Here is a 240,939-nt window from a genome sequence, read left to right as displayed (position 1 = left end):
CGTCTGTGACATAGCATAAAACTCAACCCACTTGGAGTGCGCATCCACTAATATTAGGAAGTTTCTCCCGGCGACGGTGCCCATGTCGAGGTGCACGCGCTCCCAGGGCCGCGCGGGGTAAGGCCACGGAGCGAGCGGTGCCATAGGCGGAGCGGTTCTTAACGTGTTACAAATGTTACACGAACCTATCTTTTCTTCTATGTGTTTGTCTATTTTAGGCCACCACATACGCTTGCGGGCTTCTGCCTTTGTTTTAACTACACCTAAATGAGAATTGTGTAGTTCTTGTAAGAGCTGTTCCCTGTAAACTGATGGGATTAATAGTTTATGGCCTCTTAAAATGCAACCTTTTTCTAAAGCCAATTCAAAACGGCAGAGAAAATATGGCTTCAGATCCGGATCAGATTCTTTTTTTGGAAAACCATTTTGTAAATAGTACACGATTTTCTTTAAATGTTGATCTTTCAGTGTTTCTTTTTTAATGTCTTCAATTGTTAACGGTTTCAAATCAGACAAAAAATTTACGTATACTGATTCATCTTCAAAACTTACACCCTGAAATTGTTTGTCAGATATTTTTTTTTGTTTTACTGCTCGAGACAAAAAATCCGCAGTATTATTTTCACTCTTAATATATTCAATACTAAAGTTGTACGCAGATAAAAATAATGCGTAACGCTGCAGCCTATTTGCAGCCATTTCGGGAACCCCCTTTTTGCTCCCGAAAATTGACACAAGCGGTTTATGATCCGTTCTAAGGATAAATGGAGTTGATCGGCCATACAGATAGTAATGAAATTTTTTAATTCCAAAAATGATAGAAGTTGCCTCCTTCTGTATCTGTGCGTAGTTTCGTTCGCTCGGTGAGAGTGAGCGACTCGCGTAGGCGACGGCGCGCTCGGAGCCGTCGGGCTGGGTCTGGGACAGCACGGCGCCGAGCCCCGCCGGGCCCGCGTCCACCGTGAGGATCGTCGGGTACTCGGGGTTGTAATGCGCCAGGACACGATCGGAAACTAACTCATCTTTAATTCTGTTGAAAGCAATTATATGCTCTTGCCCCCAATGCCACTTAACGTCTTTCTTAAGCAACGCATTCAAAGGATGCAAAATACTAGATGCATTTGGAATAAACGATCTGTAGTAGTTCAACATTCCTAAGAATGATTTTAGTTCAGAAACGTTCTTGGGAAAATTTGTATTTAATATAGCTTCAACCTTAGTTTTAGACTTGTGTAACCCGTTTTTGTCTATTATAAAACCTAAATATTCTACTGAATCTTGGAAAAGTTCACATTTTTCTGACTTTAAACAAAAACCTACATCTCTAAACCTACTAAGCACTTGTTCTAGTCTTTCCATGTGCATTTCTTGATTAGGGGCCGTAATTAACACGTCATCTAAGAATATACACGTTCCGGGAATGTCAGAAAGCAACTTTTCCATTGTTTGCTGAAAAATACTCGGTGCGCTCGACAATCCAAACACAAGTCTCGTAAACCGGAAAAGGCCTTTGTGTGTGTTTATGCAAGTTAAATTTTTCGATGACTCATCTAGGACCAGCTGATTATAGGCTCGGGAAAGATCTAATTTAGAAAATTTTTCACCCCCGTGTAACCTAGCAAATAAATCTTCAATCCTGGGCAAGGGGTAATTATCAACAAATAAAATTTTATTCAGTGTTACAGAATAATCCCCGCATATCCTAATGTTGCCGTCGGACCGTAAGACAGGTACGATAGGCGTTGCTATGTCAGAATGTTCTATTTTTTCTAAAATTCCTAATGACAACAACCTGTCTAACTCCTTTTCCACTTTAGGTTTTAAAGCTAACGGTACAGGCCTAGGTTTAAAAAACCTTAATTGTGCTTCATTGTTTACTTTTAAATGAATTTGATATTTGTTAAAGCAACCTAATTCATTACAAAATACGTCCGAATACTTCTGTTGTAATTGACTTATGGCATTACACTCTTGTGACTTAGATACATTATTACATGCCGAGCTGCATAAGCGCAGTTTAAAACTGGAAATAAAATGCCGACCTAGCAACGGTTTTTGTTCAGTACTTGTTTGTATAATGAACATTTTAATTTTGCAGCACCTATCCTCATATTTAATAGGTAATAGTACAAAACCTAACGGTATCATTTGACTGCCATTGTAACAATTTAATTTAACGGAAGACTTTTGTATCGGGTTATGTGAAAACATTTTATAATACATATCAGCTGGTAAAACTGATACGGCGCTCCCGCTATCTATCTCGCATAAAACCTGATTTGAGTCGATCGAAACTATTTGTTGCATCGGCCTACTGCTATCACAGTCAATACTAAATAAGTTGTAAATACCTTCGTATATGTCATCATCATCATCAGTCGCCGGAGTCAAGTAGAAATTTTTCCTAACTTTACACATCCGGCTCAAATGCCCTTTTCGGTTGCACTTTTTACAAGGTAGATTTATGAACTTGCACTGTTCTTTTGTGTGGTTTTTATATCCACAAACACTACACTTTATGGACACACTCGCGGATGGGGCGGCGGCGGCGGCTGCGGCGGGCGCGCTCACCGCGAACACGTCGGCGGCGCGCGCCGGGCTGCCGGCCCGCAGCGCCAGGCGCGCGCACCGCACTCCCTGCGCCAGCTCCAGCGCCTTCTCCAGCGTCAGCACGCCCACGTCCTCCGCGAACAGCTTCTCCTTCTCCTTCGAGTTCTCGAGTCCGAGAACAAATCTGTCACGAAGTGCAGTGTCCAGCTCGGTAGCTTTAAAGCCACAGAACTGTGCCAAGCTACGCACTCGCGCTGCCCACTCTGCCAAGTCCTCGCCAGGTCGTTGCTCCGCTTTGTGGAACATGTAACGCTCTGCGAAAGTACATTTCTTTGAACGAAAATGTACATCCAGTTTCTCAACGAGCGTCTTGAGTTCCAGCTCATCCAACTCCGTCGGGAATGCCAGGTCTCTAGCCACGCGGTATGTTTCCTCCACCAGCGATGTCAGCAGTATAGCTCGTCTTCTGGTACCTGCTTTGTCAGTGACGTCCGTTAGGTCATTCGCCATACAAAACTGGTTGAAGCGGCTTTTAAAAATACTCCAATCATGCGCACGATGGTCGAAAGTGAGGTTATTTCCGAAAATCATGTTATTCGTTGCACTCATTGTTATTTCAACAATATTACTTTATAATACCACTTATTACACGCTGTAGTTTCGAATTCGTCGCCAATATTATATTTGTAAGTAAATTATCGAATTAAAACACAGAGATACAACGATACGTGTCGTTTATTGGAAACAGACTGCCTACCCACACATACAAATATCACAAAAATATTATAAAAGTAAAGAGTTTTAGACAAAATAGTACAAAATCTTCGAACAGAATACAGGGACAGCTACTAAACGGACGGTAACAAAATTGTTGGGCTTGGTTTACATGGCACCAGCACAAAATTTGAACATGATAAATTTAGAACATGGGCCCAATTTTACATGAAATTCACTTTAAACATCTTAATAATAGAGTTAAACTCTAAATTGGGTTATATCGCTCGAAAAACCACATTTATAACAACAAAAAAACAATAAATATACAGTCAAAGCAATCTAACTTCCGTTATTAAAGTCGCCATGTAAACCTGTCGATTTTGTTACTTTTTCGTTCCATCTATATGTTACCGTACCCTCAGTAAAAAAACCGAAGTAACAAAACACGCCCACCTAACCTTTGAAAAAATATATGAGCCATTCAGTTACTAGCAGTGATAAACCAAATACCACAATTTGTTTAGCATTAACCATGCCTTTTTATATTAATTTATCGTAAGAAATGTGTCAATAAATAATTGATTACGGTAGTAACAAACCTGAAGACAAATTTGGTCACAGTTCGACCGGTAATAAAGACAGTCTCACTGAGCTACCCACGGAGGCCTTTTTATTTTTTTTAAGCCAGCATATGTTTAAGATGTTAGTATTGCTATATTTTAAAAACTAAAAATAAGCATTTGGTAAATTGTCTATAGGAAAAAATGCGGTAACAAAACCGACTTTTCCGGAAGTATCAAAATCGGGGCCGAAATTTTTTTCGTTTTAAAAATATAAAACGGCTATTATTCGCACTTTTAACCTTTAACTGCCGACGTGGTCTAAACGCGCCACTAACAACGAGGTTACGTCTGAGAGACGTAGATATTTGAAAAATCATTTAAAAATAAAGTATTCATTTTATTTAATTTATAACCACCCATAAAAATACTATAGTTAAATGGCTTATAATATATGGATAGTCAATAAAACAATTAGTTAATTTAACAACAAATCAGCCTGTATTGATGAGACCCCAAGTTTTATTTGAACATTTTTAGGAACTTTTATTAGAAGTATATATATTTTTTATTTATACACATATCAGTAGATTTTTTTTATAATTTTACTCTTTTATAACTAATAAAGTAAAATAAAAAAGAATCAGCACAAAAACTTAACGAAATAAAAAACTGACACTCAATCAAGTTAGCATATTTATGGCTTGCAGCTATTGCATATTTGTAGGCAAAATGTAAGGCACATGGGTTTCTTCCAGGGACAACATGATTTTTTTGTGCGTCTTTTTAGTAGACTTGGACAAATTGCACAGGTCTTCCGAATACCCAGCTATTCTTGAGCTTATGCTCGGGCAATGGTACAACGGAACAAATAACTGGTTCAATGGAACAACGTAGTTCTCGCGGTGGTCTGATATTTCATCGCCTCGCACGTCCTGTCTCCTTTCTCTCAATTTCCTATGATTATAAATTGCTTGATTTTTATAATCACTAGGTAGTGTCCTCTTTTTTGACCCTGAACTACCACTTTCAGACATTCCGTAGGAAAAAACATATGTTAATTACGATGTGACGACCTCAAGACACTAAGGTAGTACATACATTTACAACGTGATGACGACCAAGAGACGTATCAAGTTTGGAACATAAACACCGTACTTACGTCTGTGAGACGTCTCGAGCTCCGCATAAAGCACCTGTGCACGCGTCGTAAGCGGGACGCCTACAGCAAGTAGAACACGCGGGGGGAGGAGGGTACTGAGGGGCGGAACCTTGGTAACGCTTCGGGTGAAAAAATATTGTCAAAATAAAAACGAGGCCGTCTGTGAGACGGGTAGGTCGGCAGTTAAAGGTTAATTATGTCAAACGATAACTATTTAGTATATCTTCCGTAAAAACCACTCCAAAAGTTCGGCTACTTAAGAAATTTTTGAATAAATTGAGCTTCAAGTTTCATTTTATGCCAGGGACAGGGCAAAATGGTGGGTGGTGAATTATTAAAATATTTTTGAAAAATTCAGTTTAAACAGGATTTAAATATATTTTAGTTTAAAATAAAGTCAATTAGTTATATTTGCAGTTAAAAGGCATTTTTTACCAATATAAGGAAAGAAATGCCTGCAAATAAATAAAGAAGTTGAGGGACATGCCAAAATGGCCGTTGTTATAAATTTTTATAATTCCTCGTGTACGATTTGATTTATGGGAATAGCAGGCAACTAGACTTTTTTCTAGTGTAAAAATTCTAGTTTGCAAACATTGAAAATATACCAGTAGAAGAAATAGTTCCTCATTAGGAAACATTGTTTCCAGTTTCCACGCCGACGATTTTGACAAAAATGAGGCTTGCGCGTACTTAACAGTGCCTGTGATAGCTCGCCGTACCTGCGGAGTTGTAACTGTGGTGATACTTGCGCGTCCTTTAAGGCAAGCAATTTTTTTTAAATGTTTTATATCCTGTTTTATAGAAAATTTATAGGACGTTTTAGCTATTGAACTGTTACTGGAAAAAATTGTTCTAAATTAGGGGCCTACACAGGCTTTGTGCTTAGGGCCTCCGATGCTCTTAATCCGCCACCTGGACGGAAGCCAGAGCGGTTGCTGAGGACAGAACGGCGTGGCGCACGCTTGTAAAGGCCCTCTGTACCACCGGGGTACCATAGGACAGCAACAATGTTTTTACTAATTTTCTATGAATATTTACCTCAGTGAATTAATTATTTTTTATTATTTTTTTGGATAACTTTGACTAGCTCGATCGTAAAGTAACTAACTCACATTTACAGCTAGGAAGCTGAAACTTTAATGGTTAAAAAACAATTTAAGAGATGCCACGAAAATAACAAAAAAAATACAAAAAAGTTTTCATTGGGTTGATTTGGCTACCCCTTGACCTAAGGAATCAAAATGTTTCCTTTGGAATTCACTCTTTGGGCCAGCCTGTATAGGTAGTTTAGTATAAGTAGATTTAAATAGTATATTTATGAATACTTAGTTGTATAATATCTGTTGAAATTCAAACATTTATCTTATCTTCTTTTATAGCTACATTTTTATGTACACTTAGGTGGCTCTTATTCTCACACTGCCACGCATCACGCTAGATATCACTTTTCGACGTATCTACTCGCGTACTAACGGGACTGCTGACTGTAATGCAACATCACATAGTGCTCATTCTGAGTTACACATTGAAGTCAATCCGTGGTTGGTGTCTTCCTGAAAATCACGCCATCTATTTTGTCCTGTTTGTTTAAGTTAGAAAAGCCCTCATTGTTAAGTATATTCTATTCTATATTTCTAGCAACATTTAACTGTCACGTTTGACATTTTATGTCATAGTTCGCCAAACCATGACTGAAAGACGTCAAACGCAGTTTACGGAAAATATAGATAATCAGAAATACGTTATTTACATTGGTTTTGGTGCTGCTTCGCTTTGTATACTATATGTTTACAGGTAATATTTTTTATCTCTGTATTATAAAAGCCTACAGACCTCAGCCAGTCCATAACCTAGATTCCTCTGTTCCAGATTTCACCTAGCCACTATCGTCCTCAGCTATGGGTTGGGATGTTTGGCTTGCTATTTCGGACTGAAATCATCTTTTCTACACACGTACCTGGACAAATTAAAGAGTAGTTTTGTCAAAAAAAGCTTAGAAGCCGATCTAGATGATGTACTTAGTAAGGTTAGTAAACCTATTGTTTACAACAGATAAACCATAATTAACTTGTGTGACTGGTCAATAGCACTTAGCAAGTTCATTGAATCATTATTTAAGACTGCATCAATCATAATCCAGTGATTAATTAGAGTTTATTACAGTATTATTGCTATGAAATGAAACTCCTAGAACTGGTTTTTAATTGCAGCATAAAGTGATGCAAGTTGGCACATTTTGACTTTTACATGTTGCTAGGAAAACTTTAATAATTTTAAAGCTTATAACATTTTTATTACTTAAGAATTTATTTAGAAATGTCTATTTGTGCACAATTATGGGCTGATTGATGATGTTGATTTAGAAAACATTATATCTAATGGCGAAAACAACCTACTGTATATGTAATTTCAGGGTTGCTTAACATGTGGATCTAAAGACTGCCTCCGTCACGATGGTGGAGCGCAGGCCGAGCCCTGGGTTGGGCTTCAAGTTCATAAACAGCTGGATCAAGCCATAGAAGAAGTAAGTAGCTTGAGTTAATTACCAGAAATATCTGTTTAATGTAAATAATTTGATCTATGTGGTACAGACAGAACTAAGTACATCAATAACAATAATGGTATAACAAGGCTTCTAAAAGTACGACAAGTAGTAAGATAACTGGGTATAAGCCGTTATCTTTAGTCACTTTAGTTAAGACTTAAATAGAATTGAATGTAATAATGGTAGTTTCCCTAGTCAACATCTAATGGACATAAAATATGTACAACCAAATCACCATCAAGCACCAATGATAGAGTATTTTGATAAACAAATACACTTCAGAAGATTCTGGACTACTTTGTTTATTTGATAATTTAGGTCTTATCAAATACTTTCTTTTTCTGATAACAAACTGATAAGGTTATGTAAACATTCCTTTAAGAAGTTCTTCTCTCCTTTATTACTTTACAAAAGTATTTATAACTTTACACATCCTAATTACATTATATCCAACATGACAGGCTTATTAGCCCATGATGAAAATAACATCTGCCTATTTACATTCCCTTCCAGTAAATTAATAATAAAAATGATGTGAAGTAATATCAGTAAAAGAGAGTCTCCTGTAGGCAAATATACTCATCCTAAAGTGCTAATAGGATGGCCTATTTAAATCTGTTATTAGTTTTCATACATAGAAACACACCAATCATTTTAATATTTACTATTTATGTCATAAACCAATTATTTATTTCATAAACCAATTATTTATTTCATATATATATTGTTTCAGTTTTACAATACAATATTAGAACAGTTCATTTGTACGTGGTACAGCAAGATCTCTCCCCAGCCATTTTTTGTGGATGAACTACGTCAACAGCTGAGGTATGCGTCGGCTTGCCTTCTCCGACGCGCTGTTAAGGTGAATAATTCATTATCGTTCTCTAGCTACGTGTTATTTAAGTGGCTCTTTATACCTAGCATGGGGAGCAAGACACGCACGACAAGACGTAAAGGTTTTTTTCGACTTCTCTTGTGCCCGCGTGGTCTAAGAAGAATAAAAGAGGCTGTTTTTAACAGCATGCGGATTTGATCACGCACGCGGGATTTCCCGCATGCGTTCATACAAATATTCATTGTAACACGTGGAATAAGCACGTGAGACGCGGGATGGCGTGCAAGTCAAAATCTAACCAAAAAATATACCAACAACCTTACCTACTAACATTATCAATGTAATATAAATAGGGCATTTGTTCTTCAAAAAAGAGCAATAAGGACCATGATGCGAATGTCCCAGCGTCAATCTTGTAAGGAAGTATTTATTAAACTGAGCATTCTAACAGTGCCATGCTTATATATTCTGGTGGTCACTTCCCATCTTGTAAAATATCTACGACGATTAGAATCTGAATCAGAGAGACAAACTCGATTACAGACAAGAAGAAAGGATCTCAAATCTGATTTCTGCCCAAATCTTGACATAGCGAAGCATTCACCAAAGTATCAAGCTCTCCATTTGTACAATCACCTGCCTATAGAATATAAAGAGTTGACTGCTCATAAACCATTCAGTAAAAAACTAAAATTGTACCTGTTGAAGAAATGTTACTACTCAGTTGAGGAATTTATAAATGACAAAATTGATAATTAATTTAGCAGTATTTTTTTTTTTAATCTTATAAAATTAGTTTTCCTATAATGAATATTTTTGCTTGTAAGTATATAATAATATTGTTGTGCATGTTATTGTTATGTTAATCATAGATATTTATGTTATTTTTATTGTTAAATTCAAATGCAATAAGTTAATTGTTTACTGAATAAAGAACTGAACTGAACTGAACTATCATAATATCTATAATCGCCTTCCCCAGATAAACTACTCCCAATTCATAACGGAGCGTTTGCTCCCGTGTGCACTGCGGCACTACACGCTATGCGCAGACTTACCCGAGCACGCGTCGCTATTGGACGGCAAGCTCGCCATACACCCGGCGGCGGCCAATAGGAACGCAGAGCTCAAATACTTACGCTGCGTGACCAATGGGATCATGCCGTATCTGTTAAGAAGCAGTGAGGTGCAGAATCCGTAAGTTTGAATTTTATCTTTATAATAGTGTTAAAATTAAAAACTTTTTCATTGATGAGTCGGTTGAACTAAAATAGTATAAGTACCAATATAAGTATTTAGGTAGTTAAGTGAATAACTTTATAAAATATTTTCATTTATTTTTAATTCAATTATCTGGGGGCACACTTGCATTTGGATTTAATATTCAAATGCCACAAATATTGTAGCTTTCTGTTTTATTATTTTCTTCTAATATTATGTTGCCAATAATAATAAGTCAGTAGGCACTTAATTCTAACTAGGCGTAGTGGCGCTTGCCGCTGTTAGTTTGTAACTAGCGTAGTTTTTTATCTGTATACTTTAAGTTTGTTTCTATATGTGGGAATCTGTTAATGGCCTGTCTAATATTATATTAAATAGCTATTTTAAGTTATTATAAATAAGAACATGCTGTTGATTCTCCATGAAAAATAATAAATAAATAAAAAAAAAACAGGTCTATCCAATGCCGTGACTATCACATTCAATTATAGTAACTTATTTTACCTCCTTTTATTTCTGACCATGACCAATTAATTTATTACATTATTTATATTTCAATTACCGCACCAATCCCAAAATGCCAATGAACCATCTTATGTTCAAAACAAATACAAAGGTCTTGTTGTTATAGACATGCATAATTTTATTAGGTAGGTACCTACATAACCTTTGCGTGTAATAATATGATATAATACTAACAAATCAAGCCTCATTATTTTGAATCTATTTCCAGGGTAGTGTCAGTGTTAATAAGGGAGATATTCGCGGGCTGGACCCTGCTTCTACTGACGGATGTTCTGGCGGACCCGTACATTCTGAACACACTGGTCATTCTGGCCACCGGAGACGAGACTATGGCACAATTGCCAACCACGCCGAATTATAGGGTATGTACGACAGAATTAAATACTTATAATGCATGACTGACAGATACACTTATTTTATTTTTGTAATATTATTATTATTATTACCATGTATGGCGGATGGTGCATAGTTTTCATTACTATAACGCCCGTGAATAAAGAAACGATATTAAATGAAAAACATAAAGTAGGACAGATTTTTGACTGACCTACAACTGAGGGAGGCCTTTGCCCAGCAGTGGGAAACCAAGCAGCGAGACACCCATACCATAACCCCTTCCCCCATTTCATTGCGTTTCTTTATTCACTCACGTTATAAGTATACATCTGCACCTACTAACCCTATATTTTCTTCGCACCACCTATTCCAATAAATAACCCAGTTTTCTCCACCCCAGGTGGAATTCCTCGAGACATTCGTCCGTCAGAACGACTCGGTCTACACGCAGAGGAGCAAACTCCTCAGAATGGAGCTGGACTTCGTGCTCAACGACCAGGACTACTTCTACGCGTTCATGCAGTTCATGAAGACTACTAGCCAGATACATCTGCTGCAGTTTTATAAAGATATCAGTGAGTACGGATATTGGGTTGGTTTGTTAAGGGCGTTACTAAAGCTGACAAACGCCGAAGAATAATAATTTTAAATTGGATTTACCGAACCGAAAACTGCACATTCTGAGAACATTCAATGTATGTATGAATAGAAGTTTCAACGGTCTATGTATATGTCGCAGGCATCTGGTTTAATCTCCTGTTTGATTGAACCGCTAGCCCGTTCATTGGATGACGTTATTCAGTTGTATGACTAGGCCGAACGTTGATTGTACAAGCGTCACAAAACGTCCAACTAGTTAGCTGACTTAAAATCAGTCAGGTGGTGAATAAAACCAATATGGCGTCTAACAGCTAACAGCTGACACAAAAAGCACTATATTGTTAGTTTTTTGCAAATGAATTATCTTTAAAGTGCGTTATTTGTGTTAAAATAGTGTGACAACATGGATTTACCTATTATTACACCGCCTGCGGATAGTTTCAAAGAAAAAAATGTGCTGAATGTGAATGACGAAATGTGGATAATTATGAACAACAATATCAAGGTACGTTTATTGTTATTGTTTAGTTAATTTGTGAGATGAGAGCTTTGTAACATAGTCTTTTTGTTGACTCTTGTCTGGTCATGTTTATCCTAACCAGACATTACAAAGTTGCTATACTATATCCCATTTAACGACTTCGCTGAATAACGTTCAGTCAAGACGTTGGACGTTACAGTCAACCACTTGACGAGTTGTTCTTTAGTCATTCAACTGAGTAGCGTCATCCAATGAACGGGCTAGCGGTTCAATCAAACAGGAGATTAAACCAGATGCCTGCGACATATACAGGTAGAAATGGTGTAAAGAGGTTACAGGCTCATTCTGAACACTTTTGGAAAATTGAGAAAACAAGCCCCCTATACTTACTTATAAGAAAGAGTTTCTATGGATAAGCGAATAAAAATCGTAGTTGAACATAGCAATTGATTGATGAACACTCTTCAATTTAAGTTTCCCCTTGAACCCTTTTACCACGGAGTTCTAAAAAGGAGTATCGATCAACTTTCATATCGCAATTTCCGTATGAATAAATAATGATTTGCCGCGTGCCGATCCAAACAAGCTCCAACCAAGGGCATGCCATTGATTTTACTTTCATTGTAACGCCTAATGAGTGCAAGTCGACCAATTATGAAAGAATCAGTTTGTTTTTTGTACACTGTATTGAATTTACCCATAGTTTGTTTGGATCATAACAGAATTGCATACATAGTTACATAGAAATATTTACTAAGAGCGGACAAAGAGCTAAAGAAATTATCAGAGATTGTCTCCTATTCAAAACTATAAGCCACTCATCACTTATACATACATAGTGTAATACATGCCTTCTAATTTGTCTCATACTTGCTACAATGCTGATAATGCGCTGAACACACATTCTTTACAAATAGGCATATTAATTTGCATAACAAAACAACTTAGACGTCATAGTCAGAGTTATTGCAACTCAATATATTTTTTGTTTACAGAAGCATTCCAAATTAAGCTACTGAATCCTGAAATGAAGCCGAACGAAGAAGTGGCTCTTGTGAATGAGGCTTGGGACATCTACGTCACTTATTTTGACCCAGGTTTGTATGTTTATGAGTAATACTTAATTGTAACACGTAGCTATAAATAAATACATGATCCAAAACCAATAGTTATGTGTATATTGAAACAGTTGTTTGCCGAAACCTACATGTGCAGCATGTTATATCTAAGCCCGAAACTGAAATCAGAATTTGAAATTTCGCGAAAAAAAAATATCGTTTTCCATAGAAACTTTGTTGGTCACGTGACTTTTTACTATGGAAAATTTTTTTTTTTTCGCGAATTTCCAAATTCTGATTTCCTGTATAACTTATTTTCCAGCGAGTCCAAGCCACGTGCGCCTTCCTCAAGATATCTGCCAACAAACCTGCTTATTACTCCGATCCGGGGCCTCCGTGCGAGAGCTAAGGACGAGCAAGGTAATTTGCATGCTATCATAAATTAAGCCAAGGCATAACTGCCTGTGTTAGGATCTACAGGGTGTTCAAAAGGTGGTATAGTAAGCCAAAAGGGGGTGATACTTGTGTAAGGGGCATTCTTGTGCTCTGCAACTTAAAATTTCTGAAAAAAAACTTTTGCAACCCCCTGTAGTCTGTAAGATCTCTCGTATAACGTTTAGAATATGACCTCATTAAAAGTATTACTTGAGACACCCTGAGTTGTCTCATGTACAGTGCCACAAACTTATCCGGTGGCAGCTCACATAAATGTATAATATTTCTTAATTCTATAAGATTTTAAGTTTGCTCGTATTGTTAATTCTCTCTTGCGGTGTTAATAAACTAATCAAATCTTTTACAATATACAATTCATTAGTAAGTTATGAGATATGGATCAATTTAGTTCGCTCTCACCGGAACAGATAAGTTTGTCGCACTATAAGTGTTTCTTGTCTAGATCTGTCTTGGCTATTTGGTGACCCCAGCGCGATATTGACTAGACATGACTAGCACTTAGTAATAATTTTGTATTAACTATCTAAAAAATATTTACGGTTAATGATATGAAGTATTTTATTCTATTCCAAGGCTCTATACGAGGCGGCGCGACACACGCAGGCAGCGCTAGAAAAGATCATGTTGCCGAGATTCCTAAGAACCTCCGAGGTTAGTGCAGACATTAATGTACAGTCAGCAGAAGAGACACCCCTACCAGAAACACTCTAATATTAAGATCCACTAAAAGTGAAAGTAAAATTCTACCGCGTACCTAGATATAAAAGACACATATGAATTGACGTATATACCTTTTCAGTTTTACAGTATTTGGATGGGGTCGAGAATACCTACAGGCTACCAGAAACAAGCGACGAAAAAGTGAGTTTAGTGCTTCGCTAATGAAATATTTTCGATTTTCTTCTCATATATAATATTATTGTAATGAAATCTTCCTAACCTATTTCCAGGCCACAAGAAAAGCTAATGCTTCAAGCGATAAAGCTAGGCAACAAGCTACGCGGCGCGCTTAGACCTCAAGTATTAGACGGTCAAGTTCTAGACAATGAACTAACTGATGGTGACAGTATGGACAACATAGATATATTGAAGTATTTAGACACGATAGCGTCGGAGGAATCCGTGTGTGATACGGACTTGAGCACGTTCAAAGTCGTGCTGACTAATGTTGAGACTAGATTGGTGAGTGTGAATTTTGGTTTTCTATGTTAATGTCTATAGATTCTCTATAACCTTTAACCACGTAATGAAATAAAAATTCGATAAAAAATTCAGTCCTCCTATTTAGTCTCTCTGAGCTTGGCCATATGCTAATTGGTTGCTAGAGATTTTGTTACCTTATCATGAGCATAAACATTTTTTTTCAACAACATTCAAACAAAGCGTCTTACCACGAAATTAAGACATGTAAAACAGGTGTTCGGCGCTGTCAAATACCTTATGCGTATCTATCAAATAACAATTTCGTTAAACTTAGTTTCAACGTTTTTGTCCGTCACACAGTAAGCATTGACACTTGCCTTAGTTATAGCTTTATAATTTATATATTATCTGTGCCATAACCAACCTCTCTCCCCTTAGCAAACCCCCCCGCGCCGCGGCCCAATCCGCCTCTTCACCATCACCGTGGCCTCGACCCGCGGCGCCCTCTGGAGCGTGTGTCGCAGCGAGCTCGACTTCCACCTGCTGCGCTCCAAGCTGAGGGAGTTCCACGGAGCGAGCGCCGCGCCGCAGCTGCCCAGCCCGCAGTCTGTTCTTGTTTACTTATTCAACACTTAGTTTAGTATACACAGAGCGCCTGTCTCAGCTATTGACACCCGTTCAACACTATTTAGACACCCGTTCAACACTATTTAGACACCCGTCCATACAAATTTAGACACCCGTTCAACACTATTTAGACACCCGTCTATACAAATTTAGACACCCGTTCAACGCTATTTAGACACCCGTTCAACACTATTTAGACACCCGTTCAACACTAGACCATGACGGTGGGTCGTCTGGGGGCGGCGCTCTCTGGAGCGTGTGTCGCAGCGAGCTCGACTTCCACCTGCTGCGCTCCAAGCTGAGGGAGTTCCACGGAGCGAGCGCCGCGCCGCAGCTGCCCAGCCCGCAGTCTGTGCTTGTTTACTTATTCAACACTTAGTTTAGTATACACAGAGCGCCTGTCTCAGCTATTGACACCCGTTCAACACTATTTAGACACCCGTTCAACACTAGACCATGACGGTGGGTCGTCTGGGGGCGGCGCTCTCTGGAGCGTGTGTCGCAGCGAGCTCGACTTCCACCTGCTGCGCTCCAAGCTGAGGGAGTTCCACGGAGCGAGCGCCGCGCCGCAGCTGCCCAGCCCGCAGTCTGTGCTTGTTTATTTAATACTTTATTGCATATATAAGTGTAAAAAAGGTGGACTTTCTACCAGCCAACCTACGGGAAAATCAGTAGAAAGATGTAAAAAAGAAGTCGGTCAGACCTATCCGCAGCTTCTGAACCACGTAACTTGGCCAGAGCCTATAACACACTGATTAGATAAGGGCCACGTCCACGACGCGACGCCAGCGGGTACGGCGGCGGCCACAGACTAAATACTAGTATGTAATTCGCCCCCGTAGAGTAACCAATACTTGTGCGTGCCGCCGCTTCTCCCGCTGGCGTCGTGGACGCGACCTAAACCATGGCCATTATCCTACGAGGTTTATTTATTTCTTAAATTAGGAGCAGCTAACACATAGCAGTTAATTTTACATTAATATAAGGAGGTTGATTCCCAAACTCTAGATTACCTACCAATAATTCGACAACGCAAATAACCACTCAATAAAAAATATTATTTCCTTTTTTACAGAGACAACAGCCCTCTAGAAACGCTACGCTACAAATATGAAGACTTCCTGCAACGGTTACTGCAAGAGAGCTTGCTTCAAACCAGCGAATTACTGCACTTATTCCTGACAGTCGAAGGGGATTTCTCATTAGCAGTTCAAGCTTCAAGTATGGCCGCCAATAATACGGATTTAACTAACATCTACCAGTCGGTCACGCATAAACTGAGGAAAGAAAAGGGGCAGCATTTGGAAGGATTTCTGAAGAGTTATCTACTGTCTGCTGATATGGAAAGGTTTCAGACGCTGTAAGTAATAATCTACTTATGTAATCAAAATTGAAATTTATACGATGTTCACTAGTGGAAGTTGTAGTAGCTATTTTAAAAAAGTGCTACCATCCCGTATTTTAGATGTTAGTAGAATTATAGATGGCGCTAGTAGTACTATTATAGGAGAGTCAGGCCATCTATGAAATATTTTTATTTGGTTCCATGATTTTTTCAAAATTGTGGTCGTAATTATATTTATCTAAACTTCCTTCTCAGTCATCAGATTTTTTTCTGATTCATAATCCTTTTTCCAACACCCCCAGAAAGCCGGGCACAACTCACATAGAAGAAGCAATAGAAGTGGACGAGGACCCGTACATCTGTCCCGCTCCGACCCTCGCCCACCCTTCACGCCAGAGCGGGACGAGAGATCTTCACTCGGGATGTTTCGAGAACAACTTCGGTGTAGAACCGGTCGTGTGTCAGACGTATGGGGAGAAAATGATTGAAGGCCCGACTCAGTGCTGCTTGTATTTGTGTAAGTTTTTTTAATGTATTTTTTTGATAAAGACAGGTTTATTCTAGTCATAATGGAGTATTCCATAATGACTAAAATAAGGCTGCGCTAACCTTGCGTAAATGTAAAATGTATAAAATGTATACAGTTCTATAGAGAGTTTTTAACTGACCTGATATCGATAAACGGGTTCGTTATTGATGTAGATAAACCTCTATATCGCTATTCGCCGTAAATACGGCGCAGTGATTGGTGTAAAAAGCATAAAACGAGTTTATCGACGTCGATGACAAAACCCTTCTTGCTTGCCATTTTCATCAAACCTTCAAACCTTCATTTCATAATATTATTGGAAATCAAGTACTTTTATCATAAAAACAAAACCTATTACTTTCCAGTGCTAAAAATAATCAAAGCGCGCACCGTCATCACTGGCCTCATCGGAAGCATCCTCTCACTAGCGCGGGGGCTGACGGACGCGGCGTGCACCCGCGCGCTGGACGCCGCGCTGCGGGGACTGCTGGGCGAGCGCACGCTGGCGCACCTCATACGACTGGGACACGGTGAGTCATGTAACTTAACCAATACTACGGTAAGTAAGTACATCGACCCTCAAACGTCACGTCTGCAAGAAGAGTGACAGTTTTTACACAGTTCGAGTTGTCGCGGCGAGTAGTAGACAAATGGCTCGATAGAGTCGCCATCTACCGGTTCAGTCGCTGCTCTAGTTCCTCCCCATACAAATTAACTTAGCGTATCACTCTGAGCAGTCAATGACTGAAGATTTATCTAGGGTTCACCACGGTGACAATCCCTGCATCAACTCCGTGTTTGTCGCGGTGGTACGCAAAGAAGCAGACGTCATCCGACCATTCGATATCAACGTAAACATTGAAACACTTATGTTTTCTTATGTTTTCGATTGAGTTATGTTATCTTTACTTTATGAATTGCCGCCCTATCTGTTTCGTCTCTAACGATTCCATTTCCATTCCATCCCCAGGCCTGATCTTCGGCAACAAATCGTCCGTCCCTCGCCTGTGCCCGCTAGAACAACGGGAGCGAGCGAGACAACAGCTCATGAGGAGTATACCGTCCTCACTCACAACGGTGATGGGGCCGGGCCTGCCCGCCGCCGTACATACGGCCTTTGAGATTATTCAGAGGCCGCAGTTGAATAAGCAGGTGGGCTGGTGGCTGCTTGTGATCGTTGCTTATGCATCTGTAGAACAGTCAGGTTCATGCATGCAGTTATCCGCCGCAATTTAGTATCCGGATAGCACGGATCATTAAAAACTGTATCCGGATAATTTGGACATCCGGTTTTAATGCCCTAGAAGATATACACTTTTGTGCCTAAAAAACGTTAATGTTCTAAAGGTGGTTTGTTAATTTATAAATAAAAGGTACCTATAAAAGCATATACCTACCTATATAAGCTTCTCCATAAAACCACTCAGCCGCTACAGGCTAGCATAATATCTAGAAGATACCTACAGGATGGGTCGTCGGAAGGCTCTACTGTTTGTTAGTTTATTCGACAAAAGAGTAGCGTTCGTAGAAAGATGAATAACGAATAATGTTTCAGTCGAAATGACAATAAGAGTAATAGTAACGAGTAAGAATAGTACTTATTCACTATTATAAAAAGATATTTGTTTTTTTGCAGTTGGTGTACAATTTACTGGACTTGTGTTTAATAGAACTATTCCCCGAATTGAATACATCTGAGAAGAGCCCAACACAGGAACCAAAGAGTTGAGATCTAATGAGAATTTCTTGAATATAGTGATAATTTATCCCATCTTTTAGTACGTAATCAATAAGATTTACTGTAAATTTATGAAGTGATAATAGTCCGCTCGAAGTTTTGTAACATTTTTTGCTAGTTCATCGAGTTTATAAATGAAATTGTAAATATATTTAATGTAAAATTCAATATTTGAAGATATTTTTATAAACCTACTTATGAGTACTTATCTTACGGACGGTAAAGGAGTTAAAGTTGTGAAATATTTTAAAGCCATTACCTACTATAAACATCGAAATAAATTATTTTAATTTTTATTGTTATGTTTTATTGAATGATGTTCTAATTCTCAATAAATAGTTAGAAAGAAACTTTGTAGTCCGCGGCAGTCAGTGACTTGGTGGTGACTTGACAACTAATCTGACTGGATTATCGTCATATGGAAGTAATAAGTACTTACGTAAGTACTCATAACATACTTCCATGATTATCCTTTCACCACACTGACAAACTCTGGTCCAGCTCAAGTGCTTGTCACCGACCCTGGATCTGGACCAGGGTTTGTCACCAACACGCCGGAGTAGAAGGACGAGATTCAATGATTAGTCAATGGGCGAGATTACATAAGCAGGAAATGGCTAGTGGCAAGTTGTATTGTATAGAATACCGACAAAATTTAAATTACAACCATTTGAATTTGCAATGCAGCATGCAAAAACAAAACGGCGCATTTTCGTTCAGAAATCTAACTTTAATCCGACCATACAAAGCGAACTTGTGCACCGCATAGAAACAGTACTAACACTACTTTTTAAATCGGCCGAGTAATAGTAGTGACGTCATTGTCCAAGCGCGTTTTCGAACCAACGCGCAAATGTCATTTTATTTACAAGTGAAAAGTAAAAGGCGATGGGTGTGTGTTGCTTTGTGTTTATTTAGAACCAAATTAGTTGTTAGATAATTTAATAAATATTAATAGAATTAGGTGTGACTCTATATATTTACGTGTTTGTTGTTAGTGTAATCCAAAACAAAACTATTAGCTAGTAGCTTTCGTGAAAAGTGCTTGTGTTTTTCTACAAATCGAAATTAAAATATCAAACAATCCGCTCTCGTAATTATAATTAACGATCATCAGCCAGTATTTACAAGTGAATCGTCCAACAACAAACAAGATTGGTGATAAGATAGGTCAAATGGAAGTCCTAATGGCTTTGGGTTCTGTTTGTTTGTGTGGTGGTAAACATGGTCAGTGATCAGTGTGTCTGCGAGCATGGCGGGCGTGCCGTGTCCCGGCGGCGGCGTGAGGCTCAGCGAGGCGCTGGACTCCATGCAGCTCGCCTACAACCCCATCACCAAGCAACTGCACTTCGTCAGCCCCAAAGTTGACAAACCAGTTGAAAGCACAGATGAAGTTGACCGCCTATCCAAAAAGAGCAGCTTCAGTGATGAAGGCAATTTCTCCATCTCGACTTGTGAGAAGAGTGACACCAGTGACTCTCCCAAGAGCACCCTCCAGTGGGGTGGCAGTGTCAGTGGCCATAAGAGAGGGAAAGATGGAGGGTCGTTCTCTAGTACTGTGTCCAGTCTATCGGAGTGCTCGCTGGGGTCTAGTGCGTCTAAAGAGGATGATGGAGTGGACCTGACCAGTGATGATGCAGACCAGGTGAAGCTGAAGAAGAAGGGCATATCTAGCTTCTTTAGTCGGTGAGTATTTACAATTATGTATACCTATTGAATTTTAAATTCAATAGCAAAATGGATTCTTCATATTTTTAACAAATTATGTTCTTTGATCAGAGCTAACTTGTAAGTACATGTAACACTGAAGTGGGAAGTGAAGCTAACTAACTTCCTAGACTACTGGTAGAGAACACTGAATATCAGTGCTGTGCTGTCTCTATGGATACGGAGCTCTACAGTTCTGGGATACTTTTTCCTGGTGTTAGAGTGTCTCTTTCTGTTAATGTCTTATCTGGGTAGATGCATAAATAAAAGCTACTTCCTATTACTCAATCATAGTGAATTATGTACGGTACTAAAATAAATTAAGTATGTTTTATACAACTTGATTGATTGATTACATTTCCTGCCTAACAGAATTGGTTGTTCAGCACTTTATTGTTTCATGAGTTTTCAAATCAAAAATATGAGTTAGTTGGATCTTGGATGGCTCATAAATTTAAGACCTGATATGACAAGTAAAAAAAAAACATTTAAATAAGAATATAATATTTATTAAGTTAGTCTTATTAAATAATGAATGTTTTACAGTAAATAAGTTCACTAATGTCATTGGTTTATCATTAAATCATTAATTAAGTGCATAAATTGATATGGTTTATTATTAAATGCAATTTCTAATACAGATATTAATTAATTGTTAATTATGGTAACACAAATAAGTCACAAACAACATTATGATTAACTCAAGTCTTTTCCATACTTTGCAACATCAACTCCTATTAACTTGCATGACAACTCATGTAGTCTTCTTTGATTGTCAACCTTTTTGGAAAAACTGTTGCTAATTCCTTCTCGGCAGTTGCTGATGTAGAGGCCTCCTTGCTTGTCCAAACTCTTTTCAAAACAGCCATAGAGAATAGAGACTGCCCCTTTTTCTGGGGTCTTGAAGAACATGTCCATAGCCCAGGGGAAGAGCCGCTGGAACATGGTTCCATTAAATAGATCTGTCTTCACTATGCCCGGGTGAACTGAGTAACACCTCACAGGACTGTTCTCTTCTTCCATTAGTTTGTTAATGTATCTGGCGCTCATTAACTGTAATATAAAAAATATGCTTAGTAATTTAATTATTAAAAAAACACAATTAGGAATATGTTTATTGAAATGAAAAAGGGATCTTACCTGAGCTAATTTAGATTGAAAATATGCTGAAGCAGAATCATAGTACTTCTTCATATTTATGTCGTCAAAGTAAATGGTCCCTGGGTGGTGGGCGCATGACGTCACATTCACTACCCTGGAGAACTCGCCAATAGATCCACCCCTCTTCAAAGCTGGCAACAGAAGGTGCGTCAAGTAGAAGTGTCCAAGGTGATTTACAGCTAACTGTGATTCAAACCCATCTTCCGTCAGTTTATAATCACCAAACATAATTCCCGCATTGTTTACTAACAAATGAATCACTGGGTATTTCTTCAGGATATTTTCAGCGAATGACTTCACAGACTTCAGTGACTGCAGATCCAATTCGACTGCTTGCAAATTGCCCCCATTCTCGAAGTTCTTAGCCATCTGCTCTGCCAATTTGGGCCTTCTGATCCCGATAACAACGGTCATATTCGCCTTGAGCAGGCCGCGCACGACTTCTGTGCCGATGCCTCTCGCTCCCCCAGTCACTATTGCTATCCTCCTCGTTGCATCGGGCAGCTGTATGTTGTTTCTCCCTTTGTTCCACCAGTCGTCGATGAGTCCGCCGAGGCCGGCGCCCTGGGTGTCGAGGTCGTGCTTCAGCTCTTTGAGAATGTGCTTGATGGGCTTGTGCCTGTTGAGGTACCAGTGCAGGGCCGCGGCGGCCACCGCCACGGACGCTATGATCAGCGACATTTTGAGGTTATTTGGAGGATCGTGTGCGCGTCCGCACAACAGGCTGTCTACTGACGCTGAATGCTTTCACCGCGCTAGAAATGCTCACCGCTTTCTCCCGTCAAGTGTTTGTTTGTTCTCGGCGTACCGTTAGGCTAAGGTCGTCGGCTGCGGTGAATAAAAACCTGACTTATTGCGCGCCGAGCGGAGTCCCGACTGGCTGGCGACGCCGCCTGGGCGCGGACTGAAACAAACAAAGCAATACAACTCGACTGATGACAAATACGGATCGTGTTTGTAATGCTAATAGTTTATCATATTTGTTCCTTGTCGCGTTGTTGGCTCTATCAATATTTTTTTGTTATCCTTATCAATTGACATGTCGGCCGGTTATGTGGTATTTCTGTCTGCTCTCTGTTCAATTGGTTCGTTAAAATTTTGTTCTACAATATTATTTAACATGTACTTCTTCTAATAAGGCTCTTATTTATTTTAGATGCTTGTATTTTCCTCGAACTAGTCGTGACGTTAGGTTGTTGTTTCCTCGCCGCGCATGCGCACAGCGGCTGCCGTCTCCTATCGTCTGTAACAGGTCAAATGGAATGGAACTGGTTTTATTGCCCGCTAATGATAATTTTGTGCGATATTTTTAAATGAGATTACGGTATATTTTCCTTTCCAAATTTGTTAATGGTATAACCAGAACTATTAGGTAGACATACGATTTTTTTCCGAGGAAAATAACAGTTAGATTTTGTCATCCGTTTTCTGAAATATTTTAAGGAACCTGTTAGCATAAAGACTTGCATGCTTATCTAGTATCTATGTATCTGCTACTCGCTACACTATGGCAATGGGACCATCTATTATGCAGATTAATTATTTCTCAATTTCTAAAGCGTGTGAAAGCAGATCAAGAAGCAAGATGCAAGACAATCGTTATTATTCATTAATAAAGCAGTGCTTTCTCATTTATCGCTTTACTTATCGCGATTCTTGTAACTCTTATAAGTTACAAAGCATACAGTGTACAATTACAGTTCTTTGCACTTAGCGGAACCTACTCGAGCGAAGAAGAAAATAACTAATCGTTACGGAAACGGCGCATCAGCTGATAACTGTCAAGATTGTCGTCCACAGCTGATAAAATATTCGATCACAACACAAGCATGAACTGATTGCGGAAATACAAACAAATATTAATTAATGAATAGGTGTAGTTCTACATCATTATCATAATCAAAGCCTCGTCACTAGGAGCTATTGTGTGTGCTACAAAGTACGTCATTGTCCAAGGACGAATGAATCGATTTAATGTAGGTTTCAATGTACCACTCATTACCCCATCATCAATATTTAGATGCAAGTAGGGCTGACTTCCGTCGGGGTTTCCCCGGGCTAGTCATAGTCTGGAAGATGTCCAGGGAGCGTCTGGGTGGTGTCTTATTTGTAGTCCGGATAAAACATGTATCGCCCACATTCGCAAGAAGCGTCAATATGAAAGAGCTATGTTATATATATTGGCTGTTGTAATATTGATATTGGTCAAAGCGACATTACAAATAGTATGGTTTGGAGTCTCAAACAAAAACCTTCAGCCCCAGAAGTAAACAGAACTCAACACTACACCATAAAATCGTTTCCCCGTGACCGGTCCAACCAGTTTCAGGTCCAACTACGGTTGAATTTAACCTTGGAGGTATTACCGATGGTTTCATAACTATCGCTGGGTTCTTTAACCGAAGATTACAGATACACACAAGAAGGCCAGCGTTGGATGTTGCTGCAAGCAATAATGGTTCTTTAGTAGGGTGTTGGTACTCGGTAGTACGGGTTACGGGTCAGAGAGTGCATGTTGCGTTTTGAATTGAACAACAAAGGAACTTCAAGCCAGTCTAAAGAACTCGGCCTTTAAAAATACAAAATATAGAATAATAGATAGTTAAACTTTTCTGAAAAATGCTTTTCTTAGACACAGAATCAATTACAGCTTTGACATTGCGTTCAATGCCAAAAACTCCAAGACACAGGAAACAAAGATGGCAGACGGCCTGTCACCTCGCCTTGCTCTCGCGCCGCGCTGCATCTGGCGATGCGCAAGCGCATAAAAAATGCAGGTGTCGGGTTTATAACTAGTTTGTTGCTTCTTTTATTGCGTGCAGCTAGCGGAGAATTTACTCCCAAGTTTTTTATGGTGAAATTGGACACCAGACCAAAGAATTCTGAAGCTTAGTTTTTAGTAAGAAATCCTTGGAGGTACCCATCTTTTTAAATTTAAAGTATCGGTCTCAAAGCTCCAAATGTTCTTTTTTATGTGCCAGATTACGGAGCAGGAAATACTTCACATTCCGATTCGTATTTGTTTATGAAAAGTCCAAGGAATGGTATCGGTCTTTCAAACGACCTGCTTTGACTAATTCCATGAATGTACTTAATTAATGTAGAGTCTACAGATGATTAAGAAAAACTAAGCTAAAATACGGAACAGCAGGAGTAGGCTTAATTGAATAATAAAGTACAGTGTGACTAATGAAGTAATGAATGATATCTGCCATTCATGCCTTAGTAAATTCCTTATTCTATGCGTCATTATTTTGATTCTTCAAGTATCTTTTGTCCTTGTCTGTTATGTTCACGACGACGACGACGACCGAATGGCGTAGTGGTTAGCGACCCTGACTACTGAGCCGATGGTCCCGGGTTCGATTCCCGGCTGGGGCAGATATTTGTTTAAACACAGATATTTGTTCTCAGGTCTTGGATGTGCCCGTAAAATGGCAATAGGCCCGCCCCCTATTACATTGGGACTAACATAACACTCTGGCGAAAAGTGGGTGCAGCAATGCACCTCTGCCTACCCCGCAAGGGAGTACATTAGTACAAGGCGTGAGTGCGTGTTTTTTTTTTTTTTATATCAGCAAGTTTGACTAATACTGTTTGAGCTTTTTGTTACTTTTTGGCGACGAGATGGGTCGTTGGCATATAAAAAAACCTATGTATTTATTTTTCAAAGTTTAGCATGAGTAGTCGCAGTAGTAACCTACAGTATTATTGCATATTTAAAATGTGCTGGATTTGTAAGTCATACATAACATTCCACAATAGATTAGCTTATGTTCGGTACAAATTATGATGTGTTTGAAATTCTTATGTAAAATATGGCAGGAATTATTTGTTTTTTTTTCTAAAATCGTGTAAAGTTTTTTTTGCACTCCAATATGCTCCTTGTACCTCCTGCAGGTTTACTGGTAGAAAATGCTTTCAATAAATAGTCCAGTCAAGGAATGAGGTGTAGAGTGCGTGAGCAGGTAACTAAGCGATTCCTTCAGAAACTTGTTCAGGGGGCTTAGGTTGTTAACATACCAAAAGTCCTGACTCCTAGGTGATGAGCGGGGGGGAGGAGGGGGGGATAAAGGTACGAATTTTTGGTTTTTTGCTAATATCTCAAAAACGGTGCATCGGAGACAAATATTATGAACTAATAAAATGGAGCTCTTAAAATTATCTAAAACTTTTATATCATATGTTTTTTTCTTATTCCTAACCGTTTTCGAGCTATTACCCTCGGAAAAAGTTGAAATTTACAAGAAAAATGTATTAATGTCAAAAAAATTATAAACATTGCATCATATTGTCTTAACCTATTCATAAAAGAAAAAAATGAAGAGGAAAGAAGTTGTAGATTTTTTAATTCCCTTTTAGAATATAATTACATATACTGGACAATATCCAACCCGCCTAAAGTTAGAGCTATTTTAAACTTGTATTTTGGTAAAGTCACTGACATAGCTCACCGAATTAGTAAGCTTAAGTGTGAGTAAAATAGCTGTAACTTTAGGTGGGTTGAACGTTAACCAGCATATGTGTATATATTCTAAAAGGGAATTTAAAAATCTACAACTTCTTTTCTATAATTTTTTTTCATTTATGATTAGGTTTAGACACTATGATGCAATGTTTATGAATGTTTTGACATGAATACATTTCTCTTGTAAATTTCAACTTTTCCGAGGGTAATAGCTCGAAAACTGTTAGGAATCAGAAAAAAACATATACTATAAAAGTTTTAGATAATTTCAAGAACTTAATTTCATCAGTTGAAAATATTTCTCTCCGATGCACCGTTTTCGAGATATAAGCTAAAAACCAGAAATTCTTACCTTTGTCCCCCCCTCCTCCCCCCCGCTCATCACCTAGGAGTCAGGACTTTTGGTATGTTAACAACCTAAGCCCCCTGAACAAGTTTCTGAAGGAATCGCTTAGTTACCTGCTCACGCACTCTACACCTCAGTTTGACTCATTTATTGACTGGACTAAAAAGAATAAATAAATAAATAAATGTTATGAATTTCATTCGTGGAAGAACCGCATAGATCTATAATAATATACCTTCTATAATATATATTACTTTTTGTTTGCAATCTTTCTATTACCTCAGTGTGTTTTGTACTGTAACATTTGTTATAAAACATTAAAATTGTTTCACAATAACACCATTGTTGGAGCACTTCGATTAATACATTTATTTGTAATAGCGACTGTTAATTATTAATGGTCATGGTCAAACATTGGTTGGTTATTAGTGTAGATAGATTACCTACCCTATATTATGTACATATTTTGAGATAGGTACTTTCCATAAATAAAATATCATGTTGTTCGTCCCAGCAGTGTCCTGATATCGCCTTTATCCGAAGGAATTTATTCGACCCGTTTAGTTAACCGAGTTGACAAAGGACATTCTGACCTCGACTCATTCATCATCATCACATTCCTTCAGTTTCCATCTGAACATTAGAGAGAGTTATTTATCATAGTTGAGCGGTGAGACTAAGTACACGCCATTTTAAATTTTGCTGCCTTGTAATACCGCTGCCTATCGTTTTGCATGGGTAATTATTTATCTTAAATAACTAGTGAAAGTGTTGTTACTATACAATGTAACCGGAGTAAAAGTGAGTTACTTGATTACACATAAATAATCCGTCATTGCAAGATGAGTTTGGTAAGGCATCACGCTACGTAAATAACCATTTTGATAGGGTTACTTTAAGCTTGGCTTTGTTCTTAACAAGTCTTTTAAAAAGTCATTCTATGTAACAAGAACAAGACCAACAAGGCTATGTCTTCACATTGATGTAATGAAGATTGTAAACCCCGTTGACACGCGGTTTTTTTACTCTGCCCCAGTAATAGTTGGGCGGATACGTAACATATTATTATTAAAAACCAGTCCGTAGTGACTGTGAGTTCCGCCTTCAGTAAAATAGTCAGCAAAACAACATTATCAGTCTATGTCAAAACCATGATTTATGATTCAATTGCAATAAAAATGAGGTTTTATTAATATTAGGACGTTAAATGACCATTTTTATATGGGCACCATTATTTTAATAAACCTTTATTGTGTGGCAGGATAGTTATTTATCGTTACTGTCAGATATAACTTTGTACAACTAGGTATGCGGTAATCTGGCTGAAGAATCTGTCCTCAGATTGGTTTTGCATTTCATAACTTAGTAACCGCAACCAGCAAATTAAACATTACATTATCAGTATTCCAGTTACTTTAATTACAATTCGTAAGCCGTGCCAGTTGGCTATGTCTCCGACATTGTTCAATGTTTTTCCAATCTCTAGTTTAATTATGAAACAAAAGTATTACTGTACCTATTGTAGGTTTACCGTTGCAGTTCATCATCAGCCTATAGCAGTCCACTGCTGGACGTTCACCATGAGGTAGTGCCTTGTACTCTTGGCTTTCTTATCGAACCAGAGCAATTGGAAAACTAAAAAGTTTACGCCCCTTAAGTAGATTAACCATCTAGATTCTAGCCCGGTCAATGTACTCCGACGAAGTCTGGGTCAGTAGTAGTGGTAAGTAATACCTATGTTAGGTAAAGCTTAGTAAAAATCCAATGATTAAGCTTTCGAAGAAGATAACTAAGGTATACGAGTACTAAATATTCAACTAATTCAACAATTCTAATCTAAATGTTAAAGTAATCTAATTTAAACCTAACCTAATTATAGAGAAGCTAAAAAAAACAATTTAAAAGCATTCAGAAACTACTGGGTTAGTGCTAGATCCTGTCTAACTAAAATAGATACTACTTATTCGACCTTATGCGACGAGAGAAGAATCAAAGAGCTATATCAGAAATTGCCAGTTAGTGTATCGTGGACGACAAAGCAATGTTAGTGATTTATTCTCGTACATTGTGATTTGTGCATAGCAATTTGATAGTTATTAGCTGCTTTGTGCTGCTGTAGCGTAGGACATGAATTAAATGCGTGTTTAGATGACATTGCCATTGACACGTGTAATTCTGCATTTTATTATTGCTATAGAATTTACTCATTTGGATTTTTTTATTGCACTCAATCGCATCTCAGTCTCTTGGCCAATATAATCTTATTTAATTTTCTGGACCAACAAAACATTAACATGGAACATCTGTAAAATAATGACGCTTGTAAGGATAAATCTTTTGTTACATAAACAAACCCTTTCATGTTTGTTTTTAAGTACGTAATAAAATGTTAAGTACTTTCGTATTCCATCTTTATTTCAGACTGGATTCGGCCATGAACTTTTACACGTGTATAAAATTACATATTATATTGTTAAGTACCTATATGGTAAGCAAAATTTTCACTTTAGTTATAGTCCGCTACGACGTCGTAAACATGGTTCTACCAAATTCCTTAGGTATATATACTCAAACCCCTGCAATGCAAAGCAAACCGCACAATTAGCACACGGGATGGGAAAGGAATGTACTTAGTTTTTTCTCCAACACTTGGGTGGTATTGGGCGACAGTACTCCGCAGAATAATTAATCAAGTGTGGAGACGTATCGCACAGGCTTCCTGAATCGCTTGAATACTTGATTAAGCTTCGACGAACTTGACTAAGGTTGACTTAGCGTTTGCGTTGCTGGAATATGTAAACAAGAAAATATTTTAAGGAACTAAAATATTGGGATCACCATAAAATAAAATAGGAGCTGTTGTATGTCGGAAAATCTGGGGAGCTGCATTTCCAATGCCGAAAATATCAAGTACCTACTGCGATACCGGATTTCATTTCCTTGAAAGTATCAAGTTACTTCCTGTAGAATCTATTTGAAGCATCGAAGTAGGTCGTAAAGGTTTTAATAGATAGTGATTCAAGCCAGTACTGAATGTGCCACGTCACGGCCACCCTGTGACCTATCGACTGTCGCTCTGTATCTCAGAATAATAACGGCCTCGCTTTGCTCTGTATAAATAAACTATTAAGGAATGTGCGTTTTGTTACGAAGGTCACTCTTACCTGTTTCCTTGGCTGTGGGGATTATAAAAGTTTCTGTATTTTCCTGTTTACTCTGACACTGGATTTTTACGCAATATGCGTAATTTGTTTAGTAATTTAATACTGTTATTTACTCCTGTATTAGTTAGCATTGCAGTCGGATCAATATGTCGCTTACTAACTTAGTAATTACAAAATGGTATTGATCCATGTTGACCCACTATTGGCCAGTTTAACTTGAGACCCCGTTCCAAGTTATGTAATTTTTTTAAACCATCCGAAATAGCACCTTAATATTACACGTTCATCTTTCCCAAGCTTATATTTGCATACATATTTGTGTTCCTAATTATCTCAAGTGTGGTTAACATGTAGTCCATCGTATAATTAATGTAATCCATCATACGAAAATTCATCAAGTTGATTCCACAAATTCAGTCTTCGTAATTCTTAACAATCTAACGGTGTTATTATGATAGTGCAGTGCAGTGATTATGACATTGAAAAATATGTACTGTACCTACTATTACACTGACGGGCAAAGAAACAGTTCCGCTTACAAAATGAAAACACCACATGGCCCCTACTTTTTTAACATTTAATAGGATATTTAAACAAATTGTTTACGTTTTTAGTTGGTAATATTCTGTCTGATGCGCCGTAAAATGTACTTAAACATTGCAGAAGATGTAATTAAGTTAGCTTATTCCGTTTAGAAGTAATTTAGTGATTTCATCAATGGAACTTTTTCATTGCCCTAGAGTAGAGTGTATTTTGAAAAAAAAGTATGAGCCAAAGAAATATTACTCGACACTTTTTGTATACTGCCATCGGTCACAGCCAGAGTAGAAATTACGCACACCAAATGTCGTAAGCGAGTCGTAAGCGATGAAAGTTGCGTTCAAATGGTAAGTACTTGCATAAGAGTGAGTGTACAATTTGATATACTCCACATGGCACGCCGTGATTATACTAAGTGACGATTTCTCTTTGAGAACATTTCTACCCGTTGTAGGTCGGTAACCCAATGCCGGCCGCTTATGTTAACGCCCTTACTGTAGCTACTTTACAACCACAAAGAACATTTAAATGCAAGGTTAAAAGTTAATTCTATAGCAGCTAAACTAATTAAAAGAATTACGCACCTATTTTTGAAACAGTTTAAATGTTAATTTGAGGAAATAATTAAACGCATTTGCGTGACAATTCCTGAAATCTGAAGTAAATTCTACGACACTCGTTCACACCGTCGTCGTCATGCATAACTTGGACGTCATCGCAAATGCTATCATTCTAATTATTCCATGAATAAGTATGCCGGCCTCATTTTTAGAAGCTCCTCTTAAACTAACCTGTCTCTAGTTTCGCATCCCCAATTATATTATGTTACCTACTGTCTCTCGAACTCATAATCGAGATCGATTTAATGATGTCATCGATCGATTGAAATCGAACTGTGGATGATCCGCTCGTGAAGTAAACAATAATGATGTTGAAACTGAGATTCACGCTTTTTGTGTAATCAGTGATTAACTTGTATTGAGTGATCACGATTCAAAGTTTGATCTTTTATCTGCAAGTTGTTTCGATAAACAAGTGCATGTCGAATAAATAATCACGTACTTATTTACATTACATTGGTTGTTGCAGTTTAGTTTGTCTCCTTATTTATTTAATACATGAAGTAAAGTCAGAATAACTACAGTAGTACAACATTATTTTAAAGGATTTTATACATAAGGTTTCTATTTTTCCATTAGGTCTTTGTTTTTAAATTCACAGGATCTTTACAATAACACTCAAACCGTACTCAACTTTTGAGATTTCATTAACAACAGTACTGAGCTCACCTAAAATAAAATTAAGTACCTCCGTGAAACCTACTCTGCCACTCAGAAATGTATCAAAAACCAATCTTGCTCCAGTGCCCTTTCTATTACTTTTGTGGTGATGTAATTTTTGGTTCATTATTTCACATTGATATAGATGATATCGGCGGCTTCTAATAATTTAATTTATTTTGATTCGATAATTATAATTTTAGAACCGGCTTTATTTTCCACGGAATATGTAGTTATTTATTTACTGTCGGAATGTCTTTCAATGCACCTCTGCCTACCCCGCAAGGGAGTACATTAGTACAAGGCGTGAGTGCGTGTGTGTGTGTGTGTGTGTGGAATGTCTTTTCTTCATTGAACTTTATATAATAATAAAAATGTTCCATTTTGTTGCATTCTAACAATAGAATGTTAATTAGTATTTCTTTGTATGTAAACACTGTTGTAGGCCATCTCAAAAACATTAGCTTTATCAATACGTGTTGGGTTAGTTCTTCTGTTATCTTCGAACGAGAAAATCACACATTTCATGTTTATTTCGTTATAGTAATGCGATTGATGCATATTCAAAGTGTACTAAGGGTGATGGGTGTATTTTTAAGTTACTTTTTTAAAATCTCAAATTCAAAAGCTGAAAAGGGAAAAACAAAATGGCGCTGAAACGCAAACCTTTCAGGAAAAACTGTTTGAAAATTCCCTCAGTCCGATGAGGTTTGCAACCCTCCGGGGCCCCAAGTCTACTAAATGCATTAGAGTATAATTGTATGTCGATTGTATGTCGACAGCGCAAAATTACACATTTGGCAGTCTTGTATTTTTTAAGACCATAGTGTCAGCTCGATGGAAGTTGGATGGAAGCCACTCATAATACATTGAACAACACGCTAGTCCACTGACAAGTGCCACACCGATATCGTCTCTCGGGTGACAATTTGCGTAGTCCACTATTTATTGACGTTTCCGTCAGTTGCTTCATTACGGTTTATCTGTCAAAAATTACCATTCTGAGGCCATTGAGCAGATACACCTAATATACACGTATTATTCAGATGTTGTCATAATGGATCGGAATTATAATTTAAATTTGCGGTGGGAAATGCTAATATTAGCAGACAGAGTGGACAGAGGTCGGCGGGAGTTGAAGGAGCGGCGTCGAAATCGCGCCTTCATGAGCCGGAATGTCGATCCTCTCGTGAGTTTGCCGGACTCGGAGTTTGTGAGGACATTTCGCCTCAGTAAGCATGTGGTGAAGGAGATTGCCGCGGATTTAACTCCCCTGATAGCCAAAGAACGCAGGAAAGATGGTATATCTATGAAGGTTTGGAGCCGTCTATAATTTTGCAAAAAATTGTTCTGAACTGGATGGTAGAAGACTATCTAATACTTAGGTATACTTATTATACGTTTCAGATACTCATTGCATTATTCTCTTAGCCATATTTTTAACATACTCCGAAAAAAGGAGCAGGTTCTCAATAAAGTTTTAAAATCTTGAATCTTATAAGCTTATTAATTATAAAATAACTATCATCATATCGAGTTACTATCCCGCATTGTTGTGCAGATCCGTTATGTTCGGAAAGAAAAGGAGGACATATGTTACCAAGTAATAAAACTGTTCTAAAACAGTGGCTTGTGAAATAATTATTATCCGACAATCTCGTGTTTGTGAAAATCATTATAACCAATTTCAGAAAGAACATAATGTAAATATGGATTAGGCATTTAATAAATACAATAAAAATAAAAGAGTTACACACTGATTTAACTTTTATTTATCCTTTCCGTTTAAACACACTGCTATACAAAAAATATAACACATTAGTAATCCACACAATGAATGCTGGTTGAGTTGTTAGTTGAAACTAAATAATGGTAGTATAGTATACTAAGTATTCTATTATTTGTGAGGGTGTCAGTACCTGCACCTAGCTCACTCGAATGGAGCCTTTGTGCATATCGCCTTAAGGTCTAAACTCCACTCCTAAGCTTGGACCATTTCCTACCACGCTGGTCCTCTGCAGGTTTGTGGGTTCGAAAATCTAGATATGCAGGTTTTATCACGATGTTTTCATTCACCGTAAGAGCGATGGTATGTACGGTGGCCTGCGCCTAAAAGTATACAGGCGGAGATTTTAAAATAGCGATCTCAAGCTCACATGCTGCTCAAGCACATCCACATAAACACCACTGCTACACACATCACACACAACACGTCCCCGGATTTATAACAGATGTAGCTGGTCCCTTCATCATCAGGGATCGCTATTTTAAAAACTCCGCCTGTATACTTTTAGGCGCAGGCCACCGTACACTGTGCATAAATTCCAAAGTAGTTACTCATTGGTGACAATATCTAGATCTGGAGTTTCATTTTTAGTGTTCACACTGCTATACAAAGTTTCTGAAGGCCACTCAACAGTATACACTGAATCATTTTGTTGTATGATGCTGTCCTCTACGTTTCCAACCAAGTTACTGTTACGGTCATAGTCTTGGTGTCTGTAAAAAGAAAAAACATAACTGTTATCTAAGCAAACAAGCATACATTTGGTAAAAAATAAGTTTGTAAACAGTAAATAAACTAACCTCCAAATTAAGTGCTCTTTGAGACCGCTTATTTATGCGCCTCTTTTCCTTAATTCAGCTTTCAAAGCGTGCACAACTGCACATTCATCGATAAATAATCCATATTTGCGATAATTTCGCGAAGAGATCACTTTTCAACAGGGAAATGAACGAATTCGTCTGTATGTTTTTTTATCCACAACTAACAGAGAAAACCGAAACAAAACAAAACGATACAATGTTAAAGTTGACATAAGAAACAAAACCATATATATTACCTACTCTGTGTAACAAACAAATCGACACGACAATAGAGTTTTTTTTTTGCCTATGGTCTTAATTATACAGCCAGTTTAATATATGAAAAATATATTTAAATGCCATAACACGTCTTTTATTGATTTTAAAAAGCATCGAATCAGATAAAACAGTTATACTTTTAAATAAATAGTGTGAAAAATCTTCAAATTAAGCCCAAGTCGGACGATCCGTGCATGCTGGCTTTACAATTCTAACAAAAGCGGCAACACTGATAATATGCCAAGATGACGTCACGATCACTCTGTGTCAATAGCATTTATATTTTATCGAGACTGGCCGTGAGTCGTAGGGACTACCGTTTTTGGGCCAATCACAATGGAGTCTCTATTGAGTCTCTATAGGATATCTGCATTGATATTTTTTATAACCAATAGCAGACTTGAGGCCCGGGTATTTTGTTTCACACGTCGCCCCATTTCCCTTTGTTGAAATGTTTGTCTATTTTTGTTTTTCAACGCCACATTCCACATTTCTATGCCATGAATTCACAACACAAGTACCTACATAGTTTTCATTCAGTGTCTTCGTAAAAATTCAAAGTTAAAAACAATTTTACAATCATCTAATTTGTATATCTTTTTGTAAAAGTACAAACTCGTAGAAGAAAAATTGTTATTTCTAAGGTTCATTAACACGTTACTAACTTAGCTTTCTAGATTAAATCGGAACATAACACAACTGTTAAGGCACATTAAGCTTTAATTGGGCCTTGGCATTCCCTCTTAGTACTAGTCTTAGTACTTTCTTTTATTATCCGGCCTTGGTTTGTTGCGTACCTGTTTTTTTTTCTTTTGTCCACTCGTGTAGTTCTAAATAACTATGTGAGTATTGGTATGACAAAGAAGTGAAAACTTGAGTACTATTGTAATTTAACACAGAAACTGCAATTAAAATTAAATTAACCCATATATTATTATAATGTAACAAATAGAATCTAACCTTCTAGTGGGAATCTAAGTGCACATGCAAAGATAATACAAATGCACATTATTATCGAATATCGATGATGTCCTTCAAATAAACAAGTATTCTCGTAAACATCTTGTTATCTATCTAATCACCCATTGATTGTGTTTATTTGTAAATTATCTTCGGTAGCTAGAAACACGAAGGCAGTTCTCAGTAATTTCGATAGTCATGCGATAGCATCGTCTATTATATCGTCGACGTAACCGAGATTAATTTGTCTAAAATTTACACGAAGCATCTTAGACACGAAGGTGAAGGTACATTAAATCATTGCTCACGAGTGTATTAGTATTCTGGAATCTATGAAACTTCTCTATGAACCCTCTTTACTTCACCCTCCTCAAATGATTTATAAGCGTGAACAACACAAACGAAATAATGTTTCAATTTCAAGGTTTTGGTTAATAATATACATAGTAATTCACTGAAGCAAAATCAACGTTATGTAGATGCTCGTAAGCGTGGTGTTCGTTTACCGTTAAAAGTTTCTCACGTTTCGTCTTCGACTTAAAGTTGTCATTTGTTTCGACATTATGTTGACATATCCACAATATTAGAAACGACAGCGCGGCCACTTCATTTTTTGGCGGCATTCTTACTTTTTTTCTAACTAACACCGTCACGAGAAATATTTAAATATTAAAATGTATTATGTATTTACCTAATTGACATGATGACGGATGCATCATCACCACCAGGTTTTTAATCGTTGTACTCTGAGAGTTGACTTCGGTATATTTTCACCATTGTCATTACTTTTATGGCATTGAAATTACAATGGGTTTACTTTTTATTTCGGTTCTGAAATGGCTGTTGTATCTTCGGTGCTTACGTCGAGGTTTGCACAAAGTGGTCTGTCGTTTTCTAAATTATTGCAGTTGTGTGGTACAAACGGAGATACGCAATACTTGCTGGAAGTAGACAGAAGCTAATATCCTTTGACCATGACACGACAAGTGATTGATGCTTGGGTGATTTGCAAGAGAAAATATTATGCCATTTATTTATAGCTATTCTATTAATTAACCACTACCTTGTTACTGCACATTTCAATTTATGACATTTCAAGCTCTGTTTTATTGAAACCTTAGATATGTCTGCGACACATTATACACTACTGAGGTTTCCATTAATGGCTTAACTTTCTCTTATTTTTGAAATTCCATAATGGTAATTATAGCCGACTGAAGCAATGTTTTTTATTCAAAAGCGCATTATGTACAGCCTGGCAATAAGAAAGAGCCTGGCTAGTAACATTTTTCTTAATACATAGTCATGGTACCTACATGGTAATGGCTACTTTCCCATAAGCAGAGCTGGGCTGACATCCCGAAAAAAACTAGCCATGTTTCTCCACGAACTTGCCAGGCTGTAGATTAGTTCATCACCTCCCGATGGATGACTCAAATCAAGTTAACAACAAATTGGTTAATAAGTTGACTCGGCTCTTTTACACCACCTGAATCATTTCGTGACTCAGTTTACATCCTTTGTCATGGTTTTAGTAGCGTTTTTTACGGTCGTGATTTGATTACTTATGCAGCTCATACCGCGATGTCATAAGGACCTTTAGCAATCCTATGTTGTGTAAAGCTTAAGTAAGATTTTTAGTTGGCAGGTCCATATCTGCTATTCAATCTATTACGGTCTTGTTTAGTCTTACCAAACAAATTCAACAATTTCAGGTATGGACTATGGAGGTATAGTTACAGGTTACAGACTATAGTTCTTATTCATTCATTTTATTGTGAAAAAGTAGGTACTAATGCCTATAGATATCTAATAATAACACAGTATAGAACTGTGTTATTTTTGTATTGAACAAAAGTTTCAGAAACGATAAAACACTGCTACATTATAATTCTTAGGTTTTGACAAGTTCTCACATTGAGTTTAATGTACAAACGTATTTGAGATTTGACTTAACCTTAGCCTTTACTGACATCAAACTTAATGCTTCATTCTAATGTCAAAATTCAAATCGGGAAGCGACTTGAAGCGAGGTTACTTACCCGTTATTGAAATAATTTAGTATAGAAGTATAGAGTATACCGATAGTACTTAACTGCCTTTCACGGTTTGATAAAATTTAACTGTATCCGTAGATGTCTATGGGAAATTGGCTATGGTATTTATTATTTTATTTTGACATGGACCTCATATGGATTTAGTTATCTGAAAATATTCAATAATTTAACTACTTCCCTCAAACGGACAGATCAATTTTGGAGAGTTTGCGAATAAAAAATTAAGAGAGACTTAGATCTTAAGAGTGACTGAAGCTATTATTATCCCGAATGCCCTAAGGAAAACCACTTAAGAAGAAGTGGAGCGTTGGAAAAAGCCTGTTGGAAATGTCAACGAACGCTAAATCAAATTAAACAATTACCTGCCCGCAAAGGTATCCGATTGATTTTCTACGGCTGCCTAATCGTTTTATGAACTGTGTAAATGTTTTTTTTAAAGCAAAAGTAAAAGCTTATATATTATTCCTATAGTTAATTTTATCTGATGTTTACGGCTCCACTAAATTTTTTTGCATTGCTCCTTCTCTTACCAACAGCTGTTTATTTATGCCTCGAATAAAACACTACCAACTAAAAACGGTCACATGTACCCTGTGATAAACAATACATTATATTTTATTGTTTATCAAAGCATGTGCTCATTTTCTGGGCATAATTGTAATTTGCGATTTGATATGGAAATTCCTCTTAATAAATATAAATTCTTAAATCATCAAATCATATTTTTTTAAGTATAGATACCTTCACAACCTACCTATAAATATACCTATAGATACCTGCACAAAATAGTGTATAGTGTAAAAATAAGTGAAGCAAATACACTAGCGAGTTATCTGATCGTGATTTTATGATGATTTATATGAACTTGACATTGAAGAAGGCCATTTTGATCAGAATGGTGATTTATGTGATCATAAGATAAACTGGACGTAGGGGCACTAGACTAGACATTGGTTATTGGTCAACACAGTACAAATTTACAATACACGATATTTTTAATATACTTGATACCTATATGGATAAATGATAAAATTGGTACAAAGGCGAATTTAATGGTAGTAGCATTCTCTACCAGTAAACTTTTTATTTTTCCTTCGTATTTTAGATTCATTTTAAGAATTATATCAGAACAGAGCAAAGATTTGCAAGATCTTTCGATTTAAAGAAGCATAACAAATATTATAATTGTTTATAATCAAAGACGAAGAAGCAACATAAAAATAGCACCCACACGAGCTAATCGTTGCGCTTGCAAATAAAATAGCGAGAACAGGTTCCCAACACCAAATACAACCCACCCACCATGCTGATGTTATTGCAATAGGAATAGAGCTCAAAAAGCTACGCAAATACGTGATTGCATGCGAAGCCTGGTAATTTAATAAGAGAGGTCAGGAACTCGATGGAATGTATTGGATCATAACAATGCATAGCTGAGGGCGTGACTTGAATATATTTGTTATGAAACATGCTTTGATACGCGGTTCGCCGATTGGAATAAGATATCATAAAAATTAAATATGTAATTGTATATTCGAACCTGAATAACAGAGAATACAAGGGACCATTGTATTTTTCTCACCTTTATAAGGTTTTATCTTTCCATGTTTCTATACTAAAAAAAATATAACCGATAAAAATTTGAAAAAAAACCTGTATCTAATAATACCGTCTACTTTACATCAATACATACAACAAGGACCAATATTGTGTTTTGTGAATTATCCGTACAAGTTGTTAACTTTCTCCATGGGCCACGATCAATGATCTTTTAATAATTCCGAGCCAGTTGCTCCATTGTATCCTAATAAAATTGACCCATTGATGTCCAGCATAGTCCCTTTTAAAATTAATTGAGTTCTAGATTGAATCCCCTTTTTTAATTTGATATGATATGAAATTTTCTACAATACGTACAATAGATATACCTACGTACAATATACATATATTACGTACAGATTATAATATGTACTTATGTGTCTTGTTTTTTTACATAATTGTTTGCATACAATAACAGGAAACACGCTAAACGGTTGTCATGTCAAACACAGCAGCACAGCTCAAGAGTTTTGCACTGATGAAGTCGTTTCTATCCAGAATTCGCCATACTTGTAAATTTTTAGCTGCTTCACGTTATGAGCCTGCTATTTCTAACTTCTAAGGTCGTATTACATTCTCCACCTGGAAACATCGTGTTTGGCCACAATTTCGTGACCTTTCTCCCGCAAATGTGTGTATTTCCCAAGGTTGCGTTTACTTATGTAATCGTCATTTTATCATTTTAAATTGCTGGGTGGTTTTCTTCACAGTTTTGGTATTTAAAAGTTATTATTGTTATTGTGGTGTTTTGTAAAAGTTCGTGTTGTTAATAGCCCCGTGTCACTTTCTAAAGTATGTTTCATATTTTGTGCTAGGCTAGCGGCTAGTTAGTTTGTAGCTGTAGTTTAAACACACTACGATTAAAATTTATTCACATTTTAGGTTTTGAATGCATCAATATTATTTATATTGCTGTTCCTATAACAATCATAAAATTGGTAATAAATAATATAATTAGTCCAGTCAATAAATGACTCAAAATGAGGTGTAGAGTGCGTGAGCAGGTAACTAAGCGATTCCTTCAGAAACTTGTTCAGGGGGCTTAGGTTGTTAACATACCAAAAGTCCTGACTCCTAGGTGGTGAGCGGGGGGAAGCAGGGGGGGATAAAGGTACGAATTTTTGGTTTTTAGCTTATATCTCGAAAACGGTGCATCGGAGAGAAATATTTTTGAGTAATGAAATGGAGCTCTTAAAATTATCTAAAACTTTTATACGATATGTTTTTTTCTAATTCCTAACCGTTTTCGAGCTATACCCTCGGAAAAAGTTGAAATTTACAAGAAAAATTTATTCATGTCAAAACATTCATAAACATTACTTCATATTGTCTAAACCTATTCATAAATGAGAAAAATGAATACAAAAGAAGTTGTAGATTTTTAAATTCCCTTTTAGAATATATATAGATATGCTGGTTAATGTCCAACCCACCTAAAGTTACAGCTATTTTACTTACACTTAAGCTTACTAACTCGGTGAGTTAAGTCAGTGAATTTAGCAAAATACAAGTTTAAAATAGCTGTAACTTTAGTCGGGTTGGACATTGACCAGCATATGCATATATATTCACATTAAAAAAAAAACGGTTAGGAAACGGTTAGGAATTAGAAAAAAACATATCGTATAAAAGTTTTAGATAATTTTAAGATCTCCATTTCATTAGTTGAATATATTTCTCTCCAATGCACCGTTTTCGAGATATAAGCTAAAAACCAAAAATTCGTACCTTTATCCCCCCTTCCTTCCCCCCGCTCACCACCTAGGAGTCAGGACTTTTGGTATGTTAACAACCTAAGCCCCCTGAACAAGTTTCTGAAGGAATCGCTTAGTTACCTGCTCACGCACTCTACACCTCATTCCTTGACTGGACTAAATATCAAGTAGAGGTTGCGATTGAGTATAATAACATCAATAAAGCAAGTCCACCATTGCCTTGGCACCGCACCTTTGTTTATAAGAATCTGACGTGCGTCAGTTTGCTTGCACAGCCGCCACCGTCGTCGTTGTCGTTTAGCTACAGGCTACGTCAATGTTTCCACATAACATGGCTGATATGATAGGGTTTCTGAATTGTTTTCATATCAAACGAAAAGTTTATCTATAGCATAATATTCTGAAGACTGTGGAGAACATTACCTCTTCTTGCCAAAGTTAAACATTTTGTTTAACTTTCAATCACCCCGTTTCGTTTTTCTATACCATTGACTATATTTATGTTATGAATATTATTAATAAGATATACCTACAATAACTATAACCTTATAAAGTCAAAAGGTCAAAAATGCCTTTGTTCCACCTTAGAATGTTTTTGTATAACAGTCGAGCAGGATTAGGGAATACAATCCCGGCCTTTATTTGGGATCCCGGGATTTCGGGACTGGATAAAGACAATCCCGGGATCCCGGGATAGTCCCGGGATTAAGGTCACAAACAAAAACACATCTAACGAATCAAAGTTTTTAGGTTTATTGGAGACACAGTATTTATAATTTAACTTTGTCAGACCATACTTAGTTGAAAAAAAAATATACTTACTTCTTAAAAAAAGATAAACAATAGGCTACTTGACTCTTTTTTAAAGTAGGTCTAATATGATTAATAATTGCTCTATTAGACTAAACAATATAATCTATTATTTTTTTGGACCTTGCCAATTGCAAAACTTTAAGAGGAGAGTATACCTTCGCGATTCTAGCGAAATAGGTATTTAGGAAAACATTTGCTATCGCTTGTACTCTCATGCCCCGGACACGGGTGCGATAGAGATGCACTGCAGCTCGCGACTGACTGTATATTCTAGGTTTATAGGTTTCGCTTAAAAAAAAATACATTTTTATTGTTCAAGAAACGGCTTGGTTTTGATCACAAAAAATAACGTTATTTGAGGTGCCTATCTAACTTTAAATCTAAAGAAAATTTAGAAAATAGGAGAAGCTATAAACCTAGTTATTCCTTGTGTCAATAATATACAAAAAATCATAGAGATTGGATAATATTTAGAAGTAGTAAAACGTTTTCTCTTTTTGTATGGACGAGCAAGTGCTATACTCTCCTCTACTACTCTACTACTACTTTTCTACTTTTCATAAACAGGCGAAAACGGTGTCAGCCATATTTTGTTTATAAATTATCACATCTGTGACGTCACACGGGTAGAAAATTATCATTTGACATTTTACTAATTAATGACAACAAAGCTACGAGAATACCCTTACATACTAATTTACCCTTTTTGTCAATCCCGAAAATCCCGGGATTGGCAAATTGTAATCCCAAAAATTTCGGGACTGGAAAATGACCGGGATCCCGGGATCCCGGGGAGCGGGATCCCGGGCTTGTATTCCCTAAGCAGGATGCATGTTATTCACTTGCTCACAAGCGGCAATCTAGATGATTATCTGTAATTGCTCGACGCTTCACCGACGCCACCGTGAGAATTCCGTGACCACCCCAACATACCTAGGTATAGTATAGTGTGAACTGACATTTTAATTACAAGCGATTATTTCAGATTTGTGTATAGAGGAAATATGATTATATTTAATACTAGCTGTGCCCGCGAGCTTCGCTTCGCCTTAAAAAGTTTTTCCGTGGGAATTCCGGGATAAAAAGTAGCCTATGTTTTTCCTCAGGGTCTAGACCATATGTGTACCAAATTTCATTCAAATCCGTTCAGTAGTTTTGGCGTGAAAGAGTAACAGACAGACAGACAGACAGACACAGTTACTTTCGCATTTATAATATTAGTTAGGATCACAGAAGTCCAGACCTTTATCAAACTACATGTAAGAGGATATATTTATACATCCCAATGGTTATAATCACGTTAAGTACGTAATAATCTTTTAGGTTATCTAATTACAAACGGCGAAACGTGATCAAGTCAGCAGTCAGCACCCAGTAATTTAATGGAAACTTGGAAAGTCAAAGAAAGCTACTTGATTTTACATTTCCTTCGGAACGCCTACCTCGTGCCAGGATTGCTAATTTAGCTAATTCTTGAATAAGGTAACATTGGTTACATTTTAAATAAACAAAGGATTGATTGCAACATACCAAGTAGGTACCAGCAGCAGCCGTCGCCATATTTGCCATTGATAAGCTAACATGCTCTTACGCAGCCGAAATCCAAATCACAATTAACATTCCAACCGATAACTGACTCTAATCCGTAAACATACGTAGCAAAGTCCCACAACCAGGGCTCAACCCAGGCCATGCACGAATGTTAAACGCTGGACAAATACAGTCGTCACATATTGAGCTTTACTGCGTTGTTATAAGGACGTGTAAGCTGAATGTTCTCTAGTATGGGTGGGTTAGGTCGTACCAACCCGCGCCAGGCACGGAGACGTGAGCCGCAGTTTCCCGCGAGTTTTTTCCGATTCGGCTCCGAGACAATTGAAGGAAACATTTATGAGTTACACAGACTGGGTACAGAGTTACAGACTACTATTGTGTTGGTCTGTGTTACGCCGGTGGAACTGACATTAGTAATTTGCAGTATGATCTTATGATAGGATCGATACGATGCTTTAAAGCTCGTATTTTGTGGTAGGTCAACAGCTGTACGGTTGGTTACAGGTTCATGATAAGTATACATGTTGTTGATCAATTACTGTTTTACAACTACGTTTATTGATTGACTCCCGCCAGTCAACTTAATATTTTATACAGTACATACTCCATAAATTGTATGTGTTTTTTTGTTGAAGTTGAAATTGAAATTGAAGTTGTTATTTTGGGTCAGTTGCGCTGTGTGGGACTAATAGATTGTCGTTGTATTTACGTTCATTACTGTCATTTGACCATCAGACAAACAGTCGTAGTCGTGAGAATGAGAAGACAATTTGCGCTTCACATTTACATAAAATATCTAGACTGAGGTCAGAAGGTTTAAATGCACTACGGAGGTTAGCAGTGACATTAACATCTTTGAACCACTGCATTAAGGAGCTTAGGGTTTGAATACCTCACCATAGATAGAAACTAGATATCTGTAGAATTCTGGCTGCTTAGGATCTTGGAAAGGTAATCTGGTACCTGAGGTACAAAAACAGCTTTTTGCCTCACAAAATATATTTGAGATTATTATATTAAAACAAAAACAGTATCGTATATTTAGCTACCGAAACATGTAAGGCCAAAACGACGATATCCAAGTTGAATGATCGCTCTTCTGTCGTGTGTAAACCTTGGATAAAAGTCATGTTTTACGATTTAAAAAAAAGAATATTTAAGGAAGACGGAGGATATATTTTTTGCATGTTATGTAAATGGCCTGAGGTACAAGTTAATGTAATTAGATGTGATTAAAGTTAAATCGAGTAAACCATTCGCAATTTAAAAAATATCACATGTTTTTCTCACCCAATTCCGCCAGTATCAGTAGTAGAAGTAGCGAAGACTCCCACGCGCCGTGCCCATGGCATGAGCAGTTGATCACACAATAACATTCGCGAGTGAGCGCCGCCCAGTATGAGACTTGATAGGTATAATTAATAAATTATTATTTTTCTCGCAGATAGTTATTTAATATTTCGACTTAACCTTAGTGTGTGTGTTTTTTAACTATGTGCTCCCTGGTTGTGCCGGCGTAATCCGGGATGCAGGGTAACTCCTGGCTGGGTGTAGTGCAATATAATACAATACAGACAGTTATTTAATAATACCTAAGTGTGGTTGCTAGAGTGACATAAGGTGGATAACCGTAAAATTTCGCTTGTTTGATGTGCCTATCCGGGAGTGAACTATGTTTGACTAAAGATGGGTGAATAGTTTGATCAGTATACCTAGGAGTGGACTCAGTGGTATAGTGCTACAATACTAGATGTTAATTATGTGTAAAGCCTATGTTGCATTAAAATAAAGATCATTCATAAATTGCTTACTTATTGCGTATGTGTTGTGGTTCAACATTCATGCATACAATAATAATAATAACACTCTTTGTTTGTTTATGTGAATTGAATACGCAATACCTATGTATGGTAGGTATGGGTCAAAGACATTTCAAAGAATGTGCTACATGCGCTGTTTATACAAATGCAGCATAGCTAGAAATAAGAAAAAGTATCTGGAATTCAAATAGGTAGTTGGAAACAAACTTCAACGTAAAATTCTCCAACTGCGCCATTTACCAATAATATTTTTATATATATTTAAGTTTTTGACTTATTTTCTGCCGTTGATAAGTGCGACTGATAGTGGACAGCCTTGTTAAAAACTTCCAATGCGAAATGCAATAAATTAAATACACATATCGAAATTACTGTTGTAATCAGTTATTACATGCAATCTTTAGTACACTTTATGTAAGGAGATTATCAGGTTGTTTACCTAAAGATAAAGCTTATCTATAACCAATATAATAATTTGGTACGATACGTATTTAGACTTATTTAGTTATCGCCGAAATTGCGCGGAAAATAGTCCTTTTAACACAGTCAATAAAAAAAATCTACACCACTATGAAAATCTAGTACGTTCAACAAACCAAATATTTTCTTATCAATATCCAGTATCACTGTACTAGTTATTATTCTGCGGTATCACCAACAACGCCCTAACCTCCTTTCCCGTTGTTACAGAGGAGTATTCCCGTGGAAGAACAGTTCTAAAACCCAAGAGGACCAGCTCAAGAGCTCTGGGGTGACGTGGCGCATATTCGGCAGCAAGTCCAGCGGGAACCTGTCGAAGGCGCTCGGCTCTGAGGGGCCCAACTCCCTGAGCCCGACGTCCTCGGCCGCCAACACCCCGCATCACCACAAGCGGCAGGGATCCTCGGCCAGTGAGAAGCAGTTTGAGGACCTCGTGGCTAGTTCTATAGCGCTGATACAGCACGATAGGTGAGTAAGAGTGATTTAGAAGTTGAGTAGAAATAAGGTGTTATGTGTTTGAGGGTTTGTCTGTCTATGGCACAGTGGAACGGGAAGATCTATAAATATCGGATCTCAATGGCTGTTATTTAATAACCATTCCATGCCTCTGTTGCGACGTCAAGGAAGGGCGAAGAAACCAACATACTTATCCATTTATAACGGGTACCGCCGAGCTTGCAAAATTCATTATGACCGATAACCCAACCCAACCTAGTCGGTGCCTAGTTTGTACACAACATTGTATTCGACCGTTTATTACACAAAGGCTGGGCGTGCCACGGCTTTGAGCAGTAGGCTCGAATACAACTAGAATTTCAGGCCATTGGAAGGTGTACACCTATCATTTGACCCCGTGTGCACTATTTAGGTCTTTGTATTTGAATACAAAGTCCTGAGTTCATGCCGAACCCTAGATCTAGATTTGAATGTCACTTGTGAGTGTGTCGAAACCTTTTCAAATAATTAGGTACATAGTAGTACATTACATACATACTGCCTACGAACACCTGACACTGGTCACGTGTATCCAATTCCACGTAAAATTTACGTGAGTTGAAACGTGATACACATTCACCTAATTACTAGGTGTACCTATGTTTGTATCTTCATCTGATAGACGCTTAGGCCAATTTAGGCAGGCAGTGCTTCCGACGATCGTGCTAAATGATAGTAGTCTTTGGCTAAATGGTCGTCATCCCGGTAGATTAATCCATAGAGTTAACTGGATTAATACATATAAAATGGAGACCATTTTCATTACTGAGTGGAGGATTATGAAATGGTCGACTACGGATATTTGGACTGTTGAAAAGTACATCAGTGGTTGGAATTAATTGAACTTATCCCTTATTTCTGAATTAATGGCATTACTAATTAACACTAGCATATTTGTAGAGTTTTTACGAATAAAACCTTAAAGGCACATTCATTTTCACTCAGAATTCAGAATAGCTGGTCATTTCCGCTATATCCTCTATCGATTACTTATAATTCTACCATCCTGTAAAGTCTATTTTATCATAAAAAATAATGCACTAGTAGATTTAATAACACATAATTTCAGCTTGATTGGTCACGAATGTGCAAACAAAATAGATTGATGTAATAAATAGGTACTGCTAATTACATAACGTACGTACATACATATACAATATTTTTATCGCTTGATCCTTTGTTTGCATTTCCTTTACACGCTTTACGAGTATACACTAACTCGTAGTTATTGTCCTTAATTCTTCAATAATGCAAGGGACGAGGCAAATTATCGACTAAATGACGTGTATTTAGGTTGTGTCTCGCATCCATAGAGCAGAACTTAGATGAATATAAACCAATAATTAGAATATAGGCATGTAATCAGTACGATTCAACCACAGGATGCTAGGTTCTGAACGCTTTTCCTTCTATAATTGCATGAAAGTATCCTAACTAATATTACAAATGGGAAAGTAACAGTGTCTGTCTGTTACTCTTTCACGCCAAAACTATTGAACGGATTTGAATGAAATTTGGTATAACAGATGGTCCCTGAGAAAGAACTTAAGCTACTTTTTATCAGGGGATTCCCACGGGAAAACTTTTTAAGTCGAATCGAAGCTCGCTGGAACAGTAGTTACTTATAAAATATGTAGGCAGTAAATGGAGGATTTTTTAAAATTTTTGAACATAATATAGGGCGCAAATACAGAATTTAAATAAAGTATTACCTACCTATGTCCTTGATAAAAAAACTATAGGTTCACATAGATCTTGATTAGATAGTAGTCAAATGACCTGAAAGAAGGCCTATACGCCCTGCAAACGGCATGATTCAATAATCACCTACAATCACTGTTCCAACCTGTAACTGTAACATTAAACGTCTATTGGCCCTAGTGCTGTCCTACAATACATCGGCCTACTATCGATACCTAATTGCTTATTAAAGCTAACGTTGTATTGGAAGCTTAAGTGACGGTCAGACGGCCATATCTGTCGCAGAATGTCCTGGAGTGGACGATTATTGGCTGATGATGATACTTAATGATAATGATTATTGTGTTGCCAACATGCGCCACAGCGACTTGACAAACGTTACGTTGTCGCATTGGAAGTAAAGAGTAGCTAAGTCTATAAAATTGGTAAATACAATACCATTAGTAAATTATTTGATGGGTATGGGTATATACTTTTAAAAATTCATGTATACCGGTACACTACCGACATGTCTTTATTTAAATATAGTAAGTATTATCATATTACTATATCGCGAATATCCACTGCTGGAGGTCAAGTATCGACATTCAACAGCACTATTTCGAGTCGCTGGGGGCTCCGGCAAATTGCTTACAATTTCGCAATCAGACTGGAATTTCCCGGCTAACTGTATCTAAGGTACGGGCGGCCCTTTCTAGAACTTTATATTGTATGTGAACGCTGGTTTAAACGTGCGGCAAATATATTATGATTCTACTAAGCTGACTGGATATAATAAATAACCTTGAGCTTAATTGAATAGCTTTTTCCTGAAAATAAACTCTTATCCATAACAATTTTTAGCATAATTATATGTCAGACCTAAAAATACTTATCCATTAGAACGCTGAGTCATGGGGAAGTAATTCCCAATGGCGTCTGCCGTCTAAACAATTATTCAATTTCTATTCCTAGAGATATTCGTTCCGAAAATAGGCGTCAATTTCCTTGTATTGTTCGTAAAACCGCAGTTAATGGTCTGCTGAACACTGCAGAGGAGGGCAACCGAAACGTCAGGCTTACAGTTAAAGTTTCACTCTTACTACATTAGTATTAAGAACTAGGATAGTTCACACTGGCTGGCAGGGTAATGTGTCCAGTGTCCACTTGATATTTGATACCTAGTTCAATGTGCGAACGTTTTGACATATCAAGCGCTAGTATCGCATTTTCATGAACGAAAAAGGCGATTATTAGAGCGTGTTTAGAAACCAGTATATCATGTGGGATTTATTGATGCGTGAAATATACTTACTTACACATATTTTGTATTGCTAGTTTTGTTGTGGCTGGTTTTAAAATCTGTTGTGATCGAAAGAGGTTTTATTACACACTATTTATAATCCAAAAATCATCGAACTCAAGGCAGCACAGCATTAACATTTGCTTACAAAACTATAGCAATCATTGTTATACCCCATCCACACGCTTGGCGAACAATAGCAAACAGCAAACAGCAAACACGGACGTGTGGATGGGTGTTTGTCGTTGTTTGCCTGTTTGTGTTTGTGTTCGCCAGTGTTCGGCATCGGTGTCGGTTTTTCTTGCCAGATCAAAGGATGTTCGGCAAACAGTTTGCTACGTATCCACACGTCTGGCAGCGAGAGCGATCAGTATGCGCGCTGAGCTTGGAGGAGGCGGACGTATTTACTTGCTACACTTTTTCGTTGGCGCGCAAAGCGTAAAAAATGTGTGATTGGTCAGCACCTACGATTCTGAAATTTTTGGAGGCTTATCAAAATGAACCATGTTTCTGGAATTCCAAAGATGCCGATCACAAAAATCGGCAAAAGGTTAATGATGCATCATGGACTCGCCACTGAGGAAAAAAAACACTACGTTACGACTCGCCTCAGCATTATAATAAATAGCTGTTGCTGCGAGCTTTGCTTCACCTTAAAAAGTTTTACCATGGGAATTCCGGGAAAAAAAGTAGCCTATGTTCTTTCTAAGGGTCTAGACCATATCTATACCAAAATTCATTCAAATCCGTTCAGTAGTTTTGGCGTGAAAGAGTAACAGACAGACAGACACAGTTAATTTCGCATTTATAATATTAGTTAAAATTAGGATAAAAGTGTCAAGGTTTTTTTTTCCTTTTAATAAAAATATGTCAACCCGAAAGTAATAGCTGCCACAAGCCCGTCCGCCATGTTTGCCGATTCGGAACGTTATGAACGTTCGCCGAGCATGTGGATGGCTGTTTGTGTTCGGTGATTGTGGTTGGTGTTTGGGACTTTGTTTGCTGTTTGCGGTGTTTGTGACAAACAGCAAGCGTGTGGATGGGGCTTTACATGCGACGACGACAAAGAATTATGGCTCATTATGCACACCTGCTGTACACCTTGCAAATTGCACCATGTATTGGGAATAGGTTGAGCGATAAAGAACTGGACAAAGACTTGGTCGTCTTATCAGTATACCTGTAGCCGCTACACGGGTTCGTTATCAACGTCGATAAGCTCGTGTAATAAGGGTTTTTATAGTGATAACGAACCCGTGCGATGCTGTACTGCTGGTATACAGGGTGGCCCAAAGAGTGACGTCCAAAGGAAAATGTTTGATTCCTTAGGTCAAGGGGTAGCCAAATCACCCCCATGTATGTTCAGCAATTTTTAGTAGTTTAGGAGTTATGATTTTTTTTCCAATTTTTCTACGAAAATTGACCTCAGTGGATTAATTATGTTTTATTATTTTTTGAAGAACTTTTATTTATAATTAACTAACTTTTTAAAAACTTTTATTTATAAATTTCTTGCGTAGATGTAGGTTGTGTATTGCTATGGGAGGTCGCCATTTTGAAAATTTATTGTGAGTAAATGTGTAAAATAATTATTAGAGTTTATTTACTTATTATTAATAAAAAAAATATCTCATAAATCTTACTACTCAGACTAAAACATTTTTTTAAGAATTTACATTCAAAAATGTAACGTAAATTTAAAAAAAAAGTAAATAATTTAATTTTCCCTTTAATTTGATACATTTTCTAACTTAATTAGTCCTTAGTAATGACATAACAGGAATATTTCAACTTTCTGAAACAATTTACTAATTAGGTAATTTCCACCCAGGTACCTTTGAAGGCTTTTTTCTGCAAATAATACCCTATTAAGCAATAGTTTATTTTTATGTAATTTTGGAACCTTGCGGAGCTTTTAAAATTAATAAGGCACCATGAGAATATCTTTTTCAATTTTTAATTTCAAGTAGAAAATTCAGAGCAGTCTAGCTCGATGATATAATTTGAACTTTCGATAAAAAAAAATATTACAGCTAGGAAGCTGAAACTTTTATGGTTACAAGAACAACTTAAGAGGATGACACAAAAATAAAAAAATACTTTAAAAAAGTTATCCAAAAAATAATAAAACATAATTAATCCACTGAGGTCGATTTTCGTAAAAAATTAGGAAAAAAAATCATAACTCCTAAACTACTAAAAATTGCTGAACATACATGGGGGTGATTTGGCTACCCCTTGACCTAAGGAATCAAACATTTTCCTTTGGTTGTCACTCTTTGGGCCACCCTGTATATAATATTGGATTACCTACTTATTTTGAAAAGTTTGGACAAATCGGAATTAGGAATCAAACGTTTTACTATTGTTACTGGAAATATGAATAACGTTCTTATAATTAATTGCCACAAGTATAAGTATTAAATTTGTGTTAGCTACTCGTAGACGGCGGGCTCGGTTTTAATTACTGCTACCGTCTAATTATGCCAAGTGCTTACCTAAAATATTACTCTGAGCTAAAATAGTACCTAATCAAATATATTATCCAACCAATAATGTAGATGCATAATATTCGATGCTTTTATAGGTCTAGTGCACGCACAAAGGTAATTCGTAACACGCAACAACACCTTTGGGTGTTTGAATCTATCTATTAAATTTTGTCGTTGTCCGACAGCTCCTGAATTGTAAATTGAATGATGTTATGATACCTATCTGCCACGAATCGCCTTCACTCTATATTGTATTGTAATAGAAAGGTGGGTGATAAACACCAATCATCTGCAAAGCATATTGAACCGCGAAAGAATAATATTCTTGAATATTTTTAATTTTCCGTTTACACAGGGTGTAATTCTTGAAATTTTCTTAAGCAGGCATCCAGTATACCGATATATTGAAGAAACAAAAGCGAACCTACTTGTATGTATATTGTTATTCGTAGTCTTGTAGAATGTATATAAAATATTTATTGTAAAATAACCAGTGTATTATAGTACAACAATTTTGATTACGTAATTGATTTACTTATTTCCAACACGCAAATACTGTATTTTACTTTTAAATAAATTCCAAGAACGGATTCAATGAATAAGAACTTTTCTACTAATTAGCAAGATTCTGTTGCATTGAAATCACATACAATGTGACAGACGTTCTGACATATTTATGAGCAGCAATACAAACACTTTCTGATGCATTCAACACCTTTTGCGAGCGAAATGTATAATTGTGTAATGTGTACTTGCCTAAATTCACACAGAATGATAGACTAATAATACTTTCAGTAAGGACATTTAGTTGCTGCGTTTTACTCTTATATGAATACATTTTATTAGGCGGAATGCAATAACAACGTAAACAAGTCGCATTGTGCCGAACCAAAAACAAAAACCGCCGAATAACATTCTTCACCGCAGATTACAAACTTCCAAATAGTTCCATAGTGTACTGTTTACTCAATAAGGTATATTTACACATGAATTCATGTCTTTCCATCTCCATGTTTAAAGTATGTATTCAACTCAGCATTTGTATTCATGTCTTCCCATCTCCGTATCCTCAGACCATCCAACCTACCCGCCAAGACAACAGAAGAGGCTCTCCGCCACCGCGCCGAGCACGCGCGCATGGTTGAGGCGGCGCGGCGCAAGGTCGAGCGCGAGGCGGCGGCGAGGCATGCGCGAGCACAGGAGTCCCTGCGTCTGGAGGAGCGCCTCGCGAGGCACGCGCGCGAGTGGACCGCGCACATCCTGCCCGATTGGCCCGCCGCGTGAGTACCGCTCTACAAGCTATCAGAGTACCACGCTACACGATGCAGCACACATGTTAGTTGTCAACTGGCCTGGTAAGGCCTGGTTGACCAGTTGCGAGGGAATATTTGATGGAGGTTTCTGCCTCCACACTAGCCGGCGGCTACCGTCTCAAAGACGCGGGTCCAGCTGCATGCCTGTTGGTGGCCTAAACGCGAGAACTCATCGACTATTTAGGTACATTAAAAAGATTCAAATTAAAATAGCTTCTATCAACTTTTATTTTAGGATAACTATAAGTAGGCACCTACTAGGAAATTTTGTGTAGGCGGGAGATTGATCACTACGACAGGTCAGACAGCTGCTACTTAGCTTATTTTTATCACATAAAGTAATGTTAACTCCAACTTCAATCCTTCATAGATGCCACAAACTTACAACCTTCGGCTCACAATAGAAAGATTTGGCAAGCGTCGTGGGTGTAATGTACCTAAATCCAGTCGCTCTATTAATTCCACACTTCTTACTTCCATTTCGTGTGACCTCCTTGTATTGTACTCGTAATAGTCACGATGATTTGCTACTATGACACTTGCCTTTGTGAAGATTTGAAGATATAACGTATCTCTAGGCCAATGATATGCTAATATAAAAAGAGGGTCTAACCACTTAATGTAGCTATTAATCGAATTTATGTATTACAAGATAATATTAATTTGTTTAATTTATCAAATATGTGCCGCGTTCAATTATAACACCTCTGACAACAGAATAATCCAGTATTTACTTACTAAAGGTTGTTAGTATTATACCCTATAAGTAGTTCAAAGTCTAGTCAGTTATTGAGCTACTTATAAGACTGACTGTACTAGCGGTGCATGTATGATGTATCCTATGTCCCGTCTCAAGTGGCTAAATTATGCAGCTGTATTCATAGTCCCAACTCCCAACTAGGTCACATCGATTAGCTGTGTCAACTATGCATAACCCGTTAACTGCTCCGTGAACATCATCTTGTTTTCATGTCTAACCATTGGATCATAATGCATACCTACTGAGAACAAAAGCAAAAGAGAAAGATTGTAAAGACGCTATAATCTTACAATTTTTTTCTTAACTTTTTCTTGAGATGTTGATGTTTGTTTAGCTTTCATAGCGGTAACAAAACTTTTATGTTGATTATTATGAACCTATCAATAACATAATACATCCCTTCCTGTATACGAGTACTATCTTGAATCCTGTAAAATACTTTTCAGAACCTTTGTATTAATTTAAAATTTGTTCTTTTCAGGAAAAACTCCAAACGGACGCTAGAGCTATGGTGGAGCGGGCTCCCTCCATCGATACGCGGGCGCGTCTGGCAACTGGCCATAGACAACAAACTGAACATCTCTCTCGACCTGTACCAGGACTTCGTTGCCAAGGCCAAGCAGAAGCTGCAGGACGCCCAGCAACGGAGGAAGAAACTCAAGGTCATCAACAGACAAACTTGCGCGTGTCGGAAGAATCCTGATATACCCACTATACAAGTAGAACAGTCCAAGACGACGGAAAGCAAAAGCGATGATGGAACGGATACAACGGAAACTGAATTGCCTAAATCAGAAGAACAGTTGTCGCAAACGGAAGATAGGTTGCCCAAAATGGATGATAGGATGCCGAAGTTAGAAGAACGGTTGCCCCAAACAGAAGAAAGGCTATCATTATCAAAAACAGACGACAGCATAGAAAACAAACCCCGTCTCAGCATACCGCGCAACTTTAGCGAGCAAAACTTAAAGTCGCATTGCGTTGAAGCAGAAACTAAAAAGTGTTGTTCAAAATCGAATCCGAACTTGTTAGATTACAGTGACGAGTGTTCGATGGAGTTGATACAGTTGGACATAGCGAGGACGTTTCCACACCTGTGTATATTCCAGCCGGGCGGACCGTATTTTGATGTTCTACATGAGTTGTTGGCTGCCTATGTGTGCTATAGACCGGATATTGGATATGTACAAGTAAGTATTACTTAAAATTTAAAAATATTTCTGTCAGTTTCACACCTGTGAAGGTCAATAGCAGCGCTGTGATAGGCTGAATGGGGTTGAGTAGGAATTCAGTTCTTGCTTATATGGACTTATTACTCAAGTCAGAAACTGAGCTTTTATCACTGTGTAGGAGAAATGAAGAGCCTTGTATTTTTACTGACTGCTTACAATGTGGTGTAAATTCCAATTCTTCATAGCGGTATTCAGTCTCCATCATACAGGTATAACTCATCTAGCAGTTGCAATATGAATAATTTAATTTATAAATGTATGTATGTATTCCTGATTCCCGATCGTAAACATAGCAAGGATGGTGATCGATGAATATTTTAACATGTCAAGCAGCCTCTGCATTATTCAAGCAGATTGTAATTCATATGTATATATGCAATATTTTCTCCTCTATGTTACTATGCAGCTAGCTGCTATCTATCATCTTTATTATGGTCATAAATAATTGGCTTGACCATTGATAGTCTAGATTACCAGTCTGATACAGAATTTGAGTAACAATAGATATTATTAGCAAATGAAGTCGAAAGTCGGTATGGTGAATTATCGCGTGCATATTTGATTCAGTTGATGTAACAATCAAACATGAGTGAATTTTAGTCTTAGCATGTTCGATCATTTATGAACGTCTACATACACGTTTATTTTAAAAGATAGTGTGATCAGGTTTTTTGATATGTACAATAACATTTCACTCTCACACACTCACACTCATTGTCACTCTCTGGCAAAGAACAATACATTCTTTGACAGAGAAGGACAAAACAGTTCAATAGTTATAACGTTCTATAACTTTTTTTTATGAATAACAGGGTTAGGTTAGGGTATATTAGAGAACAATTGATAATTTCAAGAAAGGAGAATTGTAGGTATTACTACGAATTTAATGCTTTATTTTTACTAGTTATTTATAATGTCAGACGACCTTACTTTCAAGGATCACATATTAGATGTTTGCACACAGGCCTTTAAAACTCTGGGTTTTATAATGAGAACAACAAGGAGATTTACTAATATCACTGCGATAAAAACTTTGTACAACTCACTCGTGCGAAGTAAACTTGAATTTAATGCAGTGGTATGGAGCCCCAGTGAAGCTAAATATAAGGATATGATAGAGAAACTCCAAAACAAATTCATTCGATTTCTTTATATGAAACTTTACGGGGTTTATCCTGGCTATCCTCTCCTATATCCAACTTTGTTCATACTAGGTATGACAGGTTATAATAAATTGGAGGTAAGGAGAGATTTCACCATTGTCTGCTACTTATTTAAGGTATTAAGAGGAAAGGAATCGAATCCGGTAATATTGGAGCAGGTGGGACTGAGAGTTCCCAATAATTACTTGAGAAGTCGCAGCAACCGTACATTCGCAATTCCAAGCGGTAACAGTAACCTTATAAAGGATTCACCTATTACACGCGCATTATATACACTAAACAAAATTAATGACACGATTGATGTGTTCGCATGTTCACTGAATGAATTTTCAAGGGTGGCCTTGTATCTAATTAGTTATAGTCCTTTGTAAATAGTAAATAAGTTGTTTAAGTTGTATCTGTAGATATTATTTTTGTAAGTATCTTTATATTGGATTGTTACTTGTATTTAAATAGCTACTACACTGTCGCATTGGTGCCTCAACTGTAATGGTGGTGTATGTAAAGATAAATAAATAAATAAATAAATAAATAATTTTCGTGTCCCTCAGGGCATGTCGTTCATCGCGGCGGTGCTGATCCTGAACATGGAGGCCCCGCAGGCGTTCATCTGCTTCGCCAACCTGCTGGACGGGCCCGTGATGCGCGCCGCCTTCACGCGAGATGGCGCTATGATGCAGGTCAGTACGCTAGCTGTCACTGCCGCTGTAGTGATAGCAGCGCCCGCTAGATGGCGCTGTCTGTGTGTTACTGTAGTGTATAGTGCTCTATGTACCGTTCATCTGCTTCGCCAACCTGCTGGACGGGCCCGTGATGCGCGCCGCCTTTACGAGAGATGGCGCTATGATGCAGGTCAGTACGCTAGATTTCACTGTAGTATCGTGATGTCGTCACCACTCGCTAGATGGCGCAGTGTGTATAGTTCATCTGCTTCGCCAACCTGCTGGACGGGCCCGTGATGCGCGCCACCTTCACGAGAGATGGCGCTATGATGCAGGTCAGTACGCTAGATGTCACTGTAGTATCGTGATGTCTTCACCACTCGCTAGATGGCGCAGTGTGTATAGTTCATCTGCTTCGCCAACCTGCTGGACGGGCCCGTGATGCGCGCCGCCTTCACACGAGATGTCGCCATGATGCGGGTCAGTATGCTAGATGTCGCTGCAGCTGTAGTGATAACAGCGCCCGCTAGATGTCGCTATAGTATCGTCACTACTCGTTAGTCGTTAGATGGCGCTGTGAGTAATACTCTAGTGTATAGAGCTGTATATAGCGTTTATATGCTTCGCCCGTAATGCGCGCCGCCTTCACGCGAGATGGCGCTATGATGCAGGTCATTGTAGTGGTGAGATAAGACTAGATGTTGCTGTAATGTCTGGAGCGTACACTAGATGTCACTGTGCGTGTTGTGTTTCTGTACTGTCTGGGGCACCCGTTAGATGTCAGTATGTCTTATTTTCTATTACTGTACATCGCGGAATTGAATATTTATTTATTGATTTATTTAATTCTTTATTGCACAAATATATAATATCCTTTATCCAACAAAGACGACGACCGAATGGCGTAGTGGTTAGTGACCCTGACTACTGAGCCGATGGTCCCGGGTTCGATTCCCGGCTGGGGCAGATATTTGTTTAAACACAGATATTTGTTCTCGGGTCTTGGATGTGCCCGTAAAATGGCAATAGGCCCGCCCCCTATTACATTGGGACTAACATAACACTCTGGCGAAAAGTGGGTGCAGCAATGCACCTCTGCCTACCCCGCAAGGGAGTACATTAAACAAGGCGTGAGTGCGTGTTTTTTTGTTTTTATCCAACAAAGAATACAAAATAATCTTCAACAGTTTTTAATATTTATTTTTATTTTCTTTAATATGTTCTAAGTTTTTATTATTGGGCGCTAGGTTATTAGTGTTACAATTAATTATAAAAGCAATTTACGCCTTCGTCGAAATAACTGTTAAAATAAAGGTGCCACCTTTGTGGCCGTAATAAGTGATCATTAGTAGCTTTATCTTATATTGGGTAATAATGAACTGTAATGAGTAGATAACCTATCGATGTAGATAATTATCCCGTTACAAGGATCATTACAATGCAATGGAAAAATACTTAAGTATGTTGGTATGATAATAGAGCGTGCAGAGGAAAATCTGGCTTGTTTTATAGAAGGTAAACCACAAAAGATAATACTATTGTTTTCAACTGATTTAATAATAATTTAATAAACTACTTATTGTGTCAAACTACCAACAGACATAAAAGTAGTCGGCTGGGAACCAAAAATGGTTCAAACTTGCAAAAATTTGGAGTTGAGAGTATTAGTTCTAAAGAGTATTAAAAATTGGCCATTCCAATGACTCATGTCTAGGTACTAAGGGGCCGTCCATTAATCACGTGAGGTCGTTTTTCTCATTTTTTGACCCCCCCCTCCCCCCTGGTGATATTTGGTGAGGTTTGGGACCAACCCCCCCCTCCCCCTCCTGGATCACGTGTATTTTTTTGGAAGTCTATGTAAAGGCAATTTTTGACTAGAAAAAAATATAGGTCATACTACAAATCGTTAAAATTTTGCGCCGTCCAAAATATCGGTTCAGAAATACCTAATTTTTGACAAAAAATTAATACACGTGATGTCTAACGAGAACCCCCCCTCCCCCCTCGTGATGTTTCGTGAGGTTTTCAGTACCCCCTCCCCCCCCCTTTGAGCCTCACGTGATTAATGGACGGCCCCTAATATGTCCCCAAAGTGACTACCCGGTCTATAGTCTAATCCACAATTTTCCCCAAAAACCCATATTAAACCCCCTTTTCCTATTCCAGCGTCTATGGAAAGCGTACAGCACGCTCCTACGTCACAACCTACCAGCACTAGCCGACCACGTGGCTCCAGAGCTATACCTACTGGAGTGGCTGTATACCGCCTTCGCCAAGGCAATGCCACTGGACGCGGCCTGTCGGGTGTGGGACGTCTTCATAAGGGACGGAGACACGTTTTTGTTCAACACTGCGCTAGGTAAGTTTGGTTAGCTTTTGTTTTTTTTTTTGAGTGTGACCGGGGTTGTCAATTATGCCAGTGTCAGGTGTTTAGGCATATAGTGGAGAGTTTCGTCGTCATCAGAAAAAGACGTCCGCTGATAGACCATGAGGCTTTCTTTAGAATCGTTACTAGAACAACACTCTGTCTTCGGTCGTTATCATCAAAGGTCTTAGTAAAAACCATAGAAAACGGAAGCTAAACTCGTAACTTCATTTCTTTTTCCAGGCATCCTCCATCTGTACCAAGACGAGCTGAAAGACAAGGACTTCATATCGGCCGCGCAGTTCCTCACCAAGCTACCGGAGGACTTATGCCCAGAAGCGTTGTTCAAGAGCATCTCCGCAGTCTCAATGTCCATGGACGGTATGTCGTTTGAGGAGTTAGTCTCTTGTTGCGAGGTGGAGAGCAGTCTGGACGATGACGTCACGGTGCGGTTATGATACGAGGCTAAAAGCTCATTCTGGGACGTTTTCGGTAACATCTCGTTCCGCATAGGCTTATAGCGCCATCTGTTGGGCGGCGGCCGCACTACGACGTGAAAAAATCGTTTTATTGTCCGTTATGATTTTTGGTGTATGTGTAGAAATGTAAATTGTTAATGTAGACTCTTGAATGTCTGAATAACTAATATTAAGTGAATTTGATGATTTATAATAAAGTAAATGTGTGGTTTTACGTACCTACATAATAAATATGTCGAGTCTAATCGTAAATTATATACCTACACAAACATATCATATTTCGTAGATAACAAATAAGCATATACAAGTACCTGTGAAAAGACTACTATCGGCTGAATGAAGGGTTTCATAAGTAGCCTTAGCCCTGTCATCGTTAAACGCTACTCAAATATAGTCTTTTTATGTGCGAATTTTCTTAATAGATTAGATACGCCCGGCTCGTTTCATAAGCGTTTTAACATTGGGGTTTTGTCTACTGGGCCCTTTTGTAAATAAATGTATGTTATATACTTGAAAAAATCTTCGTCAATTAATTGTAATTGTAAATATCTACTAGTATAAAAAACCGTATCAACGAGTAGTGGAACCGGCCTAATAATTAATGAAAAGTACTATCAAAATAAGTACCATTGTGAACGCATAATCTCATAATATTGTTTGTTCTTAGAAATATAATAAATACTGACTAAATAATTATGACTGACATAGTTAGTCTCCTTTGTACGATAAAATGTTCTAAGATTTTTATCAATGGTCGCTTAATTTGAAAGTGAAAATTTAAATACCTAAAATTCATTTATTTAAAAAAAAAACAAAGAAATGAAAAAGTAAATGTTGAGCTTTCAATTATTAATGAATATGAAATAAGCTTTCTTGCCACATGGTAATGTTTGGTGATGTTGTAGAGTTATATCTACTTGTTAATATTATGTTTTAGATTTTTTATAGGATTTATTCACTTTTTAATTCGACACCTTTAAATTTTTATTCGCTTAAGCGCTAAGCTGATTTGATATTTAATACTTATAAATTTTGTTATTTATCACATCGTTCTGTGAATATACTTTATTGCAAATTAAATTATAGAAAAAACCTACCGCTATCGTAAAATGGTACTGCCATATGCCATATCATTGATATTTATAACTTTACAAGCAATCGCCGCGAATGTGTACATAATACAGGCGTTGTAAAAGTGGTATAGTAGTACGGGGGTGATTCAGGACTCTGAGAAGGTCTCCTAAATTCTCCTTTTATTTTAAATAGCTCCCTGAGAGATCGCCTTTCGGCATAATGTACCCTTTTTACAACACTCTGTATATATGTATTTCTAAATAAGCAATACATTTAAAATCTGATAAAAAGTAGATTCTAGGTAGGCGATGAAATTATTCATAATATGGTTAATATAAACGCCTCGCTTGTACCTCGATATAAAGTAAGAGGGAAAAAATAACGATTCGTATAATTATCTACTTATATACAATAATCACACCCTTCGCCTAATACTTTTCATAAAAAAATATTTTTGTAAATATAAATAAATTACCTATATGATATTCAAATCTGTAGTTTATCTTCATGTCTATGTATAATACTCCTAATTAAATAATTTATTGTAAAACATATAACATTTGTATAATCCGAATGAAACGGAAAATATATTGTTGATAATTTCATCTATTTGAATTAAAATATTATATATCTATTTGTAAAATGTGTTTGTATTGTTTTAGTAGCCTTTATTCAAATTTTATAATGATATGTAATTGATTATGACACGCGTATATTTAAAGGGTATCTTTACATATATGTATTACTATATCATGGAGTTGTACAACTCTTATCTAATGAAAATTTAATTCTAAAATACTATATCACAAATCATACCTTTGTTGGATACTTATTATGGAAAGGGAAACCTGTTATGTGAATTAAGAACAGGCACAAGTCTTACACAAGTTAACTACCTATATGTATACAGAGACAGGGATCCATCCCCTTCAAATTTACTATACCCTATAGTGCCACAAACTTATCTGTTCCGGTGAGGGCGAACTAAATTGATCCATATCTCATTATTTACTAATGAATGAAGAAATATTACACATTTACGTGAGATTTCACCGGAACAGATAAGTTTGTGGCACTGTATATGTTGGATATCCTTTCCCGTTAACAGTATAGCCATCGACTTAATTACTACATGTGTGAAGACACTCTTTATGTATGTTACTCTCATAGGTATATTTAAATTATAGTGTTGGGACAGATTAGAGCCACTGATTCGGTTATGTATTTTCAGAGGCGTGGTCATCAATAATATCTAAATATTATTATAAATTAAATGATTATATAACGTTGTGATGTGGACTGATATTACTATAACTTTAAAATCGATTGCCATCTCAAAATAATTAGATTTAAAATAAAATTTCCGTGTAAATAGCTATAAGAAAAGAAGTTCTGATGATTATAACATAAGCGATAATGTCCCCAAATTATTGTAAATGATTCTTTAGTAATAATTATGAAGAAATAAATAGCGTAATCCGTAATTTCTGTGTTTGCATTTCATAAACTTCGACTTATCGACTACGATCGACTTATTCAACCTATGTAATATCTAATATCCGGCAGTTTTCTACAAGTAAATAAATAGGCAAGGTATACTTACCTCATTTTTTATTACAATTCAACAATACAGAAAATCATAAAACGGAAACTTACTAAATTAGGCATGTATCATGCCATTGAAAAAAAGATAGATGCTCTAACCTTAAGTTTGTAGTGGCAGTGGGGAGGTTAGCCGGAAGAACCTATAATGGGTACGGTAGACGCTAGACGAGGGCTCGAGTGTTGAGTGGAGACTACTGGAGACCAATGAGTTTCGTAAATTTTGTGGCCGACTAGGTACTTATTTTAAAGTGAATATAACAAATTCAAAGATTTAACAAAGGGAGAGAGCGACACAGGGACCAATATTACGTGCCATAACCCAAAAGGAGGTCTATATGTAATGTACCCAACAGGGTGCGATAGAGGGCTGACAAAAATCTGTGGTAGGCACCGTTCAGTCTAAATAAGGAAACAAGTAGATACTAAAATTATAGCTGCAAACTTCAGGACTATCTAGGTAAGTACTTGTTTGTACAGCAGTTGGACGAGGAAGGCCGGGGAAATCGCGGTGCTACTTGGGTTGGGTGGGACAGGCCTTATGCCCAGCAATAGTGACTCATAATGATTTGAAAAATTGGGATTTTAGTAGTTATACTAGATGATACGAATGATGAAATATTTGGTTTTTACTAATAATAATGGAGTGTACTGAAAGAATACTCCGTACTAATCATTTGTTATTATTTACAATTTGATAAGTAGATAATTATTAAAATTGTTTTTACCTAGCAACAAAACGAATGAACTATCGTAAGCTATTTGTGTAGATAATTGATATAAATAGGTAAAGTTAGGTAATATGTACAATACCTATTTTGTATATATATACGATATTTTGACATTATGTTTAGATAATTCTCAGCTTATTCATCAGCCTGTAATGGCCCATCGATGGAGATAGTAGGGCTCTTGACTCTTCCCAACTTAAATAATTCGTTGCCAGCTTGATCCAATATCCAATATTCGACTCCCGGATGGAACGCAGAGATAGGTCATGCAATCCGAAATCTTTTGACTGAAAATTTTACCATCTTCGACAAAATTTCACAACCGCCCATGAAATCATTATGCAAAAATTTCACCACTATGGGTAATACGTATAGCAATAGCAACTGACCACCCTCCCCTAAAGAAACTTTGTCGAAACTTGCATCAGCCCTCCCCTTGCTTATAAGTAGATATAGGGTGACTATTCTCTCCTTGTGAAATATTTACGAGCGGACCCAGAATTATTCTGATACAGAGGGTTTCATAGAAGATAATTTAAAGCCATCAATTATTTATTTTATTAGGTACAAGTTAGTAGGTATGTAATGTATGTAGGTACTACCTACTCCTGAAGTAATATACTTATTTACTTATAAAAATATATTTAAAATAACTTCCAGTAAGTTGTAATTAATAACTCCCATGACCTGAAATTAAATACGATAAGACAGTTTTATATTCTACCTACAATATCCCGACAACAGTCCAAACTCAAAACGTCTTTATCAGTAGTCCCGCGGTTCAAAGTTTATCGTGGACGAGTCGATCAAAACAGTTTTGTTAGTGAGCGATGTTGCGAGAATAGGGTCCAAGTGTCACTGGGGGAGCGACCACGCATGCGCCTGTAGCTCCCGAACTAACTCAGTCGTATAAAACTGCCACGCGGGACCCTGCCTGCTCACTGTAAACAAATTCCCGTGAATTAAACAGGGAGTTTATACTGTTTTTACACATAAAAGTTCTAAGTGACAATGGCCGAAAGTAAAAGCGGGAAGTCGGAGCCGGGAGAAACCATAGGATTGCTGGAAAAGAAGGTAGGAGTTTGTGTTTTTTTTGGTAATGTCATGCAAAGGTCGCGGAGGTTATCGGTTGGGCCTGGGGATGGGGTGGATCGTATTAGTAAATATTATTTATTGATTTTATTGGTTTATTAATAATTAATGGACACTAATTTATGAAAGTTACAATATATTTGCTTGACATTGAACCGTTTCATATGCAAAATAAGGCAAATTGTTGCTTTAGTTTAGTGCTGACGTCAATTAGATAAATATTTAGCATTCCTACCATTATTTCCATGTACTTACCGGCTTAACTACGGTGACTACATGACTCATGAGATTCTTTTCGGTTGTCTACAATATGGTTTATCGGTTCCATATTTTATATATAGTACCTATCTACAGACTTCTAGATACAAAGTACAACCTTGTTATAAAGTCATGGTGCACCTGATTATTGGTAAAACAAATAGTTACGTAGGTACGTGTGTCGTGTACGTAGCTATTCATAAAGTCAATTGCATTTTTCCGAATACTAATGCAAATCTTTCTTTGACATCTTTAATTAACAGTAGTCCGTAAACACGTAATGTAAGGTAACATACACATCCTAACTAATCCTAACTAATATTATAAATGCGAAAGTAACTGTGTTTGTCTGTCTGTTTGTCTGTCTGTCTGTTACTCTTTCACGCTAAAACTACTGAACGGATTTGAATGAAATTTGGTATACATACGGTCTAGACACTGGGAAAGAACATAGGCTACTTTTTATCCCGGAATTCCCACGGGAAAACTTTTTAAGGCGAAGCGAAGCGCGCGGGAACAGCTAGTAACTAATATAATTTATAAATATAATTTAATAACAAATACATTTATTTAGGTATATATGCCACTTTGTTAAAAAGAAAAAAGGTTCCACTCAAGAGAGGCCGGTGCTGGTACAAACTATCCCGCAGAAAATTTGATACTTACGACGTAACTAGGTACCTATCCATCAAGTTACAATGCTTCAAAAATCTGTATACAGTGATTTTACGAATCTAGGTAAATAGTAGATACTCGTGACGCGTAAGCCCCTCCTCCTATTCTCCGTCTACGTCAGAGCTCGACCTCACACCCACTCTTTCATGAAACGGTCTGAATGCTGAAACGTATACGTGGGTGGTAGCAACGTAGTATTCACCACTTTCTCCAGTTAGGGGACGATTCTAGGGGTAGCTTGCACCAAAAAGTTAATCAAAATTTAATGTATGATATCTTGCCCTGACATTATACTGTAGCAATGGAGCGATAGATTTAATTTTTATTACTTGACTGTTTGTTGCAAGACACACCCTATCCAAAACGTATACAGGTTAACGTGCACATTCGAAATATAGTGTCAAAACTCGTCATTCTAAACAACTTTTATTCTATTACTTTGGTAAATTCGCGACTACCTTTCGGATATGCACAATAAACTGGGACACCCTGTATAGAAAATTGTAAGTGAGTGAGTGTATTTGATTGGATGCTCTCAAAGAACACTCACGTTTAAATTTAGAGTGGACAATAACAATCTATCAAGCTCATCTGACCATCCGGTGCTCTCCGATCATCCTTAACTGGACATACGCCTACAGTTACTTACCGTTTGTACCTATCATAAACAAAGGAGTCTAGTCTAGGTCGTTGACGCAAGAGTCTAGATTGATAAACGCATAATAAGGTAGGTACATATGCTATACCTGCTGACGATTTTTTTCCGTTCAGATTAAAATAATTATAATAAATGTCTAATTATTTGACGCATTTCCATGTAACACTGCAATGAGTCGCAATTTATTTATATTAATATGAGAAAAGGGTCCTATCGTGGGAGTGGTAGATAGGAAACAAACTCAGGGAATACACTATGTTCACAGTATATTTCAGGTTCTACAGACACGAATAGGCAAGTAGGTAGTCTTTGTGCTTAAAACTATTAACTATTTCCGAAGCGGCGCAAGAGCGAGCGTGTAGCCGGGAAACGGGTTGGCGCCGACTGACTGCGCGGGCTTCGCTGGCCGGTGGCGCGAGCGCGGGGTGCGCGCGGGTAGAGATGGGCGATGGGTAAATACCCGATGGGAAAATACCCAGGTTTTTTCCCATTTGGGAAAAAACCGGGTATTTATATGGGAAAAAACCCAAACGTCGGGTATTTTCATATTTATTACTATTACGTATTTTGATCTGTAAGAACTGACCCGCGGCGCTGTGAAAAATACTGTACACTGCGATTAAACATAATTATTACCATATTACCAGGTACCGTATTCATAGAAACTCGATCGGCGAAACCATAACGAGACGGAGTTCGTAGTTCATAGACTGGTTCTCCAGATTTTAGGAAATGTGGGTTTGTTTCTTTAGGGTTTTTGTAAATTCCAGTTTCTTTTGTACTGCCTCTCTTTGCTCAGTTATTTAAATTTAAGAAATGTGGGTAAGTTTGTAAGGACTCGCTTTGCTCGGCTCTTAAATTAAAAAGTGCCAGTTAAATTTGTATTGCCTCGCTTCGCTCGGTTCTCTAAGCTTCATACTCATGCAGGATTGAGATATATATGCCGGTTGAGTATGTATTGCCTCGCTTCGCTCGGCTCTCAAGGGTTTAGGAAATACCGGTTAAATTTGTATTGCCTCGTTTTGTTCGGTTCTCAAAGCTTGAGAGTATGCAGGGTTGAGATATACGGCCTCGCTTCGCTCGGCACTTTACACTTTAGGGATTCCTGGTTATGTTTGTGCTGCCTCGCTTCGCTCGGCACTCTACATGTTGGGAAATACAGGGTCGGTTTGAATGGCCTCGCTTCGCTCGGCTCTTTAGGGTTTAGAAGCTGGCGATAAGGTCAGGCTTTGGGCAATGCCGGGTTGAAGAGTATGGCCTCGATTTGCTCGGCTCTCAAAAAAAAAAACACACACACACACTCACGCCTTGTACTAACTAATGTACTCCCTTGCGGGGTAGGCAGAGGTGCATTGCTGCACCCACTTTTCACCAGAGTGTTATGTTAGTCCCAATGTAACAGGGGGCGGGCCTATTGCCATTTTACGGGCACATCCAAGACCCGAGAACAAATATCTGTGTTTAAACAAATATCGGCTCGGCTCTCAAGGGTTAAGGAAATGCGGGGTTGATATTTTTTTCCTCAAAGCCTGACCTTATCGGGATTTTCTTAACCCTAAAGAGCCGAGCGAAGCGAGGCCATTCAAACCGACCCTGTATTTCCCAACATGTAGAGTGCCGAGCGAAGCGAGGCAGCACAAACATTACCAGGATTCCCTAAAGTGTAAAGTGCCGAGAAAAGCGAGGCCATACATCTGAACCGTGAATACTCTGAGGTTTGAGAACCGAGCGAATACGATGAACGTCTATGGTTTTGGTGTATCTTAGAAAGTTGTACCCCCAAAAATATGGGCATCACCGTTTTCGTTAATATCTTTTGAAATATCGTAAGCATCTTAAATTAATTTATACCACTGGAGAGCTGAGATTTCAAAACACAGATTTAATAAGTATGAACAGTATGGCATTGTGGGGGGTAAGGGGGGGTTTCCCGCCATTTTGAGATCATTTTGCTGAAAACCCAGATTTGTAATTAGTGTAACTTTTGACTCGGATATGCTACCGTATTGATCGTGAGCTGTTGTCAAAATCTATTAATCTATCCTATCGAAAGAGAATTACTAAAAAATACCACCAATGAAAAAAAATGTTAAATGTATTGAAAAACAACCGAGTGATCGTGAATTTAACTTTTTATAATATTGATGTCGTTATTGAGAGTGAATGTGACGCTATACAAAGTAGGTATATAGGTACACTCACGGGCAATGAAAACGTTGCAGTGAAAAAAACATCAAATTACTCCTAAACGGAAAAGGCTAGCTTAATGACGCCTTCTGCAACATTGAATTGCATTTAACAGAGCATCAGGATATAACCAAGTAAAAACAATATCATATTTTTTTTAAGTCAATGTTTGAACAAATGGGAGATTTTCTTCTGACGTTTAAAAGTTCCAAAATCGACCAATACCGATGGCATTCGGCCTGTCATTTTTTATGAGCTGCATTCTTCTGAGGGGACGGAAGATGTCATAAATGGTACAAAGCTATCTTAAAATAGTTAACACTTAATATTATGCATAATATAACAGCTAGTTATTGCATATGGTTGAACTAACATCAATTGAGTTTTGCATTGGCTGAAAGGACTAGAATCCATGCCGGCTAAAAAAATATATGCAGTGCTGTTGAGTATGAAGTTTTACTAGCGCCATCTATAATCGGTTTTTGTCTATCGATGTGGTCTATGGTTGAAAGTCTCTCATTGGGGTCGTTTGGTGTCGGCATTTTGTGAGTGGAACTTTTTCATTGCCCGTGAGTTTAATTGAAGCATTTATCTAAACTAAACCAACCAAAGTGAAGTGTTATCGACGCTTTAAGTAGTTTGTCATTAAATCGAGTGACATTACATGGAGTTTACACTGTATATACGTGGCCATGTGTTTCATCTGAAAAAACCCAAATATTTACCCAATCGGGTATTTTCCTGGGAATTTACCCGGGAAAAAACCCAACATTGGGTATTTACCGGGTAAAATCCCATCACTACGCGCGGGTGAAGGGGAGGACGCGGGACGCGGTCTGCGCAGTAGAGCTGCGCAGTAAAACGGCGCGGCGGCGTGGGACGCTAACCGTTTTCGGAGCGCGATTTGTTTTCGCGGGAAAACGGTTAACAGTCTTGTTACATCCTCCCCCTCTAGTCCGAACTAAGCGCCCTCGCGTTCGGAGTAGCATGGTGACAGCCCTGGTCCTCCCCCTAAACTGTTCGTCGTCCTCGAGAACACTGATGGTCGGACGGTGGGGTGGTCTGCGCAGGGGTTCTGCGCGCGCGGGGGTACTGCGCGCCGCGCGCTGCGTGCTGGTAGAAGGCACCGGGCGGGCCAGCCGAGCCTGACGAGGCGGGCGGCCGGGCTCCGTGTGCTGGTAGAAGGCACCGGGCGGGCCAGCTCTGCCTGACGAGGCGGGCGGCCGGGCTCCGTGTGCTACCAGAAGGCACCGGGCGGGCCAGCTCTGCCTGACGAGGCGGGCGGCCGGGCTCCGTGTGCTGGTAGAAGGCACCGGGCGGGCCAGCTCTGCCTGACGAGGCGGGCGGCCGGGCTCCGTGTGCTCCCAGAAGGCACCGGGCGGGCCAGCTCTGCCTGACGAGGCGGGCGGCCGGGCTCCGTGTGCTCCCAGAAGGCACCGGGCGGGCCAGCTCTGCCTGACGAGGCGGGCGGCCGGGCTCCGTGTGCTGGTAGAAGGCACCGGGCGGGCCAGCTCTGCCTGACGAGGCGGGCGGCCGGGCTCCGTGTGCTGGTAGGGGAGGCGGCGGGAGCGCGCGCCGCGGGCACGCTGGGCGCGCCGGGGCGGGTCATCACCGTCCTCTCCATGAAGACAGAGAGCTGCGCCGCCGTTACGCAGGCGAACGCGTCGAGTATAGCGGCGGTCGCGGCGGGGGTAGCGCGCGCCGCGGGGGCTGCACGCCGCTTACTCGTAGGGCGCGTCGTGCGTGGCGGGCGCGTCGTGCGTGGCAGGGGAGGCGGGCACGCTGGGCGCGCCGGGGCGGGTCATCACCTTCCTCTCGCCGGTGCAGCTGCGGTCGTCATCGTCGTCAAGGCCGGTAGTCGTAGGACGCGTAGGGCGGGCCAGCCAAGTCAGCCGAGGCAGGGCGGCCGCGCGCAGCATCCTCGTAGGACGCGTAGGGCGGGCCAGCCGAGACAGCCGAGGCAGGGCGGCCGCGCGCAGCGTGCTCGTGCGACGCGCCGGGCGTGGCGGGGGGGGCGCGTACCGCAGGGGACCCGCGTGCCGCGTTCTGCTTGTGCGCGTGGGGCGCGCCGGGCGCGGCGGGGAGGTCGCTCGCTGCGGTTGGGACAACCGCCACGTGCTCGGCGGGCGCGCCGCCGCCTGGGCGGGGCATTACCGTGGTCTCGCCGGCGGTGCCGCTGCTGTCGTCTTCGTCAAGGTCACGACGCTTCGCTCTTCCTTTTCCGCTGGCATATTGTTTTCTCCTCGCACTAAAAGTTCGCACACACTTAGTTTCGCGTCTCCGCTAGTTGGGCGCCACTATGAGAAGGGTCCTATCGTGGGAGTGGTAGATAGGAAACAAACTCAGGGAATACACTATGTTCACAGTATATTTCAGGTTCTACAGACACGAATAGGCAAGTAGGTAGTCTTTGTGCTTAAAACTATTAACTATTTCCGAAGCGGCGCAAGAGCGAGCATGTAGCCGGGAAACGGGTTGGCGCCGACTGACTGCGCGGGCTTCGCTGGCCGGTGGCGCGAGCGCGGGGTGCGCGCGGGTGAAGGGGAGGACGCGGGACGCGGTCTGCGCAGTGCGCAGTAGAGCTGCGCAGTAAAACGGCGCGGCGGCGTGGGACGCTAACCGTTTTCGGCGCGCGATTTGTTTTCGCGGGAAAACGGTTAACAGTCTTGTTACATTAAGTATTTCTAAATACACTCGCGAGCAATGAAAAAGTTCCATCTGCTATTGTCCTTTACGGATTTTGGGAGTAAAATTGACTGGACTACGTGCCTTTTCATTTTTATCACCGATCATCTAGGTACCGCCATGGTATAGTTATAAAGTAAACTATAACTTATGTAGGTATATTGTAATTAGACATCAATTAGCATGACATCGTTATAACGTTCGGCTGCACTTACTTATGCTTTATTTGTTAAAGTGATGGAAAACTCCACACCTAACGTGCATAAATATCCCTTTTTACCTTGGCCTTGTGTCGCCGCTGTTTATCCGCACATCTAACATACTAAACTACAATATGTACAAGAATGTAAAAGCTTGAAGACGTTTTACCGTGTAATAAACAAGTATTATGGGTAAGGATAATTGCGGAAGCTTCACATTAATGATTTAGAGTAAGTACCTACTTCATATCTGTACAAATGTTATGGTTACCTAACTATAGATAATTTGGTAAAAACGTCAGAGAAACGCTACAAAATAAAGAGCCAATGAAAATTGAGGCACCACTCAAATTTTAAGCTGGTACAGCATGATACTAGTCATTTTACTTACTTACTACTTTTTAGTTGTCGGTAGTATAGTAAATATACAGGGTGTCCCGTTAAACAACGTAATGGCGGCAGCATTTCTTAATAACTTCTATTCTTAGGTATTTTTTTTTTAATTATATTTTTTCTTCATGCATTTGGTTATGTTCCTTTTTGGTAAGTGTACTTATTAGTATTTAATATTTTTTTCGCGAGTTTTGCACCTAAGAACAACAGTTGCTCAGAATTAAGATGTGTATCACCCCCTACCGACATGACGTTGACTAATGGGCCATCCTGTATTATTAGTAGTCATAAGTGTTTTTATTAATTCGATAATTAATTTTTGTTTTATCGAGGCTTTGATCTAAAGATGTTTTGTGAACGGCATAATAAATAAAATTATTTTATACTTATAAATTACGTTATAACAATTTTCTATTAAACAAATCATGGCTATACCTACTTAATGAAACATATAAATGAAGGGTCGAACAATAAACCGTCATCTATAAAACGTAATTCATTTCATAAGGTTTCGTAATCATAATGTAGGGAATCCGTTACTTATGTTTTTCAAATGTTCACTTGATGGCAATAAAGTATTTATTTGATGGACTGGCTATTATATCTTATGATATGTGACCATGACCACTTCGATTCCTGACGCGCATGAAATATGTTGTTCAACCGTAGACACTAATTTGACAATTTTCTAAAATCTAAATTTCGATTTGCAATCAACGTTTGACGTACGTACGTACAAAAGAGTTCAACGGGGGCGGGCTACGAATTCGTAGCACAAGTGCTACGAGATTTTGGTTCCGCTAATTATGCTACGATGATGGCACCCCCTCCTATTATTATTTCTAAATCAAAGGTTGTCTGGTAGAGATTGCTATAAGCAATAAGGCCGCCTTTTTTGTACTGTTCTTATTTTTAAGTTTTATTTTGTACTAGCTGTCCCCGCGCGCTTCGCTTCGCCTTAAAAAGTTTTCCCGTGGGAATTCCGGGATAAAAAGTAGCCTATGTTCTTTCCCAGGGTCTAGACCGTATGTATACCAAATTTCATTCAAATCCGTTCAGTAGTTTTGGCGTGAAAGAGTAACAGACAGACAGACAGACAGACACAGTTACTTTCGCATTTATAATATTAGTTAGGATTGTTTCTGTTTTTTGGTGCAAATAAAGAGGATTGTGTTGTTTACGCTGTGACTTCTTTGTTGCTTAATATTTATGTCGCAGAAATATAATATACTTATTACAGAAATATATTATTATGAGTAAAATGACTAATGTTAATGACTAATTATTTTAGTTGGGTTTTGATGTTTTGAAGTCTATGGCCTAAGATAACGTTGGTTATGTTCCTTTAAAAGCTACTATTATTTTTCATTAACTTAATAATGTAAAACCATTAAAAAAGTGGTTAATAATGGTCTACGACGGTTTTTTGATAAAATTCTAACATTGAAAGATCATGAAACACAACATAGAACAACGCGCTCTCGGGTGTATTCTCATACTCAATGTGTTTTAAACAGGAAAGAGGGTAGAATTTTACTGTAAAAAGTACGCATAGGCTATAATTAATAGTAACACTGAGTATAATTAATAGTAACCAACGCCTTGGAACTTTTTCTCACTGACACCTCTCTTTATTAATTACGGTCGGGGGTAAAAAGTGTTAAGTACGTAATTAGCCGCTAACATCAGATTTAAATCATCACCTGTTTAAAGTAGTCGTGACATTTTAAAATACTTGTTTTTCTAGACTATAAAAACAAATACTCTAATTTATATCTTGGTAGGTTGGCACTCATGGTTGCTCATTTTATTTTTATTCGATTTAGGATGATCAACAAAGGAGATTCTCAGGTCGTTGATTTGTATGTACTTATTATAGGTATGTTTATCTCTCGTTTGCCTAAATAGTTTTTATAACATAAAATATTACAATGTATAATCGCAAAATTATTGTAATGATAAGAGTCTCTTTACTATTACTTAAAAAAAAACAGATGCTTAATTAAAATTGTGTAGATAATACGACTAATAATACGTACACCTATATATACCTACTTAATAAAATTTAACTTGTACATGTAGTTACACATATTATCAAAGCTATTCATAAATAACTAGTTACCCATCACTTAATCCATGTTCATAGGAAAACTTCGTAGGTGAGCAAGACCCAGTAAGTAGTTCCGGCTTTGACGAGTTTCAATAATGTTGGTATTTATTTGTGTTAACAGTATCGAAGTGGCCAGTACTTGTCCGACCAACTGCCGCCGTGGTCTACTGGTAGAGTTTTCCCGCGCAATCGAGTCTTGACAGACGGATTGGAGGGAACGTGACCATAGACTATTTTTTGTTTTTTTCTGTACGTTAGCCGCGCAATCATTTGATTGCAGCAAGGATTGACGTTTCAGTCGCGATTGTAAATACCTACCCCGTGTTAGTTTACCGTTTGCAAACCGAGATCGGTATTAGAACACTTGTTGATGTGAAAGTTGGAAATTGTTGTGAAAAGTGTTTTTTCTGGCATTATGATGGATGCAGAGAAGAGTTGCTACGACAACGGCGGATTTGTAATGACAGAGAAAAATATCTGCATGAACAAGGTAGGTTTAAATTTAACCACATACATAGTTAGGTTTTTGCATTTGTTGTGATATTATTTTGTTTCTACATTATGTTAGGTAGGATTAGTTTGTTCTTAGACATGTACTTATAAACATTAAATACGTACATATTTAATGTATGGAAGGTAACGTAGGGTGGAAGGGATCTATAAATTATTAAGTACCTACCTCTTTTAGATATAAAAAAATAATTAGTATTTTAGTCATAAATTATGGTTCACATACTAAAATTATGAGTCTTTACATAAAATGTGATTCAAATTGATTTAACACTCACTACCTAAATAGGCAGAGCGAGCCATTAAATAAGGCACATAATAATGCACGTAAAAGTATAAAAAACGGATGTGGTGGAATTTTTAAATTAGGTAGGTACCTAGGTACTTTAATAAAAGATTGTAATATGACCTTGCCGCACCCTGCGATGCGTGAACCACGCTGATATCAATAAAGTACATTGTATCAAGTTAATATAACAAAAAAAAACATTTCTTTTTTCACTCAGGCTGAAAAGATAGGTATCAAATTATCAGGTACTTGAGGGTACTCAAGTAATAATTGAAGAACACAGTGTAATTAAAATAATCATAACTTAACCGAAGTTAAAGTCTCCGTTAATAACTATAGTACTTATAATTTATGAACATAGGAGGACATGAGCAGGACCTAAAGTAACTGCTGCACTACATCTGTACTTATAAATGCTATTGGGGACCATATTTTTTTAATTTCTAGAGAGATTTACGCGTTTCTTTACAAATAACTTGAGTAGGTAGATATCTACCGAACTACTTTATTACACACTTAAATAATTTTATTACATACTCAATCTCAAGTAATTAAAATTACATGATGACGATGACTCATCACAACTATGCCAAATAGTTGGAAAAAATAACATTAAATATTTTCACTTCATTGGTCATGCCACTAATTAATAACATTGAATAACTGAGTAAGTAAATATTGACTGTCTCAGCTCAGAACACAAATATTTGATATTTATGTAAGTGAGTATTAAGTTACTTTAATATGTGAAAAATATGAAATATCTACCTACGTTAAGGAGACTCGGGTCGGTCCCAGTTTTTCACTTTTTAGTTTTTTTCAGTGCTATACTCAACGACAGCAAGATCAGTTTAACTTGATGTTCTCTGTTGTGAAACTGACGGTGTAGGTTCGTTAAATACTTAAGTACATCCTTTTAAAATGTGTTCCTATCAACCTTAAATATGAATTAAAGGACTTAATCAAAACATTAAAGTACTTTCTTAAATATCTAATTATGCTTTTATTTAAAGAGATAGGTGAACAGATCGTTTGTTTTTGTCTGTCAGAAACATATCCGTCGTCGTCTCGTCTACAGTAATTCACTTGCGAATGTAGTGAACGCGGGTAATGCACTACAAGAGGTATAATGAGAAACTTAATTACATGGACAAGACAGAATCAAATGAAAGCGACACTCGTGTCTAATGCAAGATGTTTTATTCACGATTTTCAGAACGATACGACACGATCTAATCTAACAGTTATAAAGTATAAATGTCTTTAAAAAAATGGCTTAGTTACCCAGTGAGGTAAGGGTCAATGTCCGTTAGGTCAAAAGGACATAAACGATTAGATTAGGCTAATGAATAACTAATAATAATTACCAACCACAGATTAGATAGGTCCTGTTCAAAAATGTCGAACAAAACCGGATAAGGCTTCTCAAGACGGGTTAGTCAAGAAGCAGGGTTATTTTTGCTTACAAATGAACAATATTAGATTACCTACAACAGGCAACAGGATGCTACCAGCAACCTGCAAGATATCCATATAAAATAAGATGATTGGGATATTTTATGAAGGTATACCTCTATAGTACCTAGATATATTTTGTGAATGCTTATAGTATGCAGTGAACTTACACTTACTCATTATTAATGAGGGATCCGGCTCGAGAGTGTCAATGACTCTTAAAATGTACTTATGTATTTGTATATTATAATAAAAGTTTTTAACTCCCGACGGCTACTAGGTTGGTTTAAAATAAGTAAATACATAATGGGTTAAAAAATTGCAAACTTTAATCTTATTGTGTACATTGTCACAACTACAGGCACTAAACGCTCAAAGAATTAAATAATTGACTTATATGTATCTACGTACCTAGTCTAGTATTAACGTAAAAAATTGAAATACATAAATACATAAGTACTTACATACTTTGTACTCAACAATAAAATATTATTTTAATATTTATAAACACATATTTTTTTAAATAAAATAAGCACTTAAATAAATAATGTACGTACTAAGTACTTTTTGATACTAAATTACTGAAAAATATGAAATCCCTTCAATCACTTCGACAAGTCTGAGTAACTCTTTATTATTTAAACAAATAGACCATAAATTTTACTTTTCGCTTCGTCGCTTCATAGACATGATGATTAGGTAGGTACTTAAGATTCCAAATTTCAAACGATTGGCTTTGATTTAACCAACAGGCTCGTGTATAGCCTCTAAAATTTATCGACTGAGATAAAAATTTATTATAAACTTTAATTATATGTTTAGAAGGTGCTGTAAAACTAAGCGGAAAAGGGTTGTCACGGGCGCTCATTTAGGTACTATTTCAGCTCTACGGCGTTATTGAATTCGTGAAAATAAAATCTAATGTAAAATTGTTAATCATTTCTTGGTGTACAAAATAAAGAGTACTCTATCTATCTATCTATCTATCTAATAAAAAAATGAGATGAATGAGTCAAGGAAAAATCGAACCCATGTACCTACACATGAAAAGGCCAGTAATATTTCAGTAGCTAAAAACACACACTGTTTTCAGTCCATTGAGATTCAGAGAGAACTCTGCCCAGTGCATGCATTGATGCATTCTAAACATAGTTATACGTAAAATAGTAACCAGTTAAGTTTTTCTAACCAAATTCCAGTCTCGACATGGCACTTAGACCAACGCCGTGGGTCTAGATACCATGCCGAGAGTTGCAGAACTGCATTTATTTGCATAGTCACAGTCATAGACTTAGTATATACTAGCGTATAGACGAACAAAGCGAGCGAGGGAGAAGAAAATCCCTTACGGAAATTTGGCAAGTTAGAAAAGGATAGCGAATCCAATGAAACTGTGACTGGTTTTGAATGACAGAGCGTCACAATTCAGCACGCGGAAAATCAACACCTTAGTATTTTGGATTTTTTGCGTACATCGTGGTTTATTTTCAGTAAATCTAATTGTATTCAACAATGGTAACATCTTCTGCGAGTGATTGTGGCCTTAATCATAGAAATAATCCTGAAAATTGCACATTTCACAGGTAAATACCAAAATCGTCATCACTGCTATGATGCTTATATTTTTGGTTAAAACTTGTCTTTTATCCTGTATTAAATATAAAATAATGCCAATGCTGTTGTTTGCTTTCATATTTTGTGTATGTGGAAGTCCATTTGTTAATAATTTACAAGATTTTAGTGGATATATTTTTCATCAATTTATTTTACATGTACGCTAGGGATTGACTCAAATTAATCGATATCATTATCGATATTTTATCTTGAATGTTAGCTATAAAAATAAGTCAGGGCAAGGCACATCTTTTAACAAATACATAAACTAATTATTTTCTATAATTTGTCCAACAGATTCCCTCTATAGATATTATAATAAGCCGAAAGTGGTTGAAATAAGTTGGACGCGTTGGTTGGAATGCAAAGAAGAACTCTACCATTTGCAGCAATTCGACTTAATAATGAATGTAAACTTCATAATTTAGGAAACGAAACTGTAATGAACCAGTTAAATAAATAAATATGTGGGAACATTTCAGTCACGGCCATCCGAGGCAGAGCCTGTAATATGGGTCAGACAGCTGATATATCTAAGATTGTTCTGTTTAAAAGTCAATAAAATAAGGAGCGATGAAAAAAGTGTTTTTATTTTTATTTATGCATTTTTTTACACTATGTCAAAATTATAATATTGACAACAACAGTCTATGGAACAACTCTCCAAGGGTCGAACATCGAACTTCAATAACTTATCGATGGTCCTCCAAAGTAAAGAAAGGTACATCACTAGCTAATGCACACACTGAAAAATCAAAATTGGTCACGTTTTATCGAGCTGTCAGTTCGTCTATACGCTAGTATATACTAAGTCTATGGTCACAGTCAAGTTCAGTAGGAATCGTCACTGTCAAGGAGTGTAGCGGACACGCGTGGTGGTTGCATAAGTTGCTGCCCATCGTCCATTGTTGGCGGTCAAGGTCACCACGTGACGTCATCACCGTAATACGCGGGAAATTCGTAATCAGAACGCAGAAAGAATATAAAGCTTCTCATTACTATTGACAATGACAATGATGTCCGTATGATGAGTTATTTTGTGGACGCGATCTTATGTCAACATGTTTTTCTCTGGAAAAAACTTTAAATAGATTTATAATTTGTACCTTACTACGTCTAAGAATTCAAGTTACTTAAGTACTAAATAGGTACCCTACACTAAAGACGCAACGTTAATACTTAAATGTAAGCACAAGTAATTATCACTAAATGAGCAAATTAAATTAAGTATTTAGCGTCAACCTGCCAGGAGCTAACACAATGGCGACAAATGTTATTATTTCAACGGAAAATCTACCTACCTAGAGGTACATTTTTCATTGTATACATTGTACTTATGTGTAAACATATACCTATTTGGTTACTATTTTACGTCCTACCTACACATACTTATGATTCTGGGAGCCTACATAAGTAAGAACATAAAATACTTATTTTATTTTATCACCACAGACTTATGTACGAGTAAGTACTTATTCTTCAGTCGTATATATCCACATAGGTCAAAGACGATTTGATCGATTTGAATGTCTTTTGTTTTTATGAAGACATACAGAAGTTAAGTACCTACATATAGAATATGAAGCTGCATTGTAAATGTAACAGACAAGGATTTCGATAAGATGCTGCTATCATTGTGGACTCATTGTGCTTAGTTCCATAAGTGGCTGGTGAGTCTGGGCAAGATCTCACGTTTTTCATATTATTTCCGCCTGTTAGATGTAAGAACTGATAGATTGACTGTCATTATAGTTGTTTGTCTATGGTTATTAAAGTACAATTTGTTCATCACATGTTTCTGCACGTGAAAGGTGTTAAATTTTCTGCAGTAGCGTCATTGGTACATAATGTACCTAATTGTATGTAGGTACCTAACCTATCATAAAATGACCATTATTATTTCATAACTACTTACATATGCACCACCAAGTAAAGCGGACTTAAACTAAGACCTACTTGTTATACTACCTGTATCTGAAATAATTAAAGCAATGCAATACGTTGGTTATATCTACCGAAATTTCTATATTTTCGTGTAAGCATAATATAAGCATAATAACCTACTCATAGTTAATTTTATTTATGGGGGTCAGGTAATATTGAAAGTACTATACTTATAACCATTCATAAAATAAAAATCCAGCCTTGATTTTGATTGGAAACCAATGACTATGACCGGTTGACACATTTTACATACCTTTTCTATGAAATGATCTAGTTTATAAATACAACTTAGGTATTGTGTCATTTTTATACGAACTAACTGCATTCCAATAATTATAAGTTTAGATGCTTGTATAAAAAGTAAACTGAGCAACTAAATATTTTAAGTGTTGACATGACTTAATTATTATTATATGTATACTTACCTGCTAGAAAAACATCTAAAAATGTTTTAAAAAGTCTTTTGGTAAAGTATGGACAGCCAAACTTACACTTTCTTCTTTTATTAAACAAAAAATTAAAACAGGTTGAACGCGCTGACCCCATTCCTAAAATATACGAGCTAGGTATTTAGTAGAAAATCTTCTTTTATTGTACAATACCTAATATAATATCAATTCTTCCACAATTCATTTTATACTATGTGAAATGGATTGTCTTGTCTGATGTACTTATTAAAAAACCGGCCAAGTGCGAGTCGGGCTCGCGCACAAAGGGTTCCGTAGCAGCAATTACAGTTAAATCAACCTATCTCAAAAACTATAAGAGATACTTTGATCAAACCAAAAATCGTTGAAAGAGTTAATTAGCATGCATCACCTCTATTTTTTTTAGAATTTTATACCCCGTAGTTATAAAAATAGAGGGGGGGGGGACATACTTTTTACGACTTTGAGAGCTGATATCTCAAAAACCGTTCACTTTAAGAAAAATGTTTTTTAGAAAACTTTATATCATTTTAAAAGACCTTTCCATTGATACCCCACACGGGTATGTACATCGAAAAAAAAAATTTCATCCCTCAGTTACATGTATGGGGGGCCCCACCCCCAATTCTTTTTTTTACTATTTAATGTCATATTTTTGTAGCGGTTCATACAACACATATTCCCATCAAATTTCATCACTGTAGTACTTATAGTTTCCGAGTAAATCGGCTGTGACAGACGGACAGACGGACAGACGGACAGACGGACAGACGGACAGACGGACAGACGGACAGACGGACAGACGGACAGACGGACATGACGAAACTATAAGGGTTCCGTTTTTGCCATTTTGGCTACGGAACCCTAAAAAGAGTCAATAGAGAGATAGATTTCATATGGGGTTTAGTCTAGTTAGTGAATCACACTGTTCATGTTTTACGGGGTTAAGGTGGTTTTTAATTCATTAAGATAAATCTGCAAGTCGGTCTCATATTTGTGACGTTCTTGGATTCCGCTAGATTGCAAAAACTGATCCCATATTTTCCTCTCAGATTCCTGTTTACATTTGTTCGTCTGTCGAAAACAATTCCACATAAATTTCGTATCCTTCTGTATCAATCGGTCAGCCCAAATTTGTTTTAAATTGCACAAAACCGGCGAATTATAAAATATAATGGCAGCGTAGGTATGGTGCTGACAGCATACCACAAAGCACAATGGGCCATTGCAGGAAATCTTTTATTATTCATGACGCCATGTCTTCCTGTGCTCTGCTATTTGTATGAATGCTTTAATTTACTACGTGATCGATGTCATACTCACTCTATGCGTCGAAACTGAAAAGAGTAGTAGTAGATAGAATTTGGTGTACAAACATACCTATATGTATACATGTATGTATGTATGTAACACGTAACAATAGATATACACTCACAAGCATTGAAAAAGTTCCAGTGACAAGAAATTTCGCCTACATGTAGGACTTCCTCTTAAATAACTCTACTTATGTATAAAATCCGCATTAAATTCCTTTGTTTAAGTTTAAAGATATAAGCATATAGGTAGAATACGTATAATATACATAATTATATACATGTATGCGAAAAGCGACTTTGCTACCTACCTTCTATGTAAGTGATTTTTTACTTTACATCCACCATAATATCCTTCTTCTACATCAAGTGCCAATAAACCGTTTTTCTCTTTAGTACTTGTATTATTATTGATGAAAGAATACTTAAATACCATATTTCAATTTAAAATATGGATTGTTTCAGAATTCAGTCACCGTCACAGTCTACCGCAACGTATTTAATGTGATCAATTATTCAAATGTTTTTTTTTGTCGTTTTTCATATAATTTGTGAAGTGAATGAGTCAAGTCCGACTACGATTCTTGATGTGTTTATAAATCAAACGAACTTATAAGTATTTACTAATGTAAATGCGACTATTCTGTGAGTAACGTTTTGTATAGGTATCACAATAATAACTAGTAACTACTCGTATACCTATGTGGGAACTCGTGCTTTTGTTAATGTGATAAGTGTAAATAAATAAATAAACTTTTTTTGAAGTCACTTTGAGTTGAGTAGATTACCTACTCGGTACCGGTAGGTATCTACTGGAAACTGACAGGATGTTTTTTTTTTTGATAAACCAAATTTCATAATTTTAAATTTCCAGTATGGAGAATATGGAGATCCTACTAATCTAAATGCTATAGGTATACGGTATACCGGACTCCTTTGAGGAAAACCACACTGGACTCCTGCTACTTATAAAAGTAGTTTAGAGCAATAACACTGACCAGTCCGAATCGAAACTTAGAAAGAAACCTTGAAAAAATTTTAGAATTATTTTTAATTTTCTAAAGGAAAATGCCACCAAATAGTGTTGTGCTTTATAATGTGAATTTTTTCTCTGAAGACGATTCGGAATTCGCTTGTCAAGAAAAGGTAATTAATAATTAAGTTAACGATTTTCTCAAATTTATTGTTGGCAAATATCTATTAATAATAAATACCTACAATAAAAAGAGCTGAAAATAATTAGGAAGGGATTTTAACATAATACTATAGACGAAATTAATTGCAAACTAGTTTTTCCAGCGAACTTTGCTTCCCGTTAGAAGGTTTTTCTGTAGGAATTCCAGGATAAAACGTAGCCTTTGTGTTAATCAAGGGTGAATGCCTGATTTATAAAAAATGGACCAGCCGTTTCAAACATACAAGTATAAGGTTACTTAAGGTGTCCGAAGCCAACTACATTCATTCGTCAGAAGCATTGAGAATGTAGGTACACCCGAGTCCGCGTTGTTCTATGGTCAGAAGTACCTATAAATCTCAGATCTTTCTGAAAATAGGAATGCGGACCTATGTTCTATATATTATGTATTATATCCTCAATCTTATTGAACCCAATTATATAAAACAATTACAAAATGCATTTACTGTGTTATAAAGTTAAAAAGAAATACAACATTACATGCTATCTATGAAACAGCTATTTTTTCCACATTTTCAGAATTGGTTTTTGAAAGTTTATCGATGTTGTCTACATGGAGATTTAATGCAGTTATTACTTATGTTTAGTTGGCTGACTGTTGCTAAAATCTGTACGTACATCGGTAGTATTGTTAATTCAAAACTCGGTCACACAAAATTTAGCATTCAAATAATCTTTTGTTCTACAAAAATCTACCTAACTGACTTACAAAAGAGACGAAAAAAAGAATTACTTATAAATTTGCTTTTCAATACAAAGTTTTTTTGTCCTGTGATATTTTTGGTCTAGACACCGTTAAATGAGAACAATAATAGTTTTCAGAATGGTAAGTTTGCAGAGTAGCTTGGCTTCGTGACTCGACACGAGCCTATGCTTTGCGGGGGTTTCCCTAGTAGCTGTAGAGCTACGAGGGAGGTCTTTTTCCTGTTACACAAAAAATGTACACTTTCCAAACTTTACTCTTCGATTACGTATAAAAGCCTAATTCTTACCCTATCCTATACCAACAAATGTTATAGAGCTCAAAGATGAGTGATGAGTGCAATTACTCACATCTTATGCAATGGAAGGTTATTGACTTCCGCAAACTGGTTACACAAGACTGCTAAATATATACTTACAAGTAACCAGAACTCATGGCTGATGATGATGATTGATCAGACTGGTCCCCTGACGAGCAGTACCGTAATGTCCTAAGGCTGTCTGCTGCCTTGATACCTAAGTAACATAAATATTAGTTATACATAAATATGTTTTGTATAGAATCACGAATATCACGATCGCTAAAGGGTGCTGTAACTGCCATTAACTGCTGTATGTCTAGTCAAAAGTTTCGTAAGTTTGAGTAAACGTTTCGGTTGGACCAAAAATTCTGTGGAGTAACAATTAATTGACTGTTGAGGGACCATTGATTGATTCATCGGAGTTTGAACCATTTAAGCTAGGTAATCTAGGTATATACTAGTATGCAAGACTATATATTAGTATGTAAGTACTACCAGTACCTACTACACACAAGGGCAATGAAAAGGTTCCAGTGACAATAGCACCGAATTTCTACGGAAAAGACTTCTGCAATATTGAAGTACATAACAGAGAAAATCAGAATATTACCAACTAAAAACATAAATATTTTGATCAAATTCTAAATTAATGGCTTTAAAAAATTGGGGTCATCTGAAATTTTGCAAGTGGAACTTTTTCATTGCTTGTAAGTGAGGGTAGTAAGTACATAGTAGAACCTTCTTACACGTGGAAACAGGGTTCAAGGCTGACCCTACATTGTATCATTCCGTCTTCCTTCCGTTCACGAGATATAGAAATAAAATCTATGACTGCAATTAAACTTCCATTGATTAATTAGAAGTAGGATTCACATGATTGTTATAAAACTTGGGTGCCTACAAAATCAATTTCCTGCATGTAATTTGTAATCAATCCAAGTTGGTAGTTAGCACATAGGTACATAGGTATTGTCTGTAATACATAGACGCTGTAAATAGAAAAAAATGCAATTAAATGTAAGGCAGTAATGTTAATTAATTATGAAATGAATTATTGGTATGTATTCTCTGAGTACGGTTATTATAATTCTTAATTAAGTATTAACAAGTTATTAATAATTTTTTAAACAATGTTAGTGTAGGTACTTATCCTTATCCTTACTAATATTATAAATGCGAAAGTAACTGTGTCTCTCTGTCTGTCTGTCTGTCTGTCTGTCTGTCTGTTACTCTTTCACGCCAAAACTACTGAACGGATTTGAATGAAATTTGGTATACATACGGTCTAGACCCTGGGAAAGAACATAGGCTACTTTTTATCCCGGAATTCCCACGGGAAAACTTTTTAAGGCGAAGCGAAGCGCGCGGGAACAGCTAGTAGGAAATAAATGCCTTAGTGACTCCTTATTTATTATTTATAAAAATATTACTTTCTGAAATTATTACTTATTATATTAATTTGTCTAGTACCTATGTATCAAGAATGTGCCATCTTTCAGACCCGTAAAAAGGGCTGGAAATCGAACCCGGAACGCTTGAGCGGAAAAGTAAGCGATACGCGAATGAAGTTAATTTTCGCCCACCTTTTATAAATGCAGTAATAAATAAGTAAGTAGGTAGGTAATAAGTATGTTTACTCAGCTGTTCATTACAGTAGAGTAATGCTTATGACCAAATTATCACCCTCGCATCACCATTTTTACAATTAAGTAAGTAACTATGTATTATTTTCAGTTAGATATTTAGTGCTATAAGTTTTTTCAGCAGGATTTTAATGAATCCAATTAAAGTTATCGCGCATGCGCTTAGATTGCGACGTCACAGCGCGACTCGGAACATTGTTTTGCGTTTTCTGCTATTTCCCAACCACTTCAGTACCGGCTACAAAGTGTTGTATATGTGTCGCGCCCGCTCACGCCGCGGCCAGTCCTGTTCGTGACAGCAGGGAAATTGGCTGAGTAACCGACAGCCATTGCCTGCAACGAGTGAAAAAAATCGCGAGTTTTTCATTACAGTGGAAAATTTTGTTTCCAATTTTCCATTTTTTTTGACAATTTTTACAAGTTATTTCGAAAATAGAAATTACATGTACAGGTTGCTCTATTTACCGGTGTTTGTGGGAATCCGATAACTGTTTGCCGTAATTTTATTAGTAAGTAGAGGAAATTTTACACAAACTTTAAATTATTTTAATCAATAAGCATAATTAACTATTAACAATCAGCACATAAGAGGTTAATATATTATAACGTATGGTATGTAATTATTAACGATACATATAAGTAGTTATTGTTAATACTTACCTCGTCAATAACTACCATCCATGTTACATTTACATTACACGCATACATACCTAAAATATTATGTAAGTAGTTAAAGTAATTGTGTACATACCGTTACTACCGTACCGTATCAATATAGGTACAAGGAAGAATTTCATCTGTAAGTACCTATATACCTATGTTCTTACCCAGACGAACTAGACCATATTATATTGTCAGCAAATTTTGAAAATTTGGTTTCATCCACCCTATACCTACGAAATTTTGATCATAATTCAAACAGGTCCTTTCAGTAAGTAGGTACCCAACACGACATACTATAAGCAACATTCATAAAGGATTAGATCGCGAATCCCATTTTTTTAGCAAATTCATAAGTACATTTTGGATGGGACCTACAATCATATAGGTAGGTACATAATTAATTATTGTTGGTATACTTTTGAAACAACTTCGACAGTAAGTAATTACATCATTTCTATAGCAATAACTCTTTCGCGCGAATAAAAGAACTTCACTAAAATTATTTGTCTATTCGCGCGGTCAACTTTAGTCGCATAATGAAAGTTGCTCGTCGGATACGCTAAACTTCCACTGATAAAATTCCATCCTGTATAATCTGCACTCAACGTAGGTAGGTTACATTTTGTTATTTTCTATGGTACTTAAGATAAGACATTCTTTACGATTAACACTAGTGGGTGGTACAAGTTAATCCGTGTTGAAGAAATACCGGCTATCACTTATCATTTGAAATGATAAGAATTATTGCAGACACTCAAAGTATTACTTATCTCAAAGTTTGTCTCTGATAATGATAACAGTTGATCTTGCACCATTTCTAGCACTTAGGTTACCTCAAGTGTTATTGTTAGCTTTCTGAAATTATCTTTGTATCATATAATACCTAATAATTCTTTCAAGAAAGCAGACCCAAAACTTAGGATGTAAATTACATGCATCATAACCTCGCAAAATAAACAGTTTTATGCGATCTCCCATATAAAAATATGGACAGGGTGTAAATGTAGGTAAATAGGGTACATAATATTTATAAGGATTAGGATTAGGTACTACAGGCAAACCTTATGGTTCTGGTACCTTTTCCCTTGATGCCCTCTATATACCTATTTACAATTAAATACAATTGGATTCGTAACACTTCAGAAATATTTGTTCCGTTTCATGGTGTATAATTTTAAGTTTAGTTTAGTAAATACTTAGGTATGATAATGGTACTTAGCTTCGTAAGAACTCAAAAATGTTATTAAATAACATACGGTTTACCTGCAATCACTCGTATCGATAGATTGATCCTCTATAGATAAGATTATCTACTCGTATTAAATAGGTACCAACTTAATTTTCTTTAGGTATCATATTTGTCACGTTTGTATAGACTAATATAAAAGAAGATTAGTAAAGTTATTCGATATTATCAGCCATTTTAGATAAGACATGTATAATAGTTTTATCAGAAATTGTCATACGGTTAATAATATTAACGAGGATATATAATTTGATAGGTCAGTATATTTGCATATAATAATAATGGAATAATAAATTATCGTCTGTTTTTTAGTCTCAGATACTACACAACCTGAAACATTCTGAACGGTTCATCAACAGTCGATTGTCCCGCAATTAATAGTGACGTATATTGGTGGGACAATCGACTGTTCATGAACCGTTCAGAATGTTTCAGGTTGGGTAGTATCTGAGATTAAAAAACAGATGTAAATACTAAGTAAACAGGGAGTTCATTTTTTTTTCGTGAAAATGCCTTTGCTACTTGGTGGCCCTAAGCTACTTAGGTACTTTAGTGAATATCCCTACTACTTACCTATTCTATATATTGGAGCTACGAAACGACGTAGGCTTTTAGTAGCGCTAAGACAATTATTTTTTTTAGTTGGAAGTTTTACATCTTAAAAAAAATACGATTTAAAACTTCTCGACCCATTCTTATTTTCCACCCTGTATACTTACCTATAAGTACTTAGACATCCTACTCTTAAGCAGGATATTTACATATTTAAGTACTTACATACCTATTTAAAATAGGTTTAAAACACGTTTCATTCCATATCAATCCTTTATTCCTAAACTGATCGGTTGTTCCGATATTGATAGTTGTTCCGTAACTATAAATCAATACCTACGAACATCCTGATTTAAAAAAACAGCATTTCCTACAACATGTCGCATTTATTACCATACAAGTACAGGTTAGTTTTTTCATGTGTAGTTACTTGTTATAAGTACCTACTCGTATACATACAGATACAGGACATGATGCTAGTTCACCGACTCCATTTCTTCACTTCCGTGATTGTCGAGGTTGTCTACTAGCCGGAGGGTATCCAAAACAGCCTTTTTAGGACATGTTTCTGTAGTAGATGCTTAATGATGATAGGTATCTCTTGGTACGTAGTAAAATAAAATCCCTACACCATGGAAGTAGAAAACCCTACACATATTAATCATAGTCAGTAGAGTAGCGGTAAAGCGGTAAGTATTCAGTTCTGCTTCTTATTATTTAGAAAGGGCCAATACCAATAGATAAGCGAATGCGACATAATGGTTGATATTCATAATGAGAAAGGAGGTTGTTTCATCCACCCCCAAAATCGCAATTTGAGGTACCTATATAGAAAAATAAACTTCCCTAGGTAGGTTACCTAATGTCGAAACACATTGCGATACCAAATTACCTACGTAAAATTTGATAAACGAAAGTCTAGACTCAAATTAATCACATAGATGTGGGTGTTGATACAAAATTGTTATGGTTTGTTAGCACGTAACCTACAAGTACAACCTAAACGCTAAATTACAGAATAACGTTCCTACCTACCCTACACAGTCTGTGTTCGTGTAAGTACTAAGTAGGTGAATAAATTTTAGGCTTGTAAACTAGATCACCTAGATATGATTTGTATACATTTTAATAGGTATAGTTGAAGAACAGCTATGTCTCGAAATAATTAACGTGTGAGTTGAGTAGGTACTTTCTGTGTTTGTGCAGGGCGACCTATTTACAGAGTTATCTTTAACAGTAAGTATTTACATACTTTAACGTAAAGTACTTACTCATTTTTCAGTTTGTTTATACTTGACTAATATAAATTAGATAGACAACACGTAGACATGAATCTTACTTTAATTAAATTAGATAAAGTTAAAAAAACTGTTTTTACGTAACATTTACTAGACAGCTATAATAATAATTTATGAGTACGGTACAATAACCGTAGATACCAAGGTAATCAAATCAGCAATCAGAGATATATCCTAACTATATCCTACCTAACTAATATTATAAATGCGAAAGTAACTGTGTCTGTCTGTCTGTCTGTCTGTCTGTTACTCTTTCATGCCAAAACTACTGAACGGATTTGAATGAAATTTGTAATACATACGGTCTAGACCCTGGGAAAGAACATAGGCTACTTTTTATCCCGGAATTCCCACGGGAAAACTTTTTAAGGCGAAGCGAAGCGCGCGGGCATAGCTAGTAAGTAATATATAAATAACTAGCTGTTCCCGCGCGCTTCGCTTCGCGGACAGACAGACAGACAGACAGAAACAGTTACTTTCGCATTTATAATATTAGTTAGGATTAGGATAAATAAGTATGTGGTAAGTATAGGTAAAATGTAAAGTTATGTTTATGTACTTTACCTATGCAATAAATAAATGCAATGCCAAGGCCAGCTAACTATTTACAACATAAGTACAATGTCAATGTCATACACGGTCAATGTATTTATGTAATTTATAATAATTTACTACATTATAGAAACTTAGTACCTAGGTAAATAACCAAAAATAGATACCTAACATTATCTCCTCGGCTTTCCTCAACCAACCTCGTACGTCTTTCTCCAACCTCGAACTTTTTACTGGATTGTGTTTATTTACGTCTATTCTTTACTTTATTCAAACTTGTTCAAGAAACAAAACAATATCAACATTTTCAAATTATACCGCGCGTCTTTTAAAGTTGACAGAGTAGAATATTTGTAATGGTTATTGCCTCGTTAAGTTTCAGAATAATAAATTATTTCCTCGCACTATAACTATAAAGGATGACTCACGCCGAGTCACGCCTCATGCTACACCTTAAATCCGTTGCTCGGCATCACTCGGATGCCACACGGTATAGCGTGAGATATCCTTAAATTGGTTTCAATATAATCAGAGTGCCCAACTTATTCAGAGTCCAACCAAGTTTCTTAAACAACCTCAGATTAATAACAATCTAGCAACATTACTCACAGAGTATGACTTGTCAACATTTTGTAATGTCAATCTGACAGTTGACATGTTTACGTTTTTCATTAGTTTTCTTTCACACGATACGATTCAAGAAAACAACATCAGTTTTTCCTAGTTCAAAGTGTAAAATAGACGTGTTTTTTGTGTTTGTTTTTATTGAAAGTGTATTATGCGTTCCTCCTTATTCCGTCCTTCGAATAGACGGTCCAGCAGCGACGATGGTGGTGAAACGGAGCCATTACTTCGACAAGACCATGATATTAATCATGCGGGCACTTCTACTTCATACGACACAGTAATTACGTAGTTTTCTCTAGTTTTGTACTGTTCATGGTTATACAGATTGGCGTGACTGAATGTCATGGCAAGGAATTCACCATTGAGGATTAATCCTATTTTGACCTACTTTCAAACTTAGCGAAAGTTTTTATTATGTGTGCATACGAATGCATGCAGAAAATAATATAATGTATTATAAAATATCAATGAGTCTGCAATATTTGTATTATTACGTGGATAAAGATGTATCTCTTTGTCATATTTATTTATTTAATCCCTTATCACACAAAATACAAAAGTTCTCAAATATTTTGCCTTTTAATAATAAATAATAAATAAATAAATCTTTTATTAATCTGTATCTGTTTATGATATATCAATTGATTTCAATCTGTTTTCTCTTCCCAGGGGACAATGTTCATTCTTATTAGTACAGCACAGCCTTGCTAATTCAGATAAGCATAAACCAGACCCTTGCCAGATAATGAACAGAACATTATACAAAAATCTAATACAATATGTATAATTATTATTTATAATACACATACTGAGACATACTAGTCCTCTGATAATATAATGCCTATTAAGTATGTTAGATTGGGAATCTATAATGGTTTAAGACATTTATTTCACATCATTTCAAACCATATATTATCAAGAACTTCATCATCATTGACTCATTACTACCCAGACTACCCACTGCTACAAATATGTTGATTCTAAAGGCACAAAATGGAATTCTAGCTATGCCAAACTAGTTATAAAATTAGGCAGTGAAAAATGAGATTTACAATAACACTCATAATTATCTTTTTACAGTAGTCAATCAACAATTATTATTCCTTGAGTTGACATCCAGAAAATTTAAAAACTAAGATTTACTGATTTTAATTTAACATGTGATATTACTGACCATGTCTACTAATCCAAGAGCATTACATTATCAACATGTTTACAGAAAGTTTCTTTGTAAAATGGAAGTTTAAAACAATGTAAAATAAAAATAATTCTCTTTTATTACAGAATCGCCCAGGCATGGCGGAGCTCGGAGTGTCGCAGTCCCAGCTAGTTGACAATGGGCGCAAGTTTCCACAATACATCGCAGCTTTGTCAGGTAAAACGATTGTCATAACATTTAGCTTTAACTCCTTACTGACTTTGGGAGGAGGAAGAAGCATGATAGATAGAATATTCTTTATTTGTAGGTGCACAAACAGAAAATAAATGACAAAACTTATATAGGTACTAACAAATACGTACAAAAGTCTTATCACTCAAAGATTCCTTGAGTTCCTTTAATTATGGGCTTTTAACATGCATAACTAACTCACTTAGTTACTATAGATGCAATAGTGAATTTCAAAATTGGAAAGCATGTTGAATAGTAATATTATCTTGTGGTCGCATATCAAGTTTGTGGGCGAGTATTTGACGCCCCTATTTATGTGAAATATTTATACAAAATGTCCATGAACTTACATACTGCTTAAGCTATGTATATTATTGAAATTAGATACCTATTTATGATAACATAAAAAAGGATCCTTTAAAACCTTTCATCTTAAAACATTGAGGTATAATTCCTCTTTTTTACTTACTTTAGTAGCATTTTAAAAAGCCCTTCTTCTAACTTGTCTCCTTTGCGTATTCCAGCGACGCTGGGCGCGCTGGCGGCCGGGTCCATGCTGGGCTGGTCGTCGCCCGTCGTGTTCGGCATCACGCAGCCCAACAGCACCGACTACAGCTTCCCCGTGTCCGCCGCGCAGGGCGACTGGGTGGCCTCGCTCATCAACCTGGGTGCTGCCGCTGTCTGCTTCCCTATAGGCTTGATAATGGACGCTCTAGGCCGAAAAACCACTATGCTGCTACTCATATTACCCTTCACCCTCGGCTGGGTATTAATCACCTTCGCGCAGAATGTAGCCATGCTGATGGTCGGCAGGTTCATTACTGGTATAGCTGGAGGAGCGTTCTGTGTGACCGCCCCGGCGTACACCAGTGAAATAGCCCAGGATTCCATCCGAGGTTCGCTCGGCAGCTACTTCCAGCTCATGATCACGGTGGGAATCCTGTTCGCTTACGCCGTAGGCAGCTATACGTCTGTGTTTGTCTTCAATATTCTCTGCGGCTGCATTCCGTTAGTCTTCGGAGCGGTATTCTTCTTCATGCCTGAGAGCCCCAAGTTCTTAGTAGTGAAGGGTCGCAACGAGGAGGCCAGAGACGCCCTCATCTGGCTGCGAGGCGCGGAGTATGACGTGGACAGTGAACTGAACGAGCTCAAGCAGAAGCAGCAGGATGCCATCGACTCGCCCGTCTCCTTCCGCTCCGCCATCACCAAGAAGTCCGCGATCAAAGCGCTGGTCATCTGCTACGCGCTGATGTTGTTCCAGCAGCTGTCTGGCATCAACGCCGTCATCTTCAACACTTCCCAGATCTTCTCGAGCGCGGGCGCGTCCATCGAACCCTCCATCGCCTCCATCATCATCGGGGTCATTCAAGTTGTTGCCACATTCACGTCCAGTCTGATCGTGGACCGCCTCGGCAGGCGGATTTTACTGCTGTTCTCGGCGCTAGTGATGTGCCTGTGCTCCACGGCTCTCGGCATCTTCTTCTTCCTGAGCGACGCGCACGGCCAAGACTCCTCCATAGTGCAGGCCATTTCCTGGCTGCCTCTCCTCTCGCTGTCGTTATTCATCGTGAGTTTCTCTCTCGGTTTCGGTCCGATCCCGTGGATGATGGCGGGCGAGCTGTGCATGATCGACATCAAGGCGTTCGTGGGCTCCACGGCGGGCACCTTCAACTGGCTGCTCAGCTTCACCGTCACCAGCACCTTCAACTCGCTCAACACCGCCATCGGCTCCGGACAAGTCTTCTGGCTGTTCGCCTCTATCATGGTTTTAGCCTTCTTGTTCATCTTCTTTATTGTCCCGGAGACGAAGGGCAAGAGCGTGGACGAGATCCAGGTGATCTTGGGCGCCGAGCCGCAGCCACAGAGAAGCGCCGAACAAAAGAAATAATAAGGATAACAGACTGAGCTAGTCTCAATAAGAATTTTACTAAAAGACCCGTTCGCGCGGAGTGTTAGCCGTTTTGTAGTGTTTGTATGCATGTTTAACTTGTTATGTCCTCGGTTTCTAGGCAGTAGATTGAGGTACGATAGTGCTGCCTGAACTGAGGTCTATTTAAGTCTAGTCTGATGCCGCAAATACTGTGTAGGCTTCACCGCGGAACATGTAGGTAGTTTTAAATATTTATTGTGTCCTAACCAACTGTTATACACTTGTTATAGTTTTTGACCCACTTTTTGAGATAGATCATGGGGCCGCTTATTTTTGTTTCCACTTACACAATATCTATTAAGCAAAATTATATATTTAACTAGAAAGAGTAAATGAAGTAATGTAAAAGGTATGAAAGGGTTCATATCAGAAAAAGGCCCTAAAATGTAAACTATGAAGTAATGAATTTTTATCTATATTAAAGATGGGCCGAAATTCGGTAGACATTCGGTTCAACCGAACTTCGGCAGGTTTAACCGAACTTCGGTATTCGGCCGAAATTCGGTTCAAATGCCGAACATTCGGCACACCACAATTTCTACAATTTTGTATGAAAAATACAGTGTGAAATTTTGTCAGCGACGTTTTTCTTGGAATCTACCTGTAATGCTTGGCCACTTTTGGAACCACTCTGAAATAGCAATAAAGTGAAAACGTTTTTCTACTTCTAAACATTATCCAATCTCTATGATTTTTTAGAATGTTAACGACGCAATAAATGAGGAGGTTAATAGTTTTTTTTCTAAATTTGCCACAGATTTGAAGTTATAGTCACCTCAAGTAACGTATTTTTTGTGATCAAAACTGTGTCGAATCAAGAATGCATTTTTTTAAACGATACGAAGCGATAAGCGATTGACATTTATTAAGTAAAAAAAAAACCGGCCAAGTGCGAGTCGGGCTCGCGCACAAAGGGTTCCGTAGCAGCAAATATAATAAACTTTAAATCAACCTATCTCAAAAACTATAAGAGATACTTTGATCAAACCAAAAATCGTTGAAAGAGTTAATTAGCATGCATCACCTCTATTTTTTTTAGAATTTTATACCCCGTAGTTATAAAAATAGAGGGGGGGGGACATACTTTTTACGACTTTGAGAGCTGATATCTCAAAAACCGTTCACTTTAAGAAAAATGTTTTTTAGAAAACTTTATATCATTTTAAAAGACCTTTCCATTGATACCCCACACGGGTATGTACATCGAAAAAAAAAATTTCATCCCTCAGTTACATGTATGGGGGGCCCCACCCCCAATTCTTTTTTTTACTATTTAGTGTCATATTTTTGTAGCGGTTCATACAACACATATTCCCATCAAATTTCATCACTGTAGTACTTATAGTTTCCGAGTAAATCGGCTGTGACAGACGGACAGACGGACAGACGGACATGACGAAACTATAAGGGTTCCGTTTTTGCCATTTTGGCTACGGAACCCTAAAAACGGTTTCTCCCGAAACGATAAAATCATCAAGAAAAGTCATCAGTCGCAAGCAATGCCTCTCTATCTCACCCGTGCCCGGGGCATGAGAGCACAAGCGATAGCAAATGTTTTCTTAAATATCTGTTTCACAAGGTATACTTTCCTCTTAAAAAAACATAACTTCCGTTTGAAAGCGTTTTTCCAAAAACGCCCAAGGCTTTCCCCGTCGTCATGCTTCCAATTTTTAGAACTTACCTCCTAATCCCTGGCCCCTGGAATCTAGAAGTTGCCGAAGATACCGCCAGAAACAGCCTACATAATTCATTTTTAGTTTAACTTCTAGATTCTAGGCGATAAGGAGGTAGGTTCAAAAAATTGGAATTAGCATGACGAAGAGGATGGCCTTGGCAGTTTTTGAGTATAATAGAGCCTTAACAAAATAAAATTTTAGAATAGCTGTGTTCGTTTTTGCGGGATTTCATCGACAATTAATAAAGTAATTCAGTATTTCGGGTATATTTCCCTGCCTTTGGGAGCTTCACTGAGGAAATTCCACCCTGTATAATAGAATTACAAAAGCAACAAATTTAACCGAATATTCGGCCGAAGTTCGGCCGAACTTGTAATTTTAACCGAATGTTCGGCCGAAGCCGAACTTCGGTTCAAACCACATTCGGCCCATCACTAATCTATATCTATTTCTGTGACATTAAAGAAAATGAATTGTCTGAATTTTATATTAAATTTATACTCGTACATTAACAAAAAAATATGGGAATAAGTTAAGTTAGTATGATGTCTCAAAAACTATTTTATTTAATATTTAAGTAAGCATTTACGTTTATTGTATAGATTCAGAGGAAATCCGAATGTAAAAGTGATTCACTAACATTATGCCATAAAGAAGACATTAGTAAGTTAACAGTTGTAAATATAACTTTAGTACTAAGTAACTTGGTCGTTAAGTTAGTACAAAGTTAATGCACTGTTTAGTAAGTTCTGTTTTCTTAATACTATGTGTGGATCACTTTTATATTTGGCCTATTGTGTATGTTTGTGTGTGAATGTACATATGTAAGCCTCTATGCTAATGTCCAAATACTATAAATTATAAATATGTATTGTAAAAAATATATCTTGCCAATTTGAATCGTTGCCATATATTTATGGACAAGATATTATTAAAATTTATCATTTATCAATTGCATTTCAATTCCTTATTTTGTAATTAGGTCTGAATGGCTTACGTGAATTGGCTGTAAATAATATTAAGATATGTTTAGAAGAAATAAATGGTTCTGTATCATTGTTAAGAGGTCGTTTATTTTCACGTAATTGGTTATAATATAATGTACAACTTGCAACCAAAGTACATACATGTCCAAAATAATTGGTAGGTACCAACTCTCATCGGTATTCTACCAGGAATGTTTCCTTGTTATTGAATCCAAGTTTTAAAAAAAATGTGCCTAGGGAGGTAGGTAGTTCGTGAGCTAACTTCATTCTATAAGGTCTTAATAAAGAGACCGGAACCGGATGTCGTAATTTACCCACTCTATAGAGTACCTATCAAGCGAGCCTGCGAGAGGGCTTCCCACACTACGTTTGCTTGTTCGTAATCTCTCGGTACTAAAGTTACGTGAGCATTTCAGCACCAAAGTTTATATGCAGAAAAAAAACATTTTTGCGAATTTTCAAATGTCGCTAAACAAGAGTAGTTCAGAGTTACCCCCTTTCTGCTTACTATACTTGTAAATTTATCCAGATTGTTGTTCTCCTACCTACAAAATGAGGGTAGACATTTCGATTCTGAAGGCAGAAATTTTAAATTTAGCGATGTCAAAACCTTAATTTCTTTGTTTAAAATTCGACTCTATGATTGTTTACGTAAATGTCATTTTATGCTAGCAAATTTTTTAGTTTGACAGCGTTAAAATTAGAATTTCTGCCTTCAGAATCAACATCATTGGCGATGCAAAGATGATTAAGCACCTATAGATCTGTAGGTAATTATTTAGGCCAATGCATTTTGCAGATTCCATTGACCTTAGTCACAGCGCAGTATCAAATGATTGACACAAATCACGCCATCCGTTACCTATCAGGTTTAATTAATGTAAAGCGACTCTTATTACAAAAACAACATTTTATAATACAAAAATATCTTTATTTTTTCTGATACGAGCAGTACCTAAATAATATTATGCTATAATAGTGCCATTTATACTAGCATTAATAATAAATGAAATATGTTTATGAACATAAATTGTATGGAAATGGCCACCACAACACTCACCTACCTAGGCATTATACAAAGTAACAAATAAGTTGACTTCATTTGAATGAACAAATAAATCAATATGAATTAATTAATTTTATAGAGTATTTTTTTATGTAAGTATGTAGTTAGGAAAATTTGGTAACTACCCACATTATAGGTACACTGCATAATAATAATATTTCGATTAGCCTAAAACTATTATTATACAAATATACAGACCAGTTTTTTGGCATACAACTCTTACAAACTAAACAAACATTATTTGTGCACCAATTACAAATTAAGGCTAGACGTTCCACCACCTATCTTGGAATATGCACTTCTGTAGAAGTTACAACAGAACAGGGAGTTCATCATGGCGTTGAGGGACGAGGAACTGTCGGTGCGGTACAGTCCTGATGACACTTCCTCCACATTAGTCTCCCCAATGAACTGCTGCAAATCACTCTTTGGAAACCCATCCTTATAGTACTGCTTAATAGTGTCATAAGCATCCATTATGACAGAGATGAACAAACTTAAAACAACATAAATGTACAAACTTATAAATGAGTACAGATACACTCGGCTGAACCACCACAGCATAGGAGACTTCCTGGACATGATGGAGAATGTGGCAAACATGTCATCTCCGTTGATCAGAGAGAACAGACATTCAGATGTGGTTGCCAACGATCTGAACTTCATGTGGTAGGGACCCAGGATGAGCCAGCCACAGAATGTAAAGCCAGCATATAGGAGAAGTGCACAGACTGAAAATCTGAATATCTTAGGAGCTGCCTTCTTTAGAGTAAGTATTACAACATTGTAAGTTTTAAAGAAGCCCAAATATCTGAGCACTCCAAACCAAACTAGCAAGTTGCCAGTCCCCAAGAACAAGGAGCAGATATTGTACTGATCATTCTTAAACTGGTTCCTTTCTATTTGCTCTTTGATAGCTGATCCCATTATGATAAGGATGTCATTGACAATGATCATTATGTACCATATGTTCAAGAACTCAAACCTACTTTCCAAGCTGAGTTCTTTGTTGTAGGTTTGTCTGAAAAACTGTACAGTTAACTCTTTCAGCAATTGAGCTCGGTAAATGGCACGGCTACAGAGGCATAGAGAGGCAGAGCAAATAGCAATGACAAATATGTTGAGGATACTTCGGAGTATTTGGTCTATTTTATTGTTAGTGACGTAGGCCTGGTCTCCCTTGCAGTGCAGCTCCACCGGCTCTGCCTCCAGCGTCAGCGCCATCTGTCCATCGTGATCTTCATTGTCAAACAAAATGGCAATATCAAATCTGTAGCAATCTGGAGGGGTGATAGGACCTGCAGCTCTAAAGTTTATTGTTTTGATTGAAAACATTAACTTAGCTCTCACAAGTGATGAAAAACTAATATTCAACCCAGCATTTTTCATAAACAATTGAGATTTAAATTTTGGTTCACCTCTAGTAAAGTTGATACATGTTTCCACAATTTCTGAATTGAATTCATAGCTTTCATTAAAGCCATTGATAACTCCTTGTTTGAAGTCATACTGACAGAATACTGGATCTGGCATGGTGTTGTTTTCATTATCATAGGAATATGGTCCTATAGAGTTCTTTGTTAAATTGAAATAGCCTGCATAGGCATAATCTAGTGTGTCATAGAATTCTGATACTTTGTACACAGCCAGTGGGCCAGCCCCGGGTGGGTAGGCATTGATCTCCCTTGTGGAGTCCCAACCAAGCAGGAACAGGTGGGAGAAGCTGATCCGGTTGTCCCACGTGTAGTTGACGTGGTTGTACCTGCTGTGGGCGAACAGACACAGCTGGAACGTGACGAGGATGATCTTGATCACTTGCACAAAGAACTTGAAGGGGAACTTCCTCTTGGCGCGCCACTTCTCGATCGGGTTCATGAAGAAGAACTGCAGCTTGCGCCGCATCTTGGTCTCGAGCTGGCTGATGGCGGCAGAGTGGCTGCCCTGCGCCGCGCAGTGGGCCCCCTGGTGCGCCGAGTGCCCCGCCTGGCCTTGAACACTGTCGTGGTCGCCGCAGCCGTTCCGCGTCGAGTGATGCTCCTCCTCGGTGTCGGAGCACGTATGCTCCTCGGCTGACGAAGACATTCCTTCCAGCATTATGAGCTCGTCGTGAATTGCAACAATAAACAAAGGACTAGGGGTGAAACTGAACACAGAGATACTGTTAGCACTTGAAGACTTGCAGTATGATTTACAGTCCGTAGAGTAGTGCAATTATTATAGTGGATGTAAGCAATTTACATAATATCCTTATCCTTGCTTCTTTTTGCAAAAACAAACAAAAATACACCCACCATCCTGCCCCTCCACAATGACAAAACCAGCTGACACTGACAGTTATCAATCTCATGGCATAGACAATTTCACAGACTGGTTTGCATCCTTGTCACTGCAAGGCGTTATTATTCTGATTTCTCACGCTTGTTGGTGACCTCACATCACATCACTCCAACGCCTCTGAACCATAAAACCTACAAATCTACTCTAAAAAATACACGTATCAACTCACCATCTACAATAGCAAGGCGTTCCTAGCGAGGCTCTTATTATTCCGAGCGAGCGACAAAAAATACTAATCTGGGTATAAACGAAGAAATAAAAAATAAAAATATCAAAAGTGCATTGTTTATGGTCGATGGAAAGTGTTTTTCGTTGGTGTCGTACGTAATAAATTTAGGATTTTCAATATAAATTCGTAATACTGTGCAAAAAACTGTAACACAATAAGCTACAGTGTTTGAAACTAAGCCATGGCTTTAACGGTTGACAAACTAACCAACGAGAACAGGTAAAACTACTTGAGATTACGTGGTCTATTTAGATAATGTACAAGTTCCATACGAGGAGAAAGTTTACGAAAATTTTATACAGTAAATAAATATCCGTTATATATTCATCACATTAGAATCAAAATCATAGATTATTAAATTATCTACTATCCGTTCAATAAAAAAAAATAACTGCTGCATAATATTTGTAAATAGATACCCTCTTCTATTAATTCAACTCCACCTATTATTTCAGATTTTCTGGTGACAGTTTGATCCAGTTCCTCCTCTACCTGCCGTTTGGCCTGGTCCTGCTGGCGGTGAGGGTTGTGCTGGTGCTCGTGCTGTGGATCGCTTCCATCATACTGCCCAAGAAGTCCTCCTTCAGTCATTTACTGTCAGTCCTAGCATGCTGTACTTTTGGTAAGATATTGCAATTATTTTGACTTGTATTAATAAAAATACAGTTTGCAGAAGAAAGTTACAATGGTAAAAATTTATTTATCCAAGCCTATTTACCTACCTACTACAGCATGATGTATGCATGCATGGTAGAACATAGCTCTTTTATTCAGCTATTGATTCCCATAAACAGTATGTTACTTTCTTGGAACATCACATTCTTTCTACATTATTATCATGCTAAATTTCATTCACATCTGTCTTGAAAAGATTTTACAATACTTTTACCTAATAAGGTGGTGGTTTTAGGAATAAATTGAACGTATAAAAAAACAATATAAATAAAGAAGGAAGGACACTAGTTCAAGGTGCAGTGCATATTGTATATTCCAGTCCCTTTGTATTTTATTGGCATTGACACAATAATTTAATTACTTCATTCATTGCATTCTTTGGCAAAAATACAATGTATGTATAGGCTTGCATGACCTTGGCATTCCTTATCCAACCAAGTACAAGCATATGAAATGAAAATAATATTCAATTAGCAGATTTCTGGCTCTTAAATTCATACCAGAACCTTACACTATCTGATCAACCACTATGGTTCCCAAAATACAATTAAATTAATGATATTTCACTAATTATTTATTCTGTAAAATCAATAATCAACTAACATAAAATTATAAAATCTACGATCCACAAATAGCTTCGTCATTAACCTATATAACAAATGTTATCAGCAATATGCCTCGTCAAAAATCACTTATTGTATGTCCATTTTCAGGTGTATATGTGAAGTTAAAAGGCAAGCGTGACCCTCGGTGCAGCTTACTGGTTGCCAACTATGTGTCGGCACTGGACTCCCTGGCTTGCGCTCATGCACTGGGGACTATTAGTGTGAGTGTTACATGTTATAGCTTTATACAGTTATTATTATTGTGTATTTGTATTAGAACTTATAGATCCAAGTATGGTGTATTTGTAATAATCATCATGTACAGTCAGCTGCATAAGTAGCTATACACTTTCGAACCTTGTCAATCTAACAAACTGCCTATCCATTCATTGAAGCATTGACGGTTCGTCAGATTGACAAGGTACAGAAGTGTATAACAACTTATGCAGCTGACCGTACTTACCTAAATTGCAGAACTAATAACTTTGGCAGGAGGCTAACCTAAATCTGCTCAAAATTGCCAATTTAGTTACCAATTTTTTCACTAATTACCTATAATTGACTTATTTCATGGTAAAAAACTTGGTACACCATAAAAAATTGCCTTATATCTATAATGTTGTTTGCAGCTAAGGAAATGGAAAGTGCCGCCATTTTTCGCGTCATCTCTCGGCATCAGGAGCGCGGCGCAGTTCGTGAGAAAGTGAGTGCACCTTCATTTGCATAACTCGATAGTCTTGTTGATATTTTGTGATTGTTTATATTTATGACCAGGCCAGGGCCTTTCATCCTTTGAAGACATCCCACAAGTTCTTATTTTATTTTTATATGTATGACCTACTACTACTTGTGTAAGCTGCCCTCTGCCCTATAAATATTTTGTGTGTCTAGCAAAAGTTCATGACTAGAAGTTACGAGTTACAACCTTTCCTGATAGTTTATTTTCTCAAGTTTAGAATGCATACTCACACACATAATACTTCAGATACACTACTCTGTGTAAAAAGTATGGGGAAAAGATCAATGGTACAAACCAAATTTATTTTATGCCCAAATTCGCCGCGAGTACTAAACTCAACCCTGGAAACATCGTTAAAAAAATGTTGTGATGTTTGGATAATTCGTTGGCGTATGTGTATCGTTTCTGAAGCATACTTTGAAGGAGATAAAATAAGTTTCGGTGAATAAGAAACTATTTTTGTTTTATTGATCTTTTCCCGATACTTTTTACACAGAATGTATAACTTTCTAGTACTTAGGTATCTATATTTTATTTAATAGCAGTTAATTTACATCTGGTCCTTTTATCTTTGTAGAGAGCACTTCGCGGACTCCCCGCGGCCCGTGCTGCTGCAGCCGGAGGGCGGCGCCACCAACGGGCGTGGCCTGCTGCAGTTCTGTGATTGGCCCTTCCAGATCGGCGGCCGAGTGCAGCTCGTCGCTATTAGTGAGTTGAATGGGACTTCTTTGTCTTTGATTATTTGGACCAATCAGGCGGCAGTAGTGATTTATGATGGTTGCATTTTTCAACTGAACATAATTTTATAGTTAAGTTATAACATGCCTACGGTATAAAGCTATAAAAATAATAACCATGGTTTAATTTTAATATATTTAGGCCCCGTTTCACAATGTCTAGTTAGTGGCTACCTGTGAGATAAAAGACATGCTGTAATTCTCTGTTATTATTTTTTTGACAGTGACAGCATGTATTTTATCCCAAAGGTAGCCGACCAGACATTGTGAAACAGAGTCGTGAGCACAAGTTCCGATACTATTTTCGAATCTACACGAAGGGTCACTTTTACCAAACGCTAACCGTATTTAAATCAATTTTTTAAAGACATTTTGTACCAACTGACAGACGTATGACAGGCTACTAAATACGTCTAGCGTTTGGTGAAATTCCACCTAACATGGAAAAAACAAATGCTAACAAATTTGCCTTAGGTACATTTTGACAGTGACAGTTGACGATACGCAACGTAAACGGAGATTTCGAATCCTGTGCTCGGGCAACAGGCCCTTAATATATTTAATTCTTTAATTCATTACACTTGTCCAAAATTTATAATGCACATGCAGATCTTCACACCCGCATCATTAAATCGTAAGAGCCTTAAAAAATCAATTGCATTTTGCACCTTGTACGAAAGAAATAGGAGTCAATATCATGTGTCACATAATCGAAAACAACCGATCTGTCAAAGATTTCTATGCGCATTATCAATTTTGGAGCACTGTATATAATAACTCGTCATGATGTGTAGCCCTCAATGAGTTTAGTTGGACGATATCTACATCGTAAATAAATACAACATGGTATCTGATTAACATAGCAAAGTAATTGCTGCATAAATTGTGCGATACAAATTGATGAATTACAATCAGCAGCTGTTTATTGAGTATAAAATACGTGTTTACATTTTATGTACAATGTACGTACGTGCTTAGTGCAAAGTTCATGATTTTATTTACATAGAAAACTGCAGATACCTACATTGTTGAAAATGTTTACCTACTTTTGTTTTAGCATAGAAACAACATAAAGACAAAACTCCATTATCTTCATACAAACCTCTTTTTAACTGGGGCTGTTATAAGTTTGACGTGTCTGTCCCTATATGTATTTATATCTGTGCTATCGCAGCACCTAAAAGCATGAATACATTTTTAGTTTTAAGGCTGATTTTTCAATGGTCTCTATTCCAGCGGTGGAACGTCCATTCACGAACGTCACAGTTCACCGGCCGCTCGACTCGGGCCTGCCGTGGGCCGACGTGCTCTGGTTCCTGTTCACTCCGGTGACGGTGTACCAAGTGACCCTCCTGCCCGTGGTGGAGCGAGCTGATGCGGCCGAGGAGGCCTTCGTGGAGACTGTTCGAGGCAGTATCGCCAATGCGTTGGGGGTATGTAGACCAATAGGCGGATGAATGAACCCTACTGGAGGTTTTCTCTAGCTAAGCAACAAAATGCATGCCATCTGCTGTACGTTACCTAATTGCAACAAGATAGTCGTTAGTTTGAGTGACCCCCCGGTCTGTCTTTGTCCGACGTGCTCTGCATGGTTCCTGTTCACCCCGGTGACGGTGTACCAAGTGACAGCTCACATAAATGTCTGATATTTCTTAATTCTATAATATTTTAAGTTTACTCGTATTGTTAATTCGCTCTTGCGGTGTTAATAAACCCATCTAATCTTTAACAATTTACAATTCATTAGTAAGTAATGAGATATGGATCAATTTAGTTCGCTCTCACCGGAATAGATAAGTTTGTCGCACTGTAACACGTTGTCTAATATGGCATATATAATCTACTAGCTGTTCACGCGAGCTTCGCTTCGCCTTAACAAGTTTTCCCGTGGGAATTCGAGGATCAAAAGTAGCCTAGGGTCTAGAACATATGTATACCAAATTTCATTCAAATCCGTTCAGTAGTTTTGGCGTGAAAGAGTAACAGACAGACACATTTTCGCATTATAATATTAGTTAGGATTAGGATTTATTACTTATCTCTAAATTCGTACGGCTCGTAGCGGACGCGGCCATAATGTAATATCGCTTTCATACCCCGCCAGCTGTGTGGCTGAACATTGAAGACGGAGCATAGCGTGCTGGCATCTAATTATACAAACTAATCTATATCCAGGTGGAGGCGACGGCGTACCGCTGGGAGCACGTGTGGGCGGGGCGCCGGCGCCGCGTGGACCTGCGCCCGCTCGCCGAGCAGGTGCGCCAGGTGCTGCCGCGCGTGCCCCGAGCGGACATACTGCGCGACCTGGGTGAGTGACGTCACACTGGCTACATACTGCGCGACCTGGGTGAGTGAGTGACGTCACACTAGCTACATACTGCGCGACCTGGGTGAGTGACGTCACACTAGCTACATACTGCGCGACCTGGGTGAGTGACGTCACACTAGCTACATACTGCGCGACCTGGGTGAGTGACGTCACACTAGCTACATACTGCGCGACCTGGGTGAGTGACGTCACACTAGCTACATACTGCGCGACCTGGGTGAGTGACGTCACACTAGCTACATACTGCGCGACCTGGGTGAGTGACGTCACACTAGCTACATACTACGCGACCTGGGTGAGTGACGTCACACTAGCTACATACTGCGCGACCTGGGTGAGTGACGTCACACTAGCTACATACTGCGCGACCTGGATGAGTGACGTCACACTAGCTACATACTGCGCGACCTGGGTGAGTGACGTCACACTAGCTACATACTGCGCGACCTGGGTGAGTGACGTCACACTGGCTACATACTGCGCGACCTGGGTGAGTGACGTCACACTAGCTACAGTCTCGTACCGCTGGGAGCACGTGTGGGCGGGGCGCCGGCGCCGCGCGGACCTGCGCCCGCTCGCTGAGCAGGTGCGCCAGGTGCTGCCGCGCGTGCCCCGAGCGGACATACTGCGCGACCTGGGTGAGTGACGTCACACTAGCTACATACTGCGCGACCTGGGTGAGTGACGTCACACTAGCTACAGTCTCGTACCGCTGGGAGCACGTGAGGGCGGGGCGCCGGCGCCGCGTGGACCGCTGACACAAAATCTGTGTTCTGAGAGTTTGACAGTTTGGTACAACTCAGACAACGCCATCTTTTTCTCCAAAAATGAACTTTTTTTATAATGGTTAAAAATTAACAAACTCCTCATTGGTTAGCGACGCCACCATTTTCTATCTTACATTAGCAATTTGCGATTCCAAATAGGATTTCGTTTTGTCAAACCTAACATTGCTTGGTTGGGAGCCGTTTCGCCGCCGCCGCCGTATTGATTTTGAATGAGAACACCACACTTATTATTTTACTAATACAACTAGAATGTAACGAGGTTTTCTTTCACCGTAATTATATCATGTTATATATTACGTTTAAATCAATACCAATGTTAAAAATATCATTATACGTCTTCACTCATAAACGAATTCCCTTTCCAGCGATAACGCGCAGCGTGGACTTAACAATAACGAACTTCCTTGAGGGCACCACGCCCTACACGCCCGAGCCGGAGGTCGAACCCGAGACCCCCGGCCCGAGCGCCGCGCCCAAGTACATCACGCCCGCGCCCACCGGAGTCTTCCCTAAGAACGCGAAGGACCGCCAACAGAGCTTCCAGGAGAGGAAACTGCAGATGATCGCGGCGGCCCGACAGAGGTATATCGAGAAACACGGGCTGGATGTCGCGGGCAATTGTTGATGCGATTGTCACGTTTTGAAGTGTCTTTTTGGTGCGGGTTTTAGTTTAGTTCCTGCTCAAGTGGAAGTATTTTCGTAGTGCAACCGATGATGGTTAAATAAATAAGGTGGACGTTTTAGTTCGTTACAGGATGACGTAATTAACATTGCCTTTCAAAAAGACACTACAAAATAAAAGAATGGGTTTCTAGTTGTACGATGGTTTAGTGCCTAATGCCTACTATGATAACTAGATAAATAAGCCAAAATATTTTACTGACAGAAATCATTAGAGATTATTATAAAATATGAAATACTAGTTGTCATGGTTTGGGTGAATAAATGTAATTATAATTCGTAATCACAATGCAAGACGATTAAAAGACATATTTTCGCGAACCTGCATTTTGCATTAAGGAGAGATCTAGTGTATTAAAATAAGAGATGTTGTTACATAATAATTAGGGCTCATTGTAGTTAGATCTCTGAGGGTACCCCTTTTCAAATTACCATTATATTTTTGATCAGCTATGTTTTTCGGAAAGTCGACGAATATCGATTAAAAGCAGATAAGATGCGAAATTATTACCTCTCAGAGATTTCTCCATATGGGTCCATCATACATAGATGCAAGAATAAAGGAATTGCTGCATGTTTGTGACGTGCCAACACGCATACTTTCATAAAATGAAACTATTTTGGAAGTTGCAGTTGCTATGTATGTCATTGTATGTATGTCTGACTCAAGTTGTAAAATGGGTAAAAATGACGTGGCTTTTGTAGCTACAAATTGCAATAAAATAACGAATCAATATTTTTGAAAGTATTGAAATCGGTTTAGCTATGTTTTTGGGTATCAGAAATCTACAAAACATCATTATTTTTGGAATCACTAGGTTAGGTTTTATAATATTTTTATGTATGACTCATTAGTCTTTTAGGACCACTCCAATACCATTCTATGTAACGAGAGTTAAAAACTGATTAACTCCATTAAGTATAAACATAATTATATATTATTTGGCCTTACTCTACTGTACAATTATCCTCTTATATGTTTTAATTGTAGCAATGATCGTAGGCCTTCAAGCATCCGTAACTTATTCAAAATTTTAGGCATCTATAACATCACCGTAATAATATCACGTATTCACGGCATGTACCTACCATGAAGTCAGTCAATATTGCTTGTTTGGTTTTTATAGTATTCTTAGTTCCTTAATTTCGTAATATCTAGTCTGAAGTAATTTCTGCGAAGAGGCTATTCATAATGATGAATTAACATTCTTTAATTGATTCAATATAGGAAGTTTCAAGTCACTCAGTCCAACCAATTTGACCGCCACAAGATAAGCTACATTTAAATGCTGCAATGGGTTTCGCTTTTAATTTATAACCATTCCATTTTTATTCAGTACAAAATAGCCAGAGATTATGAGAAACATGTTGTTATACCACACACAATGATCACAAGAGTGAGTGAATCACGGCAATAATTTGAACTTTTATTTTTATCTTCTATTCAATGGCTGGTAAAATATTTAAAAAAACATAGACAGGTTATAAATTAAGGATGTTAAAGACAATATTGGCTGTCTTCATGAAATTAAAATGAATCATAATGACGATCATCGAGCATTGTATTGTATATTGTACCTGTACCATTCTTCATCTGATCAGTTGTACACTGACTAACTGTATACTGGACAATAAATCAAAACTACATAGCCAGGCATCTTACATCTTACAATAGTCACAATGAACCTTTGTTGTATCAATGTGTTTAGTTTCATACAGCAAATTAATGCTATACATTCACATTTAGGCCCGGCGCCCATTATCGGCATCGGTACGACTCAGGATTTTAGGTGGCAAATAGCAATATACTATAACATAATGGCAATAAAGTAGAAATTTCCGTGATATGTGGTCGTAATAACAAAAATACCGCTTCGGTATGCTTGAGGCTGCTGTATCGGCAGACTTGAGAATGCTTCGGCATCCTTCGCTTCGGTACGCCGCCGGCGCCGAGGCAACACTCGGGGGATAGCTTGCCCTGCGGGGCGAGGGCGCCTCGTCATCCCTAGAACGTTGCAGCATGCCAAAGCATAATTGCCGATAGTGTGCGCATGTAGGATGCCGAAGGATCCTTTTCCTTGCCGATGCCGATAATGGGTGCCGGGCCTTACTCGCCGCTATTCGAACGGTGTAAAAACTCGCGCTCTCCATACCAATATTTTTAACGCACTCATCACATCATCAGTTATCCATCACTCTGAGTTCAGGTTACCCCTTTTTATTTCATGCGACCTACAGGTCTTTGTATATTTCCAACTATTTTTAAATTGTCCTCTAGTATAAATAGGTAAATGGTATACTTCGTGATTTTTAGGGATACAACGTCCCATCCTGTTCCCTAGAATTATTCCGAATATTAAGTTTGTCTATTAAAAATAAATAAAATTTGTTTCCAATGTCTGTTTTTTTACTTATTATACCTATAATGTGAATGAAATACTACAGTGTGATAGTTTGCAGAAACTGAAAGTCTTTATAGACCAAGAACGCTAATAAAAATAATAATGCAGCCTCAAGTTATCATCGAACTTTTAAAGAAAATGTATGACACTCTGTAGTCTCTGTACTACAAAAGGAGGATAAAATGAAAATACCCATATTAACTCAACAGGTACTAAAATATTATCACAGCAGGGAGAGCTGTTATGGCGAAGTGCAATGCTCAAAACAGTTCTCAGTATCTTACCCTTTATTGACCTTAAGACGTAAAACTAACAATGACAATACTTATTTCTTAGCAAATGTGATCTTCATAGCGTGAGTGGGCGTGATCTTGAACCCTTGCAGGGCTTCCTTGGCGGCGGCGGACTGCATCTCGTTGGCGAACTCCACAAATGCAATGTCGTGTCGGTTCGGAACAAGACGCACCTCTTTGAAGCCAGGGAACCTGTAAAAGAAGGAGACAAATGGTAATTTAATGAATCGCAATAAAAAGCAAAAGCAGGGTACTAGTGTAAATAATTGCATATAACTCTGGATCACGGTCCATAAAAGGGTAAGTGTGGTCAATGATAAAAGTGACAAAAATTTATGAATTTGCTTTCATATGTTAGTGAAAAAAAAATATTTATGTATATTTAGATCTCCCATAAGAATGCAAGAAAATTTAAATAGATCGGCAAGTCTCAACCTTCCTATGTCTACACAAATACATGAATACTCACTGGTTGAACAACATGGAGAGCATCATCTCCGAGGTCTCATCGGGCAGGTTGGTCAAGAACAGGATCTGGTTGGGGGGTTGTTCCACATTCACATTGTTGAGGAGACCTCCGGCAATGCCCACTGCTCCGGGACGACTAACTTCCTTAGCCTTCTTCTTGCGAGACTCATCAGTCTTGGGCATCTTTGGACGCTTGGGCCTCTCTTGGAATGTGCCCTTAACTTTGGCAATGAGGTCACTGTCAGTTTTGCAGTATTGGATTCTCTGAAAAATGTGCAAGTTTTTTTTTATAGATAGACTTTACTTTATGTAATAAGTTTATGATAGTGATGTCACGTTGGAGAACATTCAACCTCAATAAATAAAAGTATTACTTCAGGCTTTGCTAAGTACTCTCATGTTACCTTCCCAAATCATGACAGCAAAGATAGTATTGATGATTGTGGTGCCAAAGTATGTACACACAAAAAACATAAAACACATATTTATATGTATATTACACTATGGCAATTTCTCTAAACAATATAAAGTGTACATACCATTGGTTTGTCATAAAATGGAAACCCTTGCATACTTCTTAAGGCCACAGTGGCACTGGAAATTTCTTTGAAGATCACAAACGCTTGGCCTCTCATTTTCAGGGTTTTCATAGCCACAATATCAAGAATTTGACCAAATTGCGAGAAAATTGCATATAAGGACTTCTTAAGTTCTTCTTTCTTGATCTTTTCATTAAGGTTGTTAATGTATATTGTGTGGTTTGGCCTTATGTCCATAGCTGAAAATATCATTAAATAATTAAGATAATGTTTAGGTTGTCCTTTTTAGGTTATAAGTTTGAGGTTATATTATTGCCTGTACATAATATTGTAACTGACGAGATGCGGAGTAAAAACGGGATATGAACCGGCCTGAAATTCTAAAGTGAAACTTAGTGTTAGTTACTTATATTTAAAGTAAAAATGTATACTTACTCATTTTGAAGCAGTTACTAGAGGTACGCCGACTTTATAGAATAGTTATATTTATAGGCCCAGAGTTTGAGTACCTATGTAAAATAATTATTGAGGTGGACTTAAAACTACAATCACTTCTTTAATAACAATACAACGATAATGACTAGTGAATTAATAAATTCCAAAATTCGACGCAACAAAACTTAACAAAATCAAAGCGTCTCTTTTGAAAAAAAAACAACTTGCACAAACCACAGATTAGACAGAAAGCCTATTTTATTCTCAGAATAACAATGTTCCCGGTTACCGGTTTTTAACCTCATATGCCCATCTCTAGCTTACGTTTCTTTTCAAGCAAAAAGCTGCTAGTTTACGACTCTTTTCAATCAGAATAATACTCAGAAATCTGCTTATTTTATTGCGTCGAAAGAAACTTATTTGACATTCGATAGTTCATGTTTTGGGTCGATTTTCTGTGAAAGGTGTGATTTTGTTTTGATTTACATATTGAATAAAAAGTTATAACTTAGATAATGTTTCTTACCTACATTTAGATAAAAATCTGTAAGGCTGTTGATGAATAACATTTTCTTTGTATACCTTTTTAGCAGGACTGGTTTAGCGATGATTTCAGAAGACTATGATCATCGTTGGGAAGCGCTGGCAGAAGTTCATTTTAGTGCAGACGGGAACGAGTTAACTGATGATAACTACATCTACTGTTTGTGCAGCAGAGTATTTATACGGTAAGCAATCAATTATGACCCTTCTATCTTCTTTCACTATGAGAAAACTAATAACAAAATCATGATTTTAGTGACGGAGTCAAACTTTATTATGCTGAAAAGGAAGAATGCAGTGAAAGCGAGGCTGAGGCTCCGGAAGATCTGAAAACTCAAGAGCTGGATGACCAGTCACATGTTCATTTTTCTCTGGATACATCCTACAAAGTCAAGTGTGAGGTAAATAACAAAATTTAACCTAACCTCTACTGCTATTTATTTATTTTGTTGGATTTTTTGTTGAATATATTATAGGGTTTTTATTAAAAAAATATAACAGGTTTTGTCATTTAGTTGCCTTATAATTATTTTTTTTAGTCACTGTAACATGCAATCGGTCTTGAGTGACCATAAGCAGTTGTTTGGAGTGTTTTGATGACGTTTTAGGCACTCCCTCCCATCATTGGGTTGCCTTCTTATTCAACTGGTCCTAGACCGTCCCAAATGTGCTTTCTTTTCAGCCTTCTTATTGGAATACAACTGGTGAGGTCAGTAGCCAGCTTGTTGGGGTGATCAGTAATCCTATCTCTGTAGGCTCTTGACAGGTTTTCCACTTCCGCTTTAACCATGGGCATTTGTAAGTACTCATGGACCTCATCAATTTTAGTGAACCATGGTGCATGGGCTATGGTTTTTAGAACACTGTTTTGGAACCGCTGCTAACACCTTATAATTTAAGTATAATTAAGAACATAGTTTTAATAAAAAATACATAATAAATATTCTAAGTATATCAATAAACTGATCAAATTGCAGAAGGATGAGGGTGCCAGCTGCTACTGTAGTGCATCCCACACAGACAACTACTGCTCTACGGACGAGCACGACCCTGGGCACGCTCCTGCACACACACTGCAGCCCAGTGACAGCGGTGCCGACCTCACCTACCAAGAGGGACATTCCGACACCACCACCGACAAACCAGAACTCATGGACGTACAAGATATAAATAACACAGAGTTTGAAGAGAACTATCTTTCAGAATGCACTTGGGATAAATTCTGGGCGATTAACGGAGAAAGAATCATCTGGGCCTCTTGGATTAAGAAATACAGTGATTACATAAACCCATCCTATTTGGACGAAAATAATGACCTCACAATGGAAGAGGCTAATCTGCCGAGGGATAAATCTGTAGATCAGATATTCAATACAAATAATAATGCGAAAGAAGATGATGACAGCATCAGGGAAAGAAAGTTCTCTTATGATTCAAAGGTGAACCCATACAAGAAAAATAGGGGCGGAAACAATGGTACAGAAAAGGCTGCAAAATATAAAGATGATTCATGGCTGATTATTGAAAGAAAAAGGTCATGTTCTGAACATGAGAGAATGCTGAGCCCAAGAACTTTAGCTGGTACTGATTCAATGACAAATGTCACAAAAATCACTCTTTCCAGTTATGACGTTGCTTCCAGTCATGTGACATCAGAGTCCTCACCAACTGATGACTACAGTGTCTCGTCATCAACATCTGATGACCCTTCCAATGATCAGACAAGAATAGCAAACATAATTGAAAACACAGAGGTGCCGGCCGAGGAAATGGACACAGATCAGTACTGGCAGTTTCTCTGGAAACAGCATTTTGGTGAGCAATATGCTTTACACTTTGCCAACTATACAGAAAAACAAAACACAATACACAATGCAATACCAGCAGTAAACATGGAAGCTGTTGAGAGACACCCAACAATAAAAGAAAAGCTAGAAATCGAGTATGACCATAGTGACGGGAACTCACAAGAGATGCAAACCATCATTGAAGTGCAAGACCAAGTGGGCAAGATTAAAATAGATGACAAACCCAGAAATAGAAAAAGAAATAAAAAGTCGACCAAAGCAGCCACTTCAGTAGGGCTTCTACTGCAGTTACTGAAAGATGAGCATAAAAACGATGAAGTGTTTGAGGCTGCAGAAGACAACTCAAACTCTCAGAAGAGTGACAATAAGTCAGTGGACGTGGTGGACAGTCCCCGCATGGACACGGGCAGTGTGGAACAGACGGGGAGCAGTGACAGCTACAGTTACAGCAATAATGGCGATGGTGGTGACGAGCCTCCCGAAGATAGGGCTTATAACTTGAAAAGAAGGTGAGAAATTGGTGCTCAAATATATAGTTTACCAGCTAGGTTTTATCATTAATAGTCATCAATAGATTTATAAATTATGTAGCATGTGGCACAAATCGAACTCTACAATTTGATAAAAGTTTTACGTGCTCGTTGCCTATAGAAGTCTTACTGTTACTGATACTGTAAAAATAAATACAACACTACTACATCCCGTAAATAGTCATCTGCAGTTCATGGGCTGCTGCAAAACTTCATTGACGTCATATCAATGACCAATTGAGACCGATTCAACCCAACCACCCACTTTACTCCACAGCCACGAAACAGACGAAGACAACAACAAGAAGCAACAAGAGGAAGCGTCCCAGAAGATCCAGAGTACCTTCGACATGATGGGTCTGTGCCTGCCGCCGGACTGCGCTCTGATTGGTCAGCTGGTGTACCGCAAGCGACGCGTGCGGCCCCCGCGCATGCGCAGGAGGCTCGCGCCGAGGAAGACCTACTTTGATGATGAAGGCAATCCGTGCGAGGTTTGTTATTACATTTATGTGTATTGCAATAGCTTATGTATAAAGGGTGGAAAGATAATATGGGCCCTGGAGGGTAAACTACTATAAATCTTCAGTTTAGCTAATAAGGAAACATTCCTTTATTTGGAACAAACAAAACTGTATTAACAAGTTCTTGCTTACCTCGGCCGGGACTCGAACATAGGTACTTACTAATTTTATAAGTAGTGACTACTTCTGGTCTAGTGATTCTAGTATGAAAAACATCTCTACATTTTAAATACATATCTCTACATCCTCATCCATAACATGACCCTGGCAGAAATTGTTGAAGTTTGAGAGTTGAAAATTTGAAGTTCACGAAGTTCACGACTTCACGAAGACTTCACGTGTGGGTGTTGACAATTTACTTCAAGGACTTTGTATTTACGGTATCTAACTTATAGCACTGTACTTTTTATGGTTTTATTATATTGTTTTATTTAAAAAAATGCCCTTTTATATGTTTTATTGAGTAAATGTACATTTTCATCAGTTTTAGAAGCACCATTAGTTAATTATGCTTAAGATTTTACGTTATTTCCAGGTCCAAGACTCAAACGAAGAGCAAGACATGCAGACGGACGACGAGGCGGCCGAAGTGAAGGCTGACTGCGACAAGGGTGCATCGTTCGACGTGCCCAACAACCCCGCTGATGCTGAAGAGATCAAGGACATAACCCTGGAGGCTACGGAGACGCCATTACCTGAAGATGTGGAGGATGCCAGTGACATGGTGGAGAAGATTGGTGATGATGAGGCGGCCGTGGATAGTGGTAGTGAGTATTTGATAAATTTAACTTTACTATATTTGAATTGGTATTTTCGCGAGGCTACCTGGTAAAAGCTAATTTGTAGCGATAGCGTAAGAACTATGAATATTTGTGTTTCACTAACTAAAATGAGTCTTTTTAATGCCTATACACCATAGTAGAGAAAGAACCACATGAACTTTCTCAATCAAAAAGGACTGTCAATAATAGTCAATATCCACTATACTTTGTAAAATACAGCATGAGCCCTATGAAGTTTGATTGACAGATCCTTATACCTGGTAAATAAAGTGACACTTGAAAACAAACAAATGACAGATAAAATGTATATATTTTGAATAGAATAGAAATAATTTATTTGACACACAGCAAAAAAAAAAAGAAAAAACAAAAATTTAGTTACTTTCAAAAACTAACCCCCTTATTCATAGAGAAGTTACAAAACGTTTTAACTAATAAACTGTTTTGTCCCTCTCTGTCAAAGAACAAATTGTTCTTTGTTGGAGAGGGACAAAACAGTTTATTAGTTAAAACGTTTTGTAACTTCTCTATGAATAAGGGGGTAAGTATATATAAAGAACTTAAGTAATAATTAAATTAACCAAAAAAATATACAGTGAAACCTGGTTAAGTGAGACTTCAAGGGTCCTGCAATATCGTTTCACTTATAGAGGTATTCCACTTACCCAGTGTCTCAGATATACAGGTATAAATAAATATATGTCTCATTTACAGAGGGTTCGATTAATAGAGGTGAGAATACAGGTTATTTCAGTTATACAGGTGCGATCATTAAATAAAATTATATTTAATATATAATTTTTAATTAATTAAAATTCAGCACAACCTTTTTCGCGTGTCTTCTCACTTTCATAAACGGATAATAACTTCAGTTTTTCTCGTAGGTAATGATAACGATTGTAGGTTTCGTTTTGGCATTTTTCAAATTTATACTTCTGTATGAGAGTAAAGCGAAACTAAAACTGAAGGTAATTGATTAATAAATACATTGAACTGAACTGAACTGAAGCTCAACATTTGCAATTTGTGGGTAGAATAAGAATGAGTAAAACAAAAAATGTAATTTCAGTTACAGAGGTTTATGCATATAAAATTTACTCGCTGTCTCAGTTATAGAGGTAACTATGATGATAAATCGAAAGAACAAATCCCAGTTATAGAGGCTTACCTCGTCCTACTAACAGAGGTAATTCAGTGCGAAAGTGTTGGGACCTCAGCATGAGTTCCAGCTATGGAGGTTTCTCACTTATCCAGGTCCCACTTAACCAGGTTTCACTGTATATATTGTAAAAATAGAATGTACCAGTACAAAACAATGAACAATATGCTGCATGTCAAAAAGGCACATCCACTCAGAGTTACAGCAACTTCCTTTACTCTTCCCATTCTCATTTCACATACTAACAGCATCCTTTCCCCACTAGATATCGCCACCACAGACCCCGCCAAGCGCCGCCGCCGCAAGCGCCGCCGCAGCCCGCGCCGCGCCGGCGACGTGCCGCCCGAGCTAGCCGCCCGACCGGACATGATGAAGTACTGGAAGAAGCGGCACTCGCTTTTCCATCGGTAAGTTGAGTTTGATTAGTTATACTCTTTTTTTTTTAACAGACGATTGCTGAAACTTGTTTGCTGCGTTGCTATTGGTCCACGTAATCCACGTAATTTATTACTGCGTTGCTATTGGTCATAACAATGACCCTTCTCACCAAAGTATAGTATTACGAGGGCTACACCGAAAAGATCGGGAATAGAATACTTAGGAATAAATTAGAGTGAAACCTTTTTGGTGTATCAAATGTAGTGTTTTTTCAAACATAATTCCATTTTCGAATTTTAAAAAAAGTAAAAAATAAAAGAGTATTGACCATTTGAATTTGACAAGTCGGTGTAAAAAATGGAGCTTACGCGGGAACATTTCCGTGCAATAATTTTTCACAACTTTCGTCGAGGTTTATCTCAAGAACAATGTCTCGCAGAGCTTGTTTCTATTTATAAACTTGAAGCACCAAGTAAAACGACTATTCTATTATACTTGGTATTCTGAGTTTCGCCGTGGACGTTCATCTCTTACCACAGTCCCTTCTACTGGTCGGCCAAAAACAGCGGTAACACAAGATAACATCGATGCTGTACGCCATTTAATAAAAGAAGATAGACATGTGACATACGAGCAGATTCGGGCTTCTCTCAGCATTGGTATGACAGCCATTCAAACCATTTTACATGAAGAACTGGGTGTCAAGAAGTTAGTTTCGCGCTGGGTGCCCCACCGTTTGACCGAGGAACAAAAGTCGGCTCGTGTTAATTGGTGTCGATCTGCTCTGCAACGGTTCAATGGAGGCAGTTCAAATGCTGTCTACAATATCGTCTCTGGTGATGAATCGTGGATTTATTCATATGAGCCCGAAAGAAAACATCAATCGGCAGTTTGGGTCTTCGAAGGTGAGGTCAAGCCAACAAAAGTTATTCGCTCACGCAGCGTGTCGAAAAAAATGGTCGCTTCGTTTGTATCGAAAACTGGCCATGTGGCTACGATTCCATTACAAGAACATAGGACGGTTACTGCTGATTGGTACACAACAGTTTGTTTGCCGGAAGTCGTAAGAGAACTTCGTAAAACTAACCCGAATCGTCGTATAATCCTTCACCACGATAATGCAAGCTCTCATACCGCTCGCAAAACAAGAACGTTTTTAAATATGGAAAACGTGGAGTTGATGGACCATCCTCCGTATAGCCCTGATCTGAGCCCCAATGATTATTTTACATTCCCAAGAATTAAAGATATGCTACGTGGTCAACGGTTTAGCGGCCCAGAAGAGGCGGTCGAAGCTTACAAATCAGCTGTTTTGACAGTATCCACTTCAGACTGGAATTACTGTTTCAATGATTGGTTTAATCGAATGAAAAAGTGCATTGAATGTCACGGAGACTACTTTGAAAAACAATAAAAGTAAATAATATTATGATATCTTTGTACTTTTTTCTATTCCCGATCATTTCGGTATCGCCCTCGTAGTATACAGATACAGTGTTTGGGAAGGTGATGTTACGGTATATTCGAATTAGAGATAAAATTACGACAAACAAATATGATATAGAAATCGTGGGCATACCACTTATGAGAAATAAATGGACATGAAAAAATATACCGAATATAGGTAGCTGATGAAAAAGGTAAATCTTTTATAAGCCGATTTCTTACAACAAAACAGTAGTAGTATAATTTTATTGTACATACATCACGACCCATTACGTCCCCACTGCTGGGGCACGGGTCTCCTTCCAATGAAGGAAGGGTTTAGGCCTAGTCCACCACGCTGGCCAAGTGCGGGTTGGTGGACCCCAACACAAGCAAGCTTGTGCTGAGAGAGTTGTCGGGTAAGTGGGCAACCCGACTGTCAGATGTTTTCAAGCCGCCCGAATACCTCTCGACTCGTGGCCTCTGACTAGGCTTAACGACTGCTGCCGAAGCAGCAACCGGGACCCACGGCTTAACGTGCCGTCCGAAGCACGGAAGCGTCCAGAAAAGCACCACTTGAAATTGGTCACCCATCCAATGGCTGACCGTGTCGGTTGTTGCTTTACCTCAGCGATCAGTTACGATCACTGAGGCCCGCTCGACTACGGACGCTTCTATTGTATTGTACATAAAACAGTGTCAAATCATTTCATAAATCTGTTTTAATTACGCATTCATATAAAATATATACTTCTATTATTGTATAAGCCTATGTAATTTGAAAACTGTGAGCTTGCTCAGAGAATACTGAAATTGTCGAGCTACTACTCTCACACACATTTGCCAATTAATTGTCACTTATAAACATGTCCCTCCCCAGTTTCGACGAGGGCATCCGCCTGGACCTAGAGAGCTGGTTCAGCGTCACCCCGGAGCGAGTGTCGCAGCACATCGCCGAGAGATGTCGCTGCGACGTGATAGTGGACGCGTTCTGCGGCGCGGGCGGGAACGCGCTGCAGCTACCTACTACTTGCGAGAGAGGTCGGTAGACGGCGCTATTATTATGATGCTTATTTTATTATGATTATAGTGGACGCATTCAGTGGCGCCGACGTCAACTGCATAATAGTTGCGAGAGGAGGTCGGTAGATGGCGCTAATTGTAGAATTATTATTCTGAGGCTTATATTATCATGATGTTGATGATAGTGGCGTGGCGGCAACTGCCTACTATTTGCGAGAGAGGTCGGTAGATGGCGCTGATTGTAGTGTTATTATTATGAGAGAGATGTCGCTGCGACGTGATAGTGGACGCGTTCTGCGGCGCGGGCGGGAACGCCTTGCAGCTACCTACTACTTGCGAGAAAGGTCGGTAGATGGCGCTAGTTGTAGTTATAATCATATTTAATTGCACTGAAAATGTGCATTCAATATCTGCTGCAAAATAAATTCACGGACAGATTATTTATTAATTGGCTGTGCTTTGATGGAAGCATAGCTTTAACACCGTTCGTTGCGGTCTTCCGTCAAAAGATTATGGGATCCGCCGTTGACAAAAATGAGCCAGAATCACCATTGTTATTTTGCTTTAAGTTCATTAAAAAAAACACTCTACAGAGGCGCTAGATGGCGCTACATGCAGTCAACTTAACCCTAAGTTAAGTAAACAACCACTATCACCCTCTCCCTTCCAGTGATCACAATAGATATACATAGACCCGAGCCAGAATCACAGTTTTTATTTTGCTTTCAGTTCATTTTGAAAATATCACTCTATAGAGGTGCCAGATGGGGCTACATCCAGTCAACTTAACCCCAAATAACCACTCAATTTCACCCCCTTCCAGTGATCGCCATAGACATAGACCCGTGTAAGATCGCGCTCGCCCGCCACAACGCGACTATCTACGGCGTGGCGGACCGCATCGAGTTCATCGTGGGCGACTTCTTCCAACTCGCGCCCACGCTGAAGGCCGACGTCGTGTTCTTGAGCCCGCCGTGGGGGGGACCCAAGTATGCTGAGGTGAGTTGGGGTTAAATGTTCATGTTGTGCTTGCAGAAGGGTTAGCACGGGGCGCAATTAAGACGTGACAAAAGTTCTCTGTCGCGCTCGCTCTTGATGCCGCAAGATGTGAGTGAGCGCGATGCAAAACTTATTTCACGCCTAAATTGCACCTCGTGATAGCCCTTCAGGTGTGCCGAGGATCCTTTGATGAGGCTGGATAGTGGCAATTAGACTGCTTCTTATTAGGATAACATCATCTTCATTCATGCTGGTTGAAATACCCTCTACCTTGCGCATCCAGTCACTACGGGCCACCTGTCTAAAGTCTGTCGCAATGGTTAAAACAGTGGACAAGAACTGATAGTGAACTATGTAAAGTAGTACATAATAATAACCAATATCACCATGTCTTAAATCTGTCGCAATAGTTAAAGCAGTGAAATACACTAAACAAGAACTTATAGTGAATTATATAAAATAATACAATAACTAATAACACCATGTGTACCCAGAACGAGCACTACGATCTGGAGACGATGCTGGAGCCGCGGCCCGCGTCCCAGCTGATGGCGGCCGCCGAGACCGTGTCGCACAACATCGCGCTGTACGTGCCCCGCAACACCCGCTCCGACCAGGTACATATACAGCATGTTGCTAAAGTGGTGTAATATATGCGATAGATAAAAAGGTTTGCTTCGCAACTCACTTTTCGGAATAGTCGTTTCGGTGCCTATTCATAACATGCTTCTTGCCAGAGGACTAAATCCAGCATCAGCAGTGGACGATCACGTACTGATGATTATCACACAACTTGAATTAGATTAAAAATATATATTATAGATTGTTATTATTTAATTTCCAGTTGGTGGAGTTAGCGAAGACCAGCGGCGCTGTGGAGATTGAACAGAACTTCCTCGGGCGGAGATTCATAGCGCTCACCGCGTATTACGGAGAACTAGTCAATTACTGAACCATTTACCGCCTTAGTAATAATGGCGGTAAACATAATGTATAAGTATAACTACTGGTCTGTTCAATAAGTGCTCGTATCATATTTGTTACCAATTTTCTTGTCCATGTACCTACAGCACACTTTTATAACTATGACAGGGCGGTTGCTCAGCTGTTCTACGACATATTGTTTTTACCGCAAATCGGAAATACCAATATTAGTTAAAACGTAGTCCAATTATAATTATGTTGCGTGAATAAGCCAAGCAATTTGCTGGGCTATAACGGAATTTATGTATCGAATAGATCCATATTGATTATGTCTTTCATATCGGGACGATATATTATGTCTAACTGAAGCTTGTGACGTTAGTTTTAAGAAAATATGTTTTGAGAATACCACGCAATAAATATTGTGATTCCTCCTATTTTATATATAATTTTTAATGTAACGTTATCTAAGTTATTATTAATGTTGTCTTGAAATACTTTCTATAAGAATGGAAACTTTGATTTCTAAGGTTTACTGTGGTAACTATTATACAATACACACTTTTAATATAAGTAACAAACAGTGTTATTCTTGGCTCATTAAACACTAAGATACAGTAATGTATTCAGCAATGTACTCGTTGTTATGACATATAACTCTTCTTTGGCGGTTAGAGTGCACTATAAAATAGCACAAAATATATTATATAATAAACTTACAATATAAAATATGACTTTGCAGTGTTCAATGCTTAGCGATCAAGTTCTTTACTCAAACATACTTACGAAATCTCTAGAATTAAGTGATATCTATAATGTGCAGCTAGCACGTTCATATTATAACGCCTCGAGGTTATCGAAACATTATAAAATGGCGGACGAGCTCATGCTATCTCGTCCTATCAATACTCTTCAATCTTCGTCTGTGTCAATACCCCTTCATGCCTTCCCGGAAGGGGTAGCCGTAGTCAGAGGTGACTCCAACAGCCGCCATTTTCTTATTCTTTCTTTATCTGCGGGGCGTAGTAATCATACAGTCAAGTCATTGCGTTGTTCATGTTTTTACTATGTACCTATTCACGACGAGCCGTTATTCAGACTAGGTACAGTCACGTGCATTAACATGTATAAACTTTTGTACCTTAACTCCAATTAAGTAATGATCACTGCACTCAAGCACAGTGTGTGGTACGCCCACAGATATTGATAATCTAACTATACTGAACTGGCTGCGCCTATGGTAATAATAGCTTGAAGAAGACATTCAATTGTTTTTGCGCTAATTCTTGAGTACGATGTCCAATGAGCAAGTAATAGGTATGTCCAATCATGTGAATCTATTAATGACTTGTATATTTTATCTGACTGAGCATGCTCTTATTGCATTTATATGTACAAAACTGTTTTGTATGTCCGATTCCGTTTTGCAGACATATGAAAGATAGTTTTATTTGTTTAAACTATTTTGATTGCATGCAGTACTGAGATGGGAATTTTTATAGTAACAAGTCTTAACAATAATAATTTGCCTTATTGCACATATATGATGCGACTGGCTTGATTTGTTAGCTAACAGTGTAAACCACTTTACATTGATTTGTAACTCAGATACTACATGTAATAATGGCTAACTAGTATAGCCCTAACAATCTGCTAAGCCAAAATATATTTGTGGATTATTACTGGCCTTGAAAGTATGGTGTGATCTTTGATGTTGTGATTCTGTAAATAATTGTTAGAAAAGTGAATCTAAATAAATCGTTTTTGGTGCAGATATTAGTGTTTTTATTCTAATAGTGGAACCAGGGTCTAGGATGCAGTCTGGTAAAGTAGATATTAATTTAAATCTTTCATATTGAGATAGGGAAAAAAACTTGCCAGCACAAATCTATGCAATAAATAAAAACAAACATTGTTGGCGAATTCTTATAATCTAGGCAGAAAAATCACATATTGAGAATGTAATAGAAATACATTGACATCCATGAAAAATCCTCAACTTTCACTGAAGGATTTTTATGAAAACTTGCTCAATGAGAGCTGACTTCTTGGGTTGGAAAATAAAACCGTAATTCTAATTTTATAATTAACTTAAAGTAGATGCTATGCTATTCTTTCATTTCCCCCTCTTCGTCTTCTTCCTCTGCCCCCCGTATGTAGAGCACATTGTTACACCTGATGAGGACTTCTCCAAGGTTTCCTGAAAATGTGCACATTCTGTAAAGGATTGGCATGCTGGGAAATCAGAAGAAATACGAAATCTATTAGAAATGCTCTTCTCATTGAAATTACAGGACAAAATTAGCTTCTGTCCCTCTCCTGTTTCCACTGAACCATGAGAGGATCCTGTTACTTTTTGCACTGATAATTAATAAATGAGAATGTTATTGGATTGATGCATTATCATAAAGTTAAACTATAAAACTATTGAAATACCATAGCCCAACAGTAGGACAGTTGAATTTAGGTGTTTGTTACCGAATTCAGCAAAACAAACCTGTACACTGCCCGTCTACATGTTCCTCTGTGTTAGCGAGCTGTAAGTTCATGTAGCCATCGGCTGATACGAGGAGGCCTTTGTACTCGTGCCCCCACTTTAATTTTACCAGCACAGATTTTCCTGTAAGGCTGTTCAGGAACGGTTTGGGGTTAATAGGCATAGCCGCCGCCATCGCAGTGTTTTTATACCTGAAATACAACTAATTTAGTATTTTTATGAACAGAATTTATTGTACACATCTGTTAAATCAATATAAACACTTTACTTACGCTACTTTGTGATAAACTAAACAAAAATTCTATAAAATAGATTTTTATAACCTAAAATTTTCGCTAACAAGAGACCGCCAAGCTCAAGCTTATGTTTTAGAAAGTTGGTACAACTGCTGTGGACATTGAAGTTAGAGATGTTCTAAGCAAACTTTTTCGGCTGCTTTCGGCTATCGGTTAAAATCGTTTTTTCTTGAGCCCATTACTATTAAAGTTCATTACCATAGAGTAAAAAAAAACCATAGACAATTCTTGTATTGCTGTCAGTGAGCAGCATGACATCTGTCACTAACGTCACGTCTTCGTCATCTGTTTTTTGCCGATATTTGCTTTAGCTTTTAATTTATTTTTCAGTATCTTAGAACTAGAATAGTAAATAAAATAGTAGCATTGTGTTTGTGAAATAGTATGCTACGTTTAAGTTTCATTCTATGAAATTACTAAGCCGCAATGTCTTTTCTGGGTTTTACTGAAGAAGACTTGATGCGGATAAAGTCTGCTGATACTAGAACAAACAACGGTAAATAAAACTGTACCATACAATACTGTTTTCATTGCTGTTTCATTCAATAATTTATTGATTTACAACCAAAGTAATCTATAGTTTATGTAAGAAAAAGTTTTCTGAGTGTCGTGTCCTTCCGATAGAATTATCTTGCAGTGTAGGTATTGACCTATATTCATCGTAATTAAAATAGTCGTACAACAACACATAACATGCCTCCAAATGAATGGTTAGCCCATAACGAAAACAACATTCTTACACACAAATAATAAATAATTGCAATATGATTTCAATAATATTTAATTGTATATTTTTAATCAGGTCTGTTGCTGTAACTGATGTTCTAATAATCTCTTTTTGAACGGATACTGGTAAATGATAAATGTTGAATCATTATTATCACATACCTACCTAATGTTATGTCCAGCCATTGTATTTGTCCATTTCTACTACTCCTCATGTCCATGTTTACATAAATTAGATAGCTAGTTTCACAACTATTTCTAATATTCTTTACCTAAATCTCTTTACAGAAGAGGACTTGAAAGTGGATACAGAAAATATTAAAAGGATAAATAAAATTGGAGCAAAGCCTAGGAAGCTACCCCAGTATAAATTGAAGACACAAACATCTGATGATGCTATAGACAGTCTCAATTTCGACAAATGCAGATTGAGCATAAAATCCCCATCATCTCCTTTAAGTCCTGATACAGATGTAGCAAACAACAACAATGATGATGCTACCACGGTTGAGAGTGAGAAGCAAGAGGCAGCTACCATAGATCTATCTAAGGAGTCGTCAGAAGGAGAAAGCAATAGCATAGCAAGCAGTAGAAAGAGCAGTGCAGGTGTAGCCCCAGATATAGTTAGGGGAGTAACAAACTATACAGAGAATGAGGCAGCTACACACAAGGTCAAGTTGGTAGAACTTCAATTGAAACAGAAATTGATGGAAGAACAAAACAAGAAGAGAAAAGAGATGCTTTCTAAAGCTCTTGCTGATAGGTATGTAACACTGTTTATGTGTACCATTATATTTTAAAACAGTGTGTGAAATGTTTGGATTCCTTTCCTTTGATGTTCCATTCATTACATTGTTATGCTACCTGTCACCTTCTTGATGGAGAGTTCATACTTATTTAAGTAATATTGTTTACTATCAATATTTTTTCTCTTTCTTTTCTACTTATCAAAGCAAATCATTTAATTTCCAGAACAAAGCAGACAGAAGAGCAAGTACTGAAGCTGGAGAAGATAAAGAAGGAGCTGCAGATACTGGACGGACAGTTCTCTCAGGACGTCGCCATGTTGCGGAAGAAGATAGACCATGCATGCCTCAGCTTTGCAGATGCTGAGTAAGTTATATTTTGCTACCTTAATTTTATATCATTATTGGTACTATGGTTGTTGGTTGGGGAAGACCATGTTTGTATTACTAAACTATGATTTGGTATTTTAGCTTTTCTTTGCACTAGGACAGCAAAAATACAAACTAAATAACAAATATATGTACAGCTCTGAGTATCTAAAATCAGTTTTGGCTATTCTTTACGGGAGGAAAACCGAATAAAAACCTAAACAATAAACAAGTGGTTGACACCATTCCCAGCACCTATAAATAAAAACACCAAACAATAGCCAATTTCCTGATAATACTACACCAATTCCCATCATCCATCATAGTATTACCCAAACTTTATTTTTTGCAGAAAGCATTACCTCAAAGTAGAGAAAGAGTTCTTGCAAGCCAAAATCAACCTGCAGAAAGAGAAAGAGAACAAGGAACTACTAACAGAGCACCTCTGTGCCCTGATTACTCATAATGAGACAAGAAAAGCTAAGAAACTAGAAACACTAATGCTACAATTGGTTGAGGACAAGACGGATGAAGTGAACATGGCTGTTGATGATGATGATGATGAGCCAGTGATTGTGGACGGGATTGATGAGAGAACCGGTAAGATGGTTGAAGTTAATATGAATTGTTAGTTGAGCAGCCTGTGGTAAAGTCTAGGTTGTGCGAAAGACTTGAGTTTTACTTCTGAATATTTGATTTTATATGAACACCTGAGAAGAATATTCATGCATCTTATTGTGCTGCATTTTATGCATTCCTCAATCGGTAACAAAGACTTTATGTAACAAACTTAAATGTAACAAAATTTAAAACCTATAAAATACGTACCTACCTACTACAAAAAATTATATATTTATATATTATGTTATTATTAATAATAATAAAAACCTTTACGAAGAAAGTAGGTAATTTAACGGTTTCTTCAAAAACTAGGTAGGTATCTTAGTTAATATTTTTTAAACAAATAAATTGTTTATTAGTGTAGCTACTAATGATTCTAAGATTATATTCTAGACAAAGACTTAAAATAATGTGCCTTTAACTAGTTTTAACTACTGTATACTAGTACTTCATGTTGAACATGACAAAGTATTTACGAGATTTGTGTACAACGACATTACTATTAAAATTAGATTGCTAGATATGCCAGTGACCTAAGTATATATATAAGTTAATTCTTATTAAAATTTAAATATTTTTTATCTAAGTACCTAGATAATAATTATAAAATTAGCAATACTAGAAATAAAACACTCTTCTATGTATTTAAATACTTTTTATTTAATTAATTACCTAAATAACAATTGTTATAAGAATTTAGTAGTTTTTCTAGAATACAAGATATAACATTTATCTAAAAATGTTACAGTTGCATCCCAGACTATTATTTATTTAATTAGCATTTACAAAATCGGAATATAGTTGACATACTCTTTGAATGCAATTAGACCCGCTATTTATAAAAGCAACATTTTAATACTGATCGTATTATTTACTTAAAATACTTTCCTTATTATTTACTTAAAACTCTTAAAAAGCACATAACATTATAAATAGGTATCGATGTCTGAAGGTCTAGTGGTAGTTTTGTCATCGTTGGAGCAGAATTGTTTATTTTCATTTCTAGAACGGTGTAAAAACTCCCGCTAGGTTCCCTGAGGATGTCGAGATAAGATGGATCTTTTGAATGATGATAAATAATGGTTGCCAAAAATGTATTGTTACGATAAGAAGGTAGGTACTTACAATTATTTACACAACGTATTATATCATTTACTTTTATTATTCTAAATCTAAATATTTAACCAAAACACTAAAATTTATAGATTTATCAGTTTTATTACTTGACTCACGAAGATCTTCTGATAGAAAAGTGGTGTCATTTAACAAACTATTTCGTCCGTGACACTAAAGTAGATTTACATTGCAATTATTTCGGGTGCGCCACAATATCATCAATATTAAATATTAATTCTTCCTCACTCATCGCACAAACATAATAAAATAATGTTCCGAGTTGCTCTCATGTTGGCTTTGAACACAACATGTAAATGGAAGACGTTTCACCGGCATTTTCCGAAGAACATCTTCCTTGCCGTGTGCTATCCCCAGTTCCAATACGAATGCTTCTTATCGTTCTTCAATATTGCCCTTATGTTAGTATCGGCATATTGCAGCTCTCTCCGCTTGTCTTTCTCCATTCGTATGAGTTCTAGGCCTCGTTTAGCTGCGCAGTGATAGCGCTGGCTCAGAGACGCTTCCGTCCCCTTGATCCTCGGTATGTGGCCGGTGTAGCCGGCTATTGGCGGGAACTCTGGAGATATAGTGTTTTCTGAAAGTAAATAAAGTGATTTAGATACCTAGATTGTGAGAAATTTAAATAAGAAATAGCAGAGGTCCTAATAGTTTGCCTTGGGGAACACCAAAACTTTTCTAAGTTTTTTACCATATAATATGTGAACTATACTTATGCATGTAGCTTTGTGACCTTGAAAGATGCCTATATCTGGCAGCGTCATATTTCGTGGCTGACGACCACGACTCCTCAAAAGCTCCTTAAAACCCACCCACATACCTTTATACTTATTAATCTCGCGGAACTTGTGCAAGTCCCTGCGGATCTCGTCCCGGGTGTGCACGGTCTCCATCTTGGGCGCGCTGCGGGATCGCGTGTAGCTCTTGTTGAGGTCCGCGCGGCGCCGCGACTCGCGTTGGCCCGAGGAGAAGTCGGCCATGCAGTCGTCCGCCGCACGCCCGTAGGATTTTCCGTATCTGAATGGAAAAATGTTGATTGGCATTTGTTTTTAAAACCTGGTAGAGTAATGAAGGTCTTGGACCTCTGTTTGCGGCCACGTTGAAACAAAAGTATGCGAGGATTGCGATCGATCGATGTTTGGGACATCTTGGAAGCTGGCAACCATGATGCAAGATTATGATTATAATTAATTAAAGTTATGTTTGATTAGGCATTGTCTAATAAAAATAAAACTCTTATACAGATTTTCCGGAACAGTTTGAGTCTAAATTCGACCTGTAAAAGCTTTATTACTTACCCCTTTCCGCATGAGAACTTCGCATTTACGATTTGAATAAGGTCAAGGCAAAGACAGTAAATTAAGAGATACGCACGCAGTCATATTATGCTGACAGGTTACGGTTTTTACTATTGTTAGTTTGTTAACATCGGTGAATATAATAGAATGTGAAACCTGCATGATTTAATTTCAGTTTTAGTCTTAGGTACCTTAAGTGTAATAAACCTACCTTATGCATTGCGATCAAGCTATAGATGATAGGTGCTCTTGAATGTAACTGAAATAATTATCTGTCGCAACCAACATACACACCCTCAATGAGCCGCAAAAACTGAAAGCAGAAATGCGCTTTTCCATACTCATCAAATCATCCTTCGCTCCTACGGTCAATCTTTAGCGACACAGCAGTGCTCTGTCGCTAAAGATTTACACAATCAATAAGGGTGAAGTAAAGTAATACCTGAAGCACATGCCGGGCACATATCCCGTGTACCCGGTCATGTACACAGGGTCTCGGTTGTAGACGCCTTCGTACACGTCTCTCTGCGCGGGTTGCCTGCGCGCGCGCATCGCGTCGATCTCGTAGTTGTCTCCGGGACGGTACTCGAGTGGCTTGCTGCGGGCAGAGATTATTTTTGTAATTCCACGGGGATAGGGCTTTTACGGTGGACGTTAGTCACTGGGCTTGCTCCTTGACTTCATCCCAGCAAGAGATCCCTATAGAGATATAAGCAGCTAGCGAGGACGCTTATTGCGTTTTGTGGATTCATTGGATATAAGTTTTTTCCCACGATCTTCATCGTAGATGTTGCTCTCTAGCCACCCATCAATCACTACTCAAAAGCCCCATCGGGTTTGGGTTCGTTGAACCGTCCACTGTATAACTTACTTGAATAGCCCCTTAGATCGTATTTCCCTCAAGATCTGTCGAGTGTTGTCTCCGTAGCATTTGCCGAATCGAAACTTCAGCATCGGACAGTGTCCAGTATATCTGCAACAATAGACATCCCTAATTAACTACATCCAACATTCTTATCCAATCCACAAAATGTTTAACCTGTGTTTCCAGCAGTGGACGTGTATGTAGTATATTTGTTCCATTCCATCGCACAGAATAATCTCTGCTACCTACTTATGGTATTGGAGCTACGCCTTACCATCTTATCGACAAGATTGATTGCACCGTTAACAAGAACCACTCCCATTAAACATGAACCCCTTCAATCATCCCATTCTTCTACAACTATTACCTAACTCTGTGATAAAACGAAGTGCTTCCCAAACTTCCTTGTTAGAAACCCATCTGGTTACAAACTGAGCTTTAGCACGAGAGCTTTAGGCCCCGCGAACTAGTGTCGTCCAACTAATATCAGTATCGATGATATTATCGTCACTGTACAACTTGGTATGATTTCAAGTACTTACATGATTTTTTTTCCAAATTATAAATTTATTTAAGTACAGCAATATTTACTACCATATCATTGATTTCATTTGATTCACTCTTTTGTTTGATGCTATGGAAATCTATCGCTAGTCGAGGTACGCTCGACAAATAGGCAACACTACCGCGAAAGTAGGTGAGTTGATAATTATGTAGGTAGATGTAACTAACCCCGGCTGAGGGAGATAGCGGGAAAACGCGGCCGGTTGGAGCCAGGCACGGGCCCGGCCTTGCCGCGGAATCTTTGATTGTTTATAACGCGGAAATGTGGTGCAAACACTATTATTACCAGACTTTAAAGGTTGGGTTACAGTGTACGAGCCTATAATAGTGCATGTTTTCACATTTCACTGACAGTGTCCAGTTGTTTTGTAGTTGGGTCAAATTTCGGTCATTCCAAAATGGATCACCGGATGATTTTTTTGCAGATCAAGGGTTTATAATTCATATAAGGGTTCTAATTTAAAGGATAAACTGTACTTAGGTTTAGTGTTAAAAACTCAGTGACATACAGTAAGTATGTTTTGCTATTTTCACCACTTATTTGTGCTTATATTCTCTTCTCACTCTCTTTACAATCCGATAATACTATTGCCTCATAAATTATACCTAATGGTGGCAACAGTAGGGTAGGTTTACATTGCAGTGGTTGATAGACGGATGCTCACCTTGGCCTAATAACATGCGAGTTGCAGTTGGCCAAAAGGTGTGGTGTGTCTAATGGTGATGGTGTCGGATTTTGGCCTTGATAAGTCGACGTGTTTATGCTTTATGCATGGTCTGGTCTAGGGGGCATTTTGGCGTACAAGTATGATTCTGGGGAAAATCAATAAGTAGAAAGGTAAACTGTAGTTTAATTTGATTAAGTATTATGAAATGAAATTTATCGTGTGGTTGTGTTTTCCGTATACTACCTACCTACCTATGATGTGCATTTCTTAAAATTGTCCTTATGCCTGTTCAGGCCTATAATTCATAAGTACTTAAGTATTATAACTGAACATACTTTAAAAAGATACTTAGCTCCAATTTCTCCATAGTCAGTTAGATCGTAACCAGGGTGTCCACATTGAATTCTTGACAGATGTGTCAAGAATTTAATATAAAGTCAAGCAATAATCCCTGGTTATGCTCTAACCCACTATGGAGAAATTGGCACTTAGATAGTTACATATTATACGACATGCTACCAATCGAGCATTATTAAGCGATTATGAACGCAAAGCTAATTCTATGATTAATTCAGCCAAACGAAGTTTGTTTATTATGTAGCGTGGCACGGAGTCATAAAGTTGTAAAATAGTTGCCGCATTTAACTGACCTATTTGTTTTGTTTATTTACTTACGTACCTCTATGATTTAGGTTTAAATATTCCCTGATATCTAAAAGCACTGCTAAATTCTATTACGACCACTTACGACAGATTGCGACTGAAGTTTAGTCGAAGTGATTTATACATATAGATATCTAATCTATAGGTTTTGTGGGAATTGAATTGTAATGTGTAACACTGCAATGTTTAATAAATAAATCTGCCTACCACTTATTTACGCGATCTAAGTGTCGTCGATGTCTACTAGGTATATTACTTTTATACGTAAAGGAAGCAATACAATATAGTTATTCTCAGTTACTATTTTTAAATACCTATACCTAGGTATATCAGTTTTTTTGGTAACATCAAAATGGTTGCGTTACCTAAGTAGCTTTGCGTGTGGTAAAAAATAATTTATAGGCTTTACTTATTAAATTTTCGAGGCCGAAAAATATGAATACGATGATCGATTTTTCAAACGTTACATCAAGGTTAACTGCAAATATTTCATCGAACTTACTCTCTGGGACTAGGGTAGGTTAAATTTGTAGCTTGTTAGGTAGATAGGTATCTACAATGATTTCTGATGTACTTAGTTAAGTACATTATACAGATAGATATCTGATATTTCAAAGATAGATAGTCTGATATATTTAGCACGTGATGAGTTTATCTAACAGCGGCGATGGTGTGCAATTTCCGAAAGTAATTTACCACGACGTCTCGGGCCCCGCAACTCATGCTTTATTGAATTTAATCTTAACCTATTTATGAATGTAGGGTTAGATTAAGCAATTATCTTCTACTTAGGTAAGTGCCTAGTTAGTACATTACTATAAAATGATAACCCATGATAACGAATGTAGGTAGCTTCCGGACCGCAAACAAAAATATTTTCTCCTGGATTTTGGATTACTACATATTACTGTAAGGTGCTTACCTAAGATTCATTCCACTAGTATCTAAGGTTTCTAGGAGATTTTCAAATATCAAAGTCAAATCAATTCCGACCGAATACAAAAACAAAACATCCTAAACCCTGTCTGCAGTATAAAGGCAATGCCCTTTTACCTAATACTGAATGCACGACACGGTGTAGATTCAGCTGATGTCTTAAATATTTTATCAAAGTTCATGTTTCCACACGGTAACCAAGAGTCGAAAGAAAATGAAAACTGAAATTGTTTATCCATTATTAACAAGGTATCTTATAGCAATACAATGCAGCGGCAGCGTAGTTGATGCATTACAAAACGATATCGCTACTGCTGGATATTCACAGCGTAATTTGTATACTTACCTACTTATTAGATTTTGATTGATTGTATCCACCCTTTAGAATGGTTGAATCAACGATGTTTTTTTCAGAATTTCAGAGTTGTTCTCTTAGTAAACGTAGTATTATTTAGGTACTCTAAGTATTCCCATAGTGAAAGTATTTCAGTCATCACGTCACTGTCCACTAGAGAATATGGACCACCATCAACGAGGGTTTTCCGCATTCCAAAAGTCGTAGAACGAAAGTGATTCAGAATTATCCCTTTCGGCTTGCTATACTTACCACTTTTGAAACGCTCTGTATAATTTATTTATATACAAATAAGCTATAAGTACAAGTAGGTACTTACTCTATTCACCATTATAAGTAGGTATAGACCGTGATCTTCCAAGTGAAACAACAAACAATTGAAGCAAGACGCGCGTGAGAGATATTTTGATTTATTAACTATATTTTATTTTAGTTTCACCCCCTTATTCATAGAAAAGTCACAATAAGTTTTAACTAATATACTGTTTTGTCCCTCTCTGTCAAAGAACAAATTGTTCTTTGTCGAAGAGGGACAAAACAGTTTATTAGTTAAAACGTTCTGTAACTTCTCTATGAATAAGGGGGTAACTCTCCAAACTTACTCAGTGTTATGAGCTGGTTAAATTAAAATGGTTAGAAAGACGATAGGCGTGAGACCTCATTTAGATATAGCCTAGATAGCTTATTTCCAGAAGGTATTTCCCTAGTTTGTCATCTTTAATTAAATCGCAAATACTCGTACCTCCATTACCTCCTAGAAAATAAAGCACAAACTGTGAAAATTGATATCACCTCCATTACCTACGTAGTAGTAAGTGAAATTGAGATTCGTAGCAGATACGTAGGTACGTTATATTTATTGAAATTGATTGATATCGGATTGTTAAATATAGCATCAAATCGGTAAAACGATATCATCCAACATCTCCCGCAAAATTTTACTTTCGTTCCTAAATTTATAATATTGTACGACATCACGATATTCACGATCGTACGGAATTGACACAATCATCACCCTTATAAATTAAATACGTTTTACTACCTTGGTGTTTCGTACCTCTGGTATTTTATTAACAGATAGGTAAGTAACATCGAAGTTATACTTACACTAGCTGTTTCCGCGCGCTTCGCTTCGCCTTAAAAAGTTTTCCCGTGGGAATTCCGGGATAAAAAGTAGCCTATGTTCTTTCCCAGGGTCTAGACCGTATGTATACCAAATTTCATTCAAATCCGTTCAGTAGTTTTGGCGTGAAAGAGTAACAGACAGACAGACACAGTTACTTTCGCATTTATAATATTATAGTTAGGATGACTTACATCCCTATCGTAGTTCAGTGCGTGCTAAGTACTCGTATTTATAAACTCACAGGATTGTTTTTCTGTGGAGTAAGTTCACCTAAGTTGGAAAGTGGGAACGAAGACGCTAGATAAACGGTAAACAGAAAAACTAATTCCCTTGTTTATGATGATCAAGTTTGCGTGGGTATGGTTTTGTTACCTATTCACCTAGTACGATCGATTATACGGTAGAGGTGTAGGTAATTTTAACCACCGTGCAGCGCAAATTTTTTTTATGCGTCTTCAAATTTCGACACCTTGGCACCTTTAGACAGGTGCTACCCACAGTCCCTATATGTAGGTACCTATTAAGAACTTACCTACTTGAATTCAATAACGTTACACCATTTTAGGACGCACTATGTCAAAATAAAACCTCAGTGTTACCTGCCCTTGTATTAAATAATCTAAACGTTAGTGGATCACATCCAATAAGTGTATAAACAATCTACCTACCATACAAGTCCTTTGGCACAATGCCAGCTAACTGAAAGTTTTAATGAATGAGATGACCTAATTGTTTCAGTTAAGAGTAAGAGTAAGTACTTAATAATATTTGCGTACCGACCGAGGTAACTTAATCGACGTAGGTACTACAGTAAGTATTTCTTTATCCTCCTCACCTTGGTCACTATAGTTTACCCAATGTGATTTTACCTTCGACCATTTAAGCATTTTACCTAGGAGGCTGGTGGTAAAATTTAAAACTGTGCTGATGGAAGATAGGTAAGTATACTTACGTTATCTATGTATTGTTATTTAAAAATATGGTTAGGTATGTAAAATAGACGTCCATCCATACAGTCGGAACACGTAGTACCAACAAGGAACATAACTACTTTAGTATATTTCTCAAACGTAGTATTAACTGTCGTGACAGAGGTCGGAAATTTGGAACACCTATTATAGGCTACAGCCTGGCTGTAAGTAGATGTTCCGAAACAAGAGCCCCCAAAAGGATCATAGAAAAAGCTTACTAACTACTACTAGCTACTGTAGCTGAAATGGTCTAACAGTTTAAAATGGATAGGTCTGCGGTTGCCCTACATTTATTTCCCTCCCAAAACAATGCACTTAGGTACAAACTTAACACTTGTTTACTTTACACTTACCCAGGAATAAAGGATCCATTAGCTTGTGTCATGAAATTTTGCCGTTCCCGCGCACTGAGGTCTACCCACATTTTTTAGAATCAGCTGTTAGAGTTTAGTTTGTAACGTAAACAAGTCATTCTTCCTGGCTGTCTGCCTGCAGTACCTTTGCCTGCAACGAACTCTTCGTGACTGGTAGTGTCAAGGGTTGGATGGATGCAAGAAAGAAATGGGTTGGTGTAGCGTGCTAAGTGAGTTTCGTTGCGCGCGCATCTTAGAAAAACTTGGGGCTGTGTATGTGTTATTGTGAACCTTTCACCTTCATACCTATACTGGTATACCTACCTACGCTACGTAGGAATGTATTATGCCATGCAATTGCGACTTTGATTAAGTAATAATTCCCGCTCCGGAACCCATGATCATGTAGTTACTACCAACAACTTGTTGTGCATATAATATTATGGTAGGAAGGGAAGGGAAGATACGGTAGGTAGGTATGTGCCTCACTTATGTTTATTACTTTTCTGACTTTGAAAAACTATGTCTCTAGCTAGACTCTAGTGAAAGCGGTTCAGGTAAGTATAAAAAGGTCGGCGGCGGCGTAAAAAGCAAGCTAGAAGCTGATTTATTTTTCCTATATTATAACTTAGGTGTTATAGATCGTATCCAGTGGCATCCTTTGGGAGAGGCCTATTCCTACAGTGGACTGCTATAGGCTGATGCTGATGATGACTAAAGTATTGTATAAACAGCGTGTTGCAAAAGTGGTAAGTATATGTATAGGTATACTGAGCCGAAAGGGGGTGACTCAGGGGATCATCCTGAACAAGTTGTGTACTACGACTTTTGGAACTAGCCAAAAAAGCTTCTCCATAGAATTTTGTGAACCTGTTTGTTTTTAGTGATTAGGCTCGGCTGGGTTGGCCGGACTCGGCCAGCGTGTTGGTGTCTCACTGAATGATAAGTGACTGCTAAAGAAGTTCTCAAATCCGTTTTTATTTTAATGTTTCCGTAAAAACAAATGACGGATAGCACGTGATGCACAGAATAATAACAATCTCGCCGTGTCAAGTGATGGGATGACATAAAACCGGATTTAACCGATGGTTTTATTTATACTTTGGCAACATTTTCATAAAATATTTTTGTTATGGCTACACTAAAATTATCTGTCAAAAACATTTCAGCAAGTTGTGTTGTGAGTGGTGATGTTCATTAAATTCTGTTTTGTAAAATAAATATATTTACTGTATTTTTGACTCGATACAAAGAATGAAAAATGGCTATAAATTTAGAAAAGCATAGAGAGGCGATGATATCCGCTTGGAAAGACGTATTAGATGAGAAAACAGATACCAACTGGTAAGTGACTCAAAGCTTTCGTATGCCGACCTAGATACGCGGCGAAATTAAATAAACATACTTTGATATTCATTAACCATTGTTTATAAAAATACACAAGATATTAAGTATATTGTAGGCCTTACATACTCCCAAGAAGACCTACCGAGAGTATCAACTATACCAACCTCCTTTCTCAAAGAAAAAAGTGTTACCTACGCGAATTTCACTAGAGACCGACAATGTAAATGAACAATTAAATAATTAGTACCTATATATTTTGTGTTCTACCACTTGCTAGTCCTGTTGAACCACTTGTTATAACTGCAAGTGTAGCTATTATAATGGAACTAGATTTCAAAGACAGCCCATTTAATCTGATTCTGTAAATAAAAACTGTTAATAACATATACTTACTGGGTTAGGTATCATCAGTTATTACAAGTTAACCATGTTTATATTTATATCATCATTATATGTTAAAGAGCATTGCTCCTTAGATAGTGAGACAACTCATATGATACAACAATACTGACTATGAGGAATGTCCTGCATGAAAAAAATAGTATTGTATGTAGGTATTTAGACATGAAATATGTTAGTCATTACCGATAACACAACTACCAACTAGCTATGCAAAATAGAGATTTTAATTTTTATAGCTCTCATGCTTCGTTTTACAAAATCGCATAATTTTAAAGTTTAAGTACCTATATTACTATACATACATATCAGACTTAGTTAATGCATAATTATAATTATTTTCAGGGCTCTGTTCAGCTACGAAGGACAATCAAATGATCTCAAGTTTGTATGTAAAGGAGACGGCGGGCTGGCCGAGCTCGTTGATGACTTGAACAGTGGAAAGATCATGTATGCTTTCCTGAAAGTGGACACTCCTGATGGCAGTGTCTCCAAATATGTCCTTATCAACTGGCAGGTTAGCATGCACTAATTTATTACTTTGTGAGTAGCCAGCCAGCCTACATTGTGCACATCCACATCTCACTTGGGTTATGTCAGTCCTAATGTAATGGAGATGGGCCACTTCAGCCTATTGCCATTATTTTCCAGTGCCAAAGCTCAAAAATACAAATATCACCCCTATCTTAGAATTGCAGCTGGGACCTTTTTTTAGTAAATCTATTTCTCAGATTTCAAGCTCAAGTAAGCCACTATCACTGATTTATTAGTGTATCCTCTTTGTTTCTTGAAATCTTATCAGGCATCCATTCTATTGATAAGATTATACTACTATTATTAAAACAAAACACACATGTTTATTGCTTACACAATACAACTCTAACTCTATAATTATTATTTTACAATATTTTACTTTGGTATGTCAATAATGTATGAATAATGTATAGTTACGAGAAATGAAAAACTTCTTCACTTACAAAATACCAACACCAACTTTTAGTTGGTAATATCCTGATGCGCTTGAAATGTACCTGAATATTGCATGGCGACATTAAGCTAGCCTTTTCCGTTTAGGAGTAATTTGGTTCTTTTCTCACTGGAACTTTTTCATTGCTTGCAAGTGTACTTACATTATTGACGATTGATTGAGGTTCTAGCTAAAAAAAATATGATGATGATGATGAAATCCTGTTATGTCAGTAGCAGTAGTATATATACAGGGTGTTGCAAAAAGGGTATACTGAGTGAATTTTGAAATGTAGTTTTCGGCTTAGTATACGCTTTTTGCAACACCTGTATATCTAGTATGTGTATAACATTGTGTGTCCCAGGGCGAGGGCGCGCCGACGGTGCGCAAGGGCACGTGCGCGAACCACATCCAGCACGTGGCGCGGCTGTTCAGCGGCTTCCACCTCACCACGCACGCGCGCACCGAGGACGACCTGGACGAGAAGGTATGGTTTCTGATGTCTTCTGAGTCCTTAGTACTTTTCCCTGGCAACAAAAAGGGTTCTGCCTTTTTGTTCGCTTTTTTTGGCCGAACCTTAGTTTTAGGTCTTGACTTGAACATATTACTATACACATATTTGCGTTGCAAATGCTTGATTTCATAATTCTCTAATTTTGTGAAACCCTAGAATGGCCATGGAAAACCTAGGTTCCGCAGAACACTGATTAGGGACCACTGCTCTATGACCCATCAAGAAGCAAAAATATCTATTAGAGATCACTTGGATGAAAAGTTTTTGTTACACTTTCTACTATCTTCAAACACTATGATAACTAAAGGCATAAAGTACAAAAATACACTCACTAATTTCTATATTTTCATTAGGAATTTAAAGGTACCTAACAATAAATCATTGCTCCAGGTGATACTGGACAAGCTGTCGAAGGCGGGGTCCGCTTTCAACTTCAAGTCGGCGCGCAGCGAGGAGCTCCCGCCCACCGGGCCCGTAGGCACCGTCTACAGGAAGGTCAACCCTGGTGAGCATACCTTGGTGTTGCTGTATAAACTGCATTCGTTCTTATACTTGGCACAGAAGGTAAACAATCTCAGTGAGTCTTTTTATTTGAATTTATTTGAAAAGTAGGCTTTTTAATCCTAACTAATATTATAAATGCGAAAGTAACTGTGTCTGTCTGTTACTCTTTCACGCCAAAACTACTGAACGGATTTGAATGAAATTTGGTATACATATGGTCTAGACCCTGGGAAAGAACATAGGCTACTTTTTATCCCGGAATTCCCACGGGAAAACTTTTTAAGGCGAAGCGAAGCGCGCGGGAACAGCTAGTGATTCATAAAAACCAAAAGACTGATGTTAGCTGTAGTTTATTTGTTTAATAAGAGGAACAAGGATTGTTTAACTTTTATCCCAAGTATGAATGAATGCAGTATATTTATTTTGCTGATGTGAAAGAATCTTTAATTGTCCTTTCTGATGACTAAAAGCCTGGTGAGGATATACATACTAGATATACAGGATGTTAAAAAAATAGTATTTATAGTAAACTATAAGGAGCGGGGCGATAATATTTATTTACAATAGGAAGGAATTTTAGCATTGTTCGGGAGTATTACATACCTATAAGTGTATTCGCATACATTAGAGAAAACAATGAAGTACCTAAAATTTTCTAAAGCCTTATTATCTGACATAATTCTAATATGTATACTCTGCAAAAAAACAATAGAAATTCCTAAATCAATCCTCTAGTCTTCTAGTTGAAACAGTTGCAGTTGAGCAGTGCTAGTGAAGGGCGCAAGTCCTGTTGAAATGATTAAATCAAAATTCAAGTCTTATGTAGAGTATGTGGAGCGTAAAATTAAAACCGACCAGGTTTCGTTTCATCGGACAAGTTTACGTAGAGGTATGTAGAATGACTTTATTAATAAAGTTAACATTATACAGCATAACACTTACATACATACGATGCGACAACCCATAAACAACAATTAGTGCTGCAACAATCATCTTTAACAGATGCTGTGACCTGTGACCAGTGGTGATGGTGTTTATTAAAATATGGCTCATTTAAACGACTCAGTAGGATCTCGTTTAGTATTATGTATAACTGTATCCGTATTCGTATTAGATAGATAGAATACACTTTATTTGTACACCAACATAGAATAATAAGTAAGATTAACAAATTGCAACTTAATTACCGTATTAGATTTAAGCTATAAACGACATTTATAGCGTTAAGGATATTGTTAATTGTATGGGCTTGCAATGAGTGCAAATAATATCTAAGATATCAATGGTATCAGGTTGCGGTTAGATCAAGTTTCACATTAAGTATACATAGTAGGCAATATCGCGTGAGCTGATTTGCAACAGAAACTGCTACAGATACGATCGTCACCACTTACATATTGCAAGATGCAGCTAACACGAATGTTTAAAATTCATTGACGACGATAGAAATTATGACTGCCTTTTTTGGTATTATTATGTGCATGGATGCAATATATTATGTTAGTAAGTTGTGATTATGTAGGTATAATTATTATAATGAAGAGCGTATCTCCAACTGTGATTAAAGTAGATTCAGGCCTGTATTTGAACCTTGCGAACTTCTATACGTCGTCGTATTGCCACGATGACATCGTCTTATGATAAAAACAATTGAAATTATACAGATGTTAAAAAGGGTACTCATTGGCATTGTTAGCGGAATGGCAGTGACTCAGGTGGTCATTCCGACCACCTTTGCTCTACAACTTAAATGAATACATAGATAGAAATGATAGAAATTTTTAAATCAGGAAAAAAAAATTAAGTAGCCACACAAAACTCTTTTAACCAAAAAAAAAAACACGCACTCACGCCTTGTACTAATGTACTCCCTTGCGGGGTAGGCAGAGGTGCATTGCTGCACCCACTTTTCGCCAGAGTGTTATGTTAGTCCCAATGTAATAGGGGGCGGGCCTATTGCCATTTTACGGGCACATCCAAGACCCGAGAACAAATATCTGTGTTTAAACAAATATCTGCCCCAGCCGGGAATCGAACCCGGGACCATCAGCTCAGTAGTCAGGGTCACTAACCACTACGCCATTCGGTCGTCTTTTAACCAATAATGACAATAATATTTTTAGTACCTGTATTCTATAATAACTGCATTCGTATGAAAACACATCTCTAACATGTACTTCTGGTTGCAGTTCAAGAAATCAACTCGTCGGAGCGCGACCAGTTCTGGATGAAGGAGGAGCAGGAGGAGAAGAAGCGAGTCGAGGCGGAGAGGAAACGCAGGGAGGAGGTAACTTACTGAAGTGTAATTGGCTAGTAGTAGTAGCTATTTACCTAATATGTTCATATATTGTGTTATAGCTGTAATTTCTCCAAATATTATAAAATATAAATATAAAGCTAGGCACAGCGAAAAACGGGCATTGCCCTTTATATATTTGTCTCGGTCGCACGCGCACAGTAATAGTGCGCTCACGCTCGCACAACGTTCTTAGCTGTGCTTAGCGACCGTGCTTTAACGCACTTTCTTAGACTTTAAACTACGGTAACAGACGCCAAAGAGGATGCATACGGAAGGGCTCCGTAGTGTGCACTATTACCGTACTACAGATTATATTCTATGTCATAAGACAACGGATAGAAGGTCATTATCAAAGGATGGTGATGATACTTCATTTTTTTAACACACAGAGTGAAAGTAATATGAAATGGAGTTTAGCAATCAACAATCCTTTAGCAGCATTGCTGTAAAATGAAGATTTAAATAAATTGCATAAAGAATACCTTATCTGTAATTTATAATTGTGTGTTTTAGGAGAAGAGGAAAGCGGAAGAGGATGTTAGAAAACGGGATGAACTGGAAGCAGCCAAGCGGGACAAGGCCGAAGAACAGAAGTAAGTTACAACTCAGTACCTACTAATATGGATTCCGCAGAACACAATCATAAAAAAACATACGGTGGATTGTCAATCGGATTTTGAATACCTAATAATTTAGATCAATCACTGTTGCGTGCGCTCGCTCCGCTCCAGTTGATATAATAGCCTAAGGCACAAAATTAAATACAGCAAACAAATATTTCCCCTGGCTAACATATTATATAATGAGTATTAGTAATTATTTCTGTTTGTTTAGATAGGAAATGTCTGCAACAAACATTGATAAATTCTTGGAGTCGTCATCCATTGAGTATTTATAAATATGCAATTACATTTTGGTCATACATTTGGCTACGGTTGTCATTAGAATCAGTAGCATGAGTGGAGCTCACTCTACTCTAATAAAACAGTGCAATCCAAAATAAAACAGTGATTTTTAGATCAAGTGTAGTGTGAATTATTGGACAGTAGTAAAGGCAGTTCTGAAAGTGATTAGATTTTTATTCATTGAGTTGAATAAGTCAGTATAAACCTGTAATATTAGGTATAAAGTTTGTTTTTATGTGTGTTACTCTTTCCCACAAAAAACTATTGAACGAATTGCGATAAAATTTGGTATACCGGAAGCTGACAACAGCTGGTAACATAAATACATACTTCGACTTACATACCAGAAGATCACATGAGGGAACTTCTTAAGGCGAAACAAAGCGGGCTATAGCAAGTAACTAATAATCGTGTTTTACCTTCCAGAGCACCCAGCCCGACGGTCCTCAGCCCCACGTCTGGACTCAGCGTGAGTGAGTCCCTGCGCCGGCAGCGCTCCGCCGAGGCCAAGCAGCTGATCGGCCATTCCACCGCCGCCGCGCGCGCCATGTTCGAGCAGAACCTCGCCTCGGGGCAGATGAACACTAGGAGGTAACTTAACATGGAGCTGAAGACACTTTGTTGGTCAAAATCAAGTGTAGCCATTGATCGCCAGCGCTTTTCAGCAAAATGCACCAACAGTATCAATTTTAGTTAACTATCGTGGATTGTGATCATGTCGGGGTCACCAATTTCGTATCAAGTAGGTTGTAGCGTGAGCGAGTCCCTGCGCCGGCAGCGCTCCGCCGAGGCCAAGCAGCTGATCGGGCACTCCGCCGCCGCCGCGCGCGCCATGTTCGAGCAGAACCTCGCCTCGGGCCAGATGAACACCAGGAGGTAACTTACCAAATTTGTAGAAGACACAGGTCTCCTTGAAGGATCGATGATGCGATCAATGGCGCCTCGATGCTATGGCGCTCCAAATGAATTGAAGGTAAGGCAAAATGCACCAGCAACTATCATTTTAGTTCACTTTTGTGGACTGTGTTCATATCGGGGTCACCAATTTCGTATTAATTAGGTTATAATGTGAGCTAGTTACTCCACCGACAGCGCTCGGTCAAGGCGTATAAGATGAATGGCCACCTCTCCAAATGAGCTCCACAACACTAGGTCCTCGGCCGCCGTCATACTACTACCGACTACGTGTCTAAGGGTGCTTACATAGAGAATTGGGTCCCCTGCACCCACCCGCGCCGGTAACCCGATTATGTAACATTGCTCACTCACGGAGCATTTCCCGGATGTTCAAATGTCATGAGTGCTTTCGCATAATCAGGCTATCGGCACAGGTACGCACCGGTAACCCGACTCTCTATGTAAGCACCCTAAGGTTACATGGGCTGACTCATGTAAATATTGACTCATGTATAGTAAATACAAAGCATTGTGAAGTGTTATTATAATTTGGTTCATTAGTCGCTAATGAGTTTATGATAAATATGATAATTTTATTTCTCCTTCTCATTTAGTTGATCGTGCCTTGCACGGATTGTAACAAGCGTGTTTCCACTCATCAAATAATAAAACCTTATTGACTTTAAAATTAACATCTCGTGTCTCCAACTTTGCAGAAACAGCGGCGGCACACCCGAAAAGCCAGTGCGTAGCTCGGTGATCGCGCAACGCATCAACACGTTCACGCAACAAGCCCAGCCGCCGTCACCCGTCAAGTCGCCGTTACCACCGCAAGCGCCCAAGACCACCCTCAAGGAAGAACCCATAGAGCAACCGAAAACCAGCCCCCTCAAAAACATAGACAAGATCAAGATGAGCCTCGAAACACCGTCCCAGATACAGTACGAACCGATCATTGATCCAGTCGACTTGAGCCCTAGCACGGAAAATGAACCAACTTCTTTCAGCGCCATAAACTATGGTGACTTTAAGAACGAAGATTACAGAGATATCAAGGAGGATTTGACGCAAAGCGAACCGATGATTAAGCAGAACATTCTCGAGAATGACATGTTCGATGCGTCGTATTCTAGCGGCAATGAGAACGATGACGATGACAGTGATAACAAGTTCAGTACGATCAAGCGGTCGCCATATTGCAAGAATGGCGACGGGAAAGGGCCAGAGTTGAGTCGACAGAATACGGTCATAGAGAATGTTAATTACAAGGAGCCTAATGGCACTTCTCAAGGTAAGCGATATTAACTGTTTTCAAACCCAAACGAAAGAAGATGTACAATAAGTAACGTGCATTTGTGAGCACTACAATGCAGTATTTAAATTGAAGTGTGGTGGTTGTTAGTTATAGTATTTTGGTTTCATATAAAGTCGGTCCAGATTTCCAAAAGTAAACATGAACCCTTAGCCCCTTCTTCTCCCAGTACGCGACTCTCAAGCGACGTGACTGCGGCGCAACCTGTGATCGCCTATAAAAACGGATCTGCGTCGCGACGTTGACTCGTCAAATATATGCGACCAAGGGTTGCGTCGCAGTCGCGTCGCTTGAGAGCCGCGTAGTGGGAGAAGGGGCTTAATCTTTCATGACTTAAATTATCTCATTGGTTTTACTCTTCACAGTAGGTAGTTGGTAGGATATAAATATCCTATGGCAACTAGTTCGTTAACTACGCGTCACGAAGACCTCGATTCTATTCCACGCTCCAATGTGTTAATTACCTCATTATTTCCGTATATTTATCTCCAGACATATCTCCGGAGGCGATGGAGGAGGAGGGCACGATCTACGAGGACCTGGACGAGGACCCCGGCCTCACCGCGCGCGCGCTCTACGACTACCAAGCCGGTGAGATATTATCAACATTCTATAAATTATTTATTTATGTATACTGCTTTATGAATTACTGCAAAAGTGTGTTTGTTTTACTTTGAGCTTGCAATAGAGCGGCGGTATGAAATTACTTGTACCCTTCCGCACGATATTCCTCTTTCCTTGTGCTATGCCCGTGAAAAGTTTACAATGCAAATAAGATAGTGTTTTTGCTTTGTCCTACCTTCTACCATTTGTTGTTTCTTTCTGTAAGATTGTTTATAGAGTGATGCTATAATTATATTTGTGTTCCGTTTGCGTTTCTTGATAAGCCTTTACGTTATATTTGCTATACTACGTGTGCTATTGATTCTTTCTAACACCCTATGCCAAGCTCGCCTGTTATTATAGTTTCAACTTGTCTGTATCCGTATATGGCAACCAAAAAACATACATATTTTTTCGATTAATCATTTATAGCTAACTTAAAATTATATTTCCACAGCGGACGAGTCAGAAATCACGTTCGACCCGGGCGACATAATCACTCACATCGAGCAGATCGACGCGGGCTGGTGGCAGGGGCTCGGCCCGCGCGGCGTCTTCGGGCTCTTCCCCGCTAACTATGTCGAGTTGCTGCCGTGCGCGCCGCTTCCACGCTAGGTGGCGCCACTGGGGACGGGGGGAGGGAGGGGTGAAGGGAAGGGGGAGGGTTAGATGCTGGTTGGAGACAAGGGCTAGGTAAGACTCCCCGCCAACAATATGGAGTTATTGCCGTGCGCGCCGCTGCCTCGCTAGGTGGCGCCACTGACTGGGGACGGGGGGAGGGAAGGGGAGAGAGGGGTGAACGGAAGGGAGAGGGAGAGATGCTGGTTGGAGATAGGGGCTAGGTAGGTGTCTCCCCACCAACTATGTGGAGTTATTGCCGTGCGCGCCGCTGCACCGCTAGGTGGCGCCACTGGGGAGGGAAGAAGGGGGTAGACGCAAGGAAAAAGAGGGGGAGGGAGGGATAGCGTTCGGACTCTACCCTAAGCAGAGATATTGCAGACAGGTGGCGACACTGTAGATAGTCTGTGCGTCTTAAGCTGCGTACAGACCGGACAAACGAGGGCCAACTATCGGGTTTCGTTGACCGTCGTTGCTGCAATCTGCCCTGTATTATGTATGATAAATATCCATCGTTGGGCGTTCGTTGGGCCGGTCTGTGCGCAGTTTCAGATAAGTGATCTTCAGACATGCGCACTTATATGGCGTGCACTATTGTATAGGCGATCAACACATACACTTTTCTCTGCTCGAACGCTTAGAAATACACTAGGCCCTCTGATTGAAATAAGTATGGCGTAAGTCCAGTTTGTACTCAGTAGTGTTTTTATCGGTTAAACCACAGTTACTGTACTGGACTCACAGTTATATTACGCCATATTTTTCTTATTTTCTACAAAACGTCGTGTCTATTTATATTGAAGGACTCGGATTTCTGGTAACTTGTAACAACTGAATATCACTTCCCTATAGATTTAATGTTGCTGATGTATTGTGCAATAATCTATTACGTTTGACCAGAAATGGGATCCATTCGTTGTTATTTGGTACTATAAATGCCTGTTTACTTTTCCCTAAACATACTGGCGTTATGTTCTTATTCTTATACAAATATTTTAATGATCTCTACTTGTACGAAACTTAAGAAATTATCATGTGGACTATTTATCAAGAGATTCCAGCGCACTGCATACATTTTATATAAATTTTTTTGGCTAATGAGATTACGTTAAAGTTTTTTTTGCAAAATGAGGCGAGATGGATATTATTTATACTTAAGCGTTACTGTAAAATATTCTCTATTTTTAGAGCGTTTAGACGTAAAAATCAAATGGATTATTTAAATTCTATCTTAATTATTATTTTAGAGAATTTTTGTAATATTATTCCAATTGCGTTGTGAATCAATTTAATTGAGATTTACGTGGCTTTTAACTCATCGTAATCGACTGCAATTTTATCTTTGCTTTAGTTTATACTTAGACTTTGTAGTATTATTGTTTGTGTAGGAATGAATTTATTTATGAACTAGTACTAAGGCGGGTAATATACTCACCTTTTATCTATCTATACATATAAGACGATATACCTACAGCTTCCTGTCCTGTCCATATTGTTTTGTTTATCTGATAAAGAATATTAATCTATACATCCTAATTAAATTATGGTCACAAATATCTTATCAACCCTAATACCCTCAAAATTGTGTCTTAAGTAGTCGTGCCAAAAGCATGTTAACCCCATTTTTGTAAGTATATTATCTGTATAGAATAGTATTAATAAAAATAAGTACCTACGTCTGACAACAGACAGTTTTGTATTTAAACGATGTCTTTTGCGTCGTCTAATGTAAGTTCGCGGTAACGTAGTGAACTAGGGACGTTTTTGAATAGCTTTTGACTTTATGATCTATAGCAATAGCACTATTCCGATTTTTCAGACATTTTATATGGTTCCGAATTATGGATGCCCTTCTTTAGTGGCTATAGTATGATTGTATTGAAATTGAAATCAAATCATGGATTACGACTGGTTTCCTTTACTTGTAATTATCTTTACCCCCTACTAAATACGGACCAATAAGGTTGAATATGTGCGACTGGTGTATTTCTAGAATTTATCCCTGAAAACAATAATTATAGTAAAGTTAAGTTAGGTTTCCAATATTCGAGTAATTTTAAAGCTTTTAAATAAAATAGGATCAAGTGTCATACATTATGTATTCCGTAGTTTAAGTACTTAATACTTTATTGATTTGCACATGAATAGTATCGTCATCAGTGTAGCCACAACATTATACACAGAGTATTTAGAATTTAATTTAGCTAGCACAACCCCTAAAATAAAGCAAGTATTTAAATAGAGCCTTCTCTATTAGATTCATTGTTGTCATTCTGTATAAATATAATATTATTGTAATAATCATACAGGGTCTCCTTGAAAGTATGGATCAAATGAAAGGAGATGTCTCAGTGGTTTGTCCCGAACAACTTTTGTTCTATGACTTTTGGGTTTTCGTACAAAAAAATGTTGTACTCTGCATACTAAAAAGTTACGTGACCAACAAAGTTTTTATGGAGAATGAGTAAATAATTTCTTGAATAGGGAATATGCGTAATTTTTTTTTATACTTTTATTGGATAGTTTTACATCACTTTATTATAGTAAAAAAAAATTCAACGCCAAAATAAGTAATTTAAGGTATTTTAAAGAAAGTTAAAAAATTACAACCATCACGACCACTTTGAAATTCCCGTCAGGATGGCGGGCTGTCGTGACGTCATAATCGTTTAATTTCACGGCTCAGAATAATGAGTCCCGTCAGTCGGCATAGATTTTTTACCTAATCAAGTAATCACAGAGTACTTTTGTATTTTCAACAAACCAATGTTGTCATGGTAACAAACGAAAAAGGAAGTGTATAAAGTGTGATCAGTGGCTGTTTTGTAATGGTAATAAAGTGTGACCAGTGACTGTTTTGTAATGGGAGCTCGTAAATAGCTGCTAGTAGCTCTTTTGAAATGGGAGCGCGCAAACCAGAGAACCTTTTTACACAATATTACGCTATTATGGCAATATGAATATAAAGTAATATTTGTATTGTATGTAAGTACTTACTGTAACTTTGGTTCTCAGTAAGAGAGACTAGGGTTAGTGGGTCATTCTATTATATTATCTGTGGGGGTGTAAGAACCTGCACCTGGCTCTCTTGAATGGAACCATTGTGCATATCTCAAAGGTCTAAACCCCCTTATCTAAACTATCGAATAAGAGTATAAAAATATATGCATATTCCCTAATATTTGGGCACACGGCTCTCGACTTTTCAATAGTCTTTGCTGTCCTTTTCCGCAGCTGGCCACAGTTTACTCTTTCATACTGCGTAATAAATTTAATGTGTCCAGTTCTTCTGATTACGAGAATTCTTCCATAACTTAATTTAGAAAAAAATAACAACTTTTGAAATATACTAACGACTGCCATTATAACCTGAAAGTAGAAAGAGCAACTTGTGTCATGTTCATGTCATAATACTTACAATACAAATTTAATTTTATTGTGTTGCATATAATTTTATTGTATGGAGCATATTTGAGTGGCTCGTTGACTAGCGAATGGCTGTTTACGCCTCATTACAATAGAACAACTAGTGGCAGCCCATACACTACCAACAAAAAATATAAAAAGTCCTAAACTTTGCAAACAAACAAGCATATCAAACAAGAAGTGGAGAGGTTATAGGAGGCTAGGATCTACTCGTATTGGAAGAATTTTTATGTGATCCATCGTATCTGATCACAAGGAGCATCACAAATACTCGGTGACATTAACATTTCTTTGTTTACACTTGACATTTATTTAACTATACGCAAACGCAAAGAAGTTATTATTCTGAGATTGATATATAAAGAATTATGACGTCACATCCGCCCTAAGAAAATGGGTGACGTTTCTCGGAAGTTAGAATTTACCGAAGTTTTTTTGTACTTTTCAACTTCATTTACTTGCTCGAAAATAAATTATAATCAAAAATAATGATGGAGTCGTAGTTATGAAACAACAAAGTTTATTATAAATAATATTTGACCTTTATTTGAACCACTTGCATATTCCCTATTATTTGAACCAAAGTTGCTCGGAAAGTTCCTCTGAGTGACCCCCTATCATTTGGTCCATTTTATATAATCACAGCTGTTAGAAACAAGTAGGTACAGATGTAACGGAAATAAGATCCATCAATCCAGTAAAATTAAAACTTACTTGGATAAAGGAACCCATTAGTATCTCTAATTAGTCTGTGACCCATCCTTTCATTTCATCTTCGTACTTTGTGCGGTAAAAACATAAATATCTATGTAGTAGTATTATTCTAATAATATCGCATGAGATTGTTTCCTACTACTCTACATATTTTTATTCCTTGACTAACTCTTAGTTCGATGCTATGTGCTTCCTAACCACTGCCTTGAAGTGCATTTTTTAAGTTCTAATTCATTATATTGCTTAGTTAAATCAATTATTACGTACTGACCTATATTCATAAGGACCTATTTAGAATAGCTTGCGTGACGATATCCTTCTATACACGAGTAGGTACTTGTAATTGTTGAGATGTATATTTTATCATTTATTATTATTTAGTGGAAATGTGTATGTTGTATAGTCCTCAATTTTTATGTACAGTCGGACTTAATTAATTTCTACCATTACAGTGGAACCAAATTAAATGATGTAATCCATTTTTGTTAGATAATGATCTGTCAAACTTTGTTTTAGCGCTGATTCATCTTCGGTAGTTTTACATAATAAAATAATATTTTTAAAAGTTTTGGCCGACTGTACGTATTTAGACGCATTATATGTTATGTGTATGGTGCTCCATTGTAATATAGGTTTACATTTGTATCCTGCAATCGAAATAAAGACAATTCTTATCTAATTGTATGCGTTTGATTTCTAAATAAAATAGTAGAATTTTTTACACAAAATATTTATTATACAACTTACATCACAAAATAACATGGAATTACCTCTCATAATCAAGTGCATAAAATATTGAAATAATGAGTTCTTTAAAACATAATAGGTAAGGTACTTAGGTATAAATATTACATGATTTTTCGGCGGGACATTGAAACAGTATATTTTTTCTAGAAACTAACCCACAGCCTGGCAGTAATTAGTTCATAGAAATCACTAAACACTGATAAAGATACTGACTATCCATGCACAGTTTCCCGTAATATGTCGGCGAACACTCCGTACTTAGGGAGAGGAAGTTTGTTACAGACGTCTGGCACCACCTGCAAATAACAAATTGATCTAAGCTTAGTGCCAATTTCTGCATAGTCGGTTATCTAACCGACCAACGATTGGTTATCAATTATACGTCATATCCATATAAAATTCTTGACAGATGCGCCAAAAGTCAACCACTAATACCTGGTTATTGACTATGGAGAAATTGGAACGGGGGATGGATGGATAAGGGGATTGAATAAAGATTCCATTCGAGTGAGCTAGGTGCAGGCACTTAGACCTTCGCATAGAATAGAATAGGGGATATTAATTATGGCGGCGACTGACCTTTATCTTGACCTCTTTTGGCATGAACTCGCGGAAGAAATCGTAGAAGTCGAAATGCGTCTTCACGATGTGGTACCTGCGGCAGACACAATCATAATGTTACTTAATATAATAGGCAATTTGATTGCACAAATCACATGGCTGTCTATTTTATAACACTTCCTATTTACTTGGCATTTGTTTTACCGGAATACCGAAAGAGAACGATAGCATCATCGCTTACCATGCGTTGTCCTAAATATCGTAACACATTTTGAAGAAGAGTTAAAGCCTCTATTCCTCACAGATACATGTGCGAATAAAATTATTATGTCAACCAAAGAAAAAACTGTACATAAATGACCATATTATGTATTGTATGTAATTCAATAAAGTGGCACGCTACCTGGCCATCTCGTGCTTGAGTTCGATGACGGCCTCGCGCGGCGCCACCTCGTGCCGCTTGATGTACTTGCTGAAGTTGTACAGCGCCTCCACGATCTTCTCCGCACGCACCCGCGCCTTGTAGTCGTATCTGTTTGAAAAATGAGACATTAAGCGACGGTGGTTATATGATCTGGTCTGACAGATTCTGTTTCGATTCCCGTCTAGTGCCAGTTTCTGTTCAAACACTGACATATATTATTTAAATATAGTTTTAAGTTGTCTCTCACTAAAATATTTGAACTATACCTAACAACAAGGGGGAAAAGTAAGGCGTGATTGTAACAAGACCGAAGGACAAAATATCCTCAAGGAAATTATGACTATGTAACAAGTCACTTACTTGGGTTCTAATTTAGTTTCCAAAAATTTGTACAGTCGCTTCGTAATCCAGGACGCATTGCTCTTCATGAACCTCTTGGGTGGCTTATACTTGAGTTCTTCTATCAACTCCTCAGGCAGTGAGCCAATCAGAAGAGCTGATGGTTTCGGCTTGGGTTTGGCTTTTGTCTGTGATGGGAGTCTCCGGCTGCTGGTTGGTTTAGCTGGTATTTTGAAATTGTTCAGCACATCGGTTGTGTGTGGTGCCTTTAGTGAATCTCTTATTGCGCTTTCCTGAAACAGTTATACATAAATTCATTGTTAGTGCACTCATAAATTACTCACATGATAGTTCTCTAGCAAAAATACAAAGTTACATAAGTTTTCCTTACCATTTTCTGTTTCCTTTCCAGAGTATCCTGTTTAACCTTTTGCAAATAAGTTTCTAAAGCGTTTCGTCTGGTGGTCCGGGAGATTTCATGGTCTGATTCCTCAGTTACATCCACATCTTCCATGTGAACCGCCGCACTCACTTCAGCGCTAATTTCAGTAGAATTAGCTTGAGGGATGTTGATACTTTCGCTGGGCAAAGGATCGACGTTGTACGTTTGTCTTTTAGCCGACTTTTCCATGACCAGTGCCCGCAAAGACTTTCTAGGCGTGAAATCTTTTCCGAACGTTTGTCGTATTGTTTTCCTGGTGGTTCTGTGGGAGTCCCAGCCTGATCCTTGTGCACTGAAGTCGCTGCCACTGCCGACGCTGTCTCGGGCTAAACTAGAACGGATTTCTACAGGTTTGATCATGCTTTTAGTTTTGCGCACACTAGTATTTCTGCCGCGGGCTTCGAAAGATTCATTTTTGTTTGTCATGTTTTGGCGGACTGCTTCTGGTGTTTTCATTTTTGTCTCATTCATTTTCTTTCTGAATCTGCCTGTGGTATCATGGGTGACATTTGGTGATCCATCAATTTCGTTTGGAGCGTCGTCGTTGCTTTCTATTGGTGTCTCGTTATCAGGTTCGTCTGCTTCTTGGTCTACTTCTTCTTGGTTATCTTCATCTTGGTCGTCATTGTCATCAGGTTCGTCTTCCATTTGTTCAACAGAAGCGTTGTGTGATTCTTCGTTTTCTTCAACAGAGGCGTTGTGAGATTCTTCGTTTTCTTCCACTTCTTGTTCCATAGAGTCTTCCTCTTCCTCCTCCTTTTCAGACTCTTGTTCTTCATCAGTTTGAACTGGAGATTCATTTGTTTCTTGCTGTATGTCTGCAGATTGATCAGATTCTTGGTCTTCCTCAACATTTTCTTCTTCACTTTCTACGTGGGATTTATTGGTTTCCTCTTCTTCGACCTCTGCAGATTCATTAATTTCGTCCAATTGTTCTTCATCATTCTCAGCATCGTCATCAATAGATTTTTCTGCAATCTCATTGTCCTCATCTTCTTGGTCACTTTGCAATAATGACTTTTCCGGTTCGTTATCATCTTCAACTGCCGAAGCAAATTTGTCCAACTCTTGATCAATTTCATCAATTTTTGTTTTGTCTTTATTAGATACAACATTTGGCTTTTCAATTTCTTCTGGGTTTTGTTCCGTTTCTGGTATAACTTGAGCCAATTTTTCTTGTATGGAAACATTTTTTCCAGTTGTAAATTGGTTATTTACAGTTGAATTATTTTTCGGTATTGATTCATTGTTAAGTGAGAACTCATTTTCTCCTTGGGCATCAACACATACTTCACCCATTTTTTCTTTATCAGTTTTAGCTACGTCTTTAATAGCATCTGCAGCTATTTCATATTCTTGGTCACTTTTAAGCACTGATTTATCTTTATCTTCTAGATGTTCAGCTTCCATATCATCTTCATTATCAGAATCATATCTTAGTTCTTCACAATTGTCATTATTTTCCTCGTTATTTTGCTTTATAATTTCATCTCGGTCTATTTCGGTTTCTGGATTGTTTTCATGCAGTTTGTCTTCAAGATTAGATGCATTTTGTGCAGTTTTCGATTTGTTTGTTAATGCAGCTTTAACTGCTGAGGCCTCTACATTTTTAGAAGTAGATTTCTGCAGCTCTTGGATATCTTCTATATTTTCAATGTTATGGTCGTCATTTTGCTGTTCGTTCACATCCTTTTCTTTTACGATATCTGGAGTCATTTCATGTACTTTTTCTGGAATATTGGAGGTATTTTGTGCAGTTTGTGATATATTAGCTGTCCTTGATTTCTTAGTTGGTGCTGCTTCATTCGGCATCACCTCTTCCTCTACTTCCTTATGGGTAGCTAATTGACTCAATCGTATTTTCTTTTTAGGTGTTGCTGCTAACATGACTTCTAATTGATCAACCATCATAGTGGACGAAGGCAGCATTTTCCAGTCGTCCATTTCTATGTCAGTAGCAATGCTGGAGGTTGGCGACGCCTCCCTTGCACCTCGAGATGCAACGCTTTCACGCCGTAGAGGATTACCTTTCAAACCAAACACTTTTGGCTGAATGTCAGGTATTTCTTCTTCACTTTCGGAAACAACAAAATCGGCAAACATGTTCTTGCGCTTTGCCCCTGGCCTGTTCCCGAACAAGCTGCGAACTTCACGCTGCACTTCAGCTTGCGTCAACTCTTTAGTCTTGTTTGGTCCTGTTTTATTTGCCGAGATATCAAGCAAGCCGGAGGGGAATGCTGGCTTAGTTCTCTCCCGACCTTGGCCAAATAGATCTTTAGCTCTAGATGTTGTTGGTTCATCTGCCTCAACCATCTGTTTTTTAGCTCCACTTTCGCTCAACAAATCAGTTTGAACAGGAGATTTTTTCTTTTGAGCCGCTTGTCCAAATAGCTTTTTAGGACCAAAGTTGGCTGGAAGGTCATTAGGACCTGTTTTATTTGCTGAAATATTTAACAAACCTGCTGGAAAAGTAGGTTTCACTCTTGGGGCTTCTTCAAAGAGTTTTTTGGGGCCAACATACACAGTCTTGTCTTCAGTTACGGTTTTTTGTAGTTTAGCTAATGATTCACGGTTTCCTACAAGTTTGCCGAACTTTTTTTCTGGTATGTTTTCTTTGTGGGTGAAGAGCTTGCGTTGCGGCAACACAATGCTGCCAATTGATTCACTCCCACTGCTGTCCGGAAGATCAAGTAGATATGTCTTCTTTTCTTGACTGCAAAAGAGAAAAGTTTATGTTGCATGAATTATTACAAAATCACAAATGTATCAATGTTGATGTCTCCTAAACAATGTCAATACAAGGCAACTACTAGAGTGTGCTGGATAATATGGCACTATCAAAGTAGTGTACCTAGCAAGAGTTCCGGAGGCTCATCAGTGCCTTAAAGATCATTATTATGATGATAATACGGGATGTACTAATTGCACACAACAAATTTAAATAGTCTTCCTAATAGTTCTTTCTTTGTAATATTTTTTTCTGTTATTCATGTACTGCAATCAGTTATAAATTAAACACGTTTGAAATAGAATAAAAACTAACCTGAGGACATCCCCATCAATGTACTCCTCCAGGACATTGGCGGCGGTGGCCACATTGTCCGTCTGCAGCACCTCCATCACATCGCGGGAATTGTCATCCAGTTTCTTCCACCAGCTCTGACCTAAAATTTCAAACATCTGGTTTGTAAATTCGATTAAATGTTTGTTTTGAGTTGATATCTTCAACCTGAAAACTATCAGGGTGTCCACTCAGAATGCTCCAAAAAATTCCCTGACTTTTCCCTGACTTTCCCTGACCATTTCAGAATTTTTCCCTGACCGGAGATCAAAATAAACAAAAGCTTGATTTGAAAGTTTTCCGTTCATTTACTTCACACTTATTAAAAAACTTCGACTGCGTAAAATATTTATACAGGGGGCTGTAAAAAGTGTATATCATGCCGAAAGAGACGAACGTGACTCAGACAGGTCATTTAAAAAAAAACATAAAATAAAAAACTTGCAATTCCATACAAACTTTCAGGTCAGGTTTTATTTTATTTTATTTAATACTTTATTGCACTATTTACTATTTAGAAAAAAAACGCGAATTTCAAAGTTGTTTCGAGTGACTCCCTGAGTCAACCGGTTTCGGCTATGTTCACCTACCACTATAATTCTGTATATAAAGCAATGATAAATTAAGTTTAAATTAAATAAGTAGTAATAAGTACCTACTTGATTTTTTTGTACAACAAAGTTTAAATACGTTTATTTTGCCATAACGTGTAATTCTTTTTTGTATTTGCAAATTTGAGAAATAATTTATATTTTTCAAAATGTCATTTTACTTTGGAAAAAAGTCATTAAAATTTTGGAAACCCAAGCGGGATCCACTGTTGGTTATTATTGCAAAATACGTAAGTTAGAACTATTTAAAGAACACTTATTGATGGTAGAATTAGTACAGAATGCTTAAAAAGTACGCCTCCTCATTTTTTTTCAGAAAATGCGAGGTTGGAAGCACGTAGATATTTAAATTTTGTATATAAAAATTGTATTAGTGCCAGGGGTATAGTATCTTAGGGCCATCAAAACCGAAATAACTTGAATAAAGCGTGTTTAGCTTTGTAAATTCAGTACTTTATTTATTTAATTAAAACAAAAACGAAATCAAATATTTCGAATCGAATGGGCGCGACGCTTTAAAAAAAAACATTTGGTGCCGCGTGGAGGCACGTCTGCATGCGCTCCCGCTGCCGCTGCCGGCGCAAAGTATGGGAATTTATCGATGAAACGAGCGCCGATACAGCGCGTCTGCACCAACACGTTATATGGGGGCTTATTCTTCATCACAAACTCCTAAAACTCTTAAAACAAAAGTTCTTCAGAATGGCAAGCTGAGTCACACTCTTTTGAAAGAAAATGAATTAAGGGGACATATTTAGGGTTCCGTAGCCAAAATGGCAAAAACGGAACCCTTATAGTTTCGTCATGTCCGTCTGTCCGTCTGTCACAGCCGATTTACTCAGAAACTATAAGTACTACAGTGATGAAATTTGATGGGAATATGTGTTGTATGAACCGCTACAAAAATATGACACTAAATAGTAAAAAAAAGAATTGGGGGTGGGGCCCCCCATTTATGTAACTGAGGAATGAATTTTTTTTTTCGATGTACATACCCGTGTGGTGTATCAATGGAAAGGTCTTTTAAAATGATATAAAGTTTTCTAAAAAACATTTTTCTTAAAGTGAACGGTTTTTGAGATATCAGCTCTCAAAGTCGTAAAAAGTATGTCCCCCCCCCCCTCTATTTTTATAACTACGGGGTATAAAATTCTAAAAAAAATAGAGGTGATGCATGCTAATTAACTCTTTCAACGATTTTTGGTTTGATCAAAGTATCTCTTATAGTTTTTGAGATAGGTTGATTTAACTGTAATTTGCTACGGAACCCTTTGTGCGCGAGCCCGACTCGCACTTGGCCAGTTTTTTTTACTATTTAACAAACTATGAACTGAGTCTGGAATCTGGCTAAAGAGATATTTATTCTATGACTAATGTATTTTACGTTTAAAATAGAAGAAGAAAAATAATAACTATTAAAGGAAATAACTACAAAAAAATGCTTTACTAGTCATTTTTCCCTGACTTTCCAGGTGGCCTATCAATTTCACTGACTTTCCCTGACCACCTTGAGCTTCCCTGACTTTTCCCTGACTATCCCTGACTTTCCAGAAAGTGGACACCCTGACTATGTACGGAGATTAATTATGACAAAAACTAAGAGTTTTTGAGGAGCCCCATCTGTACCATAGTAGACTATTAAGGCCTCTGTGTTGTGTTTGGTACTGGATTACAGTAGTTAAACACAAAATATTGAAGATATTGAGTAATCCAGAAGAGTTTCACATCGCGGTCATTCCATGCAGCCACGGAGAACTTTTGACATGTCTTAAATGCAATAAATGCAGCAAATATGGGTCAATGATGTAAATAAGTACAACTTACGATTAGGCAGCTCAATATCAGTGTCATCATTGAGAATGGATCGCTTGTTCAGGGGCGACTGGACCGACTCATCTATGTTGTTCTCTTTGAACTGCTGCACGAGCGTGGACGGGCGGGGGCCGGCGCGGCCGGGGGAGCCCACGCTGCGGGTGCGCCGCGTGATGTAGCGCCGCGGGGTCACCGGGGCGCCGTGAGACCGCGCCGGCGAGGGTATTCCTGTCTTCATGGTGACGGGTTTCGGCTGGCGGATTTAAAGATAAATTTTATATGTTGTTGACCTTGATAGATTATGAGGACGATGTATATGATAGTTTATGTTGTTGCTATGTTCACAAAAGATAAAACACTACGTTTAATCACGTCAAAGTTTACAATTTGTACTTACTTTTACTTAAGTAATAATTCCTTTACCATTTAATGGTTCACTAGAAAATGACGACACTCATTTAACTGCTCTCACTTAAGTAATTTTATTAAAGTGGCAATTGAATCACACAAACAAAACTTAAATTAAAATAAACAAAACATGCAGAATGCAGAGAAACCGTTTCCTTTTCAAAAATCAACAAACTAACACTATCGTTTCGTTACACGCTTAAATGTTTGTAATTCTGCATTGTCTGTCAACAACGTAAGTCAAAAATGAAAATGCGTAGAATGAAGCGTTAAAATATTTACACTAGTGATGTACTTGTAACGATCGATAATATTATCGGTTTATTTCATAGAATAATGACTCGTATCGAGTTTCTTATAAAGTTCACTAGAGGGCGTTTTGCCGAGTTTTTTCTTCGACAGTAGGAAATTTAATGTGAATCGAGATCCAATCTGGGTTTGAGCACAATTAGTAGGGGGAGCAATATAAGTATGTATAGGCATATACTATATTTTTATTTTCAGGCAACATGAGGCCCTTAACTAGATGAATTTAATCGTTTTCAAAGCTATGGAACATCTTTCATATTTTATTAAGTGAATGCACGTTGCTCTTAAACAATTTTACTGTATTTTTTATTCATAATATTAATAACATATCAGGTTAAATAATTACTAGGCAACTACCCTACTAACCGGAAGTTCACTGATAAAATTCCACCTTATCCGACACACACTGGGCATGGGCATACAGCGACTGATGCTTTTCGGACTCGCTGATTCTTTCACAGCCAGCGTTGACCCTAGTTAAACTCGGTATCACGACATACATATCGCTACTATATCGATGCAAACGCGCGACAACATCGCTACAAAAAGTCGCCGTGGGCGAGGGCTTTATTACCTGAAACCAATGTGTCATGTCATTTATAGGTAGGTACCTAATTGACATTACTTACTGCCAGTTTCAACTCTATCTATCGATAACTAACATCATACGATTTTAACACATCAAAAGTAGCTTTCTGTCAAACTTATGAAAGTAACTGTCAGTTATCGAAGATAGAGTTATTGAAACTGGCATTTACAGTGAAACTATAAAGTCCTGAAATTAATGTTTGAGGAACTAAAATTTTCAGGAGCCTGGCACCATTAGAAAAGAAACATAAAAGTCATAACAATTGTTTATGTCAATAGGCGGTTGGCTGTTTTTTTAATTTTCTTATTAATTATAAGGATAATCTAGATAAAAGCAACAATTTACGCTTGGTTGCAATTAGGAAGATGAAGAGAAATATTCGTAGTCAAGCTAGTGAAGTTATTTATCGAGTTTTTATACAATGTTTAGCGGAACATCAAGCTGGACACATTTTGTCGAATTTGGAGGATGTTTACGCTCGTACAGCGTGTATGACGGGTATGTAGCATTGGACAAATTGTAATAACTCATTTTTTATTAGTACCAACGCTTCATTTATCGATAAACCTAGGTTTAGAGCCCAAGTCGAACATTGTTTACAGACCACTGATTGTAGGTTTCATCTGGTTTCAGTTGAAATGAAATGAAATGAAATGAAATGAAAACATTTATTTGCCTATTTGGTTTAGAAATGGGTTCCTGGCTCCCAAACTAGGATACCCTGTGCTATGGGTAGCCAGGCATCCTTCGTATACTCAGATGACGACAACAAGTAGTTAGGAACTATTTAAAATTTATAATTTACGTACATAATAAGTTAATATTTAAGAAAAAAAATATTCTGTAGGTAGTTAGCAAGTAGGTACGTACATAACACAAGTAAGTATAACTTGTTTATAGCAATCAGTTAACTAGTAGGTTTTACAAATTATTTTTATAGTGAGTTACTTATGATTAAGTTTAAACAACAAAAAATTTAGGGTAGGTAGTGAAATACTTGAATATTACGATCGATATGATAAGTGTTCAAGCAGCTAATGAATAAGGAACATTTTATGTGTTCCGTATCCTCATTACAATAAAGACCATTATTGAAGCAAACATCGTATGACTGTGGGTTAGGGTCGTGAAGTATATTTGTTACAAGTGATCATGTCCAAGCTGTGAGAGTGTGCGTGATGGGTAAATGTTTACAGTATATGTGGTGATTGCAGATTAATTTATGCTGTGATAGTTAGGTAAATTATGTTCTGATAGGAAAGCAGTGTATTTCAGTAAGTGTTATGTATTTGGAGTTTAGATAGGTATTGATTGGTGATTAGTGTTTGAGTCGTACTTTTTGTTTTTTTATTTGTTTGAAATTTAGGTAAGTTGTTAAATTTGGTATTTAATTATATATATTTTTATTTGGAATTTAGGTAAGCAGGTTTTAGTATTTTAGTTGTAATTTTTATTTTATTTTTTAAATTTTGGTAAGTAAGTATTTGATAGTATTGTTTTAATTTTAAGTTTTATTTGTTTAGTATTCCTTATAGAATGTCTTCGGTGTCATCGTAGTTCATTTGAAGTAGCCATTCAGTTAAGATTTTTTTACATTTATAGGAATTTAAGTTGACAAAGTTAAGTATTTTGTTAATTTTAGTATACAAGATGGGCCCTTTGAAATTGTAAAAATGACTTGCAAACTTTGTCTTAATTACAGGTACGTGCCAGCGGTCATACCTCGTGGGCCGAATAGGTACTATGCGGGTTACTACTGAGTTTTTATGGAATCTTAAGATAGTTTTTAGTATGTAAATTTGCCTAATTGTGAGTACCTTACTTTCTTGATAAAGTTCATTTGTAGAGAAACGATAGGGCTTGGAGTGAAGAACTTTTAGCGCTGCTCTCTGTGCGCGTTCGAGTTTGATTAGTGTCGTTTTGTGAGTTCCCCCCCACACCACAATGCAGTAGCTGATTATTGACTGACACAGAGCGTAGTATACCGATTTCAAAACATTTTTATTAGCCGCGTTACGGAGTCGTTTAAATATGTGAAGCAGCTTTCTGACTCTTGGCACTAATGCAGCTATTTGGTAAGACCAGTTTAATTTTTCATCAATAATGACACCCAGGTACCTTATATTTGATGTGCGTTCAATGTGACTGCATGAACAGAGTTGATTAGGGTGAGGGTTATTACAAGAGTGAATTTTGATCATGAAGTCTTCAGGTTTAGTTGCGTCAGTTATATGAAAACATAAAAATTTGGTTTTAGTGGTGTTTAATGTCAAAAGATTTAACTGTAGCCATTGTGAAACCTGCATTAGGCCTTCTTCAGCTTTAGCTTTGACATTTTCCCACGTGTCTCCCCTAAAGAGTAAGGCCGTGTCATCAGCAAAAGCCAGTACCTGAGCCGACACTGCTTCCATCCTACATATGTCGTTTATGTAAGCTAAAAACAGCGTCGGCCCAAGCACACTTCCCTGCGGGACTCCAAAAAGTGTATACATCGTGTCGCTTTTTGAGTTGTTTAGTTTAACATACTGTTGCCTTGTTGTCAGATAGCTAGTAAACCATGCGAGAGCAGTTCCAGTCACTCCAAGTGCCTCTAGCTTTTTTAGGAGAAGGGGAATTGACACTGTGTCAAATGCTTTTTTAAGGTCCAGGAAGACACCAATACACCTCTCTCCTTTGTCGAGTGAGCTAGCTATGGAGTCTGTGAGTAGGGTGACGGCGTCTTCTGTGGACCTCTTGGCTCTAAAGCCAAATTGATTTTCAGCGAGCTGTTTGTTGGATTCTAAGTACTTAGTTAAGCGATGGTTAATTACTTTCTCTAGTATTTTTGCTGTTACAGTCAGTAGAGAGATTGGTCTGTAGTTACAGGGATCAGTTGTGTCACCGTCTTTATAGATTGGGCAAACTTCAGACAGCTTCAGCAGTTCAGGAACGATTCCCGATGATATGCTGAGATTAATAATGTGTGCTATGGGTTCTGCAATTATATGTTTTAAATTTTTGAAAAGTTTAGGTGGCAATTCATCCCAGCCCGGCGAACCGTCTGATTTGAGACTCATTATAAACTTGGAGGTTTCTACGGTATCGGTCGGGGTCAGAAAGAGTGAGAAAGAGTTGAGTCTGGGGGTTATTTCTATCCTTGATGTGAGTTGTTTCTCTGTTAGGTTCGATGAGGTGAGAATATCGTTAGCCAGAGTACTACCAACTGAAGTGAAGTAGTCGTTCACCAAGTTTAGAGCCGAAGATGGTGTGTCACCTATTGCAAGGAGGTCGGTGCATGTTTTTTTCCCAGCATCTATGTGGCAGATTGATTTAATTGCTTGCCAGGTTTTTTTTGGGCAACGTATGTTTTTGTGGATAAGTTCTTCGTCATGTTGGGTTTTTAAGTTTTGAAGGATAAAATTGCAAGTGTTTCGATATTTGTAATAAGTTGTTCTTAGGTTATCATTATTTGGGTATTTGTTCAGTTTGTTGTGCAAAATATCACGTTTTTTCATGCATTTTATCAGGCTAGGGGTTATCCAAGGTTTCATACTGTAAACTCTGTGTGGTATTTTATGAGTAGTTTTGTGTTCATTGTAAAGATTTGTGAGAAGTTTAATAAAGTAATCACAAGCAGTGTTTGGATCTTCAATTTGGTAGAAAGGATCCCAGTTTATATCAAGTAGATCTTTTTCAAGAGCTTCATAGTTAATTTTTGTTATGGACCTAGGTAAAGGTGAGCTCCGGGGTAGTTGCATTTCGATGGACACCATTGCTACCGAGTGATCAGTCACACTAGTCTGACATACAACTGCTATACTAGGCTTGTCAGTTTTGAGAAGTATATGGTCGAGACAGTTCGCCTCCCGAGTAGGTAGTAAGTGAGCAGGGTAGTAACCATGCAGAGCTATCAGGTCTAGGTATCTGTCACTGTGCCTGTTGTCATTGTTTGTTTTGATGTCTATGTTGACGTCCCCTATTATTATGTTTGTCTTAGCGGATGAGTATTTTGCCAGAGTAAGGTCGAGGGAGTTAATAAATTTGTCTGTATTTTCAAAGCTAGGGGATCTGTAGATAGATGTTATTATTATATCTTTTCCAATTTTAAGAATAAAGCAGTTAGCTTCTTCGAATAAAGGTTCATCAACTGTGATTTTTATGTTGTTTCTACAGTAAGCAACAATACCGTCGTTCTGATTTAAATATGTTTTAGAATAAAATAGGTTGTACCCAGTCAAAGGAAATTGTGGTGGAACGTCTTTGGTGAGTCTACACTCAGTGAGTATTATAATGTCTGGTGTAAATTTTAGCCTTGTAAGAAGTACTAAAAAATTGTTAAAGTTTTTGTTAATACTGCGTATGTTTTGCGTAATAACAGTGAGATTACCATTTTTTAAATTAAGTTTTGATTTGCATAATTCTGGTTCGGTTTCCAAGAAACTGGTAGATATCGATGTGTTGTCTATGTCATCTATTAGGTTTTTAACTGTGAATTTTAAAAGAATTCTGGTAGAGTCTGTGTTCAGGACTTGGATTTGGAGGTACTCGAGTAGATAAGATTGTTTCGTTTGTGTCATATGATGTTGTGTTGAAGTTTCCGTGGTTGGTAGTTTGTGTAGTATATGTAAAGTTAGTTTTAATCGGGTTAAAGTGGTTGGTTTTGGTTCTTTTGTGGTAGTTTTTATGCTGTGATTTTGGCATAGTGAAGCTTATATTGTTGTTTTTAGCGAGACAGGGAGGGTTGGTTTTTGTTTTGTAGGTTTTATGCTGTTTTTTTATTGTTATGAATGTAATTTTGTGAATGTAGTATTTGTTTGTAATTTTTAGTCTGATGAGTAGGGTGTGGTCATGTGTGGTGTTTAACTTACTTACTTGGTCTTTAATTGAAGAGTTTTTAACAAGAATAAGGTTAGGTATACTGTAGCTTATGATTATGGCTAGTCAGTTTCTCCGCAGTGCTTGCTCAATCAGTAGAACCTGCTTTTCATGTTTCAGTTCAATGGCAGGTGACTCCTCATTTTTCTTAATGAAGATCTTTCCTGAGTTTGACCAGCAGAACTTAAAATTATGATTGCGTTTGAGCATTCTGCCCAGGTAATACAGCTTGGCCGCTTTTTTGGTCAGGTAATCAGACGCGTATATTGGTGTTTTGTTGCCTGATAGTCCCAGGGTTTTGGTGTTCAATGGTTCTTGGCTGTTGTGAAGATTGTACGATTTTATGGCACCCAGTAGTACCGCTTTTGCATTGGTGCTGTCCATCTCCAAGATCAGTGGCTTAGTTGCAATGTCTTTGCTGGGCAATCGATAAACATCCTTAATGTCATGCTCATCGAAAGGCAGTGATAGTACTTGGTAAATAGTCTTTATCATGTTCGTAAGGTTCTCTCCTTTGTGGAATGGTATATTCCTCACCTCAATGCTTTTTGAGCGAATTTTTCGCTGGAGATCTTCAATATTATCTTCCAGTTCATTTATGTAAAGTCTATTCTCATCATTTTCTAGTTTTATTTTGGCATCAAGTTTTGTTTCCAGGCCGTCCACTTGTTGCTTAAGTTGGTCATGTTGCGAAGATATAAAGTTTACAGATGCCTCGAGTTGAGCTTGTTGTTCGAGTATCTTTGTGTGTTGTTCATTAATCTTGCTTATTTGGGCACTGAGCACTCCAAATTGTTCCGAGTGCTCCCGCTTCATTTCTGCCAAGAAGGCTAATATTGCGTCCTCGGAGGTATTGTTCTGGTTGGCTTTCCCTCGGGTAGTCACGAATTGTGGAGGGGGGGATTCTTCTAGTATGTTGGATGGATTAGCATCCGACGTATTGGTCTCTTCCATATCACCTTTAACAAAAGTGTTGTCGAGCATTGTGAATGACGTTGACTGTTGAAATTACTGTGAGGTTCTTGCGTATACTGTGGAGTTGTAGTGTAGGTGTTTTTGTATCTCACCCACACTTGCCCACTCGTAAGGTACTATTGGCCACCTTACTCACACCGCCACAACTAAATAGTTTACGCGAACAAGTTATTTCTTTTTAGTGCGATAGTCGACTTTCGGTTGCTCGGGAGCGTTACACTCGTGACGCGACCGCTTCTGTCGGAGTCCGGACGAAAGAGGATCAAAATGTTAAGGTTGAGTCAAACCTTAACATTTTGATACTTGAAGATATATTTTTTGTTTACTTACTAAATTCACATTGTGTGAATTTGGGGGGCATTGTGTAACTCAAAAAGACTTTATATTTTTTTATTTATTTTATTTTATAGTTATATCGGACCAGCGTGCCAAAGAGGGCAAAATATGGAATATTTCTAACTCCTGGAAGAAAGAGAAATGGTCGTCCAAAAAGAGAAATTGATGTCTTTACCATGTGTCCCCTTCGTCAACAGATCCAGTTTTTTATACAGTTGTAATAACGTTATCTAAATAAATATTTATTGGTTTCACTATTATAGCCTTCATATTAACACCTTCTAGCTTGTATAAGAGCTTTTTTTGAGGATGGTAAGTTGTTTTTAAAATACATAAATAGGAAGTAAACAGGCAAAATTTCAAGTATCAAAGTCAGTTATGTTTCGCTATATAGGGTTGCTACATGAAAGATAGCAGTGCCCTCATTTAATTTCAGGACTTTATAGTTTCACTGTACTAACCTAACATGCACCAATCTTTGAAAATATCACTTATGAAATCCTCCCCTGTATATTTGACAATGTAGACATCAACAAGTATCTATTCAGTAACGTATTTGATATTGCATCACTTTTAAATAACGTCTATGTAAAGGTGGCATTTTATCAGTGATACAGGACGGAAGAAAATCGGAGGCGGTAGGATATGCAATATTGCGCCCAGCCAATCAGCCAATGCCGACATTCATTAATGTTGCGGTTGCGGAAGCCACGACCACGACACACTGATCGAGTGTCCTAACTACTCCCAGTGTATATATAGGTATACATACACCTCATCCTCGTCCTAAGAACATAGTGTAGGTCGACACATGCTGAATGCTGAATAAGTTTTGTTTACTCTCAGTTGCTGCGACTTTGAGAAACATAAATAATTTGAGACATATTATTAGGTATATAGTATTAGGTATAACCTAGGTGCTTGCACGTAGAGAACATCATAACTGTTTAGAAGTAACTTTGACTGAGCTAAACAATCAAACAATGCATGAGGTTGATAATAATGTTTATTCGAGAAAACACACAATAACTGATACGTATCTACCTAATATTCCGTTAGTGCATATGCCTCGGCTGTACAATTTCAAAACATAGTAAGAACCGTGTTCTAAATGTAATTATTTTAATAATGTTTTATCTAAAGGTAACTTGTTAGACCTAAGTTTTTTAGATTACTAAGACTTGAATCATTTGAGACACGTTAATTATATTGAAATTGCATTATTTTGAGGTGTTGCTACATTTTTGATATGTTTGGGATCCTTCTATAGTATAATTTCAAATTTCATCACTTTTACTTGACTTGATGGATGAAAATCCGGCATTTTATTTTAGAATTACTTACGGCGTCCTTAAAGTAGAAAGTATTTCCTATTTTTTTCTTTTATAACAATAGATTTATATGTTTTATAAGTTTTAAGGTACAACCTCCGGAATAATTTTTAAACAAAATGAAGAAGTTTAAATTTTGAGTTTTTTAACTAAAAGATCGGGTATTTAAGGAGTTACGCAATGGGTAATAAAAGTATAATTAAGTTTATATTTATTTAATTACCTTTATTTTCACATAAAAATTGTATTAAATACTGGTAAACTTATTAATAGCTTTGTTTGTTTGAATTCAAATCACCTAAAATAATGCATACATTTTATCAAAAACACGTTTTTTTTATTATGTTACATACAAGGTTTTGGAATCGCACAGACGACTTGCATATAGGTAATTAAAACATTGCTAAATTCATTAGTTGCTCGTTCTAAATAACACAAAGAATACGTCTGCAAGACATGGATGAAAAGGAGAGGTGTATGGGGGAAACCCCTCAAAAGGATGTGGTGTGTGTGAATTTTCGATATTGAAATATACGATTTAACTGAATTGTGATTTTGTGTTAATAATCGTGATTTGTTTTAGGTCAAAGATCGATTTCCCAGAATCGTTATAATTATTTTGATTGCCGAGTTTTGTGAACGCTTCTCTTATTCTGGGATGAGAGGTAAGCTAAGCCGGATTTACTTTACAAGCCATGGACTACTGCCTTGTTTGATAACTGTCAAAAACTAAGCTAGCTATAGCAGCTCTTATTGAAGTGTAAATAGCTCTTCTGTCTGTAGAAAGTAAGATGTTACGGACAGTTTTGTACACTGCATGATAGTAAGTAGTGTGTACCTATCGGATTAGATAGGTAGTTGAGTACTCTTGGTAGTAGATAAGTATTTTTTTGTAGGTATTACTATTTGTGTGTGTGATCAATAAAGTTATATTCTATTCTGTTCTATCTATTCTATTCTTGGTACCCTAATAGAAAAAGGTTTACTATTATGTCAGCCACTGTCTAAGTTTACACTTTATACATGCCACCATACCCATGCCCTAATGAAAGCGATATCCTACACCCTAGCATTGGAAAATGGACTACAGGTAGAAGATAATTTCTAAAAATAAATAATGAAACAATTCCAGCATTCTTGACGCTATACCTGCGCAGTAAGCTCGACTACACAGACGACGGGGCAACAGAGATCTACCACTTATTCAGCACGCTCGTCTATTTGTTCCCGATATTCGGAGGCATCCTTGCAGATAATTATCTGGGGAAATATAGGTAAGTCACCGAATAAGTACTTAAGATGTCCTAAATAAATACCAAAAGGTAATAAACTAAATAAATATTAGTCTATGCCGAAAGTAATCGAAGCTGAAAACTGCTTGGACGATCGGTCGGTTTAGTGGTTGCTCTGGCTGCTATGCCGAAGGTGCTGGGTTCGATCCCAGACCAGGGCACATGTTAATTTAAATACTGATATTCGTAAAGTACTCGGATTTTGGATGTTAAAAGTTATATGCATAATATATCATATTTCTAATAACCTTCTAATTAACTTACCTGTCTAAGGCCTGTATGTATACAAAAAGAAAGCTGGAAATTTAATAAGTGCTAACTGTACTATGGATATGTTCCCGCGCTTATAAAACAGTGATGGTACGGCAATATAGTTTCCTGCTTTCTTTCTAGGCCTAAGTATGTGTATAATTTTGCAGAACGATATTCTACATGTTGTTCGTGTATGCCACTGGGAACATCCTCGTTGCCGTCACCGCAGTACCCCAATTAGCCCTTTCCGGCAGGTAAGACCTCGAGGTATACCATGAATGTGTTTAATCATTCATTTAAGTACAAACTACATACATACGTTCCTAACTGCCCTTATTAATATTAATTCTCACAGTAATAGCTACCGTAAGTATGCGGCTAACATAATATGTAGTTGTTTAAAAAAACATAAGTATGTTTTAAAATCATCTATGAATTATGGCAACAGTCATCTATTTCCTGATCCAAATTTTGGATCTGTAGAATCAACTAAAATACTTTTTTTTACAAACTTATTATTGGTTGGACCTAACTATAAACATAATGTCCTAAACAGCCTTTGAATTCTTATGTAGATATCCAATAAGTTGCTACAGAATTGGTTTTGATGATGATTTTTCTATCAGACGTAAGATTCAAGGAATTTATTGCATGTTACCGTATAGAGCCTTACCTATTGGCTGAGTATATATAATTTGTCTTATTTATAGTGATGTAGTTACATAAGCTTTGACAACAGAGAGTCCGGAAAACGGATCATTTCTATTCAAATATTATTATACCCATAAATAGTTAGCCTTGGCAACTAACCTTATAAATATGATTCTATTCTAGTAAATTATGACTGTTGTTTATGATTATTATTATTGTTGCAGATTATGCACTCTTATCGGTCTATTCCTGATAACAGTGGGTACTGGAGGCATCAAGCCTTGTGTGATGGCGTTTGGGGGAGATCAGTTCAAACTTCCTGATCAGGAGAAACATCTGGCTATCTACTTCAGCGTCCTCTACTTCACTCTTTGCACAGGAAGTCTAATAGCTAAAGCCGTATCGCCTATTCTTAGATCTGAGGTCAGCTGCTTTGGCGATAAGGACTGTTATTCCTTAGCTTTTGGTGCACCCAGTATTATTATCATTATTTCTATGAGTGAGTATGATTGGGGGATCCACTTGTATAGTGTTAACAGGAAGATTTTAAAGTTTAAGTAATAATTTCTTAAATACGTCTCTTAGTGAGTTTTTTCTAAAACCCGGTAACGCTAACCTAAGGATTATTTTTTCATGTTTTCAGTAACTTTCGTGAGCGCAAAGAAGAGTTACGTGCTGAAAGAGCCTGAAGGAAATGTCGTCTTCGACTTCATTAAATGTGTAGCGGTAAGTTATTCTTATCTTATTAGTTTATTATTAATTAGGTAGATGGTAGACCTAGCTTGAACAGACCTAGAACGAAATTTTAAACATACTTGATTAAATTTAAGGATTACTTTGCGGGAGAGCTACACCACCTACTATTCTAAAACGGTTTTTGGCAAGCAGACAAATGCTACGTAGTGTAAATAGGTTTCTGATCTGCCCAGCCGTAAATTTTGTAAATGGCATTAAAATACCTATCTAAATCAGGGGTGCTCAGATATCTCCAGCTTTTTGGCCGACTATCTTTCTGTACCTACCTATTTTTGTTTAATTTGTTTTGCTACGACTAAAAGGTTATATTTACTTTCCAAACAGTCTGTTTATTTATAGAACACGTTATTATATAGTTCCTGAGAAAGGATCTTTACCCTTCTTCCTTAACCAAACTTAGTTATCAAATTATCTGAAAAGGTAAAGCCCCACGTGTTTAATCGTTATGTATTTATAATGTTATCAACACATAGCGGTTTCCATTGCAAACACGACTGCTGTTTGGTTTGTATTCAGTTGTAATAAATAGTTTATACGGACGGTACATGTGGATACGATTATCTGTTTCAGTGGCGCTGTCGGATCATTTTAAATGCTCAGTTATTTATTTCATTGGTTTATTTTGTTGGCATTGCATTTAATAACTGATATCCTTACTAATATTATAAATGCGAAAGTAACTGTGTCTGTCTGTCTGTCTGTCTGTCTGTCTGTCTGTCTGTCTGTTACTCTTTCACGCAAAAACTACTGAACGGATTTGAATGAAATTTGGTATACATACGGTCTAGACCCTGGGAAAGAACATAGGCTACTTTTTATCCCGGAATTCCCACGGGAAAACTTTTTAAGGCGAAGCGAAGCGCGCGGGAACAGCTAGTTAGTTATAAATACGAATATTGAGTATAAGGGAACAATAACTATTTTCAAACGGCCGACTGAATTAATGAAATGTTTAACAATGGATCAAATTAATCCATCCCTTTGGCAGTTGACATGGCCACAGTCAGACAACAATCAACTTATCTTTATCATAATTAATTATTTTCATCTCAACTAATATGACTCTAGCATAGTCAATATATATTTTTCGCTCTAGCCCAACGTTTCAGCAACTGTACATTTAACTCGTCTGGTAAACGAAATAATTCTTATTGAATTTGCACCGATGCTAATGAAATCACCTCAGCGATAGGCAAGGGTTCTCGGCGTGAGCACCTCTCCAAACAATATGGCTAATTGTATTAACAACTTCGCTACGCCTCGTGCTTAGAGGCGATAAGATGCCTTTGAGCTTATTATTTTAAATGCTTTGAAACTTTAAAATTACCTACCGTACATTATTTTGTATTAATCTACAGTTGTAGCTAAAGGTTGTTAGGTTTCGGCTTAGTATACCCTTTTTGCAACACCCTGTAGGTATACGTAGGTCAAGTCCAAAAAATGAAATTGCGGTGTCATGGAACCCTGTAGATATTCATAAATATGTAACTTGCAGTTTTTTTTTTCTATATTTTAATACCTATGTACATTTACAATTAATATTTTACCTTCTCTCCCAACTTGTTAACAAACGAACCAAATGCTACGAGTACATTAAGTACAGGGAAATGGGGCCGTCCACTTCATTACGACTGAGTGGTCTGTTCTGTTGGAACGATACATTTAGCGCACAGAGAACGCGAACGCCTAAATGGCCTATCCGTGTTCCTATTTGTCTGGCATTACTCTGTCATGTTAAGTAAGGGCTGTTTATAGCATGCAATGTACGTACTATGACTTCTGACATGATGTTGGCAGCGATTCTGAAGTGAAGACACTTATTAAAGTTTTAAGGTCACTTTTACAAAAACAATTTTAAATACATTTTTGTACTAACTGACAGACGACTAAATTTTTTAAGCGTTCGTTGAAATTCCACCTTAGTACCTACCTACTCTCAAAACCTAAATTTGAAATAAAGCGAATGAGATTTACGCAATAAACATAAAGTTAATTTTGAAGAAAGAATAGAGAATTAAAAACAGTCCTTCACGAATTCATAATAAATTCACTGTTTTTCGTCAATAATCAATAAGTATTTTCTTTTTCAGTTGGGTGTAAAGAACGCCGTACTAAAGAGGCGGATATCGTCCCGGTCGCACTGGCTGGACTCGACGGCCGACAGTTTCGACCCGGCCTTCATCCGGGACGTGAAGCAGACCCTCAGCATCCTGACGCTGTTCACTGTGCTGCCCGTGTTCTGGGCTCTTCTGGATCAATTGGTGAGAACTTCTATTGTTATGTATAGGTACTTAAAACTGTACATACATACATAATGCTCACGACTGTAATCCCCGAAGGGGTAGTCAGAGGTGACTCGCAAGCACAGAGTACTTTGTGAATACTCTCGAAAGCAAGTTATCCGCTTTTCGCTGTACATTTGTACTCATGTGATAGGTCGCGAGCCTTAAAACTGTTTTCAGTGGAAATTCTGAGATATAAATTTGAACTTAACAAGACACTCGAAAAAAGAGTGACTTTCTTGTACCTATGGATGCAGTCATTATGAGATTGTATTCATTGACGTCCTTTGGAGTAGTCTACGTCTGAGTTAGTTATTGGTCGATGATGAGAATGGAATCCAGATAAAAAAGCTAAATACAGAGGGGCATTTGAACATCACAATTAAGGGTAGCTCCATTAATTTCGTAATATAATAACTTGCCTGTTTTCTATTATTGTAATGTAATATTCCGCTTAAATATTGTGAAGAAAAAGCTGTAGAAGACATAAAAAGTTTCTCTACGCAGTTATAATTCAGTAAGAAATTTTACGAGTCTAGACTTGTTGATGCTGGGGGAGAAAGTTCAACTTTTATGGTCGAGAAAGTCTTTGGAATCGCTTTATTGGGTGAAATGCTTTCTTTTGACTTAAGATAATCGGTCTGTTATCAGAATTCAACATCTCCGTGCGAACAATCTCACTCACATAAATACTATCGGAAAGGGTTTGCGAAAATCATATTGTTGATGTTGACACAGTTCTTCATTTTAAGCTTCATTTAACTGGATTTCAGGATAAAGCTTTGTTCACCTCATGAAAACTGAAAATGCATGTTTTAAATACGTTAATGCGCGGAAAAATAAATGGGATGGAAAATTTTGCGCTCATAAAACACACACGGTAGAAAAAGCATTATGATATTTTAGCGAAATGCATAAAAAGAAATGTGTATGAATAGTTTACGTGTCGGTAAGCGTAAGGACGAAAGGGCGTCATTCTTCAGAGGGCATGGGTTCGAATCATATGCACTCATACACACAGCCGGTAAACAATCCACTTTATCCACTGTAGGATATGAATTTCCTTTATGTCTCGAGCCATAACCTCCACGGTTGGCAGGAGGGTTGAAGATATCACACCGCAGAAAATTTATAGATCCAAGACCCCACCAATATCTGCCCCGACCGGAACCCGGGACCGTCTGCTCAAAAGTCAGTTATTAACCAATGCGCCACAACACCCGGTCTTCAACCTTCCTGATCCAGCCACTATCCTACCTGCCTAAGGTCATCGGTCCAGCGGGCAGGCGTTCCTCGCTGCGTTTGCCTGTTCGTGGTCCCCACTCAAGAACTCGTCTACCCCAACGATTAAAAGTTCTTCGGCAGATATGACAAAAGCCTATTACAAACTTCAAATAACTGAAGTTGCTGCTACCCCCAGGGTTCCCGCTGGACACTGCAGGCTACCAAGATGGACGGGCGGTTCTGGCTACTGACGGTGAAGCCGGACCAGATGCAGGTGCTGGTGCCCACCTTCATCCTGCTCATCATACCCACCATGCAGAAGGTCAGTCACTATTGTACTGTTTGGATTATCTTAGCCTATATGAGTCTAAAGGTAGATTTAGACAGGGTCAGTGATTGGCGCCGAAATCGAAACAAGTGAGCGCTGAGCCGACTGACTTCAAAATATTCATATGCGAATTTTCAGCCAGCTGACTTTTACTGACTTAAACTTAATTTACACAAGTTTTTTTGCGGGTCAGCACTCAGCACTAACTTGTCTCGATTTAGGCGCCAGTCACTAACCCTGTCTAATATCGCACCTCTATTCCAATACCGTTACTATAATGCAAAAAATAATACTATCCAAAATATTCCAATCATAAAACAACGCGGACTCAGGTATTCCAAAGTGTCAGCTTCCTGCATGCCAAATTTCATGAAAATCGGTCAAGTGCTTTTTACGTGAAAGAGAAACAAAATATCCATAGATACTTATTACACACTTTCACCTTTATTATGCTAGTATAATTAAACAAATTGGAATTATTATTTTTATAAAACATATGGTTCTTAACATATCTAATTACAACAGTAAATAAGTTGACGATTGATGATCAATGCTGATTTCTGTATAACCTCTCCAGTAGCATTTCATTCTGTCCGAGAGAGGTCAAGCTTCTTTGTCCCATACTGTATAATGTCCTCCTGGCCGAATTTCGACCACGGCGGCCAATCTCATTTGAGATCAGCCATCTACGCAGGAGTAGATTATAGTGCCCAAGTGTGTGCGCAGTACACAGGAGCACTCTCTGTTCCATCACTCTCATAGCCCAATGGGACGGATTGACCGACACGACTGGAGAGAGCTAGGCGCAGGACCGACTGCTTTACATGCCCATCCGACAGCATGGATCGTTTCACTGTTTCGGACATCAGGTGATCAGCCTTCTATGTCCTAACCAAACTTAGAACCACAACTAACTTAGAAAAAAAAAAAAAAATTTCATACTGTATACAGGTGTTGCAAAAAGGGTATACTAAGCCGAAACCTAAGTGTTCCGGGCTTAGATGTAACATTCTGCACATGTTAGTTAGTTAGCTTAGTATACGCTTTTTTCAACACCCTGTAGAGTCGTGGTAACCGCTGCAGTTTTGCTTTTCCCTTCTGTTCCCAGTGCGTGTACCCGTGGCTGCACGCGCGCGGGTTGCTACGGAACCCTCTGCACAAGCTGGTGGCGGGCGGCGCGCTGGCCGGTGTCGCCTTCATCGCGTCCGGGACCCTCGAGATCTACCTGAAGGTAGGTATTAGTTACCAGTTTGTGTTTGTAGGGAGAGCGACGAAGGTATATGATACTCTCGAGCCCTTGCACGTGTTCCTATACAAGATGTCCCAAAAGTAAACGATAATAATTTAACCGCATGGTCATACTGAACAACTTTCCCCAAGAAACATGCCCTCGCAAACACAAATAAAGCATTTTTCCGTGAGACCTTGAAGAGTTTAATATGCCACTTCGTAACGGTTATGGTAGATCCTTAATATTATAAACCAAATTATACAATAATATACCTAATTTAACGGCCATACCTATGCTCAATCTGCCAACCCTTTCTGAACATCAAATTTGTATCCAACTAGTTACATAAACCTAAAGACCATAAAGGAAAGTAGTGGTAGTGCAAACAACAGATTAACGCTATCGCAACTAAACAATCGCACAATATTGGTTGGTCAGCCACCGTGATGTTACTCGGCTAAATGGGGTATTATTCCGCATCCAACTTTCGGCTTTTATTTATTGAACAACTTTCATAAACTAGAGGTGAAGCTTTTACCGGGTCGATCTATCCATGGATTGAATTCACACCCTCTATAGCCGTTGGCCCCTTGTTCTGGATTAGTGTAAGTAAGTACACTTAAGTGCAAGTAGGTACACTCAAATTCGGTAGGGTGGCCTTTTTTAAAACCACCAGTTTTAAAAACGCCGTCCTAAAGCGATCCTACCGAACTGAATTTTACATTAAAAGCGGATATAATCTCTACACATCAACGTTTTAATTGTAACTGTATAAACTCTTGCAAACTAAATCTAGTTATACCTTACGTCTTTATATCCCTTGTAACTGCTTTAATTCATTCACAGCACTCAAAACCCCAAAATATTCCATCCAGCACGTTCAAAAACAATTGACTATCCCTTGCAGACCACCTATCCGGAGCTGCCGCGCGCCGGCTACTCGCAGCTGCGTATCTTCAACGGCCACCCCTGCCCCGTCTCTCTACACAACGACAACATCACCTACAATATTGCCCCACTACAGCACTACTCCAAAAAGGACATAATTATCACCGGCACAGCGAACATTACCTTCGAACTGGGCGGCGACTGCATAGAGCCCAGAGAACAAGTGTTTACTCTGTCAGAAGCAGCCGCTGTGTCGTATTACCTCACGGGAGATAAGTTCGAGAGATACATCGATCACGTTCACAAAAGCCGCTCCGGATTCCCCGTCGTCAGGTGGGGAAATATTTACTTTCGCCAATTCTATTGTGATGGAAATATGAATATTTTTATTGTAAATAAGAATAGGATACAGAAATCCGGTTACGGTGTTTGATGGGCTGGAAGAATATGCCTGATTGGAGATTTTCTCGCTATTGCGTTTAACAAACCAAATAAATGTATGGGTATTTGTTTTAACTAACGATTGTTTTTGGAAAAGGAGTCCTTATAGAAATTTCAGGATACTGTTGCCCGTGTCCCGTGCGTATTAAGTATCAAGGTGTTTTTTTTTATAATATACCGATACGTAATTTAGAATTTCGACAAAAAACTTTCCAGTGGAAGGTGCTAAATCTTCTAAATTAGCATGGATCCGACAAATCTGCAATTCTTAGAGGGTTCGCTCCTTTAATGACTTCTAAGAAGGGATTAAACATTCAACCCTAATGCGTAGTCACGTAAATTATAGCGTAGTAAAACCCAGACGATAGTCGTTTGAACTACCCTACTTTTACATGAAGACACTCCTAAAATTTTATCTCTGATTCAGCTTTTTGCCTACCGTTGTTCCGATAGGTAACTCCTCTAATTGTATTTCAGATAAGGGAGGAAATATAAATCAATTTGAGGAATCGGTAATTTCTGCTTTATAAGCAAATCTTGATTTGCTGTGTCATTGGTTTTATATAATTTGATTAGTCGGATTTCTTTCAAGGATACATCTTTATTTGATTTTCGTTTAATTTCTCATTAACGGAAAAGCAGCGACGGATTTAGGGTGTTAATGTCGATGACGAAGGGATATAAAAACCAATAAACCTAGTCAGTTACAGTTAGTGATACCAATTAAACAACATTCGGTTATCTCAATATTTATCAACAAACAGACTCGGCCAGTCAGCTCATAAATTACAAAGTCGAGATAACAGACAAATACCTCTTTTCAGATTCCTAGTATCGGATAACCTGAGTAACTCAAACATGACTCTTTACAACAACAAGAGGGGAGAAATAGAGGCGAATATTTCCGTGGGTGTGTCTCAGAGGCATGAAGTATACACGGCGATGTATTCCGTCACTGTCAATGACACAGTGGTCTTGAAGGATGTAGAGCTGGAGAGCGGCGGCGTTTACACCATTATGATGGATACAATTGGAGACGAATATGTACGTTTTGTTTTATAATATAATAATGACAATACAGTAACATTTTGTAGAAGTAGCGCGCTTTACATGAAAATTGGCCATTGAGAAATCGGAAAGGGTATTCTTACCATATTCTTACAACAACAAGCGCCTCTAGTGATCACTATATGATGATACAAATTATACATGCAATTAAAATCATATCATAATTTTTTCAGAAAACTGAGGTGTTAGTGATTACTGCACCTAATTCTATAACAATGGCGTGGATGCTTCCACAATTCCTGATCATGGCTGTAGCCGAGGTGAGTTAGTGAATTGGAAATCATTTAGCCTCATCATCATCAGTCAAGGAGTATTTATTGGTGCTGGGGATACGGGCATCTACTAAGGAAGCTTGGAATCTATAGCAATTTATTACAAGAATAGAAAGTAAATAGGAAGTGACTGTATTGTATAATAGCTGTGAAATTCCTTTGAATATTATTGTATTTCAGATCAATAAAATAGCGAGCAATAAAAACCGAGCATTAAAAAAGTTCCATAAGAATATTATATAAAAATATAAATATTTTGCCGACGACGACCGAATGGCGTAGTGGTTAGTGACCTGACTACTGAGCCGATGGTCCCGGGTTCGATTCCCGGCTGGGGCAGATATTTGTTTAAACACAGATATTTGTTCTCAGGTCTTGGATGTGCCCGAAAAATGGCAATAGGCCCGCCCCCTATTACATTGGGACTAACATAACACTCTGGCGAAAAGTGGGTGCAGCAATGCACCTCTGCCTACCCCGCAAGGGAGTACATTAGTACAAGGCGTGAGTGCATGTGTGTGTGTGTGTGTGTGTGTATAAATATTTTGCTCAAATTATAAATGAAATGTTTTTAAAAAAATAGAGTCATTTGGTGTCGAAATTTTGCAAGTAGAACTTTATTATTGCTTGTGACTATAATTACAATATGATTATAAGTACATAAGTATGTAGATTATACCTCGTTATTCTATGATTATACGTATAAGTAATATCACTAAAATGCCCAAAATATCAATGCGTCTGCAAGTTCTTGGATGTTTGCTAAGTATATTTTCAATGAAAATATTTTCAGTATTCGGACCACTGACCCTGTTGAAGGGGTATAATAAATCAACAAACATTAATTTACAATAGTCTGAGCACAGCCCCAGGGGCTCCTGCTGTCAGAAACCCAAAACTTTCCTCCGAAAGTCAATAATCTGCAGATTAACTTACAAAAGTGTCTGCCCAAACATAAATAGATAATTTTTGAAGTGCTCTTAATAATGCAGATACGATTTAAATAATAATAATAATTTTTGTAACTAGGTATATTGTATAATGTATATTGTATAATAAACTTATATCGAGTTAACAGGTATGCTGATTTAGGCCTATTTACCAATAAATTATAGATCTAATATTTTTCTTTGACCAAGCGCTCATATGACATTCATTTATTGCGACACAATAATATCACCGCCTATTTATTAAATGCAAGGACTTTTTGATTAAATGTAAATTGTCTATGATATTAATACACGTACAAGACTGGCAATTAAGAAAAAAGTTTCCCCATTTCTCAGAATAACGACCACCTCGTTTCCAGGTGCTGTTCGCGGTGAGCGGCAACGAGTTCGCGTTCAAGGAGGCCCCGGACAGCATGCGGGCGGTGGTGTCGGCCTGCTTCCTGCTGACTGAAGCTGCCGGGAACGTCGTCATCATCGTCGTGTCGCGGCTCTGTGTCAACTACCAGCAGGTACTGTGGTGGACGGAGTGGAAGAATAGAATGAAGAAGTTTATGTTAAAAGACGCTTAACACGGCCGTTTCTGGCGGAAACGACCTTAGTTTCTACAGTCTACGTAGTGAGGGTGTTGAGAGGTAGGTTACAAACATTGGAATTAGCATGAAAAGAGCGTGAAACGTGTAAATTTCGACAAAAACGCTTTCGAACGGAAGTTATAATTAGTGGGCCTTGGAGAAGAGAAAGAAGAAAACGTAAGAAACGCAATCGAAAAAAAAGAAATAGGGAATATGCATTAAATTTTTTTATACTTTTATTGGATAGTTTTACATCACTTTATTATAGTAAAAAAAAAATTCAACGCCAAAATAAGTAATTTAAGGTATTTTAAAGAAAGTTAAAAAATTACAACCATCACGACCACTTTGAAATTCCCGTCAGGATGGCGGGCTGGTGTGACGTCATAATCTTTTAACTTCACGGCTCAGAATAATGAGTCCCGTCAGTCGGCATAGATTTTTTACCTAATCAAGAAATCACAGAGTACTTTTGTATTTTCAACAAACCAATGTTGTCATGGTAACAAAATAAAAAGGAAGTGTATAAAGTGTGACCAGTGGCTGTTTTGTAATGGGAGCACGTAAGTAGCTCTTTTGAAATGGGGGCGCGCAAACCAGAGGACCTTTGTACACAATATTACGCTATTATGGCAATATGAATATAAAGTAATATTTGTATTGTATGTAAGTACTTACTGTAACTTTGGTTCTCAGTAAGAGAGGCTAGGGTTAGTGGGTCATTCTATTCTATTATCTGTGGGGGTGTAAGAACCTGCACTTGGCTCTCTTGAATGGAACCATTGTGCATATCTCAAAGGTCTAAACCCCCTTCCTAAGCTTGGACCATTTCCCACCACGCTGGTCCACTGCGGATTGGTGGGTTCACATATGAGAGAGCAACTTTTGTCATGTTCATGTCATAATACTTACAATACAAATTTAATTTTATTGTGTTGCAATATGGAGCATATTTGAGTGGCTCGTTGACTAGCGAATGGCTGTTTACGCCTCATTACAAAAGAACAACTAGTGGCAGCCCATACACTACCAACAAAAATATAAAAAATCCTAGACTTTGCAAACAAACAAGCATATCAAACAAGAAGTGGAGAGGTTATAGGAGGCTAGGATCTATTGGAAGAATTTTTATGTGATCCATCGTATCTGATCACAACGAGCATCACAAACACTCGGTGACATTAACATTTCTTTGTTTACACTTGACATTTATTTAACTTCCGCCGTAAACGCAAAGAAGTTATTATTCTGAGATTGATATATAAAGAATTTTGACGTCACATCCGCCCTAAGAAAATGGGTGACGTTTCTCTGAAGTTAGAAGTTACCGAAGTTTTTTTGTACTTTTCAACTTCATTTACTTGCTCAAAAATATATTATAATCAAAAATATTGATGGAGTCGTAGTTATGAAATAACAAAGTTTATTATAAATAATATTTGACCTTTATTTGAACGACTTGCATATTCCCTATTGCGTAGCGTTGCAAAAGTCAAAATGGTCATCATAATACTTGTAGAGTAGCACTAGGACTTGAACGGAAAAATGAGTTTACTCTATGAAGCGCCTAAGGGCGGGAAACCATAAAAAACAAATGACATTAGAGCAGATTGTACGATGTTCTTTACGCTATGGACAAACCAAAAAGGAAAGTTTTCCGAGTTCATGTTATTGTTTCGATTCGACAGTATGTAGCTACTGTAGTAACTGCATATTTACTTTATAAAAAATATCAGATTTACAATTACCTACCTAAATAATAATAATCGATATCTTGATCAAACTAAGCACATAATATTCTGAATGAAGAGACATAATAAATGTATTCTGAATAAACTGACTGTATCGTCGGCTACAGCCGAAAAGTAAATATCCGAGAATGGCAAGTATATTTCCCGCTGTCATCTCCGTGATAAGGCCGGGACTCGAGCCTGTAACAAGTAGACTTATGAAGCGTGTAATGTGTTTTTTCGGAAATCCCACGGGGTCCCGGGGGATTGACGCGGCGGATTGTGTAGCAGAAATTACAGTTTTCCGTCTTCTTTATAGCAAATGAGATTTTGTCTGTTTCATCATATTTTAGTATAAGAATATGCCTAACTCGTAGCTGTTTATACGTGAAACACGTGTGAGCTGAGGCCTCATTTAATAAAATGCGCTGGTGTTTTGGGACTCTTGTTATATTTGTCTTGAATTTAAACTCCTTCGATGTATACCTACTTGTATAAAAAATCTCTATACATCACGCCGCATGAAAGAGACACGTTATAAACACATTATTTATGTATAAAAAAATATACCTTCTTACTGGAATTAGGTACAATGAAACGATTTTAAAAACTTGCCATTTTAGTGCACCCTCTTAAAATCCTCTCTTTTTTTCACAGGAGACCCAGTTCTTCATCTTCACAGCCATGATGTTCGTGTCGATAGCCGTGTTCTACTGCATGTCTCGCGGGTACCGGTTCACGGCCGAGCACATCCCTAGCGTTGCGGGCACTAGGGACGCGCGCAAGGATAGTGTGGTGCTGTACCACCAGGTCAAACAGGTCGAGGAATGCACAGATCATTGATTTAGGAGGTGCATGCTGAGAAAATATTATTTTTAAGTATAATGGCTGTGGAAATGTGTTTTGTTGTCTTGTAAAAAGTACTTGTTAAATATATATTATAGTTTATTAATATTTCATTTTGTATTTTAAGGCGTTTTGTTTGTAAATAAAATGATTAAATAAAAGTAAAAAAGCAAAATAAGATTTTCTGCCGAAACCCGGGATTGAACCGGGGACCTTTAGATCTTCAGTCTAACGCTCTCCCAACTGAGCTATTTCGGCGGTGAGTGAAGAGCGATAAATGTTGACCGACTGCTTAGCGGCAGAAATGCGTGATAAAAATCACGTGTTCGCTTGTAGTGTGGTGGAGTGACGTATTGCGCGCCGCCGTGTGGTCTTGTGAAGGTCATTCACTATAGGGACCTGTATTTGAGTAGACAACGCAAGTGCATGTACTTCGCGTGTAAAAAGGGAGTGAAATTATCTTCCTTTAGCGCAGTGTCATTAGGGACGTTCCTAAACTAAATCGTTCAAGTGACGTGACGTGACAGTAGGTATAAAAATAATGGCACGCTTGGTTTCTATACAAGGAATGAGACAAGCGTTGTCTATTCAAATACAGGTCTGGGACGATAGTGACAAACGCAAAAATGTGCAAGCCCCTTGTTCTTCGTGAATATTACTGAGTTACATTAATAGCACAAATATGATATTTATTTAGGTACATATATTGTTATTTAAATTAAGTACTTATATTATGCTGATTTATACTATGTTTTAGTTTATAAATATTTTGTTGGGTATTTTCTGAGATGAAAGCATTAAGCTGGATACGGATTATTATCTGCAGCCTCCTTTGAAGGTAGCGGATCATATTGGCTTTTGATCAAACTTTCCAAGAATATTAAAAAGTAACTGGCTATACTTACCTCCTACCTACAGTATTATTCAAAATGTCCACCTGCTGATTTAAATCAGCGAAAATCCTACCTACTTAATTTATTTTTAAATAATATTAAGAAGTAAGGTGTTACTCCAACTGGGCGATATTTCATAAAAATTAAACCCGGTAAGTACACGATATTTAAAATCTGAGTTCTTCCACCGACTTGTGTCATTCATCTCATTCTCATTGTAGCTAGCTAGCTAGCTTAGCTACCTTTCTACCAGTACCTTAACAGAGCATTTCATCTTGAGCCTGTGCCTGTCCACCAGAGTGGAGCAATCTAGCGGAGCGGTGGGCGAAGTAATAATCGTCGAATAAAATTGCATGAGTGGAGTTTTTATGCAATTTCATTGGTCGATTTTTACCTGGCACATCGTATCCTGCCTGTTTGCCGATGTGCGCGTCTGCCGCTGACACAGTTCGCTTTCAAAAGAATCGAACATGTGAGATGTGAGTAATTGAGTGTGTGCGTCACGGCGCTCACGGGCTGGTGACATTATGTTCGTGACATCTACCTCGGCAGGGGAACAGAATTAAAAAATATATAGGTATATACAAAAAAATTGGTACACCGTAGACCGTAGCTAACTATATCTCTTTAAAATTAGGCTTTGGGGGTTTGCGTAAACTATCAAAACTTACTATTTTATTAGCGTTAGCGTTTCTATAGACCTTTGATATACGTCACTGGAACTTTTTCATTGCTCCTGAGTGTATGATAAGATTTATCATGAAAAAGTTCCAGCTATATGGTGAAAGAAAGAGACATGTACAAAGTTCTACCCGAGAGAGACACGTACAGGAACTCTATCACTTCCCAATATAAAATATAAAATAGAACATGACTCAAGGTTCTGAAGTGAAACGCACGAGTACTTGATACAGACTGATTTATTATTTCGCTACCCACACATACTCAATAATCTACTACATCTTTCCCCTCACAAAAAGAAACATTAGGTATAGGTAGGTGATAGAAATAAACCAAACAAACTTAAATCTATACATATAGGTATTTGTACTCACACTAAATTAACTACATTGTATATGCACGTACAATTATTTTCTGGGCTATCAATTAAATAACTTTTCCATTCTTACTTAACTACTTACTAATAAACGAGATACAAATCTATCTTCCTAGTTCTATTGTGAAGCACCTACTATAATAGTATAATATCTTACCCTATCAGTCAATATTGTTTTACAAAAGTTATGCAATTATAGAAACATTGTACTAATAGAACTTATATATAATATGCAAGGATTTTATAATATTGTATAAGTGTGTAAGTATTACATTACATGGAACAGACATAATAAGAGAATTTTAAACTCTCATTTCAAATACTTAATTTTAACAAATCTAACGGTATTTTATTAAGTACTTACATAGGTACATTTGGTTATGAGTGTTCATGACTGTTATGAATATTTATGTACATACCTACCTAATTACAGCAATGATATGCTGATATAGCATATTCAATTAATAAAGTGTTAACAGGTAAATTACTTATCAATAAAGCAGCTACATTAAGATTACTTCGTGGTTTTCAGCCTGTTTTTAGCAACCCTTGCAGCTGCCCGTTCAGTATAACCTTTGTTAGCCCTAGGTCGCGACTCGCATGATCTTAAATTTTCATCAAACTCTTTACAAGAGTCATAGTCATCGCTGCCGCAGGAGCTAGATGCAGTGACTTGGATACCATCCTCAGAGTTCACCTGTTGTGAATGAACAATGGGAGGAACAAGTTGTGATTGCGTCTCAGCTAGCCTAATGAGGTGCCGCCTATTTCTTCGGTACACATGACCGTTGCGGTCCTGTACGAAGTAAGAGCGCGGCTGCGGCGCCCGGGCCGTGACCCGCGCCTGGCGCCTGGCGCCGCCCGCCGCCGTCAGCACCTCCTCGCCCACCCGCAGCTCAGGCAGGGCGCGCGCGCGACCGTCGTACCACGACTTGCTCAGTCGCTGCTTCTTCTGCAAGTTGGCGATATCTACCGAGTTATCCCTTTCAGGCTTTAATTTCTCTTCATGAGTCGGTAACAACGTGTTAAGTCTCCGACCCATTAGCAGCTGCGCTGGACTAGCTATACCGTCTCTGGGAGTGGATCGGAAATTTAACAATGCCATATAGAAATCGGACTTGGCATCTATAGATTTTAATAAAAGCGACTTGATGGTACGTACGTACACTACGTTCGCTACGCCCATTAGATTGGGGATAGTGGGGTGAAGTGGTTACGTGGTTGAATGAAACCCCATTCACTCGCGAAGGCTCTAAATTCCTTAGAGGCATAGGCCGGACCGTTGTCTGTTACCAGCTCTTTTGCTATTCCGTGCCTCGCAAATTGTTCCTTGATAGCATTAATAACACACTTTGACGTAATGCTATTTAACAAACTGACCTCGATAAAATTTGAGTAATAGTTAACTAGTACGAGATACTTATCTTTTTTGTACTCAAATATGTCAGATCCTAGTTTAACCCACGGGAGGGTCGGTAGCGGGTGCGGGATCATGGGCTCCCTCTGCGGGCGCGCGGCGTGCAGCGCGCACAGCCGGCAGCGCCGCACCAGCTGCTCCACGGCGCGCGACATGCCGGGCCAGTACATGACGTCGCGCGCGCGGCGCTTGCAGCGGTCCGCGCCGAGGTGCCCCTCGTGCACGCGCCGCAGCATCTCCCCGCGCAGCCCGCTGGGGATCAGCACCAGCTTGTCCTTGAATATCACTCCGTCTACATATTCAAGCGCCTCCCTAAACGACTCAACCTCCCAGTACGCACGGATGGGTTCCTGCACCTGGTATTTATCTGAAGGCCATCCGTGTTTGATGTGGTCTATCAATAATTGACAGTCCTTGTCCTTAGTCACAAAATTTCTAACTGTATCAAGTTTTTCATGACTGAACCTAACATTTTCTATTAAAAAACATGACTGAATCTCAACCTCACTAGACACATTGTAATGTTCCATCAATGCCGAAACATTAACTATTTCGCAAATAATGAATTTAAACTACGACTGGATGTTCCGTGGGATTTGTTACGCTTTGGAAGGATTTTCCCGTGGGATTTTTGGAAAAGTTGTCTATTAAATCATTCAGGGTGTCGGCTAACTTCGTGCCAAGCTTCGTTGTACCGATTTCGGATCACAGAATAATCAAGATAATTATTCTGAGTGTAGGTGAGCCTTAATAAAGATATCGGCGAGTTGAGGGTAGAGGATAATATCCACGTAAGCAAGCAGCGCGTGGGCACTTGGCACTTTTGTGTGGGCAGCCGTGGTGAGCAGACGGTCAGATGGAGGGAGTGATCGGTGCCGTGGGAGCTTGAGGACCAGGCGCGTGAAGCCGAGGCGGAACACCGTGTGCGAAGCTAAGTCACCTTTCTATTTACTTTTTGTATCTCGTATATGATTGAGAAGTTATGCCTACACTTTATTTCTTGAAGGACGCTAACCCACGGCTGCAATTTCCATCACACTGGTATAGGGATTAGATAGGTACACTAAAGGTCTTCTACCTCGCTCATTCAGTATTTAGCTAGCTAGAGAAAAACCTACACGTTACACATTCCCTTATTTTAGCTTTGGTTCAACTTATTTTAGTTTAGAATAGGGACTTCTGGATAGATACAAATAGGCAGAAGCGGGCTGGTGATGATGATGATGATGATGATTATCAAATAACTAAAACCTGACAATAGATCTCACTTCAAAAATAACAAATTCTTATCAAATAAAAAATATACACCTACCTTCAAATTTGTTCTATGGTTCTTTGTTCAAATTATTGATTTTTCATTAGGTAAATAAATACTTCTATAGAATCTATGCTATAGTAATTATTCAAAGAATAAAGTAGATACATACTCAGATAAACTTTTCAAAGATGATTTATTGTAGTATTTATATGGCAGAGAAGATTATTTGACTTTGAGTTTAAAAACAAGTAACAGAAAGGGAAAGAATTGATTGACGGAGAAATTTACTCTAATAAGTGTCAAGATATCACAAATAAGGGTTCTAGATACTTAAACTAAATCATTTCTGGTCCTATATTGCTCAATAAATACAAATGGCTTGAAGGTAGATCAGATTCCTGTCCAATTTGCATATTTTCAGAAAGTTATGTAAATTCTTACCCATAGAAGTATTTGTTTCCTTGTTAAATCAATAAATTCTAATGTAAATAAAGATAGCACGGATATAGTAGGAATAAAGTTAGCTAGGATATATTTATTACAACTATTTATAATATATTTGAATAAGTTTATATAATATTCACTATTTCATAACAATTATCCTATATTCCAATAAGATCAAAGAATATTCACTATTTCATATTATATATTTAATCTTTTAAAATAATACCTAAATCACTTCCCACTTGGCTACAAAATTAGAGTCATATTATTATATTTTCAAATACTTATGAAATTCATGATTTAATAAAGTTACTATACTATAAATTATTGAACTATTCTAGTTTCAGTTAATTTATGATTATAAATAAAATTGTCCCCTTTAGCTTTGACAACATGTATTCATGTTGATTTATTTACATGAAATAAATATAAAACATGTAAATATATAAGGTTAGGAGCAAGGGAAGTGATTAAATAAGTTGGCGGAGGAATGTCCAAGTCAATGGTTGTGTTCCACGAGGGCTCCGATTGAATATTTGCTATTATTTATCTATTTTAGAGTCTTATATATTGATTCAATCGGGTGTAGTGATCAAGGCCTACAAAGCGTATGGAGGGGCTTCCCTTATTAACCAACACCAAAAAACATTATTATCTATATTATTTTCTTTATGTACTTACCTATAAATATGTATTTATCGTACAAATAAAAGTTATACATTAAAGTTGTAGTATATAGGTCAATAATTATAGGCAGGTAGGAAGTATGTAATCAGTTCTAGGTCATAGTTTTATTTAATTCACTATCTTTCGTTTATTGGGTTACAACACACAACGTAGGGGTTCCCTAGATGTTTCATGGCCAATCTAAAGCAGTATTTGTTTCACTCTTATTTCACTCTAGTTAGTTTTGTTAGGTGTTTTCAAATATCTTCTTAGTAAATCCATTAGGTAGGAGTTAAGTAGGCTGGAGGTAGGGCGAAACGTTACAATTTGGTACCGAAAAGACCAGGATATTAGATGTTGTTAGGGAATTTGCTTCATCTCTTCATGTTAGATATCAGGCAGGTAGATTTCTGTTCTTTTATCTGGAATTTAACAAGCCAATTTGATTAAGATAGTACTTATTTACAAATAAATCACAATATTAACTCACTTTTGCATAGTAGGATAGGTAACTTACGTTTGTCTCGAAAAAACATTAAGTTTTGTTGTTTGCCTTTGAGATTAGTAAGTAAATATTTACTCAATATGGCGGTTTTCACATAAAGGCATTTCTTTTAATGTTATGGCTAGAAGAAAGTTTCAAAAGTTTGTTTTGAAAAAACTTTATGCAGCATTGCACCACAAACAATAAAAGACGGAAGGTTATTTTTTTTTAACAGAGTAACTTTTATCCGTCACAGATTATTTTAATTTATTGGGTAACAGAAAATAAATTACAGATCGTTATTATTCTGAACTATGTATTTTTGACCACTCTAAAGTATATTATTATGCAGATTGCAGGGTAGTATTAAACACAATGATGACAAAATCACTGCAAGTTACAAATTCTATTTTAATACTTTCAATATTTTTACGTTATAATAAGTCTCTTGCGTCTCGTCTTGTATAGATTTTAAACATACTAGGGGTAGGAAAGTGATTATATCTTGTATATAGTCACAATTTGTTGCCGTGGAGTGATCGAACTTATAAACGAAAGAATTATTTATCATGAAATAGGAAGCGCAAGAGGCTAGGTTTTGTATTGGAACGGAACGTAATAAGGAAGCATTTGTGAAGATAGGTAGGTAGTTGATAAAGTTAGGATGAGGAAATGGAAATAATCCATTTATTAAAATGTACTTAATAAGTAGGGGTTGTAGTAATGTTATGTAGCCCATTAAAAAATTACAAAAGATTAGGGGTTGTATGTGGCTATGCTCCTCATGGAGAGGAAATAATAATCATCATCAGCAGGGGTTGTATATGTATTTAAGATATGCTCCTCGTGGAGTAAGAGGAAATAATCATTATCATCATCAGGGGTTGTTTGTGTATAAGACTATGTTTCTCGTGGAGTTAGAGGATATAATCATCAGAAGTTGTATAATATAATGGATTCTTATTCAGGACATTATCTTTAAAATTTAATAGGTAGGTACTTACCTTAAAGAGAATAACATAAAACATAGTAGGTAGGTCATATTAGTGTTGCTCTGAATCACTATGAACGGTTTCTCTGATTATGTAGCTGATTAGGGAATTATAAGTGAATAGGGGTTGTAGGTAAAATAATGATAATATGGTCTTATTTTAGGTAAAAGCAGTAGATTTATTAAATAAAAATTTATAAAAAAAAAAGAAATGTAACGAAAACGCGGCGCATTTTAGTCCTTATGAACAACCTGAAATGATTAGATTAGATAAAGAAATTCTGGCCCACGTAGATGATGGATGGGGATTTCGGTCTGGAGGTGCAGTCGGCTGCATCGGTGGATCGAGGAGTTTGCGTGGCGGAGCTTGTGTAGTTGGTGCTGGGCTGGACTGGCCTGGTTGCGGGGGAATCGGTACTTATAGCAACTAGTCTATAATTATTAATTATCCTTTTGGCTGGGTTGGTTCGGTTTGGTATTGATTGTATGAGTTTTGTTGTGCGGGTTCTTTGGTTTGTTGATGTGGTTGGTTGTGCTTCTGGATCGGATCTTTGCTTGTCATCGACTGGGTATTTAAAAACTAGGCTCTTAAATTATTATACTTGAATGTTTGAAAAAGTAGATATATTATACAACGTTGATCATAGGAGTTGGGATAGAACTGTAACATTATCTATGCTATCATCCTAACTTAGAGTAACTGGAAAAGCCCAAATGTCTAATTATCAGATTCCAAAGAGAAAATTAGTAGCAGATGTTATCAGACATTTCCCTAAACAAATACAAGTATGAGTTACAGTTAATAAAGAAAAGAAAATATAACAATAATCTCATTTTAAAAAGATGTTAGTGAAGAAAGGGTAGCGGTCAGACATAATAATAAATTTAGAAAACAATGAATGTAGAGCAAGTTACTGTTGTTGATAAAGTGTTAGACCAGGTAAAGTAGACTAGGAGTTTGATTGTAATCTTTTATCCAAAATGATTTAGTATTAATATTATTATATTCTTTGTAAGTTAAGAATTATGTGTGTAGTTTAGTTGTTCCTATTTTGAGCGCGGTTGCAATTCACTTCTTCATCTGAGTCAGGATGTTTACTTCATAGTATATAATCTCAGAGTTTGGTTGTCAAACAGAGAACATCATCATCATCATCAGCATTCAAAAAGTGTGACATATCCTGAAAAGAAGAATAGAATTTAATTAGAAAAGCTAAGTATTGTGATGATTTACATAATTATAAAAATTCAGGAAATGACTATTTAGTTCAATATAACTTAAGTAGACTAATAGGATAATACATTTAGGGAATGGCTTTATGAATGGTAATCAATATTGGATCTACAGGGGTATGATTTTCATAGCAATCTAACAAAATCTAAGTACAGGGTAGTATAATTAAAATTGGATTACAACATATGTAGAAAAGAAATAGGTACTTACTTATTGTAGAATAGTAACTTTGGTATATAATTAGTGAGGGATTGTGAATGTTTTGTCACAGTGGATGGTTTGATCAGTGGTTTATCATGGGTTTTAGTTCAACAAAGAGTGTAGTTGGGTTTGCATTGTTATGTTTGGTCCTGAAATAAAACAAATAATGATATAGGTATAATTCAAATAAAATTATGTAAATATAGGAGTTGGAGACCAAATGATTAGGATAGGTACTTATTTAAAAGGTGAGGGGTTGACAATAAGTTAAAATATGTTGGTTAGTCTTGTCAGTATCAATTAAAAACTGTATGGGAGATATTTAATTGAGTTAGATTTTTATAACAATAGGTCTATTATAAACACAAGATCCGTAAAACAGAGCTATTGTATGTATAAATAACTAACAATTCAGAGGTTGTTTATTTTGAATCACGATAATTTGGGCATGAGGACTTAGTTTAGTAGCATGCATACAGGGTATTTGAAAGAATAATGACACTTACCTGTAAGATTCACTCATTATTTTAGAGTTTCGTAAGTTTAATCGGGTAAACATTAGATTTCTTCGTGCGATCGATGTTGTTGAACACAACGACGCATGCTTTTGTTTTGATTAGTGCGGAAAAAAAACAGCCAAACAGGTTAAGGTTATGTCAGGTTGACATTGACAGTTTAGTTTTAATAAATTTGACAGTTAGACAGGTAAGGCACATTTACACAAACAGCCTAGAATAAGGATAATGGAGACCGTGTTTTTCAAATAGGGGTTGTGAAGGAGAGTTGTAATATCTCAGAAATATTTTTAGTTACCTAGTAACATTATTTTCGACTTAGGTAGTTACTGAGGGTAGAAAATGGTTGAAGTAGAAGTAGTAGTTAGACATATTTGATAAAATAAATAGTGTATTAGTGTAATAGGTTGTAGAAAAAAAACTAGATGGCGGTATTTTAATGTTTTGGTATCGATGGAATATTGGGGTGGATTTGTCTGTTACATGAGAGTAGGAACTTTCAATTTTGGTAAAATTGATCTGATATAATTTTCTTTTACAGAGAAAACAAAAGGGTAGGGTATTTACATAGCCATTTCCCGGGGATTATGTCGTGATTATAATGTTTCGAAAAATTGAAAGGGCAAAGAATGTGGAAGGAAGAAAAGTACTTTAAAGGTCATTTTAAAGTCTGAATGATAATAGTGTTAAAGGTACCCGGCCGGGTCTTACATAGTTGATTAAAGAATGATGAAGAATGTAATGTTTTAATTATTTGATATTGAGTGCGATTTATAATCATGACAAATACAACTGGGAAATGAAGGGTTTATTGATACTTCGTTCAGACACACACACACACACACATTTATAAGGGAAACTTTGGTATATTTGTTTCTGTAAAACTTGATTGAGTAGTTACCTATTATATACATATTTAGCTATAAATAAGAAATTTATTCCAAAAGTTACCTTTATTTCACAAATATTTTCCAAATGATCAACTAGTGTAGATACAAGAATTATTGCTACTTATGTAATAAGTATTTTAATAAAAATTAAAAAAAAAATACTGAGTAAAATCTTAAAAGAATAAAAAAATATTTTTTATAAAAAATAGTTAACTTAATTTAAAGAAAAACTACTAACTTAATAATATGTGGGGACATCTCACACACGACCATCCGACCCTAAACTAGGCAGAGCCTGTAATATGGGTATAATATCGGACCGTCAGTTAGTAGTGTGCAAATTGGTTCAAGTAATTTACACACCATACACTCTTAGTCTTGCTTTTGTAGTAAATTGGCGAAGAAAGGCGGTTCTACTCGGGCACAAACGTGGTACAAACGCTTTAGTCGATTTATTATTGAAGTTAGCTATGCACGCATTAACACATGAGACGTCTATACAGGCTATAGATGTTTTTACAAAGTACCTTTTACAGACTCCACACGACACACTACACTTTACACAAAAAAAAAAAAACAATTACTTTGAAACAATTTGCTTAGAAAAATATCTACATAACAAAAGTTGATCATGACGGAAAATAAATACACTTTACACCAAAAACACATTCTGATCGAAGTGTTAATAAACTAGATGTATTTTCTTTTCAATTTAGGTAGGTAAATGATAGAAAAGAAAATTAATAATTAGATACATGATATTTTATTGATTTAATCAGTGGGGAGGAAGAAGGCCTTGATGTTTATTAGAGTGGCGTGAATCAGAGAAAGAGGATGAGAGTTGTGGTGAATTGAATATCTAAGAACCTATGTATTGAAAAAAATAATACCTACAAACATATAGTTAAGTGAAAGTGGCTTTAGTAAAATATCATGGCTGTTCTCCTGCACTGAAGGAAAGATTCCGATTTCACCTTAATGACACAACACTATACAAAAGAGAATATTTATGAAGATTTTGGTGTTAGGTTAGGACAGCATAGTCAAATTATACTGTTGTATGTACAGTATCTTCATAATATTCTATACTCAACATGTACTCACTTAAAGAAAAAAAAAATTATTTTCAACACAAAATTTTGTCATTTTGCTGGATTAGAGGGGGATTGAAAAGTTGTGAATCAGTTGTAAACATGAATGCAATAATGGTTCACAATAATAATTCTCTTTCTAGTTTTGGTAAAATGATACTTGATATTTCTACACTCTACATCAAGCTCGGAGATTGGTGGACATTGTTCCTGGGGATTGTTAGAATGAGACTTGAACTTTATTAATTTCTATTGATGATGCATCGTCGAAAACATAGGGCGTGGGAGAGTTCGTGCTCTAAGAGGGCGTGCTAAAGATGCCATAAAATTCTTAAAAATAAATTTAAGGTTCTGTGGTTTCTCATTTAGTATTGGATCCTTCTGATCGACAGGGTATCCCCTTGTTCCCGGTTTATTGGAGCATGAATAATCTACTAAGTATTCGATCAATAGTTATGTAAATAATAAATAATAATAGGGATGGTCGTTGATTTTTGATAATTTCTGGGGATCTTGTTGGCTAATCATCTGAGTCATTTTACACTCACACACACAGACATATTGAGGTGATGATCGGAATTTCCTTTTACAAATTTTTCATCGTTTAAATTCTATGAATTTGATATTTGCGAAAATAAAGGGTGGTGTATATTATTGTGTATATTTTTTCCATATCTCAATTATATAATATACTTGCGATACTACAAAAATATAAGGGGTTGAATGTAATGTTCCATCAATGCCGAAACATTAACTATTTCGCAAATAATGAATTTAAACTACGACTGGATGTTCCGTGGGATTTGTTACGCTTTGGAAGGATTTTCCCGTGGGATTTTTGGAAAAGTTGTCTATTAAATCATTCAGGGTGTCGGCTAACTTCGTGCCAAGCTTCGTTGTACCGATTTCGGATCACAGAATAATCAAGATAATTATTCTGAGTGTAGGTGAGCCTTAATAAAGATATCGGCGAGTTGAGGGTAGAGGATAATATCCACGTAAGCAAGCAGCGCGTGGGCACTTGGCACTTTTGTGTGGGCAGCCGTGGTGAGCAGACGGTCAGATGGAGGGAGTGATCGGTGCCGTGGGAGCTTGAGGACCAGGCGCGTGAAGCCGAGGCGGAACACCGTGTGCGAAGCTAAGTCACCTTTCTATTTACTTTTTGTATCTCGTATATGATTGAGAAGTTATGCCTACACTTTATTTCTTGAAGGACGCTAACCCACGGCTGCAATTTCCATCACACTGGTATAGGGATTAGATAGGTACACTAAAGGTCTTCTACCTCGCTCATTCAGTATTTAGCTAGCTAGAGAAAAACCTACACGTTACACATTCCCTTATTTTAGCTTTGGTTCAACTTATTTTAGTTTAGAATAGGGACTTCTGGATAGATACAAATAGGCAGAAGCGGGCTGGTGATGATGATGATGATGATGATTATCAAATAACTAAAACCTGACAATAGATCTCACTTCAAAAATAACAAATTCTTATCAAATAAAAAATATACACCTACCTTCAAATTTGTTCTATGGTTCTTTGTTCAAATTATTGATTTTTCATTAGGTAAATAAATACTTCTATAGAATCTATGCTATAGTAATTATTCAAAGAATAAAGTAGATACATACTCAGATAAACTTTTCAAAGATGATTTATTGTAGTATTTATATGGCAGAGAAGATTATTTGACTTTGAGTTTAAAAACAAGTAACAGAAAGGGAAAGAATTGATTGACGGAGAAATTTACTCTAATAAGTGTCAAGATATCACAAATAAGGGTTCTAGATACTTAAACTAAATCATTTCTGGTCCTATATTGCTCAATAAATACAAATGGCTTGAAGGTAGATCAGATTCCTGTCCAATTTGCATATTTTCAGAAAGTTATGTAAATTCTTACCCATAGAAGTATTTGTTTCCTTGTTAAATCAATAAATTCTAATGTAAATAAAGATAGCACGGATATAGTAGGAATAAAGTTAGCTAGGATATATTTATTACAACTATTTATAATATATTTGAATAAGTTTATATAATATTCACTATTTCATAACAATTATCCTATATTCCAATAAGATCAAAGAATATTCACTATTTCATATTATATATTTAATCTTTTAAAATAATACCTAAATCACTTCCCACTTGGCTACAAAATTAGAGTCATATTATTATATTTTCAAATACTTATGAAATTCATGATTTAATAAAGTTACTATACTATAAATTATTGAACTATTCTAGTTTCAGTTAATTTATGATTATAAATAAAATTGTCCCCTTTAGCTTTGACAACATGTATTCATGTTGATTTATTTACATGAAATAAATATAAAACATGTAAATATATAAGGTTAGGAGCAAGGGAAGTGATTAAATAAGTTGGCGGAGGAATGTCCAAGTCAATGGTTGTGTTCCACGAGGGCTCCGATTGAATATTTGCTATTATTTATCTATTTTAGAGTCTTATATATTGATTCAATCGGGTGTAGTGATCAAGGCCTACAAAGCGTATGGAGGGGCTTCCCTTATTAACCAACACCAAAAAACATTATTATCTATATTATTTTCTTTATGTACTTACCTATAAATATGTATTTATCGTACAAATAAAAGTTATACATTAAAGTTGTAGTATATAGGTCAATAATTATAGGCAGGTAGGAAGTATGTAATCAGTTCTAGGTCATAGTTTTATTTAATTCACTATCTTTCGTTTATTGGGTTACAACACACAACGTAGGGGTTCCCTAGATGTTTCATGGCCAATCTAAAGCAGTATTTGTTTCACTCTTATTTCACTCTAGTTAGTTTTGTTAGGTGTTTTCAAATATCTTCTTAGTAAATCCATTAGGTAGGAGTTAAGTAGGCTGGAGGTAGGGCGAAACGTTACAACATCTTCAGACATCTTCTCCGCGAGTGGCGCTCGGGATAATGCATCTGCAATAAACATGTATTTACCTGGCTTGTATGATACGGTAAAATCATACCTTTGCACCCTCAGCATCATCCTTTGTAGTCGAGCAGGAACTGAATCTAAGGACTTTTTGAACAACGATTCAAGAGGCTTATGATCGGTTTCTACGAGGATGTCGCTTTTTCCGTATACATACTGATGGAATCTTTCCATAGCAAAAACTATCGCCAGCATCTCCTTCTCGATCTGAGCGTACCTCTGCTGCGTGTCGGTGAGCGTGAGCGACGCGAACTCCACGGGGCGGCCGCCCTGCAGCAGCACGGCGCCCAGCGCGTGCCCGCTGGCGTCCACGGACACGGTGGCGGGCGCCGCGGCGTCGTACAGCGCCAGCACGGGCGCCGCGCACACCGCCGCCCGCAGCGCGCGCACCACGCTCTCCTCCTGCTCGCCCCAGCTCCACACGGATGTGCTCTTCAGTAATCCCCGCAGAGGACCTACCATGTCTGAATAATTCGGAATAAATTTACTCACGTAATTCACCATTCCCAGGAACCGCTCCAATGCTTTCCTATCGCTTGGACTCGGCATATTGTTGATAGCTTTTAGCTTTGTTTCATCAATTTTCATGCCGTCTTCACTAAAAGTGTGACCTAAATACGTTACCTCCCTGACTCCAAACAAACATTTATCACGATTAAACTTAATACCGACGCTCTTCGCCCGCTCCATCAGTGCTCTCAACCGCTCATCGTGCTCTTCTTTAGTCGCCCCCCAGACGATGACGTCATCAACAAATGAGTCAACCCCCTCGATATCCTCAAGCAGTTGGCGGACACGAGAATGAAAAATTTCCGACGCTGAATTTATACCATAGGGCATACGCAAGAACTGATAACGACCGAATGGTGTACCAAAGGTACATAGGTCTGAACTTTCGCCATCCAATTCCACCATCCAAAAACCTGATCGAGCATCCAGTTTACTAAAATAGCGAGCTCCTTTTAGCTTGGTAGCTATGTCAGTAAGCGTCGGCAAAGGATAATGTTGCCGCCGTATGACGCGATTCAGCGGCCGCGGATCTAAACATATTCTTAGGCTACCATCTTTTTTAGGTGCAATGACAATACCATTAACCCAGGAGGTCGGATGTGTCACCTTCCGAATGACCCCTAACTCCTCCATGCGCTGCAACTCATCGCGCAACCGGTCCCTAACTCCTAGAGGAATTTTTCTGACAGGGCAAATGCAGGGGCTACTGTTAGGCTCGATTGGAATTTTATATAACCCAGGTAACTTACCTAAACCATGGAACAAATCACTATATTCTTTTATATCTATAGAATACACACGCTCGACTAAACTTAATTGTTCTAAGGCATGTTTACCTAAAATACTATGGCAGTCGCGCTCAGAAATCATAAAGTTTAATGTATATGTTTTCTCTTTGTAAATAACATTAATAATTATGCAACCAATTATGTTTATATAATTTCCACAGAATGATTGAGCGCGCACATTGTACTTCGATATGTCAGACAATGAAAATCCTAGATTTAAAAGATTATTTTTCGATAACACATTCAAATCTGACCCAGTATCCAACTTGAAAACATGTCTACAGTTATTATTACATATAAGTAAGCTTTCATACCATTTATCGTCCTGCTTACGCGATAGTTCGTCGACGCGCTCCACTATAGATACGTAGTAAAGTTCCCCGTCACTCCCGTAGGTATCGTCATCTTCCTCCATCACCTCAAACACTTTACGCGACTTCCGGTTTGGACACATTCGCTTATAATGGCCTTTATTGCCGCACAGATAACACTTGACCTTTTTAGCCGCACACCTAATATCACTAGCACACTGTAGGTCCCCGCAGGCCGCGCAGGCTCGCGCGCCCGGCGGCGGCCCGCGGGGTGCGCCCGCGCCGCCCCGGGGCCGCGCGCCGCCGCCGCCGGCCGCGCCCCCGCCGCTGTAGCCGCCCTGCCTGGCGCTACCGTAGGGGGCCCCGCGCCGCTGCCCGCCGCCGCCGCCGCTGCTCCACACCGCGTCCACCGCCCCCGGCCGCTCCTCTGTCTTCACGACGCCCTCGATCTGACGACCGTTGTCGTGTGACACCTCGTTGGCCTGGCACATCCTGACTGCCATCTCCAGCGTCAGCCCGTCTGTCCTCAGCAATCTATCGCGTACCGTAGTGTCAAGGACACCACACACGATACAATCTCGCAGCAAGCTGTCCTCGAGCGTTTCGAATTCACATTGTCTACTTAAAAGCTTCAAGGCCGTGACGTACTCGTCGATAGCCTCACCTCGCTCCTGGTTCCTCGTAAAAAACTTGAACCGAACAATAGTGGTGTTGGTTTTCGTTCCAAAATGATTGTTGAATTGCTCAATTATTTTATCTATGTTTTCACTATCTTCTTTCGGAGCGAATCTAAACGTAGTAAACAAGTCGTAACCTTCCGGTCCAATTAAGTTTACTAATAAACTGGCTTGAACATCACTGGCATTTTTGTCCACTCCAGACGCTTTTAAAAATACTTGAAACTGGCGCAGCCATTTTCGCCACGCGTCGGCCCGGCTTGCCGGCCCGCCTTCCAACACGAGCTCCGCCGGCGGACGTGCATGTTCCATTGTTATAAGTACACGTAAACAATATATTAGTTAATATCGACACCGAAAAATACTTTTTACTGCGCAATTAAGAGATATAACAATTAATTTTAGCCACCGCTGTCACCATGAAGTGAAACGCACGAGTACTTGATACAGACTGATTTATTATTTCGCTACCCACACATACTCAATAATCTACTACAGGTTCCCTAATATGTACATGCTTAACATTGTTTAAACTTTACTTAATTTTATAAGCTCAATTAAGTAAACTAGGCAGGAAGATGAAACGGTTATTAGGTTAGGTTTGTCCGTCTACACCCAGAGACCAGCGACAAAGGAAATTGTGTCCGGAAAATACGCAGGAAAGCCGTCGGCGGCGGTAGGTCATGTCACCCCATTTTAATTATACCTATGTACTCGAATGTACGTACTTGTTGACACAGAATATTGGAACCATTATAATTACAAGAAGGATAGAATTACGAATGGTTTGTTTTATAGTAATGGTTATTATCTTTTGTAACACGATTCTGGGTAAATAGTATTTTCGAAAAGCAGTTTATCACACCAACGTGATGTTAAATAAAATAGATTGGCGCTTCCCAGCAATACAAATAGAATATAACTGCCATTTATTGTTAAATTCCTGAAACGTGTCGTATCTAGATCCTGTGTTTCACCTCTCACGTCCATATCGGTGGTATCATCTGGAAAGTACTATATTTTATCGATATTTTCAAGCAAATGCCTAATAATCAAACGTAATTATTGAAGTTTTATTACCTGCAAAAGTTTAAAGGACCAAATTCATAGAATTTGGTGATGTGTAAAATAAACTTCAGGTAATGATGAAAAAATATTCTCTGCTATAGCTACCTTTTACACTGTAGGTACCTACCTGCTACGAGTATATTAACGACATTAATGTCAGAGTTGAAATTCCACAATGTACATTCTGTGTAAAAAGTATCGGGATTACTTATATCAATAAAACTTTTTTTTGTTATTCATCCAAATTTATTTAACACCTTAAGACACCTTCAAAGTTTCCTTCAGAAACAATACACATATTATGCCAACGAATTATCGAATCATCAAAAATTTTTTTAAACGCTGTTTTCAGATTTGTTGATAACTCGCTGCGATTTTTCCTTATTGTCTTCTATCGATTGTTAGTCAAAGTCATGTTGACTGTTTTCTTTGACTATCGTGGTTTTGTGCACTCGGAATTCTAGCCAGAAAGTCAAAATTTTCCAACTGATACAGAAACTGAGAATTACCTATATACATTATAGCCATGGTATGACTTAGTAGTTTTTATTTTAGCTCTGAGAATCGTAGCTAAGTTGAAATTGTATACATTTATCTATTTTTAAAACGAGATGTTAGACTGCCACGGGGAGAGTGGGTTGTTTGTTCGTAGAAAAGTTAGTTGTTGTTTGTATGTACTTATGTATAACTATTTTCCTTAGACCGGATATTAAAATAGACTATTTCAACAGCAAAAGTTGAATACGGCATTAAAATAAATATTACTAAGTACTATCTATATACTAGTAAGTAGATTTTATGCTGTTTATGACTATGAGGCCGCTTAAATATGATAGAATCATGTACAATATGTATCTTCTTTTGTACCTTATGTATAACACTGCAATGATTAATAAATAAAATATAATAATAAACGACCGATAATAAAGACGACCGAATGGCGTAGTGGTTAGTGACCCTGACTACTGAGCCGAAGGTCCCGGGTTCGATTCCCGGCTGGGGCAGATATTTGTTTAAACACAGATATTTGTTCCCGGGTCTTGGATGTGCCCGTAAAATGGCAATAGGCCCGCCCCCTATTACATTGGGACTAACATAACACTCTGGCGAAAAGTGGGTGCAGCAATGCGCCTCTGCCTACCCCGCAAGGGAGTACATTAGTACAAGGCGTGAGTGTGTGTGTGTGTGTGTGTGTTTTTTTTAATAATAATAATGTAAACCCTAAATCGCGTCGGATAAAGCTGCCCGCATAATTATTGATCGAACATCACTTAAAGGTAAGTTTGTTTGATCATACATTTTAATGTTATGTACAGTATAAGGCCACGTATAATATAGATTCAAAACCGTCAATACGTGAAGCGTTAGCGCAGCCACAGGTCACCTCATCACAAATGCCTATGGCTTGATTACATTTTACATACAGAACGATCGGCTACATTGTTGCAATTGCAACATGGAGCATATTCTATACTGACGAAACACGAACGAACGAGAGTTGTCGTGCAATCGGAAGTTTAATACAACGAGCTAGAGTCGTGGCGGGGCAGTAGTGGAAAAAAGGGGGCCTGTATACAACAGTGGATAGAAGGTTGATGATGATGATGGTGAGTCGTGGCTCATGCAGCAGCGTTCGGAAACTTAGTTTATCGTCATATAGAGTGACCCCTCGAATGGCGGGTCGATCAGGGACCCATGTGTGGGGTCACACGGCTTGCAGCAGAGCCGTAGAATTGCAGATGTCGGCAGCGCGGCCCCCGGGACCAGCAGTAAAGCTAACAGTAATGTGTGAATTTCAATGCGAAATTCAAGGTTCATCGGGGATTTGTGGTGCAATTACTGTGGCAGGTGGTAGGTAGCCTGTAAATTGAGACTGGGTGTCTGGATACTATGTACTTTAGGATAGGAAGTTTTTTATAATTATGAAGGCTTTGGTCAATACCAAATAGAATGGATTTATACTCCACCCCAGCGTATCTAGTACGGGTGACACATTGACTTATAGCCACAGTTTTATCAAAATATTCGTAAAATAAAATTTATTAGTAACTGACAACAAATGAACAAGCAAAGAATAATAATGAATGATGTAATTTCAGATGTGCCACGCGGTGTCGGGTTGCTGTGACGTTTGTGTTAGCGATGGATTCTCTACATTTGCATAATAAAGCAAGGGATTTGTTTTGTGTAAGTACGTATCTACATAATTATGAAACTGGTATTATAAGCTGAAAGGTTAGAACTCAGCTCGACATTATAACAAATATATGTAGGAATTAAATCAGATGTTGTATTTATCACTTTTATTATATAAGGGTCAAAATAAAATAAAGAAATATGAAATCGTCTTTACGTCTTTATACGTCTTTCACACTCTGCTTTCACTCTATGCTCCTCTGTTATTCGTCGTCATGGATACTTCACCTTGCGTTCTGTTCCACTCCCACACTCGGCCATCCTGACATTAAGGCTGCCCTCAGCCTTATTCATTACAATAACTGTAAAGTACAAGGTTACACACAATATAATTGATACAATATTAACACCTCAACTAATAATAAGAAACAAATACGACATTACACCTTAAAACACACACATTCATCATCATTCGTTCATCATCACTTTTATCTTTCTTTCCCCCAATATAACTTCCTTTCTTTTCTTCTTTCTTGTCTTCTTTCGTTTTATCTTCTTTTCCTCCTTTCTTTTCATCTCTTTTACTTTCTTCTTTCTGTGGGCAATATTCTGAAGTCTCTTAATTATTTTCATTTCTACTCCTTTCAGACCTCTTGGTGTGATCAGTTGCATATGCATACCCTTGTGTAACAGTCCATTGCTCATACAGTAATCTTGATATCCTTTTTCTTTTAACATCTCCATAATCACCTTGAGACTCTCATATTCTGCTTGCATTCTCCTTATTCTTCTTTGACATTCTGAAATTATGCAATTAGTTGGGTTACATCTTAGTTCACCTGTAAGCTGCATTCTGCTGCCACTGCAGTGTACAACTTTTGGCACTGGGAACTGTTTCACTGCTTGCTTTTCTACTCCTCGCTGCTCCTTCAAAGCTAACCGTATCGGTCGCTGAATTACTGGTATCTCATCTTTCAAAATTTGATGTACTTCTCTGTTCACATCCTTCTCAGTCTTTGGTTCATAGGATTGTACCATCCTCTTCACCTTTTGTTTAACTTCTTTGTCCACCTGATAACCTATATTGGTAGGTATTAACTCTTCGTCTGTTGGCAACAACATCACCTTACCGTCATTTATAAGACATGTTACATTTTTTAGAAAAGGATTGCCTAAAATCATCGAGTGTGGTACGTCTTTAGTGGCCATAATTGCAAAATTGATGTCCTTATATTCTTGTCGATTCACCATCCCATTTAATAAGCACTCTCCGACTGATTTCACTTGCGAACCAAGTCCTGTGTATATCTTGTTGTCGTCGAAACACTCCGGCGAACCGATCTGCTGGTACAAGTCCATAGAAATCACGTTGGCATCGCTTCCGGAATCAATCAGAGCATTCACTTCTTTTCCGCGTATTTCCACCACTGTTGTGTGTCTTTTAATATCCTCATTATCCTTCTTTTCGTCTTTAATCGTCTTATTTTCCATAATTTCGCCTCTCTTAATTGACATGATTGTTTGTTGTTGTTGTTTTTGACATTGACATCTTTCACCTTTTTCGTTCACACCTTCAATGAGTGAGTCAACGATGCACAACGTTTGACGTGATGTTGTCGGCTGTTGTTGGGAACTTCTTTTCGAACGCATCGTTGGACGAAAATTTGCATCGTTGGTTGCACTCGCCGCCATTGTTGTTGATTTGCGAATCTCACCGTTGCAAACTTCATCGTATTTTGGTTGTTGTCGACATTCTGATGATATATGACCAAATGAGTTGCACCTAAAACACTTCATCCCTCTGTTTTTATGTGGACACTCAGGGGAAATGTGACTGATTTCTCCACAACTGTAGCATTTTCTCCTGTCACTCTTTTCAGCTGCATCGCTAGGTTGCCATCTTTTGTGCTGCATTTGCTGCTGCGTCTTCATCTTCGCTTTTACAGTTTCATATATTTTCAACTTATCTTTCAACTCACTGTAGGTTGTAGCCCCGTACAGCATCACCTTATGTAACTCGTCATCTAGTATTCCGTCCACGATATATTTTATAGCGACGTAGTCGGGCATCTTGCCTCGCTTGCCGAGCTCTTTCATTAACAGCATGTAGTCTAGGCACGTCTCATTTGCTTTCTTCTTCCGACTGCTCATTAACTCATGGATCGTCTTGGAATCTACGGTGTCTGGGAACTCCTTGGTGACCGCCGTCTTCAGAGCCTCCCACGTCTTGAAGGGTTTCTCTGAACGCAGCCAGAGTGCCGCCGTACCGGTCAGTGACCTGCGCCCCACGATCAGCCGCTGCAGCTCCGTCCACCCGAAGATCTCGGCGTTGTCATCGACCTCCTGCGCCCACCGTGCTGCGGAATCGGTCTGGTCGCACCCACTGAACTTAGCTACCAGCTCCTCCGTGTACGTGAGCGGTCCTGATGTTCCGACTGCCTCCCCGTCATCTCCCGTCGTCGTCCGTGGCATCTTCTTGTCGTCGTCGTTACGTCTTAAAACCGACCTCCTGCGCCCACCGTGCTGCGGAATCGGTCTGGTCGCACCCACTGAACTTAGCTACCAGCTCCTCCGTGTACGTGAGCGGTCCTGATGTTCCGACTGCCTCCCCGTCATCTCCCGTCGTCGTCCGTGGCATCTTCTTGTCGTCGTCGTTACGTCTTAAAATGGTATATGTTCAGACCTGAAGGCGTTGTGATGCGAAGAAAAATTTTCATGTAAAATTTGCAACTGTCAGTCTTGTTCTTTTTATAAAAATCCGTCTTCATCCGCCGTAATCTCCGAGATTTTTTTAATTTTATTTATCCCGGACGAGCCCCCAATTTGTAGGAATTAAATCAGATGTTGTATTTATCACTTTTATTATATAAGGGTCAAAATAAAATAAATAAATATGAAATCGTCTTTACGTCTTTATACGTCTTTCACACTCTGCTTTCACTCTATGCTCCTCTGTTATGCGTCGTCATGGATACTTCACCTTGCGTTCTGTTCCACTCCCACATATATTAGTTAGTAAGTATATGTAAGTTTCCAAAGTTGACTTAAAATCCACGAGACAACAAAAAGCTTTACTGCAAAATTACTGTAAAATTACTTTTATAAATGGCGAAACGGAACGACAGAGTAGTGCGTATTTCTGCAAGTTAATCAGCGATACCAATTGAGTTCGTAAAACTACATTGCTGGTCGGCAAATGTTTCCTTATACAGTCAGCAATAGTGTACCACCCCAGCGCAAACGGTTTGATACTGAGACTCATCGGTGGAATACACTGTCCACTTAGAATCGCCGAATACACCTTGCACCTCTACTACCATCAATTATGTTAAAATTGTTTCTTCCATCCAAAGGTTGTCTGGTAGAGATTGCTTTAAGCAATAAGACCGCCTTTTTTGTACTATTTTATATATAAGTTGTGAAATTGTAATGTTTCCTTTAATGGTGCCAAATAAAGAGTATTCTATTATATTCTATTCTACACCAGAATAAGGCTCTTGGCACTGTGTTATGTAATGAATTGCTTCTTTCTCGTATGTATAACATACTTAATGATGCACTTAGGAGACTTCCGTGGAGCGAGTGTAAGTACGTTGTAATGAGACGTGAATAATGATTTCTATTTACATAAGTTATGTAATTAAGGAGGAGTTGTTTGAGCAATAATTTCAGTCCGTAACGAGAAGGGAAATAGTAGATATAATGTACAGCTGTGTATCTGCGGAACTGTATGTTAGGTATTTACTTAGCGATAGTCACAAATGTCACAATATTATGTATACACTTTCAAAAACGTATAAGCATAGTACCTATGTAACTTTTCAAAACAACCAAAGACAGCTTTTAAGGTTCTGTAAATTGAGTTATTTAAAATTAAGTATGTACATAATTAATTATGTACGTAACTATACTTCTAAATTTAATATGATCGTAGTTCTAAATCAAATCGAACCCACAAACAAAAAATTACCACGGTACCGTAACAAGGATTCACTCGAGAGGGGCATATATGTACAGAGGTAACACTCAAGAGAGCCACGTAAAGGAGCTTCACCGCCCCTCAGAATAGAATACCCGGTACGTTCAGCTGCTTCATATTCTAACGGGGCACAGAAGCAGTCGTTTAAAAAATAATGTGACTTTTATTTTAATTAAATTCAGCTTTTATGTACGAGCTATGATGTCAGGCAAAACTCTGTGTAATGTAGGATGATAAGAGAAAATAATATTAAGTAGAAACGTGACTATTTTACATTTGAAATAAATAATATCTTTGTACTTAGGGGACTTTAAATTGCAAATTACTTTGTAATATTGTGTACTTTAAATTGTAATTACAAACAAGAAACAAACACGCCAATTATTCCACATTGAAAAGAACTGTACTTACATTATATTTGTGCCTGCTCCCACCAGAAGGGTAAATGTTATCTTCGAACTGTCTTTTTAAAATTTATATTACGAATCGATTATAAACAAGAAAGATTCAATTAATTTTTAATATACGCCGAAATTACCATAAAAAATTACGTAATTCCTGAGTGCTACAGATTTTTTAACCCTCGATTCCCATGGGCAACCCAATGATTTAAAAACGATGCGAAGCTCGATTTGAAAATAAAAACACTATAGATATATACATAGGTAGACCTTATGCCTAAGAAAAAATATTGTAAGTACCTATGAACGTACTTTTCCATTTTAGGACGCATTGAGTGAAGGAGGCTATAACTCATAGAGACCACTCAAGAGGCCTAAGAAGTGCCTGTCACTCCATTCACCCGCCCCCTGCTGCCTACAGACTTCCAATGAATTACGTCTTTCTATGTCCAAGTTTTTTTTTATCAAAACAATTGTGATATTTTCACATGATTTATTTTGGTTGCCGTCAAACAATAGCCTTTCAATATAAATCATAGAAAATGCGAGTCGACGATTTTAATCTTAATCTACGACTTAGGATTCGCAGACGCTAAATTATCTTGACCTTTCCTTCTGAAAATTATAGAGGTGAACATAAATCATTGGCAGAATAGATCGTTTACCTTCGCTGGCTATAAAAAAAGAAATAAAAAAGTATATATTTTATGAGGATCAGAATAATAACTGTGCTTGATGAAGAATAATGATAATCTTTCAACTGTTTCCCGGTAAATCTGGTTAAAAGGCGTAAAGGTGAAATTGTGAGTATTCGCATTCAGTAAAGAAATTAATTCTGTTTATATTTACCTGCCTTCTATCGAAATTTTAATTTAACTGTAGAGCTATCCGGAAAAAACGCAGCACATTCTATTCGATAGTCTATTCGAAAGTGCTGTCAACCTGTCAACAACAAAATGGCGGTGTATAGATTTTCGAAAGTTTGACAGCTATCATTCCATAGGTCATTGTCAGAATAATATTATGTACTCTGTGGTCATTCTTTTCGAAACTCATTCGAAAGGTAAAAAGTGTTCGAAAGTGCTGTCAAGTTGACAATAGTCGCACTCGCATTCGATTCTATTCGTTAGCTCGAATTTTCGTGATACGGGTACTGATGTAAATCGTGCGTCAATTCGATTGCGCTACGCACACATTATGCAAATGACAAGTTTTCAGCTGAAAGCACTGTTTTAATTAAAATTGTTTAAAAATAGATCATTATAACTTTGCTGAAAATATTAGTTAATTTCAGTGGCACTTCCAGTTCAACAGTTCTGAAATAACCATGGATTCTGAATATTTTTTCCTACATCTAATGTAACGTTATAACAGTCGGCATATACATAAATGATTTTAACCGCAACATATTGTTTAATGTTACCCAGTTTAGCCCAGCTTAGCAAATATAAAAATGCCATGTTTTTATTTTTTTTATTTTATTTTATTATTGTAAAGGAAACATACAGAGCAGATGGATGCATAAAAGTTAAATACATAAGTAGTACTTTTTCCAATAAAGTTTCCGAAAAACATTTTAGTTTTAAAAATCCACAATACACACTAAAAACTTAACACACACAAAAACATGGTTACACAGAGCAATTTTACTACAAAATCAACAGAAAAATTACAAAGGTCACAGAAACTATGCAAAATTTAAGATACTACAAGGCTCAATATAATAATAGTTTAACGGGTATTTTTGGTTAACAAATTGTCATATTTATAACGGTAGCCAAGCCGTTATTAATCTGAGCGACAGTCTTTTGACAGACAAATAGAAAGTACTTATCCAAGTTTTAAAGGTAAGGCCGAAAATGTTTAAAAAGTGTATACTACGGAAAATGGCGTGTCGAAAAAAGTACAATTCTGGATTCCATTTTCCACATGGTCAGCTAGAGAGGTGCTACAGACAACGAGCAATCTCGCTGCGAGGCTCGCGGCTATCTGTCCCGGTAATTACCAACATCAGTGTGATGGACTAGCGGACAGATACAGCAGCTATGAACGTATAGGTATATAGATTGTTTCCACTTATCGAGGTGCTTTGGGAAACTGTACGGACGATTGAAAACTGCCTCAAGTACACTCGCGAGCAACCAAATCGACTCAAGCCTTGACGGCGCAAACATACATTAATACAAGTAAAATTATGAATAGAAATAATAAAAATGATATGTCATTTAAAAGCTTAAGATGTCAGCTTTAATTTGATATCATTATTATTGAAATCCATTCATCATTTTTGAAATAAATGATGTCTGAACGCAATTGTAGGAAAAACGGGAATTTAGGAAAAAAGGGTATGGGTATCGTATTATACAAATTAAACAAAAAATGTTAAGATAAAAATTTATTTATTTAAATCAATACTTTGTATTGCCCCCTCTTGCCCTAATTACAGCCTGCAGCCTGTTTCTCATAGACCTTATCAACTTTTTGACAGTTTCCTGAGGAATGCCGTCCCACTCCTCTAATAAAGCTGTCTTCAGCTCGTCCACGCTTGCAGGGACTGGATTCCTGGCCCGAACTCTTCTTTTGAGCTCGTCCCATAAGTGTTCGATGGGATTCAGGTCAGGACTGAGCGCAGGCCAGTCCATCGTGCGCAATTCCTTCTCTCTCAGAAACTGCCGACTGACTCGTGCCGTGTGGCAGCGGGCATTGTCGTGCATTAGCACGAAGTCTTCACCGACAAATTCTGCATAGGGCACAACATGACCGAGTAGAATGTCGGTGATGTACCGATCAGCTGTTAACCCGCCTCCTCGGCCGCCTCCAGGCACGAAAACAAGTGCGGTTTTTCCCTCTAGAGAAATACCAGCCCACATCATGCAGGAACCGCCGCCATATGCTACTGTTTCAGCGAAACAACATTGGGCAAATCGTTCCCCCGGACGCCGGTAGACCCGGCCTCTCCTGTCACTGCCATGCAGACACACTCTGCACTCATCAGTAAACAGGACCGACCGCCATTGCGCAATGCTCCAATCGAGATGCTCTCGAGCAAACTGAAGACGCGCTTGTCGGTGGCCTGCAGTCAATTTGGGGCCTGATGCAGGTCTTTTTGGTGTCAAGTTGGCTTCCTTCAAGCGTCTTCTCACTGTCCACTCGCTGACAGCCACTTGTCGTACACGTCTCAGTTCTTGCTGCACATCAACGCCCGTAAGGTGTCGATTGCGCAGCGAGGTTGAGACAATGAAGCGGTCGTCTCTCTCTGAAGTGCAGCGGTGGCGGCCCGTTCTTGGTCTTCGATTGAAGGCACCAGTCTCTTGGAACCGTCTGTATACTCGGGATACAGCAGACTGGCTCAAGTGGAGCTGGGCAGCGACTGCTCGCTGACTTAACCCTTGTTGCAGCAAGGCAACAACTTGAGCAGCTTCTTCTGGTGTGGTATCCATGGGTTTGCGAAAACAAGGAATACAATGCAACGAGATGTGTACCGGTCAACTTGCAACAAGCGACTGATAAGGTACACCGGATGTGGAAAGGTTTTATAGCGGGATCAGGTAGCGCAAGGCGTGGATTCCTAATGAGGTAATTAACACTGACGGGCAATTAAAATGCGTCATTAAATCTGCGCTTAGTTTTTTTTTATGGTATTGATCTTAATTGAAAGCCTAATTCTTCAGCTTTCGAATGACATATCACTTTTATATTTACCATTTATCGTTTTAGGAAAATCAATGTATATGTGCGCCGTGAAGGCTTGAGTCGATTTGGTTGCTCGCGAGTGTAGTTCGCATGATGTCCGTTTAAGGTTAATTTTTCAAACACTTTGTAAGTGATGGTGGGTGATTATTAGGTAATCAATAAGGAGTAAACAATACAATTTATGTTGATTGTATACCTGATTATGGAATTGGTTCTGTTTTATAGATTCTTTTGAAACTTGCATTTCAGGATAAATAATACGATTTTTATAGTTAATACTAAGGTAATGCCTAGTTTTGTTTTTCTAATTACTTAAAATGGCGACCTATAATTAGATAGTATGCTCCGCCGCCCGCTGCCGCCGCCGCGATTTTCAGATTCCGGTATCAAAGCAGAGGTGGAATGAAGAGTTCGCTACCTTTTTCGTAATTAACTTTTTTGTCGCAGACTCTTTTCTGTGTGGGCTACTCTACTTGCATGTCAAAGGAAAGGAGCATTACTACATTACTACTTCTTGGTCAAAGGGAAAACTTTTACTACATTTTCACCATGAATGTTTGTGATCAAGTGGAGTGTCGCATCAAAGACTACAATGTATAACTGGTGGCGCTGAAATGGCCAATGACAACGTCGAAACACCTAAAACATTGCCTAGTAACATGTAAGCTAGGACAGGCCTAACCGCTCAAAAAATGGCACCCTTGCGCTGGCCCTAGAATCTCATATATCTGTCATAATTTGTTTGAATTACGGCCAGCGCGTGGGTGACATTTTCCTTAGGCAAAATGTTCTGATGGGCGCATCCTTCCTTTCGTTTGCCTAGTAGTATGAAATGTGTGAAATGCATGAACCGTTGGTTCTGGTGTAGCATGTGACGTAGTACAATGCATTCCATAAATATTTGTAATACTATCTCTAAACAACATACGTCACAAGTCGCATACCTTCTATTTAATAGATAGCCAAACTAGACTTTATTGACATGTCTACGTCATAGCGCATTCCAGAATCTTCATATAAATATGTTACTATTTTACTGAATAAAGAGAGTTTAATACAGTTAAGACACGACGCGTTATTCATTTCACTACTCCAAGCGCCCAACATCTCATGGCGACCGCGACAGCCGGCCTGCCTCTTCGCGGCAGTGCCGGTTGCACTCGAACATAAAAGTACGCGTTATGTGTCGGAATAAATAAATTAAAATAAAATCCTTTAAAAAAAAAAATTTTTGGAGTGCGTGTTAAAAGTTAATATAAATAAATAGCATAATTGGATGGCGCCTGGAGTCTGGAGCAGTACAATAAAATGGAGCTGACGGCTGGTGATGGAGCTGGAGACAGACGGAGCAGGGAGACTGGTCTGATGGCTGATGTGAATCAGCGTGATGCGTTGACAACGTATGCGAGCAGTGCAGTGATGTCATCGTCAAAGTGTAACGTGATGAGTACAGTGCGTAAAGTAAAAAAGTGAAGTGAAAACTTGCCATTGGTCATCCTTAATATGACGAAAGTTAAGTAAATAGTTCGTTAATGTAATGTAGGTTTTAGGTTTTTTTTTTTTTATTCTACTTAATAGATTTATGAATTGTTTTTTTTAGTAGTCTCACTTATGTTTTTTTTAAATAAATTAATTGGATCTTTAAGGTATTAATTTTAATAATTAGATATATTTTAGAAACGATTGTTGACGACAACGACGGCAAAAAAATATATTAACAAAAATATTTAATAGCATTTAATAATCACGAGGGGCTTACAAAACAGTTTACATTTACACTAATATAGACAAGAAAATATATGTATATTGACTATTTATCAATATTTAAAGAATTATAAATACAAGGATGAAGGCATAATAAAGAGTGGTGGACTCTCTTTCTGATCATGGTGTGATCGAGCATCCACTGTGTAGAAATGCAGAAATTTTCCACAAAAGTAAAGAAATATTAAATAATAGTGCAAAGGTGCACAACGCGCAATGGACGCGATAAATATAAGCGTAGTATAGTATAGACGTACACGCATAATAAGCATGGTGTAAATTATACATGCAAATATACAAATAAAAAAATACTTAAATAATGAGTAAAATACAACGTCGCAGAGACGATTACCGCGCCTAGAAATTTCTAGTGATAACAAAAAAATGCAAATATGCTTATTTGCTATCGATTATGACAAAAGCTCAAGCTGCTCAAGAGAAAAATCTCATAGAGCCAAGGAAGAATACTACTATTGATTCAAGGGTATCTAAATTGTGATTTTAATAATATACCTACTTAAAAATCGATAAATTTGCCGGAATCAACATTTATTTTTATGATTAATTATGAAAAAAAAAACATATTTATGAGACAAGACGCGATTATTTGCCTAAACTGCAGATTTTGTTACTCAATGTTAATTCCAGATCATGTCTGAAACGAGCTTTCTTCATGAGGGAATTAGATATATTTTGTGACACTAAATAAAGGAATAGTGTAGGTATATTACGCACTAAAGAAAATGATGATAAAATAAAATGAATTATAATAATATAAAAACACAATTACTGACTATAAGTTCAATGATGAAAGACATACGTGGCCGTAGTGTATCTACGTGTAGTCAACGTAAAAATATAAAATACCTAATGTGAATGATAATACTTACTGAAAAATATCAGTGAGTGGTAATTATATACCTGATATATGAAGACTTAGTAATGACAACTTTTACTTTAATGTAGGTAATACTGTATTTTTTTTTTAATAAGTCGTCAACAATGCTGTTCTAATATTTAATAATAATAATATATATATATATGGCAAAAATACACACTAGATACCAATATCTATGTTAAATTTCCATAATTGTTTAAGTTTAACTTGGAATTACCTATTTTAATTTATGTATATTCATAATCATTGTTGCAATAAAAACATATTTTGTTCGCATCATCAATACACTCCAACGTGTCATATTTCAACTAGGATCTTGCCTGTTGTAATTTAAATCAAAACATGATCCATATTTGGAGACAGGAATCTATTCAAAGGTCAAGTGCAGTACTCTATTATGTTATTAGATAAATGTTATGTTTACCAAAATTAAAAAAAAAAAAATATTGTTAACTATAAAAAAATTAACATGTAATCATTTGAAATTACTTACTAAGTGAACTTACTTTTATTTAACCGAAATGTATCTTTAGAATATTTTATTATGTAATCCAAAACCATGTAATCCTTAACTATTAAATAATTATGTAACCTTTAGTAGTAGTAAGTACCTATGTTGTAATTGCATTTTTCATTGTCTGTGTAACTTTAAAAAATATTTGCAATATTTTTTCTCAAAATTAGGGGGGTGGTGTAGCATGTGACGTAGTACAATGCATTCCATAAATATTTGTAATACTATCTCTAAACAACATACGTCACAAGTCGCATACCTTCTATTTAATAGATAGCCAAACTAGACTTTATTGACATGTCTACGTCATAGCGCATTCCAGAATCTTCATATAAATATGTTACTATTTTACTGAATAAAGAGAGTTTAATACAGTTAAGACACGACGCGTTATTCATTTCACTACTCCAAGCGCCCAACATCTCACTGGTCCTGGCGAGCTGCGGGCTCCCCCGGGTGCCCGCTGCGCCTCCGTCATCACCCTCGGGGCGGGGAGCCTGGACTCCTTCTTTGAAGATCTGTTATATATTCAAATACACTCAGGTGCATTGAAAAAGTTCCTGACCACTGCAACAGTTTCATTGCTCGCGAGTGTAGATACCCTCTATTTCATCTATTTATGACAGTAATAGCGGTTCCCGCGAGCTTCGCTTTGCCTTAAAAAGTTTTCATACATACGAGTACATACTCACAAACTTTCGCATTTACCTGCACCTTCAGCCCATGCAAATGAAATACCAATTTTCCTAAGTGAAAGTCACCGCATGCGAATTGACATATTTTGTATGAGAATATAAAGGTTTCCTGATACCCTTTGAGCTACTAGTGAGGTACATTTTTGATGCAATCTTGTATATAATTGTAGTTTTTTTCAGATAGGAATCTTCATAGACACTCTTAGCACAACCAAATCCACTCAAGCTATGTTTTACTTACCCCAACTGAATAATAAAATAATATTAGGACAGATACAAATAGTAAAATTTATTTCAATAAATCTTTTAACTATACAGAGTTGAGTGTTTTTCCAAACTATGTAAAAATGCAATTTGCGTTTTTTAAAAGCCTGGCGAAATGAATTTATGTTAAGCACAAAAGCAGCTTTTAAATTTTATAAACTAAACTTTTGGGTTCACATTTGCAAGTTTGCACTATTTTACCGTCTTATATTCCGTGGAAAGGACAAAGAGCTATATTTTTCATTTAAATATTCATTGTCAAGAGGAGTCGTATCTTTCCGAGCAAACTGAGCATATTTCCTCCTACTTTAACAAGAAAACAATGTAGTAGTAGTAAAAGTATCTACATAAGTACATAATACGTGGGTGGTCTGAAAAGTTTCCGACCTAACATAGATACAAGATTTTTTTTCTTAATATTAATTTTTATTCTTCTACATAGTCTCTCATATAGTAATTAGGCGGCGCCAAAACTCGGATTTATTGCGCCTAAACTGCGCCAACAGAGCATTGGAAATGTTCATTCGAACACGTCGTTGGTCTGACGTTAGCAAACGCGGCAGCCAACGCGCGGACAGCCTTCTCATGCCTAAATCTTGATTTAATATGTGACAAACACGTTTTCTGGACATTTTCATTGCCTCTGCTATCTCTCTCACTTTAATTCGGCGGTCGTCTAACACCGTTTGGTGAACTTTAGCGATGTTATCGTCAGTAGTTGCATTTTTTGGACGTCCCGAACGTTCATCATCTCCGAAGCTCTTACAGCCACGTTTAAATTCGGCTGCCCAAAATTTTACTGTGGTAAATGACGGTGAAGAGTCCCCGTACACAGAATCTAACTCATCTTTGATTTGCGTAGGGGCATTCCCTTTCAAAAACGAATATTTTAAGACACCTCGATACTCGATTTTTTCCATTTTCACAGAAATGCTCACATCGACTCACTCAAACGACTGTAAAATAAAAACCGCGCGTCAAAAATGGCTGAAACTTTGAAGTGTTGCTGTCAAAAGATGCACCATTACATTCCCTGACTTTAATTGATGTGTGCTACCATCTTCACGTTGAGGTCGGAAACTTTTCAGACCACCTACGTATAATATGCGAAAATAATGAAGCTAAGCACAGAAAACTAAACATTAAGTAAACATGGTCAGGTATGAGATGTTTGCGATTTTATTGAGTGATGGTTTCTTATTAGGTACTAATAATTGTTACCCAAGGGGTTTCCCAAAGTGAACAAATTTTTTCATCAAAAATGCTACAAGTTCCTTGGTTTGACTTTACTTAAAATCCACCATCATTAAATGGATTTTACATGACCGAGAAATCAAATTTCCCCGGGTTTGAAAAGAGCTATTATCATGCCGGTTTTCAGGTAATTTTCACCTACTTTCGGAGCATGAGTGATCAAAATCAATTTTAAATTCTTTCTCACTCAAAGCTGAACCACGAGATATACCTACTTTTCAAATTTTATATTGACAAAAAACGAACGAACGAGCAAGTCGTGCAATAGATAGAGTCGTGGCTCGCGCAGCATCACTCCGAAACTTCGTTTTTCGTCTTAGGGCCAGTTTTTTGATCCCTAGTTAACTCAACCATTGGTCAAAAATGGCAACCATTAGTTAAAAACCAACAAAATTCGTATGCAGTTGTCATGCTTGACACGTGACTTCACTAATGGTTAAAGTTGACCACGGATCAAAAAACTGGCCCTTATAAAGTGAACCCCAAATTTTATCTCGACAAAATAAAATCACACTGACAAAGTACGTAATTAGGTAATCAGTGGCAAGCAATGCCCTGAGTGCCTGATATGAGGTGATGCCACAATATGAGGACGTTAAATGATTCTTTAAGATCGAACGGCAGATGTTTTTTGCTTTTGTTACATAAATTTTTACATTCGCACCAGTTATACGTGTAACTGTATAACTATAATAATGGCAAATTCAATTAAATTGAGGTTATTTCGTAGAAAAATACAGATTGATACAGTTCTATCAACATATTGGTATCGATACACGTAAGCAATAATGTGATGAAAGTATCGGTTAAAAAAAATCGTCACTGATTCCAGTCTCGGCCTATTTAAGTATACAAGAATAGAATAGATAGAAAGTATTGTAGAACGTCTCAAGAATACAAGGTGTTGTAAACCACTGACCAAGTTTATTGCTTCACAAGTTCAACAGCTAGAAAGTCGAAACTGTCGAGTATAAAAACAAGTGGTAGATTTGAATTCTGCTTCCAAGATTCTGCTTCACGGCTTATTTATTCATATTATGTAATATTTTGTTATGTACCTGTTTCTCTCGATGGGAATCGAATGTAATTATGGACTTGTACTTACTCTTGCTAAAGGGGTTGTAGGATCCTAATTTTTTCGAGATGTGTAGAAACCACCAAGTGATGTTTTTATAGATAAATTTGGTATTTACATTGATACCTAATAACATATATTAAGAAAGGAGGAAGATACATAAAATGTACATAAATTTAAATAATACAGGAAAAAAATAAATAAGGACACTCAATATTTATTGTGGTTTAACATAATAATAGTCAGAACGGATAAATTATTTGTGTATATATGTGTGAACGGATATATTATTATGAATGTTTGTGAAAAGGAGTAAGTACTACTAATGGACTACGTAATCCCAGCATGTATGTAGCATATAATATAAAATTAGATTAAGTAGTAAGTGTGCAGGTACCCGACCGTGATAATGTTTATTATTTTACATTACCTGTGAATCCTATCATTGGCCTTACTGTGTGCATATATTAAAAATTATGTTATTTAAGTTACGCTGTTGGATTCGTAAATAAATAAAATAAAAATAAATAAAAAAATAAAAATATGTATACGCTGCTATATATAAATGTATGTACATTATACTCTTACATCTATAGCAAGAGGTAGAGACAATTGGATTTCAATTACCTTTGAATGCGACAAAGCATTCCTCCGGTCATACCTATTACCGGTACTTCGTCGCCCACAAAGGTAGTCCTGTCTGCAAGGAACAATCGGATGAGAAGGCTAATGCCAATTTGTCATTTGAAGTAAAAATCGTAGCTACTTCATATACAGAGACATCGGAATATATTACTGATACTCGTACGTACCGAAACTACCGAAGAATAGGGTTCGTCGAACACACAAAAAATATATGAAAAAGATACTATTTATACAGGGTTATTGGTAAGTAGACCTGATCCTTTCAGGAGGTGATAGAGGACGACATTTCCAGTCGATTGAGTCATATAATGCATTATCCGAAACTTAACCATTTCTAAGATATTTAGTATTTAAGCTTTTTTTTATTTTTTGCCAAAATTTCATGTTTAAAATCGAAAATAAAAAAAACTAGCCATATTTCAATAACTTTTTTGGTTGTTTTGCAGAAGTAACGCCTTAATAAACTAATTAAAATAATCAAATTTGCATTATTTGACTTAAATTAGACACAAAACCTCAAAATAGTTAAACATTTTTAAAAAATATTCACATCGTATAAACAAATAAGTTAAATTAAAAAAGAATCTCATAGGACAATTTTTTGTGCACTTTAGCTAAAAAACATGGTTAACTTATAAGCTTTCAAATAAGATATTTCAATATCAAATCGATTTAGGTATCACCAAGATATGGCCAAAACAACCAGAGAAGGCGGAGAAAACTCAATAGGGTATTCCATACTAAAGTCAACAGAACTGAAAACAATCACACTTTTTACCTTTAAATTAGGCTAAACTTGTTTGTTTTTCTATTGAATTTTGTCCACCTGTGCTGGTTGTTTTGGCCATATCTTGGTGATACCTTAATTGATTTGATATTGAAATATCTTATTTGAAAGCTTATAAATTGACCATATTTTTAAGCTAAAGTGCACAAAAAATTGTCATATGACATTCTTTTTTAATTTTGCTTATTTGTTTTTACGTTCTCAATATTTTTTAAAAATGTTTTACTATTTTGAGGTATTGTGTCTAATTTAAGTCAAATAATAAATAAATAAATAAATTATAATAAATAATGCAAATTTGATTATTTTAATTAGTTTATTAAAGTGTTACATCTGCAAAACAACCAAAAAAAATATTGAAATAGGGCTAGTTTTTTTTGTTTTCGGTTTTAAACATAACATTTTGGCAAAAAAATTAAAAAAACTTAAATATTAAATATCTTAGAAATGATTAAGTTTCGGATAATGCATTATAGGGTTCAATCGTCTGGAAATGCCTTCATCTATCACCTCCTGAAAGGATCCGGTCTACTTACCAATAACCCTGTATGCACCTATTCTATTTGTTTTTCTTGTTTTTATTTATTTCCCGTAGTTCCCGTAACAACGGCAACGTTTACCTAAAATTATATTTTTGCTTCTTTAACATAGATATACATATAAGATAATATATGCTTTAGCGTATATGGACTTTCCTGGTTTTGTTCCTTTGTGGGACGTTGGGGCATTAAGTGGAAGTTGAAAAGTTTCAGTTAAATGATATGATTTATATACAAAACTTACAGCATGCTTCTGCTATTTTTCAGCTAAATGGGAACTGTGGTTGAGAAAAAAAACGAAGGCTATAAGTTTTTAGCATTATTGTTAGCAGAATAGCCCTCAGTAGTTAGAAATAGATTCACTCGCCATACGGAACATTGCGGAGTCGCTAAATCCATTCAAATTGTAACAAACTGCAGAAACGCGGTCCGCCGACACATATTGCTGCGTCCAGACCAAGTGGGACTTTCTACAGATTTAAATGTTATTAAAATGTAGAAATCCAAAGTTGAAAACCCCCGACATTCAAAACTAAAAATTGCATAACTTATGAACGGCTAAGGCGATTTTGATAAAACATGGCTATAAGAATACTCTGGGTAACATTACCCACCATGACTCAATAAAAACAATACAAAAAACTGCCAGCCGTTTGGGAGCTACCACAGACAGAATATCAAAGTTGTTTTTTGACAGGGGTAATTTTTTTTATGAAATCGTCAGCCATACGTATCCAAAGAAAGGCGTATTTACTCATGTTACAAGATTTGGTTATAAACTATAGGTACATAAGTTCATACGTACGTACATCCTTAGAGAAGATTAAATTTGGTTTGTGTTACCCGGCTCGCCTACATAAATGATGGTCTGGCTGCAAACTACCTATCTCCTGAATAAGTAGTTTCATTTGTTACTTTACGGATGTGGGAAATAAATCCTACATTCTTGTACAGACGCTTCCGTTGAACGATAAAGCAACATTTATGTGAGACGCAGACATCAATGTGATTAGTAAGCAAATATAGTAACATAGAACGAAAGACACTTGCTGTCCAGAGCGCCAAAAACGTAACCAGCTCAGCATATGCTGTGGAAACAAAAGGCTATAGCGCTACCTAATAAGTGTTTCTAACTATTATACCTAAATCCTGAAACCGTCGCCTGGCGTCGCTTAGAACTTGTGGGTTATTGTAAATAGTTAGTGCGACAGATTGTGCATAGTTGTGAGCCGCTGAAATACTGAAACCGTTTTCGTGAAGTCGCGGCGGAAACTGAAATGTGTCGTCGGATATAGTGTTCGTCTGAACATGGGGGGTCACTCTGTATTACGAAAAACTAAGTTTCGGAGCACTGCTGTGCGAGCCACGACTCTACCTCGTTGTATTGAAGCGCTATATACTGGTGCCTACACAGAACTAGCGGTTTTCTAAAAACTGCCAAGGCCATCATGCAAATTCAATTTTTTTCACCTCCTAATCCCTGGAATATTAATGTAAAAATCACTAATGATGGCCGTTGCTAGCGGTATCTTCGGCAACTTCTACATTCCAGCGGCTAGTTCTGTATATTCAGCGCATTAAACGATCCGATTTCAGAACAACTCTCGTTCGTTCGCATTTCGCCAGTATAGAGCAACCCTCATGTAGCTTCATTTGCATAGATTGCTCTGCTTCACGCCGCCAACTTGGTATTGCCGCGCTGGTATTGCCTTCTTGCGGCCTGTGCCGGTTTGTATAAGAAATATTATTACGAGTACTTAGGTTATGTCTACTGATTTTATTATGTCTACTAATTTAAACATATATTAGTGCTTTTCACCCCAACGGCCTGCTTATTCCTATACCCCGTAGTTTTTCATCAAGATATACATTCTGCATAACTGACGAGATATTGGTACATTCTGCATACGTTTGCGTCAACTGTCACTAAACCAGACTGTGAGCATAGAAGTAAAATACTTTGAAAAATACTAACGTTAACTGGAACATAAGTTAGTTTCACTATAAACCATTCAAAACTTCACAAACATTGTGACACTTCATTATTCTTGGCAACATGACAGCTCGGAAAAATGTATCCCTCTAAAATGTTATTCGTAAATTCCTGCGGATCCCCGATTCAGGTCAGTCGACGGCGACGGTGACTCATGTATCGAATGATTGATCGATGTCGACAGCATCCGGGTCTTTGGCTCACTTTGTCGAATTCGCTTCCGGGGAATTTTTCCATAAACACTTGAACAAGTTTATAAATATTATGGTGCATTTGAAAGTATAAGTTGAATTAGCGCAGTTCATTATCAGTTTTATCGCTTATTAACTGAACAATATTCAGTTTTCAGTTTTACCAGCCAAATTAGGCTCTTCTAGGATGGCAGTAATTAAATAATCAAATTTTAAGTCAGTAATTTTTATAACATTTTAGTTTTATTATAATTTATTTCGTCTTGCTTCTTATCTGAAGTACTTCAACTAACTAGAATAAGTATTTTTCGATTCAGCTTTAAGAATGGCCTGTTATGATATTCCTGCATCTTATAAAAATATTAAGGTAGGCTTTGTATTAGTGTAGGCTGCGTGTAGGCTGTGTACGGTATGGTACATAACTGTCCTATAAAGTATTAGTGAGATTGATGATCCTGACTCAACGACAAATATATTAAGGATTTCCTAATAAGTATTATCAAGGAGATCGTTCCATAGACGTACAGCCTACAGTGACTCGTTTCGCCACCGCCAGAGCACGTCAGCAGTCGGGTGTGAAATCGAACATTTGTCTCCATTTTGGCGTCTCATTTGTAACGATAAGATTGGGGAAAGCGCGCCACGACTATGAATGGCTATAGGAACATTACTCATTAGTCAATATATGGCGTTGTCACGTAGTCTGATGATAATGTAAAATTTTATTCCACACGAAACAAGAAAATATTTAAAATCTAAATTAAAACTTTTTGAATATAAATAAGTGTAAGCTTGGCGTGTCGCTAAAAAACTTGTTAGTTAAAATCAAGTTTCAAGGATACAAACGTAAACGGTGTTTTAGCTTTTAAAATCTGTTTAAAGCTATCTGAACAATTCTGAGACTCTAAGGCGAAGCATTTTTCAGGATTTCTTGGTTCAACAAAATTAATGTGGCTATTTTCCCGCAGTGGGACTTGGGGAATCTACGATATGGGACCTGCGGCTACGTTTCTGTGATAAATTCTACTTTCAATAGAAAAAGTGCTACCTCTGTACCTAACCTATGGGTATTGGTGTTGCAATTGCAGGTAACGTGGCCGGAAATCGTTGAATATAAAGCCAATATTTTTGGGTACTGAGTAATAATCTATTAAAAAGGGATCTCCGGATAACAAACACAATGCGACAGTCATTCTGATTATGTTAATATTTATGTAACATAAAGAAGAATGGCGAAACCTGACCCGCTTAGCGTAAGTTAGCAGCCACTAACCAAACCTATTTTAAGTTATTGATAAAAATGTCTATTATCAGGGAAAAATATTTTAAAAAATCTAAACCATGGGGTTCTTGAGATATTAGGGTTCAAAAGTAAATCAATTAAATTTTTTTTTTTCGTTAAATAAGATTTTGATGAATAGTACACGCACAAATAAGTTTTATAATGTAAATCATGGGATCCCCAATACATAGTGCATCACAAAATGTATTACATGACTTTATTTATGCAAATAATATCATAATTATTTTTGCACATTTCACACTTAGAAACCTATTTTTATAAAGAGACCAATTTCAAAAATTATTTCATTCTATTCAAGTTCCCGTTATCCCGAAGTAACATAGAATACTTTTTATCCAGGAATTCCCACGGGAACACTTTTAAAATCAATTTTTAGCTCGAGGGTAACATCTAGTACAGTAGAAAGACTTGACCTTTCAGCACCTATATTTTCGTTCTCCCATGCCTCATAATAATAAAATTAATACCAGGATATACTGTAGTTACGGACTACACGTTAGTGTATGTTTCATCAATGGCCGCTCTGGGTCATGGCGCCATAGAGAAATGGCCATTCTCCTTTAATGTATACTTACTACAAACTCTTCTGACCAACTTTGATATTTTTTTTGCAGTTAGGATTTTATATTTAATGTGCAGTGTAAGGCGAAAATCTTCAAACAGGCCTACAAGACTAGATATTTCCCAGATTGCTTATTTCATTTGCCGAGTGCACGGATTCGAGAGTGTAAAGAAATAAATCTGTCAGCTGATTTACCATTTTCCATTTCCGAGAGCTATGGTCGTGCTCTCTCCATCGGTGCGACATCGACATGAGATATGTGGATATCCTTCGGGAGCTGTACAGGGCTGCCACAATGCAAGTGCGCATGCATAGTCTGACCAACCACATTCCCATCAAACGGGGTGTGCGCCAAGGAGACACTCTGTCACCCAAGCTCTTCACTAACGTCTTGGAGGACATCATGAAGACCATAGACTGGAGTGACAGAGGTCTCAATATAAACGGTGCTCGCATGTCACACCTGCGTTTTGCTGATGATCTGATCATCCTAGCTGAGAACGTCACAGATCTCCAATGCATGCTCGTAGAACTGCACGAAGCATCCCTGAAGGTTGGACTAAGGATGAACATGTCCAAGACTAAGATCATGACCAATCTTCCTGCAAACGTGCAGCCTAACATAATTGTAGGTAACTGCCACATCGAGGCAGTGGATGAGTACGTCTATCTTGGACATAGTTTATCCTTTGGACAAAGTTCTCAGGTAAAGGAGATCGCTAGACGAATTCAGCTGGGATGGGCTGCCTTCAGTAAACTTGAAGACGTCCTTAAGTCCCAAATCCCTCAATGCCTGAAGACTAAGGTGTTCAATCAGTGTGTTCTGCCTATCCTCACTTACGGAGCCGAAACATGGACGCTCACTAAAGCCAACATGCACAAAATAAAAGTCGCACAAAGGGCTATGGAGCGCGCCATGCTCGGCATCTCTCTTGTGGATCGTGTGCCCAATGTCGAAATTCGACGTAAAACTCGTGTGGATGACGTGGGTAGCCGAATCACAAGATTAAAGTGGAGATGGGCAGGACACTTGGTTAGGAGGGACGACGGCAGGTGGACTGGGGCAGTCACAGAGTGGTGGCCAAGAACTGGCAAACGAGGAATAGGCAGACCGCCGGCCCGATGGTCTGATGACATTGTTAAGGTGGCCGGTAGACACTGGACTAGACTCGCACAGGACCGGAAGAGGTGGCGTGATAGGGAAGAGGCTTATACCCAGCAGTGGGCAGATACGGGCTGATAATGATGATGATGATGATGATGATGGTCGTGCGAGTGCGGAATGGTGATTTCACAATGCTGCCAAAAATCAATTCAAACATGTTTTCACGCTAGCCTTTTCTTGTTGTATTTCGTTTAATGCAATAAGCCATGTTTAAGGCAGGCTCAGGGTGTACAGGTTGGTTGTTTTCCAATTTTCTGAAAATAACATGTACCAGTTGTCGGTAGATTAACCTACACATTTCATCATGAGTCTTTCATATCTCAAAGAATCAAAGAATCAAAGAATAGTTTATTTCTTTCTACAAATTCAGTAACAAAGTAGTGACCAGAGCCTCACTTGTAAGTTAAAAGAAACCTGTGCCAGTGGGGCCCCGCTCTTCCGTTTAGTATACAATTCAATAAACTTAGGTAGTTAGAAATATAACAAGTAGTTGGTAAACAATTAAATATTTAAAATAAAAACAAGTAAGGTTAACATTAATTATTTAACACTTATTTAAGTGTGTATGTGTGTGTGTGTGTAGTGTATGTATGTGTGTGTGTGTGTGTGTGTGTGTGTGTGGGTGTGTGTGTGTGTGTGTGGGTGGGGGGTGTGTTACTTATTTATATGTATACATAATATATTTCTTTTATGCTAGTCAGGAAGTTCTTTCATTTTATTAACGCACTTTCAGTTTTAGTGTAATCTAGAGTATTAAGCCAGTCTGTAATGATAGATTTACATTCTGATAATGTAAGAGAATAAATGTTAAGATTTTTATTAATTTTATTGTAAAGGTAGATGGAAATTGATACATATTGAAATTGGGCAAATTTAGTTTTTACTGCAGGGGCCATGGCTACATCAGGAATTCTTCTTGTGGCTCTGTTGTAAGCTACAAATGGAGTTGATTTGTGTCTTCTAAGGATTGTTGACAGTATATATAGTTTTCTAACACTAAGCACTTGCACTGTTTTATACAGTTCTGTTGTGGAAAATAACATAGGCTTAAACAATATTATCTTTAAGAGAAGTCTTTGAGCTCTCTCTAATTCAAGAAATTTGGTTTTACCAGCCCCTCCCCATACTGGAATACAATATAATAAAATAGATTGAGCTAGCGATAGGTAGACATTTCTGATAAGAGAAGGAGAGGATATCTACCTACCTCAGTTAAGGCCTTGTTAAGGCTTTTGCTCCAAAGGTTCTGCCAAAAGTTTGTTTTAAGCTTTAAAGCATAGCAACTCCATTACTTTTGGTTCGTATTCTAGAACCAAACTTATTCATAAGGTTTGTTTCGCTTATAACATAACTACTTATAAATCTTTGCCGAAACGCCATAAACATAACGGCAGTCAGCATATTGGGTCACGTTTCACTGGCTACAAACCCTAAAGGTGCAAATAGGCGGCATACAACATCGACATGATGTAGCAGTCGACACGTGTCGCAACGTCACTTACTAAGTACCTACCTACTACATTTCTATGAAATTCATGTGGCGATCGGCGACAAGATATCTGCTGCAACCTCATGTCGTCCGCCGCCAATTGACAACTTAAAACGCTTAAAACGAGATTGAAGAGTGAGTTTATTAGTAGAATTAGTACTTATATCATAGGTATTCAAAATAAAATCTTTAATACATCATATTTTTTATTAATGTTTACGAGATTTTTGCGAGAAACATAAGCATTAACTGAAATGCATTTCATATTAACTGCTGAACTGAAATGGTTTCTAGAATACGACGGCTGCAGTGAGCTTGTTATTTGTTCCTCGGTCGCTTCCCGCTTTCAGTGCTCAGTTCATTGGCCGAGGCTGCGCTATAAATCGTAGATCCACTACTTAGGTTTGACAGTTCCACCGAGCAAATAACGGGAAAATTCTGTGCACTTTCTCAATCTTAAATCGATATGGAATTATGCACCAAACAAAATGGATTCTAAATACTTAACTTTTATTCTATGACTTTTGGAATAAGAAAGAAAAAACACACATACCTAATAGGTACGTGACAAACGAAGTTTATAATAATACGGAGTAGCAAAAAATATGATTGCTCAGAAAGAGATTTACAGACGCACTGTATGTAGATTTTCTATATGTAGTAGTGACATCTGCATGATATTGGTTATTCATAACCACGCAGAAGCTGAGCCGCAGCTGAGTCGAACTACTGTCCAATCACAACGCAGTATTCAAATCGAACGGTTAAATTCGGAAAATTAAAACCCTTTATTGAATGTAATGATAAAATCTCTCTACTTTCATCTTAAACCAAAAGCTTTAGATTTAAGAAAGACTACCCTCCTAATTGCTGGGTTTTCATCCAAAATTCGACCCTCATTTGTGTCTTATTATATTTTTAGAACTAGGTAGCTACATAGTGGTTTTCTATTAATTTTAAGCTGTTCTGTATACGATCAAGGTGAGAGGGCACTTATAAAGGTATCGATGTCAGGTCTTACATTCCCTAATGTGTCACGTCGACACTGATACTCACAAAAATTGCGACACTAGTTTCTATTGTGTCCTCATTTTTTTGTGTTTACACTAGTGTCCAGAATATTTTTTGTTTGTTTGTTAATCTACACGGCAGACACAGCGAAATGCGTATCCACAGCATCGGCAGCAGATACTGACGCTGACAATAAATGTCGTGACTCCTGACACACGCAGACATTCAATGTATACACTGAGTGCCTTGTGTCTGGTGTCGCCGTGTATTCCCAACCTAACGAGAGTGCAGGAGGTTCTATAGGCACTCTACCGTGAGCTGATAATATTTAAATACCTTAGAGAACGGTATACGATGACATTCTGTGGCAGCAGGGGTGTTATTACCTGTAATATTTAATCGCAAAGTATAATCAAGAATTCGATTTGCGATTTGTTGTTTCCATAATTTGACTGCTGTCAATAATGCAATTCTCCCTAGGGATAAAATGGCCTATTCCCATGCCTTTTTCCACGGAATTCTTACCTACTTTCAGAACATGAATTAAGAAAAAACTTATTTTAGATTGTTAAGTTAATAACTTGTTTTTTTCGTTCGACTGTTTGTAATTTGTAACGAATGTTACGATATCATTTTAATATTGCCGTGGAAACTGTTCAGTGTGTCTGGAATAGTACCCTACTGGTATGGAAGTGTCGAGACGTGAAAGATCGTATTGTGTACAATTCGCAGCGCCGGCAGAAATAACGTCTTTGTCGCAAAAAGCGAAGCCAGAAATGTACTCGTTTCCCGCTTCTTATAGTCCCGGGTCTAATTCTAGCATTGTAAGGATTTTGCTACGAGTAATTTTCGTGAGCGACATCTCGCTGTACATCATTCATTAACAAAAATAATAATTAAAAAAATTTAAAAGCCGACTTCAAAAAACCACTAAAATGTAAGAAATAATTTAAGGTTTACACAAATTCTACTCGTATGTGACAGTACAAATATACCTAAGCAGGAACTGTTCTTTTTTGATGTTGGTGCGGTGACAAAGTAATCTGAAGAAATATGGCACCAACTTAAAAAAATAACAGTTCCTGCTTTTTTTAAAATTTTATTAATATAATAATAAGAAAAAACATTTATTCATTTACTCAAGGTTATAATATATATTAACATTTAAGTAATGAAGCCTAACCTAATTGTAAATAAAATTGTGAAAACTGAACTAAAAGATAAAATTTTACAAATTCAAAGTATTCGCCTCAAAGTTAGTCTAACTAGTCAAAGATGCCGCCTCGTATCGTTCCTGGCTCGAAACTGCCCAACAAGCCAGCCGCATTACCACGCTGTATCGCCAACGAAATGCGCTGAACCAGGAACGACCCAGAGCGAGCATCATGACCTTTTTCGTTCAGGCGCTTGCCAAGCTCTCTGATGAAGCATAAGGCCTCTGTTCCCCAGGAACCTGCTGCTTCGACAGCAAACGTCCAAAAGCTGTAAGAGGCTTTCAAATTAGAGTTCCTGCTTAGGTATATTTGTACTGTCACGAATTTGTGTAAACCTTAAATTATTTCTTACACTTTAGTGGTTTTTTGAAGTCGGTTTTTTTATTATTATTTTATTTTATAGTTTTTAGTTTATTTGCAATAATTTTCAATCAAAAGTAAGGTGCAAATGATACCAAAAAGTCCTACTAATCAATACGAATCATTCAAACCTAAACACGAAGTAGTTGCTATATACCGTTGAGGAGTTCCCATGACTGCCTTCCGTTTCCATCATCAGATCAGCTCAAGGTCACCATCATATTTTTTTGTTATAAGAACTATATTTACGTTCTTAATTTCATTAGAATCGGTTAATATGTGCCCAAAATGGAAATTCATACCCTGTTTTTACGCCTTTACCCACCCTTGGGCGTGAGATAAAATTCTGAAAAAAATGGGACAGCCTGGGAGCTCCACCCAATACAACAAAAAAAGAATTTTCAAAATCGGTTCATAAACGGCGGAGTAATCGGTGAACATACATAAAAAAAAATATCCCGACGAATTGAGAACCTCCTCCTTTTTTTGAAGTCGGTTAAAAACACGTGGCCACAAAGTTTCTATGGAAAAGTAAAATTTCCAAAGTCGTACAACAAAAGTTGTTCTGAATATGTTATGTTGTTATCCACTGTTGCAATATGTATATTTTTTACTTTGTTCAAATAGATTAAATTAAATTATTTATTTCGTAGAAAGCTGCATGGTATATCTGTAAAAACTGCTCAGTAAACATGATGGTGGACCCAGCTCATGCAGTGTTTTATAATGAAGAGTTGGTAATTAATTAAAAACTTACAGGAAGTTATTTATATTAAAAGTAGCTTGTTTAACCAACATTTTTAGTTGGAATTTAATAAGTGTAGACATTCTGAGCAACTTTCATTATGAGCCGTCGTGTACCTATAGACGTTTTGGAGATGTTTAATAATACATAAAATTACGTTACGAATGAAACAAGGTGGGAATTTGATATTAAAATATGTATTTATACAAATGAATTAAATAATTATATATTATTAATATTTTTTTATTTATTTATTTAATAACTTAAAACCTATCATTACAGCTACTCCAATGCGAGGTACATTGTATTTGAGGTACATACCTAATGTGTGTATCTTGGCTACGTATAGTTCAATAATTGTGGGACTGTTCGAAACTTTGTGCGCGTTGTATCTCTTCATGAGGTTTTGAGTATACAAATTAACTATTAATATGCTAGTTTACATAATTAAGTCTGGTTCTATTTAACAAGACTCTTTCTGATAGTTCGTTAAACGTCCAAGACCTACAAAGCAACAGAATAAACTTCAGGATTCAATTTCCCTGAGGGCGCGGAAAGATGTCCTTTTAGCAAGTCGATATAAAGTTGTTGCAGACTTGGAAACAGCTCCGAACGGTGCAATGTAAACTTTAAATAAAGCACATTATTTCTCTGCTTGTACAGTCGAAGACGCGCTAACTGGAATACTTGCAGCCAAATTTAACTCTTATAACCACGAATTAAAGGTGTTACACACTAAGTAGATAAATGTGTTGGCTGCGGCGTTTTAGTATATATAGTATGGTCCTGGGCGGCAAATGGTAGGTAAGCCTGTTCCATAAAGCGTATTTAAAAAAAATCACTATATTAGTTAAGTTTTATGTTTTTTAAACAATGTACAATTAAAAATCATTACATGGCCCGTGTAACTCAAAAGTATTCGTAGGTATAGGTTTATCTATTATTATATTTCTACCCTATGGAAATAATTTGTAAGCTTAAAAGATACATAAGTATGTTAAGTAGGTGTCCCATTGGGCTGACTTTACATAAGTGGTATAACTTTTGTAAACCCCTGGTCAGGTAGAAATATACAATACCTGGTCCTGGCCCGGTGACCTGGTTAAAAGTTTTTAGAATTAGCCCTGAATCACCCCTTTTTGGCTTACTATAGAACTTTTGCAATACGCTGTAGTTAAGCAAATCAATTTTTAGGAGTCATTCATTTGCTGGGCCATCATCATTCATAATCATGAGACATGAGTCAAAAGTGGCCGTTTAGAAAATTTGGTCCACCATTAGTAATGATAAATGAACCTTTTTATTTTTTGTGACTTTATGCCTCCAAACCTCCTAACGTACCTTAAACGTAATCTGTTGTCTAATTTGTCACATTTATCTGACATTTATGATCTGGGCCAGAAAAATCCTAATATATCTGGTGGAATCCAGTATTCCAAAAACTAGACTTATGTAATACCTATGAACGGTAAGTGCACTATCTACATAAATTTTATTATGAGATAAATATTTTACGTGGAATTCAAATAGTCTTGAAATATAGTCCGATATTTAAATAAAGAATCCTATTTAAAGAACCAAAGCGAACTTAAAACCTTCAAGAATAATATGAAAAACAACCCTTTGTTTTAAATTCTCTCTAAATGATTCCTTTCTATTTCAGAGAAATGTACACTGATAATAATGGAAAAATACCAAGAGCTTCGCAATTAAATTAAACAAACTGGAGCTTTTTATTATTGTTACCCTGCACAAACTAATTACACACGTTTATATTTCTGCAGAAATAAAAGAGAGGAGCCTAAAAATATTGTGAGTAATTAATTTGTGTTGGACTTCCGCAGTAATTATAATTACATGAATATGAGCGGGTTCAGATGAAAAAAAACCCAAGTGCTGCAAAAGTGGTATAGCTAGGTAGGTATACATAATATAAACCTTAATATCTTTAACTATTAATTCAGAAAAAAATACACCTAGTCAGTTTTACAAACTTAGATATAAAATATAATAATGTTTATACATATCCCTGAAACCATATATTTAAACACTAAGATAAAATAATATTTTAGCTCACTAAGTAATAATGTTCTTTATATAAGCACTCGTATATAAGATACGCCTCTATTTTGCCAATAAACAGTGCTTCCGGCACGCTCCGCCTGCGCTCGCCAAACATTGACCTAATAATATATCTATAAAGTTATACAAAGAACAAAAGCGTTATCATACTGAGACCATTACTGTTTAAAATTGTATTCAAAGTAACTTAAAAAAAATTATTTTACAAGTTACTAATGTGCCTGCGACTAATGCATCTCATATTTTTTACATACATACATACATACATACATATGCTCACGCCTGTCTCCCAGAGGGGTAGGCAGAGACTATGGATCTCCACGTGCCACGATCCTGACATACTTCTTTCGCTTCCTCCACATTCATAAGTCTCTTCATACATGCACGTCGGTTTCGGAAACTCCTAATTTGGCTCTTCTTGAGTATGTCGCCTATCTGGTCGACATACTTTCGCCTAGGACGTCCTCTACCGACACAACCATACATCTCCGCACAATAAATTTCTTTCGTCAATCTTCTTTCATCCATCCTTTCAATGTGACCAAACCATCTCAACATTCCCTTTTCAATTTTGGTCACTACGTCTTCTTTTACTCCAACTCGATCTCTTATAACACTATTCCTTATCCTATCATTCAGTTTCAGTCCACACATACTTCTTAGAGAGCGCATCTCAACAGCATTTACCCTACTTTCATTCTTCTTCTGCCAAACCCAGCTTTCACTTCCATACATTAGTGTATGGACCAACACTCCGCCATGAACAGCCAAACGAGCCTTTTGAGACACGTTTTGACTCCTCATGAAAGAGTGCAAGGCCCCATTTACTTTATTTCCCGCTTTCACTCTTCTTTCAATATCCCCCTCACATTTCCCATCCCTCGTAAACAGACTACCCAAATAAACAAACTCATTCACTTGCTCCACTTTTTCGTTCTCGATCGTGATCTTACATTCAGTTACCTCTTCCTCTCTTTCAAACACCATAACTTTCGTCTTATTAACATTCACTTTCATTCCTTTCCTTTTAAAACTTTCATGCATGAGAGTTACTTGTTGTTGCAGCTGTTCTACCGACGATGCAAGTATGACTTGATCGTCAGCATACAGCAAACACTTAAGAAGTAACTCTCCTATTCGCAAACCTCTTTCGTCATCTTTCATATCCTTGAGACAACTATCCATTTATTACAAATAATATATATCCATATTTTTTACAAATAATATATATAGCAAAAATATTTTATGGTAATTATTTTTATTTAGCATATTTCTGCCGTCTTGTTCATCCACTATTTAGGTTTTTCATTCACCCATTTCCAAGTAGGTTCTAGGGGTAGAATTATGGCTTATTATATTTAGGTTTGTTTTATCTGTTCTGACTTGCCGGCACCCGGCTGGCTGACCTAGCATGTGTGCTGCAGGAAGCTCAGATAAGAAGTTTAATTTATTATTTCCTCCATTACCTGTGGTATGTGGACGCGTTGTACATTCTAAATATCTTTACTAGCACGTCCTGGAGGGAAATGGGAAGTTATGTGCAAAAGGTGACTTGCTTTGTGAGTGTGTGTGTATGTACATGTTTCTGTGTTTGTTTATGTGTTAGTGCTAGTGCTAATGACTCAGAAGGGTACCGCTAGTAAGCACATAAAAGGGTTGACAAATAAGAAACTTTTAAGTGCGTACCTGGGCTAAATGTGTAGCTTTTTGCAAAGGTCATGAGTGTAATATCAAAAGAAGTGACACGAAAGTGACCCGCCATATTTTGCTTATTTTTACTGAGTACTGAGTAACGCTTAGAATTTCCCTGTTGCTATTGACAACGACCAACAAAGATTTCAAATCTATCATTAATTTTATCGAAAAACGATTACATTAGTACAAATATACCTAAGCAGGAACTGTTCTTTTTTGAAGTTGGTGCCATATTTCTTCAGATTACTTTGTCACCGCACCAACATCAAAAAAGAACAGTTCCTGCTTAGGTATATTTGTACTGGCACATATAATTTGTGTAAACCTTAAATTATTTCTTACATTTTAGTGGTTTTTTGAAGTCGGTTTTTATTTAAAGAAACTGTCATATAACGGACGCTTTCTCATCCTGAGGTGAATTTGAATGATTATCTATTAATGTACTAGTTTTACCAAACCAGAATTTCGCAGAATCGAGGCCGGTTTCCGTTACACATTACCATTTGCCGTTAAGCCAGCCATTACGGCCTTCGAATGTGTGTTTTAGCCAATTTCACCTGACCGAAACACGCCGAAATTTGCGCTTGTGGCGGTGGAGTAGAAAATTAAACAACTTTTATTGATCGTGCTATTTTATTAAGCGTATAAACTACTACAGTTTGTACTCGTAGTTCAGGTTCCAAATGAAAAGCTAAGTAGTACTTAATTTCGAACTAGTAGTTAGTTCATAAGCCGCTTATGAAATAAGTTAAAATTAACTTTGAGATCCGAAGCACTCTACCGGTCGGCAAAACAAAATAAATATCTTCTTCTTCTTCTTCTTCCTTGCCTTATCCTTATTTAGGGTCGGCTTTGGTCATGTCACGCCACTTTACCCTATCCCCTGTCATATCCTCATTCACTCCGCACTCTCTCATATTTTCTTTCACGCAATCAAGCCACGTCTTTCTTGGTCTTCCTCTCTTGCGCCTTCCTTCGGGTCTCATTTCCAACACTTTCTTTGTAACATAATCATCTTCTCTTCTCATGACATGCCCAAACCAAGAAAGACGATGGCTTTTCATCTTCTCCACTATAGGAGCCACTTTCATACTTCCCCTTATATACTCATTTCGTATTCTATCTTTTCTTGTAACCCCACACATCCATCTCAACATTCGCATCTCTGTCACATGCATCCTTTTCTCATCGCATACTTTGGTTGCCCAGCACTCAGCCCCATACAACATCACCGGCCTTATGACGCTTTTATATATTTTGCCTTTGATCTTAATTGGCATTTTGCGATCACACGTCGTGCCGGTGAGTTGTTTCCATTTCATCCATCCCGCATTCATTCGTCTCGTCACATCCCTGTCAATACTCCCATCACTCTGTAGAAGGGAGCCGAGGTATCGGAAATCCTCACCTACTGCCAGTGGCGAGGTACCCAGAGATATCGACGCAGCTGAAGTAGGCCCTCCGAATTGACAGAACATATATTCTGTTTTGGTCCTACTCAGTCTCAATCCCACACTCTCTAGGGTATCTCGCCACTGGTTCAGTTGCTCCTGTACTTCATCCCCACTCTCATCGACAAGCACGATGTCGTCTGCAAAGAGCATGCACCAGGGCGCCTCCTTCTGAATTGCAGATGTTAATGCATCCATTACCAACAAAAATAGGTATGGACTCAGGGATGAACCCTGGTGCACGCCTACTCTGACCTCGAACCTGTCAGTGACCCCGACTGCAGTGCGGACCTGCGTGTTGGCACCTGCGTACATGTCCTGAACAATACTTATGTACTTTACGGGTACACCCTTGTTCTGCAAGCACCGCCACAACAGGTCTCTCGGGACTCGATCGTAAGCCTTCTCAAGGTCAAAACAAAATAAATATATACTTATATAAATATATGTTATACATAGAGGTACACAATATCACACGGAAGTTGACTGATAGTTTATGATCATATATGCGTATAAAAAATATAAGTAACAGAAACATAATGTAACATGAAAATAATAGAGGTAATGTCTGCGTCATTGAATTTTGTCAAAAGATATTTGAATATAATAGAAACTGATAAAAAGCATAGGTTTCGGGTATACATGCCTGAATTACTGGTCTGGATAACCTTTTGAAGCGAATATAAGTTTGTGTAAGGAAAACATTGTAATGTTACGATCATTAAAAATATTAGAAATCTTTAAATAAATATTTAAAGTATTGCTTGTCTTAAATAAATTTAGCTTGATAATAAATATTGAAGATGTTCTGAAATAATAATCTTCCTTATGTTTTTTCTCAATATAAAGATCCAATCTTATGAAAAGACTCTTAGAAACTAAATCAGCTACAACTAAATCTAGCTAGCAACTAAATCTTTGAAGTATCTACTGAGAAGTCCTCGAATGTAACAGTGATACATATAAATATAATACTTTACCTATAAATTGAGTATGAAAGATGATTATATAAATTATTAGGTACGTAGTAACGTTTTATACAATTGCTTGACAAAAAAAATATCTGAAAATTTGTAAGGGTCACATGCGTTATTGACAATACATATCTTTTTTGCGTACATACATAAAAAATCGATACGTTTTTTTAATGAATTTCGTAGGGTCTGTGAATGTGCTGTTAGTGTAAAATGTGTTCCTACATGGCCTATATAAAAATGTTCCAACATGTTGTTGTAAATATGCTACACAAATAATACACTATAACTATTTGCATATCATAAAATCCGTGCAATTTTATGACCATACCACTTACTTGCTGAAGTAGATTATCAGTTAATGTTTTTTGTTTCTATAGCTCAATTAAATATACGGTAGTTAATTTAAATGTAATTTTAAACCACAATAATTAATTAAAACCACAAAATATGTCCTGCACTGTAAATTTGGTAAACCACTGAAGTAAAGCAATTTTCAGATTTGTTAAAACTCAAATTATCGGTCATCGATGTTATGCTTCGTTTTTTCAGACGTTATTATCTACACAACTGTTTCTACTACTAAAACTTTAAACTCACTCCTGTAACCTTAGATTAAGAATATACGAACAAGATGGCGTGTCACATACAAAAACTAGCAAAAAACTGGCATTTTGTTTACTTACTGTCAAAGCGTTTTAAGTTCAAACTAATCATAACTACTCTGACTTCAATACCGTGAGCATTGGTCACGTGACTCTGGCCCAGTTAGCCGTGTTAGTCACACACGGCAAAGAGCCATTCATCCAAAATTGAATTGAATTGAACTACTCTGACTCTAAGGACCGATTTTCAAAAGCCAGATAAAAGTTATCTGAGGAATAATTCTGATGCTGTCGCGACAGAATGTTAATATTAGACATTGACAGCAACAATTTTATTTCACAGATAACATTTATCTGACTATTGAAAACTCAGCCCTAAGTGAATTAATTCAAAATAAGAACTCAGTGGTTGAAGTGGGTTGTTATTTGTCGAGACGTATCTTTGGCACTGACACTACGTCTTGTTCGTTTATTGTTAATCTAAGGGTCTGTTCCACAATGTCTGGTTAGTGGCTACCTGACGGATAAAATACATGCTGTCACTCTCTGTTATTATTTTTTAGACAGTGACAGCATGTATTTTATCCGACAGGTAGCGACTAACCAGACATTGTGAAACAGGGGCTAAGTCTGGAACTATAAACTCACGATGCTACATGTATAGTTTCAAACTAAGAAGGTAATTTTCTTGAAAGGTTTGTTTGCCGATTGCTGTTGTTGGAATTCGATATCTCTGGTTAAGGGGAAGTGTAATTACATCGTAATTTGTTTGGTAGAAATAAGGATACCCACTCAGATTATTCGGTTCTGTTTTCAAAATCAGGGTTTAAACATTAACATAAGAATAATAATATGTGGGGACATCTCACACACGGCCATCCCACCCCAAGCTAGGCAGATCCTGTGTTATATGTATCGGACAGCTGATTTATTTATGACAGCGAATTATTTAAGACAAGCAATACTTTAAATATTTATTTAAAGATTTCTAATATTTTTAATGATCGTAACATTACGATGTTTTCCTTGAACAAACTTATATTCGCTTCAAAAGGTTTTCCAGACCAGTAATTCAGGCATGTATACACAAAAACATAGATAGACCCGAGTACAAATATTTGACTTTAAACAAATATTTGCCACAGCCGGGAATCGAACCCAGGACCTTCGGCATAGCAGTCAGGGCCACTAACCACTACGCCATTCGACCGCCAATGTAAAAAGATAATTATTTTACCTTGATGTTGCATTAGATGTTTTTTCATAGGTTTCCCCTTAATGGCGGAGTCAGTAAAGACACAAGCGGACGGCCGGTCAGTTGGCAAGACGCCGGGACCGCTTCATCGACCCTGATTACAATTTGATTCTTTCCGACTAGTACAGTCCAACTATTTTGCAAAGATTTTTTATTATTATCAATTATTCACTTACATTTAGGTACCTACATACAATTAAAAAATAAAATACCGTTTGAAAATGGCTTTTTCACGGATTTGTCCTTTGACAAATATAATACATCGATTAAATACGGTCTGTTACAATTATTTAGGATCCACTTCCGTTTTCATTAATTCATAGTTTTACTGTAAGTACTTGTGACTTCTCTCAAATTAAAGTGCTTGTTCTGATTTACTTGCATAATATAGTTTATTGATGAAGGAAAAGTAAGGATCCTATGTATACTGTATACAGGGTGTTGCAAAAAGAGAAAAGCTGCAAAAACATTTTCTATAGAAACTTTGTTGATCACGTGACTTTTACTCTGTATGAGTGGATGAATATCAAACTGCCATATGTCCACCTACCCGAAAAAAATTGTTTTTGATTTGGTCGTGTTCTCCGTTAAAATGTCAGTTTGCCTATGCCCTTCAAGTTCCAATAAGTACAAGGCATCCATGAGAAAAAAGCCGTTAAAAAAGTAAGTTTTTTTCAATTCCATTTAAGTCTAACCATTTCGCATTACAAATTTTCACAAGTCCACTACGGCCAATCACAGAGCGTAATTTTTTCAACATGGCGTCAGTCTTGGTGAGAATTTCGAGGCTGTGGTGTGTGCTCCCAGTGTTTTATAACGAACATGAATGAAAATGTTGAGGAAATTGTGATTGTGGACCCTGATAAAGCTCGGAAAAGGAACAGATTGAAGAGTGTAGCAAAAAAAAACGACAGAAAACTATGGCGAAGTAAGTTTAAAATTCCTTTTTTCCAACCCACATGTCAATCACAAAGCATTTTTGTAGTAAACACAGGGTCGTATCGGGTAGAATATAATACGGTAGGTAGATACTTTTCTACCGATAAATTTTGGTTGGTTAACTTCATTGTATTTAATAGAATAAAGACTATAGTAGTCGTACTGACTCCGGCCCATGATATTAGTATTTTTTCAAACAACTATAAGTCCTTATGACTCATATCAAAACAGCATAAGTCTTGTATGGGCATATCAAACTGCAATAAGTCCAAACTGTTTATTAACTTTTACGCCTTTCTATGAGTGTTATAATGGATTTGTTTATTAAAATACATTCTTAAGGTCACAAGTCAACTGATTAAATCACGGGACAAGTTTTATGACCATTAAATAATAGAGAAAACAAAAATCTCCATTTCCCAAATTTTGCGTGGTCGTGACATATGGCAGTTTGATATTCATCCACTCGTATAATGTTTTTTTTTTCGCGAATTGTGACTTCATTTCCGCGCTTGGATATAATATAACATGCTGCGTACAACGTACATAGGTTTCACCTTAGTATGTACCTTTTTTGCAATACAATGTATACTGTATTATGAAAATAATTTTACATTTGTTAGATTTACTAGAATACCGATAAAGCAATGCGGTGCTGTGGTAGTTTGACCTGACCCTAAACACAGCCCGCCTGAACCGAGAAAACCGTCCATATAATAGGTCCTAAAATTTACAATAAAATCCCGGATGACATAAGGGAGTCGCAAAGCTACTTTAGTTTTAATTGTAAGCTAAAAAAATATTTGAGCAAGAAAACATACTACTCAGTAAACGATTATCTTAATGATAAATGGTAATAAATATTATGTTACGCATATGTTCTGACATTGTTTTATATTATTATTATTATTTTTTAAGTGACATTGTATTCTTGTTTACTTTATTTATATGCTTTATAAATATGACATTATTTTTATATGATTTGTGACATGCCTAATTTAAGTAATGTACTTCATTATATTATTATTAATAATAATTATATTTATGACCATTTATTGAACTGAATATATGAATATAGTTTCTTTATAGATTTCTCAAATTGTGCTATTTAAATTGGATAAATACATATATAAGGTCTTCAGTCTCAATTAATACTTTTGATTCAGAAGACCTTTAAATGATCGATCCAGCCTGGTATATACTTACTGTTTTTTCCATAAAAGTTACCCAATGACAAGCCATTCTGACTATTACTACAGGACGATAAGATTCCGATTAATGAACATTTATGTGAAATACATTACCTACAGCCTATAGCGGAACGAAATCGCAATAAAGTCGTCTCAATATACCATTGAGTAAATAGGCTCGACTTCCGAAAGTAATTGCTTTAGGGCAATATTGAGAATCATTCATTCTGCCCCCGGACTTCCGCGTACTTAATTATTGAAGAGTACGTGTAGTCGTGTACGTAACATAATGATGTAAGTAGCTAGCGTAGCCGTGCCGTCGACGGCCGTCGTATAATAATAATTCATTTATATCAAGTAACTACGAACTAATAATATAATATAGAATACCAAAGTCTAAAAATATAATTATCTTCATTAAACTGTGCAGATAACTAGTGCTTCTACCATGAATACGTCATAATAGAGGTAGGTACCATATACCTACTACAGTGAAGTACATTTATATTTATCAACGCCGTTAAATAAGCTGTTGTTGTATTGCTACGACGCTACGCCGTAGTACAGCTACGGCGTAGCTGGCTACGGCGTAGCATAGCTACACTTTTAAAAAGCTACAACGCTGTATAGCTAATGTTGCTAATAGTGAGTTTAACTTAGTCATGTAATACTTACTTGGTATGCCTTAAACTGTGTAATCTTACTGTTTCGAATGAATGAATTTCAGCTGTAAATTCGTCTGAAGGCTGCCAATGGAAACGACCGCTAAGTCGGATATTGAAAAAGGAAACTGTAAGTACGGTCGCAAGTTATTGTGACCGTCAACGTGTCTCGTCACGGTGACAGATGAGGTGACGTGACGGACGGACGTGACTCGTTACTTGTGTTTTACAAGAGGAGACCGTCACGTTTTTGTAATTCTTTGCCTTTTTTGTTTTCACGTTATTAGCGTTGGTGTTGGAGCGATCTCTATGCCGCTGTTGTCAGATGGAATATGTTTCGTCTTTGAAAAATACTCTCATACATTCCTGAAATTAGCAAATTTGGCGTTGGCCATGCCGGTAGTCTGTGTACATTCAAGTACGTATACTATACTTTTATACCTTGTCATTTACATAGTTTACAGTAGATGTCAACATGGCGAGATACAAAAAGTATAAGTAGGTACCCCAGTTAATGCTCAAGACCGCAGGAATCATTTTCGAAAAAGTAATTTTCCTTTTTACGGTCGCGTTGATCAATACGTATAATTGTTTTAAATAATTGATACGAAGAGGTTCTGCTCTCTGGTCACGTACGTACATCGGTGTTGATGGACACTGCGTGGGACTCCTGCGGTTGTGAACGTGATATTTAATACCTCTATATTCTGATATTGAGTTCTTATTTGATCCAATTTAAGGACCATTTCAATAACGCAATAGAGATAAACACTCTTTCATCCAACACTTAATTTTTTTTTATTTATATCTTTGTCTATGTCAATCCTGTGTGCTATAATTATTTTTTTTTTTTTTTTTTTTCCTATTTACTGAAGTCGGCCATAAGGGACTTATTCAGCTTTACCCTAACTGTGGGGGAGGCGCCGATAGGCGCCTTCACCCAGGTGTGCAATAATGAGTATGTTATCTAGTTATATAGTTAAAAGACTGAAATTTCACGCCAAATAAGTATATTTTTCTTTTTATAATCTTTTGTGTTGCAGCATAAATAAGTAGGCGTCACATGCCCTACTGAAGCAGAGTCTCGTATTTGTCCTATAAATCTTGTCTTACCGTGAGTACCTGATTTTGTTGTTTTAAATCCGGTGAGGAAACCTGCACAATGCACATACATATTCTAGATGTTTACCCTTAGTGAATTGTATTAATTAAAAAACGGCGATATGGCTCACGACACATCACGTACAAATGTACACCGAAAAGCGGGTGGCACGCTTGCTAGTCACCTCAGTCCACCTCTTCGGGGATTACAGTCGTGAGCATAATACGTATGTATGTAAATCCGGTATACCTTGAATACAATCTTAGGGCGTACTTATAGATTTAGAATCATGTTTACTAGCGACTATGGTTCAGAAAAAGTATGAAAGTAGGATCAAAAAAATGAAATCAATTTACGTTTTATAATTAGCTCACCAGATACATGCATTTAAAATTTTACAAGCCAGCATATTAAAACACAAACATGGCATGACTATAAATTAAATTAAACTCAACCATAACCTCAACATACCAATAAAAAAACCATGCAGAATGGCAAAAAGATCCAAAGACAGGAATTTATAACTCTCTTATATTTTTGTGCTGAAAATTTAGTTGGTACAGATAGCTACTGAGGATTTTATTCGGTACATGAGCATACGAATGGGGCCGATCATTTCGCTAATAAGATTCTGCCGGCGACGGAAGTCGGAACACACACATTCGCATGCGACCACCGTCAGCGCCGTGTACCTCCCGGTGGAGGGGTACTTTAGCTTGCCAAAAAACTATAATCCTATCTAATATTATAAATGCGAAAGTAACTGTGTCTGTCTGTTACTCTTTCACGCCAAAACTACTGAGAAAGAAAATTTCACTTTTTATCCCAAAATTCCCACGGGAAAACATTTTATGGCGAACCGAAGCTCGCGGGAACAGCTAGTATAAAATATAAAACTATCATACAGAAAATCTAAAAATTAATACCGAACTATCGTGTGAAAGTAAAAAAGAAAATACAAGTTGTTGTTGTGATACTAGATTGTAACGAAAACTTTTTATAGACGTAGTAGTAGTAGTGTAGTAGAAACATAATAATAAGGCACTATTTTAATTATAAGGAATTATTAGCGTATCCTTTAAATATTTTATTTGCATGGCTCAATACAGATATATACTATGAGTTTATTGCTTTCGTTTTATTGAATCAGATGCTATGAAAGGTGGGTATTATTTAAATAATATATCCTGCCATATTCCTTACCCGTTTACTAGTAGGTAGTAGGTATGCATCCTATATTATGCAGTCAAATATATCCACTTTAAATGAAAAAAAAAAAAACTACAAACTTATACTCGTTACCAACTAACAACAAACAACACAAACATGTGACAAATTATAACAACGGCTGTAGACTGAAAGAGAAGTAATTTACGTCAAAGAAGTTTGAATAACATGTCGTAAAACTCTTTCGTCTGCGAACATCATGAGTCGAAGTTTGGAGGTAAGTACTCGACAACAATCAGGTTGTTACCGCTATTCAGATTCTTTAAAACTGTATATTTTTTGTCGTATGGTAGCCTTTTTTATTATCTATTTATAAAATTTTTGTTCTTAGACTTTTTTATACTATAAAAAGTCTTAGAACAAAAGTTTTACAGAATGACTCCTTGAGTCATCTTATTTTGACTAACTAAACCTACCAATTTTAAAAAAATATGTAAATATACTTATTTTATGAACCCAATTATTTAAAATTACGACTATGTAAAATGTAACAGGTGCTAGAAAAACTTATAACTAGATAAAATTATTCCCGATAATATTTTTACAACTACAGAAATTTCCAGGGAAAAAACAGAAGCAGTAATCAATTTTATTAGCCTGCTCTGAAAACTCTTACAAAACGTATAGTGGAGGAGGTATATCAATCTACTTAATGCCCCAGTGATCCTCCACCAAAAAGAGTAATTACCCCGAGTAACTTTGTTAAGTTGAAGTAATTGCAGGTGTCTAGTGCTGGTGCAAGCTTCGTCCAAACGCTTGAAACTACACAGAAAACCATTTATGAACTTTAACTTTGCCAAGGAGGAAAATGAAACTATTCTTATAAGAGTGCTAGTACGCTCCAACGAAGTTCTCAGTTTAAGACAGACTATTTTAAATTATAATTTTTTAAGCTACATGGTTAAAACCATTGCGGTAACATGAAGTTTGGTAGAATTTCAAAAAACCTTTAATATCTCATGTAAAATTACTTATAATACAAGTAAGTTTGTAATGTTCCATCGATGCCGAAACATTAACGATTTCGCAAATAATGAATTTAAACTACGACTGGATGTTCCGTGGGATTTGTTGCGCTTTGGAAGGGTTTTCCCGTGGGATTTTTGAAAAAGTAGTCTATGAAATCATTCAGGGTGTCGGCTAACTTCGTGCCAAGCTTTGTAGTACCGATTTCGATTCACAGAATAATCAAGATAATTATTCTGAGTGTAGGTGAGCCTTAATATTGATATCGGCGAGTTGAGGGTAGAGGATAATATCCACGTAAGCGAGCAGCGCGTGGGCACTTTTCACTTTTGTGTGAGCAGCCGTGGTGAGCAGATGGTCAGATGGAGGGAGTGATCGGTGCCGTGGGAGCTTGAGGACCAGGCGCGTGGAGCCGAGGCGGAACACCGTGTGCGAAGCTAAGTCACCTTTCTATTTACTTTTTGTCTCTCGTATATGATTGAGAAGTTATACCTACACTTCATTTCTTGAAGGACGCTAACCCACGGCTGCAATTTTCTATCACACTGGTATAGGGATTAGATACGTACTTACACTAAAGGTCTTCTACCTCGCTCATTCAGTATTTAGCTAGCTAGAGAAAAACCTACACATTATTCATTCCCTAGCTTTGGTTCAATCTATTTTAGTTTAGAATAGGGACTTCTGGATAGATACAAATAGGCAGGTAACTTCATGGTTAGGATGGGGAAAGTAGTTACTTTATCATAAATAATAAACTAAATAATATCTGAGGCTTATACCCAGCGGTGGGCAGATGCTGGTGATGATGATGATGATGATGATGATGATGATGATGATTATCAAATAACTAAGACCTGACAATGGATCTTACTTCAAAAATAATAAATTCTTATCAAATAAAAAGTATACACCTACCTTCAAATTTGTTCTATGGTTCTTTGTTCAAATTATTGATTTTTCATTAGGTAAAATTTAACTTTTAATATCACTTAAATAAATAATATGAAAAACATTATATTATAAAGAACATCGTCATCGTCAGCGTAACATGCTTCGTCAAAGTAAAAAGTAAAATTA

General features: G+C 37.4%; 15 protein-coding genes, 2 long non-coding RNA genes and 1 other non-coding gene across 25 annotated transcripts; 9 read left to right on the top strand and 9 right to left on the bottom strand.

Moving 5' to 3' along the window:
• The first annotated feature begins 6,662 nt into the window (after positions 1–6,662).
• LOC105385777 (sorting nexin-14) lies at positions 6,663–18,730 on the top strand. Its single transcript, XM_048631772.1, has 19 exons — positions 6,663–6,786; positions 6,847–7,018; positions 7,406–7,516; positions 8,271–8,402; positions 9,358–9,572; positions 10,330–10,483; positions 10,858–11,032; positions 12,534–12,635; positions 12,919–13,016; positions 13,626–13,703; positions 13,852–13,913; positions 14,003–14,234; positions 14,634–14,820; positions 15,126–15,408; positions 15,898–16,182; positions 16,470–16,684; positions 17,062–17,226; positions 17,667–17,848; positions 18,333–18,730. Exons 1-19 carry the CDS (start codon positions 6,680–6,682, stop codon positions 18,423–18,425), a joined length of 3,048 nt encoding a protein of 1,015 aa, XP_048487729.1. The 5' UTR covers positions 6,663–6,679; the 3' UTR covers positions 18,426–18,730.
• Positions 18,731–19,282: 552 nt separating this feature from the next.
• Positions 19,283–58,977, top strand: LOC105393297 (TBC1 domain family member 12). 2 transcript variants are annotated; one of them, XM_048631503.1, is made up of 7 exons: positions 19,283–20,120; positions 45,174–45,431; positions 52,007–52,213; positions 53,488–54,196; positions 55,953–56,081; positions 58,230–58,422; positions 58,672–58,977. In XM_048631503.1, exons 1-7 carry the CDS (start codon positions 19,687–19,689, stop codon positions 58,884–58,886), a joined length of 2,145 nt encoding a protein of 714 aa, XP_048487460.1. In that variant the 5' UTR covers positions 19,283–19,686; the 3' UTR covers positions 58,887–58,977. The 2 variants fall into 2 exon arrangements, with proteins under 2 accessions (XP_048487460.1, XP_048487461.1); XM_048631504.1 differs by lacking the exon at positions 19,283–20,120 and adding an exon at positions 43,973–44,075.
• LOC105385770 (retinol dehydrogenase 11) lies at positions 20,628–43,971 on the bottom strand. Of its 2 annotated transcripts, XM_048631505.1 has the most exons (3): positions 43,954–43,971; positions 21,282–22,206; positions 20,628–21,194 (listed from the first exon to the last, which is right to left on the bottom strand). In XM_048631505.1, the coding sequence occupies exons 2-3, from the start codon at positions 21,981–21,983 to the stop codon at positions 20,838–20,840; spliced, it is 1,059 nt and encodes a 352-aa protein (XP_048487462.1). In that variant the 5' UTR covers positions 21,984–22,206; positions 43,954–43,971; the 3' UTR covers positions 20,628–20,837. The 2 variants fall into 2 exon arrangements, with proteins under 2 accessions (XP_048487462.1, XP_011554504.3); XM_011556202.3 differs by lacking the exon at positions 43,954–43,971 and having other exon boundaries at positions 21,282–22,369.
• A 4,174-nt stretch (positions 58,978–63,151) lies between the features above and the next one.
• Positions 63,152–92,581, top strand: LOC105391227 (facilitated trehalose transporter Tret1). 5 transcript variants are annotated; one of them, XM_038118153.2, is made up of 3 exons: positions 63,152–63,388; positions 90,190–90,280; positions 90,820–92,581. In XM_038118153.2, the coding sequence occupies exons 1-3, from the start codon at positions 63,326–63,328 to the stop codon at positions 92,181–92,183; spliced, it is 1,518 nt and encodes a 505-aa protein (XP_037974081.2). In that variant the 5' UTR covers positions 63,152–63,325; the 3' UTR covers positions 92,184–92,581. The 5 variants fall into 5 exon arrangements, with proteins under 5 accessions (XP_037974081.2, XP_037974074.2, XP_037974070.2 ...); XM_038118146.2 differs by lacking the exon at positions 63,152–63,388 and adding an exon at positions 72,617–73,062; XM_038118142.2 differs by lacking the exon at positions 63,152–63,388 and adding an exon at positions 81,179–81,271.
• LOC125490958 lies at positions 76,107–77,260 on the top strand. The gene is made up of 2 exons (XR_007268004.1): positions 76,107–76,409; positions 76,738–77,260. It is a non-coding gene; the product is annotated as an uncharacterized LOC125490958 (long non-coding RNA).
• A 3,215-nt stretch (positions 92,582–95,796) lies between the features above and the next one.
• On the bottom strand, positions 95,797–98,284 carry LOC105391226 (mucolipin-3). The gene has a single exon (XM_038118285.2). The coding sequence runs from the start codon at positions 98,045–98,047 to the stop codon at positions 96,206–96,208; it is 1,842 nt and encodes a 613-aa protein (XP_037974213.2). The 5' UTR covers positions 98,048–98,284; the 3' UTR covers positions 95,797–96,205.
• Positions 98,285–98,557: 273 nt separating this feature from the next.
• LOC105393307 (lipid droplet-regulating VLDL assembly factor AUP1) lies at positions 98,558–106,533 on the top strand. Its single transcript, XM_038117214.2, has 8 exons — positions 98,558–98,738; positions 98,975–99,141; positions 99,908–100,020; positions 100,429–100,502; positions 101,116–101,246; positions 102,512–102,708; positions 103,451–103,583; positions 104,758–106,533. Exons 1-8 carry the CDS (start codon positions 98,701–98,703, stop codon positions 105,015–105,017), a joined length of 1,113 nt encoding a protein of 370 aa, XP_037973142.2. The 5' UTR covers positions 98,558–98,700; the 3' UTR covers positions 105,018–106,533.
• Positions 106,534–107,674: 1,141 nt separating this feature from the next.
• On the bottom strand, positions 107,675–109,429 carry LOC105393300 (U1 small nuclear ribonucleoprotein A). Its single transcript, XM_011565035.3, has 4 exons — positions 109,211–109,429; positions 108,776–109,014; positions 108,238–108,500; positions 107,675–107,960 (listed from the first exon to the last, which is right to left on the bottom strand). The coding sequence occupies exons 1-4, from the start codon at positions 109,212–109,214 to the stop codon at positions 107,801–107,803; spliced, it is 666 nt and encodes a 221-aa protein (XP_011563337.1). The 5' UTR covers positions 109,215–109,429; the 3' UTR covers positions 107,675–107,800.
• Positions 109,430–109,597: 168 nt separating this feature from the next.
• On the top strand, positions 109,598–121,076 carry LOC105393301 (trimethylguanosine synthase). 2 transcript variants are annotated; one of them, XM_048631669.1, is made up of 11 exons: positions 109,598–109,674; positions 109,804–109,938; positions 110,010–110,154; positions 110,731–112,070; positions 112,369–112,582; positions 113,148–113,379; positions 114,819–114,960; positions 117,237–117,397; positions 118,203–118,378; positions 118,873–118,995; positions 119,223–121,076. In XM_048631669.1, exons 2-11 carry the CDS (start codon positions 109,817–109,819, stop codon positions 119,328–119,330), a joined length of 2,763 nt encoding a protein of 920 aa, XP_048487626.1. In that variant the 5' UTR covers positions 109,598–109,674; positions 109,804–109,816; the 3' UTR covers positions 119,331–121,076. The 2 variants fall into 2 exon arrangements, with proteins under 2 accessions (XP_048487626.1, XP_048487625.1); XM_048631668.1 differs by having other exon boundaries at positions 109,607–109,674; positions 109,801–109,938.
• A 138-nt stretch (positions 121,077–121,214) lies between these two features.
• LOC105393302 (small nuclear ribonucleoprotein F) lies at positions 121,215–122,214 on the bottom strand. Its single transcript, XM_011565037.3, has 3 exons — positions 122,072–122,214; positions 121,800–121,990; positions 121,215–121,502 (listed from the first exon to the last, which is right to left on the bottom strand). The coding sequence occupies exons 2-3, from the start codon at positions 121,972–121,974 to the stop codon at positions 121,411–121,413; spliced, it is 267 nt and encodes an 88-aa protein (XP_011563339.1). The 5' UTR covers positions 121,975–121,990; positions 122,072–122,214; the 3' UTR covers positions 121,215–121,410.
• A 146-nt stretch (positions 122,215–122,360) lies between these two features.
• Positions 122,361–124,768, top strand: LOC105393303 (RAB6-interacting golgin). Its single transcript, XM_011565038.3, has 4 exons — positions 122,361–122,591; positions 123,110–123,584; positions 123,794–123,934; positions 124,289–124,768. The coding sequence occupies exons 1-4, from the start codon at positions 122,522–122,524 to the stop codon at positions 124,566–124,568; spliced, it is 966 nt and encodes a 321-aa protein (XP_011563340.3). The 5' UTR covers positions 122,361–122,521; the 3' UTR covers positions 124,569–124,768.
• A 987-nt stretch (positions 124,769–125,755) lies between these two features.
• LOC105393304 (protein FAM166B) lies at positions 125,756–133,746 on the bottom strand. The gene is made up of 5 exons (XM_038115342.2): positions 133,491–133,746; positions 127,861–127,962; positions 127,432–127,587; positions 126,512–126,708; positions 125,756–126,268 (listed from the first exon to the last, which is right to left on the bottom strand). Exons 1-5 carry the CDS (start codon positions 133,559–133,561, stop codon positions 126,039–126,041), a joined length of 756 nt encoding a protein of 251 aa, XP_037971270.1. The 5' UTR covers positions 133,562–133,746; the 3' UTR covers positions 125,756–126,038.
• Positions 133,747–134,638: 892 nt separating this feature from the next.
• On the top strand, positions 134,639–143,873 carry LOC105397301 (drebrin-like protein B). The gene is made up of 10 exons (XM_048631558.1): positions 134,639–134,834; positions 135,582–135,753; positions 136,568–136,690; positions 137,108–137,222; positions 139,411–139,508; positions 140,034–140,113; positions 140,852–141,016; positions 142,039–142,613; positions 143,127–143,225; positions 143,695–143,873. Exons 1-10 carry the CDS (start codon positions 134,752–134,754, stop codon positions 143,850–143,852), a joined length of 1,668 nt encoding a protein of 555 aa, XP_048487515.1. The 5' UTR covers positions 134,639–134,751; the 3' UTR covers positions 143,853–143,873.
• A 4,828-nt stretch (positions 143,874–148,701) lies between these two features.
• LOC105393305 (glutamic acid-rich protein) lies at positions 148,702–156,253 on the bottom strand. The gene is made up of 7 exons (XM_011565041.3): positions 156,005–156,253; positions 153,552–153,672; positions 150,458–153,221; positions 150,088–150,359; positions 149,707–149,835; positions 149,322–149,397; positions 148,702–149,038 (listed from the first exon to the last, which is right to left on the bottom strand). The coding sequence occupies exons 1-7, from the start codon at positions 156,228–156,230 to the stop codon at positions 148,955–148,957; spliced, it is 3,672 nt and encodes a 1,223-aa protein (XP_011563343.3). The 5' UTR covers positions 156,231–156,253; the 3' UTR covers positions 148,702–148,954.
• An 8,926-nt stretch (positions 156,254–165,179) lies between these two features.
• LOC105393306 (peptide transporter family 1) lies at positions 165,180–179,685 on the top strand. The gene is made up of 14 exons (XM_038120726.2): positions 165,180–165,298; positions 165,378–165,459; positions 165,927–166,068; positions 166,506–166,592; positions 167,214–167,488; positions 167,633–167,715; positions 169,836–170,006; positions 171,448–171,573; positions 172,688–172,810; positions 173,718–174,031; positions 174,964–175,183; positions 175,381–175,467; positions 176,789–176,938; positions 179,389–179,685. The coding sequence occupies exons 1-14, from the start codon at positions 165,251–165,253 to the stop codon at positions 179,572–179,574; spliced, it is 2,094 nt and encodes a 697-aa protein (XP_037976654.2). The 5' UTR covers positions 165,180–165,250; the 3' UTR covers positions 179,575–179,685.
• A 77-nt stretch (positions 179,686–179,762) lies between these two features.
• On the bottom strand, positions 179,763–179,835 carry Trnaf-gaa. The gene has a single exon. It is a non-coding gene; the product is annotated as a tRNA-Phe (tRNA).
• A 5,572-nt stretch (positions 179,836–185,407) lies between these two features.
• On the bottom strand, positions 185,408–185,986 carry LOC125491022. The gene is made up of 2 exons (XR_007268054.1): positions 185,830–185,986; positions 185,408–185,734 (listed from the first exon to the last, which is right to left on the bottom strand). It is a non-coding gene; the product is annotated as an uncharacterized LOC125491022 (long non-coding RNA).
• Positions 185,987–199,638: 13,652 nt separating this feature from the next.
• On the bottom strand, positions 199,639–202,074 carry LOC125491009. The gene is made up of 2 exons (XM_048631771.1): positions 201,809–202,074; positions 199,639–201,642 (listed from the first exon to the last, which is right to left on the bottom strand). The coding sequence occupies exon 2, from the start codon at positions 201,640–201,642 to the stop codon at positions 199,639–199,641; it is 2,004 nt and encodes a 667-aa protein (XP_048487728.1). The 5' UTR covers positions 201,809–202,074.
• Positions 202,075–240,939: the final 38,865 nt, after the last annotated feature.

Source organism: Plutella xylostella, chromosome 29 (assembly GCF_932276165.1).
Source record: "Plutella xylostella chromosome 29, ilPluXylo3.1, whole genome shotgun sequence".
NCBI classification, from domain to species: domain Eukaryota; kingdom Metazoa; phylum Arthropoda; class Insecta; order Lepidoptera; family Plutellidae; genus Plutella; species Plutella xylostella.
This window is presented reverse-complemented; position numbering and strand designations above follow the sequence as displayed.

Coding starts and splice junctions, on each gene's coding strand:
- LOC105385777 (XM_048631772.1), top strand. CDS start 6,680: ATGACTGAAAGACGTCAAACGCAGTTTACGGAAAATATAGATAATCAG. Junction 11,033..12,533: donor GCAGTTTTATAAAGATATCA/GTGAGTACGGAT, acceptor TTTTGTTTACAG/AAGCATTCCAAATTAAGCTA. Junction 13,704..13,851: donor GATTCCTAAGAACCTCCGAG/GTTAGTGCAGAC, acceptor ATACCTTTTCAG/TTTTACAGTATTTGGATGGG.
- LOC105393297 (XM_048631503.1), top strand. CDS start 19,687: ATGGCGGGCGTGCCGTGTCCCGGCGGCGGCGTGAGGCTCAGCGAGGCG. Junction 52,214..53,487: donor CTGCCCGATTGGCCCGCCGC/GTGAGTACCGCT, acceptor TGTTCTTTTCAG/GAAAAACTCCAAACGGACGC. Junction 54,197..55,952: donor CGGATATTGGATATGTACAA/GTAAGTATTACT, acceptor CGTGTCCCTCAG/GGCATGTCGTTCATCGCGGC.
- LOC105385770 (XM_048631505.1), bottom strand. CDS start 21,983: ATGTCGCTGATCATAGCGTCCGTGGCGGTGGCCGCCGCGGCCCTGCAC. Junction 21,195..21,281: donor TTCAATCTAAATTAGCTCAG/GTAAGATCCCTT, acceptor TTTATATTACAG/TTAATGAGCGCCAGATACAT.
- LOC105391227 (XM_038118134.2), top strand. CDS start 89,057: ATGCGTTCCTCCTTATTCCGTCCTTCGAATAGACGGTCCAGCAGCGAC. Junction 89,183..90,189: donor CTTCTACTTCATACGACACA/GTAATTACGTAG, acceptor CTTTTATTACAG/AATCGCCCAGGCATGGCGGA. Junction 90,281..90,819: donor ATACATCGCAGCTTTGTCAG/GTAAAACGATTG, acceptor TGCGTATTCCAG/CGACGCTGGGCGCGCTGGCG.
- LOC105391226 (XM_038118285.2), bottom strand. CDS start 98,047: ATGCTGGAAGGAATGTCTTCGTCAGCCGAGGAGCATACGTGCTCCGAC.
- LOC105393307 (XM_038117214.2), top strand. CDS start 98,701: ATGGCTTTAACGGTTGACAAACTAACCAACGAGAACAG. Junction 100,503..101,115: donor GCGGCGCAGTTCGTGAGAAA/GTGAGTGCACCT, acceptor TTATCTTTGTAG/AGAGCACTTCGCGGACTCCC. Junction 101,247..102,511: donor AGTGCAGCTCGTCGCTATTA/GTGAGTTGAATG, acceptor TCTCTATTCCAG/CGGTGGAACGTCCATTCACG.
- LOC105393300 (XM_011565035.3), bottom strand. Junction 108,501..108,775: donor CATTTTATGACAAACCAATG/GTATGTACACTT, acceptor CACATTTTTCAG/AGAATCCAATACTGCAAAAC. Junction 107,961..108,237: donor CTCTCCATGTTGTTCAACCA/GTGAGTATTCAT, acceptor CTTCTTTTACAG/GTTCCCTGGCTTCAAAGAGG.
- LOC105393301 (XM_048631669.1), top strand. CDS start 109,817: ATGATTTCAGAAGACTATGATCATCGTTGGGAAGCGCTGGCAGAAGTT. Junction 114,961..117,236: donor CGGCACTCGCTTTTCCATCG/GTAAGTTGAGTT, acceptor GTCCCTCCCCAG/TTTCGACGAGGGCATCCGCC. Junction 117,398..118,202: donor ACCTACTACTTGCGAGAGAG/GTCGGTAGACGG, acceptor ACCCCCTTCCAG/TGATCGCCATAGACATAGAC.
- LOC105393302 (XM_011565037.3), bottom strand. CDS start 121,974: ATGGCGGCGGCTATGCCTATTAACCCCAAACCGTTCCTGAACAGCCTT. Junction 121,503..121,799: donor TGTAGACGGGCAGTGTACAG/GTTTGTTTTGCT, acceptor GCACATTTTCAG/GAAACCTTGGAGAAGTCCTC.
- LOC105393303 (XM_011565038.3), top strand. CDS start 122,522: ATGTCTTTTCTGGGTTTTACTGAAGAAGACTTGATGCGGATAAAGTCT. Junction 122,592..123,109: donor TGATACTAGAACAAACAACG/GTAAATAAAACT, acceptor ATCTCTTTACAG/AAGAGGACTTGAAAGTGGAT. Junction 123,935..124,288: donor CTCAGCTTTGCAGATGCTGA/GTAAGTTATATT, acceptor TATTTTTTGCAG/AAAGCATTACCTCAAAGTAG.
- LOC105393304 (XM_038115342.2), bottom strand. CDS start 133,561: ATGTGGGTAGACCTCAGTGCGCGGGAACGGCAAAATTTCATGACACAA. Junction 127,588..127,860: donor CGATCTAAGGGGCTATTCAA/GTAAGTTATACA, acceptor CTCTGCCCGCAG/CAAGCCACTCGAGTACCGTC. Junction 126,269..126,511: donor CGAGATTAATAAGTATAAAG/GTATGTGGGTGG, acceptor ATTTACTTTCAG/AAAACACTATATCTCCAGAG.
- LOC105397301 (XM_048631558.1), top strand. CDS start 134,752: ATGGCTATAAATTTAGAAAAGCATAGAGAGGCGATGATATCCGCTTGG. Junction 134,835..135,581: donor GAGAAAACAGATACCAACTG/GTAAGTGACTCA, acceptor AATTATTTTCAG/GGCTCTGTTCAGCTACGAAG. Junction 143,226..143,694: donor GCTCTACGACTACCAAGCCG/GTGAGATATTAT, acceptor ATATTTCCACAG/CGGACGAGTCAGAAATCACG.
- LOC105393305 (XM_011565041.3), bottom strand. CDS start 156,230: ATGAAGACAGGAATACCCTCGCCGGCGCGGTCTCACGGCGCCCCGGTG. Junction 153,673..156,004: donor TGATATTGAGCTGCCTAATC/GTAAGTTGTACT, acceptor TTGAAATTTTAG/GTCAGAGCTGGTGGAAGAAA. Junction 149,398..149,706: donor CTCAAGCACGAGATGGCCAG/GTAGCGTGCCAC, acceptor TGTCTGCCGCAG/GTACCACATCGTGAAGACGC.
- LOC105393306 (XM_038120726.2), top strand. CDS start 165,251: ATGGATGAAAAGGAGAGGTGTATGGGGGAAACCCCTCAAAAGGATGTG. Junction 172,811..173,717: donor CCCTCGAGATCTACCTGAAG/GTAGGTATTAGT, acceptor TATCCCTTGCAG/ACCACCTATCCGGAGCTGCC. Junction 176,939..179,388: donor TCTGTGTCAACTACCAGCAG/GTACTGTGGTGG, acceptor TTTTTTTCACAG/GAGACCCAGTTCTTCATCTT.
- LOC125491009 (XM_048631771.1), bottom strand. CDS start 201,642: ATGCCACGGACGACGACGGGAGATGACGGGGAGGCAGTCGGAACATCA.